The 288,358-nt window shown below is 36.8% G+C and overlaps 1 protein-coding gene across 1 annotated transcript; it reads left to right on the top strand.

Moving 5' to 3' along the window:
* Positions 1-54,518: 54,518 nt before the first annotated feature.
* Positions 54,519-280,373, top strand: CFTR (CF transmembrane conductance regulator). Its single transcript, XM_053662935.1, has 27 exons — positions 54,519-54,647; positions 93,002-93,112; positions 96,334-96,442; positions 117,129-117,344; positions 120,961-121,050; positions 122,162-122,325; positions 123,643-123,768; positions 127,012-127,258; positions 128,906-128,998; positions 139,742-139,924; positions 142,935-143,126; positions 158,449-158,543; positions 161,167-161,253; positions 166,061-166,787; positions 169,145-169,273; positions 180,740-180,777; positions 181,245-181,495; positions 185,396-185,475; positions 190,466-190,616; positions 193,424-193,651; positions 196,625-196,725; positions 225,633-225,884; positions 246,703-246,858; positions 256,750-256,839; positions 275,367-275,539; positions 276,155-276,260; positions 277,488-280,373. The coding sequence occupies exons 1-27, from the start codon at positions 54,595-54,597 to the stop codon at positions 277,686-277,688; spliced, it is 4,449 nt and encodes a 1,482-aa protein (XP_053518910.1). The 5' UTR covers positions 54,519-54,594; the 3' UTR covers positions 277,689-280,373.
* The last annotated feature ends 7,985 nt before the right edge of the window (positions 280,374-288,358 follow it).

The following is a 288,358-nucleotide window of genomic DNA, read 5'->3' as shown; positions in this document are numbered from 1 at the left end:
TGAGCCATCTCAGCTTCACTTGAGCAAATATTGATTAAGGTAAAGAGAGATTACAGATATTAAAAGATATGACAAAGTGAATATGAGATGATCAAAAGAGGAGAAAATGTTATTGAGTGGTAAGAGGGAGAAGAATTGATAAGAGTGGGGATAGAACTGATGCTAAGATAGGAAGAGAACAAAATTTTAAACATAAGTAAAACATGTAAGGACAATGGGAACAACAGGGTAAGAAAAGGGAAAAGTATACTATGAGATCTGAAGTACAATTAAGGTATTGGACCAGTGGGAGCGATATGGGAGAAAAACCACAGTAGGATTAATAGCAAGGATAGCTGAAAGAAGTTTAATAAAGATAAAATGGGAATAAGAATATTGTACTAAAGCAAAAACGCAATACATGATGTCTACCATAAACTAAAGGATTTTAAGAAGATGGGAGAAATGAACTACTAAGAGTGAGAAGTAAAGCCATGGTTGAGAGAGGGGGAAACAAAACAAATAAAAAAATGAAACAAGATTCTTCACTCCACTAATCAGGGTCAAGGGGAAGGCAAAATAGAATAAGACAGGGGAGAGTTTTCTATGAGTTTGAAAGAACCAACAAATAGTGAACAACTATGAATTCCATCAGAAAAGTACAGCAATAACCATGGTATTTTGCCTAACTAGCTACTGTTTATGTAAGGAAGAAGAGAAATAAGACTTTTATCATAGGAGTAGAAGCATATGTGCTTACTTAAGAAAGTGGAGCACTTATGCAAGTTTAAATGGAGGAGCAATAGTGAGAGTAAGGGATAGGAAGTCAGTGTAATGTGAGAGGAAATAAGTTTCCCACAAAAGTAATAAAGCTCAGGAGGATGGTGAAATGGATTAGGACTGGGGAGGGGTACTGCGTGGTTTTTGGAATAACAATAATATGATAAAAAATATATAATCTGAATAAAAATTTAAAAAATTAAAAGACTAAGAGTAGTGTGTTATTTGGAATACAAGTGAATTAAAAGAAGAAAAGATACAATATGACAGGGAGAAAAACAAGCCACAGAAAAAACAAATAACAATAACCTATATAAATGAAAATAAGAACAAGATTAAATTTTTTTAAAATGCAAGTTGTAATGAGGAACAAGGTAAACTTTCTCTCAGGTGTTGGCTTTTGCCTTCTGATTTCTTTCTGGATCTGTATCTGGTTTTCTGTCAGCTCCGTGACTTGCTGTGTTACACTTGAATTTAAAAAAAAAGAAAAGGAAAGGAAAAAACACAAGATACAATCACATATTGAAGTTTCTCTTCTCTTTAATCCCTCCCTTTCACTCTCCATAAACAAATAAATAAATAAAATCTTTATTAAAAAACAAAAAGAAAAAGACTTCTGGCCAAGATGGAGGTATAGGTAGATACACTGTGACTGCTAGCACAAACAAAAGAAGGATAACAAATTTAAAAACAAAAACCAACCAGAACTGACAGAAAATTGAACTGTATGGAAGTTCAACAACCAAGGAGTTAAAGAAATATTCATTCAGACTGGTAGGACAGATAGAAACAGGAAGTGGGGGTGGAGAGGACTCACAGCAGGGCAGTGACTGGAGGACGTGGGTGGGCAAGGACGTGGCAGCTGGCAGACCCAGTGGTCCCACCTTTGTGTGCAGATACAGTCGGAGGAAAAACTGGGGAGTGAGACAGACCATGCAACCCAGGCTTTTAGTACAGAGAAATAAAGCCTCACAACCTCTGACTGAAAAATCCTGTGAGGGTTGCAGTGGTGGGAAAAACTCCCAGCCTCACAGGAGAGTTCATTGGAGAGACCCACAGGGTCCCAGAATGAACACAAACCCAGCCACCTGGGAATCAGGACCAAAAAGGCCCAATTTGCTTGTGGAAAGCAGAGGAAGTAACTGAGAGTGGAGGAAGAGACTAAGAATGAAGGAAGTGACTGAAAGCTACAGAGAGCCCCGAACAAGTGTCATTGTTCCCTCTCTGACTGCTCCCCCACAGAGAGCACAATGATGCAGTGGCCTGGGTTGCCCTGCCCAGGCAAATACTCAAGGCTCCACCCTTACTACATAACAGGCACTCAGACCAAAAGAAAAACCCCAAAAAACAAAAACAAAAACAAAAAATGGCCCAAGTGAAAGAACAGATCAAAGCTCCAGAAAAAAACAACTAAGTGCTGAAGAGATAGCCAACCAGATGCAGAGTTCAAAACACTAGTAATCAGGATGTTCATAGAAACAATTGAGTATGCTGACAAAATAGAATGAAGGCTATGAAAAGTGAAATGAAGAAAAATATAAAGGAAACCAACAGTGATAGGAAAGATTCTGGAACTCAAATCAATGGTTTGGAGCAGAAGGAAGAAATAAACATTCAACCAAAACAGACTGAAGAAACAAGAATTTTAAAAAGTGAGGAGAGGCTTAGGAACCTCTGGTATAACCTGAAACATTCCAAAATCCAAATCATAGGGGTGCTAGAAGGAGAAGAGGAAGAGCAAGAAATTGAAAACTTATTTAAAAAAATAACGGAGAACTTCTCAAATCTGGCAAAGGAAATAGATGTCCAGGAAGTCTAGGAAGCTCAGAGAGTCCCAAAGAAGTTGGACCCTAGGAAGCACACACCAAGGCACATCATAATTATATTACCCAAGATTAAAGGTAAGGATGGAATCTTAAAAGCAGCAAGAGAAAAGGAGACATTTACCTACAAAGGAGTACCCCAAAGACTATCAGCTGATTTCTCCAAAGAAACCTTGCAGGTAAGAAGGGGCTGGAAAAAAGTATTCAAAGTCATGAAAGGTAAGGACCTGCATCCAAGATTACTCTATCCAGCAAAGCTATCATTTAGAATGGGAGGGCAATAAAGTGCTTCCCAGATAAGGTCAAATTAAAGGAATTCATCATCACCAGTTTCTTATTATATGAAATGTTAAAGGTATTTATCTAAGAAAATGAAGAAAATCAAAAATACAAACAGTAAAATGACAAGCTCCCAGCTATAACAACTGAACCTAAAAATGCAAAAACAAAAACAAACTAAGGAAACAAATAGAACAGGAACAGAATCCCAGAAACGGAGATCACATGTAGGGTTATGAGTGGGGAGCAGGAGGGGGTAATGGGAGAAAAAGTACAGGGAATAAAAAACATAGATGGTAGGTACAAAAGAGGGGGAGATTAATAAAGTATAAAAAATGGATAAGCCAAAGAACTTAAATATATGATGCATGGACATGAAGTAAGGGCAGGGAATGCAGGTGGAAGGGGGCTGCAGGATGGAGGGGAATAAAGGTGGGGAAATGGGCAACTGTAATAGCATAATCAATAAAATATATTTTTAAAAAAGAAAAGGGGGAAAGAGCGCCCCCTGCTGTTAGCTGCTAAGTGTACCTGGCCAGTTTTGTAGAGCAGGCAGTGGGAACTGGGCTTCATTTTTACTTTGTGGTGTTTCTGCTTGGAAGTGGGCTGCAATAATCACAGGTACCCACTTTCTAGCCCACACCCTCAGAGTGCTGTGCAGCCCACACTCTCCAATTTGTGCCCTTGCATATGTATAAAACACCCCACTTTGCACCCCTATGATCAATCTGTGAGGCAATTCCAGAGTCTTTTCCAGACACTGCCAGTTGCATCCCTCCTCTTCTCCCAGTTCCAAGTACAGCTAGGGTCTCCACCACTCTCTTGCACTGTCTCAACCAGCTGGTGACCAGTGTCCTGGCTTGGATGCACAGCCAGCTGGGTGCGTGCCTGATCATCTTGCACACCTTTTGTTTCCACTTCAGGGGCTTTGCACAGCCAAACCTCTCCAGATGTGTGTCTGTGCCTTGCTAGCCCTTGTGGGGGAGAGAGCCTCTAGGCTGCTGTCATGGACCAGCTGTCCTCTGAAGTCTGATGTTGCCCACACAGAAGCCATGGGCTAAGGTACCACACCAGTGACTTGCCCCATCTGCCTATGACACTTCCTTACCACTTATTTTGAAGCATCCTCTACTCATTTTGGCTTCCAAATTTCATATCAGCTGATTCTATTGGCTGTTCCCTTTGTTCTTCAGAAGTGCAGCTAAGTAAGATACACCCATTCTAGTTGGGTGCTCGAACAAGTGAGCTCAGCTTCCACCTACTTCACCACCATCCTCTTTCTCTCGTGCTATTTTATTTAAGTTGTAAAATCACACTGAGAATTATGTATCAACCCAATTTTGCTTTAGAGAACTGGGGCTTGGAATGTTTAATTACCTTAACTAGAATCACTAAGTCTAAGCTTAGATTCAAACCCAGTTCCCTTTTGTTACAGATGTCCAAATATTGTCTGGACACCAAGATAGGCTTTGAGAAACACAAAGAAATATTTAGTATTATGTTGCAAATATATTTATTATGTTTTAAAATATCACCTGTTGAAATATAGTCATTTTGTCAAATTTTTCATTTTAGAAAGCAAAGGTAAACAATTATTTGCTGGTCGAAATACAGAGAAAAACCCTGTTTAACTCAATGTTTTAATGAGAGCAGCTTCAAAAGTCAGACTGCAGGATTCACCCAGTAGCATGGTGAAGAATGCAAAAGAAAAAAGTGTTGGGTAAGGAGAGCATGGAGGTAGTGGCAGTGGTGGGAGAGTGGAGAGGTGAAAGGTTATGGATAAATTTGTTCTAGTTGCAGAAATATCCCAAAAGTGGCACGGACTTGAGTAGAAGCACCAGGGGATGGGAAGGAGGATGGTGAATTTAATCCAATGTAGTCCAAAACACAACAACAAGAGATGACATTTAAAGACAGAACAACAGAATGGTGGTGGCTTTCTCATGTGCCAGGTGTTTCCCCACAAAAGAGAGGGTCAGCAACAACCTGCAAAGTACCCCTACACTTTAAATCCCCTGATGCATAGGTCACTTCATGTTACCTATCTGACCTCATTTCATGCCACTCTCCCCTTGCTTATTTCTCTCCTTGCTTTTCCTTAAACACACTAGATTTTCTGACTTGCATCCTTTGCTGTAGCTGTTCCTTCTGTCTGAAATACTCTTCCTAAAATATCCACTAAACTAATTCTTCCCCTCTTTCATTTTTTTGTTTAAATTTTAACCTCTTCCTAAGGTCTGTCATGGTCATCCTGTATTTTTTATCTGTTTATTTTTAAAGATTTTGTTTATTCATTTTTAGAGAGAGGGGAAGAGAGGGATGGAGAGAAACATCAGTGTAAGAGAGAAACATTGATGGGTTGCCTCTCATATGCACTCCGACTGGGGATGAAACCTGTAACCTTAACATGTGCCCTGACCAAGGATCATACCAGTGACCCTTCACTTTGTGGGATGACAGCCAAGCAACTGAGCCACTCTGATCAAGGCCACCCTATATTTTTAAAATTTAGATATAATTAACATGTAACAGTGTTTTATTTGTATACATATAACAATAACTATATATGTATATATATTAAGAAATGTTACCACAGTAAGTTTAACATCCATCACCACACATAGTTGCATTTTTTTCTTATAATAAGAATGTTTAAGCTCTACTGCCTTAGCAACTTTCAAATATACAATATAGTATTGTTAACTATAGTCATCATGCCACCTTTATTTAAAACAGTAACCTGGTCCTCTCACCCTCTGACATGCCTTATCATACTCTATGTTTTCTTTATTCCATAGCAGTTACCACCTTATAATATACTATAATATATTATTTGCTTTTTATTGTATTTATCTCCTACTGGATTGTAAGTTCCTATAGCAGGCATCAGTTTTTTTCCTGATACATCTTTTTTTTTTTTTAAGATTTTTAGAGGAGAAGAGTGGGAGAAAGAGGGAAAGACACATTATTGTGTGGTTGTCTCTCATGTCCTGCCAACTGTTGACCAGGCCTGCAACCTAGGCATATGCCCTGACTGGCAATTGAACCAGCGACCCTTTGGTTTGCAGGCTGGCACTCAATCCATTGAGCCACACTGAGCTGGGGAATTCCCTGATATAGCTTATGACAGAATAATGCTCCGAGCAGGCTGACTGAAGTTGATACCAATCACAAACATCACCCTTTAACCTGTGCTCATATGCTGGTAAAACTTGCCCAATACCAATCAAAATGACAGAGCAGTAGTCCTTATGGATCTATTGCTATTCTTTGGCTAACTTTTTTCTCCCCTTCCCCCTTTTTAGAACCCGAGTCTTGTACTGAGCATGCTCCTTACCCAGCCCCGAAGTGTCTCATTTTTTCTCATGAATAAATATGATCAGATATGGAATGGATTCAACCATTTTTTCTTCTCATTATAGTTCCCTTCTGCTGGGTGTTGCAACTTCTGCTGGGATATTATCCTATATTTTCTGGGCAAAGTTGCTGCTCTCATGAGAATCACAGTACTAACCCCAATACTTTAGCTTTTTCAATGAGTGTTACCACTGAGTCGCTGGAGACTTGGCGATTACCCAGATGTTTGTAAAAACAGACAAGAATACCTTTACTGTATAAAGGTATACAGTACCTCTCTGCTGAGAGAGGACCCCCAAAATATTTTCTTACTTGTAGAGCTTTGTCAAGCACCATGCCCTAATGAAACAAACCATATGAGAGGGGACTGCCCCCAAACCAGAATTATTTTCTGGAGGGCAGGCCCCTTGTAGTACATAGAGGCTTTCCTCACTAAGTCAGTATAAGAGGAACCCATCTATATCTGTGTACCACCTGGTATTGTTGTGAGAGGCTGCATTAGGCTTCCATGAATTTTTTTGAAGACTCCTTCAATGTGCTCACTTAGTTCATAATGGATGATTTACAAGTGCATTTGCCCACAACATGCTGAGTGTTCAGCAGTTTTTGATAAAAAATGGCATGACCCCCATGCCCCACCCTCCCTATTCACCTGATCTTGCCCCAAGTGACTTTTGTTTGTTTGTTTCCTTGGATGAAAAAAGTCTTCAAAGGAAAACATTTTGCTGATGTGGAAGAGGCGAATAAAAAATGACAAAAGCAGTAAAGGCATCAAAATTGAGTTTAAAAACTGTTTTGAGCAGTGAATAAAACATCTCAGATAGGTGTATTGTATCAAATGAAGGGTACTTTGAAGGTGACTGAATTTTAAACATGTAAGAATAAATACATGATTTTTTATAAATAAATTCCAGGTTTTATTGTGTCTCCCCCCCACTTGTATTACTATTTCAATCACTTCTTTCTTCTAATTACTTAGCATTTAAAAAAATATTTATTTATTGAGGACTTTGATCAGCACCAGCCCAAGTGGTATATAGTATTTGTTAAATTCTGAAAACAATTGAGAGATAATTGTTTTCAGAATTCAGGACCTAAAATTAGGCACTTCTCCTCAATTTTATAGATTAGGAACCCAAGAGTTATTATGTGGTGGGATTCAAAGTCCAATCAATGGGGCACTGTAGTAGAAGTTGATGCTGCAGTTGAATCCATTTTCCCTTGCTGGCTATCCCATCCTCCAGCTGATATGACCATGGGCTAACTTAGTGCATTACTGTGTCTGGGAAGACTATGATTCCTCCTATCCCTTCCAGTAGATCTCCTCAAATGACTGAGTCATAAAGTTTAGAAAAGGCCGAATACTTGCTTCAAGGTGAAGTTAATTCTGTGGTGCAATTTGTGCTCCAGATTTTTGTTGTAGGAGCAAACTGAAAATAGTATCCATCTAAACCAAATTCTTGTTTCCCTGACCTGTCCTATTTCCTTCCTTTTGGAAGAACACCCTGAAAAATACTTGTATCAGACTATTCTGGGGAACCTAACTTAAAATGATCCCCTGATCCCTAGCACAATACAGTAACTTTTTTTAATTAGGCCCAGAGAGTTACTTAGCCCTCTCTTTCCTTAGTGTAAATTCTTGCTCAGAAGGTTCCTCTATTGCTCCTATAAATGGATAGGACAGTAGACTGATTTCCCATGATGGATGTATCTTATGCTCAGGCTCAGTTGTTCTTATACTATGTTCTTTACATTGAGAGTATTGTAAAGCTCTCAGTGTAAAACTCATAAATAAGATTTTGTAATCAGCCATGTGAACTGCTAACCCAGGATGCCCAGTGAAAATTTAACAATGTATTCTTCTGGGTAGATTTAGGATTACTATTTTGCATTTCTTTCTGTTAATGAAAACTATATCACTAAATACAAAATTAGAATAGATTGTGATAAGAGAAAATTATCCTAGAAGAGCATATATTTTCTCCATTCCAGAGTATTGTTGGTTTTTACCTGTAGCGTTTCAGGTGCCTGTTAAGTACCAGAAGTATTATATAATATTTGTGAAGCAAATTGCATGCACATTCAGAATTTTTAAATTCATGCATAGTAATAATGATCAATGTTCTGACTAGGAATTGGAAATACTAAAGAAGAGTAAGCAACAAAATAATTTAGCTAGGTGGTGCTCATGAAGGACTTCATTTTCCCAAGCACAAGTTAATGAAATACCATTGGCTAACTAAAATGTGTATCTTATCATTACAAATAACTTTTGTGTAATCAATCCACACATAGCATTCCAGGGAAGGCCCTTTTGGACTACAGATTGCTTGCTTTTACTTCAACATTCAGGAAAGCTGGTAATGAATGGTATAATTGTGGAAGCTTTAAGCAAAAATCTATTTGGGGATGAATAATATGATTTATGTAATGGGAAAACATGCCACTCCATCAAGTTGAGCTCAATGAAATGATAAATAACTATCTCAAATAAGGAACAAGTATATGTAACTTATTAACATTAGAAAAAATACCTTTGACAAAGTTTTCCTCCCCCCAGCTGTGCCCCACCATTCCCCACACATATACCAACACACACACACATACACACAGGACCATTACTTAAGACACAGTTTAGAGTTGGAGAAAAAGCTTTGTTTTATTTAGGAACTAACTTGGAAACAAGTAACAAAGGGTTGGAATACTCATTGATTTAAAAATAAAAGTTTCATAGTTGGATCTCTCAGTAAGAAGTGCTGATGTTTATTAAAAATATTTATAAATTAGACACATATTATAGTTTGAGTTCATAATCACATAAGAAATGCTTTATCAATGTATGCAAAATCCAGGACCCAGCTTGTTCATTCTTACATATACCTTAAAGAATGCAAAATCCAAATGTTCATTGAGAATAGAATGTATAAATTTATCAAGGATATGCATTTAATAGGATACTATATACAATGAAAATGAATGGGCTACTCTTATATACAACAACGTGGGTAAATCTCACAAACAAAATTTAAGTGAAAGAGGCCAGATTTTAAAGAAAACATATTGTAGAATTCCACTTACATGAAATTCAAAAGCAGGCAAAACAAATCTATGGTGGTAGAAGTCAGAATAATTTCTCTGGGGAGAACATAAGATTGAAAGGTCACACAGAAGGGAGGCTTCTGTTTTGCTGATTATTTCTTGACCTGGTGATGTTACTCTGTATATTAACCTTATAAAAATCCTTCAAGCTGTAGACAAATTGTGTGCTTTTCTACATGGATATTAAATTTCAAAAAAATTTTTTAAGGAAAAATGGGCCTAAAAATCCCAGTCCATGCTGTCATATTGTGATTGATAAGTCTGAATTTTCATTATAAGCACAATTAAAAAGAAACTGAAACTTTTGTTGCACACAACAAATTAAATTTTGTGTTGAGAGAGTTTGAAAATATTGAGAGACTATTATTTCCCAACCTTCTTCCCCTAGAAAAAGAATTCTAGCTCATCCCCTTTTGAGAGTGAGAGCTGGGTAATAAGCAAGCCAATCAATCATAAACCTAAATTTGCATTGTTCTGGAATTTTATAATATATGTGAAGATCTCCGTGTGTATCTGGTACACAGTAAACACTCAGTGAAGATATTAACTTTTTTTGGCGCTTGTATCACACTGCAGACTTATTAGTAAGTTTGCTAATAACTAAACTATTCAAGGCCATTTCACAAAAGTTCCCTCTATGACCTCATGCAACTTTCAGACCAATGTAGAAATTCCTGTTTTATTTTACCCTGATACAATTGTTGAGTGTCCATTCTGTTGAGATCTTTAAGGATTGATGTTCACTAGTCTTCATTCTCAGCATTGATGAGAATGTTACTCAGGGAGGACTAGAGATTAAACCCTGCAAACCATCCTTGTTAACCTCTATTCTGGCTCACATTGATCCAGTAATCAGACCCTTTGGATGTGGTTGTCAGTCAATTATGAATATTACTAATGAAACTCTCAGTTCATATTTAATTTTTCAGTAACTATAGAAATGATTTAAAGTATTATCTTTCATTTTGACATTTTTAGATTTTGTATTCTTATTTAACGTGGTTATTTACCTGAACTGTGTTAAAACAAACTGTTTCCAAGTTCTAAATATTATTTTTTTCCAGTCTTAACTCATATATAAGTGGGGGAATAATATGACAGCAAATTAAAATGAATACACTGGGTCTCAGACAAACACATCATACACATGACCTTGAATTCACACTGTTATGAAAGCCAGTAGGACAGTCTTCATTATGATGTTATATAATGAATCACCAGTCTTTGGGAAATTCTTTGAAGCAAAAATGGAACTTCTTTACCCCCTCACCCCCAAAATACATAAGTAGAACAAAGCAAAAATATGATGGAAAATTAATGTGGCCTTATGAAAAATTTTATAACACTATATATTTCTTGTTTAAAAATGTATTTTCTCACTATGTTGTGTATGAAGCTTCCTTTCCATTTTTTTTCTGCCAACAGAGGACAGGTGAGAAGAGAGAAGAAGTATCTCTACTTAGTCTTGAATCAAACATTTTAAAGACTTCTCTGAAATGTTTATAAAGCAGGTTATTTTGTTTTCTTGTTAATTATTCTATCTTAAAAATAATTTGTCTAAGTATAAATTTTAGTTTTTATGAATACATTTGGCTTAATTAATAAAATTAATATTTTGAATTTTAATTAAGTTTATAAATCAGCGATATATTGAAAAACATGAATATTATTTAGATTTTAAGGTCATATGTCTAAAATGTACTCTCTTATTTTGAATAATACTGATTAGTTACTCTTGTTGTATAGCTTTTCTAGTTCAGTTATGAATTAGATTCATGCGAATTATGAATTATGTTCATGTGTATATTTTTCATATATATCTTAATACAGCCACTTGGTCATTACCTCAGTATGCAGTATTGTTAAACATAATTTGTAGTTTTATTAATCAAATAATAAGTCTTTTAAAACATACCATATTTTGCCATGTATAATGCACACTCATATTTTTGACCCAAATTTTCAGAAAAAAACTTTTGTTTTCACTTTTTAGTTCAGTTTTTTTGTTTATTTATAAAACCAATTATTGTGTTCCAAGGTATTATTTTGCATACAGATATCATTATTTCTTTCTAGAATTATACTTTTAATGCAAAGCATAAATAAAAGAATTAGAAACATTTTTATAGACATAAATTAGTATTACCCACGTATAATGTGCATCCTTATTTTTCCCTCAAAAATGTGGGTAAAAAAAGTGCGCATTATATATGGCAAAATACAAGTAATTAAAAGAAACCCAGATGCATTGCAATAGAATTTTTTTTCTTTTTTGCAATAGTGTACCTGACAGGAATGTTTAAATACAGTTTTGGTAGCTATATTGTTTTCTCTTGCAACTTTAAATTTGTTTAACCAATAATGAAACATCCTTTCAAAACATTACATGGTATGATAAACAATATAATTCAACAGCTCATGACTGCTTGTATGGAACCTTTGTTAAATGAAAAGTCAAGCAGCAGTTTGGCTTTTTGCCTTCTCCACTTGAATACTGCCACTGTCCTGGAAGTACAGAAGCAGGGAGAAACTGAATTGGTTCAGTTATTGGGAAGATAACTGTCCATACTGCTTATTCTCAGTGCTGGGAATTCCTTCTTTCCTCTTCTTACTATAAACCTCACCTGAAGATTCCTTTTTCTTAAAAACTATTGAGGAAAATTATATATAGTACTAAGAACACTACGGGTACATAGTGAGTGCTTTATCAGTGTTAGCTATTATTACAAAGTCATATACTGTGGGGGTGACTTTTCTCTTGAGTCTCCCTGGTGCCACAGACATGCGTGAATGAATAAATATGGCCGAGACATGATGAGATCTGCTTGGGAAGAAAGGAAGAGTGGGCTGTGGCCAGTTTCTCTGGGGAGAAAGAAGCCAGCAGCGGCCAGTTTCTCCGAGGAGAAAAAGGCTCTGAGCGCCCTCTTCCATAGCCTTTTATTGAGTTGTAATACACAGAAATATAGGGCGGCAAGGATCAAACAATAGATAACATTTCAAAGAAATCTGAGGGCTTCAGAGTCTGAGTCAGTGTCAGTCAGGAAGACAGTTACAGAAACTTTGGGAGACATACTCATTTCCTCTTGGACGCTTATCATATGAATGAAAGCACTCTTAGCAGAGCAGATTTCACAGGTTTATCAGCAAGTCTTTGTGATGCCAGATTTTCCCCCAGGACACGCTCTAGCAAGGCCAGGAGCTGCACCACTCCCCAACAGGTAATCAGGCTTAAGGGGATTAGAGCCAGGAAGCACTTCTCCCAGAGAACATGGGGACTTGGGCTTTGACAAAGCCGGTGGTGGTGGTGGGGGGGTGAGAGTCCATGCTCTTTGTTGCAGCTCCCCCCCCCACCAAGTCCTTCCATGAAGGCATCCCGAGTGATTGAGTCTGGCTTAGGTTGCCTACTACTGTGAGGGGTCTTGCTCATCATTGACTTCTGACCAAGCTGTGGGGGCAGGGAGAGGAACTGAGGCAGCTACCAGAGACAGGCTTTGTCTCTTGTGGCTGGCATTCCAAAGGTCGTCTCTTGCCCTTAGCCACAAGGGGTAAAGATACAATTCCTAAAACTAGGCAGAGTGGTCTACAACAATATACTTATCTTAAATTTAATCCATTTATTGATCTAGCCTTGGGAATCATGTATGGTTGAAAAAATTTGATTCTTTAATAAAAGGAAAAACTAGAACAATAATCTTGATCTCAGAAGTGCTAATTCTTTACTTATTTAAAGAAAAAAAAACCTTGACTAGACTGCCTCTTAACACTAACTTTATGGAGCAAATAGAGGCACTAATGGTTGTCACTTAGATGTGTTAGACTAAATGCTTCCTGATATTGTGCATTGGTACTGAATTTCCTGGCTAATGTATGTGATAGGATAAGATCTAGCTCTTTCAAAGGAACCACGCTGTATGAGAAAGAAAAGTTTTACATTTGATGAGTATTTGAGTTTTTCAAAACACTGAAAAGAGAATTTCTGATCATCTCCTAAAGGAAGCTTGGGAAACAGATGGAGAGAGAATACAAGAAAGGGGGCTTCAGTACTGAGGAAAAAGGAAAGTCTTTTGGTAAGGCAAAGAGTGGTGAAATCTTCAGCCTTAAGATTTCTGTGACAACCTCATCACTTATTTCCCATACCATCTCTTCCTGCTCCTCTAGGTCACTGTGCATGCTTATTCCAGTTGTATCTTCCTAAAATGCAGTGTGATTATGCTACTTCCTTGTTCAAAACCCCATACTCATTTTCTTTTGCCAACAATAGTAGAAAAGGAACCCCTACTTTGCCACTTGTAACTCTGAACTACATGGTTCCAATCTGATTTTGCATGTCCACCTCCTCCACTACTTTATTGGAACAACATAATTGGTAGGTACAAAATAGACAGGGGGAGGATAAGAATAGTATAGAAAATGGAGAAGCCAAAGAACTTATATGTATGACCCATGAATATGAACTAAGGTGGGTGGGAATGTGGAAGGGAGGTCAGGTGCGGGGCAGAGGGGAATAATGGGAGGAAAAAATTGGGACAACCATAATAGCATGATCAATAAAATATAGTTTAAAAAAATTTTAAAGCCTCTCTATGGTCATGTCTTTCCCATTCATCCTTGACTGTCAGTAGGTCCTTGTCTTTTAACATCTATCTTCAGTAACACTTCCTCTTGAAGATATTCTGATTCTTTTTAAAATTTTTCTATTATTTATTTATTTTTTAGTTTTAGAGAAAGGGGAAGGAAGGGAGAAAGAGAAGGAGGAAAACATCTATTGGTTGCCTTCCATACGCACCCTGATTTGGGATCAAACCTGCAATCCAGGCATGTGCCATGACTGGGAATCAAGCCAGTGACCTTTCATTTCAAGAAACAATGCCCAGCCAACTGAGCCATACCCATCGGGATGATATTCTAATCATTAACTGGAAATGATATTTGGTGCCATTGAATGTCATGGGTCTTTGCACTTCTAGAAGGCCCTCATCTTATTCTATCATCTCTAACAGATAATTCTGGTTTGTTTGTTTTTGTTTTGTACTTTTGCTGACAATGCGCTCATTGAGAGTGGGGACTAAGTCTTGCTGTCCCCAGAAAGTAGAATGGTGTTTTGCTGAGCAGAACCCATCAGATATTCAGAAGATCACTTGCATTTTTGAGGTCCTTAGTATATTAAAAATTGTAGAAATGCTGGGGTCACAAAATTATGCTACATTTATAATGTTATATTAGCCAAGTGGATGTGGTTAAAACATATATATGCACACAATAATCACCAAAGTAATTGTGCTGTCTGTAAGATAATCATAGGATTTTTAAAACATTTAACTCATAGTACAGTTCAGTTGATGCAGTCTTGTCAGCACATCTCTGGGCTTGTGCATCATCTGACACCTAGACCAAAGGCCTCTCTGACTTTCTGTGTGAAGGGCACATGGTGGACACCTGATAAAAATTCACCGAAGTGAGTTAAATTTAATTATATGTGTAAAGGTGCTGTATGTACATATAATGCATTGATTCCTTTTTTATTTGGTCAGAATATTATTGAAATATAAGATTGAAAGTTATTATTAACTCTAATGAAATGCCTATAATTTAAATTTTGTATTACACTTGTCAGATCAAAAACCTAGACACTGGGGTAAGAAAAAATACTCATTCTTACTGACTAATGTCATGTGTACTTTCAGACACATAGAGGAGTCCTTTTCTCTGCAACTCCTGATTTAGAAACAATGATGAACACTTGATGAGAATTAGCAAAAATTCTTGAAACTAGGCTAGAAACAAAAAAATATTGAAGGTTCCAAAACTATTTGGAATTCATTGCCATATGGGTTAAAGTTGATTTCAATTTTAAATCATTCTCTGCTATTAGACACTCCAAGTTAAATTTGCCCAGTTAGAGATATTACCACTTTGAGGTGAACTGTTTATCTATGTGCTCTCCTTCGAATAGAGTACATAAAAGCCAAGCACACTTATACCCATGAACTCATTATTAGTATTAGCAGTTTAATTTTTTTGTAATGTGTGTATTCAGGTATTCTTTTCTGATAATATATCATTCTCTTAGACTAATTAGAAGAATGATGTATTTTAAGTTTTACTTTGCTAAATTAAATAAACCCAAACTTTTCTAGAAAAATATCTTATACTGAAAAGGAGCCAAAGAAATGAAGAGGACCCAGTTACTTGTGATATTTGGTAATAAGAAATAAAATTTGGTTATTTCAGCATTAGTATCAACATTTTCTTCTAATCCTATACACCTGATGGGTTTGACACATCCCCATAAATATCAATAGCCTAAGCAGCAGGGGTGGAGATGAATTTGGAACACACCAGTGGTGAAATTAGCAGTAACTAACATACTAAATGTAGGTGATTCTGAAATGTTTTCCATAAAAATCATTTCTAAAAGGCAGATAATTAAATACAGGAAAACTTAATCAATAACATTTTCAAATGTGTTGATTTATTTTAAATATACTAATTTACACATTTAAACTTTATTATACATTAAAAACATTTAAAAATCTATAATAGCACTATAGATTTTCAAGATTGGAATGCCTTTCATATTCCCATTTATTACTATGAATTTTTAAAAGATTTTATTTATGCACTTTTATTTATTTATTTAATATATTTTATTGATTATGCTATTACAGTTGTTCCACTTATTTTCTCCCCTTTATTCCCCTCCACCCTGCACCCCCCACCAGCATTTCCCCCCTTAGTTCATGTCCATGGATCATACATATAAGTTTTTTGGGTTTTTCATTTGTTATACTATTCTTAACCTTCCCCTGTCTATTTTATGTCTACCGATTATATTTCTTATTCCCTGTATCATTTTACTCCATTCTGCCCCTCCCCCTCCTTGCTAATAATCCTCCATGTGATCTCCATTTCTGCGATTGTGTTCCTGTTTTAGTTGTTAGCTTAGTTTGTTTTTGTTTTTGTTTTTAGGTTCAGTTGTTGATAGTTGTGAGTTTTACAGTTCATATTTTTTATCTTCTTTTTCTTAGATAAATCTCTTTAACATTTCATATAATAAGGGCTTGGAGATGATAAACTCCTTTAACTTGACCTTATCTGGGAAGCACTTTCTTTACCCTTCCATTCTAAATGATAGCTTTGCTGGATTGAGTAATCTTGGATGTAGGTCCTTGCCTTTCATGATTTTGAAGACTTCTTTCCAGCCCCTTCTTACCTGCAAGGTTTCTTTTGAGAAATCAGCTGACAGTCTTAAAGGCACTCTTTTGTAGGTAACTGTCTCCTTTTCTCTTGCTGATTTTAAGATTCTCTCCTTCTCTTTCATCTTGGATAATGTAATTATGATGTGCTTTGGTATGTTCCTCCTTGGGTCCAACTTCTTTGGGACTCTCTGAGCTTCCTAGACTTCCTGGAAGTGTGTTTCCTTTGCCAGATTGGGGAAGTTCTCCTTCATTATGTTTTCAAATAAGTTTTCCATTTCTTGGTCTTCCTCTTCTTCTTCTGGCACCCCTATGGTTAGGATGTTGGAACACTTAAAGATGTTCCAGAGGTTCCTAAGCCTCTCCTCATTTTTTAAAATTCTTGTTTCTTCATTATGTTCTGGTTGGATGTTTATTTCTTTCTTTTGATTTGAGTCCCAGTTTCCTTCCCTTCACTGTTGGTTCCCTGTATGTTTTTATTTCACTTTTCATAGCCTTCACTTTTTCCTCCATTTTTGCAACCATGCTCAACCATTTCTGTGAGCATCCTGATTACCAGTGTTTTGAACTCTGCATGTGATAGTTTGCCTATCTCTTCACTGCTTAGTTCTATTTTTGGAACTTTGATCTATTCTTTCATTAGGGCCATATTTCTTTGTTTCAGTGCACCTGTTAACCTAAGTGGGGGGCCTTAGTTATTTGCCAGGGTTGGGTAACCCATGTCACTCTGTTGTGGCACTGTATGTTGGAAAGTGCTCTGAGAGTGATCAGTGATGGTTGCTCAGCCCTCTGCCAGCTTTCAGTCACTTTTCCCACTACACGCAAGCAAACCAGGACCTTCTGATGCTGATTCCCAGGGGGTGGGTTTATGTACATTCTTGGACCCTGTGGGTCTCTCCAGCAGACTCTGCTATGAGGCTGTGAGTTCCTCCTGCCACTGCAATTTGCACAGGTCTTTGCAGCCAGAGGTTTTGAGGTTTTATTTCCATGGATTGGAACCCTGGGTTGCATATTCAGTGGTCAGTCTCACTCTCCATTTGTTCCGTCTGGTTTATCTGCATGCAAATTTGGGACTACCCAGTTTGCTAGGCACCCCATCACTTGTCTGGTTCTCTAGCTGTTGCCTTGCTGTGTATCCTTTTAACCCCAGCTACCCATCTCTGCCCCTCCTACCAGTCTGGAGGAATGTTTCTTTTTTAACTCCTTGGTTGTGGCACTTCCATACAGTTCAATTTTCTGACACTCCTAGTTATTTTTTTGTTTTTAAATTTGTCCTTATTTTGGTTGTGTGAGGAGGCAAAGTGTATCTACCTATGCCTCTATCTTGGTCAGAAATCTACCTATAAATTTTTAATTAATTAAAAGTTAAAAGCATTTTATGCAACTCAAATTTGTTTTTAAGTGGAACACATGGAAACATTTATTTTTTTAAGATTTTATTTATTCATTTTTAGAGAGAGGGGAAGGGAAGGCGAGAAATATCAATGCACAATTGCCTCAATTGCCTCTCCCGCACCCCATACTGGGGACCCGGTCCACAACCCAGGCATGTGCCCTAACTGAGAATCAAACTGGCGACCCTTTAATTCACAGCCCATGCTCAATCCACTGAGCCACAAAAACATTTATTTTTAAAATAGATTTTATTGATTATATTATTAAAGTTGTCCCATTTTCCCCCCTTGTCTCCCCTCCACCTGGTTCTCCCATTCCCTCCAGCAATCCCCCCCTGCCCCATAGTTGATGTCCATGGATCATGCATATTAGTTCTCAGCTACTCTATTTCCTATACTATTCTTAACATCGCCTGTCTATTTTGTACCTACCAATTTGTACTTCTAATCTTACATCTTTCTCCCTTCTCCCCCTTCCCTCTCCCAAATGATAATCCTTCAAATGATCTCCATATCTATGATTCTGTTTCTGTTCTGCTTGTTTGCTTAGTTTGCTTTTTAGATTTAATTGTCAATAGTTGTGAATTTAGTGCCATTTTAATATTCATAATTTTGATCTTGTTCTTCTTATTATATAATTTCCTTTAGCATTTCATATCATAATGGTGTGGTGATGATTAATTTCTTTAGCTTTACCTTGTCTGGGAGCACTTTATCTGTTCTTTCATTCTAAATGATAGCTTTGCTGGATAGAGTAATCTTGGGTGCAGGTCCTTGCCTTTCATGACTTCAAATACTTCTTTCAAGCCTATTCTTGCCTGTAAGGTTTCTTTTGAGAAATCAACTGACAGTCTCATGGAAACTCCTTTGTAGATAACTTTCTGGTTTTCTCTTGCTGCTTTTAAGATTCTTTATCTTTTACCTTTGGCATTTTAATTATGATGTGTCTTGGTGTGCTCCTCTTTGGGTCCATCTTGTTTGGGACTCTCTGTACTTTCTGGACATATATGTCTATTTTCTTCACCAAATTATGGAGGTTTTCTTTCATTATTTTTTCAAATAAGTTTTCAATTTCTTGCTCTTCCTCTTCTTCTTCAGGCACCCCTATGAGTCATATGTTGGTACGTTTGAAGATGTCCAAGTTGCTCCTTAGCCTAACCTCATTTTCTTGAATTCTTTGTTCTTTTTGCTGCTCTGATCATTTGCTTTTTTCTTCCTTATGTTACAAATCATTGATTTGATTCTTGGGTTCATTCCCTCCACTGCCAGTTCCCTATAGATTTAAAATTTTTTTTCACTTAATGTAACTTTCATTTCCATCTGGGTCTTTGTAATGCCGGTGAAGTACCCAATGTGTTTTTTGAGCATTCTGATAACCATTGTTTTGAATTCTGCATCTGTTCTATTACTTATATCCATTTTGTTTTGTTCTTTTTCTGGAGTTTTGTTATTTTATTTGGGACATATTTCTTTGTCACCTCATTTTGGCAGCCTCCCTGTGTTGTTTCTGTGTGTTAGGTAGTGCTGCTTTGACTCCTTGTCATAGTGTGGCCATAGTTTTGTAGAAAAAGCACACCTGTAAGTTGCCAGGATGGGGGAGTCTTAGCTAATGTCAGGGCAACCCATGTCACTGTTCTGTGGCTCTCTGTAGGTAAGGGTTTGGAGAGGGGATAATGTTGCTGCTTAGCCTCTAGAGTTTTGCCCAGAAGAAAGTTGTCTCCCAGCACTTACCCCGATGCCAGTCACTTCGTATTCTCCCCATATGCTACTGGTGCTCTTACAGTTGTTACCCTGGTGCTGAATTCCAGAATGAGTGGGTATGCATAGGTCTTAAGTCTATTGTGGGCCCCTTAAGAGGCATCTTCTATGAGACCTGCAGTTTCTTCTCCCACCCCAGCCCCCACTTGTTCTTACTGCAGGAAATAATGGGCATTTAACTTCTCGGTGCTAGAACCCTGGGCTGGGTGTTCTGCTTTGGGGCTGGGATCCCTCCTGATTTTTATCCACCACACATGGCTGTGGGATTGCCCATTTCACATTTCTGCACCTCTCCATGCCACTCTGCATCTCCATGCCTCTTGAAGCATCTCCACCTTTCTGTGCCTCTCGGTGCATCTCCATGTCTCCACCCCCCCACACCTGTGTGGATGAATGTGGCTTCTTTAAATCCTTGGTTGTGAGACTTCCATACAGCTCAATTTTCTGACATTTCTGGATGATATTTGTTTTGTAATCTAGTTGTAATTTTTTTCTGTAGTTGTGTGAGTTGGCTATAAGTCTCACATGAAGACATTGAAATAAATCTCAATATAACTTAAATTTAGGAAAACTAAGCATTAATATACAAATGTTATCAATGTCAGATTTATGAAAAAATGAAGATGGTTTTATAAAACTTAAGGACAAATGTCAAGAGGATAATTTGCACATACGAAAATATGGAAAAAGATAGTTCTCATAAAAACCTAATGACCAGTTCTTTTCAGTTGAGTAGGTACATTTATGGACAACAGTCATCTGAAAATACACATTTATTTGTGTACAAATCTCTGTTAATTATGTAGTTGTAAACCACGTAATGTATTTCCAAACATTTCAAAGTTCCCAACAAGAATTTAAAATTCTTGTCTATGTTTTAAAAACTGTAAGTTTAAATATTTCTGTACAATGTTACAAAACAAAAACCAGTATGTGCCCTTATTTACAGATAACCACATGAGACTCCATGTTCAGGGCAAGAACATTTTTATTAGTCTCCAAACCTGTAACTTAACGTTACACTTTTGCCAGTGGACATTGGTTTGAACTTTGGCCTGTATTTTTGGATAGGAGGTGACCAAACAACTGGGCTCTGAGTATTGGAAGGATAAGGAGGTATTTCTCCTACCTTTTCTCTTTTCTTACCCTTGCTCTGTAGCATGGAACTATTGTGACTCAAGGGAACAGCTATAGAATCTCCTTTGCTAAATGCCAAAAATCTGTGTGATGTCAAGAAGCTATTGATAGTTGATTTTTTTCAGCTCAAATTATTTTACTCATAGTGATATTACTCATTAGTAATAAAAACTTAAATTTTTCTCAGTTTAAGATGTTAAAAATACAAAAAATTAATTCTACAATTTTCTATTTTCAATGATTTTAGTTCATTGCATGACATCTTATTCCACAAAAACGTAGTGAAAGAGAATAGTTTTGGAATCACTTAGATCCAAATCCTGGATCATCTGTACTAGATGTAAATCTGTACATAGATATGGTAAAAATTCTTTTGAATTCTATTTTTCTCAAGAGTAAAATGGCATAATAATCATCTCATAAGGGTATTGAGAGAATTAAATGATGGAAAGCATACAAAAGGCTTAACACATTAGGGATTCAGTACTAATTAATTTCAAGCATTTAGTTTATCTTGGATACACAGTGAATTTAACTTAGATTGAAGAGCAAAACAGAAACAATCAGGTGAGGAAAAATATGTTTTATGCTTCAATGTCTTAAATTATTAGTTGCTACACAAAAAATATTTTATTTTCAAGCATGTTTTGTTGGGAACTGCTCTGCCTGGTTTCAGAAGATGTAACCACCCATGGCTAAGGCTGAGTGAGAGACCTTGGGACTATAAGCCACTAAGGAGACAAAGCTTATCCCCTTGGCAGGATCACCACCTCTTCCCACTTTATTTCATCCTGCCTAGCCCCCAGTGCATGACCAGTTAGCCAATGATGGGTAAGCTTCCTCAATGGAGGGATGACCTAAGACAGGCATGGTCATGAGAGGGCCCTCAGGGAAGGACTTGGGGGACTATGAAAAAAGGGGGTGATGGACCCTTGCCCCTCAGCTTTGACATAGCCTGAGTTCTCATTCTGTCTGCAAAAAGTCTCCAAATCTCCTGGCTGCCTTACTTCTCCTACTTGACATAAGCCTAACACAATGACAGAGAACAGTGCAGCCCTGTGCTGGAAGGGGCGGGTTCCCTGGAGCGATCAAGCTTAAGAAAGAATGCATAAAATTTTGTGAAACCCGCTCTTCTAATATCATCAATTTAAATGATAAGGGTCCAAGCATGAAATGAGTTTATTTCCCCAAAGTTTTATGACCCTTTAGCTATTTAACTCTGACTCATGTCAATAAATGTCCATATACATTTTTCAATAAAAATGGCTGGACAACCTCAACTATTTCCAAAATCTTTTTTTTTTGAGTAAAATGTGAGAGCTCTTTTTTAGTTCATAGTTATCTTACATAAAATTTGAGGCTGTAATTCAGTGATATTAAATATAGAAGAATGAGAGAGTAGAATGAATAGAAATGGAAAAGAGTCACACAGACAGAATATGTTTTCCTAGAGAAAATAAATAATAGAATTTTAAAGTTGAACCTGTTTAATGAAATATTTTTCTAGAATCCAGTGTATTTTTACATAATACAATGGGAGTAAAAATTTATCACCACTCTGTGGCCAAATTCATTTTTATTTTTAAATCATGCAACTCTCATAGTGAGAAGTTAGTACCATCTTAAAACTTTGCCACAGATTACTGAATAGCTGCAGCTTAGTTTGATGGTGATGAGTTGACAAGGGAACATGAAGATTTTATTTTTCTTGTAAGCTTTCTTGGGATTATGATATTTAGTAATCTTGTTTTGTTTTGTTTTCTTTAAAGAATTTTTCATTGACTATACATGACATTTTCCACTGGGGGTAGAAAATTCCTTAAGTTCATAAGAGGAACCTAATTTGAAGCCAGTCTTTTAGGCTTATGCAGTTCATGCCCTAAGCCCCAGATCCCATTATCCCTCTCACAAGAGAAATCATTATTGAGAAAAATAATTACTATGTGTAATAATTCTGAAAATTCTTAACATGACATAAAAAGATCTGACTGGGCATAAGATATTATTGTTAAATATTAAAGGTCATTGAAGTTTCAAATTGTTAGTAATGTGTTATTACATGAAAAATGTGCCAAAGATCAGTAAAATTTTTATTTTAAAATAGTTTTAGATTTACAGAAAATTTTTGAAGATGCTACAGAGATTCTGTACACCCCATACTCAGTTACCCCTATTATTAACACTAGTATGGAATATTTGTCACAATTAATGAATAGCTATTGATACATTACTGTTAACTGAAGTCCTAATTCACATTTCCCCAGTTTTTACCTCACAATTTTTTTCTGTTCCAAGATTTCATCTAAGATAGCACATTATATTTAGTCCTGTCTGATTAGGCTCTTCTTGGTTGTGATAGATTGTAAGCCTTTCCCTACTTTTGATGACCTCAACAGTTTTTTAAAAATGTGATTTTAGAGAAAGAAAGGAAGAAAGAGGGAAAGCAAGGGAGAGAGAGAGGAAAGATCAACCTGTTGTTCCATTCATTTATGCATTCATTTGCTGCTGCTTGTATGTGCCATGACCAGGGATTGAACCTGCAACCTTGGCATATCTGGAGGACACTCTAACCAACTGAGCTACCTGGCGAAGGTATGACCTTGACAGTTTTGATTAGTACTGTTCAGATATTTTGTAGAATGCCTGTTAACTGGGATTTGTCTGATTTTCATTGGGGAAAGGTTATATTAAGCTGATGGGTTTTAGGGAAAGGATCACAGATATAAAATGTCATTTTCATCACATAAAATCAAAAGTATGTACTAAAAATGAGCTATTACTGTTGATTTTTTACCTTGATTATCTGGCTGAGATAATGTTTGTCATGTTCTTCCTCTATGAAAGTACTCTTTTCTACCTTCCATATTGTACTCTTAGGAAATCATTGTGCACAGCTCACATGTAAGGAGTTGAGAGTTGAGCTCTACCTCTTTGAGAATGAAGTGTTTAAATAAATCATTTGGAATTCTGTATTGGAAATTTGTCTATTCTCCCATTAACTTATTCAATCATTTACTTATGTCAGTATGGGCTCATGGATATTTATTTTATACTTGGGTTATATTTTAAACTAAAATTGTTCCAACTTTGGCCATTGGGGGGCTCTTTCACCTTACTCTTGTGTCCCTTTGAAATACCTCAGCATTGTGGTATGCATACATGCATGTATGTATGTACATATTTTAGCACTTCCTTACTTTCTGGCATTACAAGACACTCCAGGCACATCTTACATATTTTGTATATTTACTGCTCCAGTCCTAAAAGGAACATTGGCTCCTTTTATTAGAAAATGGATATATTGTTGGATGCGATTTGCCAATATTTCGTTGAGGATTTTAGCGTCTATGTTCATCAGTGATATTGGCCTGAAGTTTTCTTTCTTTGTTGTATCTCTATCTGGTTTTGGAATTAGGATGATGCTGGCTTCATAAAAGGAGTTTGGGAGTTTTCCATCCTTTTGGATTTTTTGGAATAGTCTGTGAAGAATAGGGGTTAGCTCTTCCTTAAATGCTTTGTAGAATTCTCCTGTGAACCCATCTGGTCTGGGGCTTTTGTGTGATGGGAATTTTTTTTATTACTGCTTCAATTTCTTTTGCTGTTATTGGTCTATTCAGGTTTTCTACTTCTTTTTCATTGAGTTTTGGGAGATTATATTTTTCTAGAAATGTGTCCATTTCCCCTAGGTTCTCAAATTTCTTGGCATACAGTTCTTCATAGTAATTTCTTACAATCCTTTCTATTTCTGTGGTATCAGTTGTAATCTCTCCTTTTTCATTTCTGATTGTGCTTATTTGTGTCCGTTCCCTTCTTTTCTTGATGAGCCTACTTAAAGGCTTGTCTATTTTGTTTATCTTTTCAAAGAACCAACTCCTGGATTAATTGATCCTTAGAATTGTGCTTTTAGTCTCTATGTCATTTAGTTCTGCTCTGATCTTGGTTATTGCCTTCCTTCTACTTGCTTTGGGCTGTTTTTGTTGTTGTTCCTCGAGTTCTTGCAGGTGTAGAGTAAGGTTTTTCATAGCAGCACAATTTACAATAGCCAAGAGTTGGAAGCAACCTAGGTGCCCGTCAGTAAATGAATGGATCAAAAAATTGTGGTACATATACACAATGGAATTCTATGCAGCAGAGAGAAAGAAGGAGCTCCTACCCTTTGCAACAACATGGATGGAACTGGAAAGCATTATGCTGAGTGAAATAGGCCAAGCATTGAAAGACAAATACCATATGATCTCACCTTTAACAGGAAGCTAAATAACAAAACAAACAAGCAAACAGAATAAAACCAAAGACACTGAAATAGAGAACAAGTGGGCAGTGACCAGAGGGGAGAGGGAAGGGAATTTAAGGGGAAAAAAGGGGAGGGATTTTGAGGAACAAGTATGAAAGACACAGGGATGAGGACTGGGGGGGAGGAAATGGGAGGGAGGTGGGGAGCACCGGGCGGGGGGGCGGGGGGCTGGGATGGGAGAAATAGACAAAAAACTGTACTTGAAAAATAACTAAATAAAATTTTTAAAAAAAGAAAATGGTGTTAGAAACCAAGATTTGGGTGCTAGGCTATGTTAGTTGCTATTGAGATGTCATTGCTTTTAGGCCTTCTTAGCTAACAGAATAAGAAAAATATATGCATATATTATAACTTACATATACACATGTCTATAAGTACTTCTATATGAAACCCTCTATATCTTTACTAAGCTAAATTTGAGTTCACACAGTGCTGTTACAGAACAAATACACACACAGGACCAAGATGGGGCTACAATATACTATTACCAAAAGAATCCCCACTAGGTTTGATTGTTCACCACTTTAGGAAAGACATCTCTCAATGCGAGATTTGTGAAAAGGAAAGGAGATGTTTATTTAAAGCTATACAGACTTAAAGTAGTGACCTAACATCTTCATTAAAATATCAAAGTCCTTTTGAATACCCACAGATGCCCACAGTGCTTCCTTCTTCTACTGCCCTAATTTGGGGTACTGTAGCTCAGGAAAAGAAGTAGGCATCCATGATTCAGGTTGCTGGCACCATCAGCTGTATGGCCATCCAGGCAGGATCTATAATTAATCCAAAGCCATGTGGCACCTTCTCATGGCCTACTGGCAAGAGTTCTTTTACCCTTCTTCCAGGCAGAGTCTGTCCTGCTTCCTAGGCCACATGGCTAAAGGGAGCACCCCAAAGCTGCGTGGTCCTCTTCCACCAAAGCTGTGGGGGTGGGGGGTCACCACTCTGCCAGTCAAGTGGCAGTTCTCTACTAAAGCCTCATGGTGCTTCTCTCCACCCAAGCTGTGGGGGTCCCCACTCTGCCAGAAGTACATGGCTCTCTCCCTGTACTGCCACAGCTGAGTGGTCCTCTCCCCTATCAAAGCTGCATGTGGCTCTCCCTCCAATGGCTGCCTCATCCTGGTTTAAATCCCCATGCCAATTCTCCTCTGCAGCCTCATTTCTGACTCCCCCACAATCGGATACACTTGCCAGCACTCATGTATCCTTCCCACTTTACTGGGCTGCCATCATGAGTCTGGGCAGGTGTGGCCCCATGGCATGGAGCCAATCTCCATGCTCTCATGCAGACACTGTAACCTGGGGGACCTGCCCCCAGTTACATATTGGGGGACGTCCCTTTCCATTCCTCTGTCTCAAAGCATGACCACAACTCTTTAACATATCTATGCAACCAGTTAAATGTTATACATATGTTAAATGGCCATGCCAGAGGTTAGCTGCAAAGCTGTTACTATGCAAAACAGCTCTCAGTGGCCTTGCTCCATTTGTCCCTTCCCCCAACTCACACCTGTGGAGGAAAGGGGTGAGGACATCTTATATGTCTTTCTAATATTTCCTAGACACCCTGAGTTCTGGACCCTGTACCAAATCCCTATTTGGGGCCCCACTCTTGGCTGCACCCTGTATCAGTGTCTCTCATTCTAATCCATGACCACATGAATCATTCTAAACTCTTCCCCTTGCTTATCTGTAACTTCCCAGTCCAACAGTGAGAAACCTGACTTTCATCATCCACAGTCTAAAATACTTTGTTTCCATTTATACATGTCTGGTGGTTTCAGAATTATTCACCTATACTCCATGGGGTACAACTTTGTCAACTAGAGGAGTGCTTATAACTTTAGTTTTATAGACTCTGCTCATTTACAAAGTTACCTAACCCACAACCTTCCACCCACTCTCACCTTCTTCTTTCAGTGAGGTTTTCAATACATTAATATACAGTTATATTCACTTGTCATGTTCTGTATTCCATTTTGGAGTTCCCCGATGAAAGCATTTTTCTTCTACTCCCAACAGGGCATAGTTGTGACAATTTATACTAATATTCCGAGAAGATTTTGTTTTCAGTCCTTAAATCTGCAAGTCTGAGGTGGGGCAAAAGAAAAAGAGCTAAAGGGTACTGAGGTAGTGACTGTAGACTTTGCAGGGCCAAAAAGAATCCAAAATAAATGAAAGAGACGTTGATGCTAATTTCCTTTGGGCTTTGCTTTGTTGGTTTTAATAACAATTTAGATCTAAGAAGTCCCTTGAAAGTTGTAGCAGAATTCTGCTTTGTTTACTTTTTGCCTTTCTGGAACACCATAGACTTTCCAAAAACATCTGTGGGAGATCCAAGATCTTTGGAAGCTCCATCCACTTGCTCCCAGACCCAGAACTGTCTTACAGCTAACCCACAGAACACTCTATATGAAAATCCAGCAGAAAGTGAGTGAGAGCACGTGTGAGTGAGTGCATATGGGGAGGACCGTGTGGGATGTATGTGTGCATGAGCAAGAGCCTGCTTGCCTGCAGGGCACTCTAGGGACAGGTGGCCCAGGCTCTCAGAGCAAAGCAACTGCCACCACTGCTGCCCAACCCAAGACTTCTGGCTGTGCAGATTTGGGGCAACTACTCATCAACTTGGGAGTTGTGAACTCCAGGGGCAAAGAGGGACATCTGGGAGGTGCTGGCTGCAGCAACAACATAGCTGGAGGATGCCCACCCAAAGCTAAGAATCACTGGAGGGAGCTGGGAGAGCACTCCACCACTGGCCCATGTCATAGTGTTGGTGGTGTGGGACTCTCCCCAGTGCCAGATATAAAATATGTAAAATTGTTGAGGCTCTGGCAGGCTGTGGCCAACCCTGACCAACAGAGACCATGTGATTTTAGGCGAGGGGGAGTGTGTGGAGAACAGGCCTTCCAGGGCTCAGTGCTGTAGCATGGGGCTACACAGAAACTCTTTTAAGAGAGGAGCTGAGGTGAGACTTAAGACTCAGCAGGGACCCGGTGCTTGCATGCGCATGCACATGCACATACTCAGTGGCTCTACCAACAAAGAACTTGAGAGGGATAGAGTCATGCTGAAGGGACTGTAGGACCTAACACAGCATGACTGGTAAGCAGGGGACTGTACATACAGGAGAGTTGGGACTCAGGTCTCCTACAAGAGAGTAGCACACTGGGGACTGGACAGCCAGGAGCTGAATGCCTGAGATTTGCTGCAGCTGGGCAGGTCCCCTCACACAGGTGAGCCCAACCTCCACCTGCAGGATTACAAGCTCTGAAGATCAGTGAGGCCAGCCTCAGGAGCCCCCTGCTGGGCACAATTCTACAGGGGAAAGAAGAAAAGATGCTGAAAGGGCCCTTTCCACCAGACACTATAAGCGATGCTGTTCCTTGGGCCCAGATTCTCTGAAACCAGCAGAGTAGAGAGATTAGAGACAGGCAACCAAGGGTGTTCAGGGACCCGTTCAGCCTCCACAACCAGACAGAGCTTCTTGTCTGCACCAAACAGGAAAGAGCTGTCCACTTTAGAAGATTGGCCCCTCACAGGAAATAGATAGTTAATTGACCAGACCCACACATTATTGGAAAGAATCTGGACAGATCAAGACACGTGGCAAGGGGGCACAGAAACACTTCCATCTTCTTCCCTGAGGACTGAATAGTGCCCCCTGGGGATGTCCCACATTCCTACCCTCCCAATCACATCAGAGGTCCCTCTGAGGCAGGTGGACAAGATACTGCCAGTCCTCTCTGGTCATTAAATAAACCACTCCCAGATCTTTGGTTGATGTAAAGCCAGCAGGGCAGAACAGTGGGGACCAGCCACATCTGAAGGAGAAAGCCACAGACTTTGGATTGCTTGTAGTCTCCAACAGGCTGCCTAGAGCCAGACTAGGACACCATTTGACATTACCACTGGTGGATCCAAAAAGAGAAGACAGTAGTAAACACTGAATTCTACTGGGTTGCATTCCACTACAGTCTTCATGATTTGCATTATTTTCTCTCTTGCATAGCTTTATAACATTCATTCTCTTCCATCAAGTTTGTGCCTATTATTTCACTAGATTTTATATTTTAGTATATTTTAAATCTCATATTTTGCTCCTCCCTTCTCTTACTACATTTTACCTTCTTCCTTCCTCTTCTTATTTTTATTGTAAGTTTTATTTTTTTCTGTGCTATAAATTGTTTTTGTTCCACAATCTTATTATTTCTCCCACCTCCAGCCTCTCAAAATCATTTTTCTTGTCATTATTCAGCTCACAAACTTTTTCCTGTTTTTAAGATACCCTTGTTTTCTTTCCACCTATATCAATCTTTGCTCATTAGTTGTTGAACTGTGGTTGTTGTTGCATTTCTTCACATTTATTTCTAGGTCTTTACTCTTTTTGTATTTCAAATCTAAAATTTTACTGTTCATTTCTTATACTCCATCTAGCCTTTCTCCCACTCTTTCTTTTTCTGTTTTAAATTTAAATTTTTCCCTGTGTTAGCCTGGTTATAAGGATGTTCAAGAAACTCAAGGAATACTACAAGGAACTCTATGGATGCTACAAGGAACTTACTGGTAACTACACCAGCATGAAAGAGAACACAGAAGCTATCAATAAGAGGCAGAAAGAAATGAAAAATACAATATCTGAAATGAAGACTAGATTAGGAGGAATTAAAAGCAGGTTAGATGAAGCACAGGATTGAACCAATGACCTAGAGGACATGAGGGAAAAAAACTGTACCAGATAAATCAAAAGAAAAAAGAATTAGAAAAAGCAACAAAAATAAAAAAATATCAAAGACAGTTTAAGGGAGATGCGGGACAACATGAAATGTGATAAAATCTGTATTATATGATTACCAGAAGGAGAAGAAGAGGCAAAGTAATAGAAAACCTTTTTGAAAAATAATAACAAAAAATTCCCTAACTTGATAAGGGAAAAAGTCACACAAGTCCAGGAAGCACAAAGGGTCCCACTCAAGATGAACCCAAAGAGGCCCACTCCAAGATACATCATAATTAAAATAGCAAAATTTAAAGACAAAGAGAGAATCTTAAAAGTAGCAAGGAAGGAACCACTAGTAACATACATAAGCTCTCTGATAAGGTTAACAGCTAATTACTCAACAGAAACACAAGAAGCCAGAGGGAATGGCATGAAATGTCCCAAATAATGAAAAGCAGAGTCCTGAAACCAAGACTACTTCATCCAGCAAGCCTCTTATTTAAAGTGGATGGTGAAACAAAGAGTTTTGCAGGGAAAAAAAAAAGCCTAAAAGAACACTTCTCGAGCCCTGGCTGGTGTAGCTCAGTGGATTGAGTGCGGGCCTATGAAGCAGACAATCGTGGTTCGATTCCCAGTCAGGGCACATGCCTGGGTTGCAGGCTGGTTCCCTGCAGGCCCGTTTCCAGCAGGGGATGCACAAAAGGCAACCATACATTGATGTTTCTCTCCCTCTCTCCTTCCCTTCCTCTCTAAAGATAAATAAATAAAATTTTAAAAAAAAAGAACACTTCTCCACCAAATCAGCAATGCAAGAGATACTAAAAGGACTGCTTTAAGAAGATGAAGACAAAGAGAGAGATAGAGAGAAAGGAAGGGAGTTAGGGAGGAACACAGGAACAAAGGTAAAAAATGGCAATGAATAAATACCTATCAATTATAACCTTAAATATAAGTGTATTAAATGATCCAATCTAAAGCATAAGGTAACTGAATGCATAAGAAAACATGACCTGCCTATATGCTGTCTACAAAAGACCCACCTCAGAACCAAACATCTTCACAGACTTAAAGTAAAGGGATGGAAAATAATATTCCAAGCAAATGTATATTAGAAGAAAGCTTGGGTAGATATACTTATATCAGAAAAATGTATTTTAAAACTAAAGCCATAAAAAGAAAAAAAAAGGCCCTGACTGGTTTACCTCAGTGGATTGAGTTCGGGCCTTTGAACCAAAGGATCACTGATTCGATTTCTAGTCAGGGCACAATTCTGGGTTCCAGGCCAGTTCCCAGCAGGGGACCCATGAGAGGCAACCATACATTGATATTTCTTTCCCTCTCTCCTTCCATTCCCCTCTAAAGATAAATAAAATCTTTTAAAAAGCCTTTAGAAGGAAAAAAAAGAAAAAAAGAAGGACACTACATAATACTTAAGGGAATAATCCATCAAGAAGATATAAACATTGTAAACATGTATCGCCCAAACACAGGAGCACCTAAATATATAAGGGAAATCTTGGTGGACTTCAGGAAAGACATTGACAGCAACGCACTCATCATAGGGAATTTTAACACCCCATTGTCTGTGTGGGCAACTTTTCTCGCAAGTCCCCCTGTCCGCCACAGATGAAAGTAAACACCACCAACACATGATCTGCTTGGGGAGGAGAGGTGGTCGATCCCTCAACAGGGAAGGGCTGTGAGCAGTGGCCAGTTTCTCGGGGGAAAAATGTGTTGAGCCCCCTCCTCTAGGGGATTTTATTGGGTTGTAATACACAGGAATACAGGGCAGCAAGGATCAAACAGTATATAACATTTCAAAGAAGTCTGAGGGCTTATTCTGAGTCAGAGTCTTTCAGGAAAGGGGGTTGCAGAAACTTTGGGAGAGATACTAATTTCCTGCTCGGACCCTTATCTTATGAATGAAAGCACTCTTAGCAGAGCAGATTTCACAGGTTTTTTAGGAAGTCTTTGTGATGACATATTTTCCCCCCGGGGATCTTCTCTGGCAAGGCCAGGAGCTGCACTACTCCCCGTCAGGTATTTAGGCTTAAGGGGATTAGAGCCAGGAAGTGCTTCTCCCAGAGGACATGGAGACTCCAGCTAGGTCACACAGCCTACAGGCATGGGTCTATTGCTCACTCGTTGTTGCAGTCCCCTGAATCCCCTTTCATGAAGGCCTCCCAAGTGGTCAAGTCTGGCTTATGGTGCTCCCCACTGTGAGGAGATTTACTCATCATGGATTTCCGACCATGCTTTGGGGGCAGGGAGGAAACTGAGGCAGCATTTGTTACCAGAGACAAGCCTTGTCTCCTGTGACTCACATTCTGGAGGTCACTCACAGCCTTAGCCATGGGAGGGGGGCGGGTAGCCACAGGGGGGCTTTACTTGAAACCAGGTAAAGCAGTCCACAATAATTGTTAATAATGGATAGATCTTCTAACCAAAGAATCAAAAAGAATATTGTGGCATTGAACAATCTTCTAGATAAAATGGACTTAATTGATATATACAGAACCTTTCAACTCAAAGAAGCAAAATATATATTTTTTTCCAAATATACATAGAATATTTTCAATGGTTGGATAGATCACATGGTAGGACACAAAACAGTCCAAAACAAATTTAAGAAAATTTAAATCAAGCATCTTCTTGGATCACGATGGCTAGCAATAAGAAACTGCCTCAAGGAAAAAACTCAAAAACATTCAAATTCATGGAGACTGAATAACTATTAAATAAAGATTGCTAGTTATTCTAATTTAATGCTATTAAAGAATGAGTTAACAATGAGATGAAGGAAGAAATTTTTAAAATTCTGGAAACAAATAAAAAAGAACACAAAACAGCCCCAAACCTATGAAACACAGCGAGGGCCACCCTGAGAAGGAAGTTCATAATAATATAGGTCTACTTAAAAAAGATAGAAAATTCTCAAATAAGCAACCTACCCCAACATCTACAAGAACTAGGGGAACAATAAACAAAGCCCACAGCAGAATTAAATGACATAGAGACTAAAAGAAAAATTCAAAGGAACAATAAATGCAGGAGCTGTTTCTTTGAAAATATAACCCAAATCAAGAAGCTTTTAACCAGACTTGTCAAGAAAAAGAGACCCTGGCTGGTTTGGCTCAGTGGATTGATCTTTGTCCTACAAACCAAAGGGTCACCAGTTTGATTCCCAGTCAGGGCACATGCCTGGATTGTGGCCACATGCCTGTGTTGCAGGCCAGGTCTCCAGTAGGGGGATGCTCAAGAAGCAGCCATGCACTGATGTTTCTCTCCCTCTCTTTCTTCCTTCCCCTTTCTAAACACAAATAAATAAACTCTTTGAGAAAAGAAAAAAGAGAGAGGTCACATATAAGTAAAATCAGAAATAAAAGAGAAGTTAAAACTGATACCACAGAAACACAAAGGATTGTATGAAATTACTATGAACAGCCATTGCTAAGAAATTGAACAATGTGGGTGAAATGGACAAATTACTAGAAACCTACAGTATTCTAAAAATGAATTGAGAAGAGTCAGAAAGCCTGAATAAACTAATAACAACTAGTGAAATTGAAGCAGTAATCAAAAACCTCCTGGCACACAAAAGCCCTGGACTTGATGGCTTCACAAGTGAATATTACCAAACATCTAAGGAAGAACTAACTCCTATCCTTCTCTAACTATTCTAAAAAATTCAAGAAGCCTCCCAAACTCTTTTTATGAGGCCAGTATTATCCTAATTTCAAAGCTAGGTAAAGACGCAACACAGAGAGAAAACCATAGGCCAATATTTCTGATGATCATAGATGCTAAAATCCTCAACAAGATATTGGCAAATGGATCTAGCAATACATCAGGTGGGATTCATCCTAGGGATGAAAAGATGGTACAATATTGGCAAATCAATAAATGTAATGCACCATAAAACAAAATGGAAGATACAAATCACATGATCTGCAATAAATGCAGAAAAAGATTTTATAAAGGACAGCACTCATTTATAACAGAAACACTCAGAAAAGTAGGAATAGAGGGAATATACATCAACCTAATAAAGGCCACATGTGAGAAACCTACAGCCACCATCATAGTCAAAGGGCAAAAAGTAAAAGCTTTCCCCTAAGGATGAGGAACAATACAAGGATGTGCCCTTTCACCAATTCTATCCAACATAGTATTGGAAGTTCTAGATACAGAGATCAGACAGGAAAAAGAAATAAAGTGCATCCAAATTGGAAAGGAGGAAGTAAAACTGTCATTATTTGCAGATGACATGATAGTGTACATAGAAAACCCTATAGCATCCACCAAAAAACTACTCAAAACTAACAAGTGAATTAGATAAAACAGCAGGATACAGGGTCAGTAGTCAGAAGTTGAAGGTATTTTTTCTCACCAACAATGAAATATCAGAGACATAAACTAAGGAAAAAATCCCATTTGCTATAGCAACAAGAAAAATTATGTTCCTAGGAATAACTTAAACAAGAAGGTAAAAGACATGTACTCAGAAAACTACAGAACACTGAAGAAAATTAAGGAAGATACAAATCAATGTAAGCCTATAGGGTGTTCATGGATTGGAAGAATTAACATCATTAAAATGTCCATACTACCCCAAACAACAATAGATTCTATACAAACTATATTAAAGTACCAATGTTATAATTCACAAATCTATAACAAATATTTTGAAAGTGTATATGGAACCAAAAATGACCCCAAGTGGCCTGAACAATCTTGAGGAAGAATAACAAAGTAGGAGAGATCACAATACATAATATCAAACTATACTACAAGATCACTGTAATCAAAACAGTCCGGTACTGGCATAACAACAGACACATAGATAAATGCAACCGAATGGAGAGCCCAGAAATAAACCCAAGTCTCCATGGTCATCTAATGTTTGACAAAAGGGGCAGGAGCACAAAAGGGAGAAAAATAGCCTCTTCAATAAGTGGTGTTGGAAGATCTAGATAATTATATGCAAAAAAATTAGACTAGACCACCAACTTACGCCATACACTAGAATACACTCCAGATGAACAAAAGACTTAAATATAAGTTGTGACACCATAAAAGTCCTAGAGGAGAACATAGACAGTAAAATTTCAGATAACCCATGCAGCAATATTTTTGCCAATATATCTCCTACTACAAGGGAAACAAAGAAAAAATAAACAAATGGGAGTGCACGAAAATAAAAGCTTTTGCCTGGCTAAAGAAAACATCATCAAATGAAAAGGGACCCAACTATACGGGAGAACATAATTGCTAATGACACCTCAGTTAAGAGTTTGATCTTCACATTATATAAAGAACTTATATGACTCAACACAAGGTAGACAAACAATCCAGCTGAAAAATAGGCAAAGGACCTGAACAGACACTCCTCCAAGGAGGACATACCAAGGGCCCAGAGGCATATGAAAGAATGCTCAACATCACTAGCCACCAGCGAGATGCAAATTGAAACCACAATATGATATCACTTCACATCAGTCAGACTGGCCAACATTAACATATCAACAAACAAGTGCTAGCAAGGTTTGGGGAAAAGGGAACCCTAAAACACTCTTGGTGGCAATGTAGACTGGTGTAGCTACAGCTGAAAACAATGTGGAATTTCCTCAAAAAATTAAAACTGGGACAGCTTTTTGACTCAGCAATTTCACTGCTGGGATTATACTCTAAGAAACCTGACACACCAGTTCAAAAGAACTTATGCACCTCAATGTTTATAGCAGCACAGTTTACAACAGGCAAGTGCTGGAAACAGCCTAAGTGCCCATCATTAGACGAGTGGATCAAAAAACTGTGGTACATTTACACAATGGAATACTGTGCTATAGAAATAAAGAAGGAGCTCCTGCCTTTTGCAACAGCATAGATGGATCTTGAGAATATTATGCTAAGTTAAATAAGCCAGGCTATGAAAGATAAAGCTATATGATTTCAGCTGTAATAGGAGCCTAATGAACAAAATGAATAAACAAACAAAACAGAACCAGAGACATGGAAATAAAGAACAACACTGATAGTGACAGAGGGGAAATGGGAGGGGAATAACAGTGAAAAGAATGGGAAGTGACTAGTGAAGGAACATATATGAATGATCCACAAACATGGACAACAGGGTGGGGTTTGACTGTGGGAGTAGGGAGTGGGCTGGGCAAAGAAGAGAAATGGGAGAAATTGGGACAACTGTAATAGAACAATAAAATATTTAATGAAAAAACATTTGTGGAATAGGTTCAAGTCACTTTACTTCATGGGATGAATTTTTTGTTTTGCTTTGAAAAAATATTTACAAAGTTTAAAAATTTATGACATGATTATGACATAATTCTTCCAGGCTTTTTTGCAAACATAAACATCTTTGCAATCTGCATGTCTTCTTTCATCTACTTCTTGGGATACAAATAATGTCACGACTCTTTTTAATGTTTAAATGTTGAAGTTAGTAAGAAGTCCTGGAATTTTTCTTAAGTTCTTCCTCTACCCCTGAACTATCCAAGAACTCCATGGTTTTCATCATCCAAAGGGGTCTTTGATACACCAGAGAGATGGAGAATAGGAGGATTTGTCTATCCCCTCAGCACATTTTCTGCTGCAGGACTCTGTCACCACAACATTGTCATTGATGAAAATACAGTCATCCCTCGCTATATCATGGTTTACTTATTGCGGCTTCACTGTATCACAGTATTTTTAAAAAAATTATATCTAATTCTGTATCATGGAGTTTTCACTATATAGTGAAATTTTGAGGTATAGTATATAGGTATTTATATAATATTTATGATTTTAATTTTTTGCATAAAAATTTAAAAAATATAAAAATGTTAATTCAAAGATATTAAAAGAATATTAAATTGAAATAAAATACAGTATATATTTCATCAGCCGATGAATACCGTACTGTACACAATGGAAATGCAGGATGCCACTACCACTTGTGCAACTTTGCCAGTGCGAGATTGTACATGGAACACTATTGGCTGATGGAATGGAAAGTGACCAATCACAGCACTGTGTTCTGTATCCTGGGCGATGATTGGCTCAGTAATAGTAGCCTCGGTCTGTTTGCTGTCCCGCACTGTGCCCAGGCGTTCAGCATTTCTCCTTGTCCACTTCATATCCACACCTGGTTGCTGCTGTGTGTAGTGTTGCTCTGCAGTGTTGTGTTTTTGTGAAATTTTTGTAAGAGTTTGAATTTATTTCAAGCCCTACGATGCCACCCAAATGTTTTGTGCCTTCTAAGGCTTCTGGCAGTGAACCCAAGTGCCAGAGGAGTATGTTTACCATCAAAGAAAAGGTGGAACTTCTTGACATGATAAAAGAAGGCAAAAGCTACGTGGCTGTAGGCCGCTATTATGGGATCAGTGAATCTACTGTTTGCTACATAAAGAAAGGTGAGAAGAAATGAGGTCTATGGCAATAGTGACTTTTAACAAGACTGCAAAGAGGGTGGTCACTTCCCTCAATAAGGCTACATTGTGAGGATGGAGTCTGCATTGGCCCTGTGGATAAATGACTGCAGGAAAAATATCTTGTTGGATACCAACACCATCCAGACGAAGGCCAAGAAACTTTATGATAGTTTTGTGGAAAGCATGGACGTTCACGACAGTGACCAGGATGAAAATGAGGATGACCGTGCAGAAGGAGGACCATTGAGTGCTTCTCCCCCCAGACCAACCCCATTCAGTACCAGCAAGGGCTGGTTTGACAAATTTCAGAGATGCTTTTGACTCAAGAGCATTTCTCTGCATGGAGAAGCTGCCTCTGTGGATAAAAAGCAGCACCAGCAACTCCCCATAACTATGTTCATCACTCAGATGAAGAGATCAGTTACACCTGTGCCTTTAGCAGAAATAGAAGTTATGGCCCAGGGTGAAGATACTGCACCACCTGATGAAGCACTTAATAGAGTGGTACCTTCAGAAGAGCTGTAATGCCTTTCTTGGCTGTGCAGTATATTCATCTCATCATCATCACCTTCATTGCCATCAGTACTGCACGGCTAGATAACTCAGGATCTTCATCATTCAAGTTGTAGTATACTTCACTGGTGAGTACCCATATAGAATTTTATATGTTGTTAAAATTACATAGGTTTAAGAATGTAGAAAGTATTTAAGAAAATATGAAGTGTTTATAAGAGTGTGTGAAAGGTTAAGAGAGTGGGAAAGGTTTATAGAAATGTGAGAAGGGTTTATAAAGCCTTAAAATATATATAAATAATAAAATAAATATAACATTGTTACTTTGAGGATTTTTACCTATCGCAGGGTCTCAGGAATATAACTCCTGTGAGAGGCGAGGGATCACTGTAGGTCCTCCCACAGAGCCTGATGCATCCCAGTCCACTGCCACACTTACTGCCCTACTAGAAAAGATCTCTGCACAGGTCACAGCAGTTCCCAGAGGAAGATGAAACTCATTCTCCCCAGTCTTAGACTCAGATATTAGTACATTATAGTTGGACTTCCAGAGTTTCTACAATAGTTTCCAAAGTCTTCCCAGCATCCCGTTATGGGTAGGTAAAGGCAAACTTCCAGTTTTAGCTGCCAAGTAGCCAGCCTCCCACCAGGCAGTAGGCCTTGCCATTATACCTTTCCTCTCATTGTGTGTCACATTCTTCTTGGGGACCATTTGTGTCCATATTTGAGCATTTCAGTTACTGTCTTTTCAAATTCATCATATAGATTCCAACTATGTTGAACCTCAAAAACAAACAAACAAACAAACTACAGACAAGGTCTAGTTCTCTCCTTCCCTTCCCTTGGATGGCTACTTACTTTACATTCCTATAATGAAGAGTCCATTCAATGAAGTTTGAAACAATAAATTTTAAAAAGAAAAAAATCTATTTGTGGTAAGTTTGTTTTCACTTAAACAGAGAGGCAAGTGCACAGATTGTAGAAAGTTAGTTAAACAAAACTTGTTTACACAAAGAGCACTGTGATTAAGTGTTCAGTTTTAGAGCCAAACCACTGGGTTCATTCAAATTATAGCTCTATTTCTTGAATTTGGGCATTACATTTAACCTGAGTGGGGGCAACTCTGCCTGCAAAGTCCCCCCATCCACCACGGATGAAAGTGAAACTACCAAGACAGGATCTGCTTGGGGAGGAAAGATGGCTGATCCCTCAAAGGAGAAGGGCCAAGAGCCACTTCCTCATGGAGCTTTTATTGGGTTGTTTGCACAAGAATACAGGTAAGTATCAAACAATAAATAGCATTCAAAGAACTGTGGGGGCTTATTCTCAGTCAGGGTCAGATAGCTAACGAGCCATAAAACTTTGAGGAACAAACTTCTTGCTTGGACCCTTATCATTTAAATGAGAGCATTCTAAACAAAGCAGGTTTCACAGGATTTTTACTTATTCTTTCTTAGATCTGATCACTAAGGGAACCCGCCCTTTCCGGAACAGGGCTGCACTGCCTTCCCCATCATAGATTTTTAGACTTAAATGGATTACAGCCAGGAAGTACTTATCCCAGATGGAAGTGGGGACTCGGGCTATGTCACAATAGCCGGGCAGGGAGGGTCCATTACTCCCTCTTTGTTGCAGCCCCCTGAGTCCTTCCAAGATGGCCTTCCAAGTGATCATATCTGGCTTAGGTTGCCCCCCCACTCTAAGGAGTCGTACCTATCATAGACTAACTGACCAAGCATTGGGGGCAGGGGACAAGCTTTGTCTCCTTAGTGGCTTGCATTCCGGAGGTTGCTCACTCAGCTTTAGCCATGGGGGTAGTTACAACTCCTGACCAGGCAGAGCGGTTCCCAACATCTCCCCCTTTTTTGTTTGTTAAATCAATTGAAGCTGTTAGGCCTGTGAAACCTACTATTTGCTGTTCTTGAATGCTATCATGAGAAAACAATTTCCATATACATCGTAGAGCATAAATAAGGATTAAAACAAGGAGGCACCCAAGGGCTGCCATAACCAAAACTTGTAAATTCAGTCCATTGAAAAATGTCACATATGCATGGGAATGATAAAAGTAACAGGTCTGGTTACATTTCAGTCTTTGGGGGAATTAGCACAGACTTCAGGAAGTTACTTTAAAGATATGCAGCAAGGGCTTGTGCCTGAACTCAGGGTGAGAGAGTTTTAGCAAGAGCAAGTTACAAAGCATTATTAGAATCAGTAAACAACCAGTGGCTCCAAAGACCCACATTCTCAGATTAATGTCCTGCAGCTCTTGATGTAACTCTAGCTGCAGTTTATCAATTTGTCCCTTTAAATTGGTAAAAAAGAAAGTCCCTCTTAGGTGATGTTGAATACCGCTTCAGGAGTGCAAGCTGGAATGTCACTTCAGGGGGATGACACACAGCTTGGAGAAGTCTGGATTGAGAGAGTCCAATAGGTGGAGGTGGGTTGCATCCAGGGAAGCCTTTTCTGTGATATGGCTTCACCCTCTTTGCCAGCAGTTCTAAAAGTCATTCTGGAAAGCAAAGATAAGCATACCCTCTTCCTCAAGCTAACAGGTCTACAGGACCCTGCCAAGTTTCATCTCCTAGCAGATCTCTATATAAAATCTGAGGGTAAGGTGATTTTGATTCTTCTGTCTGAAAATATTTTTCACTTGGAGTACAGAGCAACTCATTGTAATTTAGAAAATTATAGGTAAACATGACTAATAAAATCAAATTTGGGGGGAGGACTCATGACTCACCCTTTTTTATTTTTTTTAAAGATTTTTAAAAGTATGATGAGCCTGTTCCACAACTGCCTAACCAGCTGGACTGTAAGGTACTCCTGTTAAAGCAGATGCATGTAGGGCATGAGTAAGTATCAACAGAAATATGAACATATTTGAAATTTCCAAAGAGAGCGTAATGAGTGACATCTTTTTGCCAAATCATTTGAGAACTTAGTCTTTGAGGATTAACTCCTGTAAATAGGGGTCCCTTGCTAAGGGCTTGACAATCAGGGCATTCTTTAATAATTTGAAAAATTGTTACACGCCAAGGGCTTTTTGTGACTTGATTGACTGATCATTTCCTCCAGGAGAATAGCCAATTTCTTCCCCAAGGAAATGATCAGTGTTTACAGGTACTGAGTTAAAAAATAGTACTTTGTCTCTAGAGGAGAAGGGTTAGTTCTCCCCAGGAGATAGTACACCTATATTTCATTTTTACAATAAAGGTCACAGCTTGGGCATAAACAAGGGATTCTTAATATTTCTTTAACATGTCACACTCCCTATCTCACTTAGATCAAGCTTTAGATTGACAAACTTGTGAACACCTTAATAACTTTTAGAAACAGTTTTTTTCTCCATTGGCAAATACCTTTACATTTTTTAAAATTGGAGTTTTGACTTGCTCCGTTTCCGACCTGGGCCGATTCACCCCTCCTTAGGCAACTTGGTAGCTCCCCATGCTGCTGCCCATCTTGGCAGAGAAACCCAGCCCCCACTTGACTCGCCACCAGCGTGCACACACTGGTGGCTCCAGCTGCGCTACTGCAGAGCTCACCAGGTAGGTTGAGAGTCTTGGGGCAGCTGGCTCCAGCCATGAGAAGGGCCCAGCTAGTGTGCATTGGTCCCTTCTGTTCCATATTTTCAAAACTAAAGATCACTTATCAGAGAGACGTTCAGCAGCCCTATAACTGTTGAACTAGCTTGAAGCATTGCTTAGTTGTTACAGAGCTAGTTCCCCATGGCTGAGGATTCTTAGAAACCTTTAAAGAAATTCCTTAAAAAATAAATGAGCTTATTCTGAAATCCCTGTCACCGCAAGTGCAGCAATCACTCACTTTCTCAAATTTTACATGTAGCTAGAGTACGGCACACAGTGAATCAGAAACACAAGTTGCAGGCCTCTACCGCTGCTGCCAGAGCGCACCCACCACTGCCGCCAGTGCTGCCATTGCAAGCGCGCCCCCGATCCCGCTGTTTTTTTTTTTTAAATAGCTGAGTAGTATTCCATTGTGTAAATGTAGCAATTAAAAAAAAATCTACTTATCTACTGATGAGCACTTGGCTTTTTCTGTATCTTGGCTACTATAAATAATGCTGCAATAAACAGAGATGCATACATTTTTTTGAATTAGTTTTTGGGATTTCTTCAGATACATTCCCAGCTGCTGGGTTATAAGGCAGTTCCATTTTTAATTCTTTGAAGTAACCCCATACTGTTTTCCACAGTGACTGCACCAATCTGCATTCCTACAAATATTGAACAAGGGTTCCCTCTTTTCCACATCTTCACCAACACTTGTTTGTTGATTTATTGATGATGGCCATTCTGATAGGTGTGAAGTGATCTCAGTACAGTTTTAATTCATTTTCCTGCTGAGTAGTGACGTTGAGCATCTTTTCATATATCTATTAACTATTTGATGTCCTCTTTAGGAAAGTGTCTATTCATATCCTTTGCACATTTTAAAAATGGATTGTTTGGTTTTATGGTGCTGAGTTTTATAAATTCTTTATAAATTTTGGATAATAACCCATTATCAATGTCTCATTGATTGTCTTTTCATTTTGCTGATGATTTCCTTTTTAGTTTGATGTAGTCCCATTGTTTATTTATTTTTCCCCCTGACCCAGGGAGATATATCAGAAAAAATATTGCTATGAACAATGTTTGAGATTTTTCTGCCTATGTTTTCTTCTAGGATTTTTATGGCTTTGAGTCTAACATTTAAGTCTTTCATCCATTGTCAGTTTATTCATGTTATGGTGTAAGAAGGTGGTCTATTCTCATTTTCTGCACATATCTGTCTAATTTCCCCAACATCATTTATTGAAAAAACTATTCCATTGCATGCTTTTTAAATATTTTAAAATATATTTTTAGAGAAAAGGGAATGGATGGAGAAAGAGAGGGAGAGAAACATCAATGTGTCTTGCATCTTGCACAACCCTTACTGGGGACCTGGTCCACAACCCAGGCCCTGACTGGGAGTCGAACCTGTGACCCTTTAGTTTATAGGCCAGCACTCAGTCCACTGAACCATACCAGCCAGGTCCCATTGCAAGTTTTTGACTCTTTTGCCTTTATTTTGTCAAATAACCCCACTTAAAGGTGTGGATTTACTTCTGAGCTTTCTATTCTGTTCCATTGATCTATATTTCTGTGTTTTTAAAAAAAAACGTTACCATGATCTTTTGATTACTATGACTTTGTAGTATAGTTTAATACCAGATAGCATGATTCCTCCAACTTTTTTTTTCTCAGTATTGCTGCGGCTCTTTGGGGTGTTTTGTGGTTCCATATAAATTTTAGAATTACTTGTTCTAATTTTATTTGTATCTTCATCAATTTCTTTTCTCAGTGTCATGTAACTTTTTGAATATAGTTTTTTATATCTTAGTTAAATTTATTCCAAAATATTTTATTCGTTTTGAAGGAATTCTGAATGTGATTTTTTCCTTAGTTTCCTTTTCTGATAGTTCATTATTGGTGTACAAAAATTCAAATGATTTATGAATATTTACTTTGTATCCTACTACTTTATTGAATCCATTTATCAGTTTTAGTAGTTTTTTATGGAATCTTTAGGCTCTCTACCTGCAGTGTCATATAATCTGCAAATAATTACAGTTTTACTTTTCCTTTCCAATTTGGATGCCTTTTATTTGTTCTTCTTGTCTGATCACCATGGCTAGCACTTCTAGTGCTATATTGAATAAAAATGGTGAAAGTGAACATGCTTGTCTTGGTCTCAATTGTAAGAGAAATGCTTATAATTTTTGCCCATTGAGTATGATGTTGGCTGTCGGTTTGTCATATATGGACTTTATTATGTTGTAGCATGTTCCCTCTATTCCCACTTTGTTGAGAGTTTATCATATATGGGTGCTGGATTTTATCAAATGCTTGTTCTTCCTGTATTGATATTATCATGGGGTTTTTATACTTCACTTTTTTTTATGTGGTGTATTACTTTTATTTATTTGCAAATATTGTACCAACATTGCATACCTGGAATAAATCTCACTTGATCATGGTGTATGATCTTTCTATAGTCCTTTGTATTTCTTTGGTGTTGGTAGTTACATCTCATATTTCTTTTCTGATTTTATTTATTTGGGTCTTCTCTCTTTTTTTCTTGATGAGTCTGGTGAAGTTTTATCAATCTTGTTTATCTTAAGAACCAGCTCTGCCCTGGCTGATGTAGTTCAGTGGATTGAGCACGGGCCTGCAAACCAAAGGGTTGCCAATTCAATTCCCAGTTTAGGAGGGCACATGCTGGGTTGCAGGCCAGGTCCCCAGTAAGGGGACATGTGAGAGGCAATCACACATTGATGTTTCCCTCCCTCTCTTTCTCCCTCCCTTCCCCTCCCTCTAAAAATAAATAGATATAATCTTTATAAAAAAGAACCAGCTCTTTGTTTCATTGATCTTTAGTAATTTTTTAGGCTATTTTTTAAAATTTCTGCTCTGATCTTTATAATTTCATTACCTTTACCTACTTTGGGCTTTATTTGTTGTTTTTTTCAAGTACCTTTGAGTATAAAGTTAAATTGTTTTTTGAGATTCTTCTTGTTTCTTGAATAGGACTCTAAAGGTGTGAATTTTTCTCTTAATACTACTTCTGCTCTTTCCATACATTTTTGGGTTGTGTTCTCATCTTCATCTGTTTCAAGGTATCTTTTGATTTCTTCCTTGATCTCATTGTTAACCCACTCCTTGTTTGGTAACACGTTATTTAGCCTCAGCACATTTGTGTTTTTTCTTTGTGATTGATTTCTAGTGTCATACCATTATGGTCAGAAAAGATGCTTGCCATAATTTCAATCTTCTTAAATTTATTAAAGTTTCAATAAATTTATTGAAGTTTTATTGAAACTAAATAAATTTAGGTTTTGTCTCCTACGATAGGGTCCATCCTAGAAAATGTTCCATATGCACTTGAAAAATATGTGTATTCTGCTGCTTTGGAGGGAAATCCTCTAAATCTATCTAATCTACTATGTCATTTAAAACTGGTGTTTCTCTGTACATTTCCTGTCTGGAAGATATATTCACTGATGTCAATGGGTTGTTAAAATCCCTACTGTGACTATGTTCCTATCAACCTGTCCCTTTATGTCCATCAAGGTTTCCTTAATATATTTAGGTACTGTTACATTGGGTGCATAAATGTTTACAAGGGTCATATCCTCTTGTTGGATTGTTCCCTTTATGATTATGTAATGTCCTTCTTTGTCTCTTACTATAGACTCCATTTTAAAGTTTATTTTGTCAGATATAAGTACTGCTACCTCAGTTTTTGTTTTATTTCCATTTGAATAAAATATTTTTTTCCATATCTTTTCTGTTAGTTTGTGTGTATCTTTCATTCTGAGGCAGGTCTCCTGTAGACATAATATATCTGGGTCTTATTTTCTTAACCATTCAGCTACCCTATATATTTTTATTGCAGCATTTAAGCCATTTACATTTAAAGTGATTATTGATACTCATATATTTATTAAAATTTTATTTTTAGCATGTTCTTCAGTTTATTGTTGTTGTTCTGCTTCTTTTTCTTTTTCCTCTTTAAGATGAACATTTAACATTTTATAACACTGGTTTTGTGGTAACAAACTCTTTTAACTTTTCCTTGTCTGGGAAGATCTTTATTTCTCCCTCAGTTTAAAATGATAGCTTTTCAGGGTAACATAGTCTTGGTTGTAGGTTCTTGCTTTTCATTACTTGATATTTCATGTCAGTCCTTTCTGGCCTGAAATGTTTCTATTGAGAAATCAGCTGACAGTCTTATGGAAGCTCCCTGGTAGATAACTAACTGTTTTTCTCTTGCCACTTCTAAGATTCTCTTGTTGTCTTTAACATTTGGGTTTTAAATTATGATGTGTCTTGGTGTGGACCTCTTTGGGGCATTCTCATTTGGGACTCTCTGTGCCTTCAGGACTTGTGCGCCTTTTTCCTACACTGGGTTAAGAAACTTTTTGGTCATTATGTCTTCAAATACATTTTCAATCCCTTGTTCTCCCTCTCTTCTCCTGTTATGCTCTTCATTGTGCCAAAGTACCTTAAATTATCCTCATTAATTTTTTTTCTTTTTGCTGCTCTCCTTGGATGTCTTTTTTCTACCCCGTGTTCAAAATTGCTGATTGTATCCTTTGCTTCACCCAATCTACTGCTTTTTCCTTCCAGTGTATTGTCCATTTCAGCTATTGTTTTCTTCATTTCTTTTTAAAATTTATTTAATTATTGTTCAAGTACAGTTTTCTGTTTTTTACTCCCATCCCAGCCCACCACCCCCAATGCTCCCCACCTCCCTCCCATTTCCACCCCCCTTATTTGTTGTCCATGTGTCCTTTATACTAGTTCCTGTAAATCCTTCCCCTTTTCCCCCTGAAATTCCCTCCCTTCTCCCCTCTGCTCACTATCCTCCTGTTCTCTATTTCAGTGTCTTTGTTTTTATTTTGTAATTTTTCTATGTCCTTTTTAGGCTTTTGAGCATCCTTATAACTATTATTTTAAACTCTATATCTGATAAATTGCTTGCCTCCACTTTATTTAGCTCTTTTCTGGAGATTTCTCCTATTCTTTTATGGGGGTCTGTTTCTTTGTCTCCCTTTGTTTGTTTCTATATGTTAGATAAATCTGCTTTGACTCCCAATATTCATGTGAGGGTCTTATGTAGTAAGTGTCCTGTAGAGTCCAGTGGTGCAGTCTCCTTGGTCACCTGAGGTGAGTAATCCAGGTGTAACCCTATGTGAGTTATGTGAACCCTTTTGTTGTAATTGAGTCTTGATTATTACTGGCTTCTTAGTGCATTGGATCGACCCTCAGGCTGGCTGACTGTGAGACTCAACCCTGACCATGGCATGAGAGTTGCTGTGTAGGTTTGTGACCACACAAAGTGAAATTTGTTTCAGCAGTATTTAGTTCCTGCTTAGATCTCCTTATTGATATGCTGCTTATGAAGCTTATTGGATCCTGCGGTGATGTTGTCTAAAGATAAGTGTGTTGGTTCTTGGTCTTTTGGGAGGGACTGTGGTGCAGACCAATATAAGATGCTGCCTGTGACTTGCCTTTAGTAACTTGTTTGGAGATACTCCCTATTGACAGTCTATGGCTGCCTCTGCTGCTCTTGGTTGTACACAGGAAAGACCAATCTGCACACCAAAGCTGGCTTTTACTAGCATGGGGACAGAGAACAGGTCAGCAAAGGTCCAAAAGCCCCCCGAGGTCTGCCTCTGTCTGCCTATACCTGCCAGCTGCCTGTTTAAGCTCAATCACTGAAAGAGCTTCTGATTATACTCCTCAGAAGGGCATAAGCCCCAAAGGGTGGGGTGAGGGAGTCTAGAGTATGAGGTTATTGTTTTCCTGTAGGCTGATGCTGAATTGAGAGGAGCACCCCAGTGTGGGAAAATGAGTTAGCATAGGGATCCTGCTGGCTGTCGCTTTAGATCCCTCCCCAGAAGCACAAACACTATACTTTCTTCACATGACTCTGCTCCAGCCCTCTTCTAGAGCCCTGGGTGTGTAGTTGCAAATAAAATTTTGTGGATTAGCCCTTTAAAAAGGTGCCTGTGTCTCCAGAAGACTCTTTCCCAAGTGGACAGAAACCCCAGTGCTTTTCACAGATAAATGTTATGTGGGCATCTGTTCCTGACTATGTTGCTCTGGGCTGGGCAGCCTGTCTTGGGATTTAGACCCATACTTCTCAGGGGGGAACTTCTAGAAGCTGAGATATCCCTCCAGAACCTCAGCCACCACCCATGGGGGCACAGCTAGCTTTTTTTGCATCACTCCCTTCCTACCAGTCTCTGTATGACTTCTTCTGTAAATCCTTGGTTATAAGACTTAAGCTAATCTTCAGTTAGTCCTCGATTTGATTTTCTTTAAATTATATGACGTGCTTTGTTCCAGAAGGGACTTACAAAATTTTTATACTATCTTTAAACATAATTTTTGCATACATAAATAAGGTTCCATAGTGTTTTTGCCATAGTGTTTCATCAGCTCTACCTCTCAACAAGCCTTTGAAGCTAGGAGGTTGCACTCTGTGAGACACCAGGATGCAGGCTATGGAGGATTATGAATCAATGAACCAAGAATTGCTTGTCCTTTTGACTATATGGATCTATCGGTATAGTTTCACCAATCACAGTGAGCTTGAAGATCAATAAATGGCTAGCTTAGTTTCCTAAAACAAGAGTTTATAGACTCTCTCTAGACAGGGCAAATTAAAGCAAATCAGAAAGAAGACTCTGAACCTGGGAATTCTCAAATTTTAGTTTCTCAGGCTGAATAACCTAACTCGCTTTATATTGTATCCTTGGTTTTAACCATGGATTAGTGTAAGAGATGATCATAAAATAAATGTTTGTGAAAAAAACTACAACTGAAAAAATACTGTTCATGATATCATTCAATGATAATTCTATAAACTGCTGAGTGGCAAATTTTTTCAAAATTGGAATGGAGGGAAGATGGTTTTTCTTCACTGGGAAAGTTGCATATTGACTTCTGTCAGATACCAGACTTTGGACTTTGATGACCAAGGCATTCATAATTACTTCAGTTCCCAGGTACAATAAGAATTTCCATGCAGTTTCTTCTTATTCTTTATTTCAGATGTCCTCCTAAGTTACATGTTTTATTGCAAATAATATATGTTGGAGGATATATTTATAAATAAATAAATAACCTACTATTTTATTTACTGTACTCCACTGCCTTTCTAAATGTAACTCTTCTATATAGCATACAAATTAGTATAGAATTCCCCTAAAGAAAAAAAATACCACTTTTCTTTTTAGTGTTCAGATACAAAAACCCACAATTTTAATTCCACAGATAGCATCTGGCTTTCAGCATGATATCACCAATGAAAATTTAATCTGATATTATGAATTCTCTTGTTTCCAAAAAAAGCTTCAGTAGGAAAAGTGAAAAGAGAACCAATATAAATGAAATGTTTCATGAACAGCAGTTCTAGAAAACCCCAGACTTATTAGCTTTTATATTCATGATAAGGTTGTATTCTGAATATTGTTCATAATTGTTCTGGTTTATTAGTAGCATTAATAAGCATTGATTTTGTACAGACTAAAGATTTTTAAGAGTTCCTTTATGAGGCAGTACTTTTAAATTATAAAGGACCCATTAGGGTGCCAAATTCTATCTGGACACAGATTTTAGAAATGTACCATCAGTGAAGAGCTGAAAATTAGAGGAATTTAAAAACAGAGTTTTCAAATGTCATTTCAGTTGCAAAAGGAATTTGGATGTTTTCACTATATAAAAATCTGTTTCTGTCTGTAAATCAAAATTATGTTACAGTTGAAGGGTACCTAAATCCTCCTTTTCATCTAGTCCAAATACAAACAAATAACTGCAGAGGGAATGAAAGAGTTCAATTTTCCTGTGAATTCTGACAGCCTTTAAGGAGTTCAGTTTTCTGTAGCATTCCACTCTGCTGTTGCACTGATTTATGATTTATTACCAGTGATATGTAATAATAACTCCTAAAATTTAGTGAAACCCATTAGCTTCTAAGCCCTTTATGTCTGTTATATGCATCACATAATATCTCCCAGTAATTCTTAACTGGGGGCAGTTTTGACACCCAGAAGGTGTGTGGAAATCTCTGGTGACCACATTTTGGTTGGGGTACTTGGGAGGGGATAGTTCTACTGGCATTCAGAAGGTAAAATTAGAGATGCTGGTAAACATTCCACAATGCACAGAACAGTTTCCCATATCAAAGAATTATCCAGCCTCAAATGTCAATAGTACTGAGGCAGAAAGAACCTGACTTAATGGATTCACAACCTCATAAGATGGGTATTATTCTATTATTAAAATATATTTTACATATAACATCTTATAAATTTAAGATGTACAACTTGTTGATCTGATACATTTATATATTAAAATCTGATTGTCATTATAGTAATAATTAGCATTTCTATCACCTTGAATAATTATACTGTCTTTTTAGGAGCTGGAATAATTAGGTTCTAGTCTCTTAGCAAGTTCGATGATTACAATACAATGTTTTTTATTTTCTTAATTTAATTATTGTTCAAGTAGTTTTCTGTCTTTTACTCCCATTCCAGCCCACTGCCCCCCAGTGCTCCCCACCTCCCTCCCATTTCCACCCCTCTTAGTTTTTGTCCATGTGTCCTTTATAGTTGTTCCTGTAAACTCTTCCCCTTTTACCCTGAAATTCCCTTCCCTATCCTCTCTGGTCCCTGTCAGCCTATGATGATTATAATACAATATTGTTGCCTGTACTCACTATAGTGTGCATGAAGTGGTTGTTATTAACCTTATTTTCAGAAAAGGGAAGGAGACACAGAAAAGTTAAGTCACTTAACCAAGACCACATAACTAAGTAAGTAGTGGTGCCCAGTGGATTGAGAACCTAGCTCTTTATTGCCTTAAAGCCCAAGCTCTTTCCACTGTACTCTGATACCATCTTCAGAGAATTTTGATGACCATTGGTAGATTCTGAGTTTTGAAGGGTGGAGATCCTGTCTTATTCTGTATACATGCTGTACATAGTACTGAGCTCTTGCTTGCTGAAAGAGTAATGGTGACATTTTACCTCTTGAAAATCTTCCAATTTCCTCTTTACAGTGACATTTTAATTATTAGATCGTTATACCCCAAGAGATAGGTGTTTGATTTTACATACTGTATTACTAAATAAAAGTTGAAAGGAAAACAGAAGACATAATTTGTCTCCAAGGAGGTTGTGAGGAAGAAGGGTTATGTATGTACATAAACAGAAGTATGTGTGCATGTATGTCTATAAGCAGAATTGTCCGCCCAAATCTTTCCTTTTACATCTTCCCAATGTTGGAAGATGTAAAAGGAAACAATCAGGCTTAATCATATATCAGGACACCTCCTTCTGGGTAGGAAACATCTCTGCAAGACTACAATGTATATTTGTACCTTTGGCCATCACTGTGGAAGAGCCTTGGCTGCTTTCACCCTTCTAGCTTTGATTTATAAGCAGAATCAGCCTATCCATGTGATACTGATAAGACTTTGTACTTCTCTTTTTTGATGATATTTTCTTCTTTATTGGGGTGGTTTTTACTGAACTGTGCCTAACCAAAATTTATGTGTATTTTACCACATTAAAAAAATGCCATACAGCTAGCCTTGACTGGTGTGTCTCAGTTGGTTGGAGCATCCTCCCCTGCACCAAAAGGTCATGGGTTTGATTCCCAGTCAGGGCACATACCTGGGCTGTGGATTCCATACCTGGGTGTGTACAGGAGGCAGCTGGCTAATGTTTCTCTCTCACATTGATGTTTCTCTCTCTCATCCTTCCCCTCTCTAGCAACAGTAAATGTACCATCAGGTAAGAATTAAAAAAAATAAAAAATGCCATACAAATGGCCACTTAATATTTCCATAGTTAAGGTCAGTTCTGCTTAAAACATTAGGAAATTCTCTGGGAGAAGTATGTATAGTGGTTAAATGCTTGAGCTCAGGCACTAGACTGCCTAGGTTCAAATCTCAATTTTCTTTGTTATTATTTACTCTGCAACTTTCTTGGGAAAACTACTAAGCTTTTTAGTAATTTTTCTTTAGTTTCTGTACCTATAATACATGGATAATGAAGAAAGTACCAGTCCCATGAAGGTGCTATAAAAATTAAAAAGGAAAAGCATACCTTTTTAAGTATTTGGCATGGCACCAAGTATATATGGTAAGTACCAAAAATGTAAGCATTATAATATTATAACAAAATTTTATGAACTATATTTGAGCAGGTTGAAGAGAAGAACTTCACTGTTTCTTACTACCACCTTCTATTCTCATCTGGTCATTGATTTTTTTTCTGTTCTTGATTGACATCTCAAAGCTACATTCAAGATTTCAGTCATGAACTTCAGCCATATTTGAACATCTTCCTAGTACATAAATCTACAATTCCCAAATGAGGTAGCACCTAGATGCAAATCTTTAATATCATGTCTCAATCAGTTCATTTGTTTATGTCTACTTATAATGTTAACAATCAGAATTATCTTGAAGTCTCACTAATGCTAAGAACAAACTTGGGATGTAATTTTTCATTGTAAAAAATGGGTCTTCCTAGGTACATATGTATACACACACTTAAAATAGAATATTATAATTAAATGTTATTTATTAAAAATAACTCCAGTAGCTATTTGGCTTGTATAATAGGTTTCTGCTTTCTTGTCTCATGCTAGAATAGGTCTAGCAGTAATGATTTTATGAAACTATGTGTGAGGAGAAAGGCTGAGTTTGTGTGTAAATGATAGTATATATAAATACACAAGGGATGATTTGATTAGAAGCAATACGACATATTGATAGAGTGATAGTTTAGAATTAGACCTGATATGAATCTTAGCTCTATCACCCCAGGCATTTAGTTAACTTTTCTTGTCTGTTTCCTCAACTGAAAACTGGGGAGAGTAACACCTATTTACATAGTTGTTGTAAGGCCTATATAACATTATGCTTAGCATATAGCATGAGTTCAAGAGATAGTGACTAATTCATTCTTTCCAGAGGAAGGAGATGATAGGCAAATATTGGGAGTCTCTTTGAACCATTATCATTTGTTCAGTTTCTATGATCTCTTTTTGGAACTAATTCTTAATCTCTTTATTGTCACTTTGTGTTAACAAAGAGGAACTGATTACTAATTTATTTCAAAATGAATTATATTTGATGGGTCACTCTAGCAGTTACAAAGCAAACAATGGAGTGGGGTGGTGAAGTTCAATCACATACTTGGGAAAAGTCAATAATGAAGACAGGGCCCTAATTTGTATGTCATACTGGAGAGAAGAAAACATGGGTGCAGGCTTTACAGGAAGGATCATGAGTTAGAAATATGCAAGTTCCTTCCTGGTTTCTGGCTTTATGCAATTTGGTTTATCTCTTTGATCTTATTTTCTCTACTATTAAAATTTAGGATAATAAAATTTAAAGGTTTATAAAACCCACTTTAAGATAGGAAAAGGTGATATTAAAAGGCAAAGGAGAGCTATAAAAACTCACCGAATACATTCAATTTAAATAAATGTGCTTATCTTTCTATTATTATGAAATGGATGTTTTATTTATACTGTATTTGGGTAACCACAGTCAACAATAAGGTATTTCACAGGCAAATATTCCTGCCTTAGAAGTAGAGGCAATAAAGTAATCAGACCAAACTCTCTACTTTCATTTGAATTTTTCAGTTTAAACTCACCTGTGTTCTTCTCCTGGTGGGTGAGGCTCAGTTGGTTGGAATGTCTCCCCATAAACTGAGATCATAGGTTGGATTCCATTGAGGGCACATACCTACCTGTGTTGCGTTGGGTCTCAGTCCAGGCACCTGTGAGGGAATCAGTGTTTCTCTCTCACATAATGTTTCTCTCCCTCTCTCTTTTCCTTTTTTCCCCTCTCTCTAAAATCAATAACCATGTCCTTGGGTGAGGATTCAAAACAGTGATAATAATAATAATAATAATAATAATAATAATAATAAACAACTAAATAAGCTCTTGCTTTTACACGATAGGATTCAGGAATTAAAGGCCCGGCTCTTTAAAAACCATCAGCCAGGCCCACAATCTGAATACCAAAGACTGGGGGAAGCTGAGGCGCCCATACCTGGGGAAGAAAGCTTAGCTGCCTTGGGAAGATTGAAGATGGCGTTTCCCCCAGTCAGGTCAGAGTTCACGGCTACTTTTGCTTCAAAGACTGTTTGCATTCCTTTCAGCATGTGAGTCAAGATGTTTTGCTGACCGAGACTAGGAAATCTATATGAGGGCGGGTTAGTTTGCAGACTGTCCACATGTCATCGTATTCTCTAACACACACAACAGCTTTTCTTAAAAACTCAAGCAGGACTGAAAAACTTAGGACAGACAATGAACAAATCCTGGGAGAGTAATGGGCAAAGGGACAACTCCTTTTACCTCCCGGGATGAATCCTCCCTTCCGCTCTACCCCGAAGCAGTCAGTCACCTAAGGGGTCTAAGCCACACTTGGAACTTACTTGAGCCTGAAACTAATAAAGCTTCGTTCTTCCCCCACACTCAATTGATGAGCTAAGAGAAACACAGCAGGCATTGCCGCGGGACGTTCCGGCTTTCTAAGGCTGCATTTTGATATAGGCGAGACATATTTTTGTTCTCCTTTCACAATGCACCTTGCAAAAGTGACAGAAACTCGGCTAGGACCTCGGAAAAAGGGAGGAGGAGGAAGGCACCGGGAACTTGGTGGCTGCGTGAGGAGGTTCCGTGCAACCTGGTGAGTAGGAGGGTCCGGGAGACCCGGACGCGGAGGGGGGTTGGTTTGAGGACCGGCTCTGCTTTCGCCCGTGGCTCCTCTGTCCACCACAGCCGGTGGCTGGACTTGGAGAGCAGCCAGTACTGTCCTCACCTGCGGGCTGGGCGGGGGCTGCACGGCGCGGACTAGGTCCTGGAAGGAGCGCGGGTTGGGAGGAAGGCAGGGAGGCAGAATGCGGAGAGGGGAGGCGCGGGCGGAGAGGGAGGGAAGGAGGCGAGAAGGAAGGAAAGGTCGGGGTGCGGACCGGGGTGGGGAGGGGGTGGAGAAAACCGCTAGAGCAAAAGTGGGGCCGGACCAGGCGGTGCCCAGCTTTTAACCTGGGCAGTGGAGGCGGGGAAAGGAGCAAGAGGAAAGGGGAGGTGCGTGGGGTAGGGTAGTGGGGAAAGTTGGAAGCAAATGACATCACTGCAGGTCAAAGAAAAAGGGGTGAGCGGCTGGCCGCAAGAAGACTAGGGCGTTTGGTATTAAGAGCTCGAGCCCTGCTGCCAGGCAGGGACCTCGGCGTCCCCAGAGACCATGCAGCGGTCGCCTCTGGAAAAGGCCAGCGTCGTCTCCAAACTTTTTTTCAGGTGAGAGGGTGTCCAGTCGAGCTTTGGAAGGACACGTGCCCACGAAAAAGGAGGGCCAGTGTATGGGCTGGTTTTGGGGAAAGAGGAATCGTTTTTTAACAGATGTGCTATATCATTCGTTGTTACTGAAGAGAACCTGGATTTTGTGGAATAAAAGCGAAAATATTAAGAAGAGATAAAAGAATGAACTGTTTTGATAGAAAGCCTTAGCTTAACTTTGAAGCCTTAACTAACAACTGAAAAATCATGCTCTCAAGACCCAAATGTGCTGGTGTGCAACTGTTTTCTTAGGTTTTTCTAAGAAATTGATGAATTATAAACTTGTTAATGAAATACTTAAGTTTAGTTCTTTGTTTTCTCCCCTTCATGCCTTAGAAATTTAGATGACTTCTTGGTCCACATACTACTACTGCCATGCCTGCATGTAATAGGTGCTCAGAAAACATTTGTTGACTGAATTTTTGACCTTTTTTTAGGGGATAGGAGTGAAGTGGGTACTTATATACTTAAATTAAGTTTTTATAATTAAGTCTAATAAGTATTTGCTGCAATTCCATTGTTCTTCCTTTAAAGAATGAAAGCAAAACCCTTGAAATACCTTTTCATTTATTTATTTTAAATTTTTTTTAAAATTTTGTTTATTTATCTTTAGAGGGAAAGGGAAGGAGAGAGGGAGAGAAATATCAGTGTATGGTTGCCTCTCGTGCATTCCCTGCAGGGAATTGGCCTGCAACCCAGGCATGTGCTCTGACTGGGAATTGAACTGCGATCCTTTGGTTCACAGGTCCACACTCAATCCACTGAGCTACACCAGCCAGGGCCATTGATTTATTTTTTAAAAGCTATAAATTCCACAAGCTATAAATTTTTAAAGGGGTAAGTGATAGAATTAGCATGAAAATGGGGAGCCTGGGATTAGATACTGAAGTTATATCCAACTGACATTTTAAAAATTGTACTTAATTCTACTTTGCATGTGACGATCCATAAAAGCATGCATATTTCATCTAACAAGGTTTTCTTTAAAATAGAGTTTAAATTCTATGTGTAGCATTTCATATTTGAAGAGTTCTTTGGATACTGTATCTTCTTTTTCTGTTATACTTGCATAAATAAATAAGTACAGCCTGATTCATAATTATCCAATGAATCAACATACTTAGGTACATATTCCCATATGTACCTGTTTAATTCTCTGCATGTGCAGTAAGCCTGGAACTCAGTGCTAGGGAAAGATCATGGGCAATTGAAGAAGAGCTGTGAATGGGAGAGGACTTTACTCTTTTAAATTATCTTTTTGTGTTGATGTTATTCAGCACCTTTTGTTACACCATCTATAAAATTTGGATTATCTGTTGATTTATTTTTCTTCTACTTCCAAAATCAGAGTGCCCATTGGCATACACTGTAGACTTTTTGGTAGAGCACTTTGAGGAATGCCAATGCCAGACAGTCTAAAACTAAAGTTTTCAGGAGAATGAACACCTCATGGCTACTTGTAAGTACCAAGGGGCTTCAAATTAGCTTATTGTTGATTTAAATGAGATTATTGTTTTATCAAAAAATTCCCCCTCCAGATCATCTTATAGATTTTAGTATGGTTTAAAAGTGCCCTCAGGTTGATTTGTGTAAAAAAAATATTATAATGGCTGCTCACTGTGTTAAGAGCATACTCATTCCTGTTTCCAAACTATTTCATAATAAATTGTTCTAAGCATAGGTATATTTTTTAAAGTTAAGTTCCTACTATTTACAGAAATTGATGGTTTCCTGAAGTATCTGTGATTATAAACTTCTTTCTGTGTTATAATTCTGAAAGGGTAAATACTTATTTTATGCATTGGATTAGACTGTGTGGCTTAGCGGTCAAGAGTGTTAGGATTTGGATTCAGATTGTTTGGATTCAAATCCTAAATCTGTACTTAGTAGTTGTGTGACCTGAAGGAAGTCACTTAACATCTCTGTGTTTGTGTGACTTGACCTTTACAACTTGGAAACTAGTAAGACCTATTCCACTGGAGTTAATCTGTTGAGACAGTGTATATAAAGTGTTTAGCCCATAAATGTTAGTTGATACTATATCATCATCAATGACCATACTTTTACATTTTTTATAATACTATGTACCTTGTTTATATAATATACCAATTCACCTTCGTCGAATATACTATCACTCTGTATACATAATGAATGGTCTCAGATGAGAATTTAAATTAGGTAAAGTCTCTTTGGAAATGGCCTTACCAGATACACACACACACACACAAAAATGTCATATGCTTATATCATTTGTTGTTAAATGACTTAGAATTTAACTTTCTAAACATGGTACCTTTGGTATCTGTTTCATAAAAGAGTAAAGCCTATTATGGTCTGGGTTACAGGTTATATTGAATATCTCATTGTTTAGGTTTGGTTATTGGAAAAGCTGATAAAGTTTGGGAAAGATTTAAGTATTTAATTTTGCATAGGTTTCATATCAAATACAAATTCGAGGGACATTGGAAGTAACATAATGCTTATATAGTATACATGTATTTATACATAATGTAAAAGAGAACTTCACACAAAAATTCAAACACTTTATGAATATCATGGAAAACAAGTACATTAACTTAAAGGTTTTTAAAAATAGGAAGATGTTTTTAAACTAGACATGATATATTTGGATAGAATTTATTATTCATATACCAATGGAATTAATTTATAAATGTTTACCAATAGAGCAATTTTGACCAATATTCTAAATCTACCTTTTCTAATAACTTTGAAGGTAATTATTCAGCTTTTTCTCTGTCTTTTCTCTCATGCCCCACACTTCCCATATTCTGTTTAGTCGTGAGATTGTATATCAAACCATGTGTCAGATGACTCAACTTTAATATAAATATAGTCATGGTATCCACACCAGAAGTTTAGATGTATACTTGAGGAATTGTTAGAGCCCCTGAGAGTCCAAGTGTACAATGCCACAGATTTCTTTCAAGACTTGATAAACTTGGGACTGCAATAAACTCCACAAATAAATCTCAAGTAAGAGCAAAGAGCAAATAATATCAAGATTTAAGATGGAAATCAAGCAAAGAAATGCATTTTGTGAGTCTCAGGTTAATAATAAGATAATTTAAGATAAGTTTGTAATTATTACACACAAAGTAGTAAGAGATTTTGAAACAAATATGCTAGAACTTATACACCAGAATGGGTGTGATGTGTCAAAACAGCTACCTATGGAAACCAAACTCTTATTATAAACATTCTGCCTTTGATCAAAGTGTTTTTAAATTCTTGTTATAGAATTACCTTTAAAAACAGCATGTAAATTTATTCTCATAAGTTCATAGCAGTTCATTACTTTTTAGCCATTATTTTATAGTAGCTTGCTTTATTTATTTATTTTAAAAGTTATTTATTTTTTGAGAGAGAGGAAGGGAAGGTGAAAGAGTGGGAGAGAAACATTGATGTGAGAGAAATACCAATGGGTTGCCTCTCCTTGGTGCCCTGACTAGGGACCAAATCCACAACTCAGGCATGTGCCCTCACCAGGAAAGAACCCACAACCTTTCAGTTTACAGGATGATGCTCCAACCAACTGAGCCACACTGGTCAGAGCAATAGTAGCTTGCTTTAAATTAAAAGTCATATTACCAAAGACTAGTTATTTGGACTTGTTTTGGAAATGACTTTTGACCCTATCTCAAAATTACATGCAAATGTACACTGAAAGTATAGACAATTTTCATCATACTTTGTTAACAGTCAAGTGCAATTTAAATTTAGATTATCATTCAAAAATGTATTACAAATTTTATTTTATTTTTATTTTTTAAAGAAAGACATTTTAAAGATTTTATTAATTTATTTTTAGAGAGGGGAAGGGAGGGAAATATTGGTATGTGGTTGCCTCTCATATGTCCCCTACTGGGGACCTGGTCTACAACCAAGGCATGTGCCCTAGACTTGGAATAAAACCAACAACCCTTTTGTTTGCAGGCTGGCACTCAATCCACTAAGCCACACCAGCCAAGGCTAAATTTTATTTTTCAATTACAATTGACATTCAATATTATTTTTATTGCAGACTACAAAGACATCTCCTAATGAAGGGAAATGTAAGTGCTTTGAGCAGCAGAAGCATAATTATAAATATATAATGAAATAGTGATAAAGATGACAATTTTGAAGAGGACCACATAAATTTCATTATATAAATTATGACATGTTGTAAAAACAATGTTCAAATGATGTTGTATTTACATGTTATTTACATGTTTGCAAAACACAAAAAATCTGAAATTATGGCTGTCATAAATATTTTGCAGTTTGTTGGAGGCATTCATAGAAAAATTGGCAAGGGAGACCGGTTGGCCAATCAAATAACAGCTCTAGTCCTGCCCCAGTCAACGCACTGGTTTGTCTCTCAGGCAAGGCTTAGACTATCCAAATCAAGAGAAGCAAGTGCATCAGACAAAAGCCAACATGAGGCACACAGTTCATTGTGAGCTGTCAAGGGTAACTGAAAACCATGAGTCCATTTAGTCTGTCAAGGAGAAAATGCCATGAGGATACCCCAGGGTTTTTATGTACTCTCTTGGCTTTGTCTTCTATAGTAACTGGAGGAGACCACTTTTGGGACGGGAGTTCATCTGTCTTGAACAGTGTTGCCTGAATAATGACAACTGTTGCCTTCCTGTATCAGTCCCTTAATGTTTGTCTACATATCTATCTGCCTTTTGCTGATCATGATTTCTTATGAACAGTTCAGATTTTTCAATTTCAGATGTGTGTCAATTTTGTTTGGTTTAACTCTCAAGAGTTCTAAAAGTACTTCCTTTGCATGATATGACTAATGTAATATTGTAATTGTATACCTTAAAATATAAAATATATGTATATATAATTAAGTTTTTAAAAAATGTTAGTTTAAAAAAATTTCCCCTTGGTTTTGAAGTATATTCTAGTGGTTCATTTATTATTTGACTCTCTAAGAGTATTTCTATATACTTATAACAAATAGCATACAGTATATAGCTTTAAAATTCATTCTTTTCTAAAAAGAGAAGTGCAATCTATTTTACTTAATTGCTTCATCAATATTTTATGCTTGGTGTGACAATCAAAATATCTCTCAGTGGCCCCGGCTAGGAATCTCAGTTGGTTACAGCAGTGGTTGCAACCGGGATGATTTCAGTGTATTACATTCAAACTCACCTCCTGCTGTGCGTCTGGTTCCTGATAGGCCCAGACTGGTACCTGGTCAGGTCCCTGGCCTGGGGGTTGGGGACCCCTGGTTAGAACATTGTCCTGATACACCAAGGTTGGGCTTTAATGCCCAGTCAGGACACATAGAAGAATCCATCAATGAGTGCATAAGTAAGTGGAACAACAAGAACAACAACAAAATTAATGTTTCTCCCACTCTCAAATCAATCAAAAAATTAAAAAATATATCTTTCAGAGCCAACTTGATACACTAGGAAAACCATGGTTTTTCAGTTTCCCATTTATGTTTTAAAGGAGAAAGTAGGACTTAGTGTGGAAATACTCAATGCATCAGTGTTGAAACTTGTTTAAAAGGCCCTTAAATGACCCCATTCTAGAATGTATTATTATTGTTAGTGTCATTTCACCGGCACCTGTAATTTCAGTGTGGTAGAGCTACAGTATAAGTACAGGATTGCAAAACCACCACGGAAGGGTGTTAACCATTTAGCATGAAGCTATATGTTGTTTGTCAGAATTTAAAAACACCTTTGACTCAGCAGCTATTTTGGTAATTTTGATTCTACTGATTCCAGATGCATTGGTGTTGGTCACTTTCCTGGCACAAATACCTGCAATGCAATGAGGTCAAAAGGGGGAAACAGATTATGACAGAGGTCTGGTTGTTGGGACCCTGCCAGAAGATTGAATTTATAAATCTGTTAAATGTGTTACCACAGAACAAAACATTACTTTTTCAGATGCTTCTTCTAAGCTCCAAAGAATTTACCCTATGGTTGTTTGACAGTGAAATTAGCATTACAAAGTGGCTTTACTATGCAGCTTTGTGTCAGCAAAAAGCTTAGGCTTCTTTTAGCAAGAAACCTGCAAAAATTCAATTAGCTTACTTGATGTAGAGAGTAAATATAGTGTTGTTTTGCACACAGTAAAATATTTTATTGTACTTATTTTTTAAATTTTTGTTGTTGACACTATTACAGATGTCCTCTATTACCCCCATAGCCTCCTCCCCCCATAGTCCCCCTTCCGCCAACCCCCCACACCTTACCATATTGTGGTCTGAGACCATGGGCTATACATACATGTGCTTTGGACAATCTATTCCAGTCTCCCACCACCCCCCTTCTCTCTGAAATCTATCACTGTGTTCCGTGTATTCCATGTGTTCACACCTCTGGTTTTATTTTGCTTGTCAGTTTACTTTGTTCATTAGATTCCACATATGAGTGAGATCATATGGTATTTGTCTTTCTCTGACTGGCTTATTTCCAGAGTGACTATATTCTTATGGAGCTCTGAAAGATCTATTTTCACAGCTGTATCCAGGTTGCAAGGCTTGTCAAGTTAGCAATTCTCTGTGCAGCTCCATTAGATTATTACTGTCTTTCAACATCAATGACTTTCAAATTGTAAAGCCGTGGATATCAGGGCCTTCTATGACTTGTTCAGTAAAGCATTCAGACCATTTCAAAACTCCTGTATAGAATGGTATATAGACATTTCTTTGTAATGATGATGATTGCATGGTAACAACCCCAGAGGCTTATGGATATTGTAGATTGGTGACTTTCAATAGTCTTGTAACACTTCCTTCTGATAAAAAGGGGTCAAAGCAAGAGGATCCTGGACAGATTTTATTCTATCAATATTTTCTTGGGTTCCTTTATGGCCAGGCCTTAGCTTTAGTGGGGAAACCTACCTGCTAATTCCTTGCTCATGGGATAAAGACATGGTTTGAAGATTTGTGCTACGTCCTTGTTAGGATTTTCAACCCCGGAACAGGGCTTTACTCTGATGTGATGAGGGAATTCTCCCATAGATTGCTTCAGGGAGCCGAGTGAGAGCAGTACTTCCTTTTAGGTCATCATTCGGGGCAGCTTGGAGGATGCCCTAATTCAGTGGTTCCCAACCTTTTTGGCACCATGGACTGGTTTTGTGGAAGACAATTTTTTCATGAACAGTGGGGTGGCGAGGCATGGATGGGGAGGCAGAGCCACTCACCTCTCGCTTTGTGGCTGGTTCTTTACAGGCCACGGACCATGACCTGTCTGTGGCCCAGGGTTTGGGGATCCCTGTCCTAATTTATTTATTCACCACCTTCTGTACTCCATGCAAGGCATTAAGAAAATTGAAATGCACAAGAAAAAACTGGTGCTGCCTTCATGAAACAAATTCTCTGAAACCCATAGAATCAAAGGCTTACAGAAACACTCCATAGGGCATGTAATCCAGTCTAAGGCTGGTTAAGCAAGGCTTGCTGGAGGAGTGACTCTTGAGTTGATATGGAAAGATTAGCCAGACAAAGGGTAGGGCTGGATTAGAAAAAATTTAAATACTGGAGCAGCTGACTATACGTAGGACTAGCAGTCAGAATGATCATGGCACCATTAGAGATTTCAGAGAAGTTCCCTGGGACTGAAACATCAGGTGTGTGACTGACTGAGATTCAGGGAAATGGGTCTGAAGCTCTAGCAATGGCCACATCAAAAGGGGCTTTGTGAGCTTTATTGGGCTTTATCATATTGGAAGTGAAATGGCGTGTTTTTCAAGCCTGGGAGTGACATGCCAAATGCAGAACTGTTGCAGTTTTGTAGAAGAAATGCTGAACTGAAAGAGTGGCAGCTGGGATAGAGAGAGAGAGAGAGAGAGAGAGAGAGAGAGAGAGATGAATTTGGAAGTCATTTAGGAGGTAAAATCAACAGGTTTTGTACTTAATTAAATATGAAAGGCACAGGAGAGAGACGAATCTCGGATAGTGTCCAAATTTGCTGGCTTAGGTAACCTAGTGGATGGTGATGAAGCTTGCTGAGTGAAGAGATTCAATTCAAGAAGGTTTGGGGTGGGGGTGGAGCCTATGCAAACCCTCTGCTTCTCTTTAAAATAAAAAAGGAAGTAATACCTATGGCTCACAGGTAGGTAATATGGTTATTCGAAGATATATTTAAGTGATTTAGAGCTTAGTTTTAGGTGAGAGATACTATGATGTCTGAGGTGACATTTGGAATACTTCCCTCACATCCTTTGGTAAGTCCAGGGTGGGTGACATCTGGGGAAGAATTTAAAGTGCTCAGTAGTTTTGACTTTATCACCTGAGCGTGTTCTGGAAGAAGCAGCTGTATTCTACAGACAGCACTGGTTAAATTCTGCTTAGAATCCTCTTACTACCCTCCCCTCTGAACCCACGAACTGATGTGTAAAGTGCCCCCACCCCACCATAACTTCACTCTTTTAAACTGATTTCTGTGATCACAGATATTCAGGAAGTAGATGTGAAAATCTGCTGGGGCTTCAGGTTTTATCTGCAGTGACTGAGTAAATAAGAGTACACCTATTACCGTGAAATATTTTTCATGTTTTAAAAAAGATTCTTATTACACTTGAAAAGATTGTATATCATTGTTTCATGTTAAAACTTTGAGTCTTAAAAGATGCAGAGCTTTCTTACTTAGCACTGCCTACAAAGATGCACCTACCTTCTACCCAACTTCACACTCACCCCCACGTGCCTGAGTCAGGGCACATGCTTCGGTTGTAGGTTGAGTCCCCTTCTGGGAGGACTGCCAATCTATGTTTCTCTCTCACATTGATGTTTCTCTCCCTCTCATTTTCCCTCCGTTTCTCCCCTCCCCTCTAAAAAGAAATAAATAAAATCTTTAAAAAAAAAGATTGAACCCAACATTTCATCTGGTACCAGTAATACCATAGGTGAAAAGCTTAGTAGGCAGAATCTTAGAGGTGCTGGCATCTGTGTTTAGAGGAAATTCCAGGGCTAGACCTTGGAGCACACAGTGTAGGTTATAGAAGCAACAAGATAATGGAGCTCTGGCTGGCTGGGATTCACTATTCTTGATCTAGAGGCACCAACTGGAGAAACTATATAGGAAGCTCCTTTTATTTAAGCTCACACTGTATTTATTTTAAAAACCTCTATAAACTCTGGAAAATGAAGCAATGCAATAAAGCTTTACTTTTTTAACGAAAATCCTTGCTGTACTTTTTAGATCAGGGGTTGAAAACTTTTAAAATAATGAGTTAGAAGGTAAATATTTTCAGCATTAAAGGCCACATGGTCTCTGCCATTGTGGGAAAGCAGCCGTAGACAATATGCAAACAAAAGGGAACGGCTTTGTTCCAATAGTACTTTATTTGTGGGCACTGCAATATGAATTTCAAGTAATTTTCACGTGTCACAAAATATCCTTTTTGTATTGCATTGTAATACACTTCAAAATATACAGTTTTAAAATTACTTAGTTTAGAATAAAGATCTAGAAAAACCTCTTGAGGCTCACAACTTTATTGTATTCAGTAACTAATTTTTAAAAAACATTTTATTTATTTATTTTTAGGGATGGGGAAGGGAACAAGAAAGAGAGGGAGGGAAACATTGATATGAGAGAGAAACATCTATTGGTTGCCTCTCATACATTTCCCAACTGGAAACTGAACCTGCAACCCAGGCACAGGCCCTGATGGGAATACAGCTGATGACCTTTCACTTTGTGGGATAACACCCAACCCAATGAGCCACACTGGTCAGGGCCTGAGTAGTTTTTAAAGGAAGTGAAACACTGATACATTCAAAATAAATTTTTCAGAAGAAGAAGAAAATACTGTAGTACCTTAATAGCTATTAGATAATTCATCAAAATAGTTTTTGACTTAAAGGAATCTATTGATCATTTATTCTTTACTTCTTTTTTCCATAAGCATCTTTTGATGAATCCATCCTTCAAGGAACAGGCTTTATTTTATCCTCTTTTTTTTTTTGTATCCAGTGCCGGGTACACAGTAGATCCTTAAAATATATGTGATCTGTCTGGAAAAAGTCCAGCCATTGTTCATATAATGAGAATGGTTTGTGTGACATCGATGTAACCTGGCAGCCAAGGCCAGTGGACTTGAACGCTCATGTGTGAACAATCATGACTTCACTGTACTAGTCAGTGGGGGTGGTGGATGCCATTGAGTGAGCATGTGTACTGTGTGGCCATTGCTTTCAAAATGTAAAGACAGTAAAGCAACAAATCTGCATCAAATTTTGCATTAAGCTTGAACATTCCTCTGGGAAACTATTCAAATAATTCAGAAGGCTGAAGCTGCCCATCAATAGGTGATTGGCAGCTACATTATGACAACATGCTTCCTCATGCATCATGTCTTGTGCAGAGTTTTTTGTGGAAAAAACTCTGGGGCATGGGGGTTAATGCTGTTTTTGGTCAAAAACTGCTGAACATTCAGTGCTGTGTGGGCAGGTGAGCTTGTAAATCACCCATCAGGAAAGGGGCAAACATGTTGAAAGAGTCTTCAAAACATGCACTGAAGCCGAATGCAGTCTCTCACAACAGCACCAGTTGGTGCACTGATACAGATGGGTTCCTAGAATACTCACCTAGCAGGGGGAGCCTGTACTACAAGGGGCCTATCCCCCAGAAGGTGATTCTGGGTTTGTTTGAGTCCCCCTCATATGTGTTGTAATTTAGTGTTTAAAAAAAAGAATTTTAAATTTATTTTAGTATTGGGCCCTTGAATACACTTTTTAAATAAAGTAAAAAGTAGGCTGACCAAATACTTATTACCAAAACAACTTCTACTTTCAACTCAAAGATAGAATTGGCTTCCAAAAACCCACATGAACCTTTTTCTACCCCTTTTCACCTGGTACTTTATAAGGTTACTTTCTTCTATCCATAAACATCAGTGTATAGCTTGAATATATGCCTTGTCAATGAAAGTGCACAAAGCAAATAAATTCCCTATGGATTACTTTGATTATAAAGTTTACTTGGACCAAATTATTAATACATTTATATATTGGGTATTTATGTAAATCAGTTAATTTAGAGACTACATCTAATTACAATGAAATAAAAAATTTATTTCATTTTATAAAAGTTTATAAAACCGATTAAATTAAAGCTAAGAGGTAGCCATCTTAGTAACAGTAGAATGAGTTTTTATACAATAAAATGTTATTAGGTAGAAAGACAACCACTATAAGTGAGCTCATTAATGTAAAAGTAGTAACTTTAAAACAGAAATGTGATTTTTATTCATTTATTTATGCATGCACTTGTTTAGCATATATTACGAGTCCCTAAATGTATTCTAGTATTTGGAAAACTTAGAACATATATAAAAATTTACTATACATTGTAATTGTTCTTTTTTAAAAAATATTTTATTTATTTTTAGAGAGAGGGGAAGAAAGAAAGGAAGAGAAACATCAATATATGGTTGTCTCTTGCGTACCCTCCACTTGGGACCTGGCCTGCAACTCAGGCATGTGCCCTGATTGGGAATCAAACTGGTGACCCTTTGTTTGGCAGGCCAGCACTTAATTCACTGACCCATACCAGCCAGGGCCATTGTAATTATTCTTTACTGGAATTTTCACATTAATACTTTTAATTTCACAGTTTTTCGTCTTTGGAGTGCAGAGTTTCCTCTAAAACATACAGATTTTTTCTTTTTATTTAATAAAAGAGACCAAATTTTTTATTGATTTTTGTGACACTAGAAAAATAATTTTCCTCTCACTGTTATAAATTCTTCTGGCTAGACTAATAACTTTGTTAATATGAAGTGGATTAACCGGGTAAAATAACATGCACATATGGGGGTTCTGTAGGAATGTCAGACCTTAAGACACATTGGGCAATTGAAGTTTATATGCCATTATTATCTAAAGAAAAGAGGACAGTTGGGGTTTGTGACTTCAAAAGGCAATTCACATGGAAATGGAAAAGCAAGTATTTGGTAAACAAGTGTTTTCTGGGCCATCTTAAGAGTAGGACACAGAGGGAACTTTAATCTAATAGCCCTTGCTAGGTATCTCCCTATCACACACAAGTATATATTAAACTGTGTTTATCTATGATGATAGCTCTTTCCTGTAACAGGTCATCCAGTTCTTTTAGGCAGTAAAGGGAAAATCAGAGGTTTTTCCTGAGTCTTGTTTCTCAAAATTAACAAGCTTAAAATAATCAGTATCCCAAAGAAGCATAGTCTGGCATGGAGGACTCTGCTTCCCCTGAAGTTACAAAATCAAGTGAGTAAGTCACCTCACATAGTAAAATAAAGTTTTCTAAAGTTAACAATATAATTCTTTGATAGCAAAAATTGTTTAATGTATTTCTTAAAAAATAATATGTCCTATGAAGTGTAAACATAAGATCGTTACATTTAGAAATGAAAATTGGATTCAGTCTTTGAACACAGTCTTTGGATCCATTGAGATGTCAGTTTGGTAACTTGGCATCCTTTCTGAACTCATACAAGGTTTTGCTGATTCAGTAATTTTCGCTGCTGCCAAAGGTACCAACAAACACAACTCTTGTGTTCCCTTCATCATATTCTGTCACTCCAGCCACTGTTAATGCAGAGTAGAAGTCAGATTCTGGGATGAGTAGACATGAATAAGAGAACAAGGGGATAGTGACCAGAGGGGAGAAGGAAGGGAAGTTAAGGGGGAAAAAGGGGGGAGGGATTTGGAGGAACAAATAGGAAGGACACAGGGACGAGAACTAAGGGGGGGGGGGGAAAGGGGAGGGAGGGGGGGAGCAGGGGGCAGGGGAGGCTGGGATGGGAAAAATAGACAAAAAACTGTACTTGAAAAATAACTAAATAAAATTTAAAAAATATATTAAAAAAAAAAGTCCACATTAAATAAAACACTCACCAATTCAAGATCCAAACTATTTATCATGGCAAAATTCTAATTAATTGTGAGTCAAAGAGAAGATTGTTTTGCATATAAAATTAAAGGAAACATTTATAGCATTAATAGTCACTTTCATGTACTTTTTATTTACATAAGTATCCATCTCAAAGTTGTTTGAATTTTGGAAAGTTCTGTGATCGTTTCATGCATGCACAGGAAAATTTGTATACAGTACAAATTAAATGGCTTTTTAAAAATTAAAAAAAAAAAAATTGAGCTACCGTATCTGCTGTTAGGGAACATTTGATCAAAGTTTAGTTATTCCGTTGAAAGAGAAATCTAGCTAGAATTAGGATAGAGAAATTTTTCACATAAATATTCTTGCTTTTAAAATTAGGAGCTCTTACTTGATAATTAACAGTATTCTAAGTTTTAGAGATGTACATCTCAAATTGTGATCTGCCAACCACCTGCTCTAAAACTATATTAGAATACATGTATCTTATTTATTAGATAAAAGTACTTAAGTAATTATGAAATCAATATCTCAATTTTATAATAATTATATTTATATATATATCACATTAAACACGCAGATTCCTAGATCACACTGTATACTTACTAAATCAGAATCTCTGGGAGAGGCCAACCACAGTCTTATTTTGTTGTTGTTTATTACATTTCAGGTGATTCCTTTTGCCTATTAAAATCTGAGAACCATTAGGTCAGTCTTAAGAAAATGGGTTTAAATTGTCCAACTACAGCTTCTCAACATTAATAAAAGATTTGAGCCCTGGCTGGTGTGGCTCAGTGGATTGAGCACCAGCCTGCAAACCGAAAGGTCACCAGTTCGATTCCCAGTCAGGATACATGCCTGGGTTGTGGGCCAGGTCCCCAGTGGAGGGTATGTGAGAGGCAACTGATCAATGTATCTCTCAGACATCGATGTTTCCTTCCCTCTATTTCTCCCTCCCTTCCTGTCTCTCTAAAACTAAATAAAATATTTAAAAAAATAGTCATCCTTTTCCTCTCCCTTAGAAGTAGAGACCAGCTTTTAAAAAAAAGATTTGAAAACTACAGATTTGAGAACAGAAACTGGATTTCTACAGCATAATCATAAAATGTAGGATGTTGTGGTGATTTCATCATCTCACAGCTCCATTAAACTGATTTCTCCTAACATCCTCTTTTAAACCTTTGGATCCAAGGAAGAGAATTTTGAAATTTCACCATTTTTCAGTAAATTAACAATAAAAAGATACATATAGTTCAATTTACCATAAATTGAAAATTTCTTCCTAAATAGTTCTTGAAATCTGCAGTTTTGCCTCCCACTTTCCATGTACCAGGGGTCATACATATTATCTCAGTGAATTTTTCAAATGAGTCTAGATAGATTCTACATATAAGGTATACGAGATTTAGAGAGATTACAGAGTTTATGCAAGGTCACTCAGCTAATTACTGTGAGGTCAGGATATGAACTTAGATTGGTCTAAATTTAGAACTGTATTCTTAACCAGTATGTCACAGTATCCAAAAAACTAGAATGTATTTGCTGAATTATATGATTTCACTTCCTTTTGTACATAGATTTTTCTTAGTTATGCATGGGATAACTAATTTTCTTGGATACAAAATTAGTTATGTTTTGATACAGGCATTATAAATAATATTATTCAAATAAACATTAGATTCCGTTCTTGAAAGTACCCTCCTATTACTGATGTCAGGAATGTCACATAAGTCCTCAAGACAACTTACTTTAGGTCTTATGCTGGGGTAGGAGGAAGTGTTGTCATAGGTTAACGAGGACATTAGGATTCTAAATGTCTAGCTGAAGAGTGAAAGATGTGGTCAGCCAAAAGCATGCCAATAGCCACACACTGTCAATTGTGTCACACTTGACCCACACTGCACTACTTCTCCTGATTTTTTCCATCAAGTACTGGCCATCACCCTTCATTGCTTTCTCAAACTTAACTGAGCCAGGCTTTCTGTTGAGTATTTGCATCTACTCTTACCGTACTAACTTCTGCCTTCAGCTACATTCCAGGTTGTCAGTTCAGTGTTCCTGTCATCACCACTCACACCCTCCTTTGTGTCCATCTGTGATCACCAATCATCTCTACTTTATCATTCAGGTCATCCGTTGTTCTATGGTTCCCCTTACTCTCTTTCTTTGGGTTGAAGCAAGAGACAGAATCACCTGGCAGATGGTTCTTGAACTTCATATTTTACACTTTGTATATATAATTCTTGGATTTTCCTGGTGCAGTGGTTTTCACAATATTTAAAAAAAACAATACTTTTATCAGTGAATTTTAATTTCCGAATGAAATTTTCCATGGAACTGCAATTTATACAAATAAAAGTGACAATAAAAGACAATAGCCTTTCCATAAATACAAAGGTAAAGTAAACCTCCTACCCCACGATAACGGCTGGTATGATTACATGACATATATGTGTGCTATTTTCTTGTTCCTACATGCTTGTGTTTTTCACAATGCTATGGTTCTGAAATTGAGGTGCCTCTTATAATTGATGTTAAAAGAATCTTGCCAAGAGGCAAGGTCTAGTTGCTAGATGGGATGTTGCCTGATTTATAGTTGCTTCATTTAAGCCAATTAGAGCTTCAAGGAAAGAAACTTGTCATCTCTCAGACCCAGGAATAAATTGTAATGTGGGATTTAGCAATACATAGAAGGAATATATTCTGTGACCTCAATTAAATTATGTGCATTGGTTGCACTCCACAAAGTTGACTTCTAACCTCAGTTTCTTTTTTTTAAATTTTATTTATTTATTTTTAGAGAGAGGGGAAGTGAGGGAGGAAGTGAGGGAGAGAAACATCGGTATGTGAGAGAAATATTGATCTGTTGCCTCTCTTTCCCTCCCAACTGGGGACCTGGCCTGCAACCCATGCATATGCCCTGACTGGGAATCAAACCAGTGACTTTGGTTCACAGGACATCGCCCAACCCACTGGGCCACACCATCAGGGCTAACTAGTTTCTTGCTTGAAATTTCTTGAGAAAGGTGACACTGTGGTCTAGTTTTGAAAGAGATGGTTAATATTTACTCTGGTTTGTTGGGCATATCAAGCACTATAATTAAAGTAGAAATTGCCCACTTTCAGCACTTCATTGTTCTTTGAAATTATACAGCCTGTCCTACAGGTGAAGATGTTAAGAATGTAAACCTACTTATAGCTGTGAATAGCCAAGAGTGATTCAAAAGAATGTTTTTGACTTGAATGTGAAGAAGGCTTAGAGAAAACTTTAATTATGATCCTGAAGAAGAAAATGGTAGGTAATTTTATGAATAGGTATATAATACTAAATATTTCCTTAAAAAACTGTATGTTTAATATAAGGTTTCTTTTTGGAAAGGCTATTATAAAACTGATAGTGAGCCTTTTAATCAATGTCACCTTATTATTGAACAAGCATGGTAAAGTATTGTAAAACCATGATAATATCACGTGTGGCTTGCTGTTTTCTGGGGATTGCACAAGTCTGTTATGCTGGGATGAAACTTTATACAAGCAGGCATGCCAGAGATGTAAACTGAGCTTGGCCCATGTGTGTCTGTGGTGACACGGTTACTTATGTAGTATGGAAATAATCAATGACAGATTATAATGTGTTTAAATATGTGCAAAGAGATGTCAGGGGAAGTTTTTCTACAAAGTGGACACTAAATGGATTAGCGTGGCAGTCCAGGCTAATATTTGGATGAATCCATTGTGCTAAAATTAAAAAAAAATTATTATAAATTTTTTCGTTACCATTTAGTTCCCTTCTACCCTCGACTCACAGCAGTCACCACACTGCTGTCCATGTCCATGTGTCCTTTCTCCTTTTTGCTTGATCACTCCTGCCCCACCTTCCCCTAGTCCCTTAGCAGTCATGCTGCTTCAAATAACACATTTGAGAAGGTATGATATTTTTATTCCTATTTTTAAACTACTAAAACATACTTAAAATATTGGTATTTCAAATCAAAAGTTGGTGGACTTCTTGAAGTATTTCTGGGAAATACTAGGTGTTAGTTCCCATAGTTAAAAAACCACTGAACTAGTTCCCCCACACTGGTTGTTCTTTATCTTTCCTTGGGTTCCTCATTTCCCTCATTCTGTAAGTTCCCTCAGAAATAAGTTCATGTTCTACTTTATCTCTATCCTCAATTTCAGCTTTCAGGTAGCAGTACATAGTGGAAGAAATGTGTACATTGGGATCAGGCAGACTTGGCTGGAGTCCTCACTGTGACATTAATAACAATGTGTTATTTGCTAATTTACTTAACCTTTTGATAATGTTATGCTCATCAGTATAATGAGTTATCCTCATCTTAACACAGCTCAGAAATATGATATCTAACATTTGTTGAGTGTTTAATGTGTGAATTCATCAGGGTTTTCCCAGAGCAACCAAACCAGCAGGAAATGTCTATGTCTATATGTATATCATATCTATATCTATATCATCTACATCTATATCTATATTACCTATCATCTATATCATTTATCAATCTGTAGGTATAGACATTCTTATTTATTATAAGGAAGTGGCTCACATGATTAGGAAGGCAGGCAAATCTGTAATGTACAGGGTGGGCTGGTATGCTAGAGACCCAGGAGAGCAGATGATCCAGTGTGATTTTGAATGCAGTCTATAGCAGAATTCCCTCTTGCTTGGGGAGGTTAGCCTTTTTCTTCTATTCAGGCCTTCAACTGTTTGGATGAGGCCCACTCACATTACGGAGGCCCACATCACATTTTACCCAAATTTTTACTGATTTAAATATAAATCTCATCCCAACACACTTTCTAAATTGACGTAAAATTAGCCATCCTACTCTGTAAGCACTTCCCATGCATTAAATGACAGCTTATTATGCCAGGTGTAGAGTGCTTTTTAAACAAATGTTAAGTACTATCATCAACATGATTATTATAATGAACACTTTTTTATCTTTACCCCAAAAAAGTAATTCTCTTCTCTAAACTGAAACCTCCACTTCTGTGAACAAGACCCAGTGCCTCTCTTTGCTTTGTCGGTGGCTTTCATGAAAACAGCTTTTGTTCACTTGCCCCTCTGTGTGCATTGTCCAAATGTGGATTTTCCCCATTTCTTAGGACTATTGTATTAGTTTTCTAGGGCTGCTGTAACAAAGTACAAAAAAGTGAGTGACTTAAACAATAGAAATTTATTGTTTCACAGTTTTGAAGGCTAGAAGTCTGATACTGAGATCAAGATATCAATGCGTTCGGTTTCTTCTGAGATTGTGAGGTACAATGTGTTAGATGCCTCTTCCCCAGCTTCTGGTGATATGCCGGGACTCTTTGCTGTTGTTTGATGTGAGGTGGCCTCATCTTCACCTTTGCATTTATCTTCATGTGGCATTCTCCCTGTGTGCCTGTTTCTGTGTCCAATCCAAATTTCCTTTGTTTTTAAGGACACCAGTCATATTGGGCTAAGGCTCACTCTGGTGCATTCATTTTAACTTTATCACCTCTGTAAAGATCCTATTGCCAAATAAGGTTACATTTTGAGGTACTGTGAGTTAGAATTCATATATATCTTTTTCAAAGGGAGCACAATTCAATCCATAATTATAACAATCATCAGGAGCAGAATGAGAATAGGGAAGCAAGTTGAGACTATGAAGTATGATACATAGAAGGGATTACTCCAATTTATGAAACCTTTTAAAAGCTATGTGTGCTGTATCTATAATGGAACATAAATAACATGGAGACAATGCAGAGTATATCAAATGACATGATAGGGGACTGTCAAGGAAGGTCAAAATAAAGGGAGCATTTGCTTTTGAATAGACTAAAGAATGACTTTCCATGTATGAAATGATGGCCATCTCCACTAAGAATAAATAGAATGAAGGCTAGACATTAGGAAGAATGTTTTGGTAGTGAAGAGTGCTAAAAATTAAAATATTTTATGGAGGAGAATGAAATAATCTTAAGTGGAAGATTTAGGATTTTCAGCTTTAATTTATGACTCAGAAAAAGAACATACATATTAAAGAACCATCCCTGAAAATATACACACATGCACATTTGTCATGTATTTACCATATACTTGTGAAATGTTCTGACTTTTTTTGACTTTTAATACATTTAACCAACAGTTATATGCAACCATATCTGTGTCCTCACATGGGCTGTACACATATCATGTTTGAGTAAAAAAATAGTTAACACATTAATTTGTTTCATTTTTATGCTATCCCGGTACTATATAAGACAAAGATCTGTATTACACTTCCATTGTCCTCAAAAAGTTAGTTTTATTAGGGGTATAAACTAGCAAACAGAGTGTAATGCGGTAACATTAATTTAACAATTTAAAAAAGTAATTGAGTCATGATTATGTGCTGTGCTCTGTGGAAAGTGCAGGATATACAGCAGTAAAAACAAATCTGTAAGGTGTTTGTCCCAGGGGAACTTACAGTCTAGTGTCCTGGAGACAGGAGGGATTGGCAGACAAGCAAAAAGACAAGTTTTAGTAACCACTGAAGTGGAAGACATAATGGAGAGAATGGAGCACATGGGAGGAAAATTAAACCGAGATTATAGAAAGACTCACATGCATCATTTATGTGAAACTATTTTAATGCATATGAGGTTTTATGGAAACAAATTTCAAGTTTTATTTCAAAGAAGTTGTGTATTTTTCTTTCAGTGTGACCTGGCACTTGGTTGTTATTTGTGCAAAATCAGAAAATGTGCCACCAAAATCATGATAATTGGAGAATTCTTTTAAAAATTAAGAGCCACCGTATCGTCAGTGGTTTCTTCCAGTGAGAGCTCTGTGGTGTCCAAAGGACGAGAACCTGGCCCAGTGTTTCCTTCAGTTTATTTTCCTAACATGGAAGTGGTGAGGTCACAACTATTCTTAAATGTCTATGAAATGATTTTTACTAAATGATCATGATTTGTGCTATACTTTCTGTTCTAAAAGACTTCATTGCAAGGGCAACCATTTTGAACTGCTAAGTTGCTTATTAGAATCAGTTAAGTATTCAGTAATTAATTACTGTGTTTTGCTGAAGTGGTGATGTTTGGGGGTCAGAGGGTTGGAGAGGGAGCTGTTTGGGGTATTTTGTGGACTCTTATTTACCTATATGTTGCTTATATAAAGAAAAGATGTAATGAATAAGTGAAGGGAATTTAAAGTGAAGCTCTTGCAGCAGAGTCTTATTTCCTTGGTAAATTTGAGTCAGTAGTGGTCTCCATTCCCTGCCTGGGTCATGCTGCTTTTTTCCTGGGATTTACAGGGAAGACAAGTGAGGGGTAAGTCACTGCTCTCCTCCCCTGTGCCTTTGAAGAGTATTACTGTCAGTGTCTCTTTCAGTAATACAAAGTCTCCAATAAAAGGAAAAATAGCATTAATATTGCTCCACAACCTCAGGAGTAGGACTGGAAACTTAAATCTTGAATCATATACAATGTGTCTACATACATGCACATTCCCTCACTGAAGGTGGAAAAACTAAAGATGTAAACTTACCTTTTAATGCTATAATTTGCAGTTTGTTTTTCTAGAGGGTGAAATAATAACAACAGAAGATAAAAAGAGTTAAAGTGTCACCAATCTCCAAATCCATACAGAGATTACAGATGGAAATTGTCTATAACTGGAGGTCTGAACGCAATAGCCTACTGCTGTTTGACCCCTCTGAGGAACTGTCCCAAGTAACAGTAGTGAAGCAGTATTAACCGAGCAGGGAACATAAATAAACCAGAGTGAAAAGGAGGTTGAGATAAATGAAGAAAATTCTGGATTTGACTGATCATCTGGTTAGGTGATTCCAAGCAGAATCTTATAAACCAACTTTATCATGACTGAATTCCATTCCATCTATGAAGCTAAATAAATAAATAAATAAATAAATAAATAAATAAACATCCTCAAATAAATTGTGGGGGAAATTATACTACCTTTTTAACTCTGAGAAAAGTTACCTCAAGGTAGTTACTAGAAAGCAGGTGTTAGAGGGGATTTAATAGGCAGTGAGAATTTTTGTACACATAGTGAGGGAAGTGTAAGTCTCAGTCATTTGATGTTGAGGGTCACAAGCACCTACCATGTGCTTTGCTTCTCGTGGCTCATACAAACTGATCCATCGCTCCACAATACAGAGCTGCTCAGTGGATTTCTGACCCCATAAGAGCAGTGTCATCTTCTCAATGCAAGAACCATGTTTCAAGGCAAAACAAATCAAATAGCTTTGTTTCCAGATGTTAAATTAATTCCAGAGTAAAAGTCATAGCCTAGAAATGATGTGGGCATTTCATTGCCAGAGGATGGAAAAGCCCCTTAGAGAGTGTTTACTTTGGGTCCTAGTGGTGGTGTTCAAACAAACCAGGTAACAAAGCTTGAATAAGGGGTTCAGAGTTCTGGAAAAAGGAAGGGATACCAAATAAATGGGATAATTATAAAACAAATACCAGCCAAGTTAAATCAATATATCATGTGGGAGATGACCTTCTGTCACTCATGTGAGGTGTGTTTTGTTCCTAGTTTAGAGAGAAGAGATAGAACTTGTTTTCCTTCCTTCCCTCTCAGCTACCGCTGGGCATGATTCAAACTGCTTCGCTGCTCTGTTCTCTAGTGTGCGATTGTCTAAAATAATAGTCAAATGGTGAGGTCTGACAATCACACAAGTCACTCTCTGTAAGCTTTTACAAATGCCAGCCAGTAACCAAATGGCATTATCTGCCATAAAATCTTAAGACTAGTCCGTCTCCCCTCTTCCTTATTTTTTTTTGGTTTCAAATATATTTCTTATTGGCAATGGAAATAAAAATCACAAGCAATGATATCACTGTCTTTCTGATTTGTAGAGAGCTCCTAAAAGTTAATTCATATGGAATACAACAGTTTTAAAGGGAAGTTAATTATCCTATCTTTCTAGTCAGTTGTTTTAGCTACAGTCAATTTTGTGCCTTTCATTAGTGGTTTTATGCCCAGATAGAATGAAAATAAAACTAAAACTGTGAAACACTGAGGCTGCTTTTGTCAAGTACGTGTGCCCGGGCTATAAATCACAATGCTTTGTTTCTTTGCTCTCTGTCAAGATGGGTGGAATATTTTGTAACATTGTTTGTTGTTTCTCATTTGATTGAGTTGCTGAAACCCACTGCATGTGAGTGAATTAAATTTACCTATTAGAAGTGGCTTTTGCACACCAATGTCACTTACTCCTCAGCTTCTTGACAGTACTATCATCATCACCACTTTTCTGTATTCATAGTAGTTCTAGAAATTGTGTTACTTTGGGGGGACAGGAAATAAACAATTTACACAACTCCTGTTCCGTGTCACCAAACCAAGAGCTATGTAGTCTTAATCACTTGCAGTAGCCACCCAGGCACTAATATATCTGAAAGGGCTTGGAGGGTCAAAGTCAATCTAAGAATTTACATTTTACCTGTTCTGAGAGCAAAAAAATCAGTGTTTTGGAAAGCTTTTCAAATTGATGTTGAGAGTTGATTTCTGTATTTTTCTTCCTCCCTCCCTTCCTTCCTTTCTTCTATTCTCTTCTCTCTTTTCCTTTCTCCCTCCTCCCCCCTTTTTGAGGCAAAAGTATTTATTTAGGATCAAAGAATTGAAATTTAGGGACAAGATTCAGGCAGAGATCCAAATAGTGTCCTAATTGCAAGGAGAGAGTAGGGTGTTTTAATGAGAAAAGGAAAGGAATAATTACATGATAGAAAAAAAAGAAATTCTACTGCTGCTAACAATCTGTATATGATGGGTTACTACTGATTCCATCTTCTGATGGAGACTCTGGAAGCAGTCCTTTGGTGAGAATGTCTGCTTTCCTGCTGGGTGTACAAACAATTATTTATAAATCAATGTTGGTTTTTAGTGCAGTCCAAAGGTCTGGCTGAGTCAAAAGATTTAAGGAACAAGATGTGCAAGGTGTTTATGTCATGTGTCATAACTATGAATAAGAAGTATTTTTCATGAAACATAGTTACAGTTCATTTTACCTCACAATTCCTCCTTCGTACCTCCTCTGTTGGGTTTCATGTAATTTCAGTAGTATCAGTTCTGGAATTGGCTGACTAGCTCCCTCTTTTCCAGTGTAAACTCTAGTCTCCCCTTCTCTAAAGTGGAGGGCAAAGTTCTCTTTCCAGGAGGAGTGGCATGAGAGTTTAAAAAAAATAATGATGGGAAAGTTGTCTGATATATTAAAATAGTCTAGAACCACAGTAGGTTATTCTAGATATCCATCAGTTTGCTGTCATTGAAAATGTCAGTAGACAAGGGAAAGTATTTTTTAATGTATATATAATAGCTATATATTTATTGCCATTTTATTACTCACATTTTTAATCTTTTTTCATCTTCAAGAGTACCCTTTAACATTTCTTATAACACTGGTTTGGTAGTGATGACTTCTAGGTTTTTCTTGTCTGGGAAGGTCTTTATCTCTTCTTTGATTCTAAATGATAGCTTTACTGAGTAGAGTTTCCTTGATTCTCATCACCTTGACTATTTCATGCCAATCCCTTTTGGTCTGCAAAGTTTCTATTGAGAAATCAGCTGACAGTCTTATGGGAGCTCCCTTGTAGATAACAAACTGCTTTCTTTTGCTGATTTGAAGATTTTCTCTTTGTCTTTAACCTTTGGTATTTAAATTATGATGTCTTTTGGTATGGGCCTCTTTGGATTAATCTTGTTTGAAACTTTCTGTGCTTCCTGGACTTATATGTCTATTTCCCTCACCAGGTTAGGGAAGATTTGATTATTTTTTCAAATAGTTTTTCCATTCCTTATTCTCTCTCTTTTTCCTCTGGCATCCCCATGATGTGAATGTTGGTATGCTTGAAGTTGATAAAGTTGTCTCAGAGTCTCCTTACACTATCCTCATTTTTTTTGGATTTTTCTTTCCTTTTGCTGTTCTGATTGTTTTCTGCTTCCTTATCCTACAAATCACTGATCTGATCCTCTGCTTCATTTATTCTACTGTTGATATCCTGTAATGTTTTCATCATTTCAGTTAGTGTATAATTCATTTTTGAGTGGTTTTTTTTGTTTTCTATCTCCATTTTTATGTTTCCTATATCCTCATCGAAGTTTTCACTATTCATCTACTCTTCCCCTCAGTTCACTGAGCATTCTTATTAGTAGTGTTTTGAACTTTGGATATGATAGCTTGCTTGTCTTCATTTTATTTAGTTCCTTTTCTGGAGTTTTGTTCTGTTCTTTCATTTGGGACATGTTTTTGTCTCCTCATTTTGGCCACCTCCCTGTATTTGTTTCCATGTACCAGGGAGAGCTGATACACCTCTCAAACTTGGTAGAGTACCCTTATATAGTAAGTGTCCTATAGAGTCCACTGGCACAGCCTTCCCAATCACCCAAGCTGGGTGATCGCTTTGGGTATCTCAGTGGGAAGGATTCATTCGCAGGCTGATTAGCTGTGAGAACTGGTAGTGAACACAGCACAGGATCTGATGCATAGGGGCTGACCCCATGGAACAGGACTTAAGTTGGGCTCTGGTCCTGCTGAATCTGCCTCTTAGGTGTATTGATTATGGAGGTCGTTGGGTGATGCTTTGGCATGGTCTCAAGCTGTACACTGGGTGGTTAACTTGGGGCATCCCAGGAGGGGATGTGTACAGCCAACATCAGCTGCCACATGTACCCTGTCCAGGACCACCCACCATGAGCTACATAGCAATCTGCTGATTGCTGCTGCTTCTATTTTGCCTGAGAGAGAACAAGCTGTGAACCAGGGCTGGCTGCCACTAGTGCCAGGACACTTAGTAAGAGGTACAAGGCCTGCATGCTGAGGCTAGATGTTGCTTGTTTGAGGTTTGTGAACCTTTGAGAGATTTTAGGAAAGTCAGCAGCATGAGCCAACAGAGGCCATTTGAATGGAAAAGCCACTGGAAACAGCCTGGGTGGGCTCACATGTTGGGTGGGGCAGGGTCTCAGGGATTCACCGGGGCAGGGAGATCAACATTAGCCAGGTTAATGGAGACTTAGATATGGTGCCCCCCCTACAGGCTCTGTGGGGTGAGGGTTCAGCAAAGGAACAATAACCTCTGCCAGCACTTCCATCTGACAGAATGCTGCTCCTGTAGCTGTTGCCCAGATACTAGACACTTCAGTTTCTACCTGCATGTCCTGGGCATCTTTCAAGTTGCTGCCTCTGTGCTGGAGCTCATAGCAAGTGAGTCCATGTAAGTCTGTGCGCATGCCCTTTAATAGGAACACCTTGGGCTCCAGGAGACTTTTGTCTCACTCAGCCATAACTCCACTTGTTTTTAATGCCAGAAATTATGGGGCTTCTGTTAACAGCACTGAAACTCTGGGATGAGGGGCCTGTTATTGGCTGGGACCCCTCACTGCTCAAGAGAGACCTTTCAGCTGAAATATCTCTCTCAATTTTTTTCTTTTCTTTTTTAATTTTTAAAAATATATTTGATTGATTATGCCATTACAGTTGTCCCATTCCCCCCTTCATTCCCTTCCACCCTGCACACCCCTCCCCCACCATTCCCCCCTTTCGTTTAATCCATGTCACAAGTTCTTTAGATTCTATATTTCCCATACTATTCTTGCCCTCCCCCATATCTATTTTTTACCTACTGTCTATGCTACTTATTCTCTGTATTTTCTCTCCTTTTCTTATCCTCCCACTCCCCTGTTGCTAACCCTCCATATGATCTCCATTTCTATGGTTCTGCTCCTGATCTAGCTGTCCTCTTAGTTTGCTCTTGTTTCGGTGTGGTTGTTAATAACTGTGAGTTTGCTGTCCTTTCACTGTTCATCTTTTTTACATTCTTTTTCTTAGATAAGTCCCTTTAACATTTCATATAATAAGGGCTTGGTGATGATGAACTCCTTGAACTTGACCTTATCTGAGAAGCACTTTCTCTGCCCTTCCATTCTAAATGAAAACTTTGCTTTATAGAGCAATCTTGGATGTAGGTGTGTGGATTTCATGACTTGGAATACTTCTTTCCAGCCCCTTCTTGCCTGTAAGGTCTCTTTTGAGAAATCAGCTGACAGTCTGATGGGAAGTCCTTTGTAGGTGACTGTCCCCTTATCTCTTGCTGCTTCTAGGATTCTCTCCTTCATTTGAATCTTGGCTGATGTAATTATGATGTGCCCTGGTGTGTTCCTCCTTAGGTCCAAGTTCTTTGGAACTCTCTGAGCTTCCTGGATGTCTATTTCCTTTGCCATATTGGGGAAGTTTTCCTTTATTATTTGTTCAAATAAGTTTTCCACTCATGGCTGTTCCTCTTCCCCTTCTGATACCCCTATAATTTGGATGTTGGAGTGTTTAAAGATGTCCTGGAGGTTCCTAAGCCTCTCCTCATTTTTTTGAATTCTTGCTTCTTCATTCTTTTCTGTTTGGTCATTTTTTCTTCCTTCTGGTCCACTCCATTGATTTGAGTCCCAATTTTATTGGTTTCCTGTGTATTTCCCTTCATTTCAATTAGTTTAGCCTTTATTTTTTTATCTGATTTGCGACTGAATTCAACCAATTCTCTGAGCATCCTGATCACCAGTCCTTTGAATTGTGCATCTGAAAGGTTGGCTTTCTCTTGGTAACCTACAATTATGGGCTCTGGAACTTTGAGCTGTTCTCAAGCCATAATGTTTTGGTCTGTTCCCACCTGTTACATATGAGGGGCCACTCAGTCGCTGGGTTGTGATGCTGTGTGTGGGGGTGGGGTCAGAGAGGGGCAATGACATTTGTTCCACTCTCTCTCAGATTTCAGTCCCCTCTGCCACTTCCCACAAGCAATTTGGGCCCTTCTGGTGCTGATTCCTGGGTATGTGGGCTTGTGTACCCTCCAGGACTCTGCAGGTCTCTCCAACAAACTCTGTGAGCCTGGGATCCTCTCCGGGCACCTTGACCCCAAAAGTCTTTCCATTTGGTGCTTTCAGGATCTAATTCCCATTGCTGGGGCCCTAGCCTGAGTGGTATGTCTCAACTGTTTGCTCCTTCGCCTGGTTTATCTGCGCGCGAATGTGTGCCCGTGGTCAGCCAGCCGCCTTGCATCCCCACTGGGTCTGCCCGTTGCCACCCCACACCTGGGATCTGCCAACCACCACTTGCGCTCCTGGGTCGGTCAGGCTGATCTTTTCTGCCCAACCCCACTCCACTACTGACTCCACCCCTCTTACCGGTCTGGCTGAATGGTTCGTTGTTGTTGGACTTCCGTACAGTTCAATTTTCTGTGTTTTAGCTGCGTTTTTGTTACTAAAACTTTGCTGTCTTTAAACTTGGTTGTGTGAGGAGGTACAGTGTTTCCACCTATGCCTCCATCTTGGCCGGAAGTCTCTCTCTCAATTTTTAACTGCCACACGTAGGTCTGGAGTCAGTCCATTCTGTGTCTCCACTTCTTCTACTTTTTTTGATGTGGCTTCTTTATATTCTTAGTTGTAGGACTTCTGTTCAGCTGAATTTTAGGCAGTTCTAAATGATGGTCATTCTGTAGTTTAGTTGTAGTACTGTTATGGATGTGGGAGGATGTAAGTATTACATTTTACCTCTGCTGCCATCTTGAACAGAAGCCTTTATTTTGTTTTTCTTTTCTTTTTTAAGATTTTATTGATTTATTTTAGAGAGATGAGGAAGGGAAGTAGAAAGAGAGGGGGTGAAACATCAATGTGTGGTTGTCTCTAGCACACCCCATACTGGGAACCTGGCCTGCAACCCAGGCATGTGCCTTGACTTGGAATCAAACTGGTGATTCTTTAGTTTGCAGGCCTGTGCTCAGTGCACTGAGCTACACCAGTCAGGGCTGTTGTTTTTCTTAATGTCAGCTTTATTGAGATATAATTCACATGCCAAACAATTAACCCATTTTAACTATATAATTGATTGTTTTTTAATATATTCACAGAAATGTGTAACTATCACTACAATCAATTTTAGAACACTTTTATCACCTCCAAAGAAATACAATATTCATGCACATTCATTTCCCATTACCTCTTTCTTCGCCTGTTCTATGCAAATAATAATCTGCTTTCTGCCTCTATAGATTTCTTTTATTCTAAATATTTCATATAAATGGAACAATATGGCCTTTTGTGACTGGCTTTTTCACATAGTATAATATTTCAGGATTCACCAATGTTACAGCATGAATCTGTATATTCTTTTTATTGCTGAATAATATTCTGCTTTTAGGAATATACATTTATCCATTAAGCAGTTGGTGTATACTTGAGTTGACCCTATTTTTTTCTCTTATAAAAATGATGCTATGAACATTTATGTACTAGTTTTTGTGTGGGAATTTTTATTTCTCTTGAGCATATGCCAAGTACTACACTTGCAGGGTCTCATGGTAAATATATGTTTAATATTTTGAGGAACTTTCAGACTGTTTTACAAAATGGCTGCATCATTTTGTATTTCTACCAGTGTAGTATGAGAGTTCCAATTTTTCACACATTATTATCTGTCTTTTTTATTATAGCCATCCTAGTGGGTGTGAAGTGGTATTTCATTGTGGTTTTGATTTCTATTTCCATGATGGCTAATGATGTTGAGCAACCTTGCATGCTCTTATTAGGTGTTTGCTTATCTTCTTCTTCGGAGAAGAAGGTACAAGTTATCAGATATTTTATTTTCAAAATTTTCTCCCATTCTTTGGGTTATTTTTCTACTTCATGTTGTTCAAAACATAAAAGTGTTAAATACTTCTGATGCCCAATCTGTATTTTTTATTGTTGCTTGTGCTTTTGGTGTTACATCTATGTGTCTACTAGCTTAAAAAATTGGTCCTAATATGACAAATATACAAAAGTGAAGACTTTGCTATCACAGTCCTACTTTCTTAATTTCAACTCTGCCCTGGACAAATTATTTGACTACCTCAACCTCAGTTACTCATCTGTAAGATAGAGATAATAATAGGACTGACTTTTTGAATTGTTGTGGCAATCCGATGAAATAATGTATGTGAACTACTTACAGAGTTTTGCAGAGCTGTGGAACTAGTCTATTGTAAGCTTTTATTGTTATAATCCCAATAATAATAAACTGTAATGCTCTGAAAGTTAAACTGTAGCCAAGTAGTTTATAGGAAGCTGTTTCTAGTGACATATAGTTGTAATGTTTTATAGACAACATTATATTTGGCCCCCATGAAAAGTAGGTACAGTAGTCATGGTAGTTATTTCCAGGAAGACATAGACTGAGAAGACTGAGAGATCTTAAGAAGAGTCTTTGTCAAGGTCACATGGCTGGGAAATAAATACAGAATTAAAACCCAGGGTGGTCTTTTTTTTTTCTTCTTAAAATCATTAATTGTTTCAGTAGCAGAGTTCTAGTAGGACTCAAGTGACTGGGACTTTGTGGTCTATAAGATGAAGTATTAATTCAGACAACCATATCAAGAAATAATAAAAGCCATTTTATGGAAAATTATTGATAGTGAGCATTACATGAGAATCATAGAGTTAGAACATATTTGACCAGAAGGTTTAGATTCATAAATAGACTTAGCAAATAATGAATTATAATTATATGTATCTTGTTTTTTATTTTTTCAAGATGTTATTTATTTAGAGGAATGGAGGGAGAAAGAGAGAGAAACATCAATGTGTGGTTGCCTTTGCACACCCCCTACTGGGGACATGGCCTTTAATCCAGGCATGTGCCCTAGACTGGGAATTGAACCAACAACCCTTTGGTTCACAGGCTGGTGCTCAGTCCACTGAGCCACACCAGCCAGAGCTGTACCTTGTTCTTTAAGTAAAAAGAACTTACTTTTTATTTCCAAAGTTATACATACTCATTGTTAAATACTCAAAATATAGGTAAACCTAAAAGAAAATATCTTTCTAGATATTTGCTTAATATGCTTATGTTCCTAAAACATTTATACTTAGAATCATCTCATAAAATGGGCAGATTTAATGTTTGGATTCATTATGCATAAATTTAAATTAATTTACTTTAGGATGTCTATATGCTTTTTAACTCTGGGCCTCCAGAATATTTTTTAGAATTTTTTTTGTCTTTTATTGAGAAGAAAATAAGTCTTTCCAGATCTTCCTAAATTTATTGACTACATTTACTTTACTTCAGAAAAGTAAAGTAAATGAGAAAATGAGTAAATGAGTAAATGAGAGAGAAAAACCAAACTGTGATTCTCTTGGTATTTTAGGGCATCATGAGTAATTAACTCTCTAACTCAAAAATGGCTGATCTTTAGCAAGTATGTACTTCCTAAAAATGATCAAGTAGACTGAAGTGGTTATTGCTTATAAATTCACCATTTTATTGAGAAGCAGCAAATACTGTTTAAATGCTTTGTGGAAACAAGGAGCAGGTACTACCAGCCTGACCCTGACTCTGGTGCTGTGACTTTGGGGAGCATTATTGAAGCTTCTAAGTTTTACAGTGAACTTTCGAGAGCTAGATACCACTCTCAGTTTTATTTTCACTAAAATTCATTGAAAAAATATATCTGACTATAAAGTAACATCAAATCTAAGTTGATAAAACAACAGTGACATTTGAAGTATTATTTACGAAGTTCAGAAAAAATCCTTATAGAGATGAAATGACTTCTGGTCAAGTCAGTTTTTCCTTTCATTGCCATTGATCTAAATAACTAAAGCAAAGTAGTAGAGCTATGCTGCAGAAGTTTTAGATTTATTGCCACATTTTTTTCTATTGATTTTTCCTCTTTCCTGTGCCTGAACTTCAACATTTTCTTTCGCTGGGACTATCCAGATCTTTTTTGGCTATTTAAATTTCACGGTACATATATTGGATGATGAGAATACCTCTAGTGTTTTAAATTTATCTTCACAAACCTGAGTAATTTCTACTTAGTTCCTCAAGTATTGCTTAGCTTTTTAAAGATTTTATTTATTTATTTTTAGAGAGAGGGGGAAGGAAGGAGAATAAGAGGGAGAGAAACATCAATAGGAGAGAAAAAGGTCAGTTGGTACATATCTCAACTGGGACCAAACCTATAACCCAAGTGTGTGCCTTGACCAGGAATCTAACTGGAGATCTTTTGCTTTGCGAGACAATATTTAACCAACTAAGCCACACCAGTCAGGGCCTCAAGTATTAATTATTCAGTGCAAAAAAGGAAAAAGGCTGTTAGTCTTTGAGTGTATGAATTTGCTAGTATTTAGAAGTGTCATGCAACCAGAGGTTTGAATTTGCTATTTTATTTGGCTAAATAACAAGTAATGTCCGCGTGGGGCGGCGGCCCAACGGCACACATACACAAGACAAACAAAGCCGAAAACAAATTTACAAAAACAAAACTCAGACCCCAAGGGACGAGGCGCGTGGGGGTAGGGGGCGGGCCGGCGCGCGGGAACCGAGTGCGAAACCCGACCCACGGGTCCAAACCCAGGATTGGACCTAGTGAGTGACCGAGCAACCCACCGGGTGAGCGACTGCAGAGGAGACAGTGGGGAGGCAGTGCAGCGAGTTGACTGCGGTTGCCTAATTGCGGAGGGAGTGGGCGGTTGGACCCGCCGCAGCGACGATACAGGGCGCCCCATTTCCCCGCTCTGACCACGCCCCCACATACAGTGTCACAACCCAGTGACCTGGGAGTCCAAGGCGCAGTTTCTCACATTTAAAGGGCCAGAACAGACCAAAAATGTCGCAGGGAGACCTCAAAGCCCCAGAGATAAATCTAAGCGACGAAGAAATAGCAAAACTCTCAGACGCACAGTTTAAAACACTGGTCATCAGCTTCCTCACAGATCTGGTTGATTATAGCCACAAATTAGAGAAACATATGAAGGCTAAATTAAGGGAAATGAATGGAATTCCACAGGAAACCCATAGAGATGAAAAGGAAACTGGGACTCAAATCAATGGAGTGGACCAGAAGAAACCAAATAATGGCCAAACAGAAAAGAGTCAAGGAGCAAGAATTCAAAGAAATGAGGAGAGTCTTAGGAACCTCCAGGACATCTTTAAATGCTCCAATATCTGAATTATAGGGGTACCAGAAGGGGGAAAGACACAACCACCAGTGGAAAAACTATTTGAACAAATAATAAAAGAAAATTTCCCCAATCTGGCAAAGGAAATAGACTTCCAAGAAATCCAAGAAGCCCAGAGAGTACCAAAAAAGTTGGACTCAAGAAGGAACACACCAAGGCATATCATAATTACCTTAGCCAAAATTAAAATGAAGGAGAGAATCCTAGAAGCAGCAAGAGCTAAGGGGACAATCACCTACAATATTAAATATTATGGAAGACTGATTGTTTTATACAAACAAAATTATTTTGAACTAAACAGATCTGATACTTAAGCGTCATCTTAGATTTTAGCATATGAAAATGTGATATGCCTCTGTTGGATTAACAAAACGCAAATGTCAAGTGGAAAAATTATTATAAGCTTTAAATGTGTGGTTTTAAGTGGATAGATTCCATGAAAATCAAGACTTTAATAGTGGCTATACTTGGAAAGTCCTTTTTACTATAAGGAATTACTAATCCTTTTTACTATAAGGAATTACTAATTATTATATATCACTCTATACAAAAATTAGAAGTTTTATCCTAAAAATGGTACTAATTAAATGCAGTTACATCCTTGTGTATGTGTATGCACATATTTTTTAGAAAACAGTGATAACATTTTTCCTCAATAAAATCTGAAGCCTCTCATAGTTAAGCAAACAGAATAGTGTATCTGTGGTACTAGAATTTTTTTTCAAAGTCAATTTGAAACTTTTGAATTATAAAACCCTGTATACCTTAGGGATTGCTATCTGCTACCTCATAATTAATGATTAGCTAGTTTCTGTTAGAAATAAGCAGAACTTTGGAAACTAGCCATTTCTAAGTAAACCAATTTAAGGTTTATTGTCAATATGTAGTGACTGCTTACGAATAAAGGAGAATGATAAGATCAATTAAAAGTGAGAGGAAAGGAAAAGATGGTGGGAGCAAATTCGAGGAAGAGGAAGAATAAGATTTATTACTTTTGGTTATTCCAGGTGTACGTGCTTTGTTTCATGAAACACCTGGATATGTGTTCATTTCTAATGGAAGGAACACTGAAGTAGAACTCTTGTCTGGGCATTCCTAAATTCTATCTAAGTACCCTTATACTATCTGAGTACCTAAGTACTCAGGATCACTCACAAGCAGTGGTAGTTGAAGTTTAATGGCAACTAATATTTCATACAGGGTCCAGAACAAATAAAGGTCCTTTTTAAATTACAAAATCATGAGAACATAATTCTGTAACATAAAAATATCACACTCATGCACATTATATGACATCACAGGCGAAATGTTCAAATTAAAACTATAAATTATTGTACCCCTGTTATTACCCTACTAACCACAGTTAAGCAGCCCTGCTTCTGCCAGATTCCATAGATATCCAGAAATTTTGATGTTTTGTTTTTGTTTTTGTATTTCTAAGACTGGTTTGAGGTAGGCATGGAAAAATCCTTGATGGAGCAGAAATTTCATTCAATTTTTATTGGTTTAACCTCACAGAATAATTTTTTTTGCTAAGATAACTCTGGTAATTGCCAAAGTTAATTGATTTTAGTTCTTGTAATTTACTTTTAAGTCAAGTTTCTATTTCAGTATTACAAATACGGGTTTATTGTGGTGAACCTGTGAGAAAAAGACTAAATTATATTAATAATTGTAAATGATTAACATGTTTTAATGCTACTGAATATGTTTTGTTTGATCATGCTGCAATATAGAATTCCTGCTAATCAAAACTAGATGTCATAGTGTAACATGGATATTAAAATGGGCACAGATAACACCTGAAGTTTTATAAAAGTGGCCCACAAACTGTGTGCTCTAAAGTGAGATGGAGACTATTTATAGGAATGGTGATCAGCTTTTAGATGTGGACCAAAGATATACATTTATATGTTTTTTAAATATGAAAATATATTTTAAAATTTTCTGAAAATGTCTTTATGAATTGTAAAAATCTATTTATTTGAAATTTTAATAATTTCAAACAGTGAAATGCAAACTTTATTGAAAAATGGAATATATTTTTCCTTTTACTAAATCTTTCATAGGCCTTTTCTTTATGTACTCAATCACATCATCCTGTTCCAAGTCTTTCAATCATCTGGCAACAGTGAACTGCTGTAGTTGGCCATTTCTTATATTTAAAATTTTAAAATATTTGTAAGCTGGTTGTTAAGTACGACTGGCATTAAAAATGAAATAATCTAAACTTACAGTTAAATAAATTACATTAAAACAAAGGCAATAAAAACTCAAAAGTTTTCACTATCTAATTATTTTAAATATTACTATTATCCATGTTGTTGAGGTTATTTATGTTCATACTATCTGAATAATAAACATCCTATATTATGACATGCAACTGTGTATCTCTTCCCAACTAGGTGTTCAATAACTTCACATTTGGTGGCTCATAATTAATCATAGCAGGAATATCTATTTATGCCAGAGAAATCGGCAAATTACATGTCACTTTTTTTCTTTGCTTTTTCTTTTCCCCGGAGAAGGGATGGTTAAAGATTTGCCAGTACACCACACCACTGCCTGCAGTCTGCCAGCTTTTGGTCTTCCTGCTTCTAGGCTCAACTAGCTCTTTGTCTTGTACAACTCACCATGCTTAATTTTCCTGCATTGGAAAAGTTGAGCATGGTGAAGGAAGGAAGTTAGATGAACATGGTAAAAATCTATAGTTTTTGCCTTAGTAATAGACAAGTTATCATCTCTGGGTCTTCATTATTTTATCCTTAAAATAGAATACTGTTCTCTTTTTGTTCTACCTAACAAGATTTTAAAATTAAAATCACAACAAGCTAGTGTTTGTGAAAGCTCCTTGGAAAATGCTATATATGTATAAGTTTTTTTAATAGCAAACAGTTGCTTCACTTTTTTATTTTTGGGGTTAAGTTTAGGAAAGCTAATAACAAGATGGAGTTTATATCCTAAGTTTCTTTCCCCAATTTTCCACAGCCTAACTGCTATCTATAGTTCCAAGTTTGCTTCCTATGCATATGTCCGGCACTGAGATGGTGCAGCGAGGGTATGACATCACCTTCTCAGTGATACCACTGTACCTCCTGCATTACTGTGGTTCTTCTTCAACTGCTGTATTCAGACAGTTCCCAACTATTTTTATTCTTGTTCTACAAGAAAAATGACCAAAGGATCAGACTAGGCAATAAAGACAAAACCTAATTATCATCCCTTTTGTTAAGGCTCTTGTTAAGATACAAATAATGCAATAAAATAGAAAAAAGTGGCATTAAACCATGATCACTCTTTGATATCTTAGCAAGAAATGATTGATTAATCACTTCCAGCCAAGATGGAGGTGTAGATAGATATACTGTGCCTCCTCACATAACCAAAATAAGAACAACAACAATTTAAAAACAAAAAAACCCAGTACTTACAGGAAAGTGAACTGTATGGAAGTCTGACAACCAAGGTATTAAAATAGATACATTCATCCAGACCAGTAGGAGGGGTGCAGTTGGGCAGCCAAAGGGAGAGGGGTTGTGGCAAAAACAGCAGTGGTGGGTGGACCCTGGGCACGCAAGGTGGACCCAGTGTGGGGACTGATCATGGAGGGGCGTGGCATGCAAGGTGGCCTGTGGAACTGGGCAGCCCCACATTTGTGTGCAGATAAACCAGGCAAAACTGGGGAGCAAGATAGATAGTGCAACCCAGGGTCCCAGGTCGAGGAAATAAAGCTTCAAAACACTGATTGAAAACACCTGTGAAGGTTGAGGTGCCAGGAGAGACTCCCAGCCTCAAAGGAGAGTTTGTTGGAGAGACCCACAGAGGCCTAGAATGTACACAAACCCACCCACATGGGAATCAGCACCAGAAGGGCCCAGTTTGCTTGGGGGAAGCAGCAGAAGTGACTGAAATCCGGCCGAGAGTAGAGCAAGTGCCATTGTTCCCTCTTGGATCCCTCCCCCGCATACAGCGTTGCCACCCAGTGACTGGGTTGTCCCATCCAGGGAAACACCTAAGGCTCCTCCTGTCACTACATAACAGGCATGTCAAGAGAAAAAAAATGGCCCAAATGGAAAAACAGATCAAAGCTTCAGAAAAAATATAACTAAGTGACAAAGAGATAGCCAGCCAGCCTATCAGATGCACAGTTCAAAGCACTGCTAATCAGGATGCTCACAGAATTGGTTGAATTTGGTTGCAAATTAGATGGAAAAATGAATGCTACACTAAGTGAAATAAAGGAAAATTTTCCCACCAATAGTGATGGGAAGGAAACAGGGACTCAAATCAATGGAGTGGGCCAGAAGGAAGAAAGAAACAACCAAACAGAAAAGAATGAAGAAACAAGAATTCAAAAAATGAGGAGGAGCTTAGGAATCTTCAGAACATCTTCAAATGTTCCAACATCCAAATTATAGGGGTACCAGAAGGGGAAGAGGAACAGCAACAAGTGGAAAACTTATTTGAACAAATAATAAAAAAGAACTTTCCCAATCTGGCAAAGGAAATAGAATTCCAGGAAGTTCAGGAAGCTCAGAGAGTCCCGAAGAACTTGGACCTAAGGAGGAACACACCAAGGCACATCATCATTACATTAGCCAAGATTCAAATGAAGGAGAGAATCCTAGAAGCAGCAAGAGATAAGGGGACAGTCACCTACAAAGGAGTTCCCATCAGACTGTCAGCTGAGTTTTCAAGACACCTTACAGGCAAGAAAGGGCTGGAAAGAAGTATTCCAAGTCATGAAGGGCAAGGCCCTACAGCCAAGATCGCTCTATCCAGCAAAGCTTTCATTTAGAATGGAAGGGCAGAGAAAGTGCTTCTCAGATAAGGTCAAGTTCAAGGAGTTCATCATCACCAAGCCCTTATTATATGAAATGTTAAAGGGACTTATCTAAGAAAAAGAAGATAAAAAACAGGTACAGTAAAGTGACAGCAAACTCACAATTATTAGCAACCACACCTAAAACAACACAAACTAAGCAAACAAATAGAATGGGAAGAGAACCATAGAAATGGAGATCACATGGAGGGATAGCAACAGGGGAATGGGAGGAGGAGAGTGGGGGAAAAGGTTCAGAGAATAAGTAGGATAGATGGTATGTAGAACATAGACAGGAGGAGGGTAAGAGTAGTATGGGAAATGTAGAAGCTAAAGAACTTATAAATATGACACATGGACATGAACTAAAGCAAGGAATATGGGTGGGTGAGAGTGTGCAGGGTAGAGGGGAGTGAAGGGGAGAAAATGGGACAACTGTAATAGCCATGATCAATAAAGTATATTAAAAAAAGAAATGATTGACAAAATTACTTAGCCTTCAGGTTGGGCCCTAATTCAGTTAACTTTTAAGGAAGGACAAGTTGTAGAGATATCAGGAACATAGGGCAGGGGCCAACTGAAGAAGTTGGAGACCAAGGAAGTGTAAACAAGAAACTACACCCATTTGATTTTTTGGTGGCTAAAACACAGTTTGTTGTATTACCAAGTCCCAGTGGTACAAAATTTTAGAAATCTCTGAAGAAAAAAAAAGATGCAAGGGAAAGAGCATATGTTTGGGGGTCACTACTTCCAGGTCAATTCTTTCTTCTATAAATGACATTTCATTCAATTTTCATTTAGAAATTTCTCTTTGTACATAATTTCTTTGTTTCACAATTCTCCTCCTCTTCCCTCCTCTTTCTTTTCCTTCTTTTTAGTTTTACTCATTTTTGTGAAGATTATTCTGCCTTTCCATAATAGTTAGAAACAATGTATTTGGAAATAGCTGGGGTATCCTGCCTAATTATTTACCATACCAGCTTCACTGATTTCTGTCATAAATTATTATTTATGATGTGGGGTAAGAAGACAAAAAGTAAGAAAGTTATGATCCTCATTCTCAAGTAATAATGCATATGTGATAATTAGGTAAACAAGTTGATATAAATTATTCATTAACCCTCCTGCTATATATAGTAAATTTATTAAATAGCTTATTGCTGAGTGCTGGCTGTCATGTGCTACAGTAACAAAATTATGTAAGGGTGCTGACTGAGAGTCTTCTTATTATTCATGGATCATTTCACCTTTGAAGTGGTAGAGACTGGACTTTAGCAATTACAGAAAGCTATAAACTCCAAGTATCTGCTTATTTGGGGGCTGTGGTTTTTTTTAAAGAATTCTTTTAATATAGAATGTTTAGCAGTTTGTTTTTTTTTTCCTCTAGGGAGGATTCTACCACCATTCTTGATTCTTTCTGACAAAGCAACAAAGTCGTATTAGTTCAGAGGTGCTAGTGTTTCATACAAATGTGTCCTGTAAGATATGAAACCCTGGTATTTATATAAAACTCAAGTTGTGTTATCCATATTTACATTTCCATCCTTCTCCACATACCAGAAGATTTGAAATGATATCAGATTAAAAGTCTACATTAAAGACCAAATCAAGTATGTATTTCTTTCTGCTCTTCTCTTTGTTTTAGCTGGACTACACCAATTTTGAAGAAAGGTTATAGACAGCGGCTGGAGTTGTCAGACATATACCAGATCCCTTCAGCTGATTCTGCTGATAATCTCTCTGAAATATTAGAAAGGTATGTTCATTACATTGTTTATTCATTGGAGAGAAAAATTTGTTATTAATTACTTACAGAACTGATATATCAGAGGACTTAATATGTAAAATAGCATATTTAAAATAGGAGCACATGCCTGGCCAGATGGTTCAGTAAGTTGAATGTCATCCCATACCCCAAAAAGTTGAGGGTTCAATTTTTATTCAGGGCACATACCTGGGTTGTGGGTTCGCATCCCAGTCAGGGCAGTTATGGGATCACATTGATGTTTCTCTCCCTTCCTCTCTCTCTCTCCCCCTCTTTCTTTCTCTCTAAAATCAATAAACTATCATCCTTGAGTGAGGATAAAAATTTTAAAAAAGTAAAGTAGGAGCATCTTATGTTCTTGCTGAAGTCTTGATCAATTAGGAATTAAACAGTGAAAGGTTGAAAGAAAAGTAGCATTTTCTTGAGATATAACTTTTTCTGAAAAATACTTATTTGAGTTCTGAGAAGTTATCTGTCTTTAAAGAATATTAGGTGCATTTTGTGAAGACTGAAATAACAGCTATGTGAAGCAAATTATGTACAGGGTCCTGCAAAAGTAAGACTTGCTTGATTGTGGTTGGTAGGGTATGTGAATGTCTCACACAAGATGGACAGCAATTTGAATATTTCACCTAAAATTTCATATGCTGTGCTCGAATATGATATTGTTATGTCACAGAATTATATGCTTATAATTTTGCAATAACAGATTTTATAATAAAAAAGAGGCATTATTTGTGCCAGGCCCTGTATATTTGCCTCTAAAATTCTAATACTTGATTATAATGAAATCTTAAGGTAATGGCTATTAAATAGCAAATAAGTGTAAAGCCTTCATAATTTTGATGATATATTTGAATACATATTGAATATTTGATTACATTTTTATTACATAAATTTGATTACATATTGATTACATAGTGAACTCTCTTCTCAGCCACTGTGGTAGAAAAGCATTATTATCTCCATCTTACAAAAGAGCAAACTGAGGCTCAGAGAGCTGATGTAATTTTCCAGCTGGTGACTGATTCTAACTCAAGGTCTGGATTTTTGGCCTCCCCAGGAACAGTATTTCCCATTGCAAGATGTCCCCTTTTCTAAGAGTATTGGTTAGAACCCTATGATTGCCAGTGAAGGAAATCCGATTAACTACCTTATATAAATAAAAAGAAGGGATTAGTTGGCTTATGTAGCCTAACTGTAAGAAGTCCTAGATAGAGAACTGACTTTAGAGACTTAATGAAACCAAGCACTCAAATGCCACGTGGTGACATATGCTTTGTGTTGGTTTTGTTTTCTCAAATGAGCTTCCTCCATGCAGACTACAGAGAACAGAGCTATTTATTTTTGGCCAAATGGGAAAAATTTCAGAGACCCCTGAGTCACATTCTCACTCCTTGGGCCAACCACAGTTAATGAATAAGCTTGATGGGGTCTTGTGCCAGCAGTACAATTTAGATACCAAATGAAAGGGAGAGGTGAGAGAGAGTTGGCAATAAATAAATAAATAAATGCAAATAAATTAGTGCACCAAAATAAAGTTGAGTAGACTTGGAATTTGTTTATTTTCTTTAAGGTAACTTTATTTTTTGACTTTTTTAAGGCAAAGTAAGACATTCAAGTTATTTTTCTTGATTTTTTTTCAAAGAATTAGGCTAGTAGGAGTAGCAAATTCACATTTCCAAGATCAAGGACCAATTCCTATATCTCTGCTAACTTCCCCTAGACTACAAATTGTTCAACTCTCACCAATTAAAAATTTTTCCCAACCTTTCCTTTCCCTCAGGTCACTACCCCATTCTTTTTCTTCTTTTTTCTTTTTTTCATGGCTAATATTTCTCCATTCTTCTTGTCTCTTCCCTTTTTCACCTTTTACTTACTTCTCAGCTTCCTAAAATATGGTTTCATTGTCTACCATGTTCCTAAAACGACACTGATCAGGGTCACCAGAGGCCTTTAAATTATCAAATACAAAGACCTCTTCCTACATGACTTCAGTGTTGAACACTTTTTTCCACCTTGAAACCATTTCTTTGGCTTTTTCATCTGACTCTTTCTTTGAAAGAGAAGCTAAATCTGCCTTCATATTTACCTTACTGTGAGTCACTGAATGATATGGATGGGAGGCAAACCCCATGTGTGTGAGTGAAAGGGTGGAGAAGAGTGGGGAAACAGACAAACAGGATAGGGTGATTAAGCATTATAGATAGTAAGCTTCTGGGGGAAGCCATTGTTCATGCAAAGACTACCAAGCTTGCCCTCACATCTCAGCTGTGTGTTCTGTCTTTGAAGTAACTTAGAACCACCTGTAATGATTGTAGATTGAAGGGTATGGGAATAGCTGTTGATTAAATGCAAAGCCTTTATCTAGTTATTTATTTAGTTCTTGCTTATGATTCATGAAACTTTCTATGTCTGTACACTTTAAAAATTAAGTTGAAGGTAACATTTAGAGATATATTTTATTCACTTGGGAAGAGAAAGAGGGCTGTTACTAATAAAAAGTGACAATGACAAAATAAATATAGTTAGCTGATAAACCTATAGTATTTAAAACAAAACATTTATTTATATATCAAGCATTTTCAGACTATTTAATTTATATTCCTACTAGAAAATATAGAATTTGATTCTTTTTTAACTTTCCTAAGTCTTACTTTGGAGTAAACATAGTTGTTGCAAATAAAGTTTGATGATATTTGTTTTATACCCTTACATTTTAAAACAAAGTCTAGCAAGTTTTTCTAATGTTAAGCCACAGAAAACTCCATTTGACTTTTTATCTTGTTATTGATTCGATAGTTAAATCATATAAAGTCTACTACAGTTCTAAAAAGGTGAAAATCAAGAGGAGAAGGGCAAAAGCATTCAATATTTGTTTATTTTCCACCTTGTTCCAAGCACAGCAATGTGTATTCATAAGTCATACTTATTTGTCTGCATTTTGTATTGCTGTTAAGAATCCCAGAACCTTCCTTGAACAAATATATCATGGCCTTTTCATGTGGTCAAGTCACTGAAACTGATATATGGTGGAACATTGAATTCTGCCAAATATCTGACTAAGCATCAGTGTTGAAATGTCTCCCCAAATTTTCATCTGTTTAGTTAATCTGCTTGGATATACTTGTGTGAATAAAGCTATGTTAAGCAAAATAAACCCTAATATTTGCACAATTACCTTATTAGTTCAACCTTTTATTCCTTTGCAGAGAATGGGACAGAGAACTGGCATCAAAGAAAAATCCTAAACTTATTAATGCCCTTCGGAGATGCTTTTTCTGGAGATTTATGTTCTATGGAATCTTATTATATTTAGGGGTAAGGATCTCATTTGTAAATTTATTATGGCTGAAATAATTATTAAGTTAAATTCACCCAATTACATATATGAATGTGCATAGTATTTTAAAATTATATCTGCTTGCTAAATTGTTTCAAGGAAAAATAATAAAATTAAAAAATTTGGCAGTGAGGTACTTTTGTTTTCTTAATCTCCTACATCTTTATCAGTATGAAGAGAGCACCATGCCTGAAAACCCCGGGCTTTGTGGTGTTTAAGTGCCATCTCGGGCATTCCTGAGACTCTGATCATTATCCCATCACCAAAGCCTCATTTTGAATCTTTGGTTATACTCTAGAAAAGATGATGGCAAATTGAAAACTTATTTAGTCTTCATAGAAAAGTTGTGCACAAATTTTCTTTGGAATGTGAAGTAGCATTTGGATGCACTTGTATTCATGTAAATCTTCATGCTCTGCAGAGTTAGCAGTCTCCAAAGAGATGCCATACAAGTTGCATGGTGTTAAGAATCTATAGTTCAAACATACCAAGAAAAATACATTTAAAAATTTATGTTGACAAAGATGACCAGATATCAGATGACCAGATGACCATTTATGTCCAGAATGTTTTGTGCTACTCTAAGGAATCTCCTGGGGACTTCCGCCAAGATGGAGGCATAGGTGGAGATGCCGTGCTTTCTCACACAACCAAGTTTAGAGACAACAAAATATTAGCAATAGAAAACACAGCAAGAACACAGAAAATTGAACTTTTTGGAAGTCCGATAACAACGAATTCTTCAGCCTGACCGGTAAGAGGGGCAAAACCAGTAGCTGGCGGAGCGGGGTTGAACAGGAAAACTCAGTCGGATGGACTCAGGCGTGCAGATCCCAGGCATGGGGTTGCAAAAGGCTGACCCAGTGAGCGACCAGTGGATCTGGTGAGGGTGAAGGGCAGCGGGTTGACTGTGCTGGCGCATTCCTGCGCAGATAGACCAGCGAGGGAGTGGGCAGTGAGACGGGACCGAGAGGGTCCAAGTGACAGGCGGCAGCAGAGATGGCCGCCATTTCCTGGTTCTGACCCTGCCACAACATACAGCATCACAACCCAGTGACCCCACCCAGCATCACAACCCCACCCCGCCCTGCCCCTAAGGCTCTGTTCCTCATACTTAATGAGCACGAACAGACCAAAAATGGCTCAAGAAGATCTCAAAGCCCCAGAGCCCATAACTCTAAGTGATTAAGAAATAGCAAAACTTTCAGATGCACAGTTCAAAACATTGGTGATCAGGATGCTCACAGAACTGATTGATTTTAGTCACAAATTAGAGGAACATATGAAGGCTAAACTAATTGAAATGAATGGCAATGCACAGGAAACCAATAGTAATGGAAAGGAAACTGGGACTCAAATGAAAGGAGTGGACCAGAAGGAGGATAAAAATGACCAACCAGAAAAGGATGAAGAAACAAGAATTTAAAAAAATGAGGAGAGACTTAGGAACCTCCAGGACATCTTTAAACGCTCCAACATCTGAATTATACAGGTGCCAGAAGGGGGAAAGGAACAGCCATGAGTGGAAAACTTATTTGAACAAATAATAAAGGAGAATTTCCCCAATCTGGCAAAGGCAATAGACTTCCAGGAAATCCAGGAAGCTCAGAGAGTCCCAAAGAACTTGGACCCAAGAAGAAACACACCAAGGCACATCATAATTATATTAGCCAAGATTAAAATGAAAGAGAGAATCCTAGAAGCAGCAAGAGATAAGGGGCCAGTCACCTACAAAGGAGCTCCCATCAGACTGTCAGCGGATTTCTCAAAAGAGACCTTACAGGCAAGAAGGGGCTGGAAAGAGGTATTCCAAGTCATGAAATCCAAAGACCTACATCCAAGATTGCTCTATCCACCAAAACTTTCATTTAGAATGGAAGGACAGATAAAGTGCTTCTCAGATAAGATCAAATTCAAGGAGTTCATCATCACCAAGCCCTTATTATATGAAATGTTAAAGGGACTTATCTAAGAAAAAGAAGTTAAAGAAACATGAACAGTGAAAGGACAACAAACTCACAGTTATTAACAACCACACCTAAAACAAAAGCAAACTAAAAGGACAGCTAGATCAGGAGTGGAAATGTAGAAATAAAGATCTCAAGGATGGTTAGCAACAGGGGAGTGGGAGGAGGAGAAGGGGGGAGAAGGTACAGAAAATAAGTAGCATAGACAGTAGATAGAAAATAGATGGGAGGGGGCAAGAATAGTATGGGAAATACAGAATCTAAAGAACTTGAGACACATGGTCATAAACTAAAGGGGGGGATGGTGGGGGTGGGGAGGTTCAGGGTGGAGGGGAATGAAGGGGGGAATAGAACAACTGTAATGGCATAATCAATAAAGTAAAAATTAAAAAAAAAGGAATCTCCTGGAAAAGTTCTTCTGGCTTTTTGCTATTTGTCTATCTGTCTGTCTGTCTGTCCATCTCTGTATCTATCATCTATCAATCTATTCCTACAGAAACCTGCAACAGTTTGAGCTGAAAATATTTTGTACATAAATATAAATAAGATAGCTGAAGAATTAATTAGCTCTTAAGATATCTTTAAGGCAATTTTTCTCATGAAAGTACTTGAGCTTTGGGAGACAATTTTATACATAGTTTCTGGCTCTATTGACAATTTAAAAAAATGTTTTGTTGGTTGCTTCAGTGACTATATCCTATATATTTGAATTACTGTATAAAAGTACAGTTCACTCTAGTCATTATGTAAGAATATAACAGTCCAACAATAAATCATTGTTAGATTGAAGTAAATGATACTTCAAACAAGCGTTATGTTGTGACTATGGTTGCTGTAAAACTAAACATTTTTCCTAGTTATGTTCTCTGTCACTTGCTGGCCTAATAATTAACATAAACACAACTGAATAGAAGCTGGAAGAGAGGCCTAGTTACCAAGCCCCTTTTATTCTCTGTCTGACTTATAAAATAATTTATCCACCAGCCTAGAAGTTTCATGTGGAAAAAAGTACTCACCTAAATGTGAAAGTTTAGATGACTCACAAATATATTGAAGTTATTTTTTGGCCTGGCATACACAGACCCCAAAATAAATATGATATAATTTAGTATTTATTGTACCTAATCTGTTCCAGGGTCAGCTCACCATTCAAGCCATTTATACAGATCATTTTAACTTGATTGTCCTTGAATGTCGATGCAGCAGACATTATTATACAGAAAAGGAAATTGAATATCAGGAAAATTATATAACTCCACCAGAGTCATGCATATGGTAAATATGAGTGATAGCCAAGTCCATTTAACCCCAAAACCTATGAACCTGCCACTATGTTAGATTATACTCGCTACATAACTATATTTATAATCGCTGTATTTAGGCTGTCAGCAGAATGGTGACTCTAGTAACTAGTCTTGGGTCTTCTGAGTCTCATTGCATTTTCTCAGGAGACACAGGTTGTCAGAAGCTTGAAGGTTGAGGATTCTTCTTGGGTCACCTCAGGGGCATAACTGCAGAAAGTTCATAGCAGAAAGCAGAATAGGGGAACCAACTAAAATCTTCTCCTTATACTTGGGAAGAAACTGTGAAATTCACCCAAGAGCCAGTAGTGCTCAGAGTCAAACCTATAAACAAAATTAAGGAGCAGAAGAATGGAGACAATGTGGAGGACTAACTTATTCTTAAACATGAGTTTACAAATATCTCAGGAATCTTAAATCCTCTTATGGGTAGTAGTGAGGGGAGAGGTGCTCACTACTACCCATAGCTAACCTAGCTAACCTGAGCTACAGGTCTGCAACTGGCAGCATGTTTATTTGCCCAGGCTCAAATTCTACCGATAACCATCAGAATATTGGTGAGGAAAAGAACCTGTGACATAGTAGCTGAAATGTATATGTAAGAAGGTATAGAGAGGAAAATTAACATTGGCAATGGCACAAGTGTGGTGAGTCTGTAGGTTTTTCACTCTTGTCACAGAGAAAAGGCCTTGCTGAAGCCATGCAGTTTTAAGTAGTGAAAGTGCTGAAAACTAAGTCTTAAAGAATTTAGATAACTATTGAGGTAGTTAAAATGAGGGCCACCTTTCAGGGCATCTGATTTCTTAACCCTATTTTTTTGTTCTTATTGGTTATAGGAAGAAAAGAAGAGGAGAAAGTGTAGCTATTTTAATAAGATCTCTATCCTTTTAAACAAATTACATGAATGACTCACTATTTACATATTTTTTGGTTGTTCCTTCTTTCCACTGAGTGTGACATCTTGGTAATTAAGTTCCATGAAATAAACAAGGATCTTGAAGTTGCTGTAACACTGCTCTTGGTAATAGGTAGACATACTTTCAAAATGTCCTGTACATTCTTTATCTGTCTAAATTGTGATAATTATGGTATGGTATAGTGATTGACTGGTTTTAGGACTGATACAAACAGTACTGTAAAATTTGCTGTTGACCATGAAAGGTTAAGAAAAAAGGAAACATAATCATGAAGGAGCTTGTCTCTGTGCAATATTTATGTAACTTTAAATCATATTAACTATGGCCTGTCATTATTAATGTACTTATTTTTCTCCATTTGACTCAGCAGCCAGGTTCAACTTTGTCTTTAACATCTAAGACTCCTGGCATAGAAGAGAAACTGGCTGTTGAAAAACTGTTCGAGAGTCAATTAAGGATAGGCAGAGGGAAGCCAAGTGGATGGAAGTGTGCAAGCAGGTTACTGAGAGAAAATGGTTATCATAATACATTTATTATGATAAGAAATTTACAAGTGTTCACTCAAAAATATTCTTGATTACTAGGCAGCTCTGGGTATATTTCTGTCATCATATTATATGTCAGAGCAACTTGTGTCAAATTACTTCATTCATTAAACCCTACAAAGTTTAAGGACATAAAGGAGAATAAGTACTAGTACTCATGTTGCCAGAGTTCTCAAGTCTCGTAGTCTATATTGCAAAGGAAAATGTGCCTTATGTTCTGACAAATGCATTGGGTAGGTGTTAGAATTTAAGCATACTTCCAAAGAAGGAAGAGTGTTTGGGGGAGTTTTGTACACAGATAGTCTCTGGTTTAGCACTTGGACTTATGTCCCTTTCACCCAAGTATATCTACCTCTAGCAAATCTTCTAGACACCTGTCATGTAAGATTTATTTTTTACATTCTTCTCCCATCCTCACATCCCCCATAAGTAGCTGCTTCTCTAACCCCAGCAAGGACTTACATGTTACCTTCACCCTACATACTGAAAATACCCACTTATACATAACCACATCTCTAACACACAAGCTGTGCTTAGTGGTACCAGCTGGATTCTACACTTTCCACCAGTTTCTGTTATAAGAAGATTTGGAAATTTATGGTATTCAGCTTTCTTTGAAACATAAGGAATTTTTACTTCAATCTGTAGACTAACTAATAGTTCTATTCCAGATAGTGTGATTTAATTGGTCTTGAATGGGCCATGGAATAATAAATAGTAGTGTCCGAAAAAGTCCACAGGTGATTGTGATTTAGGTAGATAAGCACCAACATTTTCACTGACTGTATTTAACTTTTTCTAGAATCTAAGGTGAGGGGATTGGGTGGGGGGACATATATGGAGGACTTTTTAGTTTGACTTTTTTCTTAATGAAAACACTTATTAATATTTAGTAATATCTTAGTACTGAAAAATTTAAAAGATAAAAATTAATATTAAATATTTTAATGAAAAAGGCAAATGTTTATATGCATACTAGATTCCTTACCCTCATCTAGCTAACTTGCAGAACCTAATTCAGAAGGTTTCAGGTAGATCCTGAAATCTGCATTTCTAAAAGCTCACAGATGAAGGTGCTGTTTGCTGCTTGCACCTCACTTTGAGTAACAAGGCCTGACAGGGTCATAGGAAAACCCAAAGCCTAGTTAGAAGAAATAGTGGTGAAAAGAAAAGTAGGCAGATATGACTGATGAATCCCTGAATGAAAGTGACAGCAAATCCACTGACACTAAAAGTTGGTTAAGGGTTTGTGGAAAGTCTCAATGTTAACTATTAACTTCTGTGTCTCCCTCTAGCACTTCCTTGCAACTAGTACAGACTAATACTGCATGTAAACTGTGATTGAAAAAAAAAAAGCAAAAAATGAAAACAAAGAGAATAATTAGGAATAAAAATTCACCAAGATTCAATAGAAAAAAAGATGCATCCATACCCCCCCCCCCAAAAAAAAAGAAAGAAAGAAAAGATAATGACTCTTTTGCAGAGAAGTAAATAAATGACAGGGTACAAGGAGAGGGCAAATATATACCTAAAGGGACTCAGTTTCTTTTCCAAGACTGCACCAGGGGGAGATGTCCCATCTCTTCCTGTAGAAATATTGTTGTACAGGTTGATTAGGTTTCAACAGTACTATATGTACAAAAAGGTGCTCCAAGAGCATTTAACATTATGTGCACTAAGACTTCTGGCCAAGATGGAGGTATAGTGCATCTACACTGTGCCTCCTCACACAACCAAAAGGACAACAACAAATTTAAAAACAAAAAACAACCAGAACTGACAGAAAATCAAACTGTGTGGAAGTCTGACAACCAAGGAGGTAAAGAAGAAACATTCATCCAGACTGGTAGGAGGGGGCAGAGACAGGCAGCTAGGCGAAGAGGACTCAAGGCAAGACAGCGGCTGGAGGAACAGGGTAGGTGAGGCAGTGGCTGGCAGACTGGGTGAAGTGGCAGCTGGTGGACTGGGGGCCCCACATTTGCATCTAGGTAAACCGGGAGAAACAAATGGGAAGTGAGACAGACCACGCAACCCAGAGTTCCAGCCTCAAACCTTTGACTGAAGAAACCTGTGGGGGTTACAGCAGTGGGAGAAAATCCCAGCCTCACAGGAGAGTTCGCTGGAGAGACCCACAGGGTGCTAGAATGTACACAATCCTACCCACTCAGGAACCAGCACCAGAAGGGCCCGATTTCTTTATGGGTAGCAGAGGAAGTGAGTGAAAGCCCACTGAGGGCTGAGCAAGAGGCATTGTTCCCTCTCAACCCCGCCCTCATATAAAGCACCACAACACAGCTAATGTGGGTTGCCTCATTATGGTGAATATCTAAGGCTCTGGCCCTTTCTACATAACAGGTCTGTCAAGACCAAAAATGGCCCAAATGAAAGAACAGAACAAAGCTCCAGAAAAAATACAACTAAGCAAGAAAGAGATAGCTAACATATCAGATGCAGAGTTCAAAACACTGGTAATCAGGATGCTCACAGAAATGGTTGAGTATGGTGGGAGAATAGAGGAAAAAGTGGAAGCTATGCAAAGTGAAATAAAGAAAACGTATAGGGAACCAACATTGAAGGGAAGGAAACCAGGACTGAAATTGAAGAAAAAGGAAGAAATAAACATTCTATCAGAACAGAATGAAGAAACAAGAATTCAAAAAAAATGAGGAAGGGCTTAGGAACCTCTGGGACAACTTTGAAAGTTCCAACATCCAAATCATAGGGCTGCCAGAAGGACAAGAGGGATAGCAAGAAATTGAAAACTTATTTGAAAACATAATGAAGGAGGACTTCTGCGGTCTGGCAAAGAAAATAGACTTCTAGGAAGTCTAGGAAGCTCAGAGAGTCCCAAAGAAGTTGGACCCAAAGAAGTACACACCAAGTGACATCATAATTAAGTTACTCAAGATGAAAGATAAGGAGAGAATCTTAAAATCAGCAAGAGAAAAGGAGACATTCACCTACAAAGGATTTCCCATACGACTATAAGCAGATTTCTCAAAAGAAACGTTGCAGGCCAGGAAGGGCTGGAAAGAAGTATTCAAAGTCATGAAAGGCATGGACCTACATCCAAGATTACCTAGGAAAGCTATTATTTAGAATGGAAGGGCAGATAAAGTGCTTCCCAGGTAAGGTCAAGTTAGAGGAGTTTATCATCACCAAGCCCTTATTATATGAAATGTTAAAGGAACTTACTAAGAAAAAGAAGAAGATCAATAATATGAACAATATGTTCAACAATATGAACAGTAAAATGACAACAAACACAACTATCAACAACTGAACCTAAAAAAACACCCCAAACAATAATAAACTAAGCTATTAACTAGAACAGGAACAAAGATCACATGGAGGGTTGTCAGCAGGGAGGGTGAGCGGAGTGAATGGGGGAAAAGGTACAGGGAATAAGAAGCATAAATGGTAGGTACGAAATAGATAAGGGGAGGTTAAGAATAGTACAGGAAATGTAAAAGCCAAAGAACTTATATGTACAACCCATGGTCATGAACTAAGGGGAGTGGTGTGGGTGGAGAGGTGAAGGACAGAGGGGAATAAAGGAGGGAAAATGAGACAACTGTAATAGCATAATCGAAAAGTATATTTAAAAAAACGTGTACTTTTGAAGGCTAATCTAGAAATCCAATACCATGTTCAGTAGAAAATTGCATCTGTAAGGAAAATAAATCTCGTGTTCTTCCATGTGACAGTTAGAAAACATTCGATCTGTAGATTAGGAATTATCTGTAATTATATATTTACAACTTAAATTTGATACAAGGTGGCCCAGTTCTCTCCTTCCTTGTAGGCACATGGTTCACCTTTAGTTCTTATAGCTAACCAGTATCCAATCATGACTCATGAACAGCATGGGGTGACATAAAGTAAAATATATGTGATGCAATTGAGGACATGTTTTTCTCAAAGGTGAGCATTTTTCCCCTCAACTCTTTTTGGGTGTGATCATGCTTTGATGCGAGAGCCTGTTTTATTATCTTTGGACAAATCAAATAAGTTTTCTAGACCTCAGTTTCCTTAACTATACAATTCAAGGGGTGACAGTAAAGTCTCTATATAGTCTATAATCTTTTCCACTTTTTGGTTTACAGGCCTGTGCTCAGTCCACTGAGCTACAACAGCCAGGGCTTCACTTTTTAAAATGTGTGTCTATGATATGTGTCCTAGCAAAATGGTTATTTATCTTAAATTTCAGTGATATTAACTTATAATTTGATTTGGTAAGTTGATGTTGAACTAATCACAATGCTTGAATTGATGCTCAGTTTAGAGAGAGCAGGTTGTGTTTTTACATTATTGTTTTGATTTAGGGTTATGAATAAGAAATGGACTTTAGAGTCAAATGTCTGATTCAAATCCCACTTTTTCTACTCACTAGCTGAGTGTGACACTGGGCAAATTATTCAAACTCTCCTTGTCACAGTTTCTTTAATTGTAAAGTGGAATATAATAGCATATATTTCATAGAATTATTGTGAGATTAAATGAGCAGATAGAATGGATCCTGGTAGGTACCAAGTACTTCATAAATGTTAACTGTTACTAGATCTTTAAGTAGAATCTCTATCTACCTGCACAAATCTAATATTATTAACATTTACTTTAATTTTCATAGGGCACAGGAAAATATTTTGCTAATATTTAAAAATGGTACCTAGATACTAAGTTTTACCTCAGAAATTAAAATTATTATTTTAATCCATTTTCCATTATTGTATCTTTTGGGTTAAATGTATTATTGCTGCTATATAAGCAGGTCCAGGAACATTTTATTATAAAACACTAAGAATATAGCTTAGATTTCTGTTGAAGATATTGCTGGTAATTGTTAGTGAATCAAAATACTAAAAAGAAAATACCAAAAGTAAAATACTAAAAACATGATTCAAAGGCAGACAGGTATCATGATACCACTTTTGAACCTATAGTTGTTACATATATATTTGTTAAGACCACAGGCAGTTGTGGCAGTGAATAAGTTTTATTTTCTATGCTGAATACATGTGGTATCAGATGGGTGCTATATTTTGGTGGGGTGATAACTCTATAAGTTATATAAATGTCCAAGCACTGGGTGGTACACCTGAAAGTAATAAGATATTGTATGTCAACTATAATTGATAGATGATTATTAAAAGGTAAGTATAATTAAAAAATGAGTATTGTTTCTCCATTATTATTGTATAATTTTAGCTTTTATCCACTGAATTAAAGTACCATATTTTATTGTATATCAAATTATTAGGTGCACTAGGATGTGTTCTGGAACTTTCCGAATAAGTCAGTCTATTTCTGTCTCATGCCACATTATTATAATTGTATATTATGCTTTGATACTTAGTAATGTGAACCTTCTCACACATTGTTTGTATTTTTCAAATGCTTTTATTAGTCTTTCATTTTTTCCCAATTGAAATCTAGAATAATTTTATCCATGGATTCTACAAATATACATATGCTTAGTGGATGCCCTGTGCTAGCTATTGAGCACAATGCTGGGGTTGCTTTAGGAACCAAGATAGACAGTCTCTGCTTTTGCGGTGCTAAAAGTTCACTTCTAAAATCTTGGAATGCTGATGAAGATTGCCTTAATCTTACAAAATAACTTGGGGGAGAATGTAAACTTTGCAACAATTAATTTTACTTTTTAGAAAGTTTTGAAGTTCCTTATTTGAGACTTTTAAAATATATCATAGTTATGTGTCATAAAATATGTTTTAGGTGTATATTAATTATTGGTACTTACAATGGATTTTTGTTATATTTTTTCTATAAATGGGATACTTATTTAATTGATTATTATGCTTGGCACACACTAATCTATTTCCTAGTATAAATAGGTTTTAATTCTCTACCTGTTAACCTTGATTTACTAAAACTTGTTCTATGTACAATCACATTCTATGCTGATAATGATAATACTTATGTTTCTCTTTTCCTATAGTCAGACTTCAGTTGTTTGTCTTTTTTACTTGTATTAACAAAAAGTTCCACAAAAAATGTTCAATTTTACTAACTGCTACCATTGCTATTGTTTGTGCGTATCTGACTTTAAAGCTAATACCTCTAGAGTTTCTTTTAAAGTATTATTTTTCAAGTACAGTTTTCTGTCTTTTACTACCATCCCAGCCCCCCCCCCGCCGCCATGCTCCCCACCACCCTTCCATTTCCGCCCCCTTAGCTGTTGTTCATGTGTCCTTTATACTAGTTCCTCTAAATCCTCCCTTTTTTCCCCTGCAATTCCCTCCCCTTTCCCCTCTGGTTGCTGTCCCCCTGTTCTCTATTTCACTGTCTTTGTTTTTATTTTGCTTGCTTGTTTGTTTTGTTGTTTAGGTTCCTGTTAAAGGTGAGATCATATGGTATTTGTCTTTCAGCACCTGGCCTATTTCACTCAGCATAATACTTTCCAATTCCATCCATGCTGTTGCAAAGGGTAGGAGCTCCTTCTTTTTTTCCTGCTGCATAGAATTCCCTTGTGTACATGTACCATAGTTTTTGGATCCATGCATTTATTGATGGGCACCTAGGTTGCTTCCAACCCTTGGCTATTGTAAATTGTGCTGCTATGAACATTGGGGTGCATAGGTTCTTTTAGATTGGTGTTTCAGGGTTCTTAGGATATAATCCCAGCAGTGGAATTGCTGGGTCAAAAGGCAGATCCATTTTTATTTTTCTGAGAAAATTCCATACCATTTTTCATAATGGTTGTACCAGTCTGCAATCCCACCAACAGCAAACTAGGGTCCCCTTTTTCCCACAATCTCTCCAACATTTCTTGTTTGTTGCTTTGTTTATGATAGCCATTCTGACCAGTGTAAAGTGGTATCTCGTGGTTTTAATTTGCGTTTCTCTGAAAGCTAGCAACATTGAGCATCTTTTCATGTGTCTCTGGATCTTCTGTATGTCCTCCTTGGAGAAGTGTCTGTTCAAGTCCTTTGCCCGTTTTTTAATTGGGTTGCTTGTCTTGTTACAGTGGAGTTGTGTGAGTTCTTTGTATATTTTAGAGATTAAACCGTTGTCTGAGATATCATTGGCAAATATGTTTTCCCATACAGTTGGTTGACTTTTTATTTTAATACTGTTTTCTTTAGCCACCCAGAAGGTTTTTATTTTGATGAGATCCATCTGTTTATTCTTTACTTTATATTCCTTGCTCTAGGAGACATATCAGTAAAAATGCTGCTGTGTGAAATATCTGAGATTATCCTGCCAATGTTCTCCTCTAGGACTTTAATGGTATCACAGCTTATATTTAAATCTTTTATCCACCTTGAATTTATTTTGATGTATGGTGTGAGTCTGTGCTCAAGTTTCATTTTTTTTGCACATAGCTGTCCAGTTCTCCCAACACCATTTGTTGAAGAGGCTATCTTTACTCCATTTTTTGTTACTGCTCCCTTTGTCCAATATTAATTGACTGTAGAGTTGGGTTGATTTCTGGGCTCTCTGTTCTGTTCCATTGGTCTATGTGACTGTTTTTATGCCAGTACCAGGCTGTTTTGATTACAGTGGCCTTGTAATACAATTTGGTATCAGGTATTGTGACCCCCTCCTACTTTGTTCTTCTTTCTCAAAATTGCAGCTGCTATTCGGGGTCATTTATGGTTCCACATAAATTTTTGAAGTGTTTGTTCTATGTCTGTGAAATATGCCATTGGTACTTTAATAGGTATTGCATTGAATCTGTAAATTGCTTTGGGTAACATGGACATTTTGATGATGTTAATTCTTCCAATCCATGAACATGGTATATGTTTCCATTTGTTTGTGTCTTCCTTGATTGCTTTCTTCAGTGTTGTGTAGCTTTCTGCATACAGGTCTTTTACCTCCTTGGTTAGGTTTATTCCCGGATATTTTATTTTTGTTTTTGCTATATTGAATGGGATTTTTTTCTTGATTTCTGGTTCTGCTGAGTCATTGTTAGTATACAAAAATGCCTTTGATTTTTGGATGTTGACTTTGTAACCCACTGCTTTGCCAAATTCATTTATTAGATCGAGCAGATTTTCATAGAGTCTATAGGATTTTCCATGTACACTATCATGTCATCTGCAAACAATGACAATTTTGTTTCTTCCTCTCCAATTTGGATGCCTTTTACTTCCTTTTCTTGTCTGATCACTGTGGCTAAAACTTCAAATACTATATTTAATAGAAGTGGTGAAAATGTACAACCTTGTCTTTTTCCTGATCTTAATGGAAAAGATTTTAGTTTCTGCCCATTGAGTATGATGTTGGCTTTAGGTCTCACATATATGGCCTTTATTATTTTGAGGAATGTTCCCCGTATTTCCACTTTGCTGAGTGCTTTTATCATAAATGGGTGTTGTACTTTATCAAAAGCTTTTTCCACATCTATTGGTATGATCATGTGGTTTTTGTCTTTGCTTTTGTTTATGGGATGTATTACATTTACTGATTTGCGAATATTGAACCATCTTTGCATCCCTGGGATGAATCCCACTTGGTCATGGTGTATTATCTTTTTGATGTATTGTTGGATGCAATTTGCCAATATTTTGTTGAGCATTTTAGCATCTATGTTCATCAGCAATATTGGCCTGAAGTTCTCTTTCTTTGTTGTGTCTCTCTCTGGTTTTGAAATTAGGATGATGCTGGCTTCGTAAAAAAATTTGGGAGTTTTCCATCCTTCTGGATGTTTGGAATAGTCTTTGGAGAATAGGGGTTAGCTCTTCCTTAAATGCTTTGTAGAATTCTCCTGTGAAACCATCTGGTCCAGGGCTTTTGTGTTACAGGAGTTTTTCGATTACTGCTTCAATTTCATCTGCTGTTATTGGTCTGCTCAGGGTTTCTGCTTCTTTTTCATTGAGTTTTGGAAGATTATATTTTTCTAGAAATTTGTCCATTCACCTACATTTTCAAATTTCTTGGCATACAGTTCTTCATAGTGATTTCTTACAATTCTTTGTATTTCTGTGGGGTCAGTTGTAATGTCTCTTCTTTCATTTCTGATTGTGTTCATTTGGGTCCTCTCTCTTTTTTTCTTGATGAGCCTGCTTAAAGTCTTGTCTATTATGTTAATCTTTAAAAAAAAAACAACTCCTGGATTCACTGATCCTTAGAATTCTGCTTTTAGTGTCTGTGTCATTTAATTCTCCTCTGATCTTGGTTATTTCCTTTCTTCTACTTGCTCTGAGCTATCTTTGTTGTTGTTCCTTGAGCTCTTGCAGGTGTAGGGTTAGGTTGTTTGTTTGAAATGTTTCTATCTTCTTTAGGTAAGCCTGTATTGCTATGAACTTCCCTCTCAGGACTGCCTTTGCTGTGTCCCATAAGTTTTGGGTTGTTGTGAGTGCATTTTCATTTATTTCCAGAAGCTTTTTGATTTCTCCCCTAATTTCATTCTTGACCCATTTGTTGTTTAATAGCATACCATTCAGTCTCCATGATTTTAGGTGTTTGGGGTTTTTTCCTTTGGGGTTGATTTTAATTTTCAGTCCCTTGTGGTCAGAGAAAATGCTTGGTATGATTTCAATTTTCTTGAATTTGTTGAGGCTCATTTTGTGTCCTATAATGTGCTCTATCTTTGAGAATGTTCCATGTGCATTTGAAAAGAATGTGTATTTACCTTCTTTGGGATGAAGGGCTCTATGTATGTCAGTTAAGTTCATTTCACCTAGGGTGTTGTTTAATGCCACAATGTCTTTGTTGATATTTTGTTTGGAAAATCTGTCTATTTTTGATAGTGGGGTGTTAAAATTCCCTACTATAATTGTGTTGCTGTCAATATCTTTCTTGAAGTCCTCTAAGTTTTTCTTTATATATTAGGGTGCTTCTATGTTGGGTGCATATATTTTACGATGTTAATGTCTTCTTGGTGGATTCTTCCCTTGAGTATTATGAAGTGACCTTCTGGGTCTCTCTTTATGGCCCTTTTTTTTTAGTCTATTTTGTCTGATATGAGAATTGCTACCCCGGCTTTTTTTTCTTGTCCGTTTGCTTGGAAAATTTGTTTCCAGCCTTTTACTTTTAGTCTGTGATGGTCTTTTGTCCTGAGGTGGGTCTCTTGTAGGCAGCGTATGTGTGGGTCATGCTTTCTTGTCCATGCAGCTATTCTGTGTCTTTTGATTGGAGCATTTAATCTATTTACATTTAAGGTTATTATTGATAGGTACTTATTCATTGCCATTTTTGTACCTGTGTTCCTCTGTGCCTCTCTCTTTTCCTTCCTTTCCTTAAAGCAGTCCTTTTAGTATTTCTTGAAGGGCCAGTTTGGTGGAAGCTTATTCTTTTAGACTTCTTTTGTCTTGGGAGCTCTTTATTTGGCCTTCTATCTTGATTGAGAGCCTTGCTGTGTAACGTAGCCTTGTTTGTAGGCCTCCGTTTCTCATTATTTGGAATATTTCTTGCCATTCTCTTCTTGCTTGAAGTGTTTCCATTGAGAAGTCAGTGGTTAACCTTTTTGGGGCTCCCTTGAATGTTACTTCCTTTTTCTCCCTTGCCGCCTTTAAGAGTCTCTCCTTGTCTTGGACTTTTGCCATTTTATTTTTTTTTATTTATTTTTTATTTTTAAATATTTTATTTATTTATCTTTGGAAGGAGAGAGGGAGAGAAACATCAATGTATGGTTGCCTTTCTTGCATCCCCTGCTGGGAACTGGCCTGCAGGGAACTGGTCTGCAACCTAGGTATATGCCCTGACTGGGAATCGAACTGCGATTGTCTGGTTCAAAGGCCCGTGCTCAATCCAGTGAGCTACACCAGCCAGGGGGGACTTTTGCCATTTTAATGATGATGTGTCTTGAAGTGGGCCTCTTTGGGTTTCTCTTGATTGGGACTCTCTGTGTTTCTTGGATTTGTGTGACTTTTTCTCTCATCAAATTAGGGAAATTTTCCATCATTACTCTTTCAAATAGGTTTTCTATCCCCCGTTCTTCTTCTTCTCCTTCTGGTTCTATTATTTGAATATTATTATGTTTCATATTGTCTTGCATTTCTCTTAATCCCTCTTCATTCTTTCTGAGCTTCTTTTCCTTTTCTTGCTCTTTCTGTGAGTGTTTTTCTACTTTGTACTCCAACTTGCTGATCCGATCTTCTTCACCGATCCTGCTTTGGATTCCTTCCACTGTGTTGTTCAGTTCAGAAATTGTATTCTTCATTTCCTCTTGGCCTTTGCTGATAGTTTCTATTTCCTTTTTCATGTTGATACAGTTTACAGTGAGTTCATTATTGCTCCCATGTAATTTCTGGTAGTTCATTGTGAGGTCTGAATTTCCAAATAACCAGTGCTTTGAATTCAATATCCAATAGTTGATTTGCTGCTATTTCATCTAACATTCTTTCTGAGGCTTCCTCCTTTCCTTTCATTTGGGGAGGAAATGTTTGTTTGTCTTCTCATTGTTTGTGAGACTCTTCTTGTTAGCCTCAGCTTCTTAAATTGATCTGTTCTGATTCCCTGGGTTTATGGTATGAACTTCTGTGGTAGGATACCTGTGAAATTTAGTGGTGCAGTCTCCTTCAGGTATCTTGATGTTCTCTACTTCCACTTACTCCTTTTGTGTGTGCGTGTGATCACACAAAAAAGGAGTTGGAGGGGGAGGCAAAATGGTTTACGACAGCAGAAGAGTATTTTATGATATTTATAGTCACAGCTGGTAGAGAAGAGATAGAAGATGTTTAGGCTATACATAGTGTTAACCGTAATCTTCAGCCCAACTTGCCACTTTTAGGAAAGGATGGACAAAAGATAAGTCTCTTGTTGGGGAGGGAAGGCTTGTGAGTTGGATCTAGAAAGCAGTGAAGTTGCGGGTAGTCAGATTTTGAGGTAAGGTGAGAGTAAAGAATAGTAAATAGGTGTAGCATGTGAGCACATAGAGTTAATCACCACAGTAATAGAATTCAGGAACCTGTAAAATGGGCCAAGATCCTGGAGATGTGTTGTGAAGTATTTACAGTTGTATAGAACAACTAATATTATTTACAAAAATATTAGAGCAATAATCATATGACAGACTCTATGTGATCTGTCTGAATAGGGGTATAGAGCTTTGGGTAGTGTGCTAAAGGAAAACAAGTTGTGTGAAGTATAGAAAATTAGCAATACACTGTGGAGGAAAGAAGGGAGGAAACCTGTCAGATAATACAATATAACCAGCCAAGACTTAGAAGCCTATATAAAAAGAGGAGGAATACAAAGATGCTGTTAAAATATAAAAGAAGTAAGAATAACGAAAAAAATAATAATACAAATGTGCAGCAACTTGTGGCTTCTGTGCTATAGCAAAGTGAAATTTGTCTCTCTGTCTCTACTGTTGAGATGCACCCTCTTTGGGTCCCACTTTGGTCTTTTCACAGTTCCCAGTTGTTTGTGTCTCTTGTGGATAAAAAAAAACAAACAAAGCAGCAAACAAACAAACAAAGGCAGAAGAAGGGAGGAAAAAGGCAGGAGAAGGGAGGAAAAAGCGATAAGTTTGGGAAGAAAGGTAGAAGGACTAAAACAGGAAAAAAAAAGTTGAACTTGACCTTATGTGAGAAGCACTTTATCTGCCCTTTCATTCTAAATGAAATGGATAGCGCAATCTTGGATATAGGTCCTTGCCCTTAATGACTTGGAATACTTCTTTCCAGCCCCTTCTTGCCTATAAGGTCTCTTCTGACAAATCAGCTGACAGTCTGATGGGAACTCCTTTGTAGGTAACTGTCTCCTTATCTTTTGCTGCTTCTAGGATTCTCCCCTTCATTTGAATCTTGGGTAATGTAATTATGTGCCTTGGTGTGTTCCTCCTTAGGTCCAAGTTCTTTGGGACTCTCTGAGCTTCCTGGACTTCCTGGAAGTCTATTTCCTTTGCCAGATTGGGGAAGTTCTCCTTAATTATTTGTTCAAATAACTTTTCCACTTGTTGCTCTTACTCTTCCCCTTCTGGTACCCCTGTAATTCAGATGTTGGAATGTTTAAAGATGTCCTGGAGGTTCCTAAGTCTCTCCTCATTTTTTTGAATTCTTGTTTCTTCATTCTTTTCTGTTTGGTTGTTTTTTTCTTCCTTCTGGCCCACTCCATTGATTTGAGTCTCTGTTCTCTTCCCATCACTATTGGTTCCCTGTGCATTTTCCTTCATTTCACTTAGTGTAGCCTTCATTTTTTTCATCTAACTTGCAACCAAATTCAACCAATTCTGTGAGCAACCTGAACACCAGTGCTTTGAACTGTGCATCTGATAGGCTGGCTATCTCTGTTATCACTTAGTTGTATTTTTTCTGAAGCTTTGATCTGTTCTTCCATTTGGGCAATTTTTTTTTGCCTTGTCTCGCCTGTTACATATGAGGGGTGGAGCCTTCGGTATTCACTAGGGCTGGGCAGCCCAGTCACTGGGTTGTGATGGTATATGTGGGGGCAGTGTCTGAGAAGGAACAATGGTGCTTGCTCTGCTTTTTGTCAGACCTCAGTCCCTTCCACTTCCCTGAAGGAAACTGGACCCTTCTTGTGCTGATTCCCATGTGGGTGAGCTTGTGTGCATTCTAGGACCCTGTGGATATCTCCAATGAACTCTCCTGTGAGGCTAGGAGTTTCTCCCTGCGCCTCAACCACCACAGGTGTTTTCAATTGGTGTTTTGAGGCTTTATTTCCTGGTGGTGGGATCCAGGGTTGCACGGTCTGTCTCTCTTTCCACTTTTGCCTGGTTTATATATGCACGAATGTGGGACTGCTGCCCAGTCAGCCAGCCGCCTTGCACACAGTGCCTCACTTCACAGTTGCCGCCTCACTTGGTCTGCCTGTTGCCACTCTGTGCCCCGGGTCTGCCAGCTGCCACCTGTGCACCCAGGGTCTGCCTGCTGCCATCTTGCACGGCTGGGGTGCCTTGTGTGCCCAGAGTCACCACTTCTTGTGCAGCGACCCCTCTCCGCTGGGCCTATAACTTGAACCCCTTTAACTTGACTCTGCTCTGCCTACCGGTCTGGATAGATGTGTCTATTTCAACTCCTTGGCTTTTCGACTTCCATTCAGACACTTTTCTTTCAGTTCTGGTTGCTGTTTTGTTTCTAAATTGTTGTTGTCCTTATTTTGGTTGTGTGAGGAGGCACAGTGTGTCTACCTACACCTCCATCTTGGCTGGAAGTCAGATTGTAATTTTTAGGGTAAAGTTATCTTGGGATTATTTTATTTACTTTAAGTGTATGCCTGAACCAATTTTTCTATTTTTATTTGATTTCTTTTCTGGTCTGAGTAACCAGCAGACTTCCCTATCCTACTATGCAGGTAGAACAGAAATTGTTAAAGGATTTAAATTCATCCACAGTGATTTAAGCTCTGGTCTAGTGGATCCCACGAGAGAACAGATATTATCTCCCAGGAGTTATTTTGATGCTTCTTAATTTTTCTCTGGGAGGCTCACCTAAACTGAGACTCAGGAGTATTCCCACCAGGAATGCAATCACTTGTGCTGCTCTCTAAGTACATGGTCTTCCAAACTCTCTTTGTTCAGACTTGCATTCCTCTGAGAAGAAAACACCTGTAGTGGTGGCAGGGTGTGGGCTAGGCCAGTTGCCCAAGAAATCCTCAGTATCTACCATGGGACTCCATAGACCCCGACCATGTAGTCAGGGATGTTAACAATGTAGGGGACCTTCAAGATTAGGTTGCTCCACCACTCATTTTATCAGTGAGGAAATCATCCTGAAAAGGGAAGTGACTATAGTGACAAAGAGTATAGATAACATGGTGGGATAAGAATGTGGCTTTCATAACTCTGTTCATTTCAATGTCATGCTGGCTGAAAAATTTGAATTTGTCTTGTATTATCCAAGTGAACCATAAAGTGAATTCCATCTTTATTTGTGTCTGATAAAATGAACAAAATATTTTACAAAATTTTCAAATAAATTTATATTCCTTCTCATTACATTCAAGCTTCAGTCTGCCTTACTTGGAAATTACTTGTGTTTCTGAAAATAATCTGAGCAATGGTGTATACACAGCTTTCACATGCCAAGAATGTAGGAATGCCCTGAATGGTGCATGGCTCAGTTGGTTGAGTGTCCTCCTGTAAAGGGACCAACTGGCACAGTCACCAGTTAGATTACCAGTCAGAGTACGTGATGGGGTTGTGGACCTGTCTCTGGTTGGGATGTGTACTAGAGGCAACAGATTGATGTTTCTCTCCCTACCTTTCTCCTTTCTGCCCCTCTCTCAAAAATAAATAAATATATAAAATCTAAAACAAAGGAATGTAGGGCTATGTTTATTTCAGTCATTACAGGGATGATTTTTAGACTAAGCTTGGTATCAGTACCAATGTTTTCCCTTCCAAATAAAAAAAAAATCTGGTGATATCTGTTAATGGTTCCATTGTTAATATTAGAGAACATGTTGCCTAAAATGATGTAGGGAAAACTAAAAGGGTGAGGGCTTCGAGTACTGATTTCGCCCTTGAATATTAATAGTTCCATGTTGTGGTGAGGTTTTTGTTTGATGTTGTCAGATGATCCTATTACTGGAATTTTGTTTACCAAAAATAAATTGCATTTTGCAATGAACATATAGTTTCTGAGAGTAATACTACCAGAGTTTTTGTGGAATAGCCATGGTTGTTCAAGGGATAAGTGTGTCCTCTTTTGCTTAAGGCAAGATTATAATTAATTCAGTAATAATGTGTAGAATAGATATCTAAATCAGATTAATGAACATTTATTTATTTTGTTATAAGCTGCAACTGAATAACAATTAAGCAAATGGGTCTATTGTGATAGAGGTGATGGGCTATAGAAAAAATTTAATGGTGATACAATGGCAGGGAGTTGAAGTACAAACATATTAAAAATAATGTTAAGAATTTCATATATGGTGTGGCTCTTTGTGTAGCCATTTTAAGTTTTCCTTTAAAGGTAAAACTTCCTGTGTTGAAACTGTTAGGTTATTTTATGAAAGAGGAATAAAATTTCATTTTTCTTTTTTTCCTCTTCTGCAGGAAGTCACAAAAGCAGTCCAGCCTCTCTTACTGGGAAGAATCATAGCTTCCTATGATCCAGATAACAAGGTGGAACGTTCCATCTCAATTTACCTAGGCATAGGATTATGCCTTCTCTTTATCCTGAGGACACTGCTTCTGCACCCGGCCATTTTTGGCCTTCACCACATTGGAATGCAAATGAGGATAGCTATGTTTAGTTTGATTTATAAGAAGGTAATACTTCTATGCTCAGTCTCCATGTTACATGGAGTAGCATCATGTTGTAAATGCTGTGCTGGTACAAATTAGGAATAAATGCTGAAATCAATTTCATAAGTCAGTGAAATAAATTAGAGCAATAATTAGCATCTCTAATGGTCTTTGATAACTTAATTCACTTTAATAATTTTTGAACAGCTTCTATAAACTGCATATGATACAGTTTCATTTTTGTTCTTTTACTAGTCATGTCATCATTGTTTGGATCCATGGTTCCCCATTCAAATGGTTCTTATCATCTGCATAAGTTATTGACAAAATATTGTCTTAGAATAGGATGCCATGTATCCTCATGTTCAAACTGTAAGAGTATTGTATATATCTAATCTTTAATGATAATCCAAGCAATGAAGGGTATTCCCCTTAACTAGTTGTGACACAGGGCTGTATTTATCTATCTACTGCCTTACTTTGAGTTAGATTTTTATCATCCTATGAGTTTGAAAATTAAAAAAAATTAGAACAGCACATTGATGGCAATTGTAAGAACTTCTTGTTTTCTGTGTGTACTGTTCAGACAAGAATCCAAGTTGCTGAAGCATGATGTGGGTATATATTTAGATTACAATTTAGCTACCTTGTAAACATAATCTGAGATCATTTTCAGTAACATGCATTTTCACCAACCTAATTCTAAATTAAATAGAATTTAATTTAGAATGTGACTGATTAAATCTACCAAGTTATTTTATTGGTTAAATCTACCAAGTCATTTTATTGGGTTGGCAAAAAACTCCACTTAGTTTTCTCTGTAAAATAAAAGACACATTTTTCATTTTCACCAATAACTATTGATTTGGATATTTTGAGTATGTCAGCTATCTCCAGTGTGGTAGAACATTGGTTGTTCTCAATTAATGTCTCAATTTGATTGCTATCAACTTCAACTGGTCTACTTAACTACGGAGCAACATCCAGTGAGAAAGCTCTAGCACCAAACTTTGCAAACCACTTTTGACATGTTCAGTCAGTCATATAGCACCTTCTCCATATACTGCACAAATCTTTTGTATTTCAGTCATATTTTTACCTGCCTTGAAATACTAAAGCATAATATACCAAAAATGTTGCATATTTTCTTTCATCTTCAATATTAAAAGGATTATACAAAATTCACCAATTTTGATTTTTTAAAATGCATGCTGTTATACAGATGTCATAATATGATCTAACAAAATTGTTTTGAATGAAGTTAAAGACAACTAAGTGCTACTAGAGCCACCTTACAGAAAAAAAACACACACTTCTTAGCCAACCTCAAACAGAAAGCTGTTTTGGTTGAATCATTTGGATACTGCTTTAACTTTATTCTCTCTTTTATTCTCCCAATGTAAAAACTTTATATACTTGGTTTATAAGGGTCATGGATCTGAAATTCCCTCTAGCAAATAACCCATAACACTTCCATATTGTACATACAAAGTCAGTTTTGTTGTAAAACTTGGCAACTATACTTTATTGTTCAAAGAAGCTTTTTATGGAGGCACAAGAGAAAAATGGAGTCCACAGTTTAATTAAATCACCTCAACTTCAGTCTCATCAGTTCTCAATTAATAGGAAAGCCTGGGTGATAAGTCAACAAACATTTTATATTGATCCAGAAATTTTACATAAGTAAAGAAATTACGTATTATTCAGAAGGTAGAATCCATACAACAAGCATATTAAAGAAAGTAAAATCCAGTTTAAAAATTATTTATAAAAGTGCTTATTATCATAGTGTAAGTTATAGTTAATGATGTACATGACAAGCTTCTAAGTGATTTAGAGATGCTATCTCATTTGAGCTTTTCCCTAGACTATCAATAAAAGATTTCAAGAAACGAAGAACCAAGAAATATAAAACATTGTATAAAAACTTGTTTAAATTTTCTAAAATGGATAAATCACATTCCTTAAAGTAAATGGTTTTCCAATATTGAGGAAAATAAAATAGTACTAAAGTAATATAGTAAGACAAACTGTGTTATACAGGAAGAGAGAAATAAAATAGTCTTGGGCTGAAGGGAAGAGAGAAGAAAGAGCAGGTTAGTTTGTAAATAAGTCCATATATAACATTTAGCAGAAATACAGCAGTATATGGTGCTTTCAGATTCACAGCACATTCATGAAAAGTTAGAAGCTGTTGTCTCTATCCTTCTTTCTAATTGTTGAATATCTGTTCTTACCTAGTTTGCTTTACCTGTCTAGCTACACTTGTTGGCCTTCATTGGAATCATCACCAAAGAATGCAATTGCATCTCCACAGGGCTGTGTTTTGGTTCCTAAAGTAAACTGGTACTTTAGCTGACCAGTTTCATTCATGTGGCAGGCAACCACTGATTCTTTCTACAATATTCCAAATTTTGTAATAGGGCACCATTTTGCTTTGTTCCCAAATCTGCAACTATGATGCATTCAAATTATATTTTAAATAATAAATCTAAGTACAAACTAAATTTAGTTTTGCCTCTGAATATTCAAGAAGATAGAGTGAAGAAAGAAGACTTCATTTAGTCAAGAAGGCTAAAATGAAAAAATATTCACTGAGTGTTTACTGTGCTTAACATGGAGCCCTGTGGAGAACTTAATCATCCAAGACTGAGTCTCTTCTAGTAAGAACTAAGTCATGTGTGATCCAGCTCAATGGATTTTCCCTGTCATATACTAATAGTGTTTTGGAATTAATGACCTTGATTCTCTCTTCATCTGTGCTTATCTAAACGCTATTCATTTTTCTCTACCCATCTTAAGTTCCACTTCTTTAATAAAAGCTTTTCAGATTTTGTAACCAGATATGTGAACTTTCTCTTAACCACCCTATTATATTCTACTCCCTTTAACTCATTCATCACATTGTATTTAGTTATGTTTTTAAAATCTTAATAATAATAATCCCTGATGCATGAATAAAGTGAATTAAATCTACTAAGTGCTCAATACCTATGTGAGGGATTCAGTTAAAACACATATTAAACAGGTACTCTTAGATCAAAGCCATCTAATCGCAAATCAATACTTATTAAATTTTGCTGGCAAAGTATGACTGTAATCTTTTACCAATGTAATAAATTTATCTACTAAACAATTATATTTAGCATATATGAATGTTTGTTTCTTGGTAAGTTTTAAGGATTATCAGTAATATGATCTTTCACAAAATTATTAATTATTCATAATATACTTTGACTTTAACAATAATTTTGCTTAATGGAGTTGCTGTAGGACTGCATTCAGAATTTAAGGCCATGGTTTTAATTTCAAACTGCTTTTGGTTCTATGTTTTGTAAAAACAAAACAAACCCTTTCTCTCTCTATCTATAGATATATATGCAATATCATTTCCATTTTGGAGGTACAAAAATACTTTAAAAAATTAACTATTGACATGCCAGTATAATATTTGTAGTGAAGAATAATATTTATAGATCTGAGGAGATACAAAGCTAGATGAATATAAAGTAATTTTTATTATTTTTGCTTAAAAATACATGCATAGTAAACTAATTTCTCAGTTGTATTATTACATTACTTACGGATGTATTTGTCTTCTGTTTGTCAACATCATTTAACTTCCCATTTTTCCTTTTAGACTTTAAAGCTGTCAAGCCGTGTTCTAGATAAAATCAGTATTGGACAACTTGTTAGTCTCCTTTCCAACAACCTGAACAAATTTGATGAAGTATGAACCTAATAATTTAGTCTTTTATGCAATATTGTTATACAACCCTGAAGGTTTTCCTGGATTAGATGATGGTAATAAGTGGTTAAGTAGAAAACATCTTTACCTTCCTTATTTTTGAAAAGTGAGAAAGGTAAGTTGTGTAGTGAAGTGCCATTTTGGGGTCTTGTGAACCCACACAACTCAAAAGCACCTCAGCTTGCTGGGTATTTGATGAGGTTTTTCAAAATTTAATCTTTTTCTGATCTTGTTTTCTTTTAATACTTTAAATCACTTACTTCAGTTGAATATGACACTCAGTAATTTTTTGTCATTGCTATCTTGTGTCATAAAAAAATGCAAAGAACTTGAGGATAATATATTCTTATTTATCTTTGCATTTTCAGTATTTAAAATAGTATTGAGCTCTCAACAGGTGCTAAATAAATTATGGTTAAATTGAGCATGAATAATAATAAAAATAAAATATATTTATTCTGAATATATTATCGGATAGAGTTGTGCCTTTGTAGAGACTGGGCTCTGGACAGTCTTTTGTTCTCACATAGCTCTTGCTTTGTTCAAACAGAAGTTATTTGTTTATTTATTTAAATATTTTATTTATTTATTTTTAGAGAGAGCAGAAGGGAAGGAGAAAGAGTGGGAGAGAAATGTCAATGTGTTGTTGCCTCTCATGTGTCCTCTACTGGGGACCTGGCCTGCAACCCAGGAATGTGCCCTGACTGGGAATCGAACTGGCAACTCTTTACTTCACAGACTTGTGCTCAATCCACTGAGCTAAACCAGCCAGGGCTCAAACAGAAGTATTTAAAATAAATTTTTGACATGATGCTTAAGAGATCCAATCTCAGTTCCACTGGAAAAAGATACATAAGAATGCAATAACTTGAAATTTGTTCCTTGAGAATTCCTAGTCTACATGTAGAAGGTTTAATCACATTGCTGTGTGTTTTATGTAATGAATACCTAGATTTAAGTGTACTCAGAATAACGAAGTGTTTGTATGAGCTCACTGTGCCCCATTCATTTACCTGTGCTGTCTGTTTGTTTGTTTTTGGAGGGGAGTGGGAGATAAAATATCATCCGTCTTCACTGTGATTTTATTTTCCAGGGACTTGCATTGGCACATTTTGTGTGGATCGCTCCTTTGCAAGTGACACTTCTGATGGGGCTGCTCTGGGAACTGTTACAAGCCTCTGCCTTCTGTGGACTTGCTGTACTCATAGTCCTTGCCATTGTTCAAGCTTCGTTAGGGAGAATGATGATGAAGTACAGGTAGCACTCTATTTACATAGTTTCAAAGGGTTTTAAATGAAGTTTTCAACAAGCCCATGCTAATAAAACCAGGACTGCTCTGCACTGAATGATGATCTACTTCCTAAGTATCACTAAAAAGGAATAAATAGTTATTTATTTATTTATTTATTTATGCCACATGCTTTTACTTATATGTGGAATTTTGTGAACAAATTAAACAAACAAGCAAAAGAGAAATGGATTCATACATTCAGAGAGCATACTGACAGCTGTCAGAGGGGAGGGGGTTTGAGGGCTTGGTGAAAAAATGAAGGGATTAAGAAAAAAAAAAAAGCCTCATAAACACAGATAATAGTATGGTGACTGCCAAAGGGAAAAGGGCTAGGGGCAGGTAGGAGAGGGTGTAGGGAGAATGAATGATGACAGGAGACTTGACTTTGGGTGGTGAACACACAATCAGGGAATTATTTTAATGGTGCAAATAATTCCTAAGTCAATGGGATCTTTTTTACTTATAAATTTGTAGAATTTCTTTATGTTACTATCCAGTTCATTTATGTAGATCATTTAAGATTTAAATACAATGGATAAAACATTGCTGTGAGTAGGAGAGGATTTTGTGTAGAGTGTATAATAAGCTTTTCCTACCCTGGTTCATGGATCATCACACCAGAGCCTTAGTTACTATTTTTACAGAATGACTCAGTGAGTGCTATCAGTCATTGCTTATATAGAAGACTTCTAGAGTTTGTCAGCTAGAGCTTGATAAAAGTACCCACATTTTGGACTTAGAGAGCTCTTGGCTTGAATCCTCGGGTGCATGCTTACTAGTTATGTGACCTGAATAAGCCACTTTGCCCCACTGAGTGTCTGGTTTTCAATCTATTTTCTTTTTTAAAAAATATTTGATTTTAGAGAGAGAAGAAGGGGAAAAGAGAGAGAGGGGGAGGAACATTTATTTGTTGTTCTACTTATTTATGCATTCATTGGTTTATTCTGTATATGCCCTGACCAAGATCAAACCCATAACCTCGATGTTTTGGGACAATGTTCTAACTGACTGAACTACTTGGCCAGGGCTGGTTTTTCATCTTTAAAGTAAAAGTGACCACCATTCCTAAAATGCCTTAAGAATTAGGGATAATGTATGGAATGCATCTAGTACAATGTCTGGCACATAAGAGGCATTTACTAAGTGGTAGATACTTTTATTAACACCTGTTTGATAATATAATGTTCATCCATCTAATAAAAGAAGTGTTGCTTCTTAGAGGCTTGAGCTGTTATTAATGGATAATTTGACTCGTTTTTATTGTGAAATTGATTGATTTACAGAGATCAGAGAGCTGGGAAAATCAATGAAAGACTCGTGATCACATCAGAAATGATTGAAAATATCCAATCTGTTAAGGCATACTGCTGGGAGGAAGCAATGGAAAAAATGATTGAAAATCTAAGGAAGTAAGTCATTTAGATAATTTCAATATCATTGATCAGTTAATGGTTAATACTTCAAAAATTAGTTACCGTGGGTTTCCAGCTCATATTTCAAATTTCTGACAATCAAACAACTGTACTGAGTTATCGCAGTATTCATGTGTTAAGTGGCATAAAGTCATTTTCATGGGCTGTAGTTTTAGTTTGTCAAGTATGTTATTTTTCACTAGAAGAGTATTTTTATACCTTATGAAAGAATATCCTCTATATGTTTATAGCTGCCTAATATACTTATTTGACTAAAATAATGGCCATGATGCTGAAGGCTGATTGAAATCTTAAATAGAACTGCTAGAGAGATAAATATACAATTCTGAATCAAATAAATGATTGTTTGTTATTATATGTATTTCAGTCTTTGCATTATGGCTCATGAAAAATGAAAAAAACCTTCATTTGGTTAAAATATGTGTGTTCTTCCTACTTAGGAATACTAACACAGGGTAATATCTATAAACATCTATAAACTGTATTTCTATAAACCCTCCACTTGAGATTTCAGTTCAAGTTATGAAAACCACATTTTGAGGTAGAATCAGTATTTGGTACCTATCTCTGGTCTTGTTTTACCTCAGATAACCTTTCTTATCACTGCTCAGTAAAGATCCAGCAAAAAAGTACAGTGCAGACTGAGCTGAGATTACTGATATAATTTGGGCAAAATATAAACTAGGGTAGGCATAAGACCATTTCTCTTTAGTCAAGTTCCATATTCTACAAAGTGCATTAAAAAGGTTATAGGAGACTCAGTTGGAATAGATATACTGTTAGAGAGCAAATTTTTCAGTATGGGTAACACAGGACAAGTTTCAAAGGAAAAATATACTAAAAAGAAGAGCATCCTTTTGGGTAATATGACTATGGGTTATCAGGAATATGGGCTGCTGCTTCCAGTAGACAGTAATGGTAACTGAGCTGCAGGTGTGTGATTGGAACAACAAAGGAAATGCTGAAATGTTAAGTCCTTTGCCATGTAAATAGAAAGAAGAAAAGGATATTTATTTCCCAAACATTATTGCTCACCTGTTTTTATTATGCCTTTCAAGACAAATCCAGGAAAGGAATTTTGTTTTCTTTCCAGAAACATCCTTAAAGATCTTGGGGAATTGTTTTATTAACATTGTTTTTCTCATTAGCAAGTGTTTTCCATCACACTTGTCTCCTTGGTCACTTGTATGCCTGTAAACACAAACATAGCAAGAGTGATGAGGGGTTTTCTCAGGCCTTAAGGTAAACATCTAGTCAGGTTGTTCTGCTTGCTGACTTTTCTTGACTTTTTTTCTCTGTTTCCCAAAAAGATGAAATGCATCCTTCCTACTCAGTATTTTTGTTCAACCAATTCTAATAGCAAATGTTTGGTTGGAACTTGTATAATCCAGTTCCTTAATCTGGCATGAAATTGTTACCTGAAACGGCTGTAAAGTGCTGACGTAAATTTGAGAAAACAAGAATTACTTCTATTCAAAAGAGCAAATATAAAGTTCTGGAGAGATTGGAGGGATGCACTTCAAAGGGGTGGTTACCTTGGCTTAGACTACTGTTCACCTATTCAAAAGGCCGTGCAAAGCTCCCTGATTATCTGCTCCCATATTGTTCTTGGTGATAAAATGATTTTCAAATTTTTTATAAGAAACTGATAAAATACTCTTATGACTCAAAGTGTTAGTGACTTTATAATGGAGAGTACTGCTTTGTTGGTGATTCTTATAAATGTTCTTTAATCCATTATTCCTTCCCTATAGTACTACTTCTTCCGTTTTCCTCAAGTTTCTAATACATTTCAACAACAATTTGAGAGATTTGTTAACTTTTTTGTAAATAGTGTTTTCTAGCATTTTATTGATATCACTGTAGCCACTATTATTCTTTTTCTGATGAAGACTAAAGACAACACAGTAAGTTTCAAATGCCAGGTCCCCTGCTGTAATGTCATTGATCTTGGCAAAAAATTCATAAGGACAATGTTATGTTTCCCATCTGTGGATGAAGATTTTATAGCACCAGAAGGAAAAACAACCTGCTTAAGGTAGCATAGATGTAACTGGCACAGCCAGGAGTCAAACCCCAGTGAAATTTCAAAATCCTAATCTCCCTTCAATGCCAAACAATTGATACAAGTGAACATTAGATTGTAGATCACAATCTATGTTGGTCACATTGAACTCCAATTTTTTTATCTGAGTGCTCAAGTTTACATTTTTTTAAACCTAAAAAGAAAAATATTTCCTTTGAATTCTAATTAACAATGAGAACCTTTCTGAGTTATACAGATGTGTGGAAGTAGCACCCAAATGCCAAGCACACTTATTGGTCCCTCCCACCAGGACCCTCTACTTACCTGAGTCACCACTGCTCTTTCCTTTACAAGAGCTGAATAGGAGGATCACAAACAATTCAAGTTTCTGTGGTCCAGGAAGAATGGGAGAGAGGTTGAGGGCCGCATTGTCCTCTACTCTCACCAGCTTCTGCACTCCCTGTTTTCTGCCTTTTGGACCATGTAAACCTCTCCTATGTGCTGGAAAGAAAATAGTTCTCATTTTCAATTTGGACTAGAAGATCAGAAGTATAATATAACTTGAAATTATATTAAAATGAGAGACAAGGAGGACGTGGTATCTTCCTTATAGTTTTTCAAGAACCACGTGCAACAGAATCTTTTGCATGGGTACTTTTTTTTTCTAACCTACTGCAAGCTCAGTCAGTATCTCTGAGAGCTGGCCCTGAGACTGTGCATTTTAAAAAGTTTCTCAGGTGACTTTTACCTATACTAACACTTAAGACCCACTCCTTTGTAGCTTGTATATTTTTGGTGTTCCCCAAAGCCAAGCTAGAATTTTTAAAATGCTAAGAATCTATTAGGAAATCACAGTCCTCGTTCCCATACCTAATTGCTTAAAACATCAACCAACAAACAAAAAATTATCAGAGTCTCACTAATCAATAATGAAGTGATAAGATATAAAATAATGTAGTAATTGAGGTTATTAATTATAGTTTAAAAATAATATTTACAGGTATTATTGGCAAGACACTGGTACATTTATTTCTACTCCTCTTTTTTAAGTAAGGTAACTGAGGCCTAGCAAGGTTAAATGACTTGCCCCAGGTCACAAAGCCTTGGGAGTCTGTGTTCAGATTTTACATTCCAGGATGCTTCATATTTGAACAGTAAATAAGCATTCCAAATCTTATTATTTTGTTTTATAGAACAGAACTAAAACTGACCCAGAAGGCAGCCTATGTAAGATACGTGAATAGCTCAGCCTTCTTCTCTTCAGGGTTCTTTGTGGTGCTGTTTTCTGTGCTTCCCCATGCATTGAACAAAGGAATCATCCTTCGAAAAATATTCACAACCATCTCATTCTGCATCGTTCTGCGCATGGCAGTCACTCGGCAATTCCCATGGGCTGTACAAACATGGTATGACTCTATCGGAGCAATAAACAAAATACAGGTAATAAACCATAGTAGGCATTGTATACAGTGCTTTTAATACAATTTAGAACTTTACTAGTTGGGCAAACTGTTTAGAGATACTGCCCTCTCCAGTTCATCACAATTTCTATTTAGCTGCCTTCCTCAATTTTATTATTTTATAAATATGAGGGGGGATCCCCAACACCCAGGAACTTATTTATTAAAAAAATTGTGTATTTATTCTTACAAGTTGAAACTTAAGTCACCTTTAAAATATTTTCTATTTGCTGCAATACACCTATTGTGACTTTTCTGCTGCTCAAAACAGTTTTTGAACTCATTGATTTTTATGTCTTTTAGTGCTTCTGCCATTTTTTTGTTTTATCTCTACCACATCCGCAAAACATTTTCCTCTCAGAACTCTTTTCATCTGGGGAAACAAAAAAAAACATCACTTGGGACAAGATCGGGTGAATGGAGGTGTGGGGCATAGGGGTCATGTCTTTTTTTAGTCAAAAACTGCTGAACACTCAGCATGGTGTACACAGGTGTGCTCATAAATCACCCATTGTGAAATGGACAAATGCACTGAAAGTGTTCAAAAAAATAATTCACTGAAGCTGAACACAGCCTCTCACAACAATGCCAGCTAGTACACTGTTACAGATGTGTTCCTAGAACACTCACCTAGCTGCGGAAGCCTATACTATGAGGAGCCTGCCATCCAGAAGATAATTCCAGGGGTTTTTTGGGGTACTCCCTCTTGTGAGTTTGAGATCTGCAATTTATGAGATCTGATAAATGTAGCTCAAAACCATAGCAAGTCTTGGACTAATCTTATTTCTTCTCTTAACCCATCACAGCTCTGTGTGTGTGTGTGTGTGATACTTGAGAGAGTGCAGTGGAGACTTAAGAGAGAAAAGGTGGTGGGAGAGAGAACAGACATGTAGACCAGAAGTAGGAAAATGAGAGTGTTACAGAGATGGAGAGCCACTGAACACGAACATAGAGATAGAGAAACATCTTGAAAATACATTGGAGAAAAAGAGAGAAACTCAAATAGAGATAGCGAGAGAAGAGTAGAGAAGAAAGGGGAAGAAAAGTGAGGCAAGGACTAGGCTTTTTTCATTACCTCCTATGGTGAAGGCTTCAGGATGCACGGACTTAATTCTTCCTTATGCTCCTACCTTCCCTCTGAATACTGTGAAGTAGAGTTTCTAATTAGACCCTTTTAGAATCAAGGTTTGATGACTATTTAAAATCAGCTCTATCAGATCTTCGCACCTTCTCTTAACCCAGAGAAGTGATGCTAATGATGTCTCTAATAAAGGGAGGGTGCTATAAAGATAAAGGTTTTATCTCTGTCCTAATTAAGGCAGATTGGTGGCTAATGCAGAGATGCTTTATAAATTCTTCACTAAGATTAGCATGTATAGTACAAGAACGTACGTTAAAATTTAATGTGTAAAACCAAATTTATATAATATTTCAGGTTTAAAGAATGTATTTCTAGTATGATGACTCCTAGTGCTTGGCAAGTTTACTTTAGAAATTATTTTTAAATTATTTATTGAGAAATTCATAAAATTTAAATACAAGGTACAGCACCATTAGAGTGTGGAATAGGTGTAATAGTTTGCTATTCTGGTTCTATATTATGATTTTGCTCTCTTTTTATAAACAGGATTTCTTACAAAAGCAAGAGTTTAAGACATTGGAATATAACTTAACAACCACGGAAGTAGTGATGGAGAATGTAACAGCCTTCTGGGATGAGGTCAGAATTTTAAAAACATTGTTTACTCTATATACTGAAGCATTTTCTTTGTGAATCTGATTTTCATACTAATAGACAATGAGAATTATGTTAGAATTGGTAGAGCTGAAGGTGACCACTCCACTTATTTTATAGATTAAGAAGTAGGGCCCCAGGAATATTAAATAGAGTATGGAAACCTCTTCATTTTGTTCTAAGTCATATAACTCATTTCACATAATGTATTAGAAAGTAATACCCAGGACATTGGTTTCAGATCCAGGTGGAGCTATATTTGAATCCTGGTTCTGCTCTTTACTCTATAGGTAATCTAGATAGAGTTATTGTCTTTGGGGAGCCTCTGGTTCTCCATCTGTAAAGTGGGTATATTAATATTTACCTTGCAGATTGTGTAGTGTTCAGTGCATAGAATAGTTCCTCACTAAATGCTACCACATCTGATCTCAAGTTCCAGTCCAACTTCTTTACATATACCAGTCAACATAAAGATGTATGAGAGACCTACTAATTTATGGTTTTCAGTGATTTTTACTTTTTTTCATTCACGGTTAAAATCCTCATTTTTCAAAGTCAGAAAATATCAATGATTTTCAGCCTCTAAAAAGCAGTATCTCATTATTGAGAAATCCTATTGTGTTCCCATTTCCTGATCGCTGATATCTGCTGAGTAAAGGTAGGGGTTATGAAACCAATGGCTTATTTCTCCATATTACACAATATCTTAAACTTGTTTTATTTATTTAAGTAATTTGATCACCAGTCTTCACTTTACTTCATGGTTTAAGGTATGGGTAGAGAATAATTCTTTATTGAAATAGCAAAAATGTCTGTGGAAAAGTGGATCAGATTGATTTTACCTCTTTGTTTTGGGGAATTTCAAATGCACTTCTAGGTATGAAAGAAAAATATATTTGACATTTTTACAACTATTTTCAGATAGTTTTTTTCCTACACTGTTGCAAAATTTATCCTTTTCAGTTTCCTTCTATCTAATGAAATAGGTAATGTGTTTGAGCCCTTATGTGCCAGGCATTAAAGGAAGCACTTTTTATGTGTTGTCTCATTTAATTCTCATCGCATTCCTATGAGCTAAGTGATATTAATATTGATATTTCCATTTTACTGACAAGGAAAGGGAGAGTTAGAAAAGTTAAGGGACCTGGCTAGGCTCACACCTGGCAAGACCTGAAACAGGATTTTAGACCCAAATGTCACAATCTGCAACCCTTCCACTGAGCCCCTGACTCCTGTGTGCTGTATCCTCACCTTCCAGTTTTTTGGTTGTCACCTATCAAAATTCAGACACTCCTGATGGCATTTACTAAGGATAACAGTGCTTGTGAAACCTCTGCCATCATCTGTGAGACTTCAACATCCGCATGAGCAATCCTTCCAGTAATATTCTTAGACTTACATTTTATAGTGACTTCTTCAGAAGCTTCCTCTCATAATTGTATCCTGAGCTTTGTGAGCACCTACTTACTCCACTATGGCAATTGTGTCACACCCTGAAGTCTTTTTTTCAGGCTAGAATTTTTTAACCCTTCAGCTCACTCAGTCTCTTAATTCCATCTCTACAGTCATTCAATTTCATCAAGATTTCTAGTTCCTTTAATTCTCCTTTTTGGACTCCTCCTGGCTTAACCTCTGATTATTCCAAGAGCAGTCATTTCAGTTCTTCTCCCAGAAGTACTCTCAATTACCCTTTCCATGTGCTGAATCCTTTTTTGAAAAAACATTCACTTCATCAGCTTTGGTGAAGAAGGTGCTATCTGGAAAAATCACATGTTCTAAACAATTTTATGTTTTATACAATTAATGTCTCAACTTCAGCTGGGCCTGTAAACCTTCTTGGGAAATATTTGTTTGTCTCTAGTTAATTTTCTTTACCATTGCCTTTTAAAAGCTATTCCTGATTTTAACCACTGTCCTGAACCACCCACACCACCTCTCATATCTGCTCACCCCCATCACATGGCCTTGCCTTCTACAATACATAGAGAAAATAGAGGCATCATCATGGATGAATGCTTCCAACTTCTCTCTTCACCCTTGGAATCATCCTTTTGTTCTTTCTTCTTGTCTAAGAGAAATATGTATGCTTCCTTGTTTCATCTTCTCAGAACAGGGGTCAGTGATTATTCTCTCTCTACAAGCTTCATCATCTCTTTTCAACTGACACCTTCTTACATTTAAATATTTTCAAGTTAAATTTTTTTCTGACTTTTTTCCACCCAGTCTCATTCTCTAAGACATCACTTTCCTTCCCTTTACTGTCAAACTTGTTCTCACTTCTCAACTTTCATGGATCTCTCCTCACTGCAATCTGTCTTCTGCCCTTAACAGTTTATTAGAACTGTTCTTTTCTTCTTGAATTTATTACTAAACTTCAGTGAACCACCCTTTCCACATTATTTTAACCCTCAGACCATAATTTCTAGGCTACTCTGCCAACCATTTCAATAGTGATGGGCCACTGGGTTCCCACCTAAGTCTCCTTGTAATATTTCATGCTCTCTGTGGGTGACCTCACCCAGGCCCAGTTGATGACAAGATGCTAATGACCCTTTGAAAATTCCACTTGTCAAAATTTGTACTAAATAAAAAGCATGTGCTCCACATATATAGCAAAGTACATGTATACAGTTTATCCACACTCTTACATACTACCCATATCATCCAATATGATAGTATTGGATACTATCATATTTAGTTTTAAATATGAACTAAAACATATTTAAAAGAATATTTAATGGCATATGAAAATTTTTTATTTTTTGTAAGTCAGAAAAACAGTCACAAACATATATAATTTTAGTATATATACATTTATATTATAGGGATAGAGGAATAGCAGTTGAAATGTTAAACATGTTTTTTTTCTCAGTAGTAGTGCTATAGGTAATTTCTTTTTTTCCTTTCTCCTTTTCTATGTTTTTCAAATTTCCTGAAATTAGTATCTTCTGTAATCAGAAATTAAGGTTATTATTAACAATAACCTGCCATTAGTCCTTTTGTCTTCTTAGATAAAACTCCTCCTAAGCATTGCACACATCCTATACTGCCCACAATACCAAGCACATTTGTCATCTTGCCATATATATCATTCCTGAGACACAGTTTGTACTTCTTTTTATTATTGTTCAAGTACAGTTGTCTCCATTTTCATGCCAGCACTTTCCCCTGCCCCACCCACTCCCACCTTTCATCCTCAATCCTTCCCCACTTTGGCCTTGTCCCTGGGTCCATTGTACATGTTCCTTGACCACCCATTCCCGTCATTCCCCCATTATCTAACTGCCCTCTCCCCTCTAATTACTGTCCCTTTGTTCTTTATTTCAATGTCTCTTGCTTGATTGTTTTGTTGACTAGGTTCCACTGATAGGTGAGATCATACGGTATTTGTCTTTTACCACCTTTTTTTTAAAGATTTTATTTTTTTTATGTTTAGAAGGGAATGGAAGGAAAGGGAGAGAAATATCAATGTATGGTTGCCTCTCATGCGTCCCCTGGTGGGAACTGGCCTGTAACCCAGGCATGTGCCCTGACTGGGTTACCACCTGTCTTATTGCACTTAGCATAATGTTCTCTAGTTCTATTCATGCTGTCACAAAGGGTAGGAGTTCCTTCTTTCTTTCTACCACATAGTATTCCATTGTGTAAATGTACCATAATTTTTTATCTATTCATTTATTGATGGGCACCTAAGTTACTTCCAGCACTTGGCTATTGTAAATTTTGCTAATATAAACTTAGAGGTGCATAGGTTCTTTTGAGTTGTGGTTTCAGGATTCTTAGGGTATAGTCTTAGCAGTGGAATTTCCAGGTCAAACAGCAGTTCCATTTTTAGTTTTTTGAGGCAATCCATATTGTTTTCTACATGGCAGCACTCCCATCAACAATGTACTAGGGTTCCCTTTTTTCCACAACCTCACCAGAACTTACTGTTTGTTCATTTGTTTATGATGACTGCTCTGACCAGTGTGTAGTGGCATCTCATTATGGTTTTAATTTCCATCTCTCTAATGGCTAGTGATGCTAAGCACCCTTTCATAGGTCTCTGGGCCCTCTGAATGTCCTTCTTCCAGTAGCATCTGTTTAGGTCCTTTGACCATTTTGTAATTGGATTGTTTGTCTTCCTAGAGTAGAGTCCTGTGAGTTCTTTATATATTTTGGAAATCAAACCCTTGTCTGAGATATCATTGGAAAATATATTTTCCCACATGGTTGGTTTCCTTTTCATTTTGCTGATGATTTCTTTAGCTGTGATGAAGCTTTTTATTTTGATGAAGTCCCATTTGTTTATTCTTTCCTCTATGTCCCTTGCTCTTGGGGACATATTGGTGAAAATATTGCTGTGAGGAATATCTGAGATTTTCCTGCTTATGTTGTCCTCTAGGATTTCATGGTATCAGGACTTATATTTAAGTCTTTTATCCATCTCGAGTTTATTTTTGTGTGTGGTGTAAGTTGGTGGTCAAGTTTCGTTTTTTTGCATGTACCTGTCCAATCTCCTAATACCATTTGTTGAAGAGGCTATTTTTACTCCATTTTATACTTTGTCTCCGTTTGTTGAGTATTAATTAACCATAGAGACAAGTGTTTGTTTCTGGACTCTCTATTCTGTTCCATTGATTTATATATCTGTTCTTATGCCCATACCAGACTGTTTTGATTACCATGGCCTTGTAATATAGTTTGAGGTCCAGTATGGTGATCCCTCCTAATATGTTCTTCTTTCTAAAAATTGATGTGTCTATTCAGGGTCACTTAGGATTTCATATAAATTTTTGAAATGTTTGTTCTATATCTCTGAAATAGGTCATTGGTATTTTAATAGGTATTGCACTAAATCTATAAATTGCTTTGTGTAGTATGGACATTTTGATGTTCATTCTTCCAATCTGTGAATATGATATACTTCCATTTATTTGTGTCTTCCTTAATTTCTTTCTTCAGTGTTGTGTAGCTTTCTGGTATAGGTTTTTTGCTTCCTCAGTTAGGATTATTCCTAGGTACTTTATTTCTCTTGTTGCTACAGCAAATGGAATTTTTTATTCTGATTTCTGTTTCTGATATTTCATTGTTTGTGTGCAGAAATGCCTTCAATTACTAAATATTGACTTTGTATCCTGCTACTGCTTTGACAAATTGACTTATTAGATCAAGTAGTTTTTTCAGTGGAGTCTATACGGTTCTTGGTGTACAGTATCATGTCATCTGCAAACAATAACAGTTTTACTTCCTCCTTTATAATTTAGATGCCTTTTATATCTTCTTGGTTTCATTGATGTGGCTAGGACTTCTAAAACTGTGTTGAATACAAGTGGTGGAAGCAGATATCCTTGTCTTGTTCCTGATCTTAGTGAAAAAGCTTTTAGATTTTTCTTGTTGAGTATGATGTTGGCTGTAGGTTTTTCATCTATCGCCTTTATCATGTTGAGGTGTGCTCCCTCTACTCTGACCTTGCTGAGTGTTTTTTTTTTTTACCATAAATGGGTGCCATATCTTACCAAATGCCTTTTCCACTTCTATTAATATGATCACGTTATTTTCTCTTTCCTTTAGTTTATGTGATATATTACATTTATCATAGTTATCCTTACATCCCTGGGATAAATCCCAATTAATCATGGTGTATGATCATTTTGAGTTATTGCTGCATTTGGTTTGCCAATATTTTGTTGGAGATTTCAACATCTGTATTCATCAGCAATACTGGCCCATAGTTTCTTTCTTTATTGTATCTTTGTCTGGCTTTGGGATTAGGATGATGCTGGCCACATAAAAAGAGTTTGGGAGTCTTCCTTCTTAGATTTTTTGGAATAGTCTGAGAGGATAGGGGTTATCTCTTCTTTAAATGTTTTGTGAAATTCTCCTGTGAAACCATCTGGTCCAGGGCTTTTGTGTGATGTGAGTTTTTTAATTACTGCTTCAATTTCACTAGCTATTATCAGTCTGTTCAGGTTTTTGCCTTTTCTTGATTAAGTTTGGCAATATTTTATTTTTCTAGAAATTTGTTCATTTCACCTAAATTTTCAAATTTCTGGGCATATAGTTGTTCATAGTAATCTCATACAACCTTTTGTATTTCTGTGGTATGAGTTGTAATTGGCCCTCTTTCATTTCTGATTTTATTTATTTAGGTCATCTCCCTATTTTGCTTGATGAATCTTGTTAAAAAAATTGTCAATTTTGTTTATTGTTTCAAAGAATGAGCTCCTGGATTTATTGATCCTTTGAATTGTTCTTTTAGCCTCTATCTATGTCATTTAATTCTGCTCTGATCGTGATTATTTTCTTCCTTCTACTCATTCTGGGCTTTGTTTGTTGTTTCTCCAGTTCTTGTAGGTGTAGGGTTAGATTTGAAATGTTTCTATCTTTCTTAGGTAGGCCTGTATTGCTATGAACTTCCCTCTGAAGACTGCCTTTGCTGTGTCCCATAGGTTTTGGGCTGTTGTGTGTTTGTTTTCATTTGTTTCCAGAATTTTTTTTAGTTCTTCTTTGACCTAATTATTAACCCATTTATTGTTTATTAGCATTCTATTCATTCTCCATGAGATTAAATATTTTTGAGTTTTTCCCTTGAGGTTGGTTTCTAGTTTCAAGTCCTTATGGTCTGGTAAAATGTTTGATATGATTCCAGTTTTCTTGAATTTGTTGAGACTTGTTTTGTGTCCTATCATGTGGTCTATGTTTGAAAATGTTCCATGTGCATTTGAAAATAATGTGTATTTTGCTTCTTTGGGAATTCAGGTTCTTTATATATATATCAGTTAAATTAATTTGATCTAATGTGTCATTCAGGTCCACAATATCCTTGTTCATGTTTTTTTTGGAAGATCTGTCCATTGTTGACAGTGGGGTGTTAAAATTCACAACTATAAGTATGTTGCTGTTATATCTTTCTTGAAGTCCTTCAAGATTTTCCTTATACATATGGATGCTCCTATATTGGGTGCCTATATATTTACAATATTTATGTCCTGATGGATTCTTGCTTTGGGTAATATAAAGTGTGGGTATTAGGGCCTTTGTTTTGAAGTCTGTTTTGTCTGATGTATTACTACCCAGGCTTTTTTTCCTGTTCATTTGCTTCAAATATTTTTTCCAACCTTTCACTTTCAGTCTGTGTAGGTCTTTTGTTCTGAGGTGGGTCTCTTGTAGGCAGCATATGTGTGGGCCATGTTTTCTTATCCATTGAGCTACCCTATGTCTATTGATTGGAGCATTTAATCCATTTACATTGAAGGTTATTATTGATAGATACTTGTTCATTTTTCCTCTTTGTACCCTACCTACAACCAACAAGTGAAGGGTGATGAAGGTGGAAAGAGTATGTGGTTATTTTAAGAGTGGGGTAGAAGGATGTGAGATGACCATTGACAAGAAAATTTGTTCTGTGTCTGGATGGGGGAGAATTATAAGAGTGCAGAATGGAAACAAGTTGTAGCAAGAGAGAAAATTTGAAATGAAAATAATGAGAGGAAAGAAGAAGGTAAAATGGAGTAAGAGAAGGGAGTGGCAAAATATGTAAATTGAAATAAACTCTAGTATAAAAGGTAGTGATGTAATATGCACAAAGTGGCTGGACAAGAAATGAATGTTAAAAAGCTAAGTAGAGAAGAAAGTATCACAAATCATGGAGAAGACCACAGTGGATTTCATCTCTGTAGCCTCTAGTATTTACCAGTGTAGAAATTCTTTCTGGATCTGCTTCTGGTGATGTCAGATGTTGACCCTGTGTGACTTTAGGCAGCCAGTTCAAGACTTTTGGGGATCTACTGTCTGTGGCTGTCTCCTTAGGTTGTTAATCTACTCAGTCTGCACACAGTAATCAGGATTATGTACTGTAGGGCAGGGCAGAATCTATCCTGGGGTCGGGGTTATTGTTTCCCCTCAGGCTGCTGCTGCTGCTCAGAGGGGAGTGATCTGCCTGAACATGATGGCTGCTGCCATATGGGGGATGATTTAGCACCAGAATCCCAGTGCCTACTCTCTCAGTTTTCTCCCTAAGGCTTCTGCCCCCAGTCTCTCCTCAGAGGTCTCCAGCCCACTCTGCTGCTGCCTTTGCCAGAGCTCAGGATAAGTGGCTGCAAATGAAAATTTGTACATTAGGCCTTTAAACAGCCCTTTGCATCTCCAGCTGTCCATCTCTGGCAGGGAGTAACACTGCCGCTTTTCTGTGCTGGTTGTTATCTGTGTCCTTTTGGGGCTCTGGTGCTCTAGGCTGGGGGTCCCAGCTTAGGGTTTAGACCCCATTCTTATCAGGAGAATCCAACTGGTTGCTTAATTATCTCTCTAGTGCTGCTGCCTGTGGGTGCCCAGCCAGCTCTCTTAAGTCTCCACTGCACTCCTTACAGTCAGGTTGTGCTGAAGCTGATTATTCTGTCTATCCAAGGTTATAAGGCTTCTCTCTCACTATTGCTCAGTTGTTTGCTCCAAATGATTTCTCCACAATTTAATTGTAATTTCAGATTGGTTCTGGAAGGAGGTTCATGTGACTTCTATTCACTCCTCCACCATCTTCCTCCTAATTTCTACTTTTAAGCCTAAATCATTGTGTGCAGATCCATCTTCCTAGAATACATATACTAGTTCTTGTTTTTATGAAATTCCACTTATATCCTTTATAGCACAGTGTGTACATCATTAATTGGTCAGGCTCCAGCCCAAGCTGGTTTCTCTCTGTAATGTACTTCTATAGGACTTGGTATGGTTTTCAGTTGTTGCATTAAGCACATTGCAAAATTAACATTTATTCATATGTTATTCTCCCATGTTGGATTCTTGAAGTGGTCTTTAATGCAGAGATGAATCTCACCAAGCTTAATCTATTTGATAATTAAATAAATAAGGGAATAAAAATGCCTTTTAATCATTTATTAAACACTTAATTGCCTCCTTGGAATTTTTTATTTCTATTATTTTTAGAGAGGGAAAAGGAGGAGAGAAACATCAATGTGTAAGAGAGACATCAATTGGTTGACTCCCTCACATGTCCTAAATGGGGACTGGGCCTGTAATCCAAGCATGTGCCCTGACCAGTAATTGAACCTGGGACCCTTCCATCTGTGGGAAGATGCCCAACCAACTGAGCCACACTGGTCAAGGCCAAGTCCCTACTTCTGTAGCCTCTATACCATTAGAACTCAAAGCAGTGGTTATTTATTTAACTATTTATTTATTCATTTATAGACAGGGAAAGGGGAGAGAGAAAGAGAGGGAGAGAACATAATGTGAGAGAGAAACATGGATTGATTGCCTATCATATATGCCCTAACTAGGAACCAACCCTGCAACCCAGGCATGTGGCCCTGACCCAGAACTGAATAGGCAACCTTTCACTTTGTAGTGTGATGCCCAACCCACTGAGCCACACTGGTCAGGGCAATAATCTTCAAATTTAAAAGGATTTTGCAAAACTGTGTTCCTCTGAGACATTTTTAAGTTGACATAAATTTTTCAACCTAAGTTTAAATAGTGACAAAAGATGTAATTCTGGTTTATTATATATCTGTTAAATGGGTTTTTGTCAGAACTTCAGAGGTGCATTCTTAGTTTATTCAATTTATAGAAAATAAATGAATTTATGAAGTCATTTCTCACTGTCAAGCCAATCAACTTCCTTTACCTTACCTTTTTCAACAGCATGGAGCAACCTGGAGACTATTATGCTAAGTGAAATAAGCTAGTCAGTGAAAGGCATACCATATGGTCTCACTTACATATAGAATCTAATGAACTAAATAAACTGACAAAAATAGAAACAGAGACATGGATACATGGAACGAAGTGATAGCTGCCAGAGGGGAAGGGAGAGGGAGGACTGGATGAAAGGTGAAGGGATTAGCCAAAGAACATACATGCATGACCCATAGACACAGACAACGGTATGGTGATGGCCAGAGGGAAGGGAAGTTGGGAGCTGGGTGGAGGTGGGCAAAGGGGGTGAGAATGGGGACATCTGAAATAGTGTGAACAGTAAAATAAATAAAGTAAAAAAAAAGAAAATGTGTAACTTTACAGTTAAAATACAAATAGTTAATATATAATTAACTATTGAAAATTAAGTAATCAAATAAGTAATTAAAATGCCTTATCCTTCAACTCTTTTCTGAAATCTATTGTGAGCTAGTTAAGACACAATTGACTGCCTTCTTGGGTAAATGGGATTTAGTCAAATCATCTGGCAATGTTTTCGAGTTTATGTTTAGTAATAAGCACTTAAAGAAATAATTTCATCTTTTCAGAGGAAGGTACTACCAAGATGACAGAGTAGAAGTCAGATTTAGGTTGTAATTCAACTCTGGCCTATTAGTTATGTGACTTTAGTCACTTAACCTCTCTAAATCACAGTCTATAGCTTTGAAGGAAAGGGATTATCAAATCTTACATCATATATTATCATTATGCTGAGGATTAAATAATAATGTTTATGTATCCAGTCTATAGGAAAAGAGGAATATGTAAATTATACTTATATAGGTAGATAGGTATCTTTAATTTAATTTGATGGCAAGCAACAATCTAAGAAATTAAAACCATGTTTTTATTAAATGCTATAATTATAATTTTTCAAATGTTTTGGATCATATGCTCTGGAAATCATGGGCTACATAATTATATGCTACAATGTATGGATAATGATCCATGTGCTTTTCAAGCTCATCATATATAAGATAAGTAACTATTGAAAATATCTGGAAAGCCTACTTTTTAATTTTCTATGTTTTCTTACAGGGATTTGGGGAATTATTTGAGAATGCAAAACAAAACAATAAAAGTAGAAACATTTCCAATAGTGATAACAACCTCTTCTTCAGTAACTTCTCACTTCTTGGTACTCCCGTCCTGAAAGATATCAATTTCCAGATAGAAAGAGGACAGTTGTTGGCGATTGCTGGATCTACTGGAGCAGGCAAGGTAGTCTCTTTTATTCCTCACCATTAGGATCTTGCATACATTTCTACTTTCCCTTTTTTCATTTGTCTGTAGTGTCAAAAGGTATTTTGGAGAAATTCTTATATTGGTATTAGGAGAATGCTTGCATAATGATTCCACTGATAATATCCTGTAGCCCTTATTTCTTAATATTATATCCAGTGACTCTTTCTCCTACATTTTTAAATTTTATATTGCACTTAGCACAGTGTCTTGGACATGGTGAGCATTCAATAACTTTATTGAGCAAATGAACCATTCACATTATGAGTCTATGGCATATACATTTTTTCAGAACTGGTCCAGGGAAATCATGGCTCAGATTTTACCTCTGTAACCACATTGGCAAAAGGTCTCCATTTTGTTGATATTAGAATTTTGGAGAATGGGCTCAGATTTGCTTATGACTTATTAAGAGAACAATTACTGAGTGGGATAGTTTTTTAAAGGAGATACACGGGAATGTTAATTTATTCAGTGCTGGTCATCCTGCCCGCCCATCTCCACCCCAAATATACACACTCCATATAACTTTTTGTCGTAAGTTAGAAAATGAGAACAGCTAAGGCTTAAAGCTCATTGTAAGGAGAAGAGAAGACTTTATAGTGAGTAATCTTCAAGGATGTGAGCTATTATTCAGATAATGGTAAAACACTTGTTCTCTTTATGAAATAAATTTAAAGCACATGAAGGAATCAAATTAGAGATGCAAATCAGAACTGCAAATTTATTAAACATCTTTGGGAAAATTGTGTGTTTTTTATTCTAATCTACATTAAGTATCTTTCATTTAGGAAGTGTACTTAAATTATTTTAATTAAGCAATATTGATATCAGAATCTGCACCACTGGGTACTGAAGGCTGGCTTGCCACATCTCCCTCAGGGTGTGGGGATTTTCAGTTCTTCTGTATCCCCATCACAACTGAAACAGTTCTGTGGCTTTGCTGACAACCCCCAACACCACATGGTCTCCATCATTCATCCTGACCATGCTCTGGTACTAAGCTTTAGCTTGATTATAAAAACTGAGAATTAGCCTTGGCTGTAGCTCAGTGGATTGAGCATGGGCCTGTGAACCAGACAATAGCAGTTCAATTCCCGGTCAGGGCACATGCCTGGGTAGCAGGGCAGTTCCCTGCAGGCCAGTTCCCTGCAGACCAGTTCCCAGCAGGGGACACACAAAAGGCAACCATACATTGATGTTTCTCTCCCTCTCTCCTTCCCTTCCCCTCTAAAGATAAATAAATAAAATCTTTAAAAAAAAAACCCAAAAAACTGAGAATTAGATGTCTAGAATAGCTGTTAGCTTCTGCTTTTGCTAATTTAAAAAATAAAATACATTGTCTTTAAAGTTTAATTAATATTTTTGTATTTTATATATATTTATATATTTAACGATGTTTTCATTTAACTTCATATCTCTCAAAATACCAAAATATTGATAACTATGTATAAATATATAAATTACATATTTATTTTTATATCTGTATATGTAAGTATGTACATATATATTAATGTGTTTTTAGTGTAAAATGTTATAATTTAATAATATTGATACATTATATTAAATTATAAGGGCTCAAAAATTTTTTTGAAGTAAATTACTGGTAATAAATAAATAGATGAATCAGTAGAATAGAATTAAAGCTACAAAAATCAATCCAAATGCATAAAGTAATTCATATTTGGTAAAAGTAGCATCTAAAATCAGTGAGGAAAAATGGATTAATAAATGGTACTGGACAACTGGACAGCTACTTGAAGGCAAACAAAAAATTGTATCCTAGTCTCACATCATAAGCCCGATGAATTTGAAATAGATTAAACAATAAGTACAAAAATGGTAGAATGCTTAAAGAAAACATTGGAGGAGGCATAAATGAAAAGGAAAAAAAAACACATAACCATGGAGGAAGAAAGCCTTTCTATGACTGAAAGTCCAAAAGCCATAAATAAAAAATAGATTAAACCACATTAAAAAATATGTGTATGCAGAAAACAAAAAGAAAAAATGTCACACTGAGGTAAATATGTGCAATTTATATTGCACAAAGGACTGATCTCTCTTTAAATAAAGTGAACCTAAAATTAAAAAACACCATACAAGCAACCAGTTAGAAAGACGTATACATATGTGAACAGATATTACACCAAAAATGAAAATAGAAGTGGCCTTTAACATATGAAAAGATACTGTATTTTATTCACCATAATAAGAGATTATGTAAATGAACTTTGATAGAGCTACTTTGAGAATAGATTGTAGGAAATCAAGGGCAGAAGCAAGGGGATGAGTTAAAAGGCTATTGTGCTAATCCAGTGTTGGCCTAATTCTTGTAGTAGTAGAAGTAATAGATTCAGGACATGCTTCCAAGAAAGACACAATGGATTAGAGAGATTAAACATGTTATCTGAGAAAAATGGAACACTCAAGGGTAAGTCCAAGGTTTTTGGGCTGAGTGACTGGTAGGGTGAACGTTCCATTTATTGAGAATGTTATGGGAGAAACAGGTTTTGGTTACAGATTGATTTTGGAATGTTAACTTTAAGATACCTATTTGACATCCAAACAGAGATGTTATTTGGATACATCTCATTTCAAGGAAGTGGGGGCCCACAGTGTAAAAGATATGGGGCTAGATGAGATTCCAAGGGAGAGAATGTTGATAAGAAGAGAAAGCAGCCAACGTATGAGCCCAAGGGCATTCTAACTTTTAGAGGTTAGGGATGTATTTTTTTCCAGTGGTTATATTTATAATAATAATTTTATGTTGCATCTTTGGTCATCTACTTTTCAGTTCACTACAAGTGTAGTGAAGTGCTACACTTCAAAACAGAAGTGCTTAATAAATTTTGAATCGAATGAATTAATATATAAACTTTCAGAATCAGAATAGATACCTTTATTTAGGAGGACATTTGGAAGCAAGAGCATTCTGAGAATGATTTGACCAAATAATTTAACTTAATAACAATGGTTTTATTTCTAGACCTCACTTTTAATGATGCTCATGGGAGAGCTGGAGCCTTCTGAGGGTAAAATTAAGCACAGTGGAAGAATTTCATTCTGCTCTCAGTTTTCATGGATCATGCCTGGCACCATTAAAGAAAACATTATCTTTGGTGTTTGCTATGATGAGTATAGATATAGGAGTGTCATCAAAGCATGCCAGCTAGAAGAGGTAAGTAATTATGTGAAAATTTTCTGATTATACATATGAAACCTTCAAACTGCCTAAATTATATATTGAGCTTCCTATTTAATAAGTCAGTCTACATATATTAATCATGTTTTTATAAAAACATAAAGAAAGTATATTTTATTTTTTAAATAATGAACTTATTTGGTTAAAACAAAAACTCTTTATGAAATGGTAAGAATTTTGTTCATTCGTTCATGAGAAAATGTCTTCAATTGACATTTATATGGCATGTACTTTAAAACAGATATTTCTAAATTACATAAGAGGATTTTAATAATTTTAAGATCATCATAGTCTAATGGAATGAGTGTTGCCTTGTCAGTAGAGAATCAGAGATAAACTTGTGATTTTATCTTATTGTTTGACCTTCAACATATAACTATATCATCTCTAATGACTGTAATTGTCTGAAATGGTATTTAAATGAAGATGAAGCTGTTGACTTATTTCACAATATTGTGGAATGGGCTAATTATTTGGAAATACATGAAGTATTTCAAGCGAAGTCAGTATCTGGATCTTGTGCTATCTGACACATAAATTATAGGATGGAAACTTCAATAATTATTGATGTAAATAATTATAGGGAATATATCATTATGAGGTTTTCAGAGTATTTCCTGAATAGTGATCTTCATTCAAAATCACTTGTATGATGGATGGCATTTGACAGTGGTAGATTCCTTTCAGTTACTTTAAATGAAAAAAAATGCACTGGGGATAAAATAAAGCAGAACGCAGTGTATGGAAAGTAGAACACAGCTAATTGTGTAATAGATAGAAACTGCAATTTTTACAAAAGAGGACTACATGCTTGCATAAATGGCTTTCTGTATATATGTGGACTCATTCAACAGTTTTTAAAAATTCTATTCTTTTGTTTTCCATACAACCTGAAAGTATAATGAAAATAAAAACTGTCTTGAAAAAGTATTAGATTTACTTTGAAGAAGATATTCTTCATTCCTCAAAAGCCCTTCTTCCAGGAAGAGTATTTTACAACCTGGAGGGTGGAACACTCAGTAGATTTGTCATAAAAAGTCTGAGTGTTCCTAGAGAACACAGATATTTGTGTGTGAGGGTACTGAGATGTAGATGTGGTAGTGCCTTGCAAAATAAATCATGAGATTTATTTATTAGTGGAAAGGTGTTAGAAGGTTTCTGGTAGGCTTATATTTTGCTTTCAATATAGCTTTTCCCATAGAAATAATATTATTGTGGTGGTTTGATTCCCCCAAGTAAGCCTATACAATTATATTTAACCCAAATATGGCATAGTTAAAATACTAGTAATAAATCAGAGCTAACAGTCCCTTATTCATATAATGAGCACATACTCAATTCTGAATACTGTGCTAGGTAGGTCTCGGAAGTGCCAAGTTGAATAAGACATGGGCCATTTTCTAAAAGGTTCATAGTACCTGTGTTTTAATGAATAATTGTGTAGTATGTGAGTTATATTTCCATAAAGCTGTTAAAATAAGGAAAAAAAGATGATATGAGGAAGAACTTATTATTGATTTTTTCTGACTCCATGGTCAGCTTTAACATGATTTTTAAAATGCATAATTCAGTGCTTTTTATTATATTCCAGGGTTGAACAATCACCACCACATTTTCAATCACTTTAAAAGAAACCCCATTAGCAATTGATTTTTATTTCTTCATACGTCCTTCACCATCCTTAAGCAACTTTCAGTCTCTAAAGTTTTTCTATTTTGGATATTTCATGTAAATAGAATCATGTAATGTATGGTCCTTTGTGCCTAATTAAACTTTTAAACTAGAAGAAGGCAATATCTTTATTTTGAGAACATTTACTGAGACTTGATAAAAATATAAATAAAACAAGGTCCGTATACTTCAGAGGTTCATGGACCAGTAGGAGAAAGAAACATTTCAATAAAAAATGTAATCTAATAGAAAAAGAAAGAGGCATTTCTATAGGAGTAAAAGGAGAAAGCATGGGAATCAATCTGTTTTTTTTCTAATGGAAGGAATCACCTCCAGAGAAAGCAGAAGGCTAGTGACTATGGAATTCCAGTGGTGACAAGGGTGAAAATTATGGCCTTGTAAGAATTTTTTTATTAAGAACATTAGAGATTCCAGTAGAGAGATGATTGAGTTAATGGGAAAAAGTGGGATATTGATGAGTGAATGGTCACTGTATTATTGACAAGAGAAAATGAAATAATGAATACAAGGTGCCTAACACAGCATGTAGTACAAGTTAGTCACTCAGTAACTATTAGCTCATTTCTACTACCTTTATTTACTAGTATTTTAATTTTATTTTTTAATTGTGGTTTACATTCAATATTATTTTGTATTAGTTTCAAGTGTATTCACCTTTTTCACCAGGTCCCACCCCTCCTCCCCTCTGGCAATCATTAGTTTTTTCTACTATCTTTTGAGGTGGAGAATACTGTTACAGAGCATGACATAGGATATATGTGACTGAGAGTTAGTTCTCGTTAGTAAGTGACTACTATGGAAACAAGCTGGAGGTTGGTGTAATTAAGCAGGAGAACCATGAAGCTAAAAAGTAATGGAAAACCATCAAAATAAATTTTGATGTTGACCAAGTAGTTATAAGAGAAAGTTGTAAAAGTGGTCATCTATAAATATGGTAGTTGGTCTTCATGACCCAATCAACAAACCTTGGAGTATTCTGTGGAAGAAGACAGATGGCATTGATCCTAAAGGTTTAGAACATAGGCACATGGGTTCTAGACTCCAGAAATGGTTGCGGGGTTGGGAGATGATTCCAGTGCCCATGTCCCTTTCAGACCCCGAACAGTACTATGAGACTACCTTATGCCAGACACTGTTCACTGTGGTGGGAACAAGGTGAGTACAAAATGAAAAACTTTTTTGTCCCTTTCCTCACAGAATTTATAGGTTAGTTAGAGGAAAACATACGTAAAGAAACCACTTCAATATAATATAGCAAGTATTGGGTCAGAGATACTCTCAGGGTGGTATGAGAGCCCAGTTGAGGGCTTTTAGTGAGCCTGGACAGTTCTGGGAAGCTTTCTGTAAAAAACGGACACTTGGAAGGATGAGTAAAGGTGGAAAATGTTCAGATCAGAGGAAAAAGTATGGGCAGAGAAATGGGACATAAGACCACTCATTTAGTACAAGGGACCACAAGACTCTTGATAGGATTGTAGTATGACTGGGGGCAGTGACCAGGGAGTAATAAAGCTGGAAGGCCATATTTTGGGAGTCTTGTCTAACAGTCTCAGAAATTTGGTCTTGAGTAGCTTTAAATAGAAGTACTATTCAATCAGCTTTGCATTTTAGGTATATCTCTTTGGTTGTAATATGAGGAGCAGAATTAAGGTGGACATGATTTAAAGCTTCATGGAATAGCAGGAAGAACATAAATTTTGAAATCTGACAGGGCTGGGTTACTAAAGAAAGTTATTTACCCTTGCTGAGTGCTGAGTTTTATACTCTGCAATATGGGAATAATATTACCTACTTTGTAGGGTTTCTATATGTTTCTGGCACATGTAAAGTATTAATATTAGTAGTAATGGTAGCACTATTTGCTATTCTGACTAGAAGAAGTGACACTAATAGCTACTTCAGTAATCCAGATAATGGTCATGATGAATGAGAAGAGACAAAAGGTAAGCAGAGGAATTGTGAGAATATTAAAAAAATCATCTTTATGTACTTAATATTTGCATTAGTAGGAAAGGGAATCAGGAATGAAATGGGCCTACTGAGTAATTAGAAGAGGAGAGAAATGGGTTTAAGATTAAGGGTTCCTTGAACAACAGGAATTGGAAAGAGGGACAGGTAGAAATGCTGTGAGTTTAGGAAGGTAGGACATGGAGCTGGATTAGATAGAACTGAGATACCTCACCAAGGCAGAAAGATCATAGGTCTCACTAACACAGTGCCAAATGCAGAACCCCATCAAGTGGGCTTTAACGAAAAATTATTAGTAACAATGATGACCTCCATTTTTTTATGTAAAATAAAACACAGCATTTAATTTCTAACACTCTGTCTTGCTGACTTTTGCATGATCTTTTAGTCATCTTATGATAGGCAAAAGCATTCAGGATTTCCTTAAATTCCTTGTACTTTAAACTGGCAAATGTAGCGAGTACAGAATATATTAGTATATTCTGTTTGGTCCTCTTTCCTGAACATTTCCTATATGTTGTTATCTATCAAATGGCATGATAAATTTCTTGAGAACAGCAATTTAAAAAATTTATATTGGTATACTTCACCTAGCACATTGATATGCAGAAAGTTAAATTCTTACTCAATGACTTTCAGAAATATTTTGAAGTAGGCATGTCAGTTGCAAGAATTTTGTGAAAAAAGTGTTCTCTGAGGCTCACAGTCTAAGAGTTTGAGGAGACATTACATGACAGCATATTATTGCTGGGAATGGCAAATAAAAGTAATCAAAAGTGTCAATTATGTTCATAGTCAAAATGAAGTTTCCTCTATTTTCAGTGACTTTAGAGTTGCCAATTTTGGTGTTTTTGTTGCTGTTATTGTTAAACAGGTGTTCACACCTTTGAAAAAGCCCAGTAAAAACTTTCCAAAATGAAAGTTTTATTTTATTTTTTAAAAGATTTTATTTATTTCTCTTTAGAGGGGAAGGGAAGGAGAGAGGGAGAGAAATATCAATGTATGATTGCCTCTCATGCGTCCCCTGATGGGAACTGGCCTGCAACCCAGGCATGTGCCCTGACTGAGAATCAAACTGCGATCCTTTGGTTCGCAGACCTCTGCTCAATCCACTGAGCTACAGCAACCAGGGTGAAAGTTTTATTTTTTTAAGTGAGGAGGAGCTCTGAACATAGGAACATGAAATACCTACAGCTATCGCCAGCAGAAGAATCCCTTGCTTTCTTTCTCTATGTGGCCCCTGTCACTAAATATAAACATTCATGACTCAATATGTTTTCATTCTGACTGCCAAAGTTGATCTGTTTTTTTAATGTACTACATCTAGACTTGGAACTGGAGATGAGAATGGAATATTTTCTTCCTCATTTTTGTGTTTTTGTTCAGCTCTAATATCTATCTACAAAGCACTTGCGTATGCAGTGATGCTTGGTGTCACAGGAGCAGGCTGGTAGGTGTGAATTTACTTGGAGAGGAAAAGTACACACAACATATTTCACATAGTTTTCTGATTTCAGTTTGTTGAAAACTATTCACTCAGTGAAATAGCTTAAAGCCTTTATCTCAGGGAAGGGCATGGAAAGAGTTGTTTGCTGACAGAATAACTTGTAATGTGGAAACATGAGTGAGAAAGTTCAGATTGTTGACCTTCAGGCCTCCTCTTTCAGGAGCATCTCCACGTCTTGCTTATATATCCTACTTTGGATCTAGATCATAGTAGAATGGATTCCCAGGCAAACTGATAATTATTTTTAAAATACCATTTTTATCCCCATAACCATTAACTTATCCACTTTTTTCTTGCTTCCCAAGTACCCAAACTATCTTAGAATCTTTTTGAATATTTCCAATTTTTGTAACTAGTACTGGAGACTTTGCCAGTTTAAAAAAGTAATTAATATAATTGGGCCCTCATTAACTTATTTCTTAAGGAGATTATAATTATATTTCCTTATTGAAAGAGTGACAGACTTCACTCTTCTCTTGGCTTTTTTATTCCCAGAAAACCACCTCTTTTGGTTTTCCTCATCCCACCACTCCTCATCCCACCACATAGGCCCACAGCTGACAGCAAGAGAATTCTAGGCAGGCTAGTGTTTACTTAATGAGTAATTGAACTGTCTTTATTCAGTGAGTCACTCTCTTGTGAAACTACCTGGGTTTGGAGAAGTAATTGGCTTTTATAGTGTTCATGATGGGAGGGTGGGAGGGGAGTGTGAGAAGAGGTCAGGGCCTTAGGATATACAGTTGGTTTAAAAAAAATGTTGAGATTCTTTCGTAAACACAAAACATGTTACATTAAGTATTTGTCCTGACAGTCATTATGTATGAATTATAATAAAACCATTTACTATGTAAGGTGAAAAGGTAAAAATTCTGTGTTGTCTATTTCACCATTGCCTGACAGTTTTCATTTTTAAGACACTGGAAGAAAAACTGGGAGGGAAATTGGCAAGAATTTACTAAAAAAATACTTGGGAGGGCTATTGGCAAGAAGTATGAAAAACTTGGTAGGGAAATAAGCAAAGAAATGAGTTGACAACTGTTCTGGAAAATAAATTTCATCATACAGATACCACAGGACTAATTAAATTAAAATTAGTAACCTCTGGATTTTCAGATCTGGCCAAAACTAACCTGCACTGAACAGAGGTTTAACCTTTAGATGGTCAATATATTGTACCATTGTAGTAGAATTCAGGAATGTTCTGTTGGGAGATCTGTAAAAAAGAGGTGCCACAGGAATGAACATTTGCATTCAATAGCAGCAAAACATAATGGATTCTGAAACAGATATTTGAAACACATTTAACTGTGTTTCTGAAACCAGAATAAACCACACTGAGTGAATGTACCTTGATCCACTTGTAATTTGCTACTGATAGGTAATTGAGTTTGAAAGCACTGACATTTATTTACTGTAATATGAAGCAAGCACATTTATTTTATAAGACTACTGAACTGGAACCAAGCAGGAATAGCATGGCATAGCCTGAACAAACCTGTCATTTCATTTCATTTGAACCTTGGAACTTAAGAAATAGTAGCTAACATCTATTGAGAGAGCACATGTCCGCACTGCTGTGCTAAGCACTCTGCACACATTTGTACACTGAAGTCTCACTTTCTACTTATTTAGTGACAAATTTGCCTAGAGTTTGCAGTCAAAATGAAAATGTGCTAAATTCTAAAAGTATGAGCTAAGTTTTAGGAATTAAAATTACAACTCTGGAAATAATTATTAGCTTAACAAATTAGAATTCTTATGCCCCTAAAACCAAATTTGCCCTAAAATTCTCTTAGTAAGATTTGGGCAAGTTAACAGAACAGTAGTATAAAAATTTAATTATAAGTAGATCTACCTATCTCATGAACAGATAACGAAAGATATTGAAGGCACACTTCAATCTCAGAACAAACAAACAAACAAACAAACAAAAGCACTGTTTTCCAAAGGTAAAGGGCATCACACATATCCCTCTGGAAGAACTGGGATTCTGAACCCAGCTTTCTTGGAGTTCCCCATCTCCTAGTAATGACTAACTAAACAAGGTCAAGAGAAGATTCTACAATTATATTTCAATAGAACCTTAGACCTTTAATAGAACATTACAACTTGGTAATGTTCATGAAGACCTTCTAAGAAGAGAAACTTGTTTTTCTCTGAAAATTCTGAGTGCAAGTGTCCTCTAAACAAAATAGTCTGTGGAATGGCAATTGCATTATCATTGATATGTTACAAAACCAAGTTTACAATATCTAATTTTTATTTAGAAGGTTTAGCTACCCTTGAATCAAATTTAGTAAATTTTAAAAATTTCAATAAGTATTTGTTGAGTTCCTACTGGATTAGGCACTCTGTATGCTGTCTGCAAGTATAACAAGGATCCCTGTCTGCAATGAACTTTGATTTACAAACATTTTTGAGTAAAAGGTATTTAAATATATTTACTTAAGAAATATTAGTGACTGCAAACATTGAACTAGGGACTGCACCAAACTCTGGGAATTATTAATAAACAAGACAAGATTCCTGTCCTAGTGGAGCTTTCATTCTAGTCGAGATGAACAAGTAAAAATCAACACAGCTTGATAAATCTTATTATATTGGTCAATATAGGATCCTTATCTGAGTACAGAGAAGTGGCACTTAATCTGGTCTTAGAAAGTCAAGCAAGGTATTTCTGGAAGAAGTGATATCTCAGGTGAGACATGATGAATGAGTCATTTCAATAAAGAACAGGGAGAACATTCCAGAAGGAAAACAGAATGTACAAGGTCTGGAGCCAAGAGAGAACATTGTATATTTGAGGAATTACAGCTTCATGTGGCTGGGATGGGGAATAAAATGAGCCTTGAGCCAAGAAACAACATTGCACTTTTGAGGGAGCTCAAGGTATTGCAGCAAGGCTGGTCTCTGGAAAGGAAGGGGGTATATGGTGAAAGCTGAACTGAGAGAGGACAGTCAGATTATGGTTTCTGTCTTCCCACTTGCCATCAATGAAAAAACAGCCAAAAGATACAGAAAGGCACAAGTGTTACACTTCAGTTTCATATTTCATATACCTGGTGAAATTCAGTTTTCATATAGCACTCTAGCCGCAGAGGAGTCAGGGAAACATGGTGCTAGGTGGGAGCATAGGAAAGTACCCTGGGAGGAGAGCAACTTGGTCCATAGTACCTTTTCTTTATTTGGGAAATGCCATAATCAAAACAGTATTTTAGGTAGATTCATCTAGTAGAATATGCAAACTAAAGGGGGATAAGGTAGATGTTGTGGTTATAGGTTTAACAAATTCTTCACATCTTAAAGAATAAGAAGTGAATGTTTAAGAGACTTTTTAAGATCACCTGTGTCACAATCAGTGAGATCAGCGATAAAATCCATTCCCTGTCTTTTTTACTATGTACTATTTAGAGATTTTGCCTCTTAGAAAATGAACTCTATCATAGACTCTAATGACTTACTCATTGACCATTGCTGACTTCAAGTTAGAACTTCAGGATAGTTAATCTCACTGTTATTGCAACAGTATTATTAAACCATCAAGATTATAAATCTTCTGTTTGTATAGAAGGCAATGATAATAAAGACTTGTGAACTAATGGCTTTGAAAATTCCATGACTTAGGTTAGAAAAGTATTTTCAGGATATTTATTTTCATGTAAATGATATATCAAGCTACCACAATTCTAAATAAGTGTATCTTAGGGAAGTTATCTATTCTTAAAATTTAGAGAAGTCAGGAAGTTTCTTCCCAGTTCTTCTTGCAAATTATCTTTTCCTTTTCCTCTCCCCTTGGTGCAGAATCTCTTCTTCATGCCTCAAAACCTCAAATTTAAAATATGGAAATCCAAGAGGGTGGGCATTCAGCACAGGGGAGAAAGCCTGCTTAGGTCAAGTTGAACCACTGGTGTTGAGAAAATAAGGATCATGGTAGGATTACTTCAGAGATGATGAGTGAGTGAGTGAGTATTGAAGCACATCTCCCAAAGAACTGAATTACAAAGCAGAAAACTAGTTAATAAGGGCCTTGGAGGTATCTTAGGAACTCCGGAGTAGGATAACACTGAAGGTGCCTGGGAAATACTAAGAACAGAGTACTTTTTCACTGATTGGATTTCTCCCAGCCTCTTGGGTGGGTAAACCTAAAAGAGAGAGAGAGAGTTAAGGAATTAGCAGCTTCCTAAATACCAATTCTTAGGCCAATTGAATCAAAATCATCTAGTAAGCTTTTTAAAGCTAGACTTTTAAGGTTATTTTAGAGAATTTGAAATCTAGAGTCCAGAAATCTATAGTCAAATGGGTTTAATATAGAGCCAGAATAAGATAAATAAATTTTTTATTTGTTTCAAGCTTCTTTTTTTATTTCCTTGGGAACATTTACCCAAACACACCTTAAATTATTGAATTTTATAGTTCTTCCTTTAGAAGTGCTCAGGTTATTAGTTTTGAAATACAAATACAGGCCTACACATATACAGAAATAAACACTAAAGAGGCATCAGGATATTACCAGAAATACATATATTCTCACAAGTTCATGCATAAAACTATATATGTGTATATATATGAATAATAAACAATGTTTTATATTGGTGTCAAAAACTGTAACATTCGTCATAATAGTGCTTTTTGTACTTTTGTTGAAGTCCAATAAAATTGGACTCCAACAAATATAATAGGAATTTTAGTTTCCTGCTATAGATTTGGTCAGTACTAAAGCTCAGTGAAGGAATAGCTTTTATTTTCCAAGGTGATAATAAGTTCTCACATTTTATACTTTCTAGCAATGATGAATCTTTATGCAATATTTCTATATAGTTATTTGTAATCAAGTTTGACATGGGGTCAATAAACTCTCTTAATTAACAGAACTCCAATTTTTAATTTATAAATTCATTCATGTATGTTTCCTGCTGTAGAAATTAACCTCTGTTGATACATATCATAGAGATACACAGAACTTGTAAGATAACACATCTACATTTACAGCAGCTATGTGCAAAAATGGTTAATTCATTCTTTCTCTCTTTCCAGTACTCTCTTGACTTTCTCACATTCTCTCCCGCTCCTCTCTTCTCTCTACCACTTCCCTCTGTTCCCCCAACACCAACACTTTTCTCCTTCGTCCTTCTTGCCCATTTCCTTGTGCATAAAACACAATACAAGTGTTTAGTAATTATTAACTATTAATAACAATGGCACTAACTCTCCAGTGATTTACTCTTAAAGACATGCTTTATTGAATGACATTACCTCTAAAGTTCATGTTGCCCTAACTCAAGCTTTTCACCCTCCTCTCTTACCACAAGCAGCTATATTGTCAAGGTTATTCTAAAGAGTGATAAGGCAGTCATAAAACAAGGTTTATGGTATTTTCATATCTACAAGCCACAGGAAGCTTAAATGTACTTAGAAAATATTGCAAAATCACGTAGGACCATTAAATGTAACACAACCCTTTCTTTAAAGTTCTCTTTCTTTTGCTCTCTCTCTCTGTATAACACCCTATATTATCCATCTGTTGTATGTTAATGTCAGAGTTAATGAGCTTTATATTAGCAGTTTCTCTTTAACATTCCTGATTTGTCTGACTCAGTCGACAAATCACCCATACTAGGGTGATAGAGTTAGGTGCATTTAAAAGAGTAAGATGATAAACCCTTGTGCAAAGAGTGCATATATTACATGGGTATATTATACACTTCTTAGTAATAAAATAAGCTAATCTTTATTGCATACTTATTATAACATTACTTTGACCCTCTTGGTACTTTTTATCTCAGTATTTTCAAGCGCTTTACAATCTCAAATAGACCTAATGTATTTTATGCACAAAATCCTTTGAAGTTGATATTTGCCTTTTCTAACCAGCATGTTGTAAAGAAAATTAGCCAAAAAAAAAGTCTCTGAGGAGTCATGATTATAGGTTAACATGCAGATTCCTAGGCTCTGCCCCAATTTTTCTGAGTAAAAATAGATAGAGCATTTCTTAAAACAAACCCCCCAGGTGCTTGTGAAATAATTGGTCCAAGAACCACACTTTGAGAACCAATGATTTAAATACTTGATTGTATCTGTAGATAAATTGTGCTGAGCAAATTATTAAAAATTAAAATAGCAGTATAGGATGGCTTCAGAGAAAGGTTTTTCAGGGTCTCCTTCAACAAGAAAATTAATTGATCGTGACTTTTATGTTTATATTTTATTTATTTTAAGATATGTTTTTTATTGAGGTATAATTAGTATAGCATTATCATTAGGTGCATAACACAGCAATTTGATATTTGTATACACTGCAAAAATGATTACCACAATAAGATTTAGTTTAAAAAAATCTCAGTAGTTAATTTTTTATATAAGAAATCAATTTACATTCAGTTCCATTTAATGATTTCCTCTAACATTTAAAAGATTTTAATTATTTATTTTTAGAGAAAGGGGAAGGGAGGGAGAAAGAGAGGAAGAGAAACATTAATGTGCCAGACAAATATTGATCAGTTGCCTCTTACATGGCCCCAACAGGGGTGCTGGCCCTCAGCCCAGACATGTGCCCTGACCATCAATTAGACCACAGACCTTTTGGTTTACTAGACAATGCCAAACCCATTAAGCCACACCAATCAGGGCCAGCAATTTTTATGAATAGCTGCAAGGGAATTCAAGAGAAGTTGCTGTGCAAAGGAAGAGAAAAAAACATTTGTCTCTTTGTGTGCAAGGCTTTGCCTAGCAACTCCTGCTTTTAGGCTTCTTTTTAAACTAATGAGAGCACCAAGTGGTATAATTTTGTTTTAGATTATAATTTTCAGGGAAGGAAAAATCTGCTGTGAAGACTGAAAACCAACACACTTAAGATAAATGCATTACCAGATTTGAGTGCTCTTAGTAATCAGCAAAGATAAATGTTTAACAGTGTACACAAAATGAAGTGGTTTATGTTAAATCAAATAAGAAAAGCCAAACACTAATAAAGAAATCTACAAATGTACAATAAACTAGGTGATCAGAACGAGTGCTCACATTAGCAGCAGGATATTGGTATTACTAAATGCATTTGATTTTAAAATAATAGACTTATTCACAATCTCTACAATCTACCTCCACCATTTTGTTTCATTTCAACCTCAGTAGCTTCCTATTAATTACAATCTCTGAGCTACTTGTTAAATTATCTGAATTTGCACACTTAATTTCATACATGGTTTCAGTCTAGAAAGGAGGCCAAAAACATTGCCTCAGAATACTAAATCTTTTCAGACACAGGGATTATTTTATTTTAATGCTTTTTAAAAATAATCTTTCTCACTAGAGTCTATTCTAAATAGAAAACATTCATATGACAACATCCCTCTTTTCTTTGTATGTCTATAATTAAAGTATACTTTAATTGTTTACTAGTTTATGACCTATATCAAAATGGTTAATTAAATCTTTAGATGTTATTTGGTATTCTCAAGGACTGTGGCTTATCTTCCAAACTAGATTTAGAATGGCTGGGAGTCAAGGACTATTTCTGATAAATACCAAACTTCTTTTACAATGCCTACGATAGTTGTTGCCACAGAAAGTTCATTAAATGGAAGAAATGATTACACAACTCATGTCAAAGGGAGCTGACAGGAGAATAGATGGGGAGAGAATGCAGGAATGAGGTGCTGGGAGGGTAGGTAAGAGAAGTCTAGGAAGGAGTTGCCTACTACTCGTGGCCACCCACTAAATATATTTAGGTACTGCAAGGGTGGTGAATGTAAGTAGCATTCTTTTAGTTTCTTCTATTGAGAGGATTATTCAGTTTTGGAGATTTTATTTTAAAAGTAAATTTTTAAAAAGTATTTAAAATATTTTATTGATTATGCTATTACAGTGGTCACATTTTTCTCTCCCTTTTTTTTCCTGTCTGCTGTGTACACCCCCCACCAGCATTCCCCCACTTTAGTTCATGTCCATGGGTCATACATACATACATACGTTCTTTGGCTTCTCCATTTCCCATATTATTATTAAGCTCCCCCTGTGTATTTTGTACCTACCATTTATGCTTCTTATTCCCTGTACCTTCCCCCCATTCTCACACATGGCCCCTCCCTGCTGCTAACCCTGCATGTGATCTCTGTTTCTGTGAATCTGTGCCTGTTCTAGTTGTTTGCTTAGTTCATTTTTGTTTTTGCTTTCTTACAGTCAGTTATTGATATTTGTAAGTTTGTTGTCATTTTATTGTTCATATTTTTGATCATCTTCTTTTTCTTCAATAAGTCCCTTTAACAAGTCATATAATAAGGGCTTGGTGATGATGAACTCCTCTAACTTGACCTTAGCTGAGAAGCGCTTTATCTGCCCTTCCATTCTAAATGATAGCTTTGCTGGATAGAGTAATCTTGCATGTAGGTTCTTGCCTTTCATGACTTGGAATACTTCTTTCCAGCCCCTTCTGGCCTGCAAGGTTTATTTTAGGAAATCAGCTGATAGTCTAATGGGAACTTTTTTGTAGGTAACTCTCTGCTTTTCTCTTGCTGCTTTTAAGGTTCTCTCCTTATCTTTCATCTTGGGTAACTTAATTATGATATGCCTTGCTGTGTGCTTCCTTTGGTCCAATTTCTTTGGGATTGTCTGAGCTTCCTGGACTTCCTGGAAGTCTATCTCCTTTGCCAGATTAGGAACTTTTCCTTCATTATGTTTTCAAATAAGTTTTCAATTTCTTGCTCTTCCTTTTGTCCTTCTGGCAGCCCTATGATTTGGATGTTGGAACTTTTAAAGTTGTCCTGGAGGTTCCTAAGCCTCTCCTCATTTTTTGTATTCTTGTTTCTTCATTCTGTTCTGGTTGAATGTTTATTTCTTCCTTCTTGTTCAAACTGTTGATTTGAGTCCTGGTGTCCTTCCCTTCACTGTTGGTTCTCTGTATATTTTCCTTTATTTCAGTCTTCATAGCCTTCACTTTTTCTTCTATTTTTGTAACCATACACAAGTATTTCTGTGAGCATCCTGATTATTAGTCTTTTGAACTCTATATCTGATAGGTTGGCTATCATTTTATCACTTAGTTGTATTTTTTTTTGGAGCTTTGATCTGTTCTTTCATTTGGTCCAATTTTTTTTGTCTGCGCACTCCTATTATGTAGTAAGGAGTGGAGCCTTAGGTATTCAGCAGGGTGGGGCAACTTGTACCACTGCATTGTGGTGCTGTAAGTGGGGGAGGGGCTCTAGAGGGAACAATGCTGCTCCTTACGGTCTGGGCCGGCTTTCAGTCACTTCCTGAGCTACCCACAAGGAAATTGGGACCTTCTGGTGCTAATGATTCCCAGGTGAGTGGGTTTGTGTACGTTCTACAAACCTGTGGGTCTCTCCGAGGAATTCTCCTGTGAGGCTGGGAATTTCTCATGCTGCTGCAACCCCCACAGAATTTTCCAGTCAGAGGTTTTAAGGCTTTTATTACCCGCACTGGACCCCTGGGTTGCACAGTCTGTCTGGCTCCCCAGTTGTTCCGGTTTATCTGCGTGCAAATGTGGGACTGCCTGCTCCATCAGCTACCACCTTGCCTACCCTGGCCACTACCTTGCCTCAAGTACTGTCCACCTGGTCTGCCCCTCTCTACCCCTCCTACTGGTCTGGATGAATATTTTTTCATTACCTCCTTAGCTATTGAATTTCCATACAGTTCTATTATCTGGCTGTTCTAGTTATTTTTTGTTTTTAAATTTGTTGTTGTCCTTTTGATTGTGCAAGGAGACAAAGTATATATACCTGTGCCTCCATCTTGGCTGGAATTCTAAGAGTTAATTTAAATTGTAAGGAAGTGTGCTTGAGCACATTAATAGCACTTGAAATTATATAATGGCCTATGGATGATATGTACACATATTTACATATTCATAAATATATATGCTTTACTTTTTTATATTTCCCAGTTATTACTTAATAATTATTAATGGTATTTAAAAATTAAACAAAGATTTATTTCTTAATTTCAGCAATGTTTTGAGCAATTGAAGTGGATTCGAAATAATGGAGATGCAGTTCAAAATTCACCTGTGGTTATACACAATAGTATTATACAATTACATTCGAAGGAAAAAGCACCTTTCAAATTCAGATTTGACATACTAACAATTCCTCTCTTACTTTCTATTTTTGATAATAGGACATTTCCAAGTTTGCAGAGAAAGACAATGTAGTTCTTGGAGAAGGTGGACTGACACTGAGTGGAGGGCAGAGAGCGAGAATTTGTTTAGCAAGGTGAATATCTGATTATTTATTGATCCAGTGAGCACTTGCCATAAATATCTTGCATGTAAAAATTATAGATATATCTCTATTTCTTTATACTGCTTTGGAATTGAAAAGTACTTGGGGCCCGAAGACTAGCTGCTTAAGAATAACCTTTAAAGACCATAGATCATAATATAAATAATATTTGTATCTGTTAAAATGATGGCTTTTTCAAAATGAATGCCCTTATTTTGGTGTTTGTATATTTGATTACCCTATGGAAGGGGTGTCAAACTCATTTTCACCAGGGGCCACATCAGCCTTGTGGTTGCCTTCACAGGGCCAAATGTAATTTTAGGACTGTATAAGTGTAACTACTTAACTAGGGACAAGGAGCTCTATATTCAGCTCTTAGAAGGCAACTGTGAGGCTGATATACCCCTGGTGAAAATGAGTTTGATGCCCCTGTGCTATGGTATGTTTTTACTACAAAGGAAAACTCTGGGATTCTGCATAGCACAGGAAAGATGTGATGTAAATTTTTGTGAAGTCCATCACATGGTCCCCCCTCACCCCCACTCTCCCCCACCTCACAGTGAACACACCTGCTCTAGGCTTCTGTTTATGCTTCTTAGTTTAGATGAATAGATATTTTCAAATTTTTCAACATAATCAATAATTCCCATAACAAGAGTAGCAAGGCAAATTATATCACTTGGATTAAAGTCAATAATCTGTAAAGACAAATAAATAAGACAAACACATTGAATACTGTGGTGTGAGATTTCATTAGTAGAGACATCCTTGGCTAAGCATTTTGAGCTGTCAAAGAGAGATGTACATACAGTTAATTTCTATTAAGAAGAAAATTTTGTGGTTAAACTGTCATGCTCGGTTTAAAAACTTATTGGTGATAAGGGATGTCAAATGTTCCTCCAGTTATATTAGAACAAAATTTTCTTACTGTCTTGTCAATTTTATTAATAAGAAATCAAATTGACTTAGTCATATTTTGGCCCCTTTTCCTTAGTATTTTTCCTGCTTTTAAAAGCTGAAACAGAAAGATAACTTCACTGAGCAACTGCAATTGCCTAGTAATATTCTAGGTTGGGTGTGTGTGTGTTATTTTACTTAGTCCCCACATTACCCTGCAAAGATAGGATTGTTCTCCCACTTTATGGAAGAAATCATGAGATTATTAAAGCTGTTAGATATTAACTTGCCAAAACTCATATTGGGGAAGGTAAAGTTACAATTTGAATTAGATCCTCTCAAGTCTACATTAAATTGTGCTTTTATCTTGGGATTACAATTTGAAGAAATAAATCAACAGATATGGATAATTCACAGGAAAAGATAATGGCATCTAAATAAATGTAAGTTGTTAGTTAACCTGTAAGCCAAAATAAGACTTATTTTAAATACTCTATTTCATACTTTGGTAAGATATGCTATATGGCTTCTAGACATTCAACATACATTTGAGTTTATATTTGCTAGTTTAAGATTTGGTTTTATTGTAAGGTGCATGCAGTTTGAGGTGCTACTGAAAGTAATTATTTTTATTCTGATTGAAATGTACTATTTGTTGTCCAGTTTTAGATGATGTAGATATTATTTCTAATCTGTTAAGAAAGTGTGATCATAGATGTTAGGGGAAGAGAGAGGTATATAGGCCTTGAGGGTATATTTTGATAAAGGTCTTTTATCTAGCTCTTACATCTTGTCTTAAAAAAAAACCTACACCGCCAAGGTTTTTCTTTTATTTTTACTTTGACCTTTTGCTTTTTCTGTAATTTTTCTTTGAAAACTCCTGATTGAACATATTATTCTTTTTACTGAGAGTACCTAGAATATACATAAACACTGAATTCTATGTGTTTGGGATGGGGGTAGGATTACTTACCACCACATCTGAAAAATTTAAATTTTATGAAGAAATTATCTTATTTCCATTAACATGGGACTATATCTTAATCCTGTTACTGTTCTAAGATCAACTTAATGAAGAATTTGCTTGCTCACAAAATTTTATTTTTTTAACTTAAAAAGTCAAATAACATGGGTATACATTTTTACTGTGAATTATTCATTCTTACCTTGTTTGGAATTTTTATAAATATGGTACAGAGTGTGAGCAAAAAGCACATAAATCACACAGCCACAGTAGCACTGTTATCAATTTGTTGGTAGTCATCTACAATGAAAAATATTAAAAAGAAATAATTTCATATAAGTGCTATAGTTTAGTTATTGTCTGACATTTTACAGGATTGAAGTAGTCTATTTTATTCTATTTTTCCCCACCAAAATGTGAAGTCTTTGAGGGCATGTACTGTGTAATTTTTATCATTGTGTTCCTGGCATATAGCACTGTGCTTTGCTCTAATTAGATACTGTCGTTAGAAGGTGTTCTTTTTTCTATTTAAAGTCATGTTTTAAATTATGTGCCCTTTTGTGACTCAGTTTGTAGCTTTTGCTAGTTTATATCACTTACTTTTAGAAAAACCATGTTAGCAATTCTTAGTGTTGTGAAAAAGCCATAAAAATCATATGTAACTTATTTTATTATTCTTCATTTAAAATTATCTACACTAAATGACATGGAAAGTACTGAGGAAATCTAACTTACTTTTTATTTTCTTTTTAGAGCAGTATACAAAGATGCTGATTTGTACCTATTAGACTCTCCTTTTGGATACCTGGATGTTTTAACAGAAAAACAAATATTTGAAAGGTATGTTCTTTGAGTAACATAATGCTCATGCTAAAAGACAAATGATTAGTGTACTATCATAGACTGCATATTTATTCCAGGAGAAATATGCCCACCATTGTGACTCAGTAAGAAGGAATTTAAAATTGCACTTAAATCTGATTTTCCCCTTCACAGTCAAGTTGCAACATCACTTACATGTAAACTTCTGACCACCTCCTGCTAAACCAATTTCTTCCATTGTTAGTGCTTTAAGATTCACTATCTATGTAGTTTTTATAGCATTATTATCTTGTGACATTATTTTACTTGGTTATTGTATTATAGTTTTTACTTGCTTTTTTGTGTTAGTATTTTATCCTATCCCCTCCTTAGATAGTAAACTTCTTAAGGAATTAAATAAGCTGAATTTTTTTTAAAAAAATCCTCACTGAGGGTTTGTTTATTGATTGTAGAGAGAGAGTGTGTGTGTGGAGAGAGAGAGAGAGGGAGGGAGAGAGAGAGAAACATCAGTGTGAGAGAGAAAAAAATCAGTTGGTTGCTTCTTGAACCTGAACCCATAATTTAGGTACATGGCCTGACCAGGAGCTGAACCTGCAACCTTTTGATGAGTGTTGTTCCAACCAACTGAGCCTCCTGGCCAGGGCAACAAGCTGCATGTTTTAATGTTTAATGTTAATGAATGCTCAGACTATTCATCTATAAAAAAGCCTCCTTCAGAACCTTGTCCTCAGTCACACAGAGCTCAGGATATACATTTCACTGGAGCTCTTAACAGGGCTCAAAGTATGTGAAGTTCCAAAGAGAAACAGTTTTATGACTTGATTTCAAAGTTTAAAAATTATTTCAATGATTATAAAGTAGTTTATTATGAGAATTGCCATGATACTCTTCTAGAAATAAAGATTTTAAGCAAAATGGGTGTAGGTTTATGTGTGTATAAAATGGCATTATTCCAGGAATTTCCAAGAATTCTTGGAAATGGCACCTTTCCAAGAATTTAGTTAAATTTAATATATAAGATACTATTTTTATAATCCTGTGACTGTAATAAGTAACTTCTTACCAACATAAACTTTGCTAGCTTTGCTAGTATATTAGAGTACACTCTAGAATTATGCCTCTTTCTGTACAACATATAATGTTTTAATACCTAAAAGAAATTGGTCTTTCTTAGGTGGTTCTATTCTGGTTCTAGAGGGAAAATTTTTAGAGGAGGGTCAATTTATCTAATTCTTAGGTTTGTTGTTTGTAGGGGAGCTTTGCCTGCAGAGCCCCCCTCCTGCTACAGATGAGAATAAATCTACCAAGACATGACCTGCTTGGGGAGAAAAGGTGGCTGTTCTCTCAAAGGAGAAGGACAAATTGATCAGCTCTAGCTTGAGCTCCACCAGCAGCTCAATGACATCAAATGCCTAATGAAACAAAAAGTGTTCCAGACCCTCCACAATAATCTACAGTGGCTGAACCCCCAAAACTGGTTTGATAGACTGAATTTATGAGTTTGGGTCATGGAAGACCTTGGGTGCCTCCTTGTCTTAATCCTTATTTGTGTTTTACAATGTATATGGAAGTTATTTTCTCATGATTGCAGTCGGAAACAGCAAATAGTAGGTTTCACAGGCTTAAAAACTACAATTGATTTCCCAAACAAAAAGGGGGAGATGTTGGAACCACCCTGCCTGGTTTCAGATGCTTTAACCACCCCCTCCCGTGGCTAAGGCTGAGTGAGAAACCTTGGGACCATAAGCCACTAAGGAGACAAAGCTTACCTCCCTGGCAGGTGTGCTCCTCTGCCCATATTACTTCACCCTGCCTGGCTCCCAGAACAAGATTGGTTAGCCAATGACAGGTAAGATTCCTCAAGAGAGGGATGAACTAAGACAGGCATGGTTACAGGGGGCCCTCAGGGAAGGACCAGGAGGCTATAACAAAAGGGGGTGATGGACCCTCATTCCTTGGCTTTGACATAGCCTGAGTCCTCATTCTGTCTATAAGAAGTCTCCTAATCTCTTGGCTTCCTTACTTTCCCTGCCTGACTTAAGCCTGAAACAATGACAGAGGGGGTGCAGCCCTGTGCTGGAAAAGGTGGGTTCTCTGGGGTGATCAGGCCTAAGAAATAATACATAAAATCCTGTGAAATCTGCTTTGCTAAAAATGCTCTCTTTTCTGATAAGGGTCTGAGCAGGATATGAGTTTGTTTCCCAAAGTTTTGTAGCCCCTTAGCTAACAGACCCTGACTCAGAATAAGCTCTCATAGTTCTTTGTGTGTCAACTATTGTTTGATCCTTACTGCCTGACAATGATTAATGAGATTTACCTGTATTCCTGTGCAAATTGAACCCAATAAAAGCCCTTTGAGGAAAAACCTCCTGGTCCTTCTCCTTTGAGAGATCAGCTACCTTTCCTCCCCAAGCAGATCATGTCTTGCTAGACTTATTCTCATCCACAGCAGACAGGGGGCTCTGCGGACAAAGCTCCCCCACACTTGTGGTTGATTTAACAAATCAGATTAGTCTTATTATAAGCCTTTGAAAACTAAATTGGTGATCAACTTAAAATTAAAAGGGAATTTAATAGAAAATTTAAAGAACAAGAAAGTTTGTACATTTTAGAAGCTACATAAAAATATAGTCCTCTACACCCTACCCCCCAAAGAATCTTTTGTTTTTGAAGTATATTTTATTGATTATGCTATTATAGTTTTCCCAATATTTCCCCCTTTTATCCCCCCTCCACTCTGCACACCCCAACCCTCCAGCATTTCCCTGCCCCTTAGTTCATGTTCATGAGTTGTACATATAAGTTGTTTGGATTCTCCGTTTCCTATACCATTCTTAACCTCTCCTCATCTCTTTTATGCCTGCCATTTATGCTTTTTATTCCTTGTACATCCATACCCCATTCTTTGCCTCCCATTCCCCACTGAAAACCCTTCATGTGCTGTCCATTTCTCTGATTCTGTTCTAGTTTTTGCTTAGTTTTGTTTCTGTAGTTTGTTTTTTTAGGTTTAGTTGTTGATAGTTGTGAGGTTGTTGTTGTCATCGTACTATTCATAATTTTTTATCTTCTTCAATTTCCTAGATAGGTCCATTTAACGTTTTATATGATAATGACTTGCTGATGATGAACTCCTTTAATTTGACCTTATCTGGGAAGCACTTCATCTGCCCTTTCATTCTAAATGTTAATTTTGCTGGATAGAGTACTCTTCTATATTGGTCCTTGCCTTTCATGACTTCAAAGACTTCTTTTCTAGCCCCTTCTTGCCTGTAAGATTTCTGTTGAGAAATCAGCTGATAGTCTTATGGGTGCTCCTTTGGAGGTAACTCTCTGCTTTTCTCTTGCTGCTTTTAAGATTCTCTCTTTATCTTTAATCTTAGGTAACTTGATGATCTGCCTTGGTGTATTCCTTTGTGGATTCAATTTCTTTGGACTCTGGGCTTCCTGGACTTCCTAGAAGTTTATTTCATTCACCAGATTGGGGAAGTTTGTCTTCATTATTTTTTCAAATAAGTTTTCAACTTCTTGATCTTCCTCTTCTCCTTCTAGCACTCCTATGATTCAGATATTGGAACATTTAAAGTTGTCCCAGAGGTTCCTAAGTGTCTCATTTTTTGAATTCTTGTGTGTTCATTCTGTTCCAGCTGGATGTTTATTTCTTTCTTTTGATTTGAGTCCTGGTTTCCTTCCCATCACTGTTGGTTCCCTGAATATTTTGCTTTATTTTACTTTGGGTAGCCTTCATTTGTTACTTCATTTTAGGACTAAGCTCAGTCAGTTCTGTGAGCATCCTGATTACCAGTGTTTGAATTCTGCATCAGATAGGTTGGCTATCTTCTCATTGCTTAGCAATTTTTCTGAAGTTTTGATCTGTTCTTTCATTTGGGCCATTTGTTCTTTATCTTGGTGCACCTGTACTTGTAAGGGACGGAGCCTTAGGTATTCTTTAGGACAGGGCAACCCTCTTTGCTGTGTTATAGTGCTGTCTTTTGGGGAGGGGTCAGAGAGGGAACAATGTGGTTCACTTGCTTGGCTCTAGCCCCACTTTTCAACAAACTCTCATGTGAAACTGGGAGTTTCTCCCACTGTGGCAACCCCCACCATAGTTTACAGCTAGCTTGAGTCTTTAGTTCCCTGTTCAGCCAGTCCTTCCAAGCTCATGCAGTGTGCTGCCTTGCCACGGGTCCTCTCAGCCAGCCCAGCCTGCACAGTCTGCCACCTTGTGGCAGGTTTTTTCTGCCCGCCCAGCTGTCCATCTCCCTCCTACTGGTCTGGGTGAATGTTTGTTTAATTCCTTGGTTGTTGGAGTTCTATGCAGTTTGATTTCCTGGCACTTTTGGTTGTTTATTGTTTTTTAGATTGGTTGTTATCCTCCTTTTGGTTGTGCAAGAAAGTGAAGGGTTTCTACCTACTCCTCCATCTTGGCTGGAACTCTCCCCCCAGGGATCTTAAATGCCATCTAACAATTCTCCATTTTCTAGATGAATGAACCAAGACCCAGAGGATAACAAGTTTGCTCAAACTTAAACATTTATTTAATAGAGGTATTTAATTTCATTTGAGGTCTGTTAACACTCAACTTTATAATATGCCATCCTATAATAATTTAATAATGCGGTATTTCATGCCATAATAACTCAAGAGGCACCAAATTAATTTGTATTAGCTACTCACTTTTATAATTATTTTAATTATAGTAACATCATATTATAGAGTTTTATATGAAAATATAATAAAATGTTAAAATGAAATATTTATTATGATACAGTATTCATAAAATTGATATCTTATTTATGTCTCATTTATGTCTTATTTATTCTTAAAGCTGTGTCTGTAAATTGATGGCTAACAAAACTAGGATTTTGGTCACTTCTAAAATGGAACACTTAAAGAAAGCTGACAAAATATTAATTTTACATGAAGGTAGCAGCTATTTTTATGGGACATTTTCAGAATTACAAAATCTACGGCCTGATTTCCACTCAAAGCTCATGGGATATGATTCTTTTGACCAGTTTAGTGCAGAAAGAAGAAATTCAATCCTAACTGAGACTTTACGGCGTTTCTCATTAGAAGGAGATGCTGCCATCCCCTGGAATGAAACAAAAAAACAATCCTTTAAGCAGCCTGGGGAGTTTGGTGAAAAAAGGAAGAGCTCTATTCTCAATCCAATCAATTCTGCAAAAAAATTTTCAATAGTACAAAAGACTCCATTACAAATCAATGGCATCGAAGAAGATTCAGAAGAGCCTTCTGAGAGAAGATTGTCCTTAGTTCCAGATTCTGAGCAGGGAGAGGCTATCCTGCCACGAAGCAATGTGATTAACACTGGTCCCACATTTCAGAAACGAAGGAGGCAATCTGTTCTGAACCTGATGACACACTCCTCAGTGAATCAATGTCAAATCACTCACCAAAAGACAGCAGCATCTACAGGAAAAATGTCACTGGCTCCTCAGGGGGACTTAGCTGAAATGGATATATATTCAAGACGTTTATCTCAAGGTAGTGGCTTGGAAATAAGTGAAGAAATTAATGAAGAAGATTTAAAGGTATGTATAAATTATTAGTGGTTCTTTTTCTTTGCCACAATACGACTGAGTGGAATACAATATATAGTGTGTTACAAAACTTACTCAGATTATGGGTTTAACGTGAGGTTTATCCGAAGACTCTGAAAGTGCAAAGTTCATAATTACAAGCAACTTCAAAATGTAAAAGAATCAACTGCTTCCTTTTGCAATAGACACATCTTTTCTCATAAAACGTACATCAAAGCAAGGGCTAGTGTTGGGTTTACTGGACAAGTGAAAGTCATTATTGTAAGTTAGAAAAATTATAAGTTATTAAAAATCATTATAAAACTGCTTATTACCACCTTAAAACCTCTCTAGGAAGAGATGGAGTATAAATAAATATGAAACAGGTAAGCAGTTTTTTAGAGCCCAGGGAATATTTCTATATGTAAGATATATAAGCATCTAGTTTCTCAGTAGGACTACATATGCTGTTTTTTTTATTCTGGTTTATATGCAATCTTACCTGATTTTAGTGTGAGCTTTTTTATCTTTTAAATTAGTTTTATACATTGGGTTTCTAGACAGGTTTCTTTTAAAGAAGGTGTGTGAAACTCAACATATACTAGCACCAGCCTTCAGATAGAAAGTTTTTTACATTAAGTTTTAAAGAATAAAATACTTCTATTTTTAAAAGAGGAAGCAATATAAGTGGAGAGGATTTGTTTAATTTTTACTAGAAAAATTATTTGTGCACATTGGATGAAATAGCATTGTAATGAATTGATACATTTAATAGAACAGATCAATTAGAAGTAGTATGACTTTTGGCAATCATACAACATTTAACATCTCTGGGCTGAGTTTTCCTCCTTTGTAAAATGAAGGAACATGATATGTTATCACTAAAATAAATACTTACAGTATTCATATAATTTTTAAATGTATTTATTTATTTATCTTTAGAGGAGAAATAGAGAGGGAGAGAAACATCAATGTATGGTTGCCTTTCATGCATCCCCTGCTGGGAACTGGCCTGCAGGGAACTGGCCTGCAACCCAGACATGTGCCCTGACTGGGAATTGAACCGCGATCCTCTGGTTTGCAGGCCTGTGCTCAATCCACTGAGCTACACCAGCCAGGGCCAGTATTCATATAATTTTTTAAAAGTTTTCCTGAAGGATAATTTATTTATGTAGTTTAAATATTAGTCTGAATGAATTTCTCAAACCTGAGCCTTATAAATTTAGTTGTAAAGAGTGATTTCTTTGATTAATACCTAGCTATTATTTATTGATTGCTTCTACTGCCAGGCAGCATATACTTAGTCCCTATTACTATCTTAGAATATCCCTATCATTATCCTCAGTTATACATAAGTGAGTAATGTTTAGAGCAGTTCAACTGCCCAAATTAAAGAAGTATCTAGGAAGTCAGTGTGGAATCCAGATTAAAAGCTACGTTTATTGTTCTCCAGAAATCTTCATACCTAACTAGTGTGCTATGTCCCAATTTCACAGGACTCCTTCTTTGAAGTTTTACTGCTTTTGTGAATTTTGTTGACTTCATGAGAAACAAAATATCCTTTCCCTTTGGACTACCTAGAATCACTCTTTTTCAAATTTTTGAAATGCATCTACATTTGACAAAAACTTCTAGGGGAATACACTGAGGAATAGAATTCTGTAATTTAAATCATAGTTAGAAAGAGAGATAATCCTAGTTCAAGTGTGTCAAACTCAGTGTCCCCGGGGGCCACATCAGCCTCACAGTTGCCTTCAAAGGGCTGAATGTAATTTCAACTCCTTAACTGTTAAGGAGTAGTTACATTTGTACAGTTCTAAAATTATTTCAGCCCTTTGAAGGCAACCATGAGGCTGATGTGGCCCCCAATGAAAATGAGTTTGACACCCCTGTCCTAGGCTATTTAGGAATTTACAAACATCTTTTGGCCCCAGGTCTATTTGGAGATTTCCACCGCTAGCAAAATTTCAAAGTACTTATCCACAGACCCCCCCCTTAAGAAATATGTTAAATCAAGTAGAGTTCTGGGAAGCTTCATTGTGATGGTACTGTTCATTTGATGAAAGATGTGACACTGATAAGCATTAAAATGGTAAAATTGCCCCCAAAACAATAGTTACATAATCAGTGATTGGCTTTCAGAATTTTGAAGAATCACGGTGCTTCTCACTGTTTGAAAAGCTGTGTTGCTTCAGTGGACATACTGGCTGAGGAGTGACACCACATGTGTCATTCATAATGGTTTATATTTATATTAAATTCACTTAGCTTCAAATAGTAATATTTTCTTATTTTCACACATTCAAAATAAAACCACATAGGTGAAACTGTATAGTCTCATAGCAATAACCATGCGTGCTTTTTTTCAGGAGTGCTTTTTTGATGACATGGAGAGCATACCAGCAGTGACGACATGGAACACGTACCTTAGATATGTTACTGTGCACAAGAGCTTAAGTTTTGTGCTGATTTGGTGTTTGGTTCTTTTTCTTGCTGAGGTAAATATTTTCTGCTCTAAAATATTACTTTGATTTAGAGTCAAAATAATAATAGTTTGGAAGGATATATGCCTATACAAGGGACTCCCCCCAAAACTCAGATTAATTCTAAAATTGTGTAATTATTTTTATATGTTTAAACTTCAGTCACTTTCAAAGTACTCTCCATTTGATGCACTACACATATTGGGGCATTTTTTCCATTGCTTAAAAAACTTTTTGAACTCATCGATTTTGATGCCTTTTAGTGGTTCTGCTGTTTTTTGTTTCACCTCTTCCACATTTGCAAAACGTTTCCTTTTGAGGATTTTTTTGTTTGTTTCTGGAGAAGCAAACAAAAAAAATCACTCCAGTTGAAATGGGATGAGTAGGGAGGATGGAGCATGGGGTTCATGCCATTTTTTGTTAAAAAATGCCCAACACGCAGCACAGTATGGGCAGGTGTGCTTGTAAATTACCCATCAATGAAATTAGCAAATGCATTGAAAGAGTCTTCAAAAAATTCACTAAAGAGGAATGCAACCTCTCAAAACAATGCCAGCTGGCACACTGATGCAGATGGGTTCCTGGAACACTCACCTGGGGGTGGGGGACACCTGTACTACCAGGGGTCTACCCTCCAGAAGATAAATTTGGATATTGTAAGGGTATATCCTCATACATGTATACACATATAAATGTATACACATAAAAATAAGTATATATGTATATATGTAACTTTACATTATAAAATGGTATGTATAGGTTCACATAGTTTTTTATAAGTATATATACTATATAAAATAGACTTTAATGCATATCTTGTATATGAAGAGTTATTACTAGAGATATTCAAAACCTCAATGTAGAATGCCTTTATATGGATTGAAATTAAACACTGAAAATCATTCTGTACTAAATTCTAAATTCATTTGACTCTAGATATTAGATTGCTAAATATGCAACTGATGAATCACCATCTTTAAATGACTTTCTTCAAAAATGAAGTAAACATATATTAGTAGCTTAGTAATCACTGTAAACAACCCTTTTACAGATTTGAATTACCCAGTTGCTTTAAGAATATTTTTGTCCAAAGCCATCATCATGTCTTCACCATGTCCCTGCTGTCCTTCACATCAGCAGGCATTAAAAAAGGGGAGCTGTAGATGGTTCAGTGGGCCACAGGATCAGTTCCACATCAACATAAGAGGTTCCTGAAGCTGATTGATAGATGAGGCTTTTCTCTAGATCAGGAGCAGCCACCTACATGGTGAAAGGGGCCTGGCAGATGGGTACAGTGGCTTTGAAGCTGAACAGAGAGCATTTAACCACCAGTCATCTAAGGGGGCAGTTGTAACTCAGCATCAGCCAAGGAGTTGTTATGAGGGCATTTGGGATCAGTTTTGCAAAATCTTCTTATTTATCAAGATAAAATGGAAGCTCAGATTTTTGTGTAAAGGTTTCCCATTTTTAAATGTGGGTAGTCATTTAAATAAAAACAAATGAACACTATATGGGCACAACAAAACACATCTGTAGATTGGATTCAGCCTGTGAATGACTACTTATTCTAGATATGTATTCCAGAGGACACTGCTGGATGTGTCCTAGTACACAACCTAAATCTAACATGAAGGCCCATGCTGCCTTCAGTGAAGAAATGAGCCAGGAGAAGAGCTGCCTTTCCTGAGGCTATATAAATACATACATAACTGAACCAAGCTGATTATTGCACTTTTGTCCTGTTATTAAGCTGTTTGTAACCTCATTTAAGAAGCCTATGTAAGTCCTGGCCAGTGTAGCTCAGTTGGTTAGAGCATCTCTCTTAACCAAAAGGTTGAGTGTTTGATTCTAGTCATGGGTACATACCTATCTCCATTGCCTCTCTGTGTTCTGGTGAGTGCCACCCTGGTCCAGATACGTAAGATACCTAAGTTGGGCATGTATAGGAGGCAACCAATTGATGCTTCTCTTTCACAGTAGTGGTTCTATCTAAAAACAAAAAAAAAGTCCTCAGGTAAGGATTTAAAAAGTCTACATAAAATATTATCACTCCTCTGTGACCATATTAGTGTTAAATATGTAAAGGTATGTCCTACAAAGTTATGCATACTATTTCACCTCTAAACCATTGGTTTCCATTTGATCTTTGGGTTCTGATATCTCTTTTGCCATACTACTATTTTATATTAATAAACCAAATGAAGGTTTGATGCAATATATAATATAGCATAGTGCCAACTCTGAAATCACACTGACCAGGCTGTGAATGCTAACTCCATCTTATCAACACTATGAAACTCAGTCAATTAGTTAACCTCCTTGACCTTTGGTTTCCTCATCTATAAAGTGGAGGTTTTAAGAATACCAGCCTCAGAGGCCATTTTTGTGGGTTAAAAGACATGATGTTGATAAAGCACTTGATGGAGGGCTTGGCACATATTGAGCAATGCTCATTCTCATTAATAGCATTAAGGCCATATTACCATTTTAAAGGTAAAAATAGTTTTAGGTGAATAAGTCCATAACACTGACAAAATGAAAGTTTCAATAATTCATTTTACACTTTAACAAAAATAGGGGGTTAGGTAATTTAACACTTCACATGAGTAATAAAAGTTGCATTGAAATGTATTTTAAATTTACCTGGTTAATGTATGCCATTCTTGCCAAATGACCAACATTAATGCTAACAAAACCCAGTCATGTGCTACATTTAATCTCAAATCAGCCCTTAATAATTGTTAATGTTTCAAACCTTTGCATTTAAAGATCACATTTCTTGATTGTTTTCAATTTATAGTGTTATGTAAAAAAAAGCAGCCCTATCTGAATGTGTTGGTGATTTATGTTAATTTTCAGGACCTTTTTCCTATGCAACTCCATAGAGTTAAACTTACATATCTTTCAAAATGGTGTAAAATTAATTAATTAGTGATTGAGCATTGAGTTTCTGCATATGTATATAATATTAGCTCACTTAATTAAAGACAATGCTTCTTTGTCTTTGGGCTAGAAACTAAATTACAGTAGACCATGAAAATGCTATATAACTATCATTATTTTTGAGCTATCAAAAATTATTACAAAAATTTTCTTTCTAATGGACAAAACAATTGATAATGTCATTTTTTAGGCAGGAATTAAAATACTAAATGATAAGCCTTTTGGTCCAATAGCCTAGAAGCATTGCCAATTAACAGGCTCTCAAAATTTTGAATAACAAAATTTTGGTGATAGTAGGCAAATAGTAATGTATTAATTATGTGCACAGTTATGCAGCTAAACAGATTACCCACTAATGTTCACAATTCTGTTGCTTTCTTTGAATCAAATTTACATAGTTTTTATTTTTGATTAAGCTCCTTTTTTAGCCTCACACAAGGATATGTTTGTTGATTTTAGAAAGAGAGAGAGAGAGATAGAAAAGGAAACATCAAACAGTTTCCTCTCATATGTGCCCTGACCAGGGATTGAACCCTCAGCTTTTTAACTTACGGGATAATAGTCCAATTTACTGAGTTACCTCACCTATCTTTTTTCCTTTTTCTTTTTAAATTATATTTTATTGTTAATGCTATTATAGCTGTCCCAATTTTTTGCCCTTTGCTCCTGCCCACTGAAACTGCCCACTGATCCCTCAGGCAATCCCCACACCATTGGGCGGGGGTCATGCATGTATGTTTTTTGACTACTCTGTTCCCTGTACTGTACTTTACATCCCCATGACTGTTCTGTAACTACTAATTGGGACTTCTTAATCCTGTCACCTTTTTCGCTTATCTTCCCAACAACTTTCCCATATGGCAATCATCAAACCATTTTCTGTGTCTATGATTCTGTTTCTGTTCTACTTGTTTATTTTGGTTTTTAAATTTAATTGTTGATAGATATGTATTTATTGACATTTTATTGTTCATGTTTTTTATCTTCTTCTTAAAGAAGACCCTTTAACATTTAATTTAATACTGGTTTGGTGGTGATGAATTTCTTTAGATTTCTTGTCTGGGAAGCTTGTTATCTGTCCTTCAGTTCTCCTGGATAGAGTAATCTTGATTGTAGGTCCTTGCTTTTCATCACTTTGAATATTTATTGTCAATTCTTCTAGCCTGCAAAGTTTGTTTTAAGAAATCAGCTGACGGTCTTATGGGAGGTTCCCTGTAGGTTACTAACTGCCTTTATTTTGCTGCTTTTAAGATTCTCTCCTTATTCTTAACCTTTGGCATTTTAATTATGCTAATGTCATCATGGTGTGGGCCTCTTTGGGTTAATCTTCTTTGGGGCTTTCTGTGCTTCCTGGACTTATATGTCTATTTCTTTCACCAGGTTAGGGAAATTTTCTGCCATTATTTTTTTCAAATAGATTTTCAATTTCTTGCTCTTTCTCTTCTACTTCTGGTACCCTCATGATGTGAATATTAGTATGGTTGAAGTTGTCCCAAAGTCTCCTGACACTATCCTCATTTTTTTCTTGTTCTGATTGGGTGTGTTTTACTTCCTTAAATTCCAGATTGCTGATGTGATTCTACTGTTGATTTGCTATAAATTGTTCTTTATTTGAATTAATGTATCCTTCATATCTGACTGAATCTTTTTTATGCTGTTGAGATTCTCACTGAATTTACTGAGCATCCTTATAACTAATGTTCCAAACTCTGCATCTAGTAGATTGCTTATTTCCATTTTGTTTAGTTCTTTTTTCTGGAGTTTTGTGCTCTTCTTTCATTTGGGCCATGTTTCTTTGTCTCCTCATTTTGGCAGCCTCTCTGTGTTGTTTCTATGTATTAGGTAGAGCTGCTATATCTCCTAGGCTTGGTAGAGTGGCCTAATGTAGTAAGTGTCCTACAGGGTACAGTGACACATCCTCCCCTATCACCAAAGCTGGGTACTCAAGGTTCACCTATCATGTGGGCTATGAACACCCTACTCATATAGTTGTGCCTTGGTTGCTGTTGACACATCCAAAGTCAACCACCTCCTGTGTTCTTCATGGGGCTAACCAGCATAGGCTATGAAGTGATATGCAGATGGCTGCTGCTTGAGCTGGGCTTGGAGGGGCACAGGTGAGGCCAAGCTGTGACCAAGGACTGCTGCTGCTAGTGACAGGGCTAGGGCTACTCAGTAAGAAGTATCAGGCTCACTGAGGCCAGATGCTGTTTGTTTGAGAGAACTGAGGAAAATCTAAAGCATGGGCCAAAATAAGCCATTCCTAAGGAAAAGCCACTGGAAACAGCTTGGGTGCTTCCAGAGTTGGATTGAATGAGTTATGTGGCACAAACCATGTGAGCCAGGTTAATAGAATCTCACATATGGTGCCCACCTACCCGCTCTGTAGGGGAAGGGCTCAGAAAAGGAACAGTGGCCTCAGCCAGCACTTCTTTGTGGGAGAAAGCTGTCCCCTAGCACTTGCCCTAATGCTGAACAATTCAGTTCCTCTCTATGTGTCTCTGGTGCCTTTTAGTCTGCTTCCCCAATTCTGGAACTCATGGGGAAAGAGTCTGAGTAAGTTCATGTGCGGGTCCTTTAAGAGGAACTTCCTGAGACAGCAGAAGTTTCTGTCTTCCACAACCTCAATTCCCACTGGTTTTTATGGCCAGAAGTTATGGGAACTTGTTTTCCTGGCACTGGCACCCTGGGCTAGGGAGGCTGGTGTGGAGCTGGAACTCATGCTCCTGAGAGACCCCTTCTGATTTTTATCTGCCACATGTTGGTGTGGCACTAGTTCATTTCATGACTCTGCCCCTCCTACCAGTCTTGATGTGGCTTCTTCTTTAATTCTGTAGTTGTAGGACTTCCTTTCAGCTTGATTTCTGGTAGTTCTAAATGATGGTGGTTTTGTAGTACAATTGTAATTTTGAAATAGTTGAGCAAGGGGGCAAGGTTTATTTACCTTTGCTGCCATCTTTTAAAAAAGATTTTATCTATTTATTTTTAGAGAGATGGGAAGAGAGAAAGAAATAGAGGGGGAGAAATATTCATGTGAGTGAGAAACACTGGACGGTTGCCTCTCTCATGCCCTCAGTGGGGGACCTGGCCACATGCAACCCAGGCATGTGGCCTGATGGAGAATCAAACTGGTGGTCTTTTGTTCTCAGGCTAGCACTCAATTCACTGAGCCATGTCAGCTATCATTACGTGGCCATTTTTACCCTCCTTTCTTGATACTAGTGTTCCCTTTTCTGATTGTCATTGAAATATCTCATCATTGCTTTGCATTATGATATAGTTACTAACCCAGGAAGGTAGTTTAGCTCTTTTAAATCTTGTTCAGTGCCTCATGTTCATCATGGTCAGAGATCCTAAGAAAGGTTAAAATACATTTCTTTCCTTGGTTCAAGTGATTTATCCATTTTTAGTTTTCAGAAGGGTTGTACTTCAGTTTAGATTTTATGATTACATACAGTAGGTCAATATGCTCCTCTTTTACAGTAATGAATACATAGCCTTTTTAATGTTTTCAAACTGTTCCACTGAAAAAAGTAGTTTTGTTCTATTTGTTACTACTTATCATTAGTATGTCATTTTGATATGGGTCAGTCTACTATTGTATTTGTGCACCTTTTCTCATACTATAAGATAGTATCTTCTATAAGTTCTTAGATATTAGCATCAAGGATATAGGTTATAAAATGTCCATTATCTTTGTCTTTCTAGAGTTCCTACTTGGCAGTGCTTTGTTGACTAGATAGAGAAAAAATGCAAATAACAGATTACAAGGCAGTTTCCTGGTTCCTTTTACACTTAAAGGTAGTGTTGTTGAATGGAGTTTCAAGAAAATCCTGTTTAATGCTTTCATTCTATGATTTTTAAAGAAATATGTCAGAGAACTGCTGTATCCTATTCTTTTGTGACTTTTCTTCTGTCTGCTAATGAGGAATCCCCAGGTGGCTTGGACATGTAATATGCTCCCATAATATCTCTACTGCTATTGATGGACAGTAATCTATTTAAGGCAGCTTTGCTTATCATGATTCTAAGTTTTAGGACATGATTTGACCCGAGAAGCATTAAAATCATGTATTAAGCCATGACAGAGTGTCACTTTATACTATTTTCTGTCATTCATTCAGCTATTAATTTGCTCAGTTCATTCATTCTTTTAGTTCCATCAATATGCTAGCACAATTCTGCATACTTTTTTTACAGTGAAGAACAAAACAGAACATACAAGTGGAATACATGAATGTGCATATGTTTATAATGTGGAGGAACATGTATAATGCTGCACTGCTTTGGTAAAACTCAAAGTGTGAATAGTGTTTTATTTTTTATTTTCATTTTCTAATTTTTTATTGTTTTTCAAGTACAATTGTCTCCATTTTCCCTCCCCCCTCCCCTCCACCCAGCTACCCCCACCTCCTATCCCCAATCCTCCCCCCCGTTGGCTTTGTCCATGGGTTCTTTATACATGTTCTTTGATGACCCTTTCCCTTCTTTCTCCCTGTCCCCCTACCCACTTTTCTCTGGTTACTATCAGTCTGTATTTATTTCAGTGTCTCTGTTTATATTTTGCTTCCTTGTTTGTTTTTTGTTGATTAGGTTCTACTTATAGGTGATACTATATGGTATTTGTCTTTCACTGCCTGGCTTATTTCACTTACCATAATGCTCTCCGGTTTCATCCAGGCTGTTGAGAAGGGTAGGAGCTCCTTCTTTCTTTCTGCTGTGTAGTATTCCATTGTGTAAATTTTTTGACCCATTCATTTACAGATGGGCATTTAGGTTACTTCCAACACTTGGCTATTGTAAATTGTGCTGCTATTAACATTGGGGTGCATAGGTTCTTTTGAATTGGTGTTTCAGGGTTCTTAGGGCATAATCCCAGCAGTGGAATTGTCAGGTCAAAAGGCAGCTCCATTTTTAGTTTTCTGAAGAAATTCCATACTGTTTTTCACAATGGCTTTAACAGTCTATAGTGTTTTAATAGGTCTTCATTTAACACAGATTTCATTTTGTGATTTGGGAGATAGTTCTGAGTTCTGTACATGTACAAAGCTTGTAGGATAAATTGGTTTTGATTCTATATCTTTATGTAACATGTCACCTGCTCCTTCCAATGTGTTTTCTGTATTATTGTATACTTTCTCTCTGTTGACATTTGTAAGTATATTTTAAAGTATTCTCTTATCTATTGCTTTATTTAGATTGACTCTATGCTGACTGTTTACCAGGTTTTATGCTAGACACTGAGGATACTGTGTGAACAAGCACAAATGACTCTCTCTGCTCTTATGAAGTACAGTCTGAAGGAGGAGATAGATGATAACTACATTTTGATGGAAATAATTATATAACATGATAATCTTTAAAGAGATACAAATTGCTTTAATATAAAGGTGGGAAAAGGAGGGTAGATAGGTAGGCCTTTCTGAGAGAAAAACATTAACTTACACCCAAATGATCAGAAGACTTAGACATACAAAGACTGAGGTAAATGCAAAGCTCTTTGAAGAGTTTAATGAATTATGGAAACTGAGAAGAGGCTAGTGTAACTGGGGGTAGGAGAGAGAAGCAAGTATCATTTAGTGATATAGACAATGTAGGCCAGAACTGGATTCGCAGTTCCACTGGCTATATTAAAGAGCGTGGATTTTATTTTAAATGCAATAGGAAGCCTTTAAACTCAGAGGCTTCAGGCAGGATATGATGTAATCTTTTTCACGTTCTAAAAATCTCACTGTTTACTATATGAAAAATGGATAGGATGTGGGCATGAAGAGAGGCAGAGACATCTGTTGTGACTAGAAGGGATTGCTGTTATTAACTAGGTTTAACATCAAGAGCATTAAGGACCTTAGTCACATTTGGAGGCCTCTGCAGATATTCCATAGTGAAATATAAAGTGTGTCTTCTCTGTAGCCATTTAAAGCTCTTCACAGTAAAATGTTGGATGACCATTATACCTTGTTCTCTTGTATTCATATTTTTTAGCCTTTTGTAAACCAGTTCTTATAACATTGCCCCTGGCAGTTTTCTTTTGTTTTAAACCTATTTTCTTTAGTTGTGAATATTCTGGCCAGGGTTCCATGGCCAAGACTTATGGGTCTTGGATATGTTCTTGCTTTAGGTCTACATTACATCTTATTTTAAAAATCATACTATTAGGGTTTTATTAGATACATGATTAACTTTCATCTATCAAATCTCCTAAGATGTTTAGTAATTCACTTAGCAAATAAGTATTTCAAATATAAACACATGACTTCTCCTTCCATATGTATATACCATGATATCCTACACTCACATACAGTTTATTTTAATAATGTAGATAAGTTACCTACATAATTTTAATTCTGACCTAACTTCCAAATATAGGTTTTTATTTTTCATCTTGCTTACATTTTCAAAGTTCATGAATCATTATCTTGATCATTCATGGAGAATGCCATTGTCATATTCCTGATGCCTAACAGTTTGCTTACATAATAAATACCCTGTCTACGGCCCCATATAATAGCTATTATAATCTCTGCATGCACTCTTCAATACATTAGCCACCAGCCACATGTGACCATATAAGTTAGGAGAAATGAATTGAAATGAAATAAAGTTTTTAATTAGCTTATTCATTCACACACACTAACTACATATCAAGTGATCAACGATACTGAACCAGCACATGTATATAACATTTCTATTATTGTTTAAATTTCTATGCTAATCTATACTGTATTGTTTTCTATATGACATGGAATGATGTTTGAAACCCTGAAAAAAACTGAAAATAAAGACCTCTTTGTTTTAGCCATCCAGGACTGTCACTCTCATAAACTGTAGGGACTTTTATAATCTGAAAACATTTTGGAAATGAAGTGGTAGAACTTGCTACTTCAATTGTTTCTGTATGATCCAAGTATTTTGGCTAAATTTGTTATGTCCAAGTGCTTGGAAAGGTTTTTGTTCCAGTCAATAAAAACTGTTTGGGTTGTAGGTTCCATGTCTGTATCCACAAGAGCCAGAAAAAACTTTATATAATAGGGGTTAGAGTTGGAAAACTGCTTCGGTTATTTCATAGTAAATATTAAATATAAAATATTTATTTCTGGGATTTACTCACATCTAGAGAATGTTGGTAATGCCAGCATTATTGACACCCCTTTAATTGGAATAAAGAGGGACTATAATAACCAACGAGTGACTCAGAAATATACCTTTATCTAGGTTTTTGAGTATATTGATTATTCTTAAGAAATAGAAAAACATTTGTCCAGGAAAAAAGACTTTTAACATGAATTATTGCTGAGTTTCATGTTATTTTGAATTTACTTGTATTTCAAGGAAACAAGGGTAGTTTTTCTTTTTATAGATATGGTGCATGAAGGCTTTGTGTACAATGAAGAAAAGTGGGAGGGCGAGATTGATGTCTCAGATTTTTTCTCATTATAGTCTTATCTGATATGTGAATTTAACTAAAAAAGACATACCTGTTTCAAGTATAGAACATTATAATGTAATTTCTTAATTAATACTAAATGTTCTTTATAAATTTTATATAGTACTATGGAATAAGTTAAATTTGAGTATTAAATAAGACAAGATTTATACAAAGTATATTTGTTTCTTTTCTCTTTATTTTTTTGTTATGTTCATTTTCAAATTATTTTATTCACAATTTCTTGTTTTTTGTTTTAATTTTTGGTTTGTTATTATTGGGAAAATTGTATCATGTTAGTCATTTCTAGTATTACAACTGTGGGGGCATCAACAGAAGATTTTTTTTTCCCACAGGGTTTAGGAGAGTAGAAAGCCAAATTGATATAGAACAGAGTAGAGATCATTTAAATATCAAAGGAAGTAAACAAACTTATAGTTATTAATTTTTTTTGTTTAGCTATGGCATAAAACATTTGCCCCTCAGTCAAAAGTTCCCACCTGAGAAAGCCCAAATAGTGCCAACAGTGTTTGTTTTAACCTGAATGCACCTTATCTTTATTCATAAACTGAACTTTTGTACTATTGACATTTTATCTGATTTCATAAATACTAATCTCATTTTTTCCACCAACCTTACTCTTACTCTTCCAATAATCTTACTCTATGAGACACTCTTACTTAGTCTCATAGATATTAGTCTCATAATCATTTCCTAACAAATGCAATTATTTATCTGGTTATGCATAGCTAGATAAGCTATCTGCCAGCAGGCTGACTGAGATTTAAATAAACTTTACAAGAAATAAAGTTTATTTAAAATATTTAAGTATGAATGTAGCTCTTCTGTGGGCAATGAATACTTCTTGTTGAATTAAAGAATGAAATAACAAAGTATTTAATTCAGTGAAATCTGAATTCCATTAACTTAACATGTTCTCACCACAATAATGGTTCTTAGAACAATTAGTGCAACTGCTGGATCCAGGAAAGAAAAGAAAAATGAAATTGTGTGTGTTTTGATGTTGGTCATGGTGGAATTACAAGTGGGTGTGGGAATAATAGGAAAATATGGTGAAAAAAATTAAGTGTGTATTGATTGTTCCATTCCAGGTGGCTGCTTCTTTGGTTTTATTGTGGCTATTTAAAGAGTGAGTATTCCCTGTCCTGTTGTGTATTATATTTTGTTTCTATTGATTCTTTGGGTCTTAGTAAATATTGTAACATCCAGTGTGCTTCATTTCCCCACAATATCATAGAAGTGGAAAATCAAATTCTTGTTTAGAATTGTGAACATGTGCAGATCCTGCAGCTCTTCACTAATTTCTAAAGAATTCCATTGTGTTTAATTTTCATAAGATGTAGTGAAAATATTTACAACAATATTATATATTAGAATTTTCTCTGCATACTTAATAAAAATCAAGTTTATCTTTTTCAGTGCTGGAAAAGTTTAATCTACTTTCTGCTGAAAGTGGGTCCTTGAGGTTAAAGGCATAAGCCCTGCTAAGAGAAATATATTGTATTTCTTTAGACTCAACTTCAGTTTCATTTACAATATATTTAAAATTCAATGGGAAGGTTTGGTTGCTGAATAACAATTTCCTTTGCTTTACAGAAGACCTCCTCAAGACACAGTGAATAGTACTGGGAGTACAAATAGCAGCTCTGCATTGATCATCACCAGCACCAGCCACTTTTATATTTTATACATTTACGTGGGAGTAGCCGACACTTTGTTTGCTCTGGGAATCACCGGAGGTTTACCGCTGGTGCATTCTCTAATCACAGTGTCGAAAATTTTACACCACAAAATGTTACATTCTATTCTTCATGCACCTATGTCAACCCTCAACATGTTAAAAGCAGGTACTTAACTAGGGATACAAAATGAAGCTGCTGATCCACCATCCAGGGGGGCTGTGATTTAGTTTTCTAGTAGTACCTTTACACAGAGGCATCTGCACCTTTATTGAGCTTCCTATGACAGGCTGTAGATTTTTTGGAACCTATAGGCTGTCCAATATTATTTGTTGTTCTCTATATTTCTGTAGCAGTTAATTTGAGTAGCTCAGTTTGTGCTCATAACATTGCAATAGCAGCACCAAGCCCTTCTGGGTCAGTTATTCTCCATTCAGATGTTTGGTCTAACCTCTTCAAGGCATCTTGAGTATATAGCCAATGTGTAGTATTGTTGAAAAAAGAAGATTTGAAGCAATCAAAGAAAATATAAAATTCTTATACTGATAAAATCTTTTTATGGATTAAAATAATCTAGTTTCCCATAACTGTTTAAAGGTGATCATACAAATTTGTTTCAGGTTATTATTTTTTTTCAGTTTTTTGATGGGGGCAGGGTTGGTGGTGGTTGAAATCCCAAATGTCTTTTTAAAGTATTTATATACTTTTATACCAACCATCATAGCAGTTAAGGGCAGAAGCTTTTAGTTATAAGATGAATAAGGCATGAGGATTTAATGTATAACTTGACTATAACTGGTAACAATTGTATAATTGAAATTTACTGAGAGAATGAAACAAATAAGAGGTGATGGATATGTAATTCAATGGAAGGAACCTTTTCACAATGTATACATATATCAAACCACTATGTTGTACACTTGAAATACCTTACAATTTTATTTGTCAGTTATACTTCACTAAAATTAAGTCACAGATAGTAAGAATAGTGAAATAAATGGGCCAAAGATTTAAAAAACTAAGGGCAATAAGATACATTGAAAGTAATCAATTTAATTGATTCTCCTTTAGACAAATTCACATTTAGAGTTGAATAAGGAGTTCCCCATGTTTTATTCCTACAGCAATCTGTTGAGCACTTCCTTTGTGTGGCACTAAAGTCAGGGTCTGGAATGAAACGATGAATGAGATACAGTTCTTGCCCTGGAAGAACCCATAGGCAAGGGAGAGAAGGGAGACACAGATCAGAAAGCAAAAAATAAGTTCAAGATTGATTTTTAGAGTAATTTGTATCCACAAATCTCAAAATAAGAAATATCCATGGATTTTTTTTTGGCTAACGACATTTTATTGTTAGTTCACAGGAAGATCTTTATATTTATTCTGAAGCCCTTTTGGGCCACTAAAGCCTTGACTGATTTGTATATACCCATCACCACCCTCTGTTTTAGGGCTAGGAAATTTTAGTCCTAAAAGGGAATGTCATATTTACTTGATTCAGTGATTTCATTTTTTTAATGGAAAAACGGAGACCCAAATAAGATAGAGGATTTGTCAAAGTTGCCAGCAGTCAGAAATGGGCAATGAGCCATAATGGAAACAGCACAGTAATTGTTTAGTCCTGGCTTGTCCCTATATGAGTGATGATCATGGCAAGTTGCTCTCCTGAGCCTGAGCCTTGCCTTTGCACCAGTAAAGTGGTAACCTCAGAGGATCATTGTGAAATCTTCTTGCCTGTTTCATGACCAACGTGAAATAAATGTCAGTTCTCTATTGTTTCCTTCTGTGGGGCCCTTTTCCCACAGGGGATACCCTTTCCATTCCCCTGCTTACGTTTCAGAGCTCCTCATTCCCTTGAATACTATAGATAATGGTTCAGAACCTTCTCTCTTTCATATTTAAATGGTTATCATTCATTTTATTTTCTTATATATCTTACTTTTCAAACTTTAATGTACTTTGTGGGATGATTCTGAAACATCTCTTTTTTGCCTTTTTTATTATTTATGCTCATGAGAACTGAAACAGCAGGATGACCTTACATCTAGATGTCCTTTCCCATCCCTACCTTCACCCACAATTTCTGTGTGCAAGGATGGTGCTTTGTGGTAAAAAAACATTGCTGTTCCTGGTATATGGTCCATTTTTCTCATTATGTTGCCTACACTACTATAATCAGCAGCAAACAATGCTTCCTTGCCTTCTATGTGTACTTCAGTTTCTCTCAGATGTGCCCTTCTGCCAATGTATACTGTACTTGATTTTCTTTGATTCCTTGTCTGATTTTCCTATGTTGTTAATTAAATGACCTTAAGTCATACAGACACACAGTAGGTGCTTACTAAAATATGTTAAATAAGTAGAAGTGTGAATGTATTTTGAGAGAATACTGCCATTTGAAATATGATAAGCACTGCCAGATTGATTTTTTTAACCAAGATGGACTTCCATTTTCTGAACAGTATATATACCATAAACTAGTAGTGTTGAACTTTTGGTAATTTATGGAAAGATATACAAATATGTTTTAAAATGCTGAAAGAAATATTGATAAAGGCTAAGTGTGACTTAAATCAATAAGTATGCATTGAATAATTCTTACATATAATACTTTTTGCTGAGGGCTATGAGTGATAGAAAAATAAGTGTGGCATGATCCCCTTGTCCTCTGGCAATCTACAGTCTAGAAACAGAGATAAGATATGTATACAAGCCAAGTGACTATGGCATGAGACATGGATATAGTCATATAACATAGAAGTGTTGACAAGATGCAGTTAAAGAATTGTGTCCAGAGGAGAAAAGGATTAATTTGAGCTGGTGCAAACATTGATGTTTCCTTCAGGAGAGGCATTTGAGTTGGACCAGGAAGGAGACATAGATTTGGAGAAATAAAAATGAGGAGAAAGGGTTTATACGCAGAGGGAACCAAATGAGTAAAACAAGGAGGTAGGAGAGTGTAGAATGTATTTAAAGAATAAACCAAGAAGAGGACTTAGTTATAAAATTAGCCATGGGAAAGTAAAGTACAGTATAGGGCATATAGTCAATAATAATGCAGTAACTATGTATGGTGCCAGGTGGGTGATAGACTTACTGAGGTGATGACCTTGTAACATAAATAAATATTTAATCACTAATTACCTAAAACTACTATATTATTGTATATCAACTATAATTAAAAATAATTTTTTTTTAAAGAATGAAAGGATTTGGCTGAAAGAATGTTTGAATAGAGGAGGCTTATATTAACTAGGGGGTTTTCAAGGCCAAATCATGTAAGGCATTAAATACTTAACTAGGAATTTTGGATTTTATCCTGCAGCAAATGGGGTTGGGGTGTGAATGCTAAGATTCAGTATCATACTGTGTGTACAGTATTGTGTTGTATTTAATTCAATTATATGTTTCACTCCCCCACTAGACAATGAATTCCTCAAGGGCAATATCATGGTTTATTCACTTGTGCTAACTCAGTGACTTGCATTGTGTCTGGCACATAGTTGCCGCTTCATGTATAACTTTTATTGAAGGAAAAAAATGATCACTTATAAATGTGAGTCTGGTCTCTAGAAAGTAGGCTGAAGTTTGGATTGCCAGCCAGTGGGTTGAAAGAGAGAACATGGCAAAGGACATCCACGCAGTGGGCAGGTAGGACCTGGAGCAGCCATGGGTTTTGCAGAGGTGCATCAGAAAGGTGAGAAAAATCAGAGAAAGAGAGCTATACAGTGTGGACTACAGATGTCAGGGAATGATGAGAACATAGGCAGGCTTGCAAGTGTGACATTGTAGTAGGATGAATACCATTCCTGACATAATTTCTGATATGGGCTTTGTTAAAGACATTAGTTTTTGCCTGAATCTAACAGCAATTTGTATTTTATAAAAGTTTAAAAGTGGGAAACAATTACTTAGAGTCTTTGTAGAATACTGAATTTTTGTAAATCTTATTTATCTGATTACATGCTAATTCTTGAGTTATAATGCTTCTACTATGATCTGAATTTATCACATATTAATTTATTAAGATTACTTTTTTGAGAAGTTTTATCTTCTTTTATATTGTAGGTGAGATTCTTAATAGATTTTCCAAAGATACAGCAATTTTGGATGATCTTCTGCCTCTTACCATATTTGACTTTATTCAGGTTTGTAAAAATAAGTATTATTAAGTGTCTTTGATTTGTCATTTTTTAAAAATAATTAGAAAAAGAAATAAATGAGTTTTTGCTTATTTTTCATTTGCATGAGAGTTGAAGTACAATATCCTGTGTGAATTTTGTCAATTTCAAAAAAAAAATCCTCAAAGTAAGCATAATTTTAGTAAATTCAGTGACAAGTTAAAACACCTCACCTGACCCAAATCCAAGGTGATTCTGCATTTAGATGTATTCCTGTCTACTTCAGAGTGATTTGAGAGGAATAGCAGTCCATCTTGCCCCAGATCACTGTCCATGTAGTATTTATGACATTTTTGACATTGACATCATTATTTGATTGAAGTCACCTACCTCAAAAGGGCACATGTTAAAATGAAGATCAATTTCCTGGTGGGCTACAGTTTCAACCAGTTTCATCTGTGAACACCTTGGCACACATTTGCTAGCCAGCATCCTCACAATAAGGACCATAATGTAGGGACAGAAGTACAAGTAAGTGTTCAAGAAGGTGAGAGGGGAAAAGAAAAAGTCAGGACTAGTCTGGACTATGCCTGGGTAATAGATCTGAAGAGGCCTTCAGTGTAGCTTGGCTCTGAGTATGTCTAGGGTGTTGTGATTGAGTGGTGGTGAGAATGAAGAAGGAGAGGATGGAGATGAAGGTACACTACAGGATAGTGCATTAGGATTCCATAAGTGACAGGGCTTAAGGTGTGTTGTGAATTAATAATCTTGGCTATTGGACCAGATTACAAACAGCTTCCTGTCCGGCTTAGGTCGAGCCCCAGAGAGTAAATGCTACAGTCTCAATGATCTCTTTGGATAGGCAATTGGAACAGGATGCAGCCCCTATTATGACAAGTCATTCTCTCCTCCCACCCACTTTCACACTCCCCCATCCTTCAATAACATACTTTATTTGAGAGAACCTATACAACAAAATAAGGGCTCCTTCATTTGTTTGTACACATAGCCTCCATTGGCAGATGCACAAAAAACAGATTGTCAGTTTGTCTCATCTGAAATGATTGGCCAAATCAAACACACTAACTGTTCTAAGTGAACTTTAGCATTTTGGATTTCCTTCAGTCGCTCAGGATATAACTTAGCAGCAGTAGCTGGAATTCTTTTACGGATGCTTTGAGTTCATGCACTTGAAAGGAGTGTTTCCTGTGTCTTTCTTTTATGCTGGACAATTGTTCCTTGTTTCAGGAGTGTAAATGACTGTTCCAAATATAATATTACTAAATCATGTACAAACTGAAATACAAACATCTTGACAGGGTTACAATGGGATTAATGATAAACTTTTTTCTACTTTTGTATTCTTCTGAGTATTTTCTGAATTAGTATAAGACTCACTTCAAAATCCTATAGGAGAGTTAATTTTTAATATTTATTTTATAAATTAACACTTTGTAACATATTATATGTCTCTCAAATGCTGTATCTATGGCAATTTGAAGTTTCTGCTTAATTTCTAACGTTACTGACATTCTTTAGTAGTTGCTTCACAAGGGCTTGAGCAGGGCTCTTTGAATTTCCCTATTTTATTTATAGGAGGGTCTCATAATAAGGACATATAATAGATGACAATCAAATACAATAAAAATCTAATTAACTTCTTTTTTATTAAAAAATGTATTGGCCCCGACCAATGTAGCTCAGCTGGTTCAGTGTCATCCTGAAAACCAAAAGGTTGCTGGTTTGATTCCCTGTCAGGGCACATACCTGGGTTGCAGGTTCTGTTCCCAGTTGGGGAGCATGCAAGAGGCAACTGATCAATGTTTCTCTCTCACAGCAATGTTTCTTTCTCTCTCTTTCTCCCTCCCTTCCTCTCTCTCTAAAAATAAAAAAAATACTTAAAAATTTTATCATAGGGCTCCTTTAAATTGTGAGCTCCTCTGGTTATATTTAAGTATGTTCTGACAAAGGAAATTTCATTCTAGGCACAATTCAGGAATAAATTTTTGTACAGATAAAACATACATGTAAATTCCCCTTTAAAAACTAATTTATATTTGCTCTATTTTTTAACATTTGATAATGTTCTGGCAGATTTGCTTTCTAGATACAAACATCATATAATGAAAATGGAAGATCCAGACTCTGTCTGCAGATACCACTATTTATTTCACCTTAATAAGAAACTTAGTTTCTGAGGGTTTCAGCTGTAAAAGGAGAAAAATAAATGTGATTGTGGCACTTTCATTGTATGCTTAAAGTTATATGCTTCAGATTGGCATAATGGAAGTAGACTGACTATTCACAACTAATTTGAATTTGAAGCCAAACAGGGAAAAATTGTACTCTATCTCCTACTTATGTGTCTGTTTGCGTGAGTAACTTTTTTTTTTAATGAGACAAAAGCCTACACGTTTTTAAATACTGAAATCTATTCTTCTCAGCTTAAAAACCTTTAGGTCTTTTTTTATTTCTTCTCTAATATACAATTATACACTGAGTCTTGCTACTTTGATCTCTACTGTATCTTTCACATTATTTTCCCCTACTCATTTTATAAATTCCATTAATCCCTTGCTTAAAAATTCTCAAGGACTCACTATCATTTATAAATTCCAACTCTGGTGTTCATTGCATGGTTTTAAATAGTTATTAATTTATTTACCTATTTATCTGTTAATTAATTACTCATTTTGAAGTGGTCCTTTGTTCTCGTTGCCAGCCCCAGTTTCACAGGCAGTGCTGTGTGACTGTACGTGTCGGGTGCTTTGGAGCTGCTTGCAGTGGAAGGGAATGTGCTGTGCACTTCCTAGGAGTGTAAATGAATGGTGCATTGCAGGTTTTATAGTCTGTTGACTTTTTTTTCTTTGACAAAGTTTAGGATTTAGTTAAGGATGTGTAGGAATTAAAAAATCTGTGCTCACATTTTCATCTTGTCCTGAAGTCCCTCTATTTATTTATCTTCTTGTCCTCTCACTAATATACACCATGTGAGATGACTTGTTTCTTATCCATTGTGAATTAAACTAGGACAAAATTTAGGTTTCTTTGTATAATTTGAGTATCAAGTATGTTAAACAAGTGCCTTTAGTTTTGCATACAATGCTAAATTATTAGCATTTCACTTTAGTACCTAAGGGTGTCCTCTTATGGGACAAATAGAGTTATTTTTCTTAATACTTAGGCTTACTTTTCACTTATTTGTCATTTTGGGCTGTAGTCTGGATTATTATAATTGCTTGAAATCTATTTTGTGAATGTTTCATCACTTCCACTTGTACCCACCTTCTCCATTCTTCCCTAACCCAGTGTGATATCTTGGTTGGTTGACTACCTAGATATTGGTAAATGTAAGCACAAGTCAAACAAACACAGTACATTTATAGTTGTCAAGAGCATACAAAAGACCCTGATTTTAATGAAGTAGCTAAATGTTTCCATGCTACTAATGCAGCAGCATTTGTCCTTCAGACATACTGGTATTTAATATGATAGTCCATTTACATTAAGTCATATTCTCTAGTTAATCATGCTTAGAATGGAATTTTCCTCTTTTCTCTCCAAACAATCCTATTTATGAAAAAATCCATCATTAGAAATGTGGTTTTCTATTAATAAAGTCTTGCCTTGTAGCAACCAGGGCATTTGGGGCTTTCTCACTATACTGCTGACATATGTGATGTCAGAATGGAATAAGGAACACTTTCCTTAGATTATTGAGTCATCATATGGACTTTGTCCAGTGTCTGGAAGTAAAGATTTGTCTGAATATTTGTTGTATTAGCAAGGGGCTAGTATTGCAAAATTTGATGATTGGAGAAGTGCAGGCATTTTTTCTAGAAAAGTGTTATCAAGATATAATCTTATGAAGTTTTAGATGAGAATAACCTATTCAAAAAAGATTTATGCAGATCTTAACTACACCTGCATCCTGCTCCCATCAACCATAATGTTCTGTATTCCACTTCATTACCTGGAAAATGCATGTGGCACCCAGGGAAATTGATGGAGAAGTAGTTCATTGATTATCATATAGATATTACAATAGGTTTATTTTGTAGCCCTTCTTGTGACAGGTACTTATACTTTATTCAAATGGGTTATTGTGGAATAAATGTTAACATACTTTTTTCTTTTTTAAATGTGTGGATTTACTCTAATGTGGAAATATAGAAGTTCCTGAAGAACTTCTGTATTTAACTTGTTCCTAAAGAATACCAATGTGGTTAGATTGATTCTGAAACTGCCAACAGGGATCTGGTTTTTTTGCTGAATAATGTGAAGCAGTGGGTATAGTGTGGATGGGATTGACTTGAACACAAAATTCATTTTGACAGTATGCAATATAGAAAAATTGTCTAATTTTGAATTAAATTAGTCATACCCCTACCCCAATTTTTTGAGCCTGTAGGTTATCTCTGGTTGTTTTAAGGAACAGAAACAGGATTTGGGGGAAGGGGAGTAACATTTATTTATTAAATTTTTTTTCAATCTTAAACATGAGAAAACTAGGTTCAGAAAAGTTAAGTAGCTTGCCTAAAAGCCCAAGCCATGTTTAGACCAGGTCTGTCTGACTCAAAAGGCTGCAAGATGAATGGCCAAATTTCAAAAATTATCTAAGCAAAATAAATACTAAAATTTCACATTCATACTAAAACTATCTCAAAATAAAAAGTTTATTTTAAAAGAGGTGATTTCTAGAAAAAATCACCCATTTTAAACTTATTTTTCATGCACTTTTAGGTGTATAGGAAATGATAACATTAAGAGATCCAAGATCACCATGTTTTCAAAACTTCAAAATGGTGTTATGAGTGACCTACACAAGTTTTTGAGTATTCAAAGAACTTATGAAAAAAAAAGTACTTTGAGATGACAGCTTTTCTAGTAGGAAAATGCTTGCCACTTATTGAGAACAGAGTGTGAAGAACTTATTTAGAAATAATATTGCTGACTTGGTTTCTCCACTTTGCACCATGAAAATGTTTACTCACAATGTCTTTTCTTGATCCTATAGTTGGTATTAATTGTGATCGGAGCTATAACAGTGGTGTCGATTTTACACCCCTACATTTTCCTAGCAACAGTGCCAGTGATCACTGCTTTTATTATACTGAGAGCCTACTTCCTCCCCACCTCCCAGCAACTCAAACAACTGGAATCTGAAGGTATGACACCGAATGTGCAATGCTTACCTTGAAAAAATATCCACAAGAGCTGCCTGTAATTCTCTATTATTCAGCTACTTTTCAAAAAATTTTTTCTCTGCTTTGAAACTTTTGCATCATATAGCAATGACTTTTTAAACATATATAAATGTAAGAGGAAACAGTGAATTACAAGGTACACATAGATTTGTTTTTGTTAAATAAGACTTTGTGAATTCATTTTGGTTTTAGAACAGCTTCATAGAATCTTACCAGGATTAATATATAGGATATTCATTCATAACTTTCCCCTGTAAATTAAATTTTAAAATGATGGTGCTAATATCACTAAAAGTTTGTCTGGGTTCCCAAATGACACTGGACAAAATTCTTTCTTCTGGCTTATTTTCAAACACTGTTCCTTTCTTTCTTGGGTCTGCCTTCTTGTGCCCCAGACACTGCTCAAGCTGTTTGTAAGCACATTTTTTGGTAACAGCCTTCCTGCAGGTACATTTGCAGGGGCTAAAATTTCAGTGCATTTTCACATTGGAGGTCATTTGCTAAATTAAGTCATACAAATTTTCTTAATCAAGGCATTGCATAAATTTTCTTAAGAGAAAAACATTTTCTCTCAGCAGTGATTAATTTAGAATAAGCCAGAAAACAATGCCCTGTAGTAGCCAAGAAACATGAATAAATAATGGCAGTAATTTTATAAGTTCACAACATGGTAGCCAAATGAAAAAAATAGGGTAATATTAAAAAATAACAAATTTCTGGATTTGTGGCCAATGTGGAGGTATGGGTAGATGCACTGTGCCTCCTCACACAACCAAAAGGACAACAATAAATTTAAAAACAAAAACCACAACTGCCAGAAAATCAAACTGTGTGGAAGTCCAACAGCCAAGGAGTTAAAGAAGAAACACTCATCCAGACCAGTAGGACAGGCAGAGACAGACAGTCAGACTGGCAGAATGGGTGAGGTATCAGCTGGCATAGCAGATGTCCCCACATTTGCATGCAGATAAACCAGGAGGAACAACTGGGGAGCGAGACAGACCCACAACCCAGGGCTCCAGCACAGGGAAATAAAGCCTTAAAACCTCTGACTGTAAAAACCTGTGGGGGTTTCAGCAGCAGGAGAAACTCCTAACGTCACAGGAGATTCTGTTGGAGAAACCCACAGAGTCCTAGAATGTAAACAAACCCACCCACCCAGGAATCAGCACCAGAAGGGCCCAATCTGATTGTGAGTAGCCAGAGAAGTGACTGAAAACCAGCAGAGAGAAGAGCAAGAGGTATTGTTCTCTCTCAGACCCATCCCCCACAGAGAGCACCACAGTGCAGGGATGAGGGTTGCCCTGCCATAGCAAATACCTAAAGCTCCACCCCTTACTACTTAATAGGCACACAGAGACAAAAAAAATTGAAAGAATAAATAAAAACTTCAGAAAAAATATAACTAAATGACAAAGAGATAGCCAACATATCAGATGCACAGTTCAAAATACAGGTACTCAGAATGCTCACAGAATTGGTTGAATATGGTTGCAAATTAGAGGAAAAACTGAAGGCTATGAAAAGTGAAATAAAGGAAAATATACAGGGAACCAACAGTAAAGGGAAGGAAACTGGGACTCAAATCAATGGAGCAAAAGGAAAAAAAAAACATTCAACTAGAACAGAATGAAGAAACAAGAATTTAAAATAATGAGAAGAGGGTTAGGAAGTTCTGGGACATCTTTAAATAGTTAAACATCCAAAGCATGGGGGTGCCAGAAGGAAAAGAGGAGGAGCAAGAAAGTGAAACTTACTTGAACAAATAATGAAGGAGATATTTCCTAGTCTGGCAAAGAAAATAGACTTTCAGGAAGTCCAAGAAGCTCAGAGAGTGCCCAAGAAGTTGGACCCAAAGAAGCACACACCAAGATATATCATGATTACATTACCCAAGATGAAAGATAAGAAGAGAATCTTAAAGGCAGCAAGAGAAAGGGAGACAATTACCTATAAAGGAGTTCCCTAAGACTATTAGCTGATTTCTCAAAAGAAACCTTGAAGGCAAGAAAGGGCTGGAAAGAAGTATTCGAAGTCATGAAAGGCCCTTAGGTTATCCAGCAAAGCTATCATTTAGAATAGAAGGGCAGATAAAATGCTTCCCAGATAAGGTCAAGTTAAAGGAGTTCATTATTACCCAGTCCTTATTACATAAAATGTAAAAGGGACTTATCTAAGAAAAATAAGTTAAAAAATATGAACAATAAAATGCCAACAAACCTTCAGCTATTAACAATCAAACCTAAAAATATAACAAAAACAAACTCAGCAAACAACTAGAACAGGAAGAGAATCACAGAAATGGAGATCACATGGAGAGTTATCAGTGGGAAAGTGAGAAGGGAGAGAGAGGGAAAAGGTACAGAGAATAGGTAGCATGGTAGGTACTTAGAGAATGGTAGGTAGAAAATAGTTAGGGGGAGGTTAAGAATAGAATAGGAAATGTAGAAGCCAAAGAACTTATACGTACAACCCATGGACATGAACTAAGGGTGGGGGAATGTGGGTGGGAGGGTGTGTGCAGGGCAGAGGGGAATAAAGGGGGGGGGTAAATGGGACAACTGTAATAGCATAATCAATAAAATATCTTTAAAAATAAAAGTAAAAATAACAAATTTCATCTATTCCATGTATGGCATCAGAATTAAAACCTCTCTAATCAATTGTATTTGCTGTCATTTAAACCAATCTTTATCAGGTACATGATAATAAGGGTTTCATTCTGTATTTACATGACTTACATTATTTTCTATGGGAATATTTTACAGGCAGGAGTCCAATATTCACTCATCTGGTTACAAGCTTAAGAGGACTGTGGACACTTCGTGCCTTTGGACGTCAGCCTTACTTTGAAACATTGTTCCACAAAGCTCTGAATTTACATACTGCCAACTGGTTCTTGTATCTATCAACACTGCGATGGTTTCAAATGAGAATAGAAATGATTTTTGTCATCTTCTTCATTGCTGTTACTTTCATTTCCATTTTCACAACAGGTACTATGAACATTTAATTGAAAGTTTTGTCAACCAAAAAATGCTACATTTTTTAGGTTAAAAATTTTAATATCTTTAAATCAATTTTTGGGAGGTATTTGTTAATCAAAATATTTGTTAGTTTGCTTTTTAACAAATTACTTTCTTGAATTTCTATTGTTTATTATTGAACAAATAATGTTTTGAATTAGAATTGTCTATAGCATTATACATACTTCACAGTTTAAAAACTGAGACAAAAATAACAAATCTGTAATTGGAAAAAATCTCTCTGATAAAGAATTCTGCAAATAGGAAGAAAAATTTCCATATTCACACATACGAATATACAAAATCTTCATTCCAAGTAAGTTTTGTTCTTTTTAACCACCAGATGGTAAATTTTGTTATTCTAATGAGAATATTGCATGACAAAAACTGCCACAATTATGCAATGTTAGATAAAAGTACCGTATTTCTCAAATACAGATGTGCTGAATTTTTCATTATAAGTAAAATAAAAATCTATATAGACAAGTAAGTTTTTCTAATTTAAGATGTTCAAACTGAACTAACAAGCAAAACAGATTCATACACAGATGGAGAGTAAATAGCAGGGGGGAGGGTAAGGGGTGGAGGGATAGAACAAAAAGGAAAAAGGACTCATGGACATGAACAACAGTGTAGTGATTGCTGCGGGGAGGTGGGTATACCAGAACTAAATGGTAATGGAAACAATACAGTAAAGATTAATTACATTAAAGAAGAGATAAAATAAAATAAATACAATTTCCACCAAAAAAGAAGTTGAATTATTGAGTTATGTATAGTATTGATATATATATGTATATACATATATATGTATAAATATATATATATATATTTATATATGACAATAGACAAAGGCTCAGAGTCAATGCCAAATGCCAAAGGGTTGTTTGGTTATAAGACTAAAATCCTGCTCAGATAAAAACAAGGCACCTATTGGAGAATTACAGGAGTGCCTCATGGAACACCAAAGCAGGAGGCACAGGAAATGAAATGGAGAGTCAGACTTTGCTCTTCTTGAGGCCAAATGCTGGCCTATGTCCCTTGCTTTCTGCAGCTGCTTCATTCATTTTTCTCTTTGAAGACTGTTTTCTGGTGTACCAGGGCTATGCCACAATAACCTTTTGTGGCATCTTTTTCAAACCCCTGAATTAACAACAGAATTCCTGCATCCATTTACAGCATCCTGGGGAGAAGCAGAAAATAGGCCCATTTGGGTTCAGGGATCCACCTGTAGTCCATGTGGTTACTGTGAGGATAGCAGTTTTCCCACCTTCATTGTTCTCATATGGGGCAGTGGGAAAGGACTCCATGAAAGGAATTGAAGTGAGCAGGCAAATGAACCCTTAGCAGCACAGTAATTTTGGACATTTTAAAAGCTAAAGTTTTTTTTAGGTTCATAACTTTCCATTTTTTCCTTAAGTTTTTTGAAACAGGATCAAAGATGGCTAAATTACATGAATAAAGATTTGTTAATAACTAATTCAAAAAAATATGTCAGATGTCAGATCCTTAATGTAATGATTAAGGATCTGATTGAGGCCCAGTTTACCCAGGATGATAGGTAAAGCCTTTAATAGTCAGTGTAGTTTAGCACCTATCAATCAAATCCAGTGCCTTGCTAGAGTGAATGTTGGCCATGCAGCTAATCAACTCTGCCTGTACTGGTCTTCAGCTGTATTAACTTGTACACATTATATAACTTCTCCAAGGCCCTCATTTTCTTCATGTGTAAATATACATAATATTAGTACCTATCCCATAGGTTTGTTGTGAGAATTAAATGTAATAATTTGTGATAACACTTTATGATAGTGCCTGGTACATAAATCTTACATTGCTATTAAATTTTATTTTACTCTCATCTTAATCTTCAGAATGAATAATATATTGGGATCCTGCATAAATCTTACCTGTTTAGAATAAATGATTTAGTACTGAGAGTACATACCTGCTGTCCATGCTTTGTCATCTCTTAGAGGAATTGTGGAAGGAAAAAAATTAACTAATAATTATAAGCACTGGCCTGCAAAGCAAAGGGCCTCCAGTTCAATTCCCGGTCATGGCACATGCCTGGGTTGCAGGCCAGGTTGCGCAAGAAGCAACCACACATTGATGTTTCTCTCCTTCTCTTTCTCCCACCTTTTCCCTCTGTCTAAAAATAAATAAATAAAATCTCAGAAGATAATTATAGGATAAATTATTCTATTTTTAGAACCCTATGACAATTTTATCATGCAAATAGATGCAAGGACTGACTCTCAATGGAGATTTTATAACTAAACTTGTAATAATTTAAGAACATTTGTATTAGAAAATTTTTATGGCCATAAATACTGAATATTAATGATTTTAATTAGTGGTTCTCTACAGCCCTGAAAGTCTATTTACTGTTAATTAAACACTTAAGTTTTGTTCATCCTGGATGAACTAGTTTGTTTTTGTGTATGTTTTTCACATACATGGCAGTCTTCTCTTTCCAAAAGGTAGACCCATGAGTTTTGACTTCCCAGCGAAACTTTAAGTCCAATTTTCTTCTCAGCAGCATCAAACTTCTTTGTAGAGGAATTCCTCAGGACATGGGGCTTCTTTTCCATTGTCCTTTGCAGTTTTTGAAGGTATTATTATTTACAGAGTAATAGTAGATGAGATAAACATGATATCTACCCAATATTAACAGCCCCTTCAATATCTGAAGCATTTAAAAAGGGCAGTTCCTTCCTAATATTCTATCACTTTTTGATTTAAAACATTGATTAAATACTTGCTATATACAGGACATTATTACTAGTGGTAGCTCCTGGGTAAACTGAGATGAAAAATTGTTAAAGCTGGTACAAAATTGCAATGTAACTTTAAACGTCATATGTCATGGGAGAGGTATAAATAAAGGGGTTCAAGAGAGAAATAACATAAAGTTTGTTTATATCTTCTCTCCAATTACAGGTGAAGGAGAAGGAAGAGTAGGTATTATTCTAACGTTGGCCATGAATATCATGAGTACTTTGCAGTGGGCTATGAACTCCAGCATAGATGTGGATAGTTTGGTAAGTAATGTATTTTTTTTAGAAATTTTTATGAAACATTTCAGGCACATCGAAAATATAGGTTATAACATAAAGACAACTAGGTACCCAACCTTCAGCTGTATAAAACATTACACATAAAATGAAGGCTATTGTGTATCTCTTATTAAGCCCATAGCTCTTATTTCACCCACACAGATAATCACAATCAAGATTTAGTGCTATAGTGAGCATTCTTCACAATCTCCTCAGCCAGGGTTTTTTTTAGGACAGATACCTATGAGTGGTATTTCTAGGTTGTAGAATTAATCTATATTTACCTTTACTAGTTGATGCTGAATTATCCTCAAATCTGTTGTAACATTAATATTCTTATCAATAGACTATAATGATTCTCATAGGCCCATACTTTATGATATGCAACACTTGATATTGTCAGGCTTTTTAATTTTGGCGATCTGATTAATGTGAAGTTATTACTAAGGAGATAGAGCAGCTTAATGCACATTTATTGGCTGTTTGAGTTTTCTCTTTTGTTAATTGCTTGTTCATATTGATTTATTATTTTTCAAATAGACTGGTTTTTTTTCTTGATTGATTTGTAGGAGTGTGTGAATTCTGGATTGATTGCCAGCTTTATACATTTCAATTATATTCAGTCCCTCAGTCAATGGCTTGGCTTTTAGTATCTTTTGATGAAAAGATGATTTTAAGTTAAATGAAGCTAAATTAATGTCTTTTATGTTTTGTGCATTTGGTATTGAGTTTAAGAAATTCTTACCTATTTTAGGTTTTCAAATTTATCAGCATTACATTTTTTATAATATTATTTTTTAATCACTAAATTTTATGTAGTCTTTAGTCATGCCTCCTTCCTCATCCTTAAAGTTTTTATCATTGCCTTCTTTCTTTTTGCTTGAGTGTTATTGCCACACATTTGTATCCTTGATTGGTGTATATAAAGACTATATTTGAGCCTTGTTGTTTCTCTTGTCCTGTTTCCCTAGAATGCGGAGCCTGCAGGGAGGTTTATGAGCGAGCACTGTGTCCGTGACACAAATCTTGTGGCAGCAAGAAAAAGAGATAAAGGAAGCAAAGCAGATTTCTAAGTTTTAATTAAAAAACAAATACATAGTTTTTAATCAGACTGTGCAGTTTGTCTGGATAGCTTAATCATCAACTTTTATTAGTCTATCTGTAGTACTGCTTTTAAAATGAGTCATCCATTACCACATTGGCGAAGGGTCTAGGAACTCATGTTGAAAATGACTTTTATTGCACTCCAAAGTTATTTTCCCATTCTCTGAGACAGTTCGCTTGTTCTCAAACCACAGACGTTCATTCAGCTGTGACATTTGTATAATCGATTCCTATCAGAACAAATATCATTATAAAAAATATCTCTAGAAAAAACCCAAACCTTTTAATGTCCTCTTTTTTCCTATATGTCTTAATATTTTATTTTAACCAAAGCATTTTAATAACTCATTGAAATGTAATTTAACCTTAACATGATTTATAGTAGGGTTTATCTCCTTTTCTTTAACATTATGTTTTTTCAGTTTGAACAGCTCTTTTTAGCTACTCATTCATCTCCTCACTTAGCTCTTATGCTTTTGGAGTTGGGTCTCATAAATGTTCATTCTTTTCTTTTTTCTTCTTTGTTTTCTTTTTTTAAATCCTCACCTAAGTATAGGTTTATTGATTTTAAAGAGAGAGGGAGGCAGCATGACAGACAGACAGACAGACAGACAGACAGAGATTCATGTGAGAGAAATATCAATGCATGGCCTCCCATATGCGCCCCACCTGGGGATCAAACCTCGGTACATTCCCTGACCAGGAATGGAACTCACAACCTTTTGGTGTATGGGAGGATGCTCCAACCATCTGAGCCACCCAGCCAGGGCTTTAAAATAGTTCTGTTGGGATATAGTAGGAGAATAGTGCTTGCATTCATTTAATTCTTTGTTCCAACTTTCTGCAACTTTGACTTTACTGTTGAAATTCCTCTTATGTCACTTCTTTATCCAAACAATTTCTTCAACTGTATTTTCACAATTCTTTTTGTCATATTGTTTTGGTTTACATAACAGCCTTTGTACACTGATGTCAAAACCTTTGTTGTTGCAGTTCCATTCTGCATGTCTAATCTCCACTAAAGTTTCTTTAACGTACTTTTACTTCTTAGTTTTTCACATGGGCATCCTGGGCTTTTGTGCCCTTGCTTTGACATTGTGTCTTTCATCTCCTGGTATAAAAGGATCCTTGCAAAGAACTATTATGTTATAATATGGTCTATAAAAAGGGTCAGTATTGACTTCCACCAAGATGGAGGCATAGGTGGATATCCGTGCCTTCTCACACAACCAAGTTTAGAGACAACTAAATTTTAGCAATATAAAACACAGCCAGAACACAGAAAATTGAACTTTTCGGAAGTCTGTTAACAACAAATTCTTCAGTCTGATTGGTAAGGGGCAAAACCAGCAGCTGGTGGAGCAGGGTTGCACAGGAAAACTCGGTCAGACGGACTCACGCACACAGAATCCAGGCACAGGGTTGGACCTAGTGAGCGACAGAGCTAGCGACCAAGCGAGCGACCGTGGGGAAACTGCGAGGGAGCAGGGCTGCTGCGGGTTGACTGTGGTCGCACATTTGTGCGCGGATAGACAAGCGAGGGAGTGGGTGATTGAACCGGGACCCAGCGGGTCCCCGCGGCAAGCGGCAGTGGAGGCGCTGCCATTTCCCTGCTGTGACCCCACCTCCACATACAGCGTCATAAACCAGCAACTCTGAGTGGCCCAGCCCTGGTGAACCACCTAAAGCTCTGCTCCTCACCCAGCAGTGCAAAACAGCAGAGGGTGCTGCCATTTCCTCACTCTGACCACGCCCCCACATACAGCATCACAACCCAGTGACCTGGGAGTCCAAGGCTCCCTTCCTCACACTTACAGGGCACGAACAGAACAAAAGTGGCTCAAGAAGATCTCAAAGCCCCAGAGCCTATAAATCTAAGTGATGAAGAAATAGCAAAACTCTCAGATGCACAGTTTAAAACACTGGTGATCAGGATCCTCACAGAACTGGTTGATTATAGCCACAAATTAGACAAATATATGAAGGCAAAACTAATTGAAATGAATGGAATTACACAGGAAACCAATAGCAATGAAAAGGAAACTGGGACTCAAATCAATGGAGTGGACCAGAAGAAAGCAAATAATGGACAAACAGAAAAGAGTGAAGAAGCAAGAATTCAAAGAAATGAGGAGAGTCTTAGGAACCTCCAGGACATCTTTAAACGCTCCAACATCCGAATTATAGGGGTACCAGAAGGGGGAAAGGCACAGCCACCAGTGGAAAACTTATTTGAACAAATAATAAAGGAGAATTTCCCCAAACTGGCAAAGGAAATAGACTTCCAGGAAATCCAGGAAGCTCAGAGAATACCAAAGAAGTTGGACCCAAGAAGGAATACACCAAGGCACATCATCATTATATTAGCTAAAATTAAAATGAAGGAGAGAATCCTAGAAGCAGTAAGAGCTAAGGGGACAGTCACCTACAAAGGAGTCCCCATCAGACTGTCAGCGGATTTCTCAAAAGAGACCTTACAGGCAAGAAGGGGCTGGAAAGAGGTATTCCAAGTCATGAAATCCAAAGACCTACAACCAAGATTGCTCTATCCAGCAAAACTTTCATTTAGAATGGAAGGACAGATAAAGTGCTTCTCAGATAAGATCAAATTCAAGGAGTTCATCATCACCAAGCCCTTATTATATGAAATGTTAAAGGGACTTATCTAAGTAAAAGAAGTTAAAGAAACATGAACAGTGAAAGGACAACAAACTCACAGTTATTAACAACCACACCTAAAACAAAAGCAAACTAAAAGGACAGCTAGATCAGGAGTGGAAACATAGAAATGAAGATCTCAAGGAGGGTTAGCAACAGGGGAGTGGGAGGAGGAGAAGGGGGAGAAGGTACAGAAAATAAGTAGCATAGACAGTAGATAGAAAATAGATGGGGGGGCAAGAATAGCATGGGAAATACAGAATCTAAAGAACTTGAGACACATGGTCATAAACTAAAGGGGGGGTAATGGTGGGGACGGGGGGTAGGGTGGAGGGGAATGAAGGGGGGAAATAGAACAACTGTAACAGCATAATCAATAAAAATTTTTTTAAAAAATGAATACCAACAAAAATAAATAAATAAATAAACAAATAAATAAATAAATAAAAAGGGTCAGTATTTTCATTTGATCACATCTTAAAAAGTCATGTTCTTTTGGTTGAATATCAAAGTGATTGTGATAGTTTTTATTTCCCTGCCAAACAACAGAATTGGTCTTTCCTGGGCCTTTGCAGGATTTATTTAAATATTAATTCCATTCATACTGCTTTCACCTATGTAATTGCTAAAGTTATACAGTAATTTTTTAATTTTCACATGGCATATGTTAAGGGAAAATAGCTATGCCCTCGAGTTTCATATTTGAATGATCTTAACAATAAAGGTCCTTGTGAACTGTGAAGTAATAACTTAATATGTTCTCATTTTATTTTACTGATTTCTTAACTGAATTTAGATCTAAGTTTAAAATGCAGTAAACAGAGTGCTTTGACACATGATTTAGTTTTTTGGTGCTGGACTATTGAGAAGAAATTCTTAGGTGTGGAAAGACTATTTCATTGTCTTATTTGAGATGGACACAGAGTCAAACATCAACAGAACTATGAAGTTATAAAAATTGCAATATGACTTTTTAAATATTCATTTCATCCATTTTTCATCCATTTCAGCCAGTTTTCATCCATTGCTTACACCCAGATGCCTACCAGGGACCTAGCTTTCATTAGCTTTCAACCAGTAGAAGTAATAGTTGGATGATAATACTTCCTCATCATTACTTCTAGTCACTTTGTATTTATGACTGACTACACACCTCAAATATTGGCACTGAAAACTGGCCAACAAGCCTTTTATTATATTTTTCTAATTGTTATTTTTTCTTTTTATTGTTATTTTTCTTTTTATTGAATTTATTATTTTTTGTTTTATTGAATTTATTGGAGTAACATTGGTTAATACTATCATATGAGCCCTGGCTAGTGTGGCTCATTGGATTGAGTGCTGGTATGCAAACCAAAGGGTCACTGAATCAATTCCTGGTCAGGGCATATGCCTGGGTTGAGGCCAAGTCCCCAGTAGCAGGTGTACAAGAGGCTACCACACATAAATATTTCTCTCTCTCTCTCTCTCTTTCTCTCTCCCTCTCCCTTCTCTAAAAATAAATAAATTTATATAAATTTCAGGTGTACAATTCTATAATACATCATCTGTATTGTACATTCATCACCCATAGTCAAAGTCTCCTTCCATTACCATTTATCCCCACTATACCATCTTCTACCTGCCTTACCCCACTTTCCCTCTTGTAATCACCATAGTGTTGTCTGTGTCTAGGAGGGATTTTTTTGTTGTTTTTGATTTGGGGTTTTTTTTTTTTTTTTGCTTAATCTCTTCACCATCTTCAACCTAGCCCACAACCCTGTGCTTTCTGAGAGCTGTTACTCTGTTCTATATATAAGTCTGTTTCTATTTTGTTAGTTTATTTTGTTTGTAGATTCCACATATGAGTGAAATGATATGGTGTTTGTCCTTCCCTAACTGGTTTATTTCACTTAGGATAATATTTACTCTTCAGGTACACATCCATGCTGTCCTGAAATATAAGATTTATTTTTGGAGATCAAGTAGTATTCCATTATGTAACTGTACTATGGCTTTTTTAAATCTTCACCTGAGGTCATTTTTTATTGCTTTTTAAAGGGAGAGAGGAAGAGAAAGTGAAAAACACACTTGTGAGAGAGAAACATTGTACCACTGCCTCCAATAGACACCCAGACTAGGGATTGAACCTGCAACCCTTTGGTTACAGGATGACACTCCAACTAACTGAGCCACACCAGCCAGTGCTGTACCACAGTTTTTTTTATCCACTCATACTGATGGGCACTTGGGCTGCTTCCAAATCTTGTCTATTGTGAATAACAATACTATAAACATAGAAGCCCATATATGCCTTTAAATTAATGTCTTGGGATTCTTTGGATATATTCCCAGGAGTGCAATCGCTGGGTCATAAGGCAGCTCCATTTTTAACTTTTTGAGCTAACTCCATACAGCTCTCCACAGTGGTATCACCAATCTGCATTCCCACCAACAGTGCACAAGGGTGCCCTTTTCTCCATGTCCTCACCAACACTTATTGTTTATTGATTTATTAATGATAGCCATTCTGACAGGTGGGAGTTGATATCGCGTTGTGGTTTTAATTTGCATTTATCTAATGATTAATGATGTTGAGCATCATTTTATATGTCTGTTGAATGGAGGTAGTGGAAATTCTGTGAGGGAGGTTGCCAGTCAGGCTTCTGGAATGAGGGAGAATAATGCCTCCACCACCTAACCACACAACTCAGTCTGTCCCAGATTTTGCTCCAACCTTGGCAGGATAGAACCACTGGAAGTCTGATGAGTGGGGCTTCTGGACCTTGGAAAGTGGATCTGCCAGAAGCCTACATGGTGATTCTGTCAGATCTCCTATGAGGGAGAAGTGCTGGTTCAGGTTCAGAGGAAAGTCAGATTCAAAGGAAAGTCAGGTTTACAGAAAGAGGAATATCCCCATCCCAAGTCCACACAGCTCAGTCACTGTCACTCACTTGCTTCTGACCAGACCTCTACATCCTGGCCAATGCAGATTACTCCTCAGCAGAACATAAAATCTACAGGATGGGAAAGAGGGATTCCAGCAAGTGAAGCTATTGCTTTCCCCCAGTCTGATGTTGTATGGAGGGGAGTGGTCCACCCAAGAAAGATAGTATCTGTGGTGTGTGAGAGGGACTCAGCACAAGGATCCTGACAGCTTTTCCTTCAGATTTCTACCCAGAGCCCAAAACCCCAGACTCTCCTCAAGTGACTCTTTCCTGCCCTGTCCTCCCCTGTCAAATCCCTGGGTGAGTAGCCGCATAAAATTCTTGTGTCTTGGCCCTCTAAAAGGGTGCTTGTGTCTCTAGCAGACTCCTGCATATCCATGGTGGGAAGAATTTCCACTGATATTCATAGCCAGATGTTATGTGAGTACCTCTTCCTGGGTCTGGTACTCTGGGCTGGTGAGCCTGGCTTGGGATTGAGAGCCCACACTTCTTAGTGGGAACCTCTACAGTTGAGATATCCCTCCAGGATCTCAGCTGCCTCTTGAGGGAATGTGTCCAAGCCATTTTCTTGTTTCTGTTCTTCCTACGAGGCTTGATGTGACTTCTTATGTGAAATCCTTTGTCATAAGGCTTCTCTTCAGTTAGTCTTCATGTGGTTATTCAGGATGATTGTTGTATAATTTAGTTGTAATTCCAGTTTGGTCCTGGAAGGAGGTGAATGTAGCTTTCACCTATTCCACCACCATTTTGGATCTCCCTAGATACACTTTATTTTACCCCTTAAGGTAGTTTTTTTTCACCTTCTTGATTCTTCTCAAGTGATCTAAGAATTGCAATTCCTGCACTCTGAGCTACATATTTCATAGAAAAAAAAAGATGCAACTAGAAAGAATTTCATTATTTCTCTTCATCAGTTGCATCACCCTACTGCATGTCTACTCATGTGCTCCACCTTCCCTCTGTGTCTTTGCTCTTATATAAAAGCCAGTAATATGCAATTAACCCTTCTTTGTGGGATCTTTATCCCCAACATAAAGCTACCTTTCCTTGACCTCTAGCTTGTATCCCATTTTGCTGACATATTTACAACCAAACTTCTTTTCTTTTTTAGAATTTATTTTAAATTTTATTTATTTATTTTCTAGAGAGAGAAGAAGGGAGGGAGAAAGAGAGGGAGAGAAACATCAGTGTGTGAGAGAAAGTTGCCTCTTGCATGCTCCCAGTGTGGGACCTGGCCTGTAACCCAGGCATGTGCCCTGACTGGGGATCAAACTGGTAACCTTTAGGTTCACAGGCCTGTGCTCAATCCACTCAGTCACACCAGCCAGGGCTACAGCCAGACTTCTTGAAAGAGTGCCTGTCTCCATTTCTTCCTCTCTATTCTTTCTACAACCTACTTCATTTTACCTCTATCTCCCCTGTGACTGGAGAGTAGTATCTTGCCAGAGCCAATGCCCTTGTCTCCCTTAATCTCTCACAAGTATTTACGCCATGGAAAAATTCTTCTTCTTGTGATACTTTCTTCTTCCACATCAGTTTCTTGTTACCTCTCTGGTTCTTCCTTACTCCTCTTTCTTGGCCCCTGGTGTTTTTCTCAGACCTCTAAATTTCAGCTGTCTTCCACCCCTCTTCCATCTATACTCTCTGTAACTATTGTTATCTAACTCCATACTTCAAAGCCCATGTCTTAATGAATTACACATTGATATCTATAGTTTAGACCACTCCCCTGGTCTCTAAACATATATCTAACGACCAACTTGACACCTCCATGTGTTCATAAAGCACAGTGATAGAATATCTCCTAGTTGACTTAACATTTTAGGCCATAAATTCTTGTCCAGTCTCCTTAAAATGAGCATGGGATATCAACAGCCCATTGAAAAGGAACAAAGTATCTAATTTACTTATTAGTTTGTCTATCTTTAGCAGATTGGAAAAAATCATGTGGACATTGTTACCTTATGAACAATATACAGGAGGTTCTCGAGTAACATCATTTCATTCATTGTCATTTTGTTATAACATTGATGAGATGCTGTAGGAACCTAATTCTTGTTTATATTAATTAGCCTATAGTAAAATTGGTTATATTATATGTCATTTTGCTTAAAGTCACTATTGATGATGTTAAGTGAGGACATACTGTTGTATAATAGGTTGTAAACCACCCTGGAAGTTTAAAAGTGTAGTAAATTTGTCAGTCCGATTTAATAATTGCCACTATAAAGCCCCATGATAGGGGATTTCCAGTTACTCAATTGATAACACATGTGTTAAAAACTGTTATTCTGAATTCTTTCTGTTCATTTCAGTTGCATATTTCATACCAATCTGTAGATGGGATAAAAAAGTACTAATTCATTTTAATTTCTTACATCAAATATATAGATAATTGTTATTGCTAAAACTATCATCTTAATTTGTTGCATTCTTAATTAACAAACTGCGTACTGATTTATTTTCTATAGATTCACAAAGTGCCTGCTGTTTTTAGTACCATGAAGCTTTCTTTCTCCTATTCTTAGCTACATAGCTATTATGTATCTTAAATAGGCAATGGATAGCTATCTGCCTCTATGAATGAATAGATGGAAAATACATACATACATACATACATACATACATACATAGATAAAAGCTAAAGAGTACAAAGGTGATGTTTCAGACTTAACAGTATTGAGCCATCTGGTGACTCATAACTTGCCCTCACTGATAGTCTCATTGTTTGAATAAGACAATTGACATTTTACCTGTATGTCTTTTCAGGGCTGTCTGTTATATAGGGAGCACAGCTAAAAGATCTGAGCAGGTGACTTTTATCCTACTTCCTTAATTCTATAACAACATCAGCAGGTTAACCATCCCTGTTTTATTGAGTGTTCCTTATAACAGAAGAGGAGGGAAGCCATCAGATGAGCAGGGAAGATTGTGCATCTATAGGGCTCACATTTAGATTCCAGGTAATGGAGCTTCAGAAAGTTCTTTCGAAATCGATGGAATCTGAAATGGGTTTTCTCTCAATAGAAACTTCCTCTGTTTCTCCTTTGTCCTTTTATTGCCCATGTTTATTTTGGGTTCCAGTAAAGATCAAGTGACTGATTGTACAATGACCAAGTAACCTGCTGTAAAAAGAAAAGGGGAAGCTAGCTTTTCTTCATTTCTCCTGATGTCTAATTCTTTTGTATTAAAAATGGTTTCTATTTATAATAATCTGATTGTAGGATTCATCGCTCTGGGTTTTTTGCCTACTTTTAAAGGCCTCCTTTTGTTTGTTTATTGTTTTTTATTGTATTTTTCCATTACCATTATATACCCCCTTAATACACACCTCCCCACCACAATCACCGCGCTGTTGTCCATGTCCATAAGTAGTACTTTTTCCCTTTTGTTTGATCCCTTCATCTCCTCCTCCCCACAAGAGCTGACTGCCTGCTCTAGATCTATGAGTCTGTCACTACTTTGCTTGTTAGCCCAGTTTGTTCATTAGATTCTACATATGAGTGAAATCATTTGGTATTTCTCTCTCTGTGACTAGCTTATTTCATTTAGCATAATATTCTCCAGGTCAATCCATGCTGTCAAAAAGGGTAAAATCTTTTTTCTTTTCAGCCAAAGATTTCCATTGCATAAGTGTCTCATAGCTGTTTTATCCACTCATCTACCAATGGACACTTGGGCTGCTTCCATATCTGGCTATTGTAAATAATGTTGCTGTGAACATAGAGGTGCTTAATTGTTTCAAATTAGTGTTATGGGTTTCTTGGATAAATTCCAAGAAGTGGGATCACTGGGTCAAATGGCAGTTATATTTTTAAATTTTTGAAGTATCCCCATACTGCTTTCCAAGTAGCTGCACCAATCAGCATTACCAATAACAGTGCAAAAATGTTTCCTATTCTCTACATCCTCACCAGCACTTTTTTTGTTGATTTACTGATGTTAGACATTCTGACTGGTGTGAGGTGGTATCTCATTGTGTTTTTAGTTTGCATTTCTCTGATGCTAAGTGGTGATGAGCATTTTTCTCATTTATTAGCCATTTGTGTGTCCTATTTGGAGAAGTATCTATTCAGGCCTTTTGCCCAGTTTTTAGTTGGATTGTTTTTGTTGTTGTTATTATTATTATTGTTGAGTGTAGTAAATTCCTTGCAAAGTTTGGATAGTAAACCTTTATCAGACGTATGGGTGAATATGTTCTGCCATTCAGTGGGTTGTCTTTTTATTTTGTTGATGGTTCCTTTGCTGTGCAAAACCTTTTTAGTTTGATCTAGTCCCATTTGTGTACTTTTCTTTTGTTTCTCCTGTCTGAGGAGATGTAGCAGAAAAAATATTGCTATTAGCAATATCTGAGATTTTACTGCTTATATTTTCTTCTGAGATTTTTATGGTTTGGAGTCTATCGTTTAAGTCTTAATCCCTTTGAATTTATTCTGTGTGTAGCATAAGAATGTGGTCTAGTTTCATTTTTCTGCATATACCTGCCCAATTTTCTCAACACCATTTATTGAATAAACTAACTTTAGCCCATTATATATGTCCTTGCTCTTCTTGCAGATATTACCGACTATAAAGGTGTGGGTTTAATTTCCATCACTCTGATGATTAGTGATGCTGAGCATCCTTTCATATGTCTTTGGGCCCTCTGTATGTCCTCCGTGGAGAAGTGTCTGTTCAGGTCATTTGTGCATTTGTAATAGGATTGTTTATCTTCTTGGAGTGGATTAGTGTGAATTCTTTATATATTTTGGAGATAAAACCCCTGATACATCATTTGCAAATATATTTTCCCATATAGTTGGTTCCCTTTTCATTTTGCTGATGTTTTCTTTAGCCATGCAGAAGCTTTTTAATTTAATGTAGTCCCATTTGTTTATCCTTTCCTTTATGTCCCTTGCTCTAGAGGATATATTGGTGAAAATATTGCTGCATGGAATATCTGAGATTTTCCTGCCTATGTTCTCCTCTAGGACTTTTATGGTATCATGACCTAGACTTAAGTCTTTTATCTATCTTGAGTTTATTTTTGTGTATGGTTTAAGTTGGTGGTCAAGTTTCATTTTTTTTGCTGTCCAGATCTCCTAACACCATTTGTTGAAGAGGCTGTTTTTACTTCATTGTATGCATCTGCCTCCTTTGTTGAATATTAATTGACCATATAGACTTAGGTTTACTTCTGGACTCTATTCTGTTCCATGATCTATGTGTCTGTTCTTATGCCAGTACCAGACTGCTTTGATTACCATGGCCTTGTAATATAGTTTGAGATCCGGTATGGTGATCCCTCCTAATTTGTTCTTCTTTCTAAAAATTGCTGTGTCTATTTGGGGTCACTTGTGGTTCCACAATGAGGTACAACTTCCCACTGGTAAGAATGGCCATGATAAATAAACCAACAAACAACAAGTGCTAGAGAGGTTGTAGAAAAAAAGGAACCATAGTACAGTGCTGGTGAGAATGCTTATAATTGGCTTATAATTTTCTTTTTTGTGATCTCTTTATCTGGTTTTGGTATTAGTAAAATTCTGGCCTCATAAAATAAACTTAGGAGTCTTTGCTCCTCTTGAATTTTTTGAAATAGTTTGAGGATAGGTGTCAGCTCTTCTTTGATGTCTGGTATAATTCACATGTAAAGCTATCTGATTCAGGGCTTTTGTTTGTTGGGTGTTTTTTTTTACTGCTTCAATTTCACTAGGTGTAATCTTTCAATTCAGATTTTCTGATTCTTCCTGATTTAGTTTTGGAAAATTGTACATTTATAAGAATTTATGTATTTCACTCAGATTGTCAATTTGTTGGCATATAGTGTTCATAATATTTTCTCATAACCCTTTGTATTTCTGTGGTGTCACTTGTTATTTCTCTTCTCCATTTGTGATTTTATTATTTGGGTCCTCTTTCTTTTTTTCTTTTTTTTTTTTTTTAATTTTATTTGGTTACTTTTCAAGTACATTTTTTTTTCTCTTCCCCCCCCCCCCCCCCCCCCCCCCCCGCCCGGTCACCCCCCTCCCTCCCTTTCCCCCCCACCCAGTCCTCATCTCTGTGTCATTCATACTTGTTCCTCAAAATCCCTCCCCCTTTTTCCCCTTAAGTTCCCTTCCCTCTCCCCTCTGGTCGCTGCCCACTTGTTCTCTATTTCAGCGTCTTTGTTCTTATTCTGTTTGCTTGTTTGTTTTATTCTTTAGCTTCCTGTCAAAGGTGAGATCATATGGTATTTGTCCTTCAATGCCTGGCCTATTTCACTCAGCATAATGCTTTCCAGTTCCATCCATGTTGTTGCAAAAGGTAGTAGCTCCTTCTTTCTCTCTGCTGCATAAAATTCCATGGTGTATATGTACCACAATTTTTGGATCCATTCATTTACTGATGGGCACCTAGGTTGCTTCCAACTCTTGGCTATTGTAAATTGTGCTGCTATGAACATTGTGGTGCATAGGTTCTTTGAAATTGATGTTTTAGGATTCTTGGGGTATAATCCTAGCAGTGGAATTGCTGGGTCAAAAGGCAGGTCGATTTTTATTTTTCTGAGAAAATTCCATACTGTTTTCCATAATGGCTGTACCAGTCTACAATCCCACCAACAGTGAACTAAGGTCCCCTTTTCCCCACACCCTCTCCAACATTTGTTGTTTGTTGCTTTGTCTATTATAGCCATCCTGACTGGTGTAAAGTGGTATCTCATTGTGGTTTTAATTTGCATCTCTCTGATAGCTAATGATATTGAGCATCTCTTCATGTGTCTCTGGATATTCTGTATGTCCTCTTTAGAGAAGTGTCTGTTCAAGTCCTTTTCCCATTTTTTAATTGGGTTCGATGTCTTCCTAGAGTGGAGTCGTGTAAGTTCTTTGTATATTTTGGAGATTAAACCTTTGTCTGAGGTATCATTGGCAAATATGTTTTCCCATACTGTTGGTTGTCTTTTTAATTTAATACTGTTTTCTTTAGCCATGCAGAAGCTTTTTATTTTGATAAGATCCCATTTGTTTATTCTTTCCTTTATATTCCTTGCTCTAGGGGACATATCCGTAAAAATGTTGCTGCGTGGAATATCTGAAATTTTCTTGCCAATGTTCTCCTCTAGGACTTTAATGGTGTCACGGCTTATATTTAAGTCTTTTATCCACCTTGAATTTATTTTGGTGTATGGTGTAAGTTGGTGCTCAAGTTTCATTTTTTTTGCACGTAGCTGTCCAGTTCTCCCAACACCATTTGCTGAAGAGGCTATCTTTACTCCATTTTATGTTACTGCCCCCTTTGTCGAATATTAATTGACTGTAGAGAGTTGGGTTGATTTCTGGGCTCTCTGTTCTGTTCCATTGGTCTATGTGCCTGTTTTTATGCCAGTACCAGGCTGTTTTGATTACAGTGGCTTTGTAATACAGTTTGATATCAGGTATTGTGATCCCTCCTACTTTGTTCTTCTTTCTCAAAAAGAGCAGCTGCTATTCGGGCTCGTTTATGATTCCATATAAATTTTTGAAGTGTTTGTTCTATGTCTGTGAAATACGCCATTGGTACTTTAATAGGTATTGCATTGAATCTGTATATTGCTTTGGGTAGTATGGACATTTTGATGATGTTAATTCTTCCAATCCATGAACATGGTATATGTTTCCATTTGTTTGTGTCTTCCTTGATTTCTTTCTTCAGTGCTGTGTAGTTTTCTGCATACAGGTCTTTTACCTCTTTGGTTAGGTTTATTCCCAGATATTTTATTTTTCTTTTTGCTATATCGAATGGGATTTTTTCCTTGATTTCTGCTTCTGCTGATTCGTTGTTTGTATACAAAAATGCCTTTGATTTCTGGATATTGACTTTGTATCCTGCTGTTTTGCCAAATTCATTAATTAGTTTGAGCAGTTTTTGGGTAGAGTCTATAGGATTTTCCATGTACACTATCATGTCATCTGCAAACAGTGACAATTTTGTTTCCTCCTTTCCTATTTGGATGCCTTTTATTTCCTTTTCCTGCCTGATTGCTGTGGCCAAAACTTCTAATACTATATTGAATAGGAGTGGTGAAAGTGGACATCCTTGTCTTGTTCCTGATCTTAGTGGAAAAGCTTTTAGTTTTTGTCCATTGAGTATGATATTGGCTGTAGGTTTCTCATAAATGGCCTTTATTATATTGAGGAATGTTCCCTCTATTCCCATTTTGCTGAGTGTTTTTATCATAAATGGGTGTTGTACTTTATCGAAAGCTTTTTCTGCGTCTATTGATATGATCATGTGGTTTTTGTCTTTGCTTTTGTTTATGTGATGAATTACATTTACTGTTTTGCGAATGTTGAACCATCCTTGCATCCCTGGGATGAATCCCACTTGGTCATGGTGTATAATCTTTTGGATATATTGTTGGATGCGATTTGCTAATATTTTGTTGAGGATTTTAGCATCTATGTTCATCAGCAATATTGGCCTGAAGTTTTCTTTCTTTGTTGTATCTCTATCTGGTTTTGGAATTAGGATGATGCTGGCTTCATAAAAGGAGTTAGGGAGTTTTCCATCCTTTTGGATTTTTTGGAATAGTCTGTGAAGAATGGGGGTTAGCTCTTCCTTAAATGCTTTGTAGAATTCTCCTGTGAATCCATCTGGTCCAGGGCTCTTGTGTGATGGGAGTTTTTTGATTACTGCTTCAATTTCTTTTGCTGTTATTGGTCTATTCAGGTGTTCTACTTCTTTTTCATTGAGTTTTGGGAGATTATATTTTTCTAGAAATGTGTCCATTTCCCCTAGGTTCTCAAATTTCTTGGCATACAGTTCTTCATAGTAATTTCTTACAATCCTCTCTATTTCTGTGGTGTCAGTTGTAATCTCTCCTCTTTCATTTCTGATTGTGTTTATTTGTGTCCGTTCCCTTCTTTTCTTGATGAGCCTACTTAAAGGCTTGTCTATTTTGTTTATTTTTTCAAAGAACCAACTCCTGGATTCATTGATCTTTAGAATTGTACTTTTAGTCTCTATGTCATTTAGTTCTGCTCTGATCTTGGTTATTTCCTTCCTTCTACTTGCTTTGGGCTGTTTTTGTTGTTGTTCCTCGAGTTCTTGTAGGCGTAGAGTAAGTTCATTTGTTTGAAATGTTTCTATTTTCTTTAGGTAGGTCTGTATTGCTATAAACTTCCCTCTCAGGACTGCCTTGGCTGTATCCCATAAGTTTTGGGTTGTTGTGTGATCATTTTCATTTGTTTCCAGAAACTTTTTGATTTCTTCCCTAATTTCATTCTTGACCCATTCATTGTTTAATAGCATACCGTTCAGTCTCCATGATTTTGGGTGTTTTGGGTTTTTCCTTTGGGGTTGGTTTCCAGTTTCAGTCCCTTATGGTCAGAGAAAATGCTTGGTATGATTTCAATATTCTTGAATTTGTTGAGGCTTGTTTTGTGCCCTATCATGTGATCTATCTTTGAGAATGTACCATGTGCATTTGAAAAGAATGTGTATTTAGCTTCTTTGGGGTGAAGAGCTCTGTATATATCAGTTAGGTCCATTTCATCAAGGGTGTTGTTTAATGCTGCAATGTCTTTGTTGATATTTTGTTTGGAAGATCTGTCCATTTTTGATAGTGGTGTGTTAAAATCCCCGACTATAATTGTGTTGCTGTCTATATCTTTCTTGAATTCCTCTAAGATTTTCCTTATATATTTTGGTGCTCCTATGATGGGTGCGTATATATTTATGATGTTAATGTCTTCTTGGTGGATTCTTCCCTTGAGTATTATGAAGTGACCTTCTGGGTCACTCTTTATGGCTCTTTTTTTGAAGTCTATTTGTTCTGATATGAGAATTGCTACCCCAGCTTTTTTTTCTTGTCCATTTGCTTGGAAAATTTGTTTCCATCCTTTGATTTTTAGTCTGTGATGGTCTTTTGTCCTGAGGTGGGTCTCTTGTAGGCAGCATATGTGTGGGTCATACTTTCTTATCCATGACGCTATTCTGTGTCTTTTGATTGGAGCATTTAATCCATTTACATTTAAGGATATTATTGATAGGTACTTATTCATTGCCATTTTTGTACCTGTGTTCCTCTCTGTCTGTCTCTTTTCCTTCCTTTCCTTAAAGCAGACCTTTTAGTATTTCTTGTAGAGCTGGCTTGGTGGCAGCAAATTCTTTTAGACTTCTTTTGTCTTGGAAGCTCTTTATTTGGCCTTCTATCTTGATTGAGAGCCTTGCTGGGTAAAGTAGCCTTGGTTGTAGGCCTCTGTTTCTCATTACTTGGAATATTTCTTGCCAATCCCTTCTTGCTTGGAGTGTTTCCATTGAGAAGTCAGTGGCTAACCTTATTGGGATGCCCTTGTATGTTATTTCTTTTTTCTCCCTTGCTGCCTTTAAGATTCTCTCTTTGTCTTGGAAGTTTGCCATTTTAATGATGATGTGTCTTGAAGTGGGCCTCTTTGGGTTCCTCTTGAATGGGACTCTGTGAGATTCCTGGATTTGTGTGACTTTTTCTTTTGTCAAATTAGGGAAATTTTCTCTCTTTACTCTTTCAAATATGTTTTCTATCCCTTGTTCTTCTTCTTCTCCTTCTGGTATTCCTATTATTCGGATATTATTACGTTTCATATTGTCTTGCATTTCTCTTACTCTCTCTTCATTCTTTCTGAGCCTCTTTTCCCTTTCCTGTTCTTTCTGTGAGATGCTTTCTACTTTGTCCTCCAATTCACTAATCCGATCTTCTGTTTCATCCACCCTATTTTTAATGCTTTCCACTGTGTTTTTTAATTCAGAAATTGTATTCTTCATTTCCTCTTGGCCCTTGCTAATAATTTCCATTTCCTTTTTTATGTTGATATAGTTCACAGTGAGATCATTGTAACTTCCCTGTAGTTTCTGGTAGCTGATTGTGAGCTCTTTGAACTTCCTGATCACCAGTGCTTTGAATTCAGTATCTGATAGTTGACTTGCCTCTGTTTCATCTAGCATTCTTTCTGAGGATTCCTCCTTTCCTTTCATTTGGGGATTGTTTCTTTGTCTTCCCATTGTTTGTGAGACTCTTCTTGTTAGCCTCAGCTTCTTAGATTAATCTGTTTTGACACCCTGGGTTTATGGTATGAACTTTTGTGGTGGAATGCCTGTGAATTTCAATGGTGCAGACTCTTTTGGTTATCCTGTTGTTCTCTGCTTCCACCTACTCAAATATGCAGCAACTTGTGGCTTCTCTCCTAGAACAATGTGCAATTTGTCTCTCTGATTCTACTATTGGGAGGCCTCTTCTATGGGTCCAGCTCTGGTCTTTTTATATTTTCAAGTTGATTGTGACTCTGTGAGGTAGGATGAAACATGGAATGATCTTTAACCAGGGTGTAGATGAAATGGTCCTAAAATCAACCTTCCTAGCTGGGCACTAGAATGATGAGCTCCTGGTAAATGAACATTAGCCAAGTAAAGCAATCAGTTGTAAGGGCTGGAGATTCTCAGTGCTTCTTTGTAAGTGCGGGTTCTATTCAGTCATTTCAGAGGATGACCTGTGCTGGTAGGTGTGGCGCGTGCTCTCACCCTGGGGCCGCGGGGACGCGGAATCTCGGGCTCCCTGGGGCTGGGGAAGGCGGTGGAGGCTGGGACGCGGCCGTGCGTCGTCCCCTCGGCGGGTTTCTGGGTGTCCGGGCGCATTGGCGGGACACTCGGAGCCCTTGTCCTTTGAAAAAGGAGGGGAAATTGATATAGGTAAGTGGTGCCCGCTTTTCTCCTAAACCTAGGTCCTCTCAGGTCCGGCTTCTGTACTGGGAGCCAGGCCTGGGCCAGGGGACTGTGCGGGACCCGGGGCTCCTGGTGCCGCCGCCTCTTTCTTTTTTTCTTGATGACTCTGGTTAAAGGTTTGACAGTCTTGTTTATCTTTTAAAAAACTGGCTCTTGGTTTCATTGATCTTTTTGTATTATTTTTAAGGTTATTTTATTTATTTATGCTCTAATCTTTATTAGTTCTTTCATTCTTACTTTGTTTTTTTTTCCCCAAGTTCTTTAAGTGCAAATTTAGATTATTTACTTGATATGTTCTTATTTCTTGATTTAAGCCTGTAATGTTTTGAATTTCCCTCTTAGGACTGCTTACCTGTGTTCCACAGATTTTGGGTTGTTGTGTTCTCACTTTCATTTATTTCAAATATCTTTCGATTTCTTTCTTGGTCTTTTTCTTGACCCATTCATTGTTTCATAACATGTTATTTAGCTTCAATGTCTTTGTGTATTTTTATGTGAACTTCTTGTGACTGATTTCTAGTTTCATAGCTGGATGATCAGAGAAGACACTTGATATAATTTCAGTCTTCTTAAATTTTAATGGCCTGTTTGTCATATCTTTCTTTTATGTTCTCATGAGCCTTTGTGGTATTTTGTGGTATTTTTTTCTCTCATGACCACTATCTGAAGATTTCTTCCCATTTAATGATTCTCTTTCCATCCTACAGAGTGATTTCTACTCTGCATTTCATGCTGGTTTTACCATCAGGAAGTAATATGGCCTTAGACAATTCACAACCCTCAAATGTGAGCCTCACATTTCTTTTTTGTAAAATGAAACAGTTTGGTTAGGAATTTTCTAAGGTTCCAATTGGCTCTGATAATCTCTCTATTCTAAAAGATTTCAACTCCTGATTGGCATGTATCAGGCATTATCATTGCTCACAGGAATCACACATATCTGTCATTCTCTCTCGGTGTTAGTCAATTGATTAAGTTATTCACCACTGCCATTACTGGAGCTGATTAAAGAACTGTCAACCAGTTGATGTTTGGGAGTCCTGAATTTATAGGACACCCTTAGAGAATGCTAAAGCATTGCCAGAGTGCTGAGAAGATTAGAAAACTTGTTGAGCTTTGTGCCTGTCCCTTTATCTTTCTGGGTTTAGATGTTCTCATTTGTAACAAGAAGGGAATGGATTAGATCAGAGGTTGTCATCCAGTCAGCACATGAGGAATTATAAAATTATAGATTACCTAGGGTCCTCTAAGGCCAATTAAATCAGTTATATTGGTTGTGAACATGGTATCTGGGCATGATATCTATATTTTTAAAAAGTGTTTCAGATGATTTTAGTATATCAAGATTTCTGAGTCACTGGATTAGATGATCCCTATGATTTGTTTTATATCTGATTTGTGTGTGTGTGTTATGTCAGGGGATCAGCAAGCATTTTTCTATAGAAAGTCAGATAGTAACTATTTTTAGCTCTGCTGGCTATATAATTTCTATGTCAACTACTCAACCCTGCTTTTGTAGGGTAAAGCAAATGTAAAAAAAATGGGTATAGCTAGATTTGGCCATTGAGCTACAGTTTTGCTGACATCTGGTATATGGTATAGAACTTACTTTGGCATTGATGGGCTATCGGCTAATTGTTTTATATATGAGGTCTGTCCAGAAAGTATCCAGCAATGTACTATGAAAAATAGAGACATATATTGAAGATGATACAAGATACAAGAAACATTGTATATAGAACAATGATACCTCAGTCCCCTTCAGAGTAGGCACCTTGGAACCTCACAGTTTTCCCAACATCTCTTTCACTATTCCAAACACTTTGCAAAATCCTGTGTTGGAATCGCCATCAGTGCCCCACTGTATTTTCCTATATCTCATCAACAGTCTGAAATCTCTTTCCTTTCAAAGATGATTTTAGTTTCGGGGAAAACCAGAAGTCACAGGGTGCCAAATCTGGGCTATAGTGGGCCTGAGCTACCTGGGTGATTTGATGTTTCATCAAAAAACTCTCCAAGAGATGTGATGTATGAGCAGGTATGTTTTCATGATGAAGCTGCCAGTCACCATTTGCTCATAGCTGTGGCTGTTTTCACTGTATTGTATCTCTCAACCAATGAAGAACATTGAGGCAGTACTCTTCATTAATTGTCCTGGAGGGGCACACTCGTGCTGGACAATAACTTCCCAATCAAAAATCACAGTTCACATGGTCTTGATTTTGCTGCTACTTTTCTGTGCCTTCTTCAGGTATGGAGAACCAGGTAACTTCCATGGGGACTACTGGATCTTTGTTTCTGGAAAATAGCTATAGATACATGATTCATCTCTGGTTATGACCTGCTTGAAGAAGTCAGGTTCATTGTTAGTGGTTTGAATCAAGTCATTAGCAAGTGCAACATGATGTTCCCTCTGTTCTGGTAGCAGAAGCTGTGAAACAAACTTTGCCATGACACATTTCATGCCAAGATTCTGCATCAAAATCTTGGACACAGTAGTTTTGGGAATCCCCAGATCAGCTTCTAGTTCTTGCACCATCAGTAGCTGATCTTTGTTGATTGCAGCCCATACACTCTGAACTTTCTCAGGTGTTCTGCTTGTTGCAAGCCCTCCATAACATGGGTCACTTTCAACAAATTCTCAACAATCTTTGCAGTATTTAAGCCACACTTTTATTTGCACCACACTTATTGCATTGACCCTGAAAACCTTCTGAATCATCTGAATAGTTCTCATGGAAGAATTCTCAAGCTTAACACAAAATTTGATGCAGATTTGTTGCTCTTCTCACTCTTTCATTTTGAGTTTGATGGCCAGAGTACACATGATTACTCAACGATGTCTACCACCCCCACTGACTAGCATAGTGAAGTCATCATTGTTCACACATACACATTCCAGTCCACTCTTCTTGGCTGCCAGGTCACATTGATGTTGGGCAAACCATTCTTGTTATATTAACAATGGCTGGACTTTTTTCTAGACAGACCGCAAGTCTTTTCTAAGACTTGTAAAGGGTGATGCTTAATGAGAGCCTATGGGGAAGCCACAACATTTCACAATTAAGACGCTTAGAGAAGTATATTACACTATTTATTAAAATAGTAAAAACCTTGACAAAATATGTTGATATGTCATTTTAGACTACTCTTTTTGAAATATTTTAATGGATACCACATACACCCAGTTGCATTCACCAAGCACTTGTCGATGGCCTGTCATGTGCTTAAAAAAAAGATAGAGCATAAGTAAATTCTAATATAAATAGTAGATTTAATGAGTGATGTCACCTTTGAACACATTTGAGTCTTCCTTTGCCTGTTGGCACACTTAGTACCATGATTACTAAAGCTCCTAATTATTGAAAATAGGCATCAACATATTTGGTACCTCATGTTTACCTAGAACAAGTCTTTTGTCATTAGTTATAATGGATTTTCTTTCTTTTATATCAAGAACAAAATCTCTATAGCTTCTTGCAGTCAGAAAAAGTGACACTGACTTGTCATGTGATTTGCCACAGGGTGAAGTACATAAATCATTTGTGTAGTTAGCAAGTGATAATAATTTACTAAAGGTTAGAGTTTATAGTGCACCATAACTCACTTATGCTGTTAATGTTAATAAATTATAGCAATATGGTATGTGCTCTAGGAGCACAAATGATAGATACAGAAAGAGAGACCAGAGTTTCAAGGATATATTTTAAGCAGAGCCTGTTTTCATGGTAACCATTATCTCTTAAGTCTGTCTTGGGTCAGGTATGTCAGTGAGTGCTGACAGTTAGTTTAGGCTTACTTGGAAGGAGCTATGATTTAACATATTTTAATACCTCCTTTTATATTCCTCACATTTTGAAAATTCCTCTGTGCAATGTGTGATGTTTTTTATATTGTATAAATTTTCCAGATGCTTCTCCACACTTATTTTTTGCAATCTTCCTATAACAACCAGTTATGAAAATTCTTTATGTCAGGATCGTAAATTTTCTATTGCCATGGCTTTTGGGGTGTCCGGGTTTATGAACAAATAAAAGGATAAAGGGAACTTGAATGATTTAGTGAGGGAGGGAAATGTGGCTTCATAACTTATGCTAGAAAATGTCTTCAAATCCTCTCTCCCCTCTTTGTCAACAAACAGTAAAAATGAAAATCAGAGGTTATTTTCTTTTTCCCTTAAACACATTCCTTATAAAGTAAGGTTGAGATGAAGCTGTGGAACTATCTTTTTGTTAGAATCATCACTCATATGACTCCATAACAGGAAGACAAACAATTAAATTAAAAAGTAGGCCAAGAACTTGAATAGACACTTCTCCAAGGAGGACATACAGAGGGGAGGGCCCAGAGACACAATTAAAATGCTCAACACCACTAGCCATTAGAGAGATGCATATTCAAACCACAATATGATATCACCTCACAGTGATCAGGGTGGCCATCATAATAAATCACCAAACAAGTGCTAGTGAGGTTGTGGAGAAAAGGAAACCTTAGCACACAGTTGGTGGGAATGCAGACTGGTGCAGCCACTGTGAAAAATAGTATGAAATTTCCTAAAAAAACTAAAGATGGAACTGCTTTTTGATCCAGTGAGTCCACTGCTGGGATTATACCCTAAGAATATGGAAACATCCATTCAAAAGGACCTATGTACCCCAATGTTCATAGCAGCACAATATGCAATAGCCAAGTGCTAGAAACAGCCAAAATGCCCATCAGTAAATGATTGGATCAAAAATTGTGGTACTTATAAACAATGGAATACTACACAGCAAAAAGAAAAAAAATGAGCTCCTACCCTTCATGAAAGCATGGATGTAACTAGAGAGCATTATGCTAAGTGATGTAAGTCAGGAGTTGAAAGACAAATACTGCATGATCTCACCTGTAAGTGGAACCTAATTAACAAAATAAAGAAATGAGTAAAATAAAACCAGAGACTTGGAAATAATGAACAAACTCACTGTGATCAGAAGAGAAGGGGAAGGGGAATTATGGGGGGAAAGAAGAAGAGGCAAGCCAAGGAACAGGAATAGAGGACTCATGCATATGGACAATGAGGGGATTCACTGTAGAAGTGGTGGGTGCAGGGCAGGGGAGAGCAGTGGGGAAAAAGGCATGACCACTATAACTGAACAACAATAACACCAATAGTCATAATAATAATAATAATTAAAACCCATCACACCTCCAAAAGACTTTGTTCTCCTGTGCTTAGATTAGTAACTTTAGAAGTTACTATAAAGATAATTGAGGACTTCCGCCAAGATGGAGGCATAGGTGGAGACACCGTGCTTCCTCACACAACCACGTTTAGAGACAACTAAATATTAGCAATAGAAAACACAGCCAGAACACAGAAAATTGAACTTTTTGGAAGTCTGATAACAACAAATTCTTCAGCCTGACCAGTAAGAGGGGCGAAACCAGCAGCTGAAGGAGCAGGGTTGCACAGGAAAACTCCATCAGATGGACTCAGGCGCGTGGAATCCAGGCGCAGGGTTGGACCTGGTGGGCAACTCAGTGAGCGACCATGGGGAAACAGCGAGGGAGCAGGGCTGCGGGTTGACTGACTGTGGTCTCGCATCCGTGCGTGGATAGACAAGTGAGGGAGTGGGTGATTGGACGGGACGCAGCAGGCCCCAGGGGCTAGTGGCAGCAGAGGGCCCCGCCATTTCCCTGCTCTGACTACGCCCCCACATACAGCGTCACAACCCAGTGACCTGGGAGTCCAAGGCTACCCTCCTCCTACTTAACGGGCGTGAACAGAACAAAAATGGCTCAAGAAGATCTCAAAGCCCCAGAGCCTATAAATCTAAGCGATGAAGAAATAGCAAAACTCTCAGACGCACAGTTTAAAACACTGGTGATCAGGATCCTCACAGAACTGGTTGATTATAGCCACAAATTAGATATACATATGAAGGCAAAACTAATTGAAATGAATGGAATTACACAGGAAGTCAATAGCGATGAAAAGGAAACTGGGTCTCAAATCAATGGAGTGGACCAGAAGAAAGCAAATAATGGCCAAACAGAAAAGAGTGAAGACACAAGAATTCAAAGAAATGAGGAGAGTCTTAGGAACCTCCAGGACATCTTTAAACACTCCAACATCCGAATTATAGGGGTACCAGAAGGGGGAAAGGAGCAGCCACCAGTGGAAAACTTATTTGAACAAATAATAAAGGAGAATTTCCCCAATCTGGCAAAGGCAATAGACTTCCAGGAAATCCCAGAAGCTCAGAGAGTCCCAAAGAAGTTGGACCCAAGAAGGAACATACCAAGGCACATCATCATTACATTAGCCAAGATTAAAATGAAGGAGAGAATCCTAGAAGCAGCAAGAGCTAAGGGGACAGTCACCTACAAAGGAGTCCCCATCAGATTGTCAGCTGATTTCTCAAAAGAGACCTTACAGGCAAGAAGGGGCTGGAAAGAGTCATGAAATCCAAGGACCTACAACCAAGATTGCTCTATCCAGCAAAACTTTCATTTAGAATGAAAGGACAGATAAAGTGCTTCTCAGATAAGATCAAATTCAAGGAGTTCATCATCACCAAGCCCTTATTATATGAAATGTTAAAGGGACTTATCTAAGAAAAAGAAGTTAAAAAAACATGAACAGTGAAAGGACAACAAACTCACAGTTATTAACAACCACACCTAAAACAAAAGCAAACTAAAAGGACAGCTAGATCAGGAGTGGAAACATAGAAATGAAGATCTCAAGGATGGTTAGCAACAGGGGAGTGGGAGGAGGAGAAGGGGAGAGAAGGTACAGAAAATAAGTAGCATAGACAGTAGATAGAAAATAGATGGGAGGGGGCAAGAATAGTATGGGAAATACAGAATCTAAAGAACTTGAGACACATGGTCATAAACTAAAGGGGGGGATGGTGGGGGTGGGGAGGTGCAGGGTGGAGGGGAATGAAGGGGGGAATAGAACAACGGTAATGGCATAATCAATAAAAATAAATAAATTATTTATTTTAAAAAAGATTATTGAGACTCTTTTAAAGATTGATTCAAGAGAATTTTTGAGCACAGCAAATTTCAATAATAAAATGAAAAATTTAACGCAGATGATTCTCAAGCAAAAATCACTTTGTTTTTGCTAAACTCCAATTTCATAGAAATTTGTACAGATTATGTCATTTTCCTTTTCACATAAAGAATGGGTTCAATGTCTCTGTGTCTGAGTCTCTTTTGGCTTCATTGTTTACTTCTCATTATCTAAGTGTTACCACTAAAACTGGGGGTGATGTAAACAGACTCTGCTGTCAGTGGGCCAGACAGAGTCTGCCCCTTCATTGGTTTCCCTTCAGCACCGTGCTGGAGACACCAGGAAATCAGAAGCTGTCATCTGTGTCTAGACATGCCAAGCAACCATGTCTATTCCATGGCTGCCATGCCAAGCCAGGCACTGGAAAGCCTGTTTCCTGGATTTAGGCAAAGACCTCCTATTTTCTAAGACCCCCAAAATCTGCTTGAGGATGAAAACACAGTTCGGTTGCAAGGCAGAACTCCTTTTTCAGCCCTCTTGCTACTGCATGCATGAATCAGATTGTAGAGTGAGAAAAGGAGCTGTTTCTCTTACATAGAAGCTCATCTGTGTCTATTGTTTCTGTGTAAACACCGTGCTTCCAGTTCTTCATGTTTTGGCTTTTGAAGCTAAAAAGCCAATGTTTATGTAGCTTTAATTTTTCAAACTATCAATCTATGACTCTAAAAGCCATTTTTTGAAACTTGAAAGACCAGAATTAATTTTCTGTGCTCTGGTTCTCATGTGGCTTCTCCTTCAAAAGGTACTTGAAAGTAGAGGTGAAAACTGGAGACCCTGTGAGGTACAAAGCATTAGTTCATAATTATATTGTCTGGCCACATTATCTATTCAGTAATGGTATTTCGGAGGCTGCAAAGCTGACCATAATGCAGATGTCTGCCCTTGCCACCTTTTCTTCCCTTCAGAAAATGTTCTAACCCATTGAATTGAATGAATGTTTGCTCATATGCTGTAGGTGAGTGCCTGTTGTTAAGATAGACTTGTTCTTGATCAGGTCAGGGCAACCAGGTTGTGTTGTGGGTAACTATAATAGTCTGTCCTAAGGCTACTTTAAGCAACTAAACTGTATGAAAGATGTCAATTTGAAAATTATATTTTCTAAATTTGACAAATATGTTCTCTTTGCCACATTACACATTAGAAGTTACGGATTTACTCTTCAGAGGTGAGCCTTGCTAATAGAGAATGTAATTTGCTATGCTCAAACTCAAATTCTTAAAGAAAATATTACATATTGCATTTCAGTGCTGCCAAAATAGTAATTTTGGATGTTATCTTGTAATAACATTGCACATAATCTTGAGTTGTTTAGATAAGCATTACTTAAATGTTTTATTGATTGTGCAGAAGTGTTAAAAATAAGGGATTTTGCTATATACTGTCTTTTTTGACATTTTAAAGCACTTAACAAAGACACATTTGGAATTCTTCATAGCACTGACATGCAGAAATGTCAACAGTCTCAACTACATTTCTCATTTCAAGAGAGTGATCTTATTCTTATGCAGCATAAATACAATAAGATATATGAAATGCATTTGATCTACTTTTCTGGTGGTTCCATCTCAGTGGTAGTTACAATTCTCATTCATCTTCCAAACCTTAAATAGAGTAGCAGCTTCCTGTGAATATTAATGACAGTGAAATGCAAGAGTATATTTTAATTCAAAGTTAATAAAAGTAACTGAATTAGCATTTAACAACCATTGAAAGTCACCCATAACTTGTAAATTTAAAATATTACATGTGGGAGCAATAATGATGAATTTCCTCTCACATCCCCTAGAATTGTAAGATGGATGTGAGCTTTGGGTACTTTCTGCTGTCATTAACAGTGGGTTTGGCTTAAAAGGATTTTCTTCAAGAATCTTAAACAATTGTTGAAGATAATTCTAAGATGAAGGAAATTGAAGCACAGAATTACTAGGTAAAAGAAAGAACTTCACAAATAACAGTCTTGATCAATGGCATGTATAAACAGACAATACAATCAGAGGTGCTGAGCTGGAACTTTTAATGTTCCATTAAGGATCAGTATCTAAATTCTTCAACCTCCTGTGCCAGTCATTTCATAGATAAAGAATTTTTCTTAGTCAATTTTGACAATGAAAAATAGAAATAATACAAGAAAATGCTGCAAATGCATTTCTTCCAACATTTTTTGCAAACATGTTTCTAATAATCTAAATCTTAACTATAAAATAAGACATTACCACTGTAAAGGAGAAGGATAAATTTTTGACTGCGTAAAGTTAGAAGCAACAGTTACTTTTAAGGCAAGAAAAAGCAGTAAATTTCTATCCAGTAAACTATTAATTCTTGTGAAAGACCAAGTCACAGGATTAAGGATAAAATCTTTTGAAATTAGAAATTGGATGAATTCAAAAGCTGTAATTCTTTTGTCTTATTAATTTATTTATTCATATATCAGTATATTTAATCATTTACATATTTAGTCCTTAATTAAATAATTAATTTTTCAAAAATTATTGGGTGCCTTTTTTATGCCACAGTATTTAAAAAATTATATTTCAAATTCTAATAAATCATAATTATTCATAGTTGAACTCTTTTATTTTTATCTACATTAAAGATATATGTTGTTAAGTGTTATATGAATAAATTTGTAAAGCATATGCCTATTTAATTTCAAATACAACCCTTGTACACAGTCATGTTTTGCTCAGCAATGGAAATTGATCTTTAAAATGATTAAATGTAATTATTTAACCACAGATGTATGCCAATGACTTAAATTTATTTGAAGAATATTGTAAAATTATTCAATATTTACTAAACATCGAGTTTACTTACCACCCAACTGACAGATAGAATTGTAGAGAGTTATTAAAGCAATTCAAGAGAAAGGCAAGAATCTTCCATGGTGGTTTTGAGGTATACAACATTTTATTATACCAGTCATACAACATTGTTCAATGCTGCTCATAGTATAAAAACGTTTCCCCTTGTCATCATCTAATCCTTTGAGTATAATTTGGCTACTAATATGTAGCTTGCATAACTGAGAATTAAGTGATCACAAAAATAAATAGGTCTATCCAAAGCCCATTTATATACTGTACTTTGCTGTATACAATGTGCACTTTTTGCCTAAAATTTTGAGGGAAAAATAAGGATGCACATTATACATGGGTATAATGATTATATACCATGGGTATAATAATCCCATGAATAATGTGCACAAAAATGTGGGTGCACATTATTCACAGCAATAAGTAATTCTTAGTTCAATCTCTTTGGTTAGTCTTTTAATTATATCCAATTTCCTGTGATTTCATTGACAAACCTTATGATAAATAAGCAAGAGATGAATAAGTATTACATCCTACAAGTTATTATTTAGGAAACATCAAACTAATTATGACATTGTCCACAGCTCTAAAACAAACAAAAATAAAATATTGTTATTTTCATTTCAGATGCGGTCTGTGAGCCGAGTCTTTAAGTTTATAGACATGCCAACAGAACAAAGTAAATCTACCAAGTTGATCAAACCATCTGAGGATGACCAGCTCACGAAAGTTATGATTATTGAGAATCAGCACGTGAAGAAAGATGACCTCTGGCCCTTAGGGGGCCAAATGACCGTCAAAAACCTCATAGCAAAATATACAGACAATGGGAATGCCATATTGGAGAACATTTCCTTCTCAATAAGTCCTGGCCAGAGGGTGAGATTTCAACATTACTTGTTTTGTTGGACCTGGGGTCAGTAAGTAAATCTCAGTAGCCTGGAGTGATGTGTTCACAGAACCCATTCATAACACCATTATTGTTGACTAGGATTTATATTGAACATACGTATTTAAATTATTATTATACGGAGTCATTATTTGATCCATATGAAATTTAGTTTGCAGAGTCCTGAGTCTATATAATAGGTTAAGTTAAATATGATTCTACTTGCAGAGTGTCTAATTGATTGCTAAGTTACTAACTAAAGAAGCCATGAAATAAATCTAAATTATTATGTTTTAGATTTTGCATCCTGGAACTATCTGCCAGAGTTCCAACTGGCCATAGAGTTGGTCATAGGTATTCCTTTATTATTCTCTTAAACATGGGATATATAATTATGTTACCTCTTTCATTTTTTATATTAGTAATTTGTGGCAATCTCTCTTATTTTCTTGAATAACATGACTAGAAATGATAGATTATATTGATCTTTTCAAAGCATCAACTTTTGTTTTCTTAATTTTCTCTAATGATTTCTTGTTTCCCATTAAATTAGTTGATTCTGCTTTAATTTTATTATTTATTGTCTTTGTTCAATTTAATTTGCTCTTATTCTTCTAGTTTTCTATGACAGATTAGAATATTGATTTTATATATCTCTTCTTTTTCTATATGTATATATTTAATGCTATAAACTTCCCTCTGTACTGTTTTTGCTTCATACCACACATTTTGAAAAAATTGTATTTTAATTGTTACTTGTTTAAAATATTTAAAATTTTTTCCTGAGTTTTCTCTTTTGACCCAGTTGTTTAATTTCCCAGTATTTTGAGATTTTACAGCTGTCTTTCTGTTACTGATTCCTAGTTTAAAATATTCTGAGGTCTGATAGCACACATTGTAAGATTTCTACTTTTGTTTGTTGAGGCATCTTTTATGGCCCATAATGTGATTTATTTTGGGTAATGTATGGTGCGAGCTTGAGAATAATGTATATTTTGCTGCTATTGGATGAAGTAGTTGATACATATCAATTATATTTAGTTGACTGATGGTCCCATAGAGTTTAATTGTATCCTCGCTGGCTTTCTTACTGCTGTATCTGTCCCTTGTTGATAGCATATTGACCTCCCTAATTGTAAAGTGTATTTATCTATTTCTCTTTGGAGTTGTGTCAGTCTATGCCTCCTTAAAAAGTTTTTCGCCTCTATGTGGTTGACCTAGAATTTTCAATATATACTTTTAGCTAATTCATGTCACATTTAAATAACATAATAGTATAATACTTCACCGTTAGTACAGGTATGTTATTATAACAATATTCCCATTTCCTCCCTCTTGTTCCTTATAATTTGCTGCCATTAATGACACTCGGGCAGAAGCATATATACTACAAACATACATAATTAAATATATTGTTAATATTATTATTTAAACAAACCGTTATCTATTTGATCAATTTAAATCAATTAAAATAATAAAAATAATTTTAAATTTTTACCTTCATTTATTTATTCTCTCATGCTCTTCCTTTTTAATGTAAATCTAAGTTTCTGACATATTTTTCTTTTCTTTAAAGAACTTTATGAAACACTTTTTGCAAAGCTGGTATACTGGCATCAAACTCTCTCAATATTTGTTTGAGAAAGTTTTATTTCTCCTTTACATTTGAAGTATAATTTCACAGGGTACTAAATTCTAGTTCAGTGGGTTGTTTTCTCTCAACACTAAATATTTCACTCCATTCTCTTTTTGCTTGAATGTTTTCTGAAGATTGGTTGGATTTATATTTTTCTATGTATGTATGTATGTATTTATAATTGTTGCTCATGTACAGTTGTCTCCATTTTTCCACCACCAGTTTCCCCCTCAACCTATCCTTACCTCCCACCTCCAATCCTTTCCTTCTTTCGCTTTGTCAATGGGCCCTTTATACAGGTTCCTTAACAACACTTTCCCTTCTTTCCCCCATTACCCTCCTCTCCCCCACACTTCTGGTTACTGTCAGTTTGTTCTTTATTTCAGTGTCTGTGGTTATATTTTGCTTGCTTGTTTGTTTTGTTGATTAGGTTCCACCTATAGGTGAAATCATATGGTATTTGTCTTTTACTACCTGGCTTACTTCATTTAGCATAATGCTCTCCAGTTCCATCCATGCTGTTGGGAAGGGTAGGAGTTTCTTCTTGCTTTTTGTTGCATAGTATTCCATTGTGTAAATGTACCATAGTTTTTTGATCCACTCATTTACTGATAGGTATCTAAGTTGCTTCCAAAACTTGGCTATTGTAAATTGTGAGGATATGAACATTGGGGTACATAGGTTCTTTTGAATTGGTGTTTCAGGATTCTTTTTTTTTTAAGTAAATAAAATTTTAATTATTATTTTTTTTAATATTAAATTTTATTTAGTTACTTTTCAAGTACATTTTTTTTATCTATTTCTCCCATCCCACCGCACCCCCCGCCCGGTCTCCCCCCTCCCTCCCATTTCCACCCCCCCAGTCCTCATCTCTGTGTCTTTCATACTTGTTCCTCAAAATCCCAGCAGTGGAATTGCTGGGTCAAAGGCAGTTCCATTTTTAGTTTTTTGAGGAAATTCTATACTGTTTTTCACAGTGACTGTACCAGTCTGAATTTCCACCAACAACGTGCTAGGGTTCACATTCTCCACAATCTCACCAGCACTCATTGTTTGTTGATCTGTTTATGATGGTCACTATGACCAGTGTGAAGTGGTATCTCATTGTGGTTTTAATTTGCATCTCTCTGATGGCTATTGACGTTGAACATCCTTTCAATATCTCTGGGCCCTCTGTATGTCTTCCTTGGAGAAGTGCCTGTTCAGGTCCTTTGTTCATTTTTTAGCTGGATTGTTTGTCTTAGAGTGGAGTTGTGTGAGCTCTTTATGTATTTTGGAAATCAAACCCCTGTCCAAGATGTCATTTGCAAATATATTTTCCCGCGTGGTTGGTTCCCTTTTCATTTTGCTGATGTTTTCTTCAGCCATGCAGAAGCTTTTTATTTGATTGAGTCCCATTTGTTTATTCTGTCCTTTAGGTCCCTTGCTCTAGGGGACATATTGGTGAAAATATTGCTGCATGGAATATTTGAATTTTTCCTGTATATGTTCTTCTGAAGGACTTTTATGTTATCACAACTCATATTTAAGTCTTTTATCCACCTTGAATTTATTTTTGTGCATGGTGTTGTTGGTGATTGAGTTTTATGATTTTGCATGTAGCTGTCCAGGTCTCCCAACACCATTTGTTGAAGAGACTCCATTTTATGCTTCTGTCCATTTTGTCAAATATTAATTGACAATATAGACTTGGGTTTATTTCTCAGCTCTCTATTCTGTTCTATTTATATATGTGTCTGTTCTTATGCCAGTACCAGACTGTTTTGATTTCAGTGGCCTTGTAATGTAGTTTGATGTCAGGTATAGTGATCCCTCCTAATTTCTCAAAATTTCTCAAAATTGCTGAGACTATTCAGGGTTGTTTATGGTTCCATATAAATTTTTGAAATGTTTGTTCTATATATGTGATATATGTCATTGGTATTTTAATAGGGATTTCATTGAATGTATAAATTGCTTTGGATAGTATAAATATTTTGATGATGTTAATTCTTCCAATCCAAGAATGTGGTAACACTTACATTTGTTTGTGTCTTCCTTAATTTCTTTATTCAGAGTTGTGTAGTTTTCTACACAAAGATAAAGGTCTTTTATCTCCTTGATTAGGTTTATTCCAAGGTACTTTATTTTTCTTGTTGCTATAGCAAATGAGATTTTTTATTTTAATTTCTGTTTCTAATATTTTATTGTATGTGTACAACAATGCTTTTGATTTCTGAATATTGACTTTGTATCCACTGATTTTGTCAGATTCACTTATTAGGGTGAGTAGTTTTTGGTGGAGTCTGTAGGGTTTTCTATGTGCACTAATCATATCACCTGCAAACAATGACAGTTTTACTTCTTCCTTTACAATTTGGATGTCTTTTATTTCTTCTTGGTCTGAACACTGTGGCTAGAACTTCCAATACTATGTTGAATACAAGTGGTGAAAGCAGGCATCCTTGTCTTGCTCCTGATCTTAGTGGGAAAGTTTTTAGTTTTTGTACGATAAGTATGATGTTGACTGCAGGTTTTTTGTATATGGCTTTTGTTATGTTGAAGTATGCTCCCTCTATTCCCACTCTGCTGAGTGTTTTTATCATTAATTGGTGTTGTACCTTATCAAATGGCATAAGTATGCCTTACCTTCTGCATCTATTGATATGGTCATGTGATTTTTGTCTTTCCTGTTCTTTATGTGATGTATTACATTTACTGATTTGCAAACATTGTATTTTCCTTGCACCCAAGGGTAAATCCCACTTGATCCTGGAACAGGATCTTTTTAATGTATTGCTGGATGCAACTTACTAACATTTTGTTGAGGATTTTAACATCTATGTTCATCAGCAATATTGGCCTGTAGTTTTTTTTCTTTGTTGTGTCTTTGTCTGGTTTTGGGATTAGGATGATTCTGGCCTCATAAAAAGAGTTGAGGAGTTTTCCCTCTTCTTAGGTTTTTTAGAATAGTCTGATAAGGATAAGGGTTAGCTTTTCTTTAAATATTTTGTAAAATTATCCTGTGGAACTGTCTGGCCCAGGTCTTTTGTGTGAGGGGAGTTTTTTGATTACTGCTTCAGTTTCACCAGCTGTTAATCGGTCTGTTCAGGCTTTCTGCTTCTTCTTCATTCAGTTTTGGAAGATTATATTTTCGTAGAAATTCGTCCATTTCACCTAGCTTTTCAAATTTCTTGGCATATAGTTCTTCATAGTAATTTCTTAAAGTCCTTTATATTTCTGTGGTATCAGTTGTAATTTTTCCTATTCCATTTCTGATTTTTTTATTTGGGTCTTCTCCCTTTTTTTTCTTGATGAATCTGATTAAAGGCTTGCTGATTTTGTTTATATTGTCAAAGAACCAGCTCCTGGATTTACTGGTATTTTGAAATGTTCTTTTAGCCTGTATGTTGTTTAATTCTGCTCTGATGTTGATTATTTCCGTCCTTCTACTCACTCTAGGCTTTGTGTGTTGTTGAGAGTGGTTTCATTTAATTCTTAGCTTTATTCCTCTATTGGTAAGGTGATTTTCTCACTGGTTTCTTTAAGATTTTCTCCTTCTCTCTTATTTCCTTTACTTTAAATAAGATATGCCTACATGTATTTTCTTGCTATGTTATCTGAGCTTCTTGGACCTATGGTTTAGTTTTTTAAAATTAATTTGAGGAAGTTGTCAGTCATTACTTCTTCAATATTTCTTTTGTTTCTTTCTTCTCCTTCTGGTATTCCCATTATAGCATTCTTATGCCTTTTGTGCTATCTCAGAGTTCTTAGATATGTTATTTTTTCAGTCATTTTTATCTTTGTTGGTTTGGAGGTTTCTTTGAGGGCCAAGATTCTCTCCTCAGCCATGTTCAATCTACTAATAAGCCCGCCAAAGGCATTCTTCATTACTCTGACAGTGCTTTTTTTTTTTTAAATCTCTAGCATTTATTTTTGATTCCTTATTAGAATTTCCATCTCTCCATTTACTTTATCCATCTGTTCTCACATATTTTCCATTAGATACCTTAGCATATTATTCATAGTTTTTTGTATTCCCACAGTGATAAATTCAGCATTTCTGGCATATCTTACTCTGGTTCTGAAACCTGCTCAATCTCTTCCAACTGTATTTTTTTATTTTAGTATGCCTTGCAATTTTGTGTTGAAAAGTGTATACAGTGGCCCTGGCTGGTGTGGCTCAGTGGATTGAGTGACAGCCTGCGAACCAAAGTGTTGCTGGTTGGATTCCCAGTCAGGGCACATGCCTGGTTTGGGGTCCAGGTCCACAGTTGGGGTAGCGTGAGAAGCAACCACACACTGATGTTTCTCTCCTTCTTTTTCTCCCTCCCTTCCTCCCTCTCTAAAAATAAATAAATTTAAAAAATCTTTTTTTTAAGTGTATACAATGTACTGGATACAGGAGCTCTAATAATTACACTTTTAGTGGCATTAGTTTGGGGGAAAGGGTAGTGTTCTATAGTTCTATGATTAGGTCTCAGTCCTTCAGTGATCCTGTCTCCTTGAGCAGTGAACCACACAAATGGTTCTCAAATTTTGAAGCAAAAAATGTGGCAAATATTTAATAACATAAATAACATAATATTTCACCAATGTAAATGTAAAGCTACATTTAGACTATAAGATGCACCCCTTTTTTCCTCCCAAATTTGGGGGGTGTCTTATAGTCCCCAAAATATGGTAATAGGATGGCTAGTGTAGGCTAGAGTTGGGTGTTTTCCTTCCCTAAACTACTGACAGCCTAATAAAAAAAGTAAAACAGTAGTTTACGTTCTGGTAAAATAGTCTCTTGAGGGAGTCCTCGAGAAGAACAGAGTACTCTCCAGGTATTGCAAATCTGTTGCTTTCTTCCACCTTGTGCTGGATGCACAAGGCAATTTTTCTGTGTTCTCCATTGTGATGTAATAAAACTGGTGGTACTCCTGGAGGCAATACTCACAAAAGTGTGCCCCTCACCATGAGTGGTCTCCCTGGAGTTTTTTCCTCTTCAGACTTGTCTATATTGAGCTTCCAATAATTAGTAAGTTGAAGTTTAAGAGGTTTCTTGTCATGAGTTTCTGCTGTAGTAAGTTGTGATTCTCTGTATTCACTTAACTCTTTCTTTTTGGTGGCAGCTTTTTGCCCTATGACTCTCTAACAGGTCTAAGTAGCATTTTATTTTATTTTTTTCAGTTCGCTCAGCTTTTTACTTATTGGGATGAGGTATGACATCCAAGTTTCTTATATGCTAGACCAGCAATTGAAAATCTTATTTTTCATCTTTTTTTCCCATCATTTAGCTCATTACTGAGCTTACTATATGTAAATGAGTGAATCAATGAATGGATTATCCCCATTTTTAGGTAATATGATTGTTTCAAGTGGAGTGGGAATTGATTCTTAAAATGTTATATTGAGCAGCTCTCTTAAGAATGTCGGAAGAAGATGGCAGCAGAGTAGGAAGGAGAGGATTCCGCCTCTCCCCATGCATGGGAGAAAAACCTGGCCAATCTGTGGAGGAACACAGCAAATAGCCAACAGTGCCCCAGCATATAGGAAAATAGGAGTCCAGAAACTGTAGTGGTCAATAAGGTCCAAGGGACCAGTGGCCAAGGCTGCTGCCTCCTCTGTGCCAAGTGCCAGGGGCCCATGCCAGGTCTGCCACGGACTCTTTGGGAGCCAAGGGCTGGCAGCAAGGTCCTTGGAAGAGAGCCGGGTCATCAGCTCCTTCCCTACCTGGCCAGGTGCAGTTTGAAAAATCCTGGGAGAGAACTGTTTAGTTGAATTGTCAGAGAGAGGAATGGGTACAAGGAAGCAAACAAGGGGACCTTGATCACCCATGGAGTCTGTGGTCGCCAGCTTGGGAGAATTGAGAGTCACCCTTACATTCCCCTGTAGCACTGGGAAAGGTTCACACCCAAGCCTGTGGGACCAGGGAAGTCTGGCCAGGCATGGGCACGTCTGCACCCCAGCCCATGGCAGTGACTCCCAGGGAAAGAGTGCTCTAAAGATGGACCTGGATTCCCTCGGTGGGGTGCTGGGGAGAGGCACTGGTCTGGATCTTGAGAGAGTGCTTGTGAGACTGGCTGAGCACACCAAGAAGGGAGAAACACCACACCAATCGCCCCTCAGCCTGCTTCAGCCACTGAGACCAGAAAAACCAGTTTGGCCAGCTGGAAACCAACAAGAGGTGTTTTTTGTTTGTTTTAAGTAATCTTTTATTTTTTAACCTTATTATTGTTTTATCTTTCAATACCTTTTTCTTTTCTTTCCTTCTTTCTTGTTTTATTCCTTCTTCCTTTCTTTTCAAACTTACCACTTTTTCCTCCCTTCTGCTGCCTTCCCACCCCCCACCAAGTGAGACAAAAAACTTGGAACTGCAAAAGACCATAGTTGGACCCAAAGAGGGGGCATACCAACAGTAGAGACAGAGAGACAAAATTCACTTTGCTATAGCAGAGAAACTACAAATTACTGCATATTTGTATTATTATTATTGTTCATTATTTTTATTATTTTACATCTTTTATTTTAATAGTATCTTTGTATTCCTCCTCTTTCTGTATAGTCTTCTTTGCCTTGGCTGCATGTATTGTATTATTTGACAGGTTTCCCCTTTCCCCTCATTCATAGTGTATTGCTAATTTAATGTCCTTTACTTCCCCTTGCCCAGTTAGCACACTATTAAAGATCCAATACTCCCTAATCTTGGCATGTCATAGATTCTTTCATATGATTGTTGCTCTAATATTATTGTAAATTATAGTTGTTACATACTATAGTAAATGCTACACAATACACCCCCCCTAGATCTTAGCCCACTTCACTGTTGCCTGAACTATAATACTGAAGTGGTTAACTCTATTCTCTCTCACACTACACCTATTTGCCATCCTTTATTCTCACCTTACCTCAGAATCTGTCCTCCCACAACCTCACTGCTTTCTAGATCCAATTCACAAACCTTTCCTCCCCAACAAGAGCCTTATCTTCTTTCCATCTTTTCCAAAAAGTGGCTAGTTGAGTTGAAGATTATGGTTATCACTATACATACCAAAGGATCTCCTATCTCTTCTCTACCAGCTGCTACTGCAAAAATTATAGAATACTCTCCTGCTGTTATAAACCATTTTGCTGTCCCCTCCAACTGATCACACACAAAAAAAGAGTAGGTGGAATGGTGAACACCAGGATACCCACTGGATGAGGAAACCCAACAACAAAGGAACTACCAACAGATACCAACAGAAGAAGGTGAAAAAGCAAGTAGAAGCTACACAAACCTCAACCCAAGACCTATCTGGAAATACAACTAAACAACAGAGAAACTACCCAGTGCAAACAACTGAACAAGAGCAAAAGAGAGTCCTCAAAACCCTGTGCACACAGAAGAACTAACTTTAAGAATGTCAGTCATATCTACCACCTTGCCCTTAAGACCTATGATAGCATTTTGTAAACTAACTAAATGCCCCAACATATTTCTTTTATGCTGAATTAACCTGAGGCTTAAATTTAGTTACTATTTTGATTGTCCAGAAATCCTGCAAGCTCAGCTGTAGTCACATTCATTTTCTTGAAAAAAAAATTTTGAAAAGAACTGACATGGACATTTCTTGTTTAATTTGAATGGAGTTCAGTATTGGTGATTTTTTTGGTGTTTCTGGGTCAATTCAGACTAATATAACAGGCTATCATTAGCTAGGTGGCTTTAAACAGTAGAAATTTATTTCTCACAATTCCGAAGGCTGAGAAGTCTGAGATCATGGTGCCAGCAGCTTTGGTGTCTTCTGAGAACCTACTTCCCCATAGGTGTCTATTTTCTCACTGTGATCTCACATGGTAGAAGGATTGAGGAACTTTTCTGGGGCCTTTTAATAAGGACACTAATTCCAATTGTAAGGGTTCCACTCTCGACCTAAATACCTCCCAACCTAATTCAATCACAATGGGGGTTAGGATCTCAACATATGAAGTTAGCAAAGACTCAAATATTTAGTCCATAGCATGGTGAAAAGATGAAAAATCAATATTTGTACACAAAAAATTATTAATCTTCATATTAAAACATTATGCCCATAGTAATTATTTTAGGGAAAAGGTGTCCTGTTAATTATTTGCTCTCGATTTGGCGATTTAGTTTATAGAAACTGCACTTCAAATTTCATTTTCTTTGAATTTATTGGGGTCATATTAGTTCAGAAAATCATACAGGTTTCAAGTACATAATTCAACGAAACATCATCTGCACGCTGCATCATGTGCCTACCACCCCAAGGAAAGTCTTTCTGTACCCATTTTCCCCCCAGCCCCCTGCCTATCCCCAGCTCCACTTTCCTCTGGCTATTACCACACTGATGTCTGTGTCTATGTGTTATGTATGTGTTTTTATTTCTCGATCTTCTTTCAGACTCCAACTCACCTCCCCTCTGACACCTGTCAGTCTGTTCCATGTATCCATGCCTCTGTTCTTATTCTGTTTGTCAGTTAATTATGTTTATTAGATTCCACATACAAGTGAGATCATATGGTATTTCTTTTTCTGACTGGCTTATTTCATTTAGTATAATAATCTCCAGGTCCATCCATGCTGTCACAAAAGGTAAGATTTCTCTTTTTATGGTCATATAATATTCCATTGTGCAAATGTGCGACAGCTTTTTTTTATCCACTCTTGGACTGATAGGCACTTGGGCTGCTTCCAAATCTTGGTTATTGTAAGTAAAACTGCAATGAACATAGGGATGCATATAGTCTCTTGGATTACATTTTGGTTTCTTTGGATATATTCAAGGAGTGGGATCACTGAATCAAAAAGCAGTTCCATTTTTAATGCTTTAAGGAAACTCCAAACTGTTTTCCACAGTGGCTGCACCAGTCTGCATTCCCACAAACAGTGCACAAGGGTTCCCTTTTTTCCACATCCTCGCTAGCACTTGTTGTTTGTTGATTTATTTGTGATGGCCATTCTTACAGGTGTGAAGTGGTATCTCACTGTAGTTTTAATTTTCATCTCTCTGATGATTAGTGACATTAAGCATTTTTTCATGTCTTTTGAACATGTGTATATCCTCTATTCAGGTCCTTTGCTCATTTATTTTTAAAGAGAAGAAATTTTTTTAAAATCTTACCAAACAAGGATATGTTTATTGATTTCAAAGAGAGAGGAAGGGAGGGGAAGAAAGAGAGAAGGAGAAATTGATGTGAGAGAGAGTCATCAATTGGTTGCCTCCCATATATACCCCTTCTATCAATTGAAACTGCAGCCTTTTGGCGTATGGGACAATACTGCAACCAACTGAGCTACCTGGCCTGGGATGCCCATTTTTTAATTGTCTTTGTCTTTTGTTGTTTGTCTTTGTGTTGAGTAGAATAAGTTCTTTATATATTTGGAAACCAACACTTTATCCAATATATCATTGACAAATATGTTCTTCCATTCAGCAGGTTTCCTTTTCATTTTGTTGATGGTTTGTTTTCCTATGGGAAAAATGTTTGAATTTGATGTAGTCCAATTTATTTTTTCCTTGTTTGCCTTGCCTGAAGTGATATCAGCAAAAATATTGCTACTAGAAATATCTGAAATTTTACTACCTATGTTTTCTTCTAGGAGTTTATGGTTTCAAATCTTACATTTAAGAATTTAATCCATTTTATGTTTATTCTTGTATGTGGTGTTAGTTGGTAGTATAGTTTCTTTTTCTTTTTTTGCATGTATCTGTCCAGTTTTCCCAACACCTTTTATTGAAGAGACTGTATTTTCCTCTTTGTGTGTTTTTGCCTTCTTTGTCAAATATTTATTGAACAAAGTGTGAGTTTATTTCTCTGCTCTGTTTTGTTTAATTGATCTATATGCCTGTTCTTGTGCCAATACCACATGGTTTTGACTATTATGGCCTTGTAGTTTAGTTTGATACCTATAACTTTGTTTCTCTTTCTCAAGATTGCTGAGGCTATTTGAGATCTTTTGTGGTTCCATATATATTTTTGGAATATTTGTTTTAAACATTCAGAGATATGCCATTGGTATTTTAATAAGAATTGCATTGAAACTGTAGATTGTTTTGGGCAGTATGGCCATTTAATGATTTTAATTTTTCCTAACCATAAATATAATATATGCTTCCACTTATTTGTATTTTCCTATTCTTTCTTCAGTAAAGTATCTTAAAATTCAGTATCTTAAAATTTTCTGAGTACAGATCTTTTACCTTCTTAGTTTATTCTTATTCTTAAGTATCTCTTTTTTATTGCAATGGTAAATGGGATTATCTTCTTAAATTTCTGTTTCTGATTGTTTATTATTGGTGTATAAAAATGCCACCAATTTCTAAATACTAATTTTGTATCCCACTACTTTGCTGAATTTATTGATTAAATCTAGTAGATTTTTTGTTTTCTTTAGGGCTTTCTATGTATAATATCATGTAACCTGCAAATAATGACAGTTTTACTTCCTCCTTTACAATTTAGATGCCTTTTATTTCTTCTTGGCCTGATCACTGTGTCTAGGACTTCCAATACTATGTTGAATACAAGTGGTAAAAGCAGACATTCTTGCCTTATTCCCTTCCCTTAGGGAAAATGCTTTTAGTTTTTGCCCATTGAGTACAATGTTGGCTGTAGGTTTGTCATGTAATACCTTTACTATGATGAAGTATGATCCCTCTATTAAGACTTTGCTGATAGTTTTTAATTATAAATGGGTACTGGATTTTATCAAATGTTTTTTTTCTGCTTCTACATGATCTGTTGTATGATCCTATGATTTTTACTCTTCATTTTGTTTATATGTTGTATCATGTTTATTGATTTGCAAATGTTTCACTAATCTTGCATCACCAGAATAAATCCTACTTGATCATGGTGTATGATGTTTTTAATGTATTGTTTGATCTGATTTACTAATATTTCATTGAACATTTTAGTATCTGTGCTCATCAGGGATATTGGCTTCTAAGTCTCTTTCTTGGTACTATCTTTATCTGGTGTTTTAGTTAAGATATTGCAGGGCTCACTTCCTCTTGAAATTTTTGGAATAGTTTGAGAAGAATAAGTGTTAGTTCTTTCTTGAATGTTTGACAAGATTTGCCTGTGAATCTGTCTGGTCTGAAACTTTTGTTTGCTGGGACTTTTTAAAAATTACTGCTTTAATTTAAGTAGTTGTAATTGGTCTATTCAGGTTTTCTGATTTTTCTTCATTTGGTTTGGAAGATTGCAAGTTTCTAGGATTCCATCTGTTTCAGCAAGTTGTCCAATTTGTTGGCATGTAAGTTATTCATAGTATTTTATTGCCATTTCTATTGCATCACTTGTAAGTTCTATTATGTTATCGATTTGTATTTATTTGGGTCCTCTTACTTTCTTCATAAGTCTGCTTTAAGGTTTGTCAATCTTCTCTTTTCAAAGAATCAGCTCTTGGTTTTGGTACCTTTTGTGGGTTTTTTAAAACTCTATTTTATTTATTTCTGCTCTGATATTTATTATTTCTTTTCTTTTTCTTACTCCGTGCTTTGTTTTTCTTCTTCTAGTTGTTGTAGGTGTAGGGTTAGATTGTTTATTTGATATTTTTCTTGCTTCTTGAGGTAAGCCTGTAATGCTATGAACATTCCTTCAGGCCTGTTTTCTGTGTATACCATAGATATTGGTTTGTTGTGTGTTCATTTTCATTTGTTCCCAGGTAACTTTTGACTTCTTCCTTGATCTCATTGTTAACCCTTTCCTTAGTTAATAACATATTTTATGGCCTCCATAACTTTTTAAAATTGTTGTTCAAGTACAATTGTCTCCATTTTTCCTCCACTACTCCCAGCCATCCCAGCCATCCCCATTTTCTACCCTTGATCCTATCCCTCTCTGGTTTTGTCCATGTGTTCTTTATACATGTTCCTGAAAACCCTCCTTTGCTCCCATTATCCCCTCCCACCTTCCCTCTGCCCGTCAGTTTGTTCTTAATTTGAATGTCTCTGGTTATATTTTGCTTCTTTGTATATTTTGTTGACTAGGTTCCACTTATAGGTGAGATCATATAGTATCTGTCTTTTACCACCTGACTTATTTCACTCAGCATAATGCTCTCCAGTTCTATCCATGCTGTTGCAAGGGTAGAAACTCCTTCTTTGTTTCTGATAAATTACTTTATTGTCATCGACTTCTAGTTTTGGTCAGAGAAGATGCTTGCTATAGTTTCAATATTCTTAAATTTATTCTTATTTTGTGTCCTAATATGTGGTCTGTCTTTGAGAATGTTTCATGTGCACTTGAAAGGGATGTATATTTTGCTGCTTTGGGATGAAATTTCTTGTAAATATCAATTAAATCAAACCAATCCAGTGTGTCATTTAAGGTCACTGTTGCCTTGCTGTTTTTTGTCCAAAAAATTATCTATTGATGTGGGGTGTTAATTCCTCTACTATATTGCTGTCAATCTCCCCCTTAATGTCCACCAAGATATTTTTTGTATATTTAAGTTCTCCTATGTTGGGTGCATATATTTTCACAAGTGTTACATCCTCCTGCTAGATCAATCTCTTAAGTATTATGTAGTGATAATACTTTTTCTCTCTCAATGACCTTTGTTTTGAAGTCTATCTGTCTGTTATAAGTATTGCTATCCCAGCTTTTGTTCCAGTTCCATTTGCATGGAATATTTTTTTTCTCCACTTTCAGTCTGTGTCTTTCGTTCTGAATATGGTCTCTTGTAGATAGCATATGTATGGGTTATGTCTTCTTATTCATTCAGCTACCCTATTACTTTTGATTGAAGAATTTAAGCCTTTTACATTTTAGGTTATTATTGATAGGTACTTATTTATTGCCATTTTATTCATTGTACCCATGTTCCTCTATCTTTATCTCTTCTTTTTTTTTAAAACATGTCTTTAAACATTTATTGTAATACTGGTTTGGTGGAATGAACTCCATTAGCCTTTTTTTTCCTTTGGTCTGGGAGGTTCTTATTTTGCCTTCAATTTTAAGTGATTGCCTTGCTGAGTAAGTGGCCTTGGTTGCAGGTCCTTGCTCTTCACCACTTTAAATATTTTATGCCAATCCTGAAGGGTTGGTCTGAAGTGTTTCCGTTGAGAAATCAGCTGACAACCTACAGGAACTCCTTTGTAGGTAAGTAACTCTCTCTTGCTGCCTTTATGATTCTCTTTTTGTCTTTAACCTTTGCCATTTTAATTAACACATGTGTTTGTGTCGGTCTCCTGAGGTTCATCTTGATTGGGATTCTGTGCATCCTGAACTTGTGTGCCTTTTTCCTTTACTGTATTAAAGAAGTTTTCATCTGCCATTTCTTCAAACAGTTTCTCCATTGCTTGCTCATTCTCTTCTCTTTCTGATACCCCTAGGATGTGAATGTTGTTACCCTTTATTTTGTCCCAGAGAACCTTTAAACTTTCCCATTTTTTAAAAAATTATCTTTTCTTTTGGACCCTCTGTTTGGGTGCTTACTGTTATCTTGTTCTATAAGTCACTAATTCAATCCTCTGCTTCATCTAAGCTGCTGTCATGATGGTTTATGATGTACATGTTTTGTTGGGGTCAGTGGCACATTCTTCCAGATCACCTAAGCTCAGTGCTCCAGGAAAGTTTCTTGTGGGTTATGTGTACTCTCCTTTTGTAGTTGTGTCTTGAATGCTCTTGGTCCTTTTGTGGATGGAATTAACCCTTCAGGCTGGCTGACTATAAAGATAGACCCCAAACACTGTGTATGAGTCACTGTGCAGGGACTGCCCCCCACCCCCATGGTCAAGTTGTTATCAGCAGTGTATGATGCCTGGTGCAATCCCACTTTGGGTGTGCTGCTTATGTGGCTAGTTGGGTCTAGCTCTGTTGTGGTCTGAGTCCCACCCCTGGTTGTGTTTGTTCTGGGTTCACTCGGGTGGGATTCAGGTACATGGTGATGTTAGACATTAGTAACTTGCCTTGGGCTGCTTGTCTAGAGCTACCACACTGTTCACTGTTTGTGGCTGTGTCTACTGGGCCTGGGTGTGCATGGGAGTGGCCAACCTGTGTATGGGGTCAGCTACTTCCACCTTAGAAGTGGTTATAAATCTACAAAATATCCGAGGCTTTATGGGGTTCACTTATACCTGTCAGCTATACCGCTTGCCACAGAGGTTGCCTAATCTTCCTCCTGAGCTTTCCAAAGACTGTATAGTGGGCCCAGCTGGCTGCTATGCACGGCCCCTTCCGTAGGTTACAAGGCAGTAGGGTGGGGCGACTGGGGTTGGGAGGATAGGGCTAGTGGTTTCCTACTTGGGTTGCATGTCATCAGGCGCTCAGTGAGGGTAAAGTAGTCCCTACTCCAGAGCCAAACCACTGAGTCTGACAGAGTCTCCAACTCTAGCTCCCACAGGAGGAACACACTTCAGGTTTTAGGTTCAGGTTGCACGCAGCCAGCTGTTTCCTCTGCTAGCCCAACTGGCAGAGCCACCATGGCTCAGGAGGACATATCAAAAAGTCTTACACTGAGGGTGGTGCCAGCTCAGCCCTCAGGGGTGGGGCGAAGCACTTCATTCCTGACCCAGACAACAGCCTCCTAGAGAGAATCACTCCAAATGTCCCAGCTCTGAGCAGCACACTCTTTCCCCTCCAAGAACTAAGTTCAGCCTGGCAGGACCACAAGGACTTGGGAGGGGTGATTCAAATAGTCTCTTGTTGTGGATGTTATTGGCATGTCTGTACAGTGGAGGCAGGCAGCTTCCCCTTTCCAAGATAGCACAGGCTGAGCTTACAGGAGAGATAGGAGCTCCCTCGCCTCATCCCTGTGCTATAGCCACACAACCCAGCAACTGCCTGTCTGATTCCCAGACAAAAGTCTTCCTGGGAAATGCTCTGAAAGTCCCAGCTCTGCATAGCACTATGGTTCCCCTGTGCTACTGAGCTCAGCAGGGTGGAGTCACACAGTGGCAGGGCAGGCCCAGTGATTCAATGGGTAGAAGAGGGCCAGCTGGCTGTGCACTGGAGGTAGGGAAGAATGGTCCCCTTACCAAAGCTCCAAAAAAAGAGCACCCTCAAAGGTGCCTCCTGGATGCAACCAGCAGGTCCCTCTGCAGGACCTAAGCACAGCAGATTGGTGTTATCAGTGGCTGAAGGACCAGGCAGTACACTCCCCAAGCTGGTGCTGTAACAACAGGAGTGCTCAATGCTGGGAAAGTGGTATCTGAGTTTCTAGCAATTTCCTTTCTCTCCCAGGTGGACTGAACTGCTACTGATTTTCTCCACCAGATGCTATGTGGGTTCCTATTCCTGTCTCTCTTGCCCTGGGTTTGGAATCCCTGCATGGGATTGAGATACCTTGCTACCAGGGAGAGTTACCCCTCCTGTTTGTCAGTTACCACATGTTTCTGGGGACCAGCTCTTTCCACATCTCCCTCCCTTCTTCCTACTTTCTACGTGGCTTTTTCTGTAAATCATTGGTTATAGTTATATTTCAGTGCAGCTAGCCTACAGTTTTTATTCAGATTGATTGCTGTATAATTTATATGTAAATTTGGTTTTGTGCCAGGAACAGGTGAGTGTATCTGTCGCCTAATCTGCTGACATCTTTGAATCTAATTTTTTTCAATAGATGAGAAACGTAGCAAATATTGTATCACTTTTTCTTTAAAAAAACTTTCTTTTCTTGTAATCTCAAATAGTGTTTTTTGCTAAATTTTAGTATCCAGATCACCTTCCTCCAACTAAAATAGCTCTTCCTTTTTTCCTTTTATTTTTCTTCTCAAAATTTGGGCTGAGATATTAATATGGAGGTAGGTTTTTCATAATAGACCTGGACTTAATCACTATACAGTCCTCTGATTACATAAATATTTAATCGTACTTCAAGATCTATTCTTTTGGGTAAGCTGACCTGACTTACCCATTTGTAGTCTCTTCAAAATACTGAGATGCCAGAAAGAACTGAAAACATAAAGGGTTCAGATCTCAGCAGCATAAGCACTTAAATATGTATTTAATTTGTTAAACATGTATAGCATTCTGTTTTGATAAAAATTGGTGTGTAGTAGCTGAATCATTCAGTAACTTATATACTGACTTTATGAGGACCATATCCTCAAGAACTTATTATATTTAGGATCATGTGTTTTAATATATATGTCCGCATACACAGTTGTTATCATTTTGAGGATATAAATTTAATTTGATTTGGCATCTTGATTTCTGGAGATCACCAGGAGATAAAAATAGTTACAAGGGGTTTCTATCTATGGCAGTATTAAAATGGTTACTTGGGTACTCTGAAGAGAAGGTACTGAGACTGATCTATTCATGGTACAGTGCAATTACAACTAGCACCAAATCTAACACTGTTTAACTTTCCACATAATAGTTTGATTTGTCTTGATCCAGGATTCTCAGAGAGCAGGTGCATTGAAATTATTGGAAAACACTGACTTGAAATTAGGATAGATATTTAAAACTTATGTGCAGGAAGTACTCTGGCATATTCAATAGGTTACTGAGAAGCCTGGCAAAACAAATCCAGGAAAAGAATTAGTAAGTGCCAATTATATAAATAACAAGAAGATTTTGTTAGATATTAACCAGTAAGATTCATTGGTGTTGAACGAAAAATGTGTCAAACATACTGCAACATTAACAGTTCAATAATATGAGGAAATCAGAGAAACAGCTAAAAGTTTTAAAGCTAAACAAAAGATTGACAAATTGCCCCTGAATCTAGTGTCATCCCAACATAAAAACGGAGTGTTCCCAAAATCAGTATTTGCTTTTTAAGGAAAGGGAACATGTCATTTATCCTAGTCATTGAAACTCTGGCCAGTGATAAAGGGGCCTGAACCTCAAAGCACTTTTTATCAAAAATTCTTGATATGACTTTAGAGAAAATCACTTCTTCCTATTGAAATTTCCTTCTCTTTCCTCCATACTGCACCTATACAAGGTATATTCAGATTGGTTATATAAAGCTTTACTGTTGCATTTGAATAATCATGACATATGGTAAATGTATTTGTACAACATGGGCTGACTCAGAAATGAAAATGTACGTGTGAAATTTCCCAAGGTTTTTAAATTAAGAATTGATCTAGAAATTAGCCAAATTAACTAAATCCATTTGTTGTCGATGTGGACACCAACCTGCAGCATCCAAGTCATTATGGATGAAATGAGACATTCACACGGACTACCCAGTCAGGTGGAGGAAAAGGGACAGCATGGATTTTCTATCAAGGGGAGCAAAAAGCCACGGCCCTTGCGGTGTCTGGCCTTTATTGGGTTTCTCAGCACATTGCATGATGGTCCCATTTACTATGTACAGGTTGCTTTAGGTGGTTGCCTTTTACAGAAAACAAAGGAGAGGATGCTGGTAATCACATCACAGAAGAGGGATATTTGCAAATGAAAAAGCAAAAGTGGTTGAACCAGTTACACTGGTCCTTGGAAGGTTTAGCATGGTTTTTAGGAAGTTACTTTGCAATAAATGTTTGCCACTGGGGGCTGGGCCCATGCCACACAGAATGGTCTCTTGCATGTTGTTAGATCAACTAAGTAATTTATTCATTTATCTGCATTCCTCCCTCCTTCTCTACCTGCCTTCCTACCACTGTTCCTCCTGTACATTTATGTATCCATCCATCTGTCCATCTATCGATCTACCTATCCACCTTTCCATCTCACTGTCCCTCTGTCAATCCAAACAAGTATTTATTGGGCATTTTATGTGCTCACTTTATGTGCACCAGCCATTGTTTCAGGTGCCAAGCAGTAAGGGGAAACAAGGTATACTGCTGTGCCCCTGAAGAATTTATATTTTAGGGGTTAACATAAGCAAAAAATAACTTATATGTAATCAATAAGTTATTTTTTTTATTAAAGATGGTTGTATGCTCTAAAGCAACTGTCCCCAACTTTTTTGCATCAGGGACTAGTTTTGTGGAAGATTATTTTTTCATGGACCAAGGTTGGGGGTTCTCTATGATTCAAATGCATTACTTTCAAGGTCAGGTCCTGCTATGTGGCCTGGTTCCTAAGAGGCTTGGATGGGTACCAGTCCATGGCTTGGAGGTTAGGCCCCTGCTCTAAAGCATTTATTGTGTTTATGAACTGATTCTGGTTTACAAACTGTTACTGGTCTGTGACAAGTATAGAAATTTAGAATAAGCATTTAGAAATTCATTTTTATTATCTGTTTCTTAAAGTACTTATTTGCAGTGGATTAGAAAGTAAAACACAAAACAAAATGTAACTGTCCTTTACCACAAATAGTGTGAAAGTCACTACAAGACCATTTGCTCAGGTCTACTATAACAAAGGCTAAATAATTTTTAAAAATAGGAATAATATAACAGGAAGAAAATGAACATTTATTCAGTGTCTCTAAATGTTAGGTACTTTATTCATTAAATAACTGCAGAAATGTTCGATCTCACTCAAATCACCTTCATCTAACTGCTGAATCTGAGTCGACCTCCGAACAGAGTTTGCCTCTAAGTCTCCTGCACCTGCTCTTGCCTTGCTATGCATGGTGCTCTCACTTCCATACTATGCTCTAATTAATAGTCTTTAGGTGACGAGAATAGTTTTTTTCTTTTCTTTAATATGTTTTTGCTTCCCAATATGTCTTTCTTTCCTTGTTAGTCAGGATGGATGTGAGAATTTGATTTGACAACTGTCCAGTTGCGTATCTGTGAGGAGTAACAAGCCCAACCTGTATTCTCTGGGAATGTATTAGCTCACTAAACTTAGTCTTGTTTATTGTCAGGCCTGAACCTGATGCTTGCTTATTTATAAAGGACAGTATTTAAGTATTAGGATTATTTCAGATTTGTTAATTTTCAAGTTCATATTTATGTTTGTAACTAGAACAAGCTATAGGTCTCTGCTTTTGGCTTGAGCCCACCTTTCTAAACGATGCACATTAAGACACCATATCTTTGTTTTTCCTTGATACAAAATGGGCAATTTCAACCTTTTTGTTATTACTTAAGGTCAGTGACAAATGAAGCCAGCATCAGGGATCTAATTTCTTAGGGCCAGTTTCTGTATCCTGTTCCCTATCAAAATTGGTCAGAACTGGGAGCACACAAAGAGGTTTGAATAAATAAGTGAAAATCTTTCCCTGGTGGTGATTAAAAATTGAACAGTTCTAGTGTTTTTTTTATTGAACTACAATACCAGATTACATTTATGGTAGGCTGTCTGTATGTCACAAGAGTAATGCCATCACTCTCATATTCTAGGTGGGCCTCTTGGGAAGAACTGGGTCAGGAAAGAGTACTTTATTATCAGCTCTTTTGAGACTGCTGAACACCGAAGGAGAAATCCAAATAGATGGTGTGTCTTGGGATTCAGTGACTTTGCAACAGTGGAGGAAAGCCTTTGGAGTTATACCACAGGTAAGCTGGAAAGACTTCACTAGGGGGAAAAGCAACTAAATACAATTTTACTGTTATATGATGCTTACACTCAAGAAATTCACATTTTCCTGAAATATAAGTTCATTACATATTCATTACATGTCCATTTTATGCAATGGAATCTTTTAATTAGGAGAAAAACTATCTCTAAAAGTTTAGAATTCTCTGACATCCTGTTATTGAAATATTAATAGTTTTGATAGCCTGTCCCAGAAGACACAATCTATAGTGAGAACATGGGGCTTTTGTTTTCATCAGTTTATTTTTTCCTGCTTCAGTGGTTTGAGTTCCAAGTTAGCAATCACAGCAGGTTAAGAAATACTTTGCAATTTATAAAAGATGCTTTTGAAATAACAAACACTTGGAAGCATGAGGTAGTGGAATAGAAAATTTAAAGTGTAATGATTGCTTTTTTGTTTTTTACATAAGAATGAATCATGTCAGATTAATCTGTAGCTTTTTAAAAACGTCAGTCCTTGATTTGTGTCACAGAAGATCACTAGCTTCATGGGCTTAATATGGTTTTGTGTTATTATGTAAGAGGGCTGCTTATATGTGAGAAAATAGCCACAGTTCCATTGTTAAATGATCCAAATGGAAACCAGTGAATGTCTTTAATCTGAAAGGCATGAGCTATATATATCTGCTAGTGTTTGCTCTCATCTCTATGGATGTAGTTACTGTTTTAATAATCATTTTGTCCTCTTTGTTCTAAAGGGCACTAAATCCATTCTACTACCATGGTACTTACAATTATCTACTTTTAACAGAAAAGTAAAATGTTAAGAGCATCTCCCAGTAGATTGACTATAAATCTAGCCTAAGAAAAAGCTTTATTTTTTGATGGATCACCTTTGTGAACATTTGCTCCTTTCAACTAATGAGGCAATAAATATTGTGACTGCCAAACCGATGCTTTTAATTCATTTGTCTAGACTTTGCTGTGTTGCCACTTAATCCTGGTTGAACTTTGAAAAATAATATTGTTTCTTCAGAAAGAAAAAAGGATTGTCAGATGGTTTAAAGATAAACTCTAGGACTACTGGTATCCCAAGGTAATATCGTTAGGCAAAATGACAAAGTTGAAGAACACAGAATAGAATCTGGTTATCTCAGAACAGTTACTGTTCAGTGGACTCTAAATTTTCTGATCCCCTTTTTAAACTACAATTATGAAGCTTTTGTCTCCTTGTTGTTATTCACAAAAACCTGCCCATTAGGATAAGCAAAGTTCTAAATAAATAATTTCTTTTTCACCTGGAATGCTTTAGTTTATCTTCCATGTGATACAGAAGTTTGTTTTATCCTGTGTTCTATTTAGAAACCCAAATATGCAAGGCCTGGAGGAAAACCGAATGGGCCAGAGTTATGAAAATTCTTTATTTTACCTTTCTGACAAAAATGAGTCTCAAACTTCTCTTTATTTCATCTTCTCTCTTCTATGCCTTCAAGCTTTTTATAAAGTAAGCAAGAAATACTTTAAGATATGCCTTTAAAAATGTGTGATCATGATAACAGAAATGCTTCTCATTGTACATGTTTATGACCCTGGTTTCTGGGACTGTCTCCGAGAGCCACAAGTGGATACCCAAGAAAAAGAGAAAGAGGACAAACTCTTTATAACATCCAAATCAAGAGATGCTTTTACTGAAAATTCAAATTATTTAATTTTACCTTCCCAGGAGTTTGACCTTAAAGAAGAAATAGAAGGAAAAAGGAATTAAAAACTCTATGAGAACTTTTTTTTGCTTTTCTTTTTCTCCCTTTCATTTTTCTGACCTTGCAAGAGCTTAGTTCCCCCAAGATCTCTGACACTGAGACATCAGAGATCTCTGGGTCAATTAGATGCTTGTTTTCAGACACAGGAAACAGAAATTTTAAACAAGAAACTTTCCCTCTCTGTCAGTGATCCTGAGATACCAGCCAGAGTCACAAGATGTTAGTTTTGGCAAGTTCTTACAGTATTGTTTTGTTTTGTTTTGTTCTCTGTACTTCCCTCCTATAGCTAGAATATAATCTTGGAGAATGCACCAGCCTTGGAAACAAGTCATTGTGTACGTTTCAAGGTGGAGTCTTTCTTAATTTGTTCTACTTTACCTATGAGCTCTAAGGGCCTAAAGAGGAGACAGTGAGGCCTAGAGTCAGAACCCCATTGGCTTAGGCAATTTGAACACTGAGACTTAAAATTGTTTATTAGCCTTGAAATTTGTTAAGCACTTAATTCATAAAAAACAGAAAAATAATTTTAAATGTATTTTCAAATTTTCAATTACAAGTGTAAAAGGCTACAACGCTATTCTGAGGCAATGACTAGGCCTATTTTTGCAGAGAGACTTTCTGATCTGAAACTAATCCATGCCCACATATGACTTTGACCACAGAGCTGGAATGTCTTTTGCTGTAAGGGATACTAAAAAAGTCCGACTCATGTATCTGTAGACATGAACAATGAAATTGGGAGTGCAACAGTTCTCATTCAGTTTAACAATAATTCACTTTAATAATTAGTTATTAAACTCCTTCTGTGTGCTTAAATAAGTACTATAGATTCAATAGTTATGTTAGTGGTATTGAGCTCCCTGTCCAACCTATTAGCTTCCAATGAGAGGTTAAAATTACATTCATTGCCATAATTCAGGGATCAAAAGAAGAAACAAAAAGGATAAATTAAACATATGTAAATAAGTGTAGTCATGGGTCGAGGCACTGGCTAGTCAGGGAAGTGCTGTGGGTGATTCTGGGGGAATCCGGCCCCACCATGTCACTGTAGCCTTCCTTTCTTTTCTGCTTCCACTGCTGTGTTTTTCTCTTCATCTTCTTTGCATCCCTCCATTATATGTTGTACGCAAATTAAACTTTTTAAGGCAACATTCCAATTTTGTAATTTGCCTCTTGGGAACTCGTTTTGCTGAATAGATCCAGATTCTTCCACTTGTGGTTGGGTCCCTGATAGGTCACAACTCAACCTTTCCAGAAAGATCCACCACTCTTTTCACCTGGGTACTTTTATAATTCAGTACAACTCTGCCATGAAAGATACCACACTTTGGTCTCTCATTTTCTCTGTTCATGCACTTTCTCTGTCTGAGAAAAATCTTCCTTCACCATAGTCACTTTGTCATCACAAATGTTAAACTCTGCCAGGTAGTCTTTTCTGACCCACTTTAGTACCCCCATTAACCCTGACTCTAACCCCAATGCTCCACTCCCACACCTCAGTCCCCGATGGGATCTATAACTGTGCTTATAAACCTCTCCTGGCACTTCTCTATGCCTTATCTTAGAATTATCTGTGTATTTATTTAATTTTCACTCAGTATTGTAAATACTTTGCAGACACTTTAGTTAAAGAAGCAGAATTTAAACACAAAATGACCATCAACCAGAGAAGGCTGGCAGAAATGCTAAATAAGGCCAACTTATGTATCTGTAGACATGAACAATGAAGTTGGAAGCACATAGATTTTTTTACCTTAGTAATTTTTCTATCTCTTAATATAGCATATAAAACAATAGCTTTTATTGTAGGAATTCAATATATGTCGTTTTGTGCTGAGTCACTAAATGCTTATCTCTTTTACAAGAAACCAGGTCTACTTGTATCCAGATTTTACTAGCTGTATAATCTTAGGCAAGTTATTTAATTTCTCTGAGCCTTAGTTTCCTTGTCTATAAAATGGGTATACTGGTAGTAACTCCTTAATTGGGCTTTTGTGTGGATTAAATAAGTAATCAGTAATATACTTAGTCTACTCCCTGGCATGTAGTAACTACAATACAATGGGTTGTGGTTGTTATCATTTATAGTTCCTTAAGGACAAGTCATCATGTCCTCCTTATCTTTGTATTGAATTGGAGGTGGATGCTATAGGAATGAACAAATAGGTATGGATAGTTTCGCAAAGAAGGTGATAATTAAAGTGGTCCATAAAGTTTGTAGGTTTTAGAGAGGCTTGGGGCAGGGAGTTGTGGAAAGGATATTCCAGGACTTCAGGCAGGAATATTATGAGCAAGTACAGAGATAGGAACTAGAATAAGTTGGGAAGCAAAGGAAAGAGAATGCCCTGTGTTAGTATTTGGAGAAAGAGGGAAAGACTTGACAAGTGAGGAATGGGTTGACTCTTTTGAGCTAGCAAGAGGTGGCAAAATGGTAGTAGAATGGGGACAATGCTGGCAGCATGAGGACAATAGACTTCAGGTGGGCAGAATTAAGAGCAGGCAGATGGGTGGGAACTGCACTGTGGTAAAAGTAATGAAGAGGACAATGGGAGTGGATTCCTGAATTCAAAGGAAAGGAAAAAAATAACTAGTATGGTTATCAGTATAATGCAATATTAGTATTTCTGAGCCTAAAAACTTAGCATCTTTGATAATTTGGTCAGACCTAGAAAACATTTTTTATGCTATCTCTGAAAAAGTATATACTAAAAAGTTGTCTTATAAAAGGTTTTAAAGCATTAAATGACTTCACAGGAAATAATTTGAACATCTTACATGTAATCATTTATAAACAAATAAATAGTATGCACATTAACCTTATAAAATGATTCTCTATTTGTTATAAACCTTCAATGTTTTTGACTAACAAATATTTTATTCACCTTGTTCTCATTAACAGGTATTTTTAAAAGCAAAACAATACTCATTTTTAAACATTCTATAATCAGTCTTACATTCTTGATTTGTTCAAACTGGATGGATTTCTATTTTACAGATGCAACTTATAAAGTTTTGCAGACATTTCCAAAAGACAAGATCACAGTAACTGTGATCACAGTACTTATAAGCATTTGGGCCACATTTTAATAGAACTAAACATGATATAAACATATGCATATTAATTATACATATTAATGTGTATGTGTGTTTTTAGTTGTATGGAAAATAATACAGTAATTAATAAATAATAATACAAAAATAAACTGTGTTTTCCATACTCAGAACTGTAAACCTACTCTTGTCCCACCTGGTATAAATTCTGAGTCAAAACAAAAAAGCACTTAATCCTTAAGGATAGGAGTCATTTCTCTGACTAATTTAATTTATTCTACATTTAGTTATCACAGAATCCAAATTGTTGTTTTTGTTTTTTCCTTGATATCTAAAGGCTAAAGCAAACCGTGTACTGCAGTGATATATAAACAGCTCTGGGCACTCCTGAGCACTCCATGTAGACTTGGCGGTCTCAAGTCAGCTTCAGGAAGGAGATTAGTCCAGAAATGAACAATGGTGCTCTCTTTATTTTTCCTTGAGTCTCTAAAATTGCTCTTTATACTATACATACATGACCTTAAATATCAAATATTTGCACATCGTAGTTTTGCTATTTAGTAAACAGTCTCTTAAAAGATGGTCATCATGATTTATAGTTTCAGATGTGTGTGTGTGTGTGTGTGTGTGTGTGTGTGTGTTTTGCTATACAGTCAGTCTGACTGTGTTACCTAACTTCTCAGGGCCTTAGCTATTTATTTTGTAAGCCAGGAAAAAGAATGTAGGTAACCTTCAAACACATCTCAGCTTAACATATGAGTTTGTGAAAAATTCAAACAGTTTAGACAACTACTGGCACCCATGAAAGCAAGAGACTGCCAGATATTATTTGTAAGACAGAAATAGAATGGGTAGTTTAATGGTTTGAAATTGATACTTAATTGAACAAGTTAATTCAGTTAGTTTTTCTATAAAATTAAAGCATTGCCCTGACCGGTGTGGCTCAGTTGGTCAGGCATCATTCTGCAAAGCAAAAGGTTACAGGTTTAATACCTGGTGAGGGTACGTGCCTAGGTTGCAGGTTTAGTCCCCGGTTGAGGCGCATGTGAGAGGCAACCAATGAATATTTCTCTCACATTAATGTTTCATTCCATCTCTTTCTCCCTTCTGTTCCACCTCACTAAAACTAAAATAAATAAAATCTTTTAAAAAATAAATGAAATAAAATTAAAGCATTATTTTAATGCTAAAAGATAAACTGTAAACAAAAGGCCTACAGAGTTTCTGAATGGTATTAAATATATCTAAAAAATTTGGATGTCTAATTTCACCAAACAGCCTTCTTACTTCATAGTTTTGAATATATGCCTATTTGAAATAAAATTAATTATATGTTTATATATAACTATACATTTGATAAATATTATATATGTTATTAGGCCATTAGAAAAAGTTAGGTGTACTATTTCCCAAGCAATTATATAGAGAGATAAAAAAATTAATGGGTTGTTAGCATTATTTCTTTAAACACTGTGGGTTATAGTAGTTATTCTTACCAAAGGAATAAAAATAATACACACTTAACTCTACATTTTCATATTTTTATTTTTTATCTTCACATCAGCCCATGTATTCAATCAGAAAACATTTATTGAACTTTTACTATGTACAAAACCTATGAGTTAATGATACAGTACACAGCAAAGTTATGGTGTGGAAGAGATGAACATTATAAAAATGCTCACAAATGCATATGCAATTTTAATATTTACTATAAGCTGTGACAGTAAAGCACTGTTATTATATTGAGAGATCTTATTTGATTTTGAGGATTTGAAAGTTGCCAATTAGAGGAAGTGACATCCACTCTGAGACTTAAAAGATGTAGTTGGCCATGGGAAGACTGTAAGGGACGAGATTCCAAGACAGGGAGAATAGAATGTGTGAATAAAGAGAGGAAGAAAAAGAAAGCTATGTAGCTGGAATGCAAAGGGGAAGGGGTAGAGAAGGGCACTAAATGAGCCAGAAGGAGTGGAAGGGGCTAAATCATGTAGCATTTGTCAACCAATTTAAGTATCTTACATTTTTCCTGAGTGCAATGGAAAGCCACTGAAGATTTTTCAAAAGGTTAATAACGTAATCCAATTTATACTTGTAGTGATTGCTTTGGTTGCTAAGTTAGAGTGGACTGGAAAAGAGGCCAGAATGAAGTAGAAAGGTCAATTAGAAGATTTGCAGTGTTCCAAAAAGAGCTGTTGATATCTTGAACTATGTGATAGCAGTAGAGATAGAAGACAAATGGATTTGAGATATATTTTGGGAAAACAAGTCACAGGACTGATGATTGAGTCCTGTGGGGGCGACTACTTTGGGAGGATTAGGAAGGAAGGTAAGTCATGAATTACTCCCAAGTTTCTTGAGGAAGTGAAGGAGCCATATATTGAAATTGAAAGCCTACAAGTATAGTGGATTTGAGGAGAAAGACAGCATTTCCCAATTTACAGTGAGAGCACTAATGCTCAGAGAGCTTGGGTTTTAATTTCCAGATATATCTATCAGGTCAGAGCTATATTACTATACCATATTCGCAAACCACATTACCTTTAATAACTTCTGTGTCTGCTTCGATGTTATAATACTTTGGCCTCCACACACAGTTATCCAGAATAATGGCAATATTCTCTTTGCACAAAAAATTTCTATTGTGCTGTTCCATTGGATGTGTGAGTCTAAACTTACAAAGACATTAGCCCATAGAGAACCCTTCAACTCAGGTTCTGCATGGGAAGAGGAAGCTAACCTCTCCATTGAGAGTACAGGACCTAAGCTGTGTGGCCAGGTGGATAGATAGTAGTGCTTTCATCAAAGCTAGGCTAAGTGAAATAAGCCAGGTTGTCAAAGACAAATACCATATGATCTCACATTTAACAGGAACCTAAACAACAAAACAATCAAACAAGCAAAATATAACCAAAGACACTGACATAGAGAACAGGCAGACATTGTCCAGAGGGGAGAGGGAAGGGAACTTCAGGGGAAAAGCAGAAGGGTTTATAGGAGCAAGTATAAGAGACACATGGACAAAAACTAGGGGGCGTGGAAATGGGAGGGACGGGGAAGGGTTGGGTGGGTGGGCTGGGATGGGAGTAAAAGACAGAAAACTGTACTTGAACAACAATTAAATTTTTTTTAATTTAAAAAAGAGTGGGCTACTCACCGCTGTTGGGATCTTTATGAATCCATAGGACTATTCTGCCCAACCTTTAGTCTATCGTGACCTCCAGATCAGGGGAAAATTGGTAGGACTTGAGGCATTGTGTGATAATGGTGAGGAACACAGGCTTGAAGGCAAACATCCCTGGGTTCTGTTAGCTAAATGATCTTGGAAGAGTCACTCAAATTTTCCCTGCTATGACTTCTTCATGTACAATAATAGGCTCTATTTCATAAATTAGATATGAAGATGAGGAGATACCACACATAAAGAACCTAACCTGACACCATAAGCCAGAACTCTGTGTTTCAGCCACTTAGTTCTCAATGGAAGTAACTTCTGAAGGTGCAAAATATGTTGTCTGATGCTTGCTAAACCCTCACAGTTATTTCCCCTCTCTCTCAATAATGCTAGAAAACTTTGATATAATGAACCACAACATTAAAAGAAAAATGTAAAAACTAGTAAATGGAAAAATTCCACTGGCAAGTGTTTGAACTTTAGGTACTAAATAAACCCAATTTAATAAATTAACTGAAGTTCTTAGAGCCACTTCTACTTTAATTCTCTTTAGTTTTTCAGAATTCTCTGATAATTTCTTTTTGTCTGGACATTTCTTTCGTTTACTTGGAAGCTTGAGGAGGATGCACAGATATATCTATCACATATCTCATGATATGATGAGTCACCTAGTCAACTCTTCTTATCCACCTCTGTAAAGCAATGTATGCATCCCTTAGGAAGTATTTCAGTGCACGTTAAGTAAAAACAGTTAAGACTTCTTATTGGGGCCCCAGAGGGTTTCTGAGATACTTGGCAATACCTTTGTCCTTCAAGTGTAAATTATGTATTGGGGAATGTGGTCCCTAATGCCTCATGTTCTGTCTGAGAGGCACAGACACCGTTAGTCTGGAGACATCTTGCCTTGTGCAATTTATTATAGATCAGATTTGCATTGACCATTCTCTCTCAGTCTAAGGCAATTTGTGAAGACCAAGCCTTCAAAAAATTCAGTTTTTAATTCTCCTTACTGCTTGTTAGTAACCAAAGGCAAAGCATAAAATACTCTGAATATTAACCTCAAAAATATATTTTCAGTTCACCCATAGGCACAAAGAGAGAACTAATTATTATTATTATATCAACACTTCCCAGCAATAGCAGATTTCTTTCAAAACATTATTTAATCATATCATATAGGTCAACTGAAGTAGACAGTGATGTGGCAAGTAGAGTGTCTCGGGGTGATAGCTGAGCAGTGTTCCTTACAGGGAATTCAGTTGTCATTGTGTCACTTCAGCAGAATCAGTCTCATCTGCCTCCCTTCCCTCTGTAACATGCATTCAGTTAAACAAATATTTTATTTCTGCCCTTTCACTGATTTCTAATTCCCCTGAACCTGTCTGGTTTTGGAAGTAGATGCATTTCTTGGTTTATATTCCAGATAAACACATGTTTATCTGGAATATAAATAAGTGTCCATAATTAAACTTCAAAATCCCTTAAAAAGCTAGGTTTATTAAAGAAATTCAAGGAAAATACATTAATACAAAATAAAAATTTGTTTAAACCATTGTAACTCATAATCTTAAATTTTTTAATTATTTAATTTAACATTACATTTGTTTATAATAAAGAATATTTCTAAGAATAAAAAATTTAACATCCTATAATTTACAGTAACCTTAATTTCTTTGTCTTAAAAATACTGTGACTAGAACCATGTTCATAAGGGGCTTCAAATGTAGCTATATTTTGTTTCTTAAAAAATATACAAAGCAAATATAAAATTTTAAAAATTTAAGAAAACTAGATTTTAAGAACATGGGAGGGTATTACATTTTAAAATAAATTTTCTGTTTGAAATATTTTACAATAAAATGTGGAAGAAATTAATATATATTTAGATTATTCATGCTTTCCTCTTCTTTACCTTATTGTTATAGAAAGTATTTATCTTCTCTGGAACATTTAGAAAAAATTTGGATCCCTATGAACAGTGGAATGATGAAGAAATATGGAAAGTTGCAGATGAGGTAAGGATATTAACTGAAATATTTTTTTGATAAAGGTAACATACATACACAAGAGCAGTTGTCATAGCTAAGATAATTTTACACACCTGTGCATACATGTGTGTGCACACAAATTTAAATCGAAGAAATCTAACACATCTAGAGCATCCATACGGGACTTTGGATTAGACTTCCCCCTCTCCTCAGTGTTTAGTTTCCATCTAGGCCCCAAAATAGCATTCCTTTGGCCATCTTCCTCACCAGTGTGGATCAATGAGACATGAACTGGGAGAGACCCAGACATCCACAGCACACCAGGATTATTCCTGATACAAAGAATCATTTCTCTGCACCTTCCCCATCTGGGTTTTGAAGTGTCCCTAGAATAAGGAGGAGGCTTTGCTTTGACATGATATATTTCTCTTGGAAGCATGGCTTTCAACACAGAAGGGTGATGATTGTTGTAGAGCACCTGAGATGACTATAGTCTTCTCTGGAAGCCACCAGGAGTCAACTGTCTTTGGGAATGTGTTGTCTATGAGTACTTCTAGGTGTGATGCCAATGACCTATAGATATGGTATTCTCTATTTCTTGAGGTCATTAAAGCACCATATAGGACACATATGGATTAAAATTAAATCATAGTTTCTAATAGTACCCTGTATTTACCCAATAAGTGGTTAATTATAATTGAAAGTATTATACACAGGAATTTGGGGTCAGGTGAGAGAGGTAGAGTAAAATGCTTGGTTCTTTAACAGAACACCCAACAGTAAGTAAACTGACAATTATTGAAATTTAGGCATCATGTTAAGGTAAGGTGAGGGAGAACATAAATTCTCTATCTTATTAAACTTGAGGTTTAAATTCAAAGCTCTTTTTGGTGACAGACTACAATTATGGGACCAAAGGATATTGAGATCAAAGGTCTTCTTAGGTAACAATATTATTTCACTATTTCTGCATTTTTCCTTGTAGTGCAGTTCTGTTTATCCCAAACGCTCTTTCATTTTCTGCCTTCATTCAGAGTGGATCTTGCCAAGAGCTTTGAAATGTCTGTGAATGTTAAACACTTACCCATTGAGTGCCCAACATTAACATGCCCCTAAATACACTTAGATTAACCATTTTCAGTATCAAAGTTTTCTTATTACCCAACAAATGAGGGCTTTTTAAGAAAACATTAACTAAATTTCAAATGACATATTTTAAGATCTTTGATGTGACTTCTGAGAATGAACTATAGAGACACAATGTGGTGGGAGAAAAACTGGGAAGAAAGACATTAGACCATATAAAATTTGCAAATATTGCCAAGTCACGATAAAATTTACAGAAAATCAGCATTATTATCTAAAATTTTAGAAAACATGATTAAGATTTTAAATAGTAATAAATGCAAAACTTTTACCTGTATCGATTTTTATTTGGTCAAATTGTATTGAGATATTATGTTTGTACTGATCCTCTTTTAAATAATATGCTATTTTAAAATGGAGAGATTGATGCTGTCCTTACATTAATGCCATATACTTTGAGCAGTGGTGATAATTTTTTTCTGCAGAGACCTGAAAATAACATACAAACAAATAAGCTACAGCCAAGAGAACCAGAAGGGGCATTGTTTTGAAAGTTATAGGGCTTGGAGTTTAAGTCTTATAACTTATCCAAACAGGAATATTGAGGGGGTGGGTGTCAGTTTCTAAACTGGACAGGATACTGGAAAAAAAGTATAAACCATAATGATCCAGGACAAAGCAGTTTATATGCTGCTTTGTCTCTGTGTCCCAGTTGTCTCTGTGACCTTGATATGACTTATGTCTCTCAAGGGAAATAAAGTGAGTACTGACAGATAGACAAACTCCTGAATCTTACTCATCTAACAGTAGTACCTCATTCATAATTCCCCTTTTCCCAGATGAAAATCACAAGCACATGCAATGACAACACCAGTCCAAGAAACACTTTATTCCTAGCTTGGATCTGGACCCAAACTCCTGTGTGAACCTTATCCTTGATCTAGACTAGATTGTGTGAAGCCATGAGGATCATACTTAGTTAGTAACCCTAAGGTTTGGAAACAAAACTGATACAAACAGTTCCCTGTCCCTTTGTGGTCTGTGTCCACACCTTCATCTTAACACTCTGTGAAGTGAGATGGTCTTATTTCCACATCCCAAAACAAATCAGGGACAGAGAGCTTCTCCCCGGAATCACTGACTTTACCAGCTGTATAAACAAAGAGAATCTCAAAACAGACTGAAACCTAAGGAGTAAAAAGACCCTTAGCTTTATAAATTGATACAAATTCATTGGCCTAGTAAATTGATAGTACTCTTTGAACTTTTAAAATATTTTTTAATTTTTAAATTATAGTTGCCATAATATATTAGTTTCATATGTCTAAGATAGTGATTAGACATATATATATCTTATGAAGTGATCATCATGATAAATCTAGTACCCATATGACACCATACATAGTTATTACAGTGTTATTGACTACATTTCCTATGCTGTACTTTACATCTGCATGACTATTATGTAACTAACTACACTTTTTTTTTAAACATATGTAATATTTATTATCAAAGTATGTTTTATAAAACATATATATGTTTTATGTTTTATTTGGCCTATACAGTTAACATATAAAACATATGTTTTATAAGCATATAAAAGTTTATTTTCAAACTATGAGAAGTAAGTTTTTCTTTTTTTTTTTTTTTTTAATTTTAATTTTATTTAGTTATTTTTCAAGTACAGTTTTTTGTCTATTTTTCCCATCCCAGCCTCCCCCGCCCCTTGCTCCCCACCTCCCTCCCATTTCCACCCCCCCCCCTTAGTTCTCGTCCCTGTGTCCTTCCTATTTGTTCCTCCAAATCCCTCCCCCCTTTTTCCCCTTAACTTCCCTTCCTTCTCCCCTCTGGTCACTATCCCCTTGTTCTCTATTTCAGTGTCTTTGTTTTTTGGGTTTTTTTTTTTTCTGCTTGCTTGTTTGTTTTGTTGTTTAGCTTCCTGTTAAAGGTGAGATCATATGGTATTTGTCTTTCAGCACCTGGCCTATTTCACTCAGCATAATGCTTTCCAGTTCCATCCATGTTGTTGCAAAGGGTAGTAGCTCCTTCTTTCTCTCTGCTGCATAGAATTCCATTGTGTATATGTACCACAATTTTTGTATCCATTCATTTACTGATGGGCACCTAAGTTGCTTCCAACTCTTGGCTATTGTAAATTGTGCTGCTATGAACATTGTGGTGCATAGGTTCTTTGAAATTGATGTTTTAGGATTCTTAGGATATAATCCCAGCAGTGGAATTGCTGGGTCAAAAGGCAGGTCGATTTTTATTTTTCTGAGAAAAATCCATACTGTTTTCCATAATGGTTGTACCAGTCTGCACTCCCACCAACAGTGAACTAAGGACCCCTTTTCCCCACAACCCCTCCAACATTTGTTGTTTGTTACTTTGTTTATGATAGCCATCCTGACTGGTGTAAAGTGGTATCTCATTGTGGTTTTAATTTGCATCTCTCTGATAGCTAATGATATTGAGCATCTCTTCATGTGTCTCTGAATGTTCTGTATGTCCTCCTTGGAGAAGTGTTTGTTCAAGTCCTTTTCCCATTTTCTAATTGGGTTGGGTGTCTTCTTAGAGTGGAGTCGTGTAAGTTCTTTGTATATTTTAGAGATTAAACCTTTGTCTGAGGTATCATTGGCAAATATGTTTTCCCATACAGTTGGTTGTCTTGCTAATTTAATACTGTTTTCTTTAGCCATGCAGAAGCTTTTTATTTTGATGAGATCCCATTTGTTTATTCTTTCCTTTACATTCCTTGCTCTAGGGGACATATCAGTAAAGAAGTTGCTGCGTGAAATATCTGAGATTTTCTTGCCAATGTTCTCCTCTAGGACTTTAATGGTGTTATGACTTACATTTAAGTCTTTTATCCACCTTGAATTTATTTTGGTGTATGGTGTAAGTCTGTACTCAAGTTTCATTTTTTTGCATGTAGCTGTCCAGTTCTCCCAACACCATTTGTTGAAGAGGCTATCTTTACTCCATTTTATGTTACTGCCCCCTTTGTCGAATATTAATTGACTGTAGAGAGTTGGGTTGATTTCTGGGCTCTGTGTTCTGTTCCATTGGTCTATGTGCCTGTTTTTATGCCAGTACCAGGCTGTTTTGATTACAGTGGCCTTGTAATATAGTTTGATATCAGGTATTGTGATCCCCCCTACTTTGTTCTTCTTTCTCAAAAGAGCAGCTGCTATTCGGGCTCGTTTATGGTTCCATATAAATTTTCGAAGTGTTTGTTCTATGTCTGTGAAATATGCCATTGGTACTTTAATAGGTATTGCATTGAATCTGTATATTGCTTTGGGTAGTATGGACATTTTGATAATGTTAATTCTTCTGATCCATGAACAAGGTATATGTTTCCATTTGTTTGTGTCTTCCTTGATTTCGTTCTTCAGGGCTGTGTAGTTTTCTGCATACAGGTTTTTTACCTCCTTGGTTAGGTTTATTTCCAGATATTTTATTTTTCTTTTTGCTATATCAAATGGGATTTTTCTCTTTATTTCTGCTTCTGCTGATTCACTGTTGGTATACAAAAATGCCTTTGATTTCTGGATATTGACTTTATAACCCGCTGTTTTGCCAAACTCATCAATTAGTTTGAGGAGTTTTTGGGTAGAGTCTATAGGATTTTCCATGTACACTATCATGTCATCTGCAAACAGTGACAGTTTTGCTTCCTCCTTTCCTATTTGGATGCCTTTTATTTCCTTTTCTTGCCTGATCACTGTGGCTAAAACTTCCAATACTATATTGAATAGAAGTGGTGAAAGTGGACAACCTTGTCTTGTTCCTGATCTTAGTGGAAAAGCTTTTAGTTTTTTCCCATTGAGTATGATATTGGCTGTAGGTCTCTCATATATGGCCTTTATTATTTTGAGAAATGCTCCTTGTATTCCCACTTTGCTGAGTGTTTTTATCATAAATGGGTGTTGTACCTTATCGAAAGCTTTTCCTGCATCTATTGATATGATCATGTGATTTTTGTCTTTGCTTTTGTTTATGTGATGTATTACATTTACTGATTTGCGAATATTGAACCATCCTTGCATTCCTGGGATGAATCCTACTTGATCATGGTGTATGATCTTTTTCATATATTGTTGGATGCGATTTGCCAATATTTTGTTGAGGATTTTAGCATCTATGTTCATCAGTGATATTGGCCTGAACTTATCTTTCTTTGTTGTGTCTCTATCTGATTTTGGAATTAAGATGATGCTGGCTTCATAAAAAGAATTTGGGAGTTTTCCGTCCTTCTGAATTTTTTGAAATAGTCTGTGGAGAATAGGGGTTAGCTCTTCCTTAAATCCTTTGTAGAATTCTCCTGTGAAACCATCTGGTCCAGGGCTTTTGTGTGATGGGAGTTTTTTGATTACTGCTTCAATTTCTTTTGCTGTTATTGGTGTATTTAAATTTTCTGCTTCTTTTTCACTGAGTTTTGGAAGATTGTATTTTTCTAGAAATGTGCCCATTTCCCCTAGGTTTTCAAATTTCTTGGCATACAGTTCTTCATAGTAATTTCTTACAATCTCTTCTATTTCTGTGGTATCAGTTGTAATCTCTCCTTTTTCATTTCTGATTGTGTTTATTTGTGTCCTCTCTCTTCTTTTCTTGATGAGCCTACTTAAAGGCTTGTCTATTTTGTTTATCTTCTCAAAGAACCAACTCCTGGATTCATTGATCCTTAAAATTGTGCTTTTAGTTTCTATGTCATTTAATTCTGCTCTAATCTTGGTTATTTCCTTCCTTCTGCTTGCTCTGGGCTGTCTTTGTTGTTGTTCCTCAAGTTCTTGCAGGCGTAGGGTTAGGTTGTTTGTTTGAAATGTTTCTATATTCTTCAGGTAGGCCTGTATTGCTATGAACTTCCCTCTCAGGACTGCCTTCACTGTGTCCCATAAGTTTTGGGTTGTTGTGCAATCATTTTCATTTGTTTCCAGAAATGTTTTGATTTCTTCCCTAATTTCATTCTTGACCCATTCGTTGTTTAATAGCATACCATTCAGTCTCCATGTTTTTGGGTGCTTTGGGTTTTTTTCTTTGGGGTTGGTTTCTAATTTCAGTGCCTTGTGGTCAGAGAAGATGCTTGGTATGATTTCAATTTTCTTGAATTTGTTGAGGCTCCTTTTGTGTCCTATCATGTGGTCTATCTTTGAGAATGTTCCATGTACATTTGAAAAGAATGTGTATTTAGCTTCTTTGGGATGAAGGGCTCTATATATATCAGTTAAGTCCATTTCATCTAGGGTGTTGTTTAATGCCACAATATCTTTTTTGATAATTTGTTTGGAAGATCTGTCCATTTTTGATAGTGGGGTGTTCAAATCCCCTACTATGATTGTGTTGCTGTCAATATCTTTCTTGAAGTCCTCTAAGATTTTCTTGATATACTTGGGTGCCCCTATGTTTGGTGCATATATGCTTACAATGTTAATGTCTTCTTGGTGGATTCTTCCCTTGAGTATTATGAAGTGACCTTCTGGGTCTCTCTTTACAGCCTTTTTTCTGAAGTCTATTTCGTCTGATATGAGAATTGCTACCCCAGCTTTTTTTTCTTGTCCGTTTGCTTGGAAAACTTGTTTCCAGCCTTTCACTTTTAGTCTGTGATGGTCTTTTGTCCTGAGGTGAGTCTCTTGTAGGCAGCATATGTGTGGGTCATGCTTTCTTATCCATTGAGCTATTCTGTGTCTTTTGATTGGAGAATTTAATCCATTTACGTTTAAGGTTATTATTGATAGGTACTTATTCATTGCCATTTTTGTACCTGTGTTCCTCTCTGTCTCCCTCTTATCCTTCTTTCCCTCAAAGCATTCCTTTTAGTATTTCTTGTAGAGCTGGTTTGGTGGAGGCATATTCTTTTAGACTTCTTTTGTCTTGGAAGCTCTTTATTTGGCCTTCTATCTTGATTGAGAGCCTTGCTGGGTAAAGTAGCCTTGGTTGTAGGCCTCTGGTTCTCATTACTTGAAATATTTCTTGCCATTCTCTTCTTGCTTGAAGTGTTTCCATTGAGAAGTCGGTAGCTAACCTTATTGGGGCTCCCTTGTATGTTATTTCTTTTTTCTCCCTTGCTGCCTTTAAGATTCTCTCTTTGTCTTGGAATTTTGCCATTTTGATGATGATGTGTCTTGAGGTGGGCCTCCTTGGGTTCCTCTTGGTTGGGACTCTCTGTGATTCCTGGATTTGTGAGACTTTTTCTCTTATCAAATTAGGAAAATTTTCTCTCATTACTCGTTCAAATACGTTTTCTATCCCTTGTTCTTCTTCTTCTCCTTCTGGTATTCCTATTATTCGTATATTGTTACGTTTCATATTGTCTTGCATTTCTCTTAATCCCTCTGCATTCTTTCTGAGCCTCTTTTCATTTTCTTGTTCTTTCTGTGAGATGCTTTCTACCCTGTCCTCCAACTCACTAATCCTATCCTCCGCTTCATCTATCCTACTTTGGAAACTTTCTACTGTGTACTTCAATTTGGAAATTGTATTCTTCATTTCCTCTTGTCTCTTGCTGATGGTTTCCATTTCCTTTTTGATGTTGCTGTAGTTTGCAGAGAGATCATTATAATTCCCCTGTAGTTTCTGGTAGCTCACTGTGAGCTCTTTGAACTTTGCAATAACCAGTGCTTTGAATTCACTGTCTGATAGTTGATCAGCGTCTATTTCATCTAACATTCTTTCTGAAGTTTCTGCTTTTTCTTTCATTTGGGGATTGTTTCTTTGTCTTCCCATTGTTTGAGACTCTTCTTTTTAGTCTCTGCTTCCAAAATTGATCTGTTCTGAAACACTGGTTTTATGGTGTAAACTTCTGTGGTATGATCCTTGTGAAGTTCAGTGGTGCAGACTCCTTGAAGTTTCTTGATGTTCTTAGTCTCCACCTACACTCACACTGGTCCTCGCGCTGGTCCCTGCGTTGGTCGCCTACCACTGCTGAATGTCCCGGCTCTAGTAGGCGCCTCCTCAAGCACCCAGGCCCATTACTAGGGCAGTGGCACAGAGGCCGGGAATGTCCTGGCTCCCGTATCTGGCTCTCTCTGCCGCCCAGGGCCGTCACAGGGGCTTGAAGTGTCCCGGTTTCCGTACCTGACTCCCAGGCGTCTAGTCCTGTCTCTATGGCAGTGGCACAGAGGCTTAGAAAGTCCCAACTCCCGTACCTGATTCCCCAGTGTCCAATCCCCTCGCTATGGCAGCAGCACAGGGACTGTGACCCTCCCAGTTCCCGTAGAGGGATCCTCTGCCACCCCAGGCTGTCTCAGGGGTTTGGAGTGTCCCGGCTTCCGTACCTGACTCCCCTGCGTCCAGTCCCGTCGCTATGGCAGCGGCACAGGATTTGAGATCTTCCCGGCTCCCGTAGCTGGCTCCTCAGCTGCGTCACAGGGGTTTGGAGAGTCCCGCTTCTGTACCTGACTCCCCGCGTCAGGTCTCGTTGCTATGGCAGCGGCACAGGATTTGAGAGCTTCCAGGCTCCCGGCTCCCATAGCTGGCTCCTCAGGGTCCAGGCCTGTCTCTATGGCGGCGTCACAGGGGCCTTTGGTGTCCCAGCTCCTGCAACTGACCCTTCCGTTGCCCAGGCCAGTAGCTATGGCATCGGCACAAGGGTGTCCCCGCTCCGGTTCCTGACTCCTTTGTCTCCCAGGACCGTCACAGGGACTTGGAGTGTCCGGCTTCCATACCTGACGCCCCGGCTCCCAGGCCTGTTGCTCTGGCGGCAGTACAGGGGCCGCGTGAGACCCAGCTCCAGTAGCTGACTCTGCCGCCGTCTGGTGTTTCAGCGTCGGTCACAATCTCTGGTCTTTTAATTTCATAAATGCTGGGTAACCAATGGTTTATTGTGCTGTTTCTCCATAGATCTGCCAGGATTTTTACCCATGAGTACAGGAGCTAGTATCCGCTCCATCTTACTCCGTCGCCATCTTCCCAGCATCCCCCCCTAACTACACTTTTCATCCATCCCTCCAACCCCCTTCCATCTTGCAACCATCAAAATGTTTTCTTTATGTGAGTTTCTTTCTGTGTTGTTAGTATATTTTGTTTTTTAAATGCTACATATAAATGAAATCATATGGCATTTGTCTTTATCTGATTTATTTCACTTTACTAGCACAATACTTTCTAGGTCCATCTATAGTGTTGCAGATGGCATGATTTCTTTCTCTTTTATGGTTCAGTCATATTCTAAGGTATTTATGCAACACTTCTTTATCCATTCAAGCCTTTTTATATCAATTTTCATAAAATATGTTTTTAATCTCTTTACTTTCAGCCTTTGTGTCAATCTGAAATGAGTCTCTTGTAGACAGCACATGTAGGGGTCTTGTTTTCTTATCCATGTAGCCACCCTATGTCTTTTGATTAGAGCATTTAATCCATTTACAATTAAAATAATTGTTGATAGAAATGTAGTTATTGCCATTTTGTTATTCATATTTTTGTCTCCTGGAGCTGGGTGCTCCAAGAGAGTATCTTAAATGTGTTGTGTGTGCCCACCTATTATAGTTGAGCCCTGATTGCTGTTGGCATGTCAGTGGGAGGAGCTGACCCTTAGGCTGATTTGTTGTGAGATCTGCCCATGATTATAAGCAGGAGAAGTTGTTGTGTAGGGGCTGAACCTACAAAGCAGGATTTGCTTTAGCAGGGCTCTGGTGCCTGCTGAGTCTGCCTTTTGGGTGTGTCATTTTTGAAAGTGATTGGGTGGTGCTCTGGTGTAATCTGATGCTGACCACCAAGTATATTGGTTCTGGGGCTGCTTGGGACCAATGTCAGACCAATGTCAATTGCTACTGTACCCTGCCCAGAGCCACCTGATGTGAGCTACAAAATGATTTGAAGATGGTTGCCACTTGAGTTGGACTTGAAGTGTCTTGGAAAGGCTAAGCTGTGAACAGAGGCTGACTGCGACTAGTCCCAGGCTTAAGGATGCTTAGCAAGTGGAACAGGACATGCTGCAGCCATGTGCTATTTGTTTGGGGTTTGCTAACCTTTGAAAATTTTTAGAAAAGTCCAAAGCATGAGCAAAGATAAGCCATTTGAATGGAAAAGCCACTTGACCCCACTTAGCTAAGCCAACAAGTTGGGTGTTTCAGGGTCTCAGGGAATCACCAGGGTAGGACAAACAGTGTTAGCCAGGTTGATGGAGACTGAAATATGGCTCCTACCTTCACATGCAGGGGAAGGGCTCAGCAAAGGAACAATGTAGCTCTGCCAATGCTTATGTTTGGGAGAAAGCTGACCCTAGAGTCCTTGCCCTAAAGCCAGACAACTCAGTTCCTCTCCATATGTTTCTGGTGCCATTTGAGCTGCTGTCCTAGCACTGGAGTTGAGAGTATGTGAGTCCATCAACACGTAAGTCCATGTGTGGGCCCTTTAAGAACACCTCAGACCAGAAGCACTGTCTCGCTCAGCTGCAATATCCTCTGATTTGCATAGCCATAAACTATGGCCACTCCTCTTCTAAGAACTACAACCCTGGGCTGAGGAGCCTGGTGTGGGGATGACTACTCATCTCATTCCTCAGCTGGGACCTCCACAGCCAAGATACCCCTCCCAATTTTTTTCCCACTGCACATGAATGTGGGACCAGCCTGTTCCACATCTCCACCCCTCCTACCAGTCTCAACGTGACTTCTGTATATCCTTAGTTAGAGAACTCTGTTCAGCTAAACTTTAGGCAGTTTTCAATCGTGGCTGTTATGTAGTTTAGTTTTAATTTTGATGTGGTCATGAGAAAATGCAAGTACAGCACCTCATGTCTCAGCAAGGACAATACCTTATGTCCATTGAGTGAGTTTCTTATGTTTACCACCCACAGAATTGTCCTGTATTCCTAATCCCAATGAATGGCTTCACCATCCTTCAGTTACACAGAGGCAAGTCCTGGGACTTATTCTTGACTTTTTGACTATTTCTCCACATGTCATGTTAAGGCCATCTCCTGCAAATATTTAGAATGTATTCACTTTTATTCATCCCCTCCTGACACCACTACAACTCTCATATGGATTTTTAAAAGAGGCTCCGGCTGATTTTCCTTGCCTGCAGTTCATTTGGCTCTTTGCAACTCTGGTGATCTTCCTAAACTCTGCATCTGATCTCTTGTTTCTCCCCTTCCTGTGCATGCTTATTTTCCTTTGGACAAAGTCCAGATTGCTTAAGGTGGCTTACAAGTTTCTTCGTGATTTGGTCTCTGCCTGTCTCTCTAAATCACTCTCCAATCTCCCCCCCACTTACTTTGATCCAACTATACTGATTTTCATTGGTTTCTCTAAAGCACTATGCACTCTATGGTCTTCAGAATTTTCTTTGCATGCTCTTTTCTATACCCGGAAAACCCTGCCAGCCCTTCACTGCTTTTCACCACAGTGAGCTCCTACTCATCATTCAGGCCTCTCCTTACACTTTCCAGAACCTGCCCATTTGCTCCAGGTCTAAGGGAGGATCCTGTCTAGGTGTAACCCTGTACTGCGCCCCCTTTAATCACATTCTTCACACAAGATAAAGGTTCATCTCTTCACTTGCTCATGTATGCCACCAGATTGTGGATTCCTTAAAGGCAGGGATGATGTCTACTCTCTGCAGTATTTCTGGTGCATGGAGTAGTATCGGTCACATGGATCATGTTAAGTAAATATCCATTGAATGAATGAATGATTTAACTTATCTAAATAAATAAATAATTCATGCACAATAAATTATGAAAATGATCTTGTGATGAATATGCAGCAGGTGTTACCATTACTAATGAAGATACTCTTCAGAAGTCTGAGGGACTGGACTGAGGTTATTGGTGGATGCAGGAACAGCAGTATTCTTTGACTTCTGGTCACAGGCTTTCACCACAGTGAGCTCTCTCAGTATTACTCATAATTGAGATAGCAGGTCTGTTGGTTTTAGGATGTGGCTTCTTTTTGGTAATTGTTTGCTTATTAAATTACTTATAAAATAGTTTCCTTTTTTTTACATGTTGATAGCCAAGTAAATTACTTTAGAGAGTAAGCTAAATAGCGGAAATAGTGGCCTTTTAAGTTAAAAAATTTGCCCTGGAAAACTTACAGAGTAGCAAAAGGATTTCTAAAGGAGTTCAGAGTGTCTGTTTTTATAACTCTCTACTAATGGACTAGTCAGTCTAACGAAAATTCACTTTTTCTGATTTTTTCATGCTTCCTTATCACAAGAACAAACTCTTGCTCCATAATAACATTCCAGAGTGCAGGAATAGCAAAGTCAACATTTTGAAGAAAATTCCTGGTTCTTTACAGACTGTTAAGTATTTTTTTAGTTTGATATGTCATTAAAAAAATCCTTCTTTCTAAATAGAAACTTGGAAAGTACATGTGATTATTCAACAGGGTAAAGCTGACAAGAGTCTTTAGTCCTAAAGTTCTTTTACCCACAAATTGTCCATGTTTTACTTATTTTTAACAGTAAATTAGGATGAAAATCATTAGAAATGTTTAGATTCCAGTAATTTTTAATTCACCTTAGTTTGTACAAAGTAAGGTAAGTTTTTTATTTTTTTGATTATTTATTTTCCATTAAACTTATTTCCATTCTGTTTAAGAACTTGTGAAAGAAAAGAAAATCTTCAGACCATTCAGTGCTCATCCCTACCTATTTAGTGATCCGGTCTGTAGCAGTGGGAGCTACAGACCAGACTTCAGTGGCTGGCTGTATTTATTCTATTTTATTTTATTTTATTTTATTTTATTTTATTTTATTTTATTTTATTTTATTTTATTTTATTTTATTTTATTTTATTTTATTTTATTTTATTTTATTTTATTTTATTTTATTTTATTTTATTTTATTTTATTTTATTTTATTTTATTTTATTTTATTTTATTTTATTTTATTTTATTTTATTTTATTTTATTTTATTTTATTTTATTTTATTTTATTTTATTTTATTTTATTTTATTTTATTTTATTTTATTTTATTTTATTTTATTTTATTTTATTTTATTTTATTTTATTTTATTTTATTTTATTTTATTTTATTATTTTATTTTATTTTATTTTATTTTATTTTATTTTATTTTATTTTATTTTATTTTATTTTATTTTATTTTATTTTATTTTATTCTTTATTTATCTATTTGTAATGGATGGTCAGTGAATTTTATTTCATCAACACAGTATAAAAGTAAAAAAAATAAGGGAAGGGAAATTTAATTGAGCCCCATCACTCTGTCAGATTATAAACCATACACACTTACAAATACACTACACATCCATATAAAATGAGGGAAATATAAATTAATATTTAACAGTATCTATGGTTTGTTCAAAGAATAACTGGAGAAGAAATTGCACTAAAAAAACAACATACATCCCACATTGTATAATTAGCAGTTTCAAATATACAACTATGAAAAATCCTGAGTGCTACTACCTTTTGCAACAACATGGATGGAACTGGAAAGCTTTATGCTGAGTGAAATAGGCCAGGCATTGAAGGACAAATACCATATGATCTCACCTTTGACAGGAAGCTAAAGAATAAAACAAACAAGCAAACAGAACAAAAACAAAGACACTGAAATAGAGAACAAGTGGGCAGCAACCAGAGGGGAGAAGGAAGGGAACTTAAGGGGAAAAAGGGGGAGGGATTTGGAGGAACAAGTATGAGGGACGCAGAGATGAGGACTGGGGGGGGGTGGGGGAAATGGGAGGGAGCGGGGAGACCGGGCGGGGGGGTGGGGTGGGATGGGAGAAATAGATTAAAAAAAATGTACTTGAAAAGTAACTAAATAAAATTTAAAATTAAAAAAAAACAAACAAAAAAACCAACAAAAAAAATCCTGAGTGAAAAAAACAGCACATTTTCTTTTCATTTCAAGTTTAACAAGGGTTGAAACAAAACTAAATTCTAATAACTGCATGGAAAGAATATATCAATCCTTCAGCTTTATAAGAAAAAGAAAAACCAAATCCTGAACTATTATTTCTGACTTGTTCTGTGCACAGGAGTAATTATTTTAATCTATTGAAAAATGGATATGACAATACTAGAAAGAATATGTTGGGAATATGTGTATGTGTGTGTATGTTTTTATTTAAAGAATTGTGTGGCTAAAGATCATTAAATTAAATTATCTCTATAGCAATTGCCTTTCAGTCTCTTTCTCCCATAGCACACATCTTTTTGAGCATTAATTTCCCACTTACTTTTTTTTTCTCCCCATCTGGACTATGAGTTCCTTCAAGGCAGGGCCTACTGTTATTCAGCTTTGAATCCCTAGGTCTGCAATAGTACCTAGAATTTAATAATTCTCATTGAGTCTAGTAAGGAATACATGACTAAGCAGTCATTTATATCCAAACAATCAGTAGGACAATTTAAGCTATTTTTATCATCACATACAGTTGGTAGCAATAACTTTGTGTCTTTAAAAAAAATGACTAGTTTATCTTGCTTCCTATTTTCTCTCCAAGGCCTACCACGCTATCTAGCATAAAATAGGTAATTAATAAATTTTTTAAATGTTCACTGACTTCAAAAGTTAAAGTGTTACTAACTTAGGTTTATCTTTGTCTAGTGAATGTGATTTGAAAAGATTTTTACCACTTTATGTGAGTAAAAGAGCGAGATAGAAATGTTGCAGAATACAACCCCCAACTGAAGCCTCACTATCATTCATTTTTAAAATTTTATTCCCTAAACATTGATGGTGATATACATTTAGGTACATATGATATACTTGCAGTAAATAAATAGTTTTATTCAGGAAAAACATATGCTTGCTCAGCTCTTTATTACAGGGAAGTGCAAAGTATCACACAGTGAAGTAGCTTTTCTCTGAGGGCCCTGGGATCAGTGTATGATTGATGTGAATCTAAAGGGAGAATATATGCTACTACATTCATACCCAAACCTCAACCTTATTACTAGAGGTATGATGTAAATGAATAGCACTGCAGCATTTCCTGCTAATTTACTTCTCCAGGCAACTTGTGATGGATAGTGTTTGTTTCAGTGACCAGGCCCATGTCCTTGGGATTTCCTAGGCTCTAACAACACTAATAATCACCATGGATTAGGGACTTACCACATCTCATACTCTGTGGCAGCCTCTTTCCACAAATTAGCTCATTCAATCCTTATTGAAAGCCTTTGAAATCTATCTAAGCCTTTCCCAGTTTTTTTCTAGTGGAGTAAATGAAACAAAGTAATACACTTGCCATCATCAGCAACTGAGTGGTGGAGTGCACAATCAAAACCACTTTTGTATGACTTGGAAATCTAGTCTTTAATTAGTACAATACTTTGCTTTTTTATTTGAAATATAACTGACACATACACTAGCCATTATATTAGTTTCAGGTATATAATATAATAATTCAGTAATTATATATGTTGCAAAATGATTACCACAATAAATTTAGTTAATATCCATCTAATCTATACTTTTCTTGATGGTTAATTTGACTTTAAAAAATCCTCAAATACTGCAGGTTAATTTGAAATAAAATACTGACATATCTATCAGTGTTAAAGAACTTCTAATTTTGTAATTTGATCTCTGACGGATTTTATAGTCTTAAATATAAGAAAAAACAGGCAAAGTGACTTGTTTTAAATGACACTCTATACTGACAGACCTAAAACCAGCACTCATTCATTTATCATTTGTTTTGCTTCCTTAGGCTGGGATTAATTTATCATTCATTTAAACCATGTTTGTTTTGTTTGGTCAGCATTCCAGAAGCCCAGTACTTACTTGTTGAACAAATGCACGAATGAGTTGAGGCTGACAATGTATCCAGTACTAGAACTGGGGACACAGATCTAAAAAGCACACGTGTTTACCCTCAAGAAGCTGACAGTCTAACAGGGAAAACTTGCACAAATGATATCATGGATAAGTGCCTGACTGCCTTAAAGGATGATCAGAAATATTTGGAGGTTACGTCTAGGTGTATAAGGACCTACCCATTGTTTGGTGGTGCTGGAAGAGTGGAGGGAATTCAATTCTGGATACCTTATATGCCACCAGAGAGGGCTCAGTTTTATTCTGTTGGGAAGATATTTAAAACAAAGAAAGAAGATGGTCAAACCTGTATTTTTAGAATGATCCCTGGGGTGTTTGTATGGTGAATTGGCAAATTGACAATTTGGGATTTATAGTATGATGCTTAAGAGATTAATGTGGCCTGTTCTAGAGTCCCTGTAGTAGAATTGGTGAGGAGGAGAAGGATTTAAGAAGTATTTAGAAGACCAGGACTGGAGATGAGAATTCAAAAGAAAATCATTAGCTTACCCATGGTAATCGATGCCCTAATAATCAATGAGATTTCAAGAGAGTTCAGAGAGTTGGGAATTAGGAAGACAAAGATTCAATGGACAGGAAGAAGGAGAGTTGCATGCATAAGATAATAAGTAAAAATACTCATAGATTGTGTGGTTTCTCATATATAAGCCAACTAACAGATGCTTGAAGAAGAGAAACATGTTCTGTGGTGTGAGTCAATGGAAACAATAGTTTCACACTAATTTTTTGAGACTTCCAGATGATAAAGTGGGTAGATATTGAGTAGCACTAAAGGAGAATGTGGAAAGCAAGTGAAGGTTTGAGCTTTGTTTTAATATGGGAGATAACTGTAGCAGGCTCACAGATTGAAGACAAAGAAATAACACAGGTCCTCTAACTCCCCACACAATGTTCTCTATTCACGTTCTCAGCTACTTGGATCCAAAAGTAGTGTTCTGTTTGAGTCTTCCGGGCTACATCAGATTGTCCCCTTATCTAATTAAAATGTTTACACTCCCTGTCATCTTAGAAACACTTTCCAGAAGCAATGAATTCTATAATGAGATTCCTATAATGAGAACCCAGTCAAGGGAAGGAATATTATCTCCAATACATATTATGGGCAGACAGTTAATATTTGCTGAACAAACATGGTGATGCAGGTCATCTCTGAATGCATCATAGAACTCATGAGTCTTTCTTAAAGCCATTGTCTCATTCTGCCTGTATTACAGTTAGTATTGCATCTTACCTCCACATCCTAAATCTCAGACTTCCCAAGGGCAGTATATAATCATTTGCATATGTCTTGGGCACTCAAGACAAACACTCAGCAATACTTGGCAAAAAATAAACATTAATGCACATTTACCTGAATAAGTAATAAAGAGCCAAGACTTCAGTCATTTTTGTCTTATTTTGAAAGAATGGGTTTCTACATCTTGTTGGCATTTTCAGTCTATTTTTTCTATCTGCCTTATAAAAAAATAAGCCATTGACCCTAACACAACTCTCATATTCCACCTCAACTTCTAAGTACCTTTAAATCTGCTAGTAGTATGCTACTATTTTAACTCCAGCTTCCTTACTTCATAGTTTTATCAATTTCTTAAAGTCAGTTTCTGTGAATTAAAGAGGTGGGTAGCATGTTGCCATATGTAGTTGAAAAAAGTTCTCTAATTGATAATTTTATGCCCTCTTTCATGCTCTATTTTGACAGAGTAGAGAATGGAAATTAGTGGGAAAGAATCTGCCATGGTAGAATGAGTAACTGCATTCTCTACATGTTATTTTTTTCTAGCATGTATTCAATTGTGGTATAATTATTTGCGTATGTCTTTACAACCCTGATGTGGTGGACCCTGGCCAGCAGAGTCCACCTGTTGTGGCTTATGGAGAGAATGAATGCACAGGCAACAACAATCCTGTGGAGAAAAAGGGAGTAGGCATGACTACTCTCTCAAGGAGAGAGTGCCTCTGGGTGCCTCAGCCACTCCCTCAAAATGGGAGGATCCTGACCCTTGCTAGCCAAGCTCTTATTGTTTTCCTGGGGTCTTACATCATATAAAGATTTATTATCTATTACATAGAATATCATTGTCTAAATTTTAGGTACAATCAAGAAAATGAAAATAATATGTAGAGGGGAATGATGATGAGCTGATTAGCTCTGTCCTTCGGAGAACTCATATAGGCTTTGGAAATTATTTTGAAGATAGACAATACATATTTGTTGTTTTAGACCAGAGTGATGGAGTTTTAGCAAGAGCAAGTTATAACACTCTGTATGCATTTTCTAGGCCTGATTCCCACAGGAAAACTCAGTTTGAAGATCTGGCTCCTGCCCACCACTTCACTTCTGTACATTTCCCATACAGAGCTGAATCACATTTGCCAGGCCAAAACAGATGGGTCCCCTACACCCTGATGCTTGCAGGACCATGTGACATTTATCATTTCTTCAAACTCTCTTGGAATACCTGGCACATAATAGACAATCATTGAAAATTTACTGAATTAAGTTCAGAAGTAAAACAAGTAGTAGACTGGACCTTTAGAGCTGTGAAGATTATACAGATTAGACTTGTGTTCAGTCTAACCCAAATAGCAGGAGTGGTGGGGGTTGATATTAAATTTAAACTTTGAGAACTCCTGAGTGTTTTCAACCTTGTGGTATCTCAACTGCCTTTTCTAAACACAGTATTTTCCCCTCTTTCCTTTCCACAGGTTGGACTCAGATCTGTGATAGAGCAATTTCCTGGAAAGCTTGATTTTGTCCTTTTGGATGGGGGTTTAGTCCTAAGCCATGGCCACAAGCAATTGATATGCTTGGCCAGATCTGTTCTCAGTAAGGCAAAGATCTTGCTGCTTGATGAACCCAGTGCTCATTTGGATCCAATGTGAGTTTCAGAATTCCTGCTATTTAATAACACAGTGGGAGCAGAATCATTGAGTCATACTTTATATTGACACAAATTCCCATTAGGCTGTCATGCCTTCAAGTGGAAGAACCCCCTTTAGCCATGAAATAATTGCCCAGTGGAAAAGTCACCATTTGACATGAGCACAAGTGCTTATTTCCTAGTATAAGAGCTGCGTGTTCTCTTCTGAGTGTACTTTGGAATTTCATACCAACTCTCCCCCTTGTCAACACATGATGAAATATTTAGTTACATAGGCGTAATCTGATTCTTATGATTTTTGTTTTTATTCCACTTACACAATAGGAAATATAGCACAAAAGAAGTATAGTGATATATATAATGGAAAAATGTACCTCTGTGAAATTTTTTTCAAAACTTTTGTCCTAATTTATTGATGAAAACTTTGAGTCTACCCCATTGTTGGAAAGCTGGTTGTGGTTGACTCTAGAGCACAATTATGTTAAATGTATTTAAAGAAAAGTAGGTAATTTTAAGAACTAAATAGATAGGACAGTAGGTACATAAGTAAGGGTAAGGGAAAATTATTTGATGTTCTGTGATGATATGTGTGGTATTTTCTTTCTTTTCTAGAACATATCAAATCATTCGGAGGACCCTAAAACAAGCATTTGCTGACTGCACAGTGATCCTCTCTGAACACAGGATAGAAGCAATGTTGGAATGTCAACAGTTTTTGGTGAGTGTTTATAATTTACTTAAGATCTCATTTCTCTAATCCTTAATAACTATCTCTTATGTGATAGTTCCTTCAAGTCACAATAATGTACAATTTCTGCATTAAAACATGTGTCATGTAGCCATTTAGTTAGCTTTACTCAAAATAGCTGCACAAGTTTCTCACTTTGATCTGAGCTATGAGATAAGGTTGGAATTCAATAGATCCAAAAGAGCAGCATATTACTAAGTTATGTTAATAAATTGGAACATCTGTACTTCTTGAATCCTTTATTTGGGGATCAAGTCAGAAGAAAGACTGATGCTTTTAATAACTAAATCTTCCTTGCATGGGGTCCAGGACAGGCCTGGATTGTCTAGCATCTCATGTTTTAATATAATAGTTGAAAGGCTCATTTCATTTTTCTAATCATGATTAGAAAAATTGGAGCTCATGATTGGAGCTCAGGTGAGTGCCTCTCCCAACCACTTTCTCATTGTGCTTTTAAAACTGTCACAGATTCTTTCAAGTGATGTTTACAAATTCCCTCAGGTTTAGTCACAAGGAAGTTCTTGGGATGATGTATTATGTCATTTCTGTTAAAACTTTTGAGGTCGCTGGAGGTAAATGCTTCCTTACTGAAGGATTGTTATTACCTTTATTATTACTGAGCTTCAGGTGACAAATTAGGGGGCTGACTCACAACCTCTTGCCCTACCATGATCATGTTCAGGAAATTGGGTAAAACCTTTTTATTCTCTGATTTGGGGTTTGCTCAACTTGAACATGTGAAGAATGCATATTAAACTCAAGCACATCTTGATCAGTTTGGAATTAATCTCCAAATCCCCTGTTGAAGAGGTTCAACTATCATGCTGTGGACTTCCACTAATTTTTAAGGTGGTTTCTATAAGGGATCTAAGAAAAAGCATTCTAGTTTACAAAGCCCCCTTAGTTCCTCCAAAGTTATGTGAAGAAGTGTAGTGCTCAGTAAAATCCTTGTTTAAAAAATCTTCCAGCTGCTAAGTAGAAAGTTACAGGTAGTTTCAAGATGGTGAAAGCTCAGTAAAGCAAGAGGATGAAGGACTCATGAATGAAATGAAATATCCATGACTGCAATATTCAAACTGCAAGCCTCTGCACACTGCTTTCCCTTTAGCTTTTACATTCCTCTAAACCTATGTCACTTTCTGTCCTTGTTCTGGTCCTGCCTTGTCTCTGAGATCTCACTAACAGCCACTTCCCTAGGTCATAGAGGAGAACAAAGTACGGCAGTATGATTCCCTCCAGAAACTGCTGAGTGAGAAGGTCCTCTTCCAGCAAGCCATGAGCTCCTTGGACCGCCTGAAGCCCTTACCCCACCGAAACTCAAGCAAGCACAAATCTCGACCCAAAATCACTGCTCTGAAGGAGGAGACAGAAGAAGAAGTACAGGAAACAAGGCTGTAGAAAGCAATATGAATATTCGCATTGAATGCTCACTCACAGAGTTGTAGGAGAAAACAGTTTATGCCTCAGAAAACAAGCATGTTATATTTCAAAAAGAAACATTTTGGTAAGAGGCATTGACAATGTTCACATAGCCAGGATAAATTGCTTCCTGGCAATGGTAAAATTGTGTGAAAGGTAGTTCAAATCCTTGAAGATTTACCATTTGTGTTTGCAAACCAGGTTTTCTTGAAAACTTTTTCCCTTTGGCAGTTATTTGAAAGGGGACTATAAATGTCAACCAGCTTTAGTTCAACTTACTGTTTAGTGAAATTTCTTGATTTGCATTATTGGAGAACTATAATAATACTATTTAGAGATACGATTAACTGAAAACTTTAGTGGTTTATATTGCTTTTTCTCTACTCTCTCCAAGATATTTAACAACAACACTGTATATTCTGATAAGTTTTCAGACTGTCCCATTCCAAGCGAGTATTAGAATACTGTGAGAGTCACAGGACAGTTTATCAAAATATATAACTACAACATCTAGGTATCAGTCAGGACAGAGGACTTCCTGAATCCTAGAAATCGGGGTTAGTACCATTCGGCTCTACCAAAAATCCAAATAATTCAGATAATCATAATATATTCTTTACCTGGAAAAGGGACTCTTATATCATGTAGGGGACAGAATAGCTCCCTTCATGTAGAAGTTGACATGCCTTTCCCAAGCTTCCAGAAAGTAACAAGGTCATAAAACATCCGAACTGAAGGATGGCTAGAAAATTGGTGCAAAAAAAAAATCCTTCTTATCACAGAAATTCCACGTAGTGAACACACAGGCAGCTGAGCTGTGGGGACTGCAGGTATTTGTACCTGAAATCTGAAAATCTAGGTATAAATGAGGTCTTGTGTTTTCAGACTTACTATATGCACTTCTTACTGTATATACTGAGTGGGAGAGGGAATGAGAGACACACTGAAGAAAAATCAATCATGAATTAACTTTATATGCTTCTGTTTTATAATTTTGTGATGCAAATGAAATTTTCTATAGGAAATAGTATTTATTCTAATTATGTGTCAAGCTCATATAAATGGCTATATTTTAAAAATGATGAATATTATGAATTATATTTGTATAAAAATTTATATTTGAAGTTTTGACTTTTAATGGCATTAGCTATTTTTATGATATGTTTAAACTGGGGGAAAACTTCAGGTGATGTTGACTGGGGGCTATGAAGTACCTTGAGGGTGTGGAGAGAAGCATTAGGGCTCACTCGGTTGTTGTACACTTCTGGGTAATTCGCAATGAGCACATAGGTTCCCTCTAGGGGAAGCTCTAAAGAAAATAGTACCACAGAAGCTGACTACTCCTATTAAGGACACACAACCTTCCAGCTTCAACTAACCCTAAAGATTTAATTCTATGTGTTATTGTCAGAAAAATATTACTTGTCAATAAAAACCATATATTTGTGTGAAACTTAGCTTTTTTCAGATGTGTTCATTGATTGTGTTTCTTCAATCTCTAAGGATCATGGAGCACAAACCATGAAACTTCTTTTAGTGGTTTATATTGCTTTTTCTCTTGAGAATCTCACATGAATTGAGACACTCTTAAAATTATTTCTTTTAAAAATTGGGGTAAAATGTGCATAACCTAAAATTTACCATGTTAACCATTTTTAGTGGTCTTAAATACATTCACATTGTTATATAATCATCATCGCCACCAATTTACAGACCTTTTTTATCTTGCAAAACTGAAACTCTAGCCATTACACAAAAACTCCCCATTTCTCCCTTTTCCCAGCCTGTATCAATTTTACCTCATATGAGTGGAATCATATACTACATATTTATCCTTTTGTGATTATTTTATTTCACTTAGCATAATGTCTTTAAGATTCCTCCATGTTGTAGCATGTCAGAATTTTCTTCCTGTTTAAGACTGGAATAATATTTTACTGTGTGTATGTACCACACTTTGTTTATCCATCCACTTGTCCATGCACACTTAGCATGCCTCCACCTTTTACCATGTTGAATAATGCTTTATAAACATGGGTATACGGATATCATTTTGTGTCCCTGCTTTCCTGAGTTAGGATAGTTGTCAAATTATTTATTCGTTTTAAAATGGGCTTATATAACAACAAAAATACTCTGCAAAGATCCATTTATTTATTTGAAAGCTTATTTAAACAGTGATAGCTATCTGATAGCTCTTGATAAGTGACCAAAGCTTGTCAAGGGAAATAGTGTTTCTACACTAACCTGGGGTGGCTCTTCTTTGTTCAAATCTCTGTTTTTAATCAGTGAAGCTTCTTTGGTCCCTTTTCTTCCTTGCAGAGTTTAATTTTCTTTTCCTGAGGGAAGTCCACGGATGCCTTTACTGCTTTGGGGACGGGGTTGCTCGGGAGCTCTTGGTGGCTGCACAGGACAGCACTGGCCCTGCAGATCACGGCCCATGCACTGATCCTGGTGGTACTTGTTCTAGAGGGTCCTGAGATGCTGCTCAGGGTGGCCCAGGCATTCTCGTTCATGGTGGTTTGCAAAAGGAGGTGACCTGCTGGATCTCCACTATGTTACAGCCACCACACCTTTGCCAGGGGGGTGCAGAAGGAGTGGCGCACCCTCAGATGATTAGGTTCAGCACGGATGTCTGTTCATTCCACTTGATGGGGAAGCTGGAGCAGTTCCACCACTATCCACTATAGGTGGGCAGACTTGCAGCAGCCCATATCACAGTGGTAGTGGGAGACTAAAAGGTCCTTGCAGAGTTTCTTCATGAAATATGCAGAAGCAGTGTGGTAGATGCAGAGTGACCCCTACCAAGGCCAAGTCCTTTATCCCTACCTTGACTTATTTGAAGAGGTTTGTTTTCACATGTGACTGACCCCAAGAGGGCAGTCTTAGAACATGCTCAATTCTAACTATTCCAGATAATTTTTTAAAAAATTAATAAACGTTATTTTGGGGCATTTTTAAGTTCACAGAAAAACTGAGCAGAAAGTAGAGAGTCCCCATTTACCTCCTGTCCCCACACATGCACAGCCTCTGCCACTTTCAACACTCCATCCCAGAGTGGTAGGTTCCAATCAACTATCACTGCTACCCTGATACATGGTTTACATTAAGTTCTGTGTGTTTTTGCCTCATGCACATTGTGTGTACATGCAACTCTACTGTTAGTTACATACCCATTAAGGATTGTTGAATCTTCTTGGAGTATACTGACCACTTTATAATTATGCAACATCCCTCATTATCTCTAATAACTTTCCTTACTCTGAAATCATCTGTCTGAAATTAATAGAGGTATTCCCTTTCTTTAGGTTAATGTTAACATGGTATAACTTTCCCGTACTTTTACTTTTAATCTTTATGTGTCTTTATATTACCTAAAGTGGATTTCTTATAGACAATGTATTATTGGGTGTTCGTTTTGGATAGACTCTGACATTCTGTCTTTTAATTGGTGTTTAGATCATTGCCCCTGTTCTTTGTTTTTATTTTAACTGACACATTTTTGTGTTGCTTTAAGTGAACATTTTTTTATGATTGTATTTTCTCTTTCTAAGCATATCAATTATATAGTTTTTTTACTTAATATTTTTAGTGGTTGCTCTAGAGTTTGCAATATACATTTACAACTAATCCAACTTTGTTTAAATAACATTATAATACAGCACATAAAATACTGTTATTTAATGTTAATCATAATGTTAATTATATTATAAATATGTAAGTATAATTATATAATTATATTAATTATAACATTAAATAACAACCTTATAAATACAAAATACCCCTGCCCTGGCTGCTGTGGCTCAGTGGATTGAGTGCTGGCCTGCGAAACAAAGGTCTCCAGTTTGATTCCCAGTCAGGGCACATGCCTGGCTTATGGGCCAGGTCCCAGTGTAGGGCATGTGAGAGGCAACCACACACTGATGTTTCTCTCCCTCTTAAAAAAATAATAAAAGAACAAAATATTCCTAATTCCTCCCTTTTGTCCCTTGTATCATTGATGTCATTCATTTCATTTATACATAATCATATGTCAGGATACTTTTATATATATATATATATCATACAATCAATACATTATATGTATTATTTATTGAAAAAGCTGTAATCTATTCAATTAATTAAAATAAGAAAAGTGAAAGTTTTAGTTTTACTCTCATGTATTCATTTTCTGATGTTCTTCCTTTCTTTAGATAATCTGCTTCTAACCTATATCATTTTCTTCCTGTGTGAGATGGGGGAGTTCTATGTCAGGTCTCAGTCTTTTGGTGGGCCTGTGCTCCTGAACTGTGAGTTGACCATGGCTTCTCAGCATCTTCCCACACTCTTAGGTAGGACAGGATGGGTTGGAGTTGAGTATTTCCCTTTACCCAGGTATACTAGGCTCTGGTAAAGTAGTTTCTCCTGAGGGTAAATTTTGGTGCCCTGAGGTATATTTCAAAGTGATTATTGTTCCCCTCTTCCTGCTGGAATCCTGGGGAAATTTTCACTGATCTTTACTGTGAATACCTATTACAGCTCCTGAAGGTAAAACTCATGAAAATATGGGTTCCCCTCCCCTGACAACTGGGTGCCTTGGAGATCTCCTCTCTCAGGCTTCTCTACTGAGCCTGTAGCAATTCACCAGTTGGGTTCAGGTTTTCCTACCCTAGTATTGGTTCCTAAGGATATTTCTTCTTAGTGGTTTCTACTCAGGTAAGTCGTATCTGCCTGTCTGTCTCTCCAGTTTGGGAGGCACCAGTTTGTCCTATGCAGGGTAAATGGAGGCACTCTGGCTCCCTCACCCAGAGGTCTGGGGAACTAAGATAAGCTGTGTTCTCATAGCCTTGACACTGGGTCCAATAAACAGTTACCATAACATTAAGTGAGCTCACATGCACAGAATCTTGCTACCTTACACAATATTTTAGATTCCTGCTTGCTTTGTCTCTATTTAGTACATAAGGGGGTTGTGCTCCATGTTGGGAGACATGCAGATTGTAGCATGTGTGTGTCACTCACCCTTGAATAAAGGCACATCAGACATCCCAACAACTCCATGAATATTGCTCCATCTGCCTGAATCCCATGAACCTGTCCATCCTCGACAGGCTGCAAGACACTCTGTGACTTTACTTCTCTGACAGATCTAAGAAGAGTTGTTGATTTTTCAGTTTGTCCAACTTTTATTGTTTGGTTGGAGTGTAGACTTCTAAATGGCTTACATGCCAGATCAGAAACCAGCAAGCAGTCTTTTAGGTTCATTCTGAGTAGTAAATAAATAAAGAAGAAGAAGAACTTGCAAAGGTGAAGGAGTCAAATGCAAACTAAATGTGACAAAACAAGTCGTAGCTCTGAAAGCCCACTTTAAGAAGAAAAGCACTGAAACAAGAAAGGGAAGTCGGCGTTGGTCACCCAAGCTGCATTGCTCATGCCAACACTTGGTTTTTCTTCATATCAATTTTTCCCTCTTCTTTTTCTACTTAAAAATAAACTGTTTTGCTCATAGACTTCCTATCTTTGTTTATTTGTTTTTCATATCTAAGTCTTGAGTTTGGGGGTAACTTGTTTCAGTTCATGTCTATTCCCACCCAATATAGTTTCTTCATTGATTTATCAGACATTTCACTTTGTTCTTCCTCATTATGAGAAAAAATGCTAAAGCTTGAAGCAAGTAAATTTCCTTTCAGTAATTGGGGACCTTCCAGGATTGGGAAATTGCTACGCTTTAGAATGAAAAGCTAATAAAACCCCCAATGTAAATATTTAGTGGTTTGGTAAAGAAAGAACCTCAAATACTATGTGGAAGACAATTTAAATTAGTTTTAAAGTGCTCAATATAGAAACCTGTTTGACCTGTTAAAACAGGTGCGGAGAATCTCTATGCCCCAGTAAAAGATGCAATGAGCAAAACTTATAAATTCAAGACAAATACACTGGGGCATGAGAACTCCAAACCAATAGGTTGAGAATTTTATAAAGTGCTCCCAGAGTGTAGAGCCAGTGACCCTAGTCACGATCTGTCAGTTGTCAGGGAACTGGAGAATAAGTATCTATGTACCTTCTCAGAGAGAATTCTTGGCAGAAATTTAGGGCTGTTGCTTAATTGTTTAGAGTAGGAACACTCAGTTTCTTTTTAGTAACTTATTTTCTCAAGTTGTAAAATGATATAGTGCATTTGTTTAAGTGAATATGCTAATGCTGGCCTTTAATTTCATGTAGCAACATGAATTAATGCAACAACAATGCTAAATTGTTATTTAGATAAAAAGGCAATTTACAATACATCTTCCATTCATCAAAGTACAAAGTATGTACAAAAAAAATGCAGATTGGTCTTCCAGAACTGCCCCCTCATGGAGATTTTTTTTTATTGTTAAGATAACCAATTTCCCAAAACAAGTTGGTATGTGAATATCTGCACTTATTTCTTGGTTGGCCATGTATCTGCCAACTCACACACCAACTTAAATGAATTTCCAACACTTGTTTTCTTTTCACCATTTTGAATATTGAAAGTAGGCATAAATATTTTGAAGGTATAACTCCTTGTTATCTTTCCCATTCACCTTTGACAATGGCAGAATAATAGAAGGCATGATCTTTAATTGTCAGCAATGACAGATGTACTGACAAATGGAAATAAAATTGAATTATATTTTGATTGTACCTTCTCTGGCAGCAGATAGCAGAGGCTTATTAATATTCTAAAAGAAAAGTTGTGAAACAAATTTGTGATCATAGACAATTTTATTGTTAGGAAGACATTTTTATTTTTATTTCCTCTTATCTCCCATTTAGGCCAGATATGCAAGGCGAAGCAGGCACCAGAGTGTTCTTGCACAGACATAGCTTTTTCCCTACTTAGGAACCCTCACCAAGCATTTGTACTTGAACCTAGAAATGTCGCCAGGTTATTCTGGGGCAAGGAAGCCACAGATGTAAAATTAAACTGCATGGTAAAACATTGAATAACTATTACATTATTTTACATTTTCTGGTCAATTAAAACATTTAAAATATATAGAAGTAAACATGTAATAAATAAACTTCACATGCCTGTCACTGATATTCAATAGTTATAAACTCATGGCCAATCTTATTTCATCTACATTTTCTTACACTTCCATAGTACATTCTTTTGAGCAAATCCCAGACATGTAAGTTTAGCAGTTTGTACTCTAGAAGACAAGGACTTTCTCATCTTTTTAAATATGTATATATCTCCACATTGCTATTGCCACCAATAAAAAAGTCCTTAATATCCCCAAATATCTACTCCATGTACAAATGTCATTGTCTCTTTTTTTCTCTTTATTTGAAATTTAAGTAGTCCTCAGTTTGCACAGTAGTTTGGGACTATAATAATGACCATGCAAAACCAAAAACAATTTAAATAATTAATGGGAAAGATTATGATTATTCCACAACCTTTAGATATATTAAAATTAAAATGCTGACTGTTGGTTATAAATATGTAAAAAAATTAAAATGTTGCCCTGGCTTGTGTGGCTCAATGGATTGAGCACCCACCCACAAACCAAAGGGTTGCTGGTTTGATTCCCTGTCAGGGCACATGCCTGGGTTGCAGGCCAGGTCCCCAGTAGGGGGTGTGCAAGAGGCAACAAACATTGATGTTTCTTTCTCTCCCTTTCTTTCTCCCTCCCTTACCCTCTCTCTAAAACATAAATAAATAAAATCTTTTAAAAAAAGAAAGAAAATAAAAATACTAGTTAAACTGTTTACTACACCAACTTAAAACATTAAGAACATTGAAAAATCAAGTGTTTCATTTCTTTGTAAAATACTTATCATGAACAATTTGAATAATGCTTGCCTTTTGGTTGCGTAACCTACAATCTGAGGAGAGCATCTCTTCTATGTCTTTCTTGGCAAATTGTCATACTCCTAAGTTTGGTTCAGCTTCTAACGTTTTATTCTTTGTGACTCCAATTTTGTGAAAAACTCTTCAAGAAGAGTTTTAATGAAAAGGTTTTAGCTGATGTCACTTCCTTTGGAACATCTTTGTCTTTTTGTCACAACCACTTTCCTCATTTATGTCACTAAGTTGGTCTTCATTCAGGTTACCCTGGTAGTATGTCTAGTCTCTTGGATGACCGCAGTATAAACATTCCCACTGTCAGCTCTTTTTTCTATAATTCCTTTTATATTCCGTTTAAATTTCACTTCCAGCATCACCTCTTTTTCCTTCTTTGGGGCACTTTCACCATTTTTGGCCAGTTCAATCTTTTGATTCTTTATTTTTGTAAAATGTCATGTGGGTTTATCAACAAGAGACAAAAAGGAGGCACAACTACACACTCCCCAAACTTTGCTGTATGTGAGTGTGCTAGATAATAGTTGCACAGTGACTGGTTGCCAACACATTTTGAAAGAAGTAACATAATTAGTCACTGACTATGATGCAAATTCATTATTTCTAGATTGATTGGTGGACAAAAGAGCTAGTAGCAATGTTGGTACTTCATGCCATTATTCACAGTTAATATACTGTGGTAACTGAAATTTGAACTATGTTGTTGAGGGACTGAAATTGTTTAGCTAAACCATGGTAACACATTGGCTCATATCTGAATAGTACAAAACAAGGACTGCCTGTAGTTTGCTTGAATCCATATTCAATTAAAGTTCACATACTGCCCTTGGTGTGGGTTCCTCTATGGATTCTCCCTCTATTTTTTTCCATTACAATTTAATGATTGAAGAAACTAGGTTGTTTATTCTTTTCAGTTTCCCACAGTCTGGACTTTGTATTTTCATCTCCATAGTGTATTTGAATCATTTCTGTCCTCCGTACTTCCTATAACCTGGCAGTTAAACCCAAAGGCTTCCTCTAGTTGACTCTGAGCCCCTTTAAAACATTTTAATGGTTTTGATGGTTTCTTGGCATTTGGATATGACAAGATATTCTGAGCTTACTTTCATATATGCTAAGCCTACTTACAGACATGAAATTAACCACTTCTTCAAGGAGCCCTGGTTACTTTCCGTGGGAAATGGTATATTTGAAGACCCAAATTTGGTCACTGGAGTTTCTTGTTGCTGTTGAATTGGTCATTGGATTGGTTTTTCAGTGGATTGAGTTAAGAAATAGATAAAATATATAATGGATTTGGACTGAGCAAAGAAATACTCTTCTATGTAGGTCTATTTCTATGTACATGTTTATATCTTTGCCTATTTCTATATCTTCTATAAGGGAAATATGTCAGAAGTTCATACTATCACTTACAACTTAAATCCAGGACTACAGGGCTTTTACTTACCCTCTTCTATCTTATATCTGTTCTTTCTTTCTCGCGCGTCAGGAATCCCAGTCCTCAAAACATGAACAACAACAACAATACAAATGAGAATACCACATAATTATTCATTTATCCAATTTTATTTTCATAGTACAATAATTACTAAAAATATTTCATTTATTTTCTTTATTTTCCATTACAGTTGTTTTTATTCTTAGGGTCTATTCCACCAGAGAGATCCAGGCAAATGAGTGTGCTTCAAAATCATTTGGAATAATTCTTTTCTGTGTAATTATACTACCAATTGGAGACATATTTAGATTTATTTATTTTGTTTTATTTTTAGCTGTATTTCCCCCTTTCTGGCAAACTAACCAGCCTAATGGTTTATCTTGTGTTTCTTTTTTTTTAAAATATTTTATTTATTTATTCTTAGAGAGAGGGGAAGGGAAGGAGAAAGAGTGGGAGAGAAACATCAATGTGTGGTTGCCTCTCATGAGTGCCCTGCTGGGAACTGGCCTGCAACCCAGGCATGTGCCCTGACTGGGAATCGAACTGCGATACTCTGGTTCACAGACCCGCACTCAATCCACTGAGCTATGCCAGCCAGGTCTATCTTGTGTTTCTTAAGGAACTACCTACAGTCTACTCTCAGTAGCTTACCATCTGAATCTCACTGTTTCTGAGAGCCCCTTCAGGGTTCACCTCCCCCACAATGCTCTTTTGGGGAGAGTTCTCTGTCCTTATAGTATGTCTATCTACCTGGGCAAAATCTCTGAGCTGCTAGTCTGGAGCTGGGGACAAATATAGCTTCCCACGTCTCTTGGAGCAACTCTCAACCTTTTTTTTTTTTTTTGCATTTATTTTTAAAATAATTTTATTTAGTTATTTTTCAAGTACAGTTTTTTGTCTATTTCTCCCTTCCCAGCCCCCACCCGCCCTGTGCTCCTCAACTCCCTCCCATTTCCAACCCCCTTGGTTCTCCTCCCTGTGTCCTTCACATTTGTTCTTCCAAATCCCTCCCCATTTTCCCCCTTAAATTCCCTTCCCTCTCCCCTCTGGTCCCTGTCCCCTTGTTCTCTATTTTAGTGTCTTTGTTTTTATTCTGCTTGCTTGCTCGTTTTGTTGTTTAGCTTCCTGTTAAAGGTGAGATCATGGTATTTGTCTTTCAACCGCTGGCTTATTTTTCACTCAGCATAATGCTTTCCAGTTCCATCCATGCTGTTGCAAAGGGTAGGAGCTCCTTCTTTCTTTCTGCTGCATGGAATTCCGTTGTGTATATGTACCATAATTTTTGATCCATTCATTTACTGATGGGCACCTAAGTTGCTTCCAACTCTTGGCTATTGTAAATTGTGCTGCTGTGAACATTTGGGTGCATAGGTTCTTTGAAATTGATGTTTT

This window comes from Artibeus jamaicensis, unplaced genomic scaffold (assembly GCF_021234435.1).
Source record: "Artibeus jamaicensis isolate MK-2021 breed Jamaican fruit bat unplaced genomic scaffold, CSHL_Jam_final contig_311, whole genome shotgun sequence".
NCBI classification, from domain to species: domain Eukaryota; kingdom Metazoa; phylum Chordata; class Mammalia; order Chiroptera; family Phyllostomidae; genus Artibeus; species Artibeus jamaicensis.
This window is presented reverse-complemented; position numbering and strand designations above follow the sequence as displayed.

Excerpts from the sequence above, each read along its gene's own strand:
- CFTR (XM_053662935.1), top strand. The coding sequence starts at position 54,595 with ATGCAGCGGTCGCCTCTGGAAAAGGCCAGCGTCGTCTCCAAACTTTTT. Across the intron at positions 143,127-158,448 it reads AAGCATGCCAGCTAGAAGAG|GACATTTCCAAGTTTGCAGA; the intron begins GTAAGTAATTAT and ends TTTTGATAATAG. Across the intron at positions 193,652-196,624 it reads CATTTCCATTTTCACAACAG|GTGAAGGAGAAGGAAGAGTA; the intron begins GTACTATGAACA and ends CTCCAATTACAG.